At 38.7% G+C, this 288,358-nt stretch overlaps 4 protein-coding genes across 9 annotated transcripts; 1 reads left to right on the forward strand and 3 right to left on the reverse strand.

Annotated features, from left to right (window-relative positions):
- Window positions 1-1,180: 1,180 nt before the first annotated feature.
- MSGN1 (mesogenin 1) lies at window positions 1,181-1,782 on the reverse strand. The gene has a single exon (XM_038133174.1). It carries the CDS (start codon window positions 1,721-1,723, stop codon window positions 1,208-1,210), a length of 516 nt encoding a protein of 171 aa, XP_037989102.1. The 5' UTR covers window positions 1,724-1,782; the 3' UTR covers window positions 1,181-1,207.
- Window positions 1,783-17,674: 15,892 nt separating this feature from the next.
- GEN1 (GEN1 Holliday junction 5' flap endonuclease) lies at window positions 17,675-38,851 on the reverse strand. Of its 2 annotated transcripts, XM_038133740.1 has the most exons (15): window positions 38,589-38,851; window positions 35,824-35,949; window positions 35,521-35,718; window positions 33,853-34,039; window positions 32,327-32,503; window positions 29,591-29,701; window positions 26,990-27,063; window positions 26,418-26,509; window positions 25,448-25,598; window positions 25,292-25,328; window positions 25,110-25,190; window positions 24,202-24,332; window positions 21,278-21,339; window positions 20,599-20,742; window positions 17,675-20,387 (listed from the first exon to the last, which is right to left on the reverse strand). In XM_038133740.1, exons 3-15 carry the CDS (start codon window positions 35,679-35,681, stop codon window positions 18,985-18,987), a joined length of 2,811 nt encoding a protein of 936 aa, XP_037989668.1. In that variant the 5' UTR covers window positions 35,682-35,718; window positions 35,824-35,949; window positions 38,589-38,851; the 3' UTR covers window positions 17,675-18,984. The 2 variants fall into 2 exon arrangements, with proteins under 2 accessions (XP_037989668.1, XP_037989667.1); XM_038133739.1 differs by lacking the exon at window positions 35,824-35,949.
- An 84-nt stretch (window positions 38,852-38,935) lies between these two features.
- Window positions 38,936-78,830, forward strand: SMC6 (structural maintenance of chromosomes 6). 4 transcript variants are annotated; one of them, XR_005256194.1, is made up of 29 exons: window positions 38,936-39,055; window positions 41,729-41,877; window positions 43,756-43,873; window positions 45,853-45,958; window positions 49,502-49,638; window positions 50,193-50,254; window positions 51,141-51,221; window positions 53,840-53,941; window positions 54,130-54,249; window positions 54,337-54,432; window positions 55,567-55,713; window positions 56,074-56,162; window positions 56,695-56,859; window positions 57,587-57,765; window positions 58,760-58,961; window positions 59,075-59,189; window positions 60,523-60,683; window positions 61,678-61,813; window positions 62,747-62,827; window positions 63,449-63,619; window positions 65,685-65,822; window positions 66,547-66,692; window positions 67,359-67,484; window positions 68,135-68,240; window positions 70,048-70,200; window positions 71,898-71,995; window positions 73,270-73,386; window positions 74,432-74,638; window positions 76,559-78,830. XR_005256194.1 is itself a non-coding variant. In XM_038130811.1 (28 exons), exons 2-27 carry the CDS (start codon window positions 41,734-41,736, stop codon window positions 73,376-73,378), a joined length of 3,288 nt encoding a protein of 1,095 aa, XP_037986739.1. In that variant the 5' UTR covers window positions 38,936-39,055; window positions 41,729-41,733; the 3' UTR covers window positions 73,379-73,386; window positions 74,432-78,830. The 4 variants fall into 4 exon arrangements, 3 of the variants coding, with proteins under 3 accessions (XP_037986739.1, XP_037986737.1, XP_037986738.1); XM_038130811.1 differs by having other exon boundaries at window positions 74,432-78,830; XM_038130809.1 differs by lacking the exons at window positions 74,432-74,638; window positions 76,559-78,830 and having other exon boundaries at window positions 73,270-73,714.
- VSNL1 (visinin like 1) lies at window positions 78,679-165,530 on the reverse strand. Of its 2 annotated transcripts, none has more exons than XM_038130812.1 (4): window positions 165,352-165,530; window positions 125,934-126,100; window positions 81,364-81,579; window positions 78,679-80,448 (listed from the first exon to the last, which is right to left on the reverse strand). In XM_038130812.1, the coding sequence occupies exons 2-4, from the start codon at window positions 126,093-126,095 to the stop codon at window positions 80,251-80,253; spliced, it is 576 nt and encodes a 191-aa protein (XP_037986740.1). In that variant the 5' UTR covers window positions 126,096-126,100; window positions 165,352-165,530; the 3' UTR covers window positions 78,679-80,250. The 2 variants fall into 2 exon arrangements, with proteins under 2 accessions (XP_037986740.1, XP_037986742.1); XM_038130814.1 differs by lacking the exon at window positions 165,352-165,530 and adding an exon at window positions 164,492-164,598.
- Window positions 165,531-288,358: the final 122,828 nt, after the last annotated feature.

The following is a 288,358-nucleotide window of genomic DNA, read 5'->3' on the forward strand; positions in this document are numbered from 1 at the left end:
CAGAAAAAGTTAATATGACTTAATTAGCTCCCCACAACTGGGGTTTGCTCCTCTCTGGCTTGTTTCATAGGCCAAGTCTTATGACTTGGCAATGAGATTTACAGAGCAGCACATACTTTGAGTGGCCTGGTGCCCATCCATTGAAAGTCAAAGTCGCTAAAAATTAAAACTCCATCCCCAGTTGTTTTGTTTCTTTAGGGTTTTTTTAATCTTTTGTGTGCATGTGTTACAGGATTGTGACTGGCTGTAGAAAACAGCTGATCTTTGATAGGCTAGCCCTCCTAGCTTTCAGTACACCTTGAGAATAGAACTTCATATCTTTGTGAAACCTGAATCAATTTATTTCATGTCGGAGAGTAAGATATCTCAATCTAATCTTGTTTAAGAAATTTGATGTAAAAGTCTTCCATCATTTATTGGCACTGAATAAGGGTTTTTTACACATTAAATGCAGAAAAAATATATACTTCTGTATATATTAATAAAAAGAGAGGACTTAGCAGTTTATCTGTACAGAATGTCAGTTTGCTTATATTTCATTTTCAATATTTAGCAGTCATCACTAGATTTTACTTATCTATCAATCAGATTTATAATACAGGATACAGATTATGACACATTTATTTGTTTACATGCAAAGATGTTCTCACTATTACTTAGTTACTTGATTTTTAGGTACAGTGGAACAGGTGGATAAATAGACAATACATGAACTAAATACATGTTTTTTGTCATCCTATGATTAAAGTGCCTACAACTCAATACACTTAGTATTCTTATGAAGCTGTTGTCATTTTTTAAAATTCAGTTTAACACCTCTGGATTTACTATTGTCCTTATAAAACAGGCTCAGTCAGATTACAGTGATATGTAAATCCTAGGAAGATCGGCTGTCTTTTTTTTTTTACTTTTTTATCAGACTAGGTTTAATGTTTCTCAAAAGCTTATTAAAACAAAACAAAAAAATGAAATTGAAAAAAAAAAAAAAGGCAAAGAGCAAGACTTGTGTCTCAGCAACCTGCAGCTCAGGTTTTCAGGCAATCCTACATCACCTTCCAGCACTGCGTCCCAAGGTACCGAGGTGGTTCCCCTTCCCTCGCGTCCTCCTCTCACACCGGGCCCCGCCGTCCTCCGACGAGGGAGAAATGTCGATGTATTTTGTTTGTAAAGACCCTGAGCGTGCCGGGGCAGGCGCTCCCGGCGGGCTCTACGCCCGCTTGACGCTGTTGAGGAGCTCGGTCAGTTCGCTGATGTACTTGATGGTGTACTTCAGGGTCTGTATTTTGGTGAGGGGCTGGCCCCGCTGGCTGTAGATGGGGGGCAGGTAATTGCGCAGCGTGTGGAGCGCGTCGGCCAAGGTCCTCATGCGCAGCTTCTCCCTCTCGCTGGCCTTCCTCCGGCGCTGGGCCGACATCCGCACCTTGGTGCCCTTGGGCAGCCGGGCCTGCCCGGGGCTGGGCAGGTAGGCGGGGGGGAACTCCACCAGGCCGTATCCCGCCAGGCCGCTGCCGCCGCTGCTGTAAGGGGTCTCGGCCGCCGCCGGACACGGGGACGAGGAGTAGGATTCGAAGGAGGGCGTCGGGGACAAGCTGTGCGGGGGCGACATGGGGTGCAGCTCGAAAGGCCCGGCGGAGCTTTTCCAGTCCCAGGATGACAAGCAGGCGGAGTGTTCCGAACCCAGGGCGTCTTCCATGTTTACCAATGCCTCGTGCAGCTTGTCCATGCCGGAGGAGCGCTCGGGAGAAGCGATGCCCTCTGCCCACCAGCAAAGGCTGCAGCCGCCGGCTGCCGAGACCTTTTTATGATGGAGGCAGGAAAGTGACAGAGTGGGAACACGGGTTTGGTGCGAGGAGTTCAAAGGAGCGCCAGAAGTGCTAAGATAGAAAATGAACTCCTGATGTGCTAGTTTCTTCTCAGTGATAATTATCAACCTTCAGCTAAAAAGCCTTTAAGCTAACAGGCAACAGCAAGAAAGGAGGAAAAAAAGATTATCTTCTCGCAACTAAACCGATTAAGGCTGCGCATCTACATTGAGTGTTCTGCTAGGGGGAGAAGTGCTGAGAGAGGAAAAAAGAAAATTAATCATTTTACAAAACAGTTTACAGATCTGGAATTTTTTTGGTCGCTGACACAGACCCTCAATTTAAGCCATTGAGCCCTGATTTCTGGGTAACTGAAGGTGATGGCACCACAGCAGTGAATATGTGACCCATGCTGACTGCTGCTGGGCTAGTCTCTTATCTGCATGTTAATTGTGAAAGTCAAAGATGGTTTGTTTGCATTTGTGTGTGTTATGGCTCTCTGTGGATTTTTCCTCTCATGAGAGTGCAACTCATGAGAAACCAATCACTTTGGTTTTCAATATGAGAAAGGAGAAAAGAACTGCAATGTATTCCCCTGCAGTTTGTAGCTTTATGGGCTATTTTAGTACATGACTGGGAAATAAAAAAGGAAAACTGTAATTGTAAACAAGGTCAAAGTCCCATTAAAAATAGGAAAATGTAATTTAAAAGAAAGGTCTAGGAAGCAAAATATACAGTGTATAAACTTTGGGTCCAGACAAATGTTTTTGAAATTTGTTTTGAAATTTAATTCAAAGTAATATACAGGTTATATATGTGTTAGAGAAGAGTAGAAGCTACTTCTGTAAAATTTTCTACCTCTAGGAATCTGTTCTTCTGGCAAAAAAGCCCTTTTCCAGCCCAAGTTCAATGCAACAGTAGTTATATGTTACACAGTTCAAGTGAAAATGTATAACTTATAAATTAATGTCATTAATAACAAGCACTTTTCATCTCTAGGCTTCAGTACAGCTTACAGTGATGATTGATGTTCTCTATTACTCTGGGGAAATGGGTAAGTGGAGGTAAGGAGGAGCTTTCCCCAACTCACACAGCAAAGCATTAGGAGAGCCAGGAAAACTGTCCAAAACTCCTGAGCTCTGCAGCTGTTGAGCAGCTTGGCTGCCAGCCATGACTTTGTGTTGGCACATAATGGAAGCAAAATGTAATATATAATGAGAAGAAGGGGAGAAGGAGTGTCAACCTGGAGAAAAAATAAAAGCAGGATTTATTTTAGAGTTTCCTTCTGTGTAATGATCTCTGTGTGCTCCGTAATCCACTCCAAACAAAGGCAGGGAATGCCTCAGCATTGCACACAGCCTGCTGAGGTTTTCTGGAACATGCCACTTCTTTCTGTGAAATCCTCACTGCAACCACGCAGAAAAACCCAATCCAATACTCACCATAGTCACTGGGAAGGCTTTTGTGAGTTTTTCTGAGTTAGGTATCAAAACATTAGGAAGCATCCTATGGTTTAAAACTTACTGGGTTTATCCTGAGATGAGTGAGAAAGTACCAAAAAGTGAAGGATTTTTGCATTTCAACTAGGGCTGAGAAAGTTTGACTATCATGACATCTACCCTGCACAAGAACTCAGGGCACAGCTCCTACAGACAGGATTGCTTTGTGTTTTATGGCTACCTCATCATATTCTGAGCTCTTCTCTAGTCCTTCTTTAAGGAAAATGAGATTAAACAGTCCTAAGAAGCACAGAGATACTAAAACTGCTAAAAACTTAAATTAAGACAAGGTGACATGTATTTTCTGTGACTTCAGTGATCTGAATGGTTTCATTGAGTACACAGAATGGTCACAATGTCACAATTTAGACACAAGATCTAATTTTGCATAAATAGGAAACTTGTTCTGTCCCACTCTTTTTCCTTTTCCCTCCCTGTATTTGTGTTTATAGTGTCTTTTCCATTTGATAGGGCCCCTGCTCTTATTTCATGTCTTTTTCTTTTTTTTCCTCTTAACACAGCAATTAAAAGACTACAAATACAGAAATAGGAGGAGAGGGAGGTGGAAAAAGAGGCACTTTTGTCAGGGTGTGGAAAGGAAAAGAAGCTTCCCAATATATGTATGTATATATGCATGTATACATGTCTACATGTACATAATATATACATATGGACTATATAAATATATTAAAAATACACATAGTGAGCACATATATAGACTGTTCTGTACAGCAGTTTCATTTTGGAGCCAAATAGCAATTTAATGCAGTCAAATTTAGAAGCAAAAACTTCAACAAGTCACTTGTTTGCTGATTATAAGTAATGTACCTCACCAGTTAATTTACGGGTTAATCACAGAAAGTGTTGCTCAGACACCAAGAGGGGAAAGGATTTTGTGCACATCCAAGATTCTGTATGGATTTTTGCTGGGAATGAGAGATTAACACATTCTGATTTCATCTCTGTGTTCTTATATATTGGGATTCAGATGAGATAAGGCAGGGAAGAGGAATGCAGATTATAGCAATAGCTGTATCTTTTATCTTATCAGTAAATGTAGAGCAACCAAGGCAGGATATTAGAGTATGTAGACAATTATTCTGGTTGCATGAAAAATCACTGGATCTTGTAAGTTTATGCTCTTGTGAACTGTTACACATGCAAGAAAAATTTACAGGCTTTTCTATATTAATAGACATTATGGGGCTAATGCCTTGCAGTTGCTGTACATCCTCTTGTGCTCCCTGACACTGTTTTAGCTTGGTCACACTTATTTATGTCCCAGATTCTGCCTGGCTGTGGTCTGGGAGAGGCCACCGAGGACACAGGAGTGAGCAAAGCGTTTCCCCAGACTAAAGCCAGCATTGCCACAACACATCTTCAGAGCCAAAAAAGGGGCTGTGCCCTGTTTGCTCTGCTGATGGAGATGCAGACAGAGGTTCTGTTTGGAAAACCAGCCACCCATTTCTGGCCACAGCCCCCAAGTTCCCTAAGAAGACTCAAATGAAGCGTGCCTCAGCTTTGGCTGAATTGGGAAGCTGTGTAACACCTCTCCATGATCCTGGTGTGATCCACAGCCTGTGTAAGTCAGCAGAGTCTCGTGGCATGTAGCTGCTCTTGGATTAATTTGTTTTGGACTATGCTACATTTGCACCCACAAGAATTAGAATTCTCACTTAGGAAATTATCTCGCAAAATATATAAGAAAATTATAACACAGAAAAATCAACAGGAATGGTAGAACAGTTCACAGTGTTATTTATAACACTTTAAAAAGTATCTTACAGAGGAATGTAAGGCTACAGGCTAGATACCAGGTTTATTTTTCTACACCCTATGACAACTGGATGCTCTCATTGAAGTACTAAGAAAGTCTAGTATTTCAGGTGGCCTCTTCCTAGACATTAAATACACAGAAAAAGGAAAAAAAAGTTTTGCAATTTTTATTTTATTCTGCCTCCTCAAAATTTTAGGAATTTCCTTTTTATCCATTAATAATGTCAAAACATTGAAGGAAAGTGAGATACTAGGCTAACACCAGTGAAATATGAACTGACAAAAAATGATAAGGCATATTCTTGACTGGTAGTTTGGATTTTCATTTCAATAATCTATTCGGCTGTACAAAGGCTAACATCTCAATCTTCATCTCCTTTAAAATTAAATGTTCCTTGCTCATATTTTTGAATTCATCACAGGAACATGGATGCATGGAAGGAGCAAAATTTTTTCCACTTAAAAAAACCCACACCACCCATGGCATAGAAAATTTCTAGGGCTTCAGGTTTTAAATTTAAAATAAGTAAGCCAGATAATATGACATGATTATGTATAGTAAAAAAAAAAGCATTTTTGTGTACAGTAATTTACAACTGATAGAATCTTTTTTTCTATATTAGAATGTACTTCCACCGCGCTGTGATTTTGGTAGGAGAAACATACAGTGAGTAAAAAACTGCAGTGGCTGGGAAGAATGCCAGCTGAAACTGAGTAAACATGGATAAATGTGTTTAAATAACACTAATCTCATCACAGTCAGCCTCCTTTACAATCAGGATAGAAGTCTAGGCTTATTTTTCACAAGAAGTAGATCATACTAACATCCTTGTAGAGCACTTAGATGATACAGTCTTGTCTTGTAGTTTGTAAGGTGAAAAAAAAATACATCTCCCAAAAGTTTTTAAAGTCACTTCACCTCCTCTTTTACAAACAGCTCCCCCAGTTTTGGCTGCAACACCGCCCGCTCGCTGTGGAGGTGTCTGTGGCCTTCCTGCACGAGGAGTCAATCGCCACATATAAAATGTGGGGCAAGCAGCTGCAGGTCTCACTAACTTCAGCAGACGCAGCAGGTGTTCAACACTTCTGAAAAACACTGTTGAACACCTCTGTTTACATCCAAGCTGGCAATAAAGGAAGGAAAGGATCCACCACATTTGTTATCCAGACTCACATTAGCCACCAGATAATGCTTCTCTTTCTCTCCTTTTTAAGGCTTTGCCTCAGTTTGGATGGAATTTTTTTTTTTTTTTTTTTCTTTTTTTTTTTTTTTTTAATTTTTAGTCCTTGAAGCTCCCTTCCTACTTGTGGAAGAAGGTTTAATTTGGGTCCAACCCCAACTGAAACAAATAAGACTTCTGAATAAGCAAGCTGGTCAACAAATCCATATATTTGGGGTGTTTTTGAGGTCAGTATGCTGAAGAATGCAGATGCATAGCCACTTACAGTTCCCAGAGAGAAAAAAGGCAGTAAGAGGACAAGGACCAATTCTAAGTCCAGTGGTATAAGAGGGAGGCCAAAACCCTTACTATAATCAATGAAAATAATATGTAAATTAGATGTCTAATTTTTATTAGACAACTAGACCATCTTTAGTCAAGCAAATCTGTGGCTAGCACAAAAGAAACTGTTGTTATTAATTTGTAGTAAGATCAGAAACAGTCTAGTTCTAATGCTGTTAAAAAATCCTGCCATAAAGATTTAAAATTTTTTATGTTCTCAAGGGTGCAACTCCAAAATATCCAGACTGAACCCTGCTCATGGAGAAGAAACAGTCGAGTGAGTATCACTGATTTCTCAAGGGCTTTGCATAGTGAACAAGCATCTCTCTGGTGTTGGGCTGGTAGGATCAGAACTTATCTATTTGCTTTACATCCTCAAATGTAAGTATTTGATCCTCCAAATAGTGTCAGTCCTCATCGACTGACAAGTGACATCAGCTCCGCAATTCATTTAAAACATCTGATCTCCAAGCAACTGGCTTCCCAGATGAAAAGCCCTACGTGTGGAATTTACACCTACCCACCTTTTAAGTAGTGAGTTTATTACCTAGTGGTTTTCAGCTGATATTTAGGAATGTCTTTTTAATACCCCTGTTAACAGAAGTTGAAAGGAGGTTCGGCTATGTGGTTGGTCTTTAATGTCCACTGGCTACTTCAGCCAGAAGGAAGGAGCAAAGCTGGGGGAGGAAGGAGAGCCTAATAAGATTAATTTTGCTCAGAAATGAGAAGTAACAGATATTATCAAAATAATAGAAGCTGTTTCTGCAGGAAAACTCTGTTAGCACTTAGTGCAGCTAATTATGTCAGCTTTCACATTTAGTTTTAAAAACTGTTGTGTGCTGTAATGGAGAAGATATATCTCCATTTTTCATGGGAGAGGTGGAGGGTTACTTGTTCTAAGTATTTCAAGATCAGCTATACCTCCTTTCCTACCCAAAAGCATACATTCAAATTTAATAAATTGTGAAGTACAATATATTTTATCCCCAAGTGTTTCTTCTACTGTCCCATGAACAGTGGGATGATTGCCTTTGCCATATGTAACAGTGGTTTCACAGGCCTTATTAAATAACTGGGATAGTACCTAATTGCACCTAAGGGTTTGCACTCTTGCTTTCCTGCTATTAAAATCGGCTTTCATGCATTCATTTTGCAACATGATGAATTTTCCAAAAACTAGGTAAATATTACAAGACATTCCAATAGCCAGGAAAATTGTATTGAAAGCTCAGTTGTGACTGTAGTCGAGCTGCAGAGCTGTGTGGTTGTGAAGGGAGCTCTTTTTCAATTCCTGTGATTACATTTCAGCTCAGGCTGTTCCTTTTTGTCCACTGAACCTCCTCGTCAGTATCTGCTCATTTCTTCCTCCCCCACATCTTAGCACTGATGGGCAGAATTGCTGTGTGCTGCTAACAGAAGCCATGTTTTATCTCCATGCTCTGGGCAAAGTGTCAGTTCAGTTTAATAATTATAAAATGGATCAATAGTCTGGATAAAAGACAGCATACAAGAGTTAGATTACATATTTTATTTAGCACTTACATATTTCACATTCTGAAATAAAATGCTGTGTGTCTGTTTGAGCACCTTTCAGGGCACGTGGTTAGCCCTGGGTGAGGATCATTGATTTCAAACTGCAATAATAGATTTCTTGGCGAGTTGCTAAATCTTAATTTTAGTCACATTCAATCCCACCAAAAAAAACCCCAAGTCTGTCCTTCAGGCTATTGATTAATCTAAATAGGATGTTAATTTGGGGATTTTTTTTTTTTGCATTTGCTCAAAATGCTTCCATGAATTTTGCCTACTGAATTAAACTCAGAAGAGTCCCATGAATACATTTGAGAAAAATTGTTGACATTTTTTGTAGGTAATGCTGCATATGCAGAGGTTTCCAAATCATATTGAAGTGTGGGTAGTGGGTAATGTCTTGGAGAGCAGAGCTTCCATCGGAGGGACTGGAGAAAATTATCAGGGAGCAGCCTTGGGATGTGCAGAGAAAGCAAAGGCAAATCCCTGTGCTGGCTGGGATAACCCCATGCAGCAGCACAGGCTCAGGGAGACAAGACAGGAGGCAGTTTCTTGGAAGACCTGGAAAGCCTGGTGGGTTGAAACACTGGAGCAAGTCCAGAAAAAGTTCACCAAGCTGTCTGGGGGACCAGGGAATGTGGTTTGTGGACAGAGGAGCTCAGGACAGGCCTTAGCTCTGCCTGCAATTGCAACTACCTGGTGGGAGGTGAAAAGAAGAGCAACCAAGCGCTTTGCACACTGCAGGAAAGAGGCAACAAACATCATTTCTGAGTCTTAAAAGCCCTTGACCTTTCCTGCTGGTTATAGAAGACACAGATATTTTTCCTGCCTGATTATATTTTTGAGCAGTTGTGTTTGGGTTACAAGACCATAGTGCAGAGGTCTGTGTTCTCTACTGAAGACCCTGCTCCTTTTCTTTACCTCATAATCAACTTTTATTTTCCACCCCTTTTCAATTTTTCTACTTCTAGTTTGTTCCATCTATCACTAAATATTATTCCTGTTCCTCTTTTGTTTGTCATTTAATTAATTTAATTTCTCTCTCTCTCGTTCTTTAAGGTTTCATCTAGTTGATTTTCTGTGTCTCACTCTTTTTGGTGCTTCTTGGTACTGACAGTAGAAAATGATGCCTTTTCTTGACGTCTCCTGCTCATATAATCATACATCTCTCTATGTCTACTCAGTTGTATGGATAAAGTTAACTTAGAAGCAGGAAACATGTAATTATTCACTTGAAAAAAGTTTCTAAGGCTGTCCTAAGCACAGCTTATCAAATAGGTGTATTGTTTTAGTATATAGTTACAGATAGGGACTTAGTTAAGGTTGTAAAGTTGAAAAAAAAAATTAGCTCACTGCTGTTTAGAAAACTATTTTTTTATTTCTGTTTTTAAACACAAAAGAGAGTAAAAAAACCTAAACTCCAACCAAGAATACTTAAGTATGGGCCAATAAGTCAAAATTAGGAATCTATCATCAGGTAAAAGAAAGAGAAGGTAAAATGTAGAACTAGAGGGAAAAACCGATTACCAATCAAGCCCTCAGCTTGCCTTCATTCTCTGAGCCCATCTAGCTGTGTGCTGCTGTCCTCATCACTCTGAGGAGACACAGACATCTGGTTTGCACCCTGCCTGAGTTCCTGCTTAGTTAATGGTAATTGGATGTGTAAAAGTGGTGCATGCATGAATAAGCAGGTAGAGCTCCCAGCAGCAGGTATGCAAATCCGGGAGGCAGCTGGTCCTGGCTACCACTCCACTCCCTTAGCATCCAGCTTGCTGCAATCCAAGGAAAACAGTAAAGCACTGTCTGTAGAGGCAGCACAATCAGGTCACAATCGGGACGGGAAATCAGGTCACCAGTGGTCACTGCCACTGACCTGCATGATCACAAAAAGGCCCTGTCTTCTGCTCTGGCTCCCCAAATCTCTCCCTTCCTTGGATAGAGGCAGTGCCAGGGGAGGGATTGCCTCTCTGCAGAGATCTCTATAGTGCCCACCACAGCGGTCAGCTTAAAAGAATGTATAAAATGGAGACGGAAATAGAAAACAATTAAATCTAAATTCTCCGGTTGATACCGCTTTGAGGCAGTTGAGCTTCCAGAGAAGTGATTTTCTACAGTAAATATTGGCAAATGGGTTGTAGTAAAAATAAAAACAAAGGAAAAAAAAAAAAGGTGGAAACGTTGATTTCCCTGACATTGACCTGCCCTGTCAGGCTGGGATGCGCATTCATCAGTGTCTCGCTCTTATCTGGTATCTGACATTCTGTGATCAGTTGAAAGCAAAGTAACACAGATGGATGGCGTTCCCTTTTGAAGAACAAAATGTACCGAGAACTGAATTTTCAAGTCCATTCAACGTGAAGTTAACTCTTAGATTGAAGGAGCATCTTTTAAAGGAGAGGCAGGGAAGAAAAAAAAAAAAACAACCAACCAAAAAACAAAAAAAACCCAGGAACTCAGAAGTGCTCTTGGGGTTTCCCTATTGATGTGCACCAAAGTAAGCTAACATTTACATAGTCCCTACTACCTTCAGTGTACTCCAGACAATGGCTAATCAGTACTCATTACACAGCTTTAAAAAGGCCGAGTATTCTGGGGTGGTGACCTGCATCCTCCCAAATAAAACCTAGAGCCTGAGGCTATTTGGCCACACACCTCCATCCTTGGAGCTTTCCTGAGATCAGACTGGCTGTCCCCCTCCAAGGAACCTACCAAGCCTTGTATTCTTTCAGAGGAAAAGATCAATTTGTAGAAATATCATTTGCTAATGGAACAGGAAGGAATTTCATCCAGGGAATTTTTCAATTAGTGAAAACACTACCTGAGGAATAAAATCTGTGATGAGAATGAAATGGGGCACTGGCTCACACACCTGGAATTCATCGTTACAATCCAGCAAAGGAATCAGCTGGTTATGTGAAATTTTAAAAAATCCTGAGGGATACAATACTCCTGTTTCAAATACTAAGCTATGTTCCTACTGAATCCTTAGACTTCCTACTTACATTAGGTCAGATAGCAAATACTATGAACATCTTTTGTATATCCTAGGGTTCTGTGTTTGCTTATGCTCACACATGCTTATGGTGCCAGGAGCACCCTGATTTTATTTTTCAAGGCTTCCTCTTCTAGCCCAAAGATAGCTCTCTTGCCCAGAGAGTTAATTTTTGTTATCTGGTTTTTTTTGGTTTTTTTTTTTAGCAAAGCAAAAATTTAAATAACATTTAATAAGTGGCTCCATGGCTGCCACAGTGTTTTCTCACTTGGTGTCAAAATTCTTCAAGTGTTCTGCAGCAAGAAGTTCTTTTCAATAATAAATTCAAACCCATGGAAGAAGCCAGTCTTAATAGCTAGTGGACCACCAGACTGTATTCTTTAAAATTCTCCATGAGGACTTTCTCTAATTTAAATTAACTCTAATAACAGAAGTCTCAATGTATTTTATTTCTGGTATTATATAAAGGCTTCTCAAATTCTGCAATAAAACATTTTCTGGGCACAAATAGTTTAATTGTTTTTTTCTAGTGTACGTCTTCAGGGTGACTCTCAGAGCTACTTTTGCTGCTAGATCTTCCACCTGGTAAAACGTGCACGTAGGTGTCTGGCCAGGGGCACAAGCACTGAGGGGAAAAGATCAAAGGCCTATAAATGTGTCAAACTTTCAAATGCAAATCACCTGCCATAACGCTGCTGAGAACAAATCCTTCATTATCACCATTCTGTGAAAGGCTTAAATTAGCCTGAATTAGCTGAAAAGAACAAGAAAAAGAAAGCCATCTATCTTCCTGTGAGTTTTATTACCTTTAGATTTATTTGGCTAATGATTTGATAGCCCACTAATCCGAATATCTGCATAACCGATTCTTCAAATAATCCATAAATAAAATACGTGATCACATAATGTTGTTATTAAAATTAAAGTGAGATCTGTGACAATAAATTAATAAAAGAGCATTTAAAATAAACCACTCATTTTCATTGCCAAACAATGAGCTGCCGCGATTGATATCATAGCAATTATCAACTGGCTTCTTAGTTTGAATCACATTTAGAGGAATTTTTTAATTTGCACTTCCTAAATTGTCTGTTCTCCAGATAGATGCTGTACCATCTTTACTATTGGCTGTCATTCTGCAAACACAATTACTTTTGTAAGAGGCACTATGTCTCAGAGTTTTTTATTAATAGTTTTAGTGATGCAATAGAATATTTGATCAATTTGACTAGAAGAGCAAGAGTTATAACCCTCCACAATCACACTGTACTTTCTTTATAAGGGGAAGTCCTAGCACTGTATTTTGTTAAATGAACAACTACAGAGAGGTTTTGTTAAGTGAACTTTATTTGGAATTTGGAAGAGGATGGACTGCTGTCAGAAAGCTCTTGGTTGGGTTGGACAAGGCAGTGTCTGGGAGGAGCTGGCTGGGGACCCTGAGCTCCATAAGGTTCTTCACAAGGTATCCTTGGGTGGGTCTGGTGGGACTTCCCAGAACATCTGTGCTGGTAACTTCTATCTGCACCATGGACACTTTGTACCTCACTGGCTCTTTTGTTGGTCAGATTTTTAATATATTCCCTCCCTGAAACATTCATCCCACCACAGTCACTTGCTCGGGTTATATTCCAAGTTACATCACCAGTTAATCACAGTATTCAAACTCTTCCCCAGGGACAAGTAACAATGTTGTAAGATTTCCATATGAGAGGGCTATACCAGATCATATGGATACCCACACGGATGAGGACCCCAAGTTTGAAAATCTCCCTGTTCACTCTCATGTCAGAGTAGCTCCAAGTTTTGGCTTTAGTGGTGAGAGTGGCCTGGCCATTGGAAGACACCAATGATTGTTGATAGCAATTTTTCCTGAATCTGTGACTTATGGCTTCCCAGCACAAACAGTTTGGTTTTGTAGTAGAAAACAAAAAAATAAATCCCACACTTAAATTACTGGTATCTTCCAAGGTAAATACACTAGCACAAAGAAGTTTTTGCAAGATAACACCACTAATATTGGAAGGAATATAATCTTGGTGTGTTCAGTTCTCCATAAGAATTCAAACATTTTCAATGCCAGAGCCACATATCCATTTTACACAGTTATTCTTCAGATTATCAGTGTGGGGAGAGGAATGTTCTCTCCGTAAGACCTCAGTGGTGAGCTGTTGAAAACAGAACAAGCAAAGAATTACTGGCCTTAATTTTTTTTTTATTATTAAATATTGTTGTTATACAGAAATCAGTAGATTATTACAGGATATTTTTCAGCCCAGTTTCCAAAACCACTAACACCAGAGATTACCATGTGTAAAGTGCTGGATTAGAAGGTTCTGGATAAAGGTTTGTTTGGTAAATAGAAACTTGGCCTTTGAAGCTGAAAAAGCCACCACCAATCCCAAATAGAAAATATCACTGTTCATCCTGCTTGGTTTCATTATTATATCTCAGAACTCCTTATCTATATGATTATTGTAGCATTTTCTTCTGGTATTGCTAAAAAGAATATTCTTAAAACAGAACAGCAGAATAACATATTCTATGAGTTTTTGCCATTACCATACTAGAAACCATAGCAGGCAGCAACTCACTGTAATAATGAGGAAAAACAACAAAATGCCATCAACTGAAAACAGTATTTCTTTAGAAATCACAAACAAAAATCATGAGGCTACAACTTTCCCCAAATATCTTTCTTGCAAATTCTAAGCAATCTGCAAGAGGAAAGGGGATTTTTAGCAGGGGAAACAAAGTGACATCCTCTTTGATGATGGCATTTCATTAGATGCCAGAACAATGGTGTATTTCTACTTGGACATGCATGAGCACAAACCCATCACCTTCCCTTGGACCTGATAGATAGGAAGAACACCTACAAATCCCACACATCTCATGATAAACACAGAGAACACTAATCACTATCTGCTACCATGCTGTAAAAGCCTGTATTTTTCAGGTTAAAAGGTAATAGAAAAGCAGGGGTAGATGTTGGGCTGTGCGTGACTCTCTAAAACTTGTTGTAGGAGCCATACACAGGGAGGACAACAGTTTGGCTGGGTTTGTACAAAGGAGTACAGAGTTGCTGATCTGCATGCCTTGGGCTTTCCCAGGGGGTTATACCAAATCTGGCAACACAAGTGCTTGGGAATTCAGGATTAATATATGCCCTATGCCACCCCACTGTACTATTTCGTGTTCTTCTGTTGCTCTTCTGTATTCTCTGTAATATCAGCATCACCTTTCTCAGTTTTTTGATAACTCAAGGCAAAGCCTTTACATCCTCACATTTCCCTCATGTACCCTCCATATCCTTCTATGTGACTGACAGCCAGAGACAGCCCACATCACAGCTTAGGGCAGCACATGTGAGCTGGCTGCCCAGCAGGCTGTCAGCAGAACCACTGCTGATTTCTTTCCATGGCCCTAATTAGCAGAAATCAGACTCTATTCCACATTTCTAACTGGCAGGTCTGATTTGGTAAAGAAGCCATCCAATAATTAGGAAAAACTAGCAACGCATTTGTCTGGAGATAAAGTCCTATGAAGCCCCTGTACATTAGGTATGCATGTAGCTGCCACTTTTGAAGCCCTTTGTTCCATTAAACTCCAGGTTTTGGGGATTCTGAGACTGAGTTCAGGGCTCTTTCCCACCCAGCTGTAGATCAAGCAGCAAATTTACTCTCCAGTGTAAAAGGTTCAGAGAAGATGTCTACAGTACATTGCAGTGTGCTGAGACAGAGAGGCTTAAAGGCTAAATCTGCTCTGGGACGTGGCAGTCATGTTGGACTGAAAGAGTCTGAATTCAACCTCAAAGGGGGCCACAAATGTCATGGTTTTGAGGCAGTTAAAACCTGGACCGTTTCTAGGGTTGGGCCTATCTCATCTGTCTGTTGTTATGTGGCATCACTGCCAGGGCAACACTGGGGTCTTGGGATGGAGGACTAAGACAGCATGCAAGGGCTCATCTAGTTTGCCCCTGAAATTATCCAAAAGAGACCACAGTCACAGCTCCTTCTACCATGTGCCAAATACCCAAAACTTACCACAGTTCCAACATTTGTGAAAAATATTTAGTGAGACAACTAGCTGAGCTTCAAGCTTGGCTGCAGTGGTGCTCTAGCAGAGCAAATTGCATTTTAAAATAAGATATTCAAATAAGAAATACTAATATAGAGCTACTTCTACACTACGTTGGTATTTAAATATTCCTGATTAACTTCTTTTCCTTAATTGATTTTTATTCAGGCAGTTAATGAAAATTAAATATCCATCAGGAATTTTAGTGGGGCTCACTGTTTTTAATAAACAAGATTTTCAAAGGTATGTCTCTTTCTCCAGCTGTGCTCAGTCTCTGAAGTGGCAAAACCTCTACAACTTGGTCAAGGGAAATTGGAGCAGGGGTGGAGACAAAGCTTGGGCTTAAATAACTTTTAAAGTTTCCTATGTGATTAAATAAATTCAGTACTGATGGTAGCTATAATGCAGGATACACGAGCAGAACTGTGCAGAGTGGTTCTGTCACCGATTGTAATTTTGTTTTCTTGAAACAGTTAAAGTGTTTTGTTTCCTGAAGGAAAAAGCGCTAAATCTAGCGCTGAGTTTACGGTTTCGTCAGTAGCACTTGGGTTTACAACAACTCCCAGTAATATTCTAACTGCAGTTTCCTTTTATCTGCTGTTATAATATGGCAGGGCCTGACACCTTTTTAGACATGAAAAGACTATCTTGTCTCAAGTAACAGCTGCCATTAGTCTCTTTTGCCACTCCCTTTCCAAGCATCTCCCTTGACACAAGAGCACAGAGCCAAGGCTGTGCAGAGTTAAATAAATCCCTTCTCAAATTAGGAAATTTCTTGGATAACTAGCAAAAGATTTATTATCAAATTCAATCAAATTTTCATCAAATTTTTGTGTTTGCTAGGTAGGTTCACACGTGGGTAAGTATTTCAGTAATTTCTATCAGTGAAAAATGACAATGGGATACAGAGACATTGAGAGGTGATTTTTTTTTCCTAGCTCTCTATGTATACATTCCATGTAAACAGCATTTATTTTCCTTTCTTGTTGATTATGGACCTGAAATAGTAAGTTACAATCCTAAAGAGTGCCAAGTAAATGTTTCCCTTTGTCCAGCTATGCTGAACAAATGAGCTGCATTTAATGTTAATACTGTTTGTAAGAGGAAATAATATTTACCCTGCTAAGACAGAACCAATGGCTCTGCTCTGTACCTGTGAGCATCATTCAAGCTAGAGGGATGCCAGCAAGAGTGACAGATCAGGTAAAGCACTCGGGCGGGGATAGCAGTTGTGCAGAAAACCTTTCAGAAAATGACTTTAGGAACGATGAGCCCCTTTACCTGCCCCACCTCCACAGTAGCTACATTTTTATTACTTTGTATGAAGCACCCTGGTAGAGCCCATTCCGACAGATCAGGACAGATGATAAATGAAAATCTATTCAGGTTCATGAGGTTGATGCATCAACTGATTTATTCTTACAGGCAGTTTAACATTATCCTGGAGAAACATTCTCTGCAGAAGAAAGTTACGTTACACCCCCTCAATTTACTTAAACATCATTCTCACAAGTGTGAGAGGTTGCAAAGCAGTCAGCACAGTAAAAAGCTCCAAAGAAAAACCATCCTTAATCTTTAGACTGAGTAAATTACATAAAGATGAGAAACCAAAACAATTTAAAAACTGTAATTACCCTTCAGTAATGAATCACAAGTTTAATTCAAGCAACAGTCACCCCCAATGATAAATGTTTTTATTTACTGCAATGAGCAGCTACAGCGCAAATAGAGGGAACATTCTACACAGTTGTTTTTTTTCCCCCACATCTATTGCTGCTTCTAAAGTAGTGGCAGAAAATTAGCACAAAATTTGGATGCATTACATATGAAAAAATTGAAAATTTTCTGCTTTTCATGCTTGAACTGTACTTGTGAAACCCGATTAATTAGCAGGAAAAATCAGCAACATAATATTTTTTCCTCTGCAGTTCTTAATATATCTTATTTCTGACTTTCATAATTCACAAAATTCTGACAGTATTTTCACTACTCATCCACTGAAGCAGTCATCTCAAGCAGATTTGGAAAACAAAGAAAATTCCCTCCAAAATCCACTCTGCCCCCCCCCCCCCCCCCCCCCCCCCATTCTAAAGAAAGCTCTAAATCACAGAAATCCACACTAAAAAAACTAAATGAAACTAAATGATCCCCCAACAAAAGAGCACATTCCCATACCCTGGGAGGGAACAGAAGTGAGTGTGTTCACATGATGTTGGCATTCTTATTAATCAAAATTTAAACACTTGATTTCAACTTTAAGTATTCAAAATAGTAAGGAAAAAAAATCATACATAACCCAAACCAGTGTTTTTCCACAAAAAAAAACCCACTCAGATCTCTCCATTACTGATCACTGATAAGGAATGGTTCCCTGCCCATGGCACAGGGGTTGGAGCTAGATGTTTTTAAGGTCTCCCCAATCCAAACCATTCTGTCATGCTGTGAATCTCTCCCTTTAAAATTCCCAGGTGACTCTTATTCTCCTTCACAAGGCTCCAGAAGACAAAGACCATCTTCAAAACTGAAAATAAGTTCTCAATATTTTCAATTTTTTTCTCATTTCCAGAATACATACATTGGAAAATCAATTAATTATAAATAAAACTTTTCCATCTTCCCACAGAGTAAACTAAGAAAGCATCATTTGTCTAATTACATACTGTATTAGCTATAGGCTACCTATGTCTTCCTTAAACACATCTGGAATTCAGCTTCCAAACTTGGTCCTTGACCATGATGAACTGGCATTTTCACTAAGGCACAGATATTCTAAATTTCTCGTTACCAATATGTCATGGCAAGAATTGTCTTCCTTCTGGCTGGTGCACAGAAGAAGTTACAAACACCTACTACAGAGAAGGAGGTATTCCTCCAACAGGCAACTGCTGAGAGCAACTTTTTCTGGTGTATGAACCAGTATTGCTTCTGCAATAAAGAGGCAGGAAGAGCACTTTCAAAACTGTAATTGTACTCAAGTTTCCCCTTTTAAAAAACACCCAAACATGATATTATTCAAAGAACTTGCAATATGATAACTAGATTTTCTGTAACTTAACTTTCACTCTATTATGCATGGAAGTGAATTTTAGATGAGATTTCAACCTTCTTTAAGAAAAAAATGCCCAAATTAAATTAGTCATAAAATTTCCTTAAATATTAGATATGACAGCTACAACACCAGAGTATCCTTCCATGGATTATTCCACTCTTTGGAAGAGGTGCACCCCCAAAGAACAGCTTATTATGGGGCACAGCAGATATAAATTTAGCTACCCTGTGAAGTACATCTGCTGTGTGTCTCTATCTGGTCCTTCAGAGATTGTCAATACAACCAGAAACACAGGATTTCAAAACCCATTTCAAAACTTGCAAAATTAAATTAGTGGAGGAGAATGGAGAACTTCAGTTTAAAAATGCTGCATCACTTTGTCTTATTAGGAAAATCCAACAGCACTGAAGGCACTGTTCTAGAAAGTGTTTTTGTAAGCAAGACTAATAGCTGTACACAAAATCTGCACAACTGGTTGGGAAAAAAACCCTTTTTCTTAAATCTCCCTCATCCTTGCATACTGTATCCTGATGCTTATGTATCAAGTTCAGAACCTAAACACACACAGAATGACTGGTACTTGCCTACAATCAACTGTCCGGCACTTTTGTTAACATTTTAGTTTCAAACTTCAGCTCCAGTGCCAGCACTTCCTATTCATTAAAACTGTGTCCACATAAGATTGACAGAAAACTTGGAGAAAGAAGTCTTCAAGAACTGACAATTAATTGATATCATGATCTATTTTATGGAGAACCTAATTGATTTTGATTCTTCCTTTCAGTCTTTCAGACAGGGGAAGGGGACTGTCTGCCCACGCAGAAGTCAGAACAGCACTTTTCTCTTGCTGTGTGGGATCAGAACCCAGTCTTTCCACTGGTCGCTCTGGACTTTGGGAACAATTAACTTTCTCTACAGAGGACAGTTTTGGAGCTACTTGCACTGAGAAATTGTTAACAGCTTTCTTTAAATTGGTCATTTTCTTGTTTCCCTTAATTGAAAGGGCTGAGTCACTGTTTGTCCTTTTGCTAGTAACAATGCTACTCTTTTTCTTTGTAAAACATTTCTTAAACTGGCCAGGGTTCAGTTGCCTTTTCTGCTGCTCATAAACCAGGATTTTATCCACGTGCCCATCATCACTGTCTTCACTAGAAGAGCATCTGTTCTGACAGACACTCTTCTTAAAAGAAGCTTTCCAAGTAGTTTCAATACAAGCTTCTTTGATGTGACAGCCAGTTGCATCTGCTGGCTTTCGAGATGCTGGAAGCATTTCATACCCAGGATGAAGTGTCTCTGTTGTTTTCCCACTGCAGGCTAGAGATGCTGAACCACTTCTAGAAGGGTCTTTTTGCACTATTTCAGCTAGGATGTCAGCTTTCTTGTGTGTATTTTGATAGATATGTAGGCTGGATTCACTAGCAGAGTTTTCTGATAGAACATTTTTATTTTCCTGCACTGGGTTATTTAATGGACATGAGGAAGAGACATGATTTCTATCAGGATTCAATGTTTCTTTTGTTTGTTTAAAACAATTCAAAGACTCCAGTTGCACTGCATCTTCAGACAAAGGCTGTGATGGAATGAGAGCCTTCTTAAGTATTCGCTCGCTTAAAGACCACTCCTGAAGTTGTCCCATAGCATCACTTGAGAACAAATCATCCTCACTATCAGAATGCATATCAGACTGTGTAACATCAAAATAATCTGAGCTATTTCTTAGTGTTTCATGACTTAGTGGATGTGAGTATTTTATGCATGTGGTTAAGTCAGCTGCTGGATCATGGTCATCACCTCCATGGGCTGGTGTAGTGCTGAGGGAGGTTCCTTTCCCATCAGTACTGCTCAGTTGCAGACCAGTTACAAAGGAAGAGGATGATATCCCTGAATGTTTAGTGCACTGTGAGGGCACAGATGAGTCAGCAAGAGCAGCTGCTGATGTTGACACACAAACTGTTCTGAAGGAAGCTGAAGGTAATGCTACATCTTTTGATCCAGTACTTCTCTGCTGTGTCTGATCTTCTGAGGGAGATTTTGTATCTGACGTGGAGTGTTGCACAGGAAGAATTCTGTGCGTAGGCTTTAAACTAATTTGAGACAGAAGACTGGTAATTTCATCATAAGAATTTGGTAACTCCTTTTCTTCTGACCTGTCTTTCTTTTCTGAAAAGAAAAATAATAAAAAGTGCACTTTGAATCGCATATAAATCACAGTTCATATTTCTTAGTGCAAAAGTACAGAATAGTAAGATTAAAGCACAGTCCCCTCATCTTGCTTTGGCATTATATTGTTCAAGAGTGGGAGAATGCTTTTTTTCTTTTTTACATTCAGGCAAGACACATAGATTCATATGAAATAAGCTTCTGGACTTACTTTTCTGTTTCTTCTGAAGAATGTCTGACTTTTGCACTTGATAGAGGGCAACAACATCAGGATAAGCAGCCTGAAACAAAGACTCTTCTTCTACTGTGACTACAAACAACTCCACAGGCTCATCTTCTGGATCAACATAATGTTCTGAAAAAATAATGAATGTACTTTTGATATGAATGTCAAAGTAGGGAATGAAAAACCAATCAGCAAAGATTTGAATACAAAGAAGGTACATAAAAAGTCAATAGTATGATATTTGAGATTTATCTACAAGTGAAGTGTTTTTCTTCCTGCCAGTCTCCTGGCACAAATGGACACACTACAGGGAGGATTCTGGCAGCACAGAAAATTTTCTAGCTAGTAAACAGTGACAGCTTTAGGTACATAGTGTAATAACGTATGAAACACAAAGTTCAAGTTCTATTTTAAAGTACCAGAAAAAGTAGCTGAGGACTGAGCCCCTTGCTTTCTAGGTAAATTTGTTTTCTTTAAAGCATTGCTTTTTCTTTCAGGGTATTTGAAATTTGATGCACATTTCCTGTTATTTCCACGGAACAGTTTAATCTCATCCACATTCCATTGCGTAGGGTGTTGCCAAACTCTTGTCCACTTTAAATCTTGATTTTATCTTTTTCTATGAACTGTTTTGCTCCATAATGTACATAGAAATCAGACCCACCTGGTTTTTGCCATTCAATTTCAAAACAAGGAATTCCATTTTTAACACGTGTCTTAACAATCCTGTAAGAAGAGGAAGTCCATTAAATGACTTAAATCTAGACTTAAATCTAAAAATATTTCAACATTCTAATTTGGAATGATTCAGAGAAAAAAAAAATCTCCTCATGAAATTGAAATTACTACATCTTTAAATAAAATATACTACTCTGTATACAGTAAAATTTGGAGCATAGATTTGACCACCGAAACATTTTTATTTGACACTCAGAAGAGCATTCACACAAAATAAAAAAGCTCTTCTGTAAGAGAAAATATAATGCAATCTTCTACAAACATCAGTTTGGTATCTTCAGCTGACCTGCCTGAAAGGCATGTCCTGCTTGACCAACCTGATCTCCTCCTTCGACAGGGTGACCCACTCAAGGGGATGAGGGAAGGGCTGTGCATGTTGTTTGCCTAGACTTCAGTAAAACCCTTGATGCCATTTCCCACAGCTTTCTCTTGGGGAAACTGGCTGCTCATGGCTGGGAGCAGTGCACTGGGTTAAAAATGGTTTGGATGGTAAAGCCCAGAGAGGGGTGGTGTGTGGAGTTAAATTCAGCTGGAGGTCAGTCACTGATGAGGGTCCCCTGGGCTCACTACTGGGGTCAGTCCTCTTTAATGTCTTCATCAGTGACCTGGATGAGGGGATCAAGTGCACTCTCAGTCAGTTCACAGATGACACCAAGTTGGGCAGGAGTGCTGACCTGCTGGAGGGCAGGAAGGCTCTGCAGAGGGGTCTGGACAGGCTGGACTGATGCTTCGGCCAATGGTGTGAGGTTCAATAAGGCCAAGTGCTGCCCCTGGGTCATAACAACCCCTGAAGGGCTACAGGCTGGGGAAGAGTGGCTGGAAAGTGGTCAAGATCAAAAGGATCTCGAAGTGTTGGTCAACAGCAGCTGAACATGAGCCAGAGTGCCCAGGTGGCCATGAAGGCCAGTGGCATCCTAGCCTGTATCAGCAATAGAGTGGCCAGCAGGACCAGGGCAGTAATCGTCCACCTGCACTCAGCACTGGTGAGATCACACCTCAAATCCTGTGTTTGTTTCTCACCCCTCACCACAGGGGGTGGTACTGGATGTGCTGGAGCATGTCCAGAGAAGGGCAGTGGAGCTGATGAAGGGTCTGGAACACAAATGTGAAAGGAGCAGCTGAGGAAGCTGGGGGTGTTTAATCTAGGGAGAACCTCATGGCTCTCTGCAACTGCCTGAAAGGAGGTTGCAGCCAGGTGGGGGTCAGTCTCTTCTCCCAATTAACAAGAAAGGAAAGGAAATGGCCTCAAGCTGTACCAGGGGAGGACTAGATTGAATATTAGAAACAATTTTTTTCATGGAAAGGGTTGTCAACCTTTGGAACAAACTGTCCAGAGAAGTGGTTGAGCCACCATCCCTGGAGATATTGAATTTAAAAGATGTGTAGGTGTGGAACTGAGGGACATGGTTTAGGGCTGGACTTGTCAGTGTCAGGTTAATGGCGGGACTTCTCTAAACCAAATGATTCTATGATTTTAAGATAGTAATGCCACAGAAGGCTGTTGCCCTGGACAGTAATGTTCTGAATGATCAGACAGGGTCATTTATCCTCATGCTCTCATGCAAAAGATAGAGACACAACTTGAACTGAGCACGGACAGTCAGTCACTGAGATTTTTCTAAAAAGTCTATCTACACCCCAGTTTAGTAGCTTCCTATGCATGAAGAGTAGGATCACGCTGATCCTGCTGAACCATTACAGCATTTTTAAATACTTGCTAACAAAAGAAATTTTCCACAACAGGCACTATCTCTCTTTTAAACTCTTGAAACATCAGAAAGTGTTATAAACAGAGAATGTCAATGAATTCATTCATAAAGGTAAATACTGGTCATTTATCTTGCCTGTCTATTTTAAAAGCATTCTCCAACCAGTCTCCCCAGTCTTTTGAAATGTAACACTGAATAGATCAGCATCTCTATAAGTACTAATTCAAGACTATGACACATCAACCCAGAAGTGATACTATCACATTGCTATTGACTGTCATACTGTGCCTCAAACTTAATGTCTAAAAACTTTGAGTAGCATGGAAAAATTACTAACCTTCTTCCCATAAAAGACTTAGGGACGCAGGGAGAATTTGGGTTTCATTTGGGAAATGAAACCCTTAGATAAAGTTAAAATAAGTCACAATTCCCTTCACAAAGTGAAGTTCAGAATTGCCAACAGACACTGTAGATTCTAGAAGACTACTTAAGTTTAAGAAGAGATTAGATCATTAAAAAAATAAATTACTTTGAGGGCTGGCAGAATAAGAAGATACTAATTCTGGCTCAGTAAATTCCTAGGTAACAGAAATCTGGATGGTGGGAAATTATTCTGAGAAAGTAATTACATGCTTATCTTGCTTTTTCTTCCCTGCATGTCCATTTTTAGAAACAGCATACTTGGCCATTTTTACATTCCTAGATGTAGCAGTCCTGAATGAAAAGTAGTGTTGACACGTAATACAATGACAGCTGGTAGGTCTGATAAGCAATCAGAGACTATGACTGAATTTGCAGATGCTCATTTCTAAGCCTGAACTCTTTATTTTGAGACACAGAATTCAACTGAATGTATGCTAAGAACCTGAGCAGAGGACTGAGGCAGATCTAAGGAAAAGGAACAAAACGCAACCATAGGAGAACACAAGCACTGCCAGTTAGAATGAAACTGCTCTATGTATTTGTGCAGCAGTAGTAGAATTGGTGCACTGATCTGAATTTTTACCTCTATTCAAAACAAGCACAAAGCTTGAAACAAAGCTGGAAGAAATCCATATTTCCCTTTTTTCAGAAAAACCTTGTGGTTTTTATCTGCCAGCAGAAGTAAACATATTAAGTTCAAGAAATCAAGCCACATTACCGTATTGCCTGCAGTTGTTTTGAGTCAATGTATCCAGATTTTCTCTGGATCATATCATAATGTGTCAAAAGTGCTAACAGCTTCTTACAAGCATAATGTTTGGTCCATTCCATCTTCTCGGAAGCAAACAGCTGTTTGTGTAAAAAAAAAAAATCCCAAGCTTTAAAACATTCTTTTTTCTGTTAGATACCATGCTTAGATAGTTAAGTAGTTGGGACACTGGGCAAAATACTTAAAATATCTAGAGTACTTTTATATATTGGTGTAACACCCAACAACACCTGACTGCCAAGGGAGGGAACAGCCATCCCTAGCAGGGCACGCTCATCAGCTGTCAGTGACGAGCCAAGGGAACAGTTGTGTGGTGGCAGCAGCAGGGATAAGGCAGTTGTTAAACACCTTCTCAGGTTCACATCAGCTCTACCAAGAGCTGTGAAAGTTACCCATTTCAAATGTGAGACAATGAACATGGATTTTCATTAAAGCCACACTGTGATCTACTCTACTACCCATAATTCTTACACTGTCATCAAACCCAAAAAAATGAAACCTTGTAAGAGATCTGATTTTGCCAATAAAAAACAAGTAAAAAGCCTTCCTAGAAAGCAATGCTAATGTACATATATTAACACCTTCACCCTCATCTAGTAATATTGGACAATGAAAAACAAAACAATGACAAGTGAGCTTTCTCTTTCTTCTACTTTTCTATCTAGTTATTTACAGGAACTGATTTTTTCCAAAGTCTTCAATTTTAGGCTTTCAAAACAGTGACGCATATTAAGATGTTGTAGCAAGATTCTTTAATTCTTATTTCAAGTACAATTACCAATGAAGATCACCATTATCACTTCCTTAGTAATAAATAAAAGACTACAAAGCTGAATATTCAGTATTTTGTTACATACCTGAAAGGACAATAAATTTGGCCTTTGACATTCCTTTATGTTGATCAATTTATTCTTGTTTACAAGAAACTCTTGGATAACCTTGAGATAAAACATAAAAGAAACAGTTTAAAAGAGGACAAAAAGCTGAAATTTAAACTAATTGATTAAAACAATTGATATTAAGTAGGCTTGTTTGTTACCTCAGAAAATGGAAAGCCCTCACAACTCATGGCTTTTCTGGAGGTAAAAACAAATGTATTAGGAACTGAGGAAAAATGGGAAAAAATTATCCATCTAAATGCTCACCATGCATATGAATGCAAGGAAAAGCAGTTAAATTTTCAGGCCATTCCTACTTTTTGATACTGTCCTCCAGTGCATTTGCTTGTTTCACTCGCTCCCACCGATGCCATGCACAGGGGCAGCAGTGTTTGGAGTCACTGGGTTTGCAGCATCTCACACTTCCACAGAATTTACATCCATTGTGCTCGTGTTCCTTGTAAGATCCTATAGCAACAGACACACAAAGTGAGGAGAAATTGGGAACTCCTTATCTCCCAACCTATAAAGGCAATATTACAAATACAAAGCTCAGAATATGTATGAATGTGATGTGAATGGCACCTGTAAGCAGATCTGAGTGCATTAGTTGCATTTATGAATCTAAAGTAAAAACTGAAAGACATGCAGGCTTCCATTTTTCTGAAGACTTTTTCCCTCAACAGTTTCAGATCTTAAGCTGGAAACTTATTATCAAAAAACTACAGAAGCAAAGTGTGATAACCTGGAAAACACATATAAGTAATATATTTGAATCAGGCTCTTCCTTCACCAAATGATGGATTTGAATGAGTTCACTGATCAAAGATGATACCAAAATCAGGGTACTTGGGATTAATTTCTTCTCAAAAAACCACTGCCACATACCTCATCAATGATGAAGGATGCAGGACCAGTTCAAGCAACTAAAGAAATAGTTGCTAGGCAGTATAGAGTATAACATGCTGTCTTTACTGATCATGTTAAAAAGGCAAATATATGGGATCCTATAATAGCATTCTGGTAACATTCCATCTGCTGTCCACTAGCTTCACATTTGAAGAAAATTAGTCCCAAGCCCTCAAAGTGTTTATATAAGAGTGTGTATATATATATATATATATATACACACATACATACAATATTGAAAACGTGAAGATGGAAGCTGAAAAGTGTTTTTAGTGCTAGTAGAAAATACCCCAAAACCCAATAAAACAAAACCCATCACCCCATAATAAAAAATAAAGAATTAGGCTAAAAGTACAACTCAGCACTTTTCACACTGACCTGGATGATGGCACGCTGAACAGTGAATTACCCTTTTAACACCCAAAGGTGGATTATCATCATAATGAAATTGTTCCTTCCACTGCTCAAATCTGAAAGGATGATGTTAAAAGGATCAAGAAATTTTTACACTTACCACTGAAAAATAATTTCTTTATACTTGTCAGACATTTATCCAAGAAACAGTTTTTCAACTTATGAAACAGGGGTCTTTTACAGTACATCATGTCAGATTTCTAGCATTGACGCACACATTATGACAACAAACTCACAAAGCACTTGGTATCTCAAATCCTAATCCACAACCCAACTAAAAATCAGCAAGTCTCATCAGTCCCTACAACTTTCACTCCAATGTATCAACTTATACCTGCTAGCTCAAGAGTTAGGAGCCAGCTCATATTTAAAACAAATACAAGACTTGCCTAGCAAAACAATTCATTTAGCAAACACAAGGTAAGGAAAGTGGTAATATCCTCCCTAACCTGAAGTATTACAGACATTGTCTTGGAGTTGAAGTACATACTATTAAGTCTTTGAATAAAAAACACTTACATAAATTTCCATTTTACCTTTGCAATAAGTTTTGACCTTGCAGAGCCTCAATTAACTTTAAAGCTTGCTCCTTCCCAACTCCTGGAACCCCCTATAGTGAAATATGAAATATTATTACAAACAAAATATTCATATTCTCACAAAAACATCTTTATTAGATAGTGTAGAGAAATGACAAAAAGTGATTCCGGATGTTGAGAATAAATTGAGAAAAATATTTTTGACCAAGTTTAAGGGCAGAGAAGGTGACAGATTACAGCTGTACTGCCAGTGTAACACACAAGCTGTTCTTATGCTCAACAGCACCTGAGCAAAGAAGGAAGAAGAAAGCAATATTAAACTAGAAGAAGTTCCATTCAAAAAAGAGAAGTTTCAATGTAGCAGAGAAACACTGGCACAGGTTGCCCAGGGAGGTGGTAGATGCTCCATTCTGGAAATATTCAGGGTCAGGCTGGAATGGGGGCTCTGAGTGACCTGGTTTAATTGAAGATTGTCAGAACCCAGGACACCCCTCTGGGTGACCTGGATGGCCCGAGCTACTGGCAGGGGGCTCTGAGACCCTGACATGCAGCCAAAGACACGTGGGGTTTTGATCTTAGCCCGTGGAGCAAATTACCAACTCCATATGAAGAATTACAAGCTACACAAGTTTAAGTAGCATAGTAAGATAACCACAAAGTGAAGGGAAAAATTTCTGAGTTTTGTACATGGAGGTCAGAAGCTCTAAGATGGAGAGATTTGGGTGTACCCTGTCCTCCTTCTTTCTTCTTCCCAGCCTCCATGATTTAGGTGATGTTGGCACTTCCAGATTAGTTTAGAAAAGAAGCTGACTGTCTAACATAAGTGATAACTATTGGAACAGAATTGTAAATATAGTACACGTAGTTTTTAGTATAAAAGATAGCACCAGCCTCAGGGGCGGAGAGAGTGCCTTTGTCTGACCAGATGAACGGGCTGCAGAATTTCAGGAAGAAAATCTTTTAGATAACTTACAATAAACTACCTTGAGACCGGACGACTGAGGACTACTGAGTCTTTGAAAGCACGAGTTGAAAGAAAGACTTTTCCATCTTTCAGGGTCACCCCAATCCGGGGTGAGTCCTGACAGAAGATGCCCCTCACTGCAGGGGGGTTGGACCAAGTGAACTTCAGAGGTCCCTTTGGACCCAAACTATTGTATCAGTCTATGATTTAAAACACACACATATTGCTTTTCAGTTCTTTCCATCTTCACCCTATTTTGCCAAGAATCAATACACCTGATTATGAAGATTGTAGAGTGAGCTTCCTACAGCATCATTACAAATAAATATGTATTTATTAGGTTGTAATGGCACAACTGAATACATACAACCATATAAAATAAATCTACATTTCAAACCAAGTCCTCATCGGACTACAGTCAGACATTCAAGTAAAGTCAGATTATTTAGCTTCTGCAAGGAAAGCATTACTTTGATGTATTTTTAACAAAATTAAGTGTAATTATAGCATGGTATTCTCATTTATCTGTTCTGCCAATCTCCATTCCCAATGCCCTCCCATAATTCAGCTTTCTTTACAAGTTTCTACTTTGCTGAGCTGCAATAACTCAAAGGATCTGACATCACATAATTGTGACATTTTAACACTAGGTAAGAACCTGGCATTCCAGGAGCTGCCTTGGTACAATAACCACTGTTTTTTACTCCCTCTCTTCACACAATAGTAACAAACTATTTAAAGATTCCTGTAACAGAAGCAAAATATAAAAATAAAACAAAAAACAAAACCCAAAACAAAATTAATGAAAGGTTTGTTTGTTTTTTTCCAGCAGTATCAGTTGTTTAAAGGATAGTTTTATCAAGCTGGGACACAATTATTTAAGAATAACTAGGCATCTGCTGCAAGCCTGAGTGGGAGCAATCATTGCCTGAAGTCACTAGATTATGAACTGTAGGTAATCAAGTTTCATCCCACTTCTTCTCCCTTTCAAATAGCCATTACAACAGCTTCTCTTCAATGTCTCAAAAAAGAATTCAAGAGTTTACAGGAAAGAAAAAAAAGAAGTGAAGTAGTAATGAGTGAGATTCCTCTCAATTAATTAGGTAAACTTCCAAATAGATCGCTGCTAATTCTTCGTAAATTATATATTTACAAACAATGGAGCAGGAATACATCCAAACTGCATCCAGAACTGCCTTCACTAATAACTACAAAGCTCAAAGCACCACTACTAAGTCTTCCAAAGAGCACAGACAAAGCCATTTTTTCTCATTTTCCACAGCTCTTCTGCCAGGGATGCACTTGTATGTGACTTGTAACAAAGCATCCTCAAACAATGGAGTTCTCACACCTTGGCTCAATGTAATCAGCATCTAAACTTTTGCCTTCACCTCCATTATAGAAAAGGTTTGGAACAAGACAAAACAGTCTTAGAAAGACTGATGTTCATGAACCATTTTGAATATCTTTAGCTTTTTACAAACAGAATTTACAGTGACTTCCTATACATCTTCTACTGGATCTCAGTAATCATGCATTGCATAAGCTTTCCTTGCATGCACATCTCCCTTGATACACTTTATTGTTTTTCAAGACAGTGTAAGTACCAAATAAAAAATAATTATATTGCTTACCTTTGGAAGATAATCACAGCCCAGAAGAACTGCTAGCCCAATCAAAGACTCTCTATCACAACCGAGTTTCTCTTTAATAGAGGACATTGTGTAACTGTCAAGATGTGGATCCTGCAAGAGTAATTTACTACATATTATTTCTGTTACATCTGTTACAGGGAAGGAACTGCCCTGAGTCATTGGGGCATGTTCAATCGGAATTCAATCGGAATTGCTTACTCACCCCTATTCACCCACACCTGCAGGAAAGGGTCCTACCCCATAAGAGGGGTCTAATAGAAAAAAAATAATTTGCCATTAAAACTTATAATGTAATGTATGGACACCACATGAACAACTACAGTTCTGGAACTTCAAGTATGGGCATCAACTGTTGAAAGAAACTAAAATAAGCCAAGAGGTCCAGCACACAGCTGGATAACCAAGTTACATGATGGGTGAGCAACTGGCTCACAGGTCAGGCACAAGGAGCCACAGTGGATAGGGTTAAATCAAGCTGGCAGCTTCTCACAAGAGGAGTTCTACAGGGCTCCTATCCTCAGCCCACTTCTCAACATCTTCATTATCATCCCGAACTTGATACCAAAAGGGTTAATTCAATTTCAAGACTGGAGGGAATACTAAGTAAGTTTACCAACAACACTAAATTGGGAGGAGTTGTTGACTCCCTGAAGGGCAGAAAAACAAACTGGAGAGATGAGTGTTCACCAACCATATGAAGTTTCACAAGGGGAAGTGCTGGATTCTGCGCCTGGCACGGGGTAGCCCTGGCTGTGTGCACAGACTGGGCAATGAGAGGCTGGAGAGCAGTGCTGCAGAAAGGACCTGGGAGTCCTGGCTGATGGCAAGTTGAACATGAGCCAGCAGTGCCGTGGCAGCCGGGAGGGCAATCCCTGTCCTGGGGGCATCAGGGACAGCATCGCCAGCTGGGCAAGGGAGGGGGATTGTCCCTCTCTGCTCTGCACTGGGGCAGCCTCACCTCCTGTGCTGGGGACAGTTTTGAGTGCCACATTAAAAATTCATTGAGCCTACAGAGAGCATCCAAGGAGGCAACAAACATGGTGAAGGGCCTTGAGGGGAAGCTGTATGAGGAGTGGCTGAAGTCATTTGGTCTGTTCAGCCCAGAGGAGACTAAGAAGTAACCTCACTGCAGCCTTCAACATCCTCATGAGGGGAAGGAGAGGGGCAGACACTGACCTCTGATCTTTTCACTCTTGTGACCAGTGACAGCACTCGAGGAAGCAGCATGAAGGTGTGTCAGGGGAGGTTTGGGTTGAGTATCAGGAAAATGTGTTTCACCCAAAGGGTGGTGGGGCACTGGAACAGGCTCCCCAGGGAAGTGGTCACAGCACCAATATACACCTGACAGAGTTCAGAAAGTGTTTGAACAAGGCTCTCAGGCACATGGTGACTCTTGGGCTGTCCTGTGCAGGGCCAAGACTTGGACTCAATGATCCTGATGGGTCCCTTCCAACTCAGTATATTCTGTGACTCTAGGTGTTTTTATTGTTTACTACCTGTAGAAAAAAAGTCTGGCAAAACTAACATTATCAAATCCTAGTGGCTGTGCCAAGTCATTTCAGGAAGTGAAGTTTTTAAAATGCATGTAAACATTTCAATGCACTACTTAAGTAAAGTAAAAGAATAAAAATGTTATCTAACATATTAGGCATAAGCTAAAGGAATATTTGAAAGGTAAAGGGACTCAAATACAAAATGGAATCAAGATTAACATGAATTAAAACACAGGCCACTGCCTTCTTCCTCAATCACAACAAAAAAAAATCCCTCCAGAAGCCAACAAACCAAAGTGATCCATTTTTCTAGAACAGCTGCCCCTGACAGTGTGCCCCCTGCACACCCACAAATTATTTTTTATGCTGACCTATATATGTACCTAAGAACACCTGAAAGGTTGAGTTTGCCTTCACTGTTGGTGATAAATGACAAGGAAGCTGAATGAAAAAACCAGGTCAAGGAAGAACTCAAATATGGTGTCACCAAATAACCTTCCAACAACCCTAATTAGTTTTTTAGAGTTAATTATTTGTAGCGCACTTCTTTTGTTCTATTAATTTTCTCATACCTCCAATGTATTTTTTCAATAAGTCTTTCAGATGAACATGATAAATTACAGAAATTTGGGGTAGCCTTTCACCATTTCTGGAAAATTGTATTCTTAACAAATGAACACTTCAGTTTAAGGCCATAAATTATTTGTTTTTTTGAATGATCACAAAAATTGATTGCGATACAGATTACAATCCCCACACTATTCATATTTAATTGGGATGAACAGCATTAATTGCAAGTATTTTCATAATAAAATGAACCTGTAAGATGCAAGTATGTGAACACTTATTAGACACAGGAGGCTGATCACTCTCATATGACCTAAGGGTGAAATTTATAGGAAGCAATTACTTCACTCAACTTCTCCACAATAAAGGAGGAAATGGGAAAAAGAATTGCTATTTAGCTTTATATGAGACACCACAGGGTACTACAAACACAGGCAACATTACCCTGTTCTCAGTAGTTTTCCTCTCACAGCCAATACAAGAATTACCAGTGAATCAAATAAATTGTTCCTGTCTTAAACATACTATTTTAAACAAACCAAACTACTACAAGGTAAGTTTAATAACATAGAAGTATTTTTTCAAGTCCCTTCTTTCTATTTACCTTTCTGTAAAGAGTCTGCAGAAAGGGTGGGAACAGGGTGAAGTACGTTACCTTAGCATTCATGGCAAAGTTCCTATAAACTGTTTGAGCTCCATACAAGAAAACATCTCCATCATTGGTAATGCAGCCATCAACAAGTCCTTTTGCATTTAGGTAAGCACACATGGCCTCTGCCTCTCCAGCTGCTTGAACCCAAGGGACACCTAAACACTCCAGCAGTTCAAGACACTAAAAGAAGGAACCCAAAAGGAAGGAGGTTGAATGTTGAGCTATTAAATTCACTTATTAGCATGTGTTTTCTCAGACACAAGTGCATTTAAAAACCACTACTGTTGTTCTGCCTATATAACACCTCATCGATGAAAGCAGCATTTCAGCAAAAAATAATTTCCTGTTACAGTGAAAAGTAGATATCCACAAAGAGCTAAGTACTAATTACAGGACTTGAACACAGCGTGATTAATGGACACTCCTTCACAAAAATCTTCACACTTTAAATAGGTATTTAGAATGTTTTCAGAAGAATAGTAACAAAGCAGTATTTATTTTTGAGAAGTAATGCTGTTTACTCAAGCAGTAATGCTGAGCTAGAACAGACATCTTCCAACAGGTGCCAAACTTCCCAAGAATATCAAGCAAGAAAGTACAATGCTGTCATCCTACCAAGACTGGACCACTGTGCAAGACACACTGATATATACTTACAAATTTCAGAGAAAATATTTTATTTTAGAATTTTAAAATAAAACATGAATTGGTATGTACCATCTAGAAAAGCCCTGAGTGCCCATAAATTCTACTTCATAGAATTTTGAATAGACAAAAATGGTTAATAGGAGCGATAGTATATGAAGAAGTATGGATACTAACACCATAGAAGAACAGCAAAGTTAAATTTTGCAATAAATCCTCAGTTATGGTTGTCAATCACAACAGCACAACATGCACAGGAATTATCAATGAGAAAATTATTCTGACACTGTCTTCTATAACACTTAACAGGTGCTGTAAGGCCTGACTTCTAAGGTGCACATTCCTTCAATTACATTTGTTGTGTATAAAGCTGTGAGACACTGAAATATGAGGGGTTAATAACTCAAACAACTGACCATTTGAAAAAGCAGCAGGTGCTTTGCTGAGGCCACGTTTGCACCCCCAGCCAAAGAGCAGGAGAATTTTTGGGTGTGTGTTGGCAAAACCTCTGATGCAGTATGACACATGAGGTGCACACCCACCATGAGAGGATGCCAACAAAAAACCAGCCTTTGTTTAGCAACAAGCTGGTTTTTGAGCTGGGTGAGGCCAACAATAACCAGATCCTGTGAGGTGGGATAATGCTTTTTTTATCTTGCCAATTTCCTCCTTTACACAACTCGCTCAGGAGTAAAAAATGTACACACTGGTCATTCAGTGTCATTCCACCCTAATCTGCCCCAAGGAATCTCTTAACAACAACCTCAGTTACCTGGCCTCCAGGGGTGGGTTGTAGCAAAAGCTATCAATTATTTCAAGCTCTTGTATTTAATTTGGTTAAGATTTCTATCACATTAAAAATACTTCAACACTCAGTTACTCACCTCTTTTAACATGGCTTTAAATAAAGATCTCCCTGTTCTTACAGCTCCAGCTTTCTTGGAAGGCCCATAGCGCATCTCATTCCTCTTGCTCATGGTGTCTGCTTTCAGCCTGGGGGCCTCTCCCTCCATGACAAACACTAGTTTAATTCCCATTGATGTAAAGAAAGAGAATCGAAAAAATAGGTTTCTGCAATAAAGCAAAGTGTTCCATAAGCTGAACTATTTGTGAAGACTGATTTCTTCAGACATTTTCCATATATCCCTTATATTTTCCTGACCCTACCACTGGAAAAATCCTAGCATTGTCTCTACCTCTAATAATTCTTTCACTCCCAAGCTAAACAAACCTCTGATCTATATTCCTGTCTTTGGCTGAAATTGTCATACTATGAAATTGTAGCAGCTTTACAAAATTCCCAAGAAAATACCATATAAGGACAGAAAGGATGTTTTTTGGGTGTAAAGATGTAAGCAAACTTAAAAGGCTTAATAAAAACGTATTCAACATCCAAAATCTGCCTCCAAACACATATTTACATTGATTATTTTATATCAAATATTAACCCCAAATCCATCAATACAGGTACACCTCAAATGACTGAATGCTGCGGTATTGGACAGACTTCTAGATACCATTAACATGCCAATTTATTTCATATGCAAACCAGCACCACTGAGGGGTGGAGTTTTACAAGGCTGCAGTAATAAATATTTGGACTACAAGAGCAAAATTAACAGCAGTCATATCAAACAGCATATGCTTTTACCAGTAATTCCAATACTGATCTTTCAAAAGGAGTAGATCAAACATTTCTATCTCTTTGACAGACATGGAGAGACCATTACACTAGATTTAATTTTGTACAGTTACTACTAGCAAAAAACAGTAAGCTGGTCTTTTGAGGTTAGTTCTATTTGCACAAATGTTTTAAAAAATCAAACCATACAATAAGTTACTTGACAATACAAATTCTCAAGAAAAATTAATTTTCAACTGTCTGAAAACATTTTTTGGGTAGAAATCTGTTCAGCCCTTGGCCTTGCTTTGGAGGTCTGGACTGATGCTTCCATTCCACTGCACACAGGATATCCTACCAGACTAATGCAATGACTTTGGTAATGCTGCCAGCTTTATAGTTAATAATCCATTTGAGTTTGTAAGTATAAAACATTTTAAGACGTTATTCGCAGAAAATGCTTAGATTTTGTCTCATGCTGATATTTTATATTGTGCTGAATTCAACAGAAGTCACAGGAGTATATAACACCATCTCGTAACTCAGTATTCTACACTGGTAACTAACAACAAGCACTGATGAAAATTTGTGTATGTTTTCATTATTGTTAGCACTGTTTACAGAGAACAGTGCTTTGAAATTATAGATGCTTAGACATGCTCATTTCTTAGATAAGTCATTTAAATTAAAAATATATGCATATTCCTCAAGTTTGATCAAATGCCTGAAGAATAATTTAAACATATTTAATTCAAAATGGGGGTCAACTTAGAACTAACTTCAAACCCTTTACATATGCAGCATAAGTGAGAACTGAATCAAAACACCAGTCATATGAATGTCAGAGCTACTCTTAGAAGTCAGTTGAATGAGTAACATATTTAAATTATACAGCTCCAAGACATTTGGCTCAAATAATTTATATGGATACCTGAGATGTGGCTTAGTAACTACTCCAACCATCTTTTTAACACTCTGTGCTTCACAAACCCACAAACTTAAATCAACAGCAAGTGTTTTCCCTCTGAGACTACTTATGTTGACAGGTTGTCTGACAGGCTCAAGGATTTGCCACAGGTAAGTCACTCCCATTGTTTTCGCTTCCTTGCTGTCAGAAGGTAGATTTTAACTGTGGAGACCAAACAAAATAAAACAGTTTCAGCATATAGCATGAAGTGAAGCATTATGACTGTGAGGTTCAGAAGATAAATATATTTGCCACTACAAGTTATACTTTTTTGAGGCAAGAACACTTGCAAGTCCAAGTCCACTTCCAAGTCTTCTAAGTATAGTGACTCCAGTTCACAGATGGTTTATTACCAAATACCTTCTTTGGACGAACAGTTGCATTGCTAATAAGCTGAACATAAATAAAATCAAACTCAGTTAAGGAAAAGAAAAAATAAACAATGAAAAAATTATTCATTTTCAAGTCTCATGTGTCTCTTACATAAACATAATCCAAGTTTTATTAAAAAACAAACCACAGAATTCTTAAGGAAATCACGTCCTCATTTGAGGTAGGAGTCACATTAAAATTTTCTGTTAAAATAGAAGTAGATTAAAGCTATTTGAGGAATATTTACAATGACAACAGAATGTAAACTTTCCTTGCATTCCAAGATGATACAAGAGGGGTCAACACCCAGAGATTCTGGCTTGGGAAATTCAAGTTGGAGTTCAGGAAAAAAAAGATGGTATTGCTGCTGTGGTTGCTCACAGGTTGCCGACATTCTTAATATCCAGCAGCCATGCTGTCCTACTTTTAGTCCAGTGGTGATGGAAGCCTCTCTGAGCAGGGAATCAGCAGTGACTGGTGCTGAAATTTGGGAAGAGAACTCCAATATAGTATTAAGAAGGAGGCATTACTTTTATTCTGGCCCCGGATGCCCGGGGAATTGCTCCATGCAACATGCACACCTGGCTCAGGATGGTGCACCTCTTTCTTGGCCAGGATATCCACACTCATCAGAAAACTGTTACTTTTCTGAACTTCTTACTTAGGGCACCAAGTCCAAACTTATCACTTCAGGCAATCAATCACAGAACCCTTAAAGAGGATTGGGCCAACTTGTTGCTAAGCTCTCAGTGCAACATGATGACTTCTGAATTTCCCTTCCAAACCAATGTCCCGGCATTTATAACACTGTGACTGCAGAAACACACCAGTGTGTGTTTCACTGCACCAACTCTGGTACTGTGTGACTAGCACTACCTGTAATGCATGCCACTTGAAAACACTGACCCACTAGGAGGCACATCTCTTTGTCTTATGTAACTTTACTTATCCAGCTCCACTCTCCATGGTACCCCATTACCACACTCATTTTCTTCTGTTTTCATTATTCTTCTGATTTTCACATCTTGCCAGTTTTGTACAAGGCCTCTAGCACATACTCTGCTTTCCACCCTCACAATACCAATTTATTCCTGCACTGTCTTATGGTACTAAGTTTGTCTCATGCTTATTTATTTTCTCTCTTCTCTCCCAATATTAGAATATAAAAATCAAATAAAACTTGGAACGTTTTGTATTTCTTTCTGCTTTTGACACTACTGTACAATCAGATAAACTAAAATGCTCCTTTGAATAAATCAGACTAGATGACCCACCAGTGCTCTGAGATCTGCTTAAGACACATGAGGAGCTAAGCCACTATGTGGTCTCTCACATTTAACACCAGAGTCTGTCAGAACAGCAAGCCTGCCTTTGAAGGGTGCAATCTTTTATACTCTTATTCTGTTTTAAAGCAGGTCAGCTATTCAATTCCAGGTTGTTTTTAAACCAAGTTCTCATGTTAAGATTTAATTCCAACAGAATTTAGGTCTCTAATCCATTTCTTTAACTACTACAATGACTCAACCTCATTTTAGTTGTATGCAGACAGAGTATTGCTTTTGTTGTTGTATGTCAAGCACATAAAAATTAGTTAAAAATATAAATCAAGCATACAACTACATAGTACAGTTTCTTGAAGTCCAGGATAATCAGTTTCTCTGATGCACAGGGGAAGTATCCAAACCTTCCCTAAAGACAAGCACAATAATTCATCTTCAGTGAGAGAACACCTAAGAAAGAAGGGAGATGTCTTTTTGGTGTTATAATTTGGTTTCTGCTAGTCTGCATCAATACAATTTCTTAAAAAACAACTGTTAGCCAGCTTCTAAATATTGTTATGGAGTGTCACATAGTACTTAATGGGAAAGACTGCAAACACCCTACATGTGGTTAGATTACAAATAATAATAAAAAAGTATAAAAATTGAAAACTAAAAAAGAAAAGGCTGACTTTTTCACTGTAATGAAGTACAGCTATTTGAGGACTTAAGTTTTTCACATCACTTTGAATATATATCTAACAGTGAGTTAAGAAAGCCTGCAAGACTGATAGCAGTCTTTGGTTCTTTTGAATGTATTTCATAAAATATTTAAATTTGAATTCAGGGTACAAATAGCTCAACTACTCTTAACATTAATGATCTGTCTACTCGGATTTCATTTAACAGCTTCATTCATTACAAGCCTCCAACCCTAGAGAGATGGCAACTTCAAGAGAAGCAAGACTGAACCTGAATTATTTTCACATACTTAGAAATCACTGAAGATCGTTAACAGTAAAAATAAGCACCCCCCTACAAAACCTTCTCAATGTCTCTTCAGGCCAGAATGTGCTAAATCTATAGAGCTTTTATGTCTTATATGGTGTTTTAAGACTACATTCTGCTTTACTAAGTTTTTTAACACTGCCAGAAATGCCAATTACTTAAAAATAACCACAGAAAGCATTTAACGCTGAAATTCAATTGATACAGAGATACTTTCCCATGTGACCAAGGTAACTTGCAAAGACAGCTAAGCATGTATTTTTTGTCTCACCCAGAGGCCTTTAAAAAGGCGGGAAAACACGGCAGAGGAAACACGAAAGCCCTGACGTTTTTTACAACTCTCCCCCTCTCTCTGCTTTACCCCAGCCCAGCTTTGCCAATAAACCTGCGCACCGAAGGACAGCAGCGGCGCGCTCCGGCACTGGCAGATTCCTCCTCCAGCGCCTAGGGATCTTTCCGGCGGGACGAACACAACCCGAGCCGCTGCCGGCGGCCGAAGCGCCGGGCCGCGCGGGCTCCCCTCACGCCGCGTTTGAAACTGCCGCCCCGCTCCGCTCCGCTCCGCCCCCAGGAGCGGCCGTGCCCGCGCCGCCCCGGCTGCTCAGCCCCGCCCCCGCGGGGCCCGAGGGCAGCGCGCGGCCCGGCGCGAGCCCCGCCGCGCCCGCCCGCACCGGCTCCCGAGCGGCGCGCGCTCCGCCCCCGCGCCCGAAAATGGCGCGCGCACGGAAACGCGCCCCGCGGGACGCGCAGCGCGCAGGCGCCGCACTCGCGGGGGCGGCTCTTCCGCCCGCTCCGGCCCGGCCCGCCCCGTCCGGCCCGCCCCGTCCGCCCCGCCGTGCGGGCATCGGGAGCTGTCCCAGGTAATGGGGCGCGGAGCGGGCGAGGGGCGAGAGGAGGGGAGACGAGGGACGGGTGACCCGTGCCGGGCGAAGATCCCGGCGGGCGCTGTCCGGGCGCGCCGCGCTCTCTGGACAGCGGGGAGGGAGGGCGGCCTGGCGGGCGCAAGGCGGGGCAACGGCTGCCACCCGCTCCTCCCGCTGCCCCCGCTGCCCCCGGCCTGGCCCGCGGCTCTGTCGCAGGTGGCTCTGCGGGGCCGGTTAGCGGTCGGAGCTGCCGTTTGTCACCCGCTGCCCAGTGTGGGCGCCCCGCCGGGTGTGAGCGCTCCCTCGGGTGCCCATCTCTGACGGCGGAGAGCGGGAGCGGCGGCCGCACGGGCGTTCCAGCCGCCAAGGGACCAGTGTCTCTTTTGTGGGAGGTGGGGGAGCCTTCCGGGTCATGCGGTGTTGGGAAAAGCAACAGGTAATGGAGGACTTGAGGGGATTTGTGCCCCGCTTTCGTTTTCGCTGTCCTAGAGGAGGCAGAGCTGCCCTCTGTGCCGCAGTGCAGTTCTGGGCTCCTCAGTGTAAGAGAGAGATGGAGGTCCAGTGGAGGGCTGTGAAAGATGATTAATGGACTGAAACATCTCTCTTACGAGGAGAAGGCTGAGGGAGTTGGACCTGTTCAACTTCGAGAAAAGACTGCTGAGAGGGGATCCTCAGTCTGTGTAAATGTTTAAAGGGAGGGTGTCAAGAGGATGGACCGGGTTCTCCTTGGTGGTGCCGAGCATTAAGACTGGAGGAAACGGGCAGAAACTGATGTTCAGGAAGTTCCACCCAAACATGAGGAGGAATATCTTTGCTGTGCGGGTGAACACAAACTGGAACTGATTGCCCAGAGAGGCTGTGGAGTCTCTCTTACTGGAGATATTCAGAAACTGCCTGGACACAATCCTGTGCTACGTGCTCTGGGATGACCTTGCTTGAGCAGGGAGGCTGGACCCGATGACCCGCTGTGTTCACTTCCAGCCTTACCCATTCTGTGGTTCTCTGGGTCAGGCAGTGCTTCTCCAGTGTTTGATGGGATGGTGTAGGCTTCTTATGCACTGGCTGCAAATGTGTTAGGAGTTGTCAACAGTCTTTATTTCATTGAGTTCTCTGTAGATTCTCCAGGCAACTAATCTTAAAACAGAGAGAATGTGGAACAAGACCCGCTGAGAAGCTCAGGGAGGGCTTTGACAAGGGGGCCTCTGGGGTCCTGAGGCTGTGCCCTGCACAGCTGGACCTGCTGTGCTGACCCACCCAGCTTTCTCACAGAATGTGTCTCCTCCCCCCCAGAGATCATGGTAGGGGCTGTTAGGCTGACCTGTATGACTTCTGTCTGGATTGTCCTGTCTCTCGTGAGGGACAAGGAAGTGCTTGCTTGTTGTCATCGCCTGTATTCATGACGAGGAGTCTTCTGGCTTGCTATGTCTCTAATGCTGGTTATTCTTTCCTGCACCAAAAATAGTATTTTTATTAATTTATTTTTATAAATAAGCAGCCTATTCTTAGGCCATGTGTTATTCAGTGATCTTTCTATAGGAGTGAATATTAACTACATTTGTTGCCTCAGAATTTTCCTTGAACTTGTGCTGTGCATTAAAGTTGGTTGTCATCTTTCTTACAGGGGAAGTCTAGATGAAATTCCAGCAAACAAAGCTGAGTAGGAGAACAGAATGCATTTCAGAAAAGTTTTGAAGTCAGAAAACTGTGCAACTGATATTAGTTTTAGCCTGTTCTAGATACTCAGCAGCAGCTGACTTAACTGCTGACAAATAAAAAGATTGTGTATTGCATTTGTGCAAATAGCATCTTGCTTCTACTTAGGGCAAGTATGTCAACTTCTGTATTTTGTGTAGGTCTTTGGGTCTGTAGATATGAAGAGTTATGTGTACTTTTGAGGGAATAAAAACCATGCCATAAGCGTAAGTTTACAGAAAATATGAGATTTTTGTATGTTTTAGTAAAGCTTGTTACTTTTGCAAGATTTGTTTCAGACCAGTCCTATTAGTGCTGGAAGTCGGTGCATTATTTATTGATTTGTAGAGGAAATTTATACACGTGTCCTCTGTATAGAGAGAATAGTTATCCTTTATTAGGAGCATTTTGTTTACTGTGGTCATGTTATACTACCTTGTAGTGTAAGAAACAGCTCAGGAACAGTGCTATGAATCTAAATTTTCCTTTATTCTGCTTTTATGTGTTCTGCATATTAATTTTCTCAGCTTTTGTCAACCACAAATAATTAATACACTTTTTTTTTTGGCCATGCAGCTGACTTCAATCAAACCTGTATTGATGCTGCTGATTATGCTCTGTTAGTTACGTACTTTTTACCACTAATCTTTGATTCCATTGCTAACCAAAAACAATTCTAGCAAGTATTCCAAAGTCTAATGTACCAAGGAAAACAGAATGAAGGTTGATTTTATTTATTCAGCTTGATTAGAATAATGAAGTTGTGTTTCTTTTGTTTTGATGCAACTCCTTCATAAAAAATGTAGCCTTAAATTACTGAGATTTCAGTTCTGGGAAAGTATTTGTTGCAATGTTTGCTGTGATTTTAATATTTGTTTTACCAAAGTAAATAATTTGATATTTCTCTGCTATTGCCTGTGGAATTGTTGTCACCTAGAAAACTGAAACCTACAATATTTCATTACTTTCGTTTTTCAGTACTCATGGGTAAGAGAAAGGAAGAAAGTGTTTTAACTCCTGGGTCCCAGAAAAGGCAGAGAAGAGAATACACAGATGTACATAGTGATGAGTCTAATGAAGAAGAAACTTTAGAATTCTCAGCTAATAGTAGTGCCCCTTCTCAGTCGGTAAGTATAAAAAGTCATAGAGATGAAAATATAAGGAAATTCCTGTGCCTGTTGAAATAGTTGTCTTGGATGCAGGCATCAGTAGAAAAAAGATAAAAGAAACTAGGGATGCTGTCTGTGATGAGGACTTCTGCATGAGGTTATTCTTACCTTATTTCCTTTGGGTCATCTAGTTACAATAGTCAATCATAACATAACAATATTATGATTTAATAGAAGGAATACTACTGCAGTTGTGAAGTAAATGAAGGAAATGGATTTTGATAGAACTATGGTATGTTTCATTTATGGTTGCAGTAAAGGCAGAAAAAATATTTGAAAAACTATTTATTTACTAAAAGAAGTGCCAAGTAGTTGTTTGTTTTGCATTGCTGACACTTTCAGATATCTGAAAAAAATCTGGTGTTTGAAATGCAAATTTTGATGGTAAAGAAACTTGAAAACAGGAATATTATTTTTTCTGCTTTTCTTTTACTAGTTGAATTTTAGTTTGATAGAAGACTTTAAAAAAATTGTTTTTGAGATTTCAAATACTGTCCTGCGTATTTAGATTGGACATTAGGAAGCATTTCTTTACCTGGTAAAACCCTAGACCAGGCTTCTCTGGAGGGTTGAACCTGTCTGGGTGCACCTAAACCACTCTTTCACTGCCCTCCTTTCCGGGACAGGGGAGAGAAAATATAACAAAATGCTTGTGGTTGAGATAGGGGCAGGTAGAGATCACTCCCCAGTGACTGTCATGGGCAAAACAGACTCAGCCTGGGGAAATGAACTGAATTTATTTACAATCAAATCATTATTTGAGAGATAATGAGAAATGAACCCAAATCTTTAAACATCTTCCCTCTACCCGTCCTTGGCTCCTTTTCACTCCCAATTTTCTTCTCCCCCCAGCCCAACAGCCCAGGGAATGGGGGCTTTGGTCAGTTCATTACATGTTGTCTCTGCCACTCGTTCCTCTTCAGAGGGAGGACTCACACTCATTCTGTGCTCCAGTGTGGATCCCTTCCACAGGATGCAGTCCCTCAGGAGCAGCCTGCTCCACTGTGGGTCCGCCATGGGCTCATAAGTCCTACCAGCAAGCCTCCTCCAGTGTAGACTTCCCACAGAGTCACAGCCTCCTTTGGGAATCCACCTGCTCCAGCACAGGGCTCTTCATGGGCTGCAGGTGGATCTCAGCTCTGATACCTGGAGGACTTCCTGCCCCTCCTTGGTGTCTGCAGAGCTGTTCCTCTCACATATTCTCACTCCTCTTTTCTCTGGCTGCAGTTGCTGCAATTGCAATTTCCCTTTCCTGGCTCTTAGCCTGGAGGCACTTACACTGCCGCTGATGGGCTCAGCCTTGGCCAGCAGTGGGTCTGTCTTGGGGGTAGCTGGGGAGTGGCAATGGCTCTGTCAGACATGGGAAAGCTTCTGGCAGGTTCTCACAGAAGCCACCCCTGTAGCATCCTGTCCCTGCTACCACAACCCAAACAAAGCCAGTACAGCTTCCTAGAGAGGTGGTTGGTGCCCCAAGCCTGTCAGTATATACAGGACATTTAGACAATGCCCTTAATAACATGCTTTAACTTGATCAGCCAACTATTGTGGATCTATTGTCTTAGTATTTTATGTTGTATTGATGGTAAGTTAGTAATAGGGAGAACTGAAGTTACTGTGTGTGAGGGATCAGCTTTGGTAACTTTTTATTTTAGTACATAGCTGCTCTATAGCAAGCAACTTTACGCAGTGTCCTGAAACCCTTCTGTTTCCTTGTGGCTTGTAACAGCCAGTGCTTTATACCATACTGTCATTTTAATTCTCATTGTGTTAAAAATATGTAAACTTAATCTCATTAAACTGATTATATAATTTGAGTTTTAATTATTCATTCTTTAGCCTGACGGTGAGGTTGGGATAATTGAAAGTATCCAGCTGAAGAACTTCATGTGCCATTCAAATCTGGGGCCTTTTCAGTTTGGATCAAATCTCAATTTTGTTGTTGGAACCAATGGAAGTAAGTATTAATTGCATAGCATCTTTGTCAAAGAATGCTTCTGTTAATAATGCAGAAGATGTAGTTTTTTATTTGAAAAAGAATTGCTGGCCATCTTTGAGGTGTGGACAAGGATTCACTTTTGAAATGAGGTACCACCAGTAGTTAAAGACTGGTGAATTAGGTCTTAAAATTGGAGATTTTTGCAAAAGATAATGTGACTGTAAATATTTTAATAGCTAAATAATGCATACATTTTTATTTGAACTAAATGTACTTATATGTTTATTATTAAATGCACTATAATTGTCCAAGTGCCTGCAATGCCCATCACTGAGTTTGGAAGAGCCACAGTGGCTGTAATGGGGAGTTGAAGTACTGCTGATAGTTGCATAATGCTAAACTAGATCTGAAGCACATTCGGCAACATCCTGCTTCCTGATGGTTTGACGACATCCAAAAGTTGAAAAGCTGTTGCAGTTAGCCGGGAGAATGAGGAGAAGGTGTGTCCCCTCTAGGTTGGCTCTCGGAGGGTGACAGGTGTAATTGTCACCATTTGCCGCTGGATGGCTCCCGCAGCCGGGGGTGAGCGGGTGCCGAGTGCTGGGACCAGGCGAGTTTCACGGCCCGCAGATCCGTCATTTATCATAGCATAGCTTATCATGTCATATCATGGCATTTACCATATCATATCTTATCAGCCAGCATTGCAGAGTACGTCAAAATGATATCCTTAACCCAGGCCGCAAAGGTGATAAACACCAGAGTAGGGAGTGTATGCTATGAGGAAGGTGTTACATAATGCAGCTCTGAGAACCAGCACAACAGCTCTGAGAGCAAATAAATCAGCATTGTGAGCAGCAACTATTAAGCTAATATGATGAATGCTTAGAGCAAATTTGTTTCAAAATACTCTGGTCAGTTATATCAACTCTTTGAGCCCCACATTGGGTGCTAGAAAGGACTGTTGTAATTTAATCCCTTTTAGCAACTAAATATGCAGCCACTCACTCACTTCCCCATGTCCCCCAGTGGGATAGGAAGGAGAATTGGAAAAAGGTGAAACCTGTGGTTTGGGATAAGAACGGCTTAATAATTGAAATAAAATAAAATATAATAATTACTGTAATGAAAAACAAAACAAAACAAAACAAAAAAAAAAAACAAAAAAAGAAAAAAAAAGAGGAATAAAACCCAAGAGAAACAAGTTATGCATAATACAGTTGCTCACAACCAGCCCATCCATGAGCAGCAATCAATGGTTCCTGGACAGCATCCCCCAGTTTATGCACTTGGCATGACGTTCTGATGTATGGAATATCCTTTTGGCCAGTTTGGGTCAGTTCTCCTGGCCAAGCTCCCTCCTGCCTTCTTGTGCAACTCCTCAGTGGCAGAGTGTGAGACACTGAAGATAACTCAACTTAGCTACTTAACAACCAAAACATGAGCATGTTACCAGCATTATTATCATGCTGAACCCAAAACACAGCATTGTACAAGCTACTTAGGTAGAAAAGGAACTCTATCCCAGCTAACCCAGGACTTAGAAACTGTTATAGGAAAAGGAAGTGATACCTGTTTATACAATCTTGTTTCTTCTGGAGAAAGAATTTATAAAAATAAACATAAATTTTGAAAGAGAGCCTAAAACCTTTCAGATAGATAGATAAGTGGTAATGTGTATTTGATTTCTTTTGTTGTATACGTCTTTTCAGTATGGTTTTAAGAAAGGGGAGATTCCTTCCTTCTGACTTACAACATGTTGAATGCAAATTGCTAAATAGACGTAACAGAAATTTGGGTCAGGATGTTGGGTTTTTTTAGGGAGAATCTTGAAAATGGCAGATACTTTACTAGCATTATTGTTATTTTATATGTTCAATGAGGACAGAATTTGGACTTCTAATGCATGAATATATAACAAGTCAAAAGCTGTAATATGGGTGGAGTAGAAATTACAATATCTTCTCTTTAAAACAAGTTCAATGCTTCAATTACAGGTGGAAAAAGTTCTGTATTAACAGCACTAATTGTTGGACTTGGTGGAAAAGCTACTGCAACTAACAGAGGTTCCTCATTAAAAATGTTTATTCAAAAAGGAGAGACGTAAGTTAAACTTTAATCTAAAAGTTGCATTTGTAGTTCAGTGATTGTCATTGAGGTTAGCTTATGAGTTTTCTGTTTATGCTAATTTTCTGCATCTTCTTATGGGATCCAACAGACTTGCATAAAAAGCATAACACTGAAGAGACCATATTTAAGCAACACTCTCCCCTCGCAAAAAAACCCCAAACCCTGAAAACAAAAAACTTCAGAGGTTTTACCACTAGTATATCATTATTCCTGAATGTTGTGTTTTGAAACCAATTGGAAATTAAACTCCAAACAGCTGGTCTCTGTCCCCTCCAGTGAGAGAATGATAGAGCTGGAGATTACATGTTGAAATAAAAATGTGCTGAAAAAAGCCATCAACGAGATAAGGAAAAAAAACCCAATAACAGCAACAATACCAATAACAACAGTGTATTAAAGAGGGTGATTACAAGCAAAAATGCTCACTGAGTGTGACAAAAGGCGACTGCACCACAGCCCGAGTCAGACATCTCGTGAGACAGAGAAAATGGCAAATGGAAGTGTCCGTGCCCATGGTGTGAAAAAAAGAAACAATGGTGGACAAATCATCTGCACCCACACTCCCTCCCCAGGCCCAAGATGAGAAAAACAATGACACACCAACCCCATCATAGGACTGGAGCCACCCCACTGCTTCACTCTCCATCCACTTTCCCTGGAATAAAGGAACAAAATGGTGGCAGTTCCATTTCATGTTCTCCTTCTCTTCCAGCTGATGCTGTGTCCCCAGGGATGATGTGTGGGGCATAGAATGACAACACTCACATGGCTCTGGGCTCTGCCCCTCACAGTAATGGCAAGAAAATTACCTCTGTCCTACCTGAAACTGGGACACTGAACTAGCTATCATAGTGATGTGTTCTCTGTCTTCCCTGCTCTTGTCTATTACTTCCACTCTGTAATTGAATATCCTACAGAAAAATGAAGTCCACTAGAAAAAATTCATTGCTGACTAGTTATCATTGTTTTGCAAGCAGTGAGGTTAATTATTTTTCAATCTTTCTGGTGATGTGAATGAATGTAAAGACCTTGACTTACAGCTGGATATTTGAACATGCAAGAAGTGGATTCATGTCTGCTGTGAGAGTGGGGATAATGTGCTTAGGGAAACCAATAAAAAGATAGGAGGTGTATGAGTTTACATTTACATGAAGCTGTTATTCAGAGTCAGATATCCCAGTCTTTTCCTTTCAGAGGTGGTTAAGAGTAAAATTGTTGGTAGACTTGCCTTGTATGTATTAAGTTAATGTTTCAGCACTCAGTTGAGAAGCAGGAAATAGGAATATGGAACTGAAATTGCATCTCATCTTTTCTAGAAGAATGGCTTAAACATTCTGCAATATATTAATTTGGTTAGGTTGTCGAAGCCAGACAACTGTTTTATACAGAAGCCAATTTGAAAAAAGGAGAACTACCAAAAAACAGCTTGATTCTGCAGTGTAAAATGAGGGCACTCAAATGAGAAGGGAAGATGGAAGAAATCTCTCACGGATACTTGCTTTTGGCTCATTATTTAGGTGAAGCATAGGAGGTTCAAGCAGTCAGTGTATGGCAACAGTGTGTCTGTCATGGTTATGGAGAAGAGGGCTGGACTTTCTGGCCGTGTTTGATTCTATACCACCCACATCATGGCAGGGCTGTGGTGTCAGCACGAGGAAGCTGGGGCTGAAAGCAGCTTTTGCTTTTCCCAGGTTCAAGGGAGGGCGTGTAGGGTCAGGGTAGGTGTCAGGGTCAGCCCAGCAGACTTTGCTCGTCTCTGTCACTGGCAGTCTGTCTTGGTTTAGACAGATTTAGAAAAAAACACTCTGGAATGAGTGTCTCCTCTGAAGAGAATGGCTTCAGTAATCTCTTTTGCCAGTGAGAAATTAATACCAGCGGGTGAAAGTAAAAAAATCCTGTTTATTAACTTACAAAGTACCTGCACAGCATGAAAAAATTTGACTAAATGCTACATATTGAACTCTCATAACCTTACCTGCCCACCCACACCACAACAAAAAAACCTCAGAATGCCGGGAGAAGAAATAAACAGGCTGGCTGCATGGCAAAGGGGGGACAAAATGGTGGCTGGCTTTTGTCTCAGGGAAAAGGAAAAAGTTCATGCAGCGGCTTGGGCAAAACAGATGGGAGCCTTTTGCCTGGTGTTGGTTCCCTCCTCACAGCTGATGAAGCTGATGGATTTTGGTGTCCTTTCTTTTGTTGGTCTGTCTTTGCCTGAGGTTTTGGGCTGGCTGGAGTGGCCCCCACTGCTGGTCTTGGCGATTATCTGATCTTGGACCAAAACCAAGCTGAAACAGTTCAAGAAAAACCAAAAAAACAACTGCAGAAGGATTGCTGCTGCTGTCCAGGGGAAAGGTGGTGGGGTGGGAAAAAGGAAGCTTCTTGCTTAGCTACTAAAAAATGGAATTAGCTAAGCAACAGAGCAACTGCCGCTCTCCGCAGCACCCAGCACGCTGGGGAGTGAGTCTTGAACACAAAGTCTGCACAGGATCCCCCAAAGGCTCCCTCTGGACCCACCTTAAAGCCACAGCAGCCATTTCTGGGCATAAAGCCAACAATCAGGAATAGAGCATCATCATAAAATCACCCCAAGACACGGCCCCTTTCCCCTTCCTCTGAGCCATGGCTTTTCTGGTTTGGTGCTGAAAGACAGCGCCAGCAAGCCCAAGATGCCACTCAGAGAAAAAGAAAAGGGAGGGAACAGCCACGGCATGGAGCAGAGCCCAGCCAAGCTGTGTGGAGCCCCAGCCACCGAGGCCACAGCACTGCAGCACCGCTGCTGCCAGAACCACCAAGCACTCCAGTGCTGCTCTTGCACAGTCAGGCCCAGGAAAAGGGTCCCCTGACCTGATTCAGAGCCCTGTCAGGTCCCACCAGGTTTTGTCTTGTCCCTGTTTTTCTGTTGTTTTCAGGCTGGGGAAGGGGAAAGTTAAGCCATGACATCCTTGACATAGTGCCTTTGTTTTATCATGCACTTCATGGCCCAGCACAAGGCCAGTTGCCTTTTTGCCTTTGTCTGAGAAGCCATGCCAGATGCTGTCTGGGGATGCATTTTTGTTTAGTGGTGAATACCTTTTGTGGGTAAAACACTCTCTGTTTTGTACAGTCTTACTAATATTGTTGTGGTTTTGAGATTTTGCAGTAAATTATGATTTTGTCTTATAATCTCTCCTATTGTTTCCTCCACTGTGGGAATGGGGTGGAGGAAAGGGGACAGCTTGAGTGGGTTTACTTTTACCTTTACTTTAGTCTTACTTTACTGTTGGGTATTGCTTTTTCCTTTACTTTCCCTTTACTTTACTGCTGGGTTTTAAACCAGCAATATGTCTAATGCTGTTATGGCTCAAACCAAGTAAATACATGTTTTTCTGATTGGTACTGTGACTGACTTGCAGCTGTGACCTGTAAGATACATGACAATTTGTATGGAAAATTAAAACGTTCTGATTTTTTGTTATTTTTAGATTTAAAATTAATTTCAGGGTTTTAAAAATTATTTTTGTTATTTTTTTTTAGTTCTGCAGATATTTCCATAACTCTGCGAAACCAAGGAAGAGATGCATTTAAACCAGAATTGTACGGTAGCTCTATTACTGTGAATCAGCGCATTAATCAGGATGGAAGCAGAACTTGCAAACTGAAAAGCAAATCTGGTTGGTGGTAGTTTGCTCTGTTCTCAGTCTTAGAGGTTCTCTAAACTTGTTCATGGCTTTGAATGCCTTGATGTTAGTAAAGGATGATGTTTCTCTTTTCATAAAATCAATCAAGGATGATAACCTTGTCCATTTTTCTTGTTTTTATTCCAAACTGAAAATATTTTAGTATGTCAAAAGCAATTATGTATTTATTGATATGTATTATTTAGTATGTCAGGTGTTACATGATGTATTTGTTTTTACAAAAATCTGCTTGTGTGATGAGGCTGAACATAATTTTTAGTCTTTTTTGAGGTTTTATTTGCTGATTTATCTAAATTCTGTCACAGAGGGTTTGTGAGGCAAAGAAGGTCTTCAATTAGAAGTCTTTCTGTGCAAATGAAAATATATCGAAAAATAGTAATTAAAAAAAACCTAACCAATGTTTCTAGTTTAGGACTAAGTCTGTGTTACAGAAAGATGGATTTTGTTTTTTAGATTCTCTACAATGAAGAAAATACTCTGGGGCATTGTACCTATTGATATTTTTCCTTTCTTTTTTTTACCACTAGGGACCATAATTTCTTCAAAGAAGGAGGAACTCATAGGAATACTGGATCACTTTAATATACAGGTAGCTGTTGTAGTGTTTAGATTTTGTGCAATTTAAGAAGGCATTGGTATGTGATATTATAATTCTTAAATTAAAAAGAAATGTACCATTCCTTAAAGGAGAGAGTTGCACCTCTTCCATATCATTTAAAGATCAAATTCATTAGCAAAAGGAAAATTGAAATATATACCTTATGCAATGCAGAATAGGATTCTGTCCCAGACAGATAAGTATTTGCTGTCATCTGTGAGCTGTGAGTCATGTGTCCTGTTGATAAAAGTCTTGACATATGTAGGTTTCTTTTATATCTGGAGAGGTTTTTCTGCTGATTATTTCAGTTCTTGCTGTTTCAGAAATTTGAATGTGATTTTTCTGCCTAATTGATTAATAAAAGATCAGGTAGTGCATACAAAGTTTAAAATATTCAACTTACTTAGAATTTCAAATAATAGACATTTCAGTTAGTATGTATTGGTTATATTTTGTGGCAACATCTGTAAGAATATATGAGTCAATTTATTGCATTTATTGCAATACTTTGACACAACAAGAATTTCTAATGCTGATTTTGTTAAATAAATGGAACTTACAGGTACTGTTTTTATAGAAGTCACCTATCCTCTTGGAAGCTGTTCCTTAGTTGTCCTTGCTGTGGTTCTGTTTTATATTTGATATAGTTGGGGTTTTTAATTTTCTGTTTGTTATTGGTTGTGTTTGTTATGTTTTGGGTTTTTTTTGAAGATGTGAGAGGATTAACAAGCTTGGTTTCACAACATTAGCTTAGTAATAAGTTGCAAGACTGAAACAGGGTTCTCACTTTCATGGTTTTGCAGTTACATGGTAACTTATAATTAAAATAAGTTACATGGTAACTTATAATTAAAATAAAAATTATTTATTTTTGCAGGTAGATAATCCTGTGTCAGTTTTAACCCAAGAGATGAGTAAACAGTTTTTACAGACTAAAAATGAAGGGGACAAATACAAGGTAAGAAAAAAATTTAGCATAGTAATAAAACATTAAAATACCAATTGCAAATTTTTAGAGCATTTGGAAAAAAAAATTAAATTCCTTAATTTTAGTAACCTGTTTTGGGCTAGCTCAGGTAAGTAGCTAAATACCACACAACTACTCACTCACTTCCCTTCTGTGCTGCCCCCAAGCTTGGGCTGGGGGGATGGGAAATGAAGAGTAAAAGCAAAAAAAATTAGAACGATGAGATAAAATTTGTGTGATAACTGAAGTGAAAGCTGGAAGGAGAGACAAAGAAAGTGAAACAAAATAAGAGATGCAAAGGGAATTACTCACCATCTCCTGTTGGTAGACTGAGGCCCAACCAAAAGATGGCTTATCCCCCTAAACCCTCTCTTATCTGTTTTTATTGCTGAGCATGACTGTGCTGGTTTGGGCTGGGTTAGAGTTAATTTTCTTCATGGCAGCTTGTATAGGGCTGCTTTGTCAATTTGTGCAGAAAACGGTGTTGATAATGGGGAGATGTTTTCCTTAATGCTGTTTTTGTAACTGCTGAGCAGGCCTTACACAGAGTCAAGGCATTTTCTTCTTCGTTTTCCACCCCACCAGCAAGGAGGCTGGGTGTGCACGAGGCTTTGGGAAGGGTCGCATCCAGCACAGATGACCCCAGCTGACAAAAGGGGTATCCCAGACCATATGGCATCATGCTCAGCATATAGAGCTGGGGGAAGAAGAGGGAATTGGGGGATGTTTTGAATGATGCATTTGTCTTTCCAAGTCACTGTTAGGCATGATGGAGCCCTGCTTTCCTGGGCATGGCTGAACACCGCCTGCCCTGGGAAGTGATGAATGAATTCTCTGTTTTGCTTGGCTTGTGTGTGCAGCTTTTGCTGTATTAAACTATTTTTATCTCAAACCATGTGTTTTCTTGCTTTTACTTTTCTGATTCGCTTCCCTATCACGCCCCAGGGGAAAGTAAGTGGCTGGGGCTAAACCATCACAATGACATTTTCTGAGGTGGCATATCTTGTTGGCTGCTTGGGATCATTTGCCTGGTTGTGTACCTCCCCAGCTTCTTGCACACCCAGCTGGTCTATTGACTGAGAGGGCAGAGTGAGAAAAAGGAGGCTTCAGTGCAACAGCTAAAATATGAGTGTGTAGTCAGTATTTTTTTGGTCACACATCTAAAATAAAAAATCATAACAATAGCTGTAAAGAAATATCACTCCATCCCAACCAGAGCCAGTGCACTATCTGATTGCACCAATCATCCACTTGCACAAACAATATTTTTAAAGATTCTTCTCTCTAAAGAGATGGATAAATTTAAATTTTAGGGCTCTGCTGAGTTAGTTCATTATTCAGAAATACCCCTATTGGAAATGAGTGTTTAAAGTCACCCAAAGAACCCCTGGCACAGGTATCAGCTAAAGCAGGTTTCGTATTGAAGTGAGGGTGCGGCTAGGTTCATTGGCAAGGTTCACTCTCCTACTTACATAGGTGCACAAGAGGAAAATTGGACTAAAATGTGAAATCAATCAATCTAAAATGAAAACATAAAATGATCTACGTCGAGGTTGGAATGGGAAAATGGTAAGCATAAAAAGGAGTAAGGGAGACCTTTCCATTAAGTCACAAGGTTCAGAATGGATCCCCTTGCCAAACCTAGCTCTGGACTTGACCACAGTTTAGGCCTAAAGGTTTTGACAGTGCATTAATTTAACAGTACTTAATTAGTAGCCTGCTTTAAACAATTTGACAGACGATTCTTAGAGAGTTTACAGTAGCACAGTGGTAACTCACTCATAGGTCTTATTTTCTTACTAATCTAAGTACTTAAGAATCTTAAGACACATTCATAATACACGTGCTATACCAGATGCACACTTGTATGTTAACAGACCTAAAGATTATGTACGAGTTGTGTACCTGTGAAAATTCCCCTGCAACTCAGAGAAGTACTCATGTCAAATGCCTTTGGATCTTCTCAGTGGGTGTAGGGTTGATCCCTGAGGAGTGGGGGTATCAGCCCAGGCTCTGTCAGCTTCTGGCAGCAGTCCTCCAAGTAAACTTAAGAGTTCCCTGGCTCACAGTGGTGTCTCACTCAGAGGGAGATGCTGTCACCGCCCACTGTGGTCTGAGACAGCTCACTGGATCTCACTTGGGACCATTGTTTATAGGGTCACTAGAGGGTGGGCTTTAGTCAGTAATTTTTCATCCTGACCACAATTCAAGTCAGTATCTTTCTTTGAAAATTCAGTAACAAAAATATTGTTCTATTTGGGTTTTTAGTCAGGCAAGAAAAACAATTTTCAAAGGCTCTTAATTTAGAAAGAGGAGCTTGTCAGTCAGTGTAAGTTCCTGGGAGTAGAGAGTGTTTCTGATAAACTCAAGAGGAGCTGAGCCCAGCTTCTTTTCATCAAGGCTGGGGCAAGCAAACATTTCAAATACCACATTGTGGCCCGAGGAGGGGGTGGAAGTTGTACCACCACAACCTGACCAGTTTTTTTTTACTTTGGATATCATTCAGCATGCAGGGGTGTTGGGATGAATGGTCACATTCTGTCGTAATTATTGAAGGTCCACTTAGATAAGGTCTGATCTCACATCTGCATCTTTTTATTCCTTTTTAGTTTTTTATGAAGGCAACTCAGCTGGAACAAATGAAAGAAGATTATTCATTTATTGGGAAAACTAAAAAAAATACCCGTGTTCAGATAGAGCAAGGGGAAGAGGTATGTAAAAGTTAAAGTAATTATTAGGACAGATCTGAGCAGTGAAGGAAATACAGGAGTTAAACTGCATAGTTTGGTTTTATTAGGTCTCAGTGACATTAAATTTCAAAAACCCAAATATTTCCAAAATTTCATAATCTATCAGAGCTTTTCGCAGTCATGATTGAACCCCTATTTTCTTTTTTAAGCGTCTTGAAGAACTTAAGCAGCTTTATTTGGAAAAGAAGGAAATTTTCAAAAGCATCGCATTTGTGAATGACATGCAAAATCGCCTCAAAGATTTGAAACATCAAATGGCGTGGGCAGTGGTAAATGTCTTGCTAAAATATGTTTGTTCATGTGAAATGTGCTTCATTCCCAGTCTCCTGTGCATATGCTAATATAGGCTTCTTTAGGTGAGTGAGACGGAAAAAGAAGTAGAGCTGCTCAAAGAAGGTGTCAGAGCTGAAGAAGGAAATACGGAGCTCATTCAGAAGGTCGAAGAATGCCAGGTAGGTATATGGTCTAAACCATATAGCACTCTAGCTGTAGTCACCCCCCAAGTCAGAGATCTGTTGTGAAGGTTTTTGTGGGTATCATTGCCTTTAGAAATGAGCAATGATTTCAGGAGACATCTGGAAGTTTTGGGATAGTTCTTAAGACTTCTGTAGGTAGCAAGAAAGAATAATTTTGTCATACATTCTGATTCGCATATGAAACATATTTTGTGCAGAGAAACGGGCATCATTATTTTGAATCTAGAATCATAGAATAGTTTGCGTGGGAACAGACCTTAAAGATCATCCAGTTCCAACCCCTCTGCCATGGGCAGGGACACCTTCCAGTGGATCAGGCTACTCAAAGCCCCGTCCCACCTGGCACTGAACACTTCCAGGTATAGGGCATCCACAGCTTCTCTGGGCAGCCTGTGACATTGCCTCACCACCCCCACAGTAAAGAATTCATTCCACATATCTATCCTAAATTTCCCCTCTTTCAGTTTAAACCCATTATTCCTTGTCGTATCAATACAGATAATGAAGAATCCCTCTCCAGCTTCCTTTGCCTCCCTTCAGAAACCAAAAGGCTCCTAATGAGGTCTTCATGCAACCTCCACTTCTCCAGGCTGAACAGCACCAAAATTCTCAGTCTATTAAAACTCCTCCAAACTTTTTTTTGTTAGCACTTATTTTCCTTTTTAAAAAAAAAATGTTTTTATGGGTTTCTTTCTTTCTTTTAAAAAGTACATGTTTCACAATTTCACATTTGCTTTATGGTCAGCTTGTCTATGTAGTGATGAAGGAACATTGTCTAGACACTGGTTTTATTTCTTTTGGTGTCATGGTACTTGACCTTATCGTATTAAAAGTCCTGTGTTTGAGTAAACTTTGAGATAGAAAAAAAGGTTGCTGTCTGCATCACAGATTTGGTTTGTCTGTTGATTTCCCAAGAATGAACATTTATGAGTTTTCATCTTAACATATCCATGGTGGCAATGTCTTGCTCTTTTTTTTGGAACCCAACAGAACTCAAACAATTTAAATGTGTCTGATTGATTGTTTTGAGAGATATTTGCCTTGTAACATTAAGAGGTTTGAAGAAAATTTTGTTCCAGTACTACTTGTTTTGTTGTTTTTTCACCAAAGGCAAAAGTGAACGAAGCAGAAAAAAAGTACAAAGCAATACAAGACAAATTGATAACAGTAAGTGAAGAAGCACAAGCCCTTCATCCTCAGTGTATTTCTTTGAAGGCTGAAGTGCAAGCAAAAAGAAAAGCAGTCAATGAAACTGAGGTAGGCAAAAAAAACCCTTTCAAAGCTCCTACCAGTTTAAAGCTATAAACTTGTCAGTGCTCTACCCATCTGTAATTCTACACCTGCATCTTGGCTTCTTGAGTCCATGGTGAGTTTCCTCACCATGCAGTTTCCTGCCTGACTGGCAAGTAGTGTCTGTTCAGGAGCCCTGGTGTTTATGCCTTTACATAGTTACTAAACAGTGTTAAGCTTAGGTCAAAATAAATAAATAGATGTAATTTTTGAAAATCAAGTTATTTTGGTCTGGTTTGGTGCAGTTCAGTATTTACTCAAAACCTTAGTTCTTTCAGAAATTATTTATTCTATTTCTTAAACTACTGTATCCTGTTTCTTTGATAGATCATTTATAATCGTTCCAAAACGGAGTTAAAACGTCTGGAAAAAGACAATGAACAGCTCCATAAACGAATTGAAGAACTGAAAAGCTGGTAAATACAGATAACAGTGATTATGGTGTATGTTTATTAAGATATAGGTGGAAAAGAAGTGAGCTTTTGTTATTAATGAGAAAACCTGCAGTAATAGAAAATATTTATTTAGTCTTTAGCAGGGTCCGGTTAACTACTTGAATATTTCTGATCCTGCTCCTTTACATACCAAGATTTTGACTAGAATGTCAAAAGAAGAGGCAACTGAGTAGCAAAAATGGCTTTTTTGTTTGTTTTGGGGTTGTTTTGTTTTGGTTTTGGTGATAATAGATATTCTCTACCTTCCATGATAGAGTAAAACAAATATGTCTTAAACTAAATGCAATAGGAATGTAACTGCTGGGGGGAGTTATGTGTGGTTAGAAATTTAAAAAAAATTAAAATTGGCATTATTGCTATGTATATCTTGCAACTTAACAGAATCTTAAATGTAACTGATGAGTAAATCTTCTCTACGCTACATGTAATGAAATTCATGTCACTTGTAAATCATCAGTATGGTTTTAAAATATGGACCTATGTTCTTTTCTAGTGCTAATCAAGTTTCAGAGCCTGAGAAACTGGAAAGACAAAAGAGAATTGCATACTTAAGGGAACAGTTAAAGGCATTCCGTGATGAAGAAATAATGATTGGTCAGCAGCTGGATCAGTTTCAGCAGGCTATAACTAAGTGTAGGGAAGAACATTCTAGACTCAGGTAAGTTAAGCTTTTTGAATGTAATTGTTTGCCTCTTTTTCAAGTTAGAGAGAATCCCTTCTTTTATATATCCTTTCTAATATACCTGTGATCCCTGAGGTGTTAGGCTCCAGTTTATTTTTCACATTATGAGAGAATAGATACACTTAGGAGTAATTACTGCTTCTATAGTTAGGGCAGATTCACAGAGGCTTTAGGCAAAGTGGTTCAAATGTGAATTTAGCCCATACCCAAGATAGAAAAAACAAAGCACTCTGGCTTTGGTTTGGAAACCTGAACTTGAACAATGATTACTGAAGGGGATTGATTATGGCAATGTCAATTATTGTCTTAAAGGATTTGAGAATTGTTCCTTATTGCACCCGATGTATTAATATAAATGCCTCTTATCAATTATTATAACCAGTGCTTACTGTGTGTTTTGTTGAAGATCTTTGAAGACAGTGAAATTGAAACAGATAATGAGAAATAAAATAACTTCATTATAATTTGGTAGAAATAAAAAAGTCTTGTAGAACTGTTGCAAAGTAATTATTTTCTCTCTTGATTTTTTTTCCTCATGTTTCTTGAAACTATAAAAATCTTATTACATGTCTGTACCTAGCTTTACATTGAACTACTGATACCTTGATACACAATTCTATTAGTAAATGAAAAACAAGGCTTTATAATTATTTTAGTACACTTTAGGCTCTATAACTACTCAAAAAAAAATCTGTTATCTTAGGAGAGAAAGAAGTGAAGTGCAACAAGCGCTGGATGCCCAGCAGAAACAGCTGAGAGACCTGAAAGATAGTAAAACAAACACTTTGAAAAGATTTGGACCCCAGGTACCAGCATTTCTTGAAGCAGTTGAAGTAGCCCATAGACAAGGACGCTTTAGAAAGAAACCTCTTGGACCTTTAGGTAAGAATAATTTCTGAAACATATTTTCTCATGGGATATTTTTGTATGGCTGCTAATGTAAGTAGTGGTCTTTTAGAAAACTTTTTTCTTTAAGGAATTTCAGATATATTTTTTTCTTCTGTACTTCCTGGACTAAAGGTTTTACCCTGATAGGTTATCTTTTGCTTCTGTTATGCACTCACTAACATCTACTGGCTTTCCTCATTTTCCAGCCATTTTTGTTGAGGTATTTTACAATGGTAAACTTTCAGTGCAACCCTTCAACTCCCCCACATCCTCAAGGCATCAGAGAACTGTGCTTTGACTGCTTGTTCCTTAGTGGATAGCACTGTCCAGATCTTGGACAGATTTTGTTCAAAATGTCTAGTAGCTGACTTGTGGGTTTCTCAAACTTGAGATGTTTTGCGTGGAACAGGTCAGAGAGACACAAATGAGATTTTCTTGGGAAGCTGGCTTTTATTTGTCTTCTGTCCAGCTCTGACATTGGCTGTTATTTTCAGTTTGTGAATGGGAGGAAAGGTTTCAGCATATTCTGGATGGAAAGTACATGGCATTTCCTGCAGGGTAAGAATGTGTGCTATTGAAGACAGGTGATATACTGTAAATCTTCATGTTTGTTTAATTTGCAGTATAGTTGTTCCACTGCCTTCATCCTTAAAGCATTAAATTGTTGATAAGCTGTCTTTGCCTTGATACATTTCTGCTAAGCTGCCTTAAAATTGGTATCCTAATGGAAGAAAATACAGGCTTCCAACTATGTGTAGGTGTCTCTAGGCAGAGAAATTACATGTTTGTGTTCTCAGGTCTGTTCTAGAGTCTTTTAACTTTTAGTCAACCTCCTAATTTTTTTTGTACCTATAAGAAAAGTTTATTTTAGACTCTTAAAAAACCCTGAAATACAAGAAAACAAGAACCTTGAGTGGTAAAAATGCTCTACTGCATGTTTTGTCATGGAACACAGCACCTAAAGCTTTGCTTCTTAATGTTTATTTAGGTGCTTTGATTCATCCAAAAGATCCTGAACTGATCTTGGCTATCGAATCCTGTTTAAAAGGCCTTCTTCAGGCATTTTGCTGTGATAATCATAGCGATGAAAGAACTCTTCAATTACTGATGTCAAAATATTATGCACGTGGACATAGACCTCAAATAATTGTAAATAAATTTCAGAATAAAATGTATGATACTAGTCAGAGGTAAGTATGTTCTGAATTTTATTGCTTAGCCTTGATGGTTTAAAAGAACTATTTGTAATTTTTTTTGAAGAATCTCATGAGTTTTATGAATGGTGTTTTTTTTCTTTTTTCAGAGGTGTCCATCATCCAGAATTCCCATCAGTTCTGACAGCATTGGAAATAGAAAATCCAGTGGTTGCCAATTGTTTGATTGATATGAGGGGTATAGAAACAGTCCTGCTGATTAAAGTAAGGCTTTATGCTCCCTGTTGATCTTTAAAGAAAGAGCATGGAGCATTTATGGTGTCTTGACTGGTAGTGTCTGTAATGGGTAAAAGAGGTAGGGGAAGTTTTGCTCCCCTCTCTGCCCCATGTGTTTCAGGACCTTCCCTGTTTGTTTCTGGGTTGTTTTCCACTACCATTCTGGTCCTCTAAGTGGTGTACTTTCCCAGTCTAAACAGTCCATGTGTGTGTAGTCAGCCTTCTAACTGCTGGCTCTGTCTCATGTCTCTCTGTCACTTGGTGGGTTCAGGATGTGCCACTTTTGGGTAGTCTGGCAATTACCAAAATTTCCCAGCTGCCCCTACCAGTTCTACCTAGACGCTGGTAGCCAAGTTTTCTGGCACTGTCTGATTTCTGATCTTAATTTATTTTTGATCTTCTGTTAGTACTGAAGTTACCAGCTCCTGCAGATAAGATTACAGATAAAATGTTCAAAGACAAAAATAAGATACATATGTTTTTATTTAGAGAAGGCAGGGTATTCTCTAAGTAAGCAGAACTAATGATACTTACCTTTTGTGAATTTTATTTTTCTCCAAAATTTCTTGTCCCAGTTTATCCTCTGACATTCTTACTGGAAAGAGGTGGTTCATGCTCTGTCTAAAGCAGAGCTGACTGTTTATCAAGCATGGCTGTCACTGAGTGGGTTATGTAACAGCTGAATTTTGTAGGCTTTTCTCATGGCAGGAATGTTGGGATGGTTCTTCCCCCTCTGCCTGAACTAATCAGTGATTTTCATAACATTATTACCTTTGAGCCCTTCTTGAACAATTTCAACGGAATCTGAAAGAAGTATTCTGTGGAAAAAAATGATACATTGGAATGGATAACATGGTTGCCTTGGACAATGGCACTTGTGACTGGCACTGTCAATGTTGGGTTTTTTTACTGACATGTTTCCCTGAACTTTAATCGAATCTTGTTTGATGTCCTTCATACCTTGCTTTGGAAGCTTCTTTCCTCTATGTTTATTTACTTTTGATAGTTGAATATATCTGTGCATAGGGACCTTCTGGTTAGTGATTTTTTCCCCCGAGGCAAATTATAAGGGACTGATTAGATTACAGAATTCACAAATAAATGACCAATTAAACTTAGTAGGTTCTTGAGAATGTCTTACTCAACTAAGAAAAGTAGATTCTTGACATTATAGATAATTTTCACATTCTTTCATTAATGTATTTCTTTTCAATAAGAACTGAAATTATTTCTGGGTGAAAACATCTAGACAACTTCTAAATTCTTATCTTTAATTATGGTTGCATTTCTGCTGGTATTATAAGGCCATTTTGTTTTTCAGAATAGCCGTAGGGCTCGTGAGGTAATGCAGTGCAATCGGCCCCCGAGGAACTGTAGAGAAGCTTTCACTGCTGAAGGTGATCAAGTATATGAACGACGCTATTACTCTTCCAGTTTTGACAGACCCAAGTTCCTAAGTCAAGATGTTGAAGCAGAAATCAGGTTAGCATCTTGTAACATGTTTGTAAAAAGTGCACTTGTTGGCATGAATAGTGGAATTGCATATTTGTCTATTTACATGTACACTACTCTCTAGTCTCTCCATTTTCCTTCTGAAATGTACACTTCCGTTATGAGAATTCTAGAAAATCTCTCCATTTCAGTGCCTTTTTGTGATAGGAACAAACTTGCATTTTATTTAGTTATCTTTCAGCTTGTGGCATGTAGATCTAATCCACCAAGCAGGGATTTTCTGTGCTCAGTACTCCAGGAAATCTAGCTACCTTCTTTTGTATGTTTGGTCAAAAAGAGTATGGAGTCGAGGCTGTTTCTTTAAAGATATAATACTTGAACAGAGATGTCGTAGTTTACTGCAAGGGAGGCCTGACTATTCAAACCAAAGTTTTTAGCACACATCGTCCTGTTGGTTTCAAACTTTGCATGTGTGTTTCCTCAGGCTTTTGACTTCATTCATGGTAGGTATCTCTGAGAATTCCCTCACCTTTTCTATTTTTAGGGTTTTTTTCTCTCATTGCTTTCAAAATGGTAGTTGAAAAAGCAAAATATACTTCAAAAATTACAAACTTGAGCTATCACCAAGGAAATTTGTGACAATAGAATACTTTCATTTTGAGGTTCAGATTACTTCAGGGACAAATTAGGCAATTTTAGTATTAATAGCTGATAGTATAAACTGAATTGAATGTTAAAATTTATTGTTATAAACTCAAAGTTTTAAATGTGTCAGTTAATTGTAGTTTGTTCATGTTAGTATATAATGAATTTCACTCAAAATTTTTTTTTGACTTTCAAAGTGTTACAGGCATTCCATTACAAATTTTGCTATGAGGGAATGATGTAGGCTAGTTTAAAAGGAATGCATTTTTACCCTTTGTCTTGTCACGCATTTAATTTTTTTTGGTGTATTTCTGTATGTGTGTGTCACAAATAATACATATGTAGTATGTAACATCTCAATATCACTTTGTTTATAAAGTCACTTGGATAAGGAAATTGAAAACAAAAGGGCACAGTTGACAGCCTCTCAGCAACGCTTATATTCCATTGAAAATGAGATTAGGCAGAATGAAGATCATCTCTATGGTCATCAGCGACACCAAAAACAACTACAGGTAAAAATAGCTACAGTGTTAGTTTTAGAAACTCCTCAGTCTTTCCCTATTTCATTTTGACTTCTGCAATCTATCTGGAGTGCCTGATAGTTTTTAATTTTTTTAAATTTTAATACTTTTCTTGTTTGCTTTCAAGTTTTTGGTTTTTTTTTCCGGGTATGCTCTTACAATTGAGGACAGAATTATAGAAGCCACATCAGTCCTTACATATGCTGTTGTTTCTGTTTGGTATCTTTCCCTGCCTTGTGCCAAATCTTACAAATTTCTACTGCTATTTTTGACACCAGTAGTAAGTTGTTGCACAGAAAAGACGCATCATATAATGCTTCTCCCTCCTTTTCTTCTCTTGAGCCTTGCTTCTTCATTCCCAGTATCTTGTTTATCTTCATGCTCTTCTGGTATATTCTTAACTGATCTTGATATGCTGAATATTTCTTCTTTAAGTTCTCTTAATTTTAATTTCTTTATAAACCATTTTACAGCTGTTAGCCTCCTTTCTGTGGTCTCTGGTACATCTAGGTGGGTTATATATTTTTGGTGGCCAGTGGTGCTCCAGGCAGGCAGTGTAAGCTAATACAAATTATATAAGTTTATATTCAGTAAATAATAAATAAGAAGCAGCAAAAAAAACCCCTAGCATGCATTCTGAAGTGTTGAAGATAAATACTTAGAGAAAAAATGAAGTGTATTTTATTAAATTGTCATATTGATGGAAATATGATGACTTCATGAATTAAAGCACACGACTTTCAGAATAAGTTATATCTCATGAAAATGAATTCCACAGGTGGGTGGGAAGAGTTGTGTCTCTTGTTAATCACTAACGAAGCTAAAAATTACAAGTATCTTCTTTCCTGTGATGACTTAAATAAACAAGTGTGAACTTTTCTCTTTAGTTAAGCTTCAGAACATGTATTTTCTCTTTCTTCCCAGGTAAAAATAAGAACAGCAAATGCAGAGATAGCAGATCTTGAAAATGTGGAAGAGCCCCAGTCAGCGGACATCCATATATTAGTAAGAACAGATTATGCAATTATGTCTAATCAGCGTATGGATAATGTCTTTTAATCTTGGCAGTGCTTTGAAATAAGCAAAGTGGAATAGTGAGGAATGGAACACTTGCCATAATTCTAAACATGTCTGTAAATTGAGTGATTTTATTTATTTTTGGTGATTTAATTTTTTTCCCCAGATTTTGCAATATTTGTCTTTTTGAATCAGAAAGTATTTATGATGATGATTCATTAGGAATGACGTTATTTTCTAGTAGACAACAACAATTCACTTACTCTTCCTGCATTGCATTGTATATTGGATGTATATTGGCCACAGATTCGGAGGGAAGTTACCTGGTTCTTTTCAGTCTTTTCATCACAACTCCAAAATAAAATCCTCTTAATTTTCAGTCACATAAATACTTCCATTTTGCAGTTTGTATTCGTGGTCTCCTACAAGATCTGTCAGTCTCTTCCTTTGGGCTCTAGTGACAATTACATTGGGCTGCTCCTAGTCTTACTAGAGTTACAGAGTACTTCATGTAATACTGTACCCTAATTGTGATAGTAAAAAAATCTGGTACAGTAGTTTACAAATATGTCTCTTTTTATTATTCTTAACTTTAATACCTTTTGACAGCAAGACGAAGCTGAAGAAAATAAGGGTAGGATGGAATCTGTAAAACAAGACATGCAGCTACAAAGCAGAAAAATGGAAGAACTGAAAAACAATCTCCAAGCAGCTGAAAAAAAATTAGAAGAGGTGAAAGAAAAAATTCATCAAGTGGAAGAAATTGCTAGCCCAATTAAGGTAACAATAATTTTATATTGTATTTTTGATTTGTTCCATTTGTGTGTCAAGGTGAATGAGATTAAGAAAAGGTGAGGCAGGAGAAGCGAACTTGTTGTTGCCTGATATCCTTAAGGTCTACCTAGAAAATGGAAATGGAGCATTCCATCTAGAACATGTTGGGAAATAAGATTGGCAGTGTTTTGAAGGTGATGTTGATTGTTACATGTAGTCACTGTAGTGTTTTATGTTTAAAGAGAGTTCATTTCCAGGTATCTTTAGTCATGGAGTGAAAAGGCAGGAAAACCAGTTTCCTTGACTTCCCTTTCTTGAGTATCCCATTTTTTGTTTTGTTTCTAAGGAACCTTGACTGAGAATGTTCATAACTATTCATTTCTCTAAATAGCATTTGAAATTCTATATTAATTGGTTGTTATTTTATGAAGTTACATAATCACAGAAGGTACCAGTATATAGTTTTAATTATTCAAGACTACAGAAGGCACCTGGAAATAGCAGAAACATAGCAAGACTGAAGATAATGGTGACATGCAAAATTTGATATTGCCAAATGGAAGACAGTCTCACTTTGGCAAGAAGAACTTACTGTTTGAAAATAGAAAACAGAAATAAGAGTTCAGGACATTTATAGTATTGTAAACTTGTAGAAGGATGAAATGAAGAAAATTTAAAAGATCACTATGGCAATCTCTTACATGTTTCATTTAAACTGTAAATTGCTGTGTAGTCAGCCCAAATTAAAAGAACAAACAAAAAGAGTAAGGAAACAGGTCAGCAAAGCAACAGTAAATGTGTTAGTTCTAATGTGTCTAATATGAAAATTCGAGAGTTATTATCTATTTTAAAAGATGGAAAAATAAATCTCTGTATGGAAAGAGATTTATTCAGAATATGAAAACATTATTGCCTGTTATTTAGAGTACTGAACACAATTGAGGGAAGCACTGAAATTCCTGAAGAGGTTTTAAATCAGATGTGTTGTTAAGTGTTCTACAGTTGTTTAATTAACTATTGACATATAGCAAATTGTGGTTTTAAGCTAGGATTGGAAAAAAGTAAGAGCATATGTTATTGTTGGTGATGGTTGGTTTTCTTGTTTGTTGTTCTAGGGTTTTTGAGTTGTTTCTTGGATTTTTTTTTTTCTGTTTGGTTTGGTGTTTTTTGTTTTTGTTAAGACAAGCCATCTAGTTGACAGGGATGAAGAAGAAAATATTTCCTAATTTATACCTGTTTCCTTCTCTGGAAAGATATATCACTTCAAAAGTATTAGTACCTATATAGAATAGAGGTTGCTGGTGGAGGGTCTGGAGCGCAGTTCCTGTGAGGAGCAGCTGAGGGAGCTGTGGCTGTTCAGCGTGGAGAAAAGGAGGCTCAAGAGGGGCCTTACCAGTCTTTACAACCACCTAAAAGGAGGTTGTAGTGGGGTGGGGCTCAGTCTCTTCTCCTGGATTGCAGGTGACAGAACAAAAGGAAATGGCTTCAAATTGCACCAGGGGAGGTTTAGTTTAGATATGAGGGAAAAAAAATTCATAGTAAGGGTTGTAATCCATTGGAACAAACTGCCCAGGCAACTGGTGGAATCGACTTCCCTGGAAGCATATGGCTGTTGTACTGGAGGATGTGGCTTAGTGGTGTGTATGGTGGTGGTTTTCAGTTGATGGTTATACTTAATGTTCTCAAAGGTCCCAGCCTTAACTATGCTATGAGTCTATGATTTTATATTACAGGTATAGCAGGATACTGAATTTCCACACAGAAATGCAGTTCTGGCTGATATCACACAGGCATCTGAAGTTCCAGATAGAATGTAGTGTAAAAAATAAATGCACTTTTTGAGCTTTAGGAGAAAGCATAGCTTTTTTAAAGGTTGAAACATTGCCTCAAGATATAATTCCTGAAATCATTGCATGTATTTGTTCCTTGTTGGAATTGAGCATAGACTTCCTCATAAGCTGCTGTTAAAGCTCCCAGACTCTAGTTAGAACAACCTGAGAAGTCAGTAAACACTAGAGAGATTCTCAGGAATCTACCCCAAACAGCTCACATTGTGATTTGTTCCAAACAGGCTGAATTAAGCCAGGCTGAGTCAGAAGTGGAAAACAGTAAACGCCATTTGCAGCATTATGAAGACAAACAGAGAGAACACGTGGCTTGCATAAATAAGCACAAAGATTTACTAGTTTCCAAAGAAAAGGAATTAGAGGTATGTGTGGTGGGGTTTTTTTTAGCTATTGAAGTCAACTGGTCATGATTCTTGTAATATTTAATAATAAATCATTCCACTTGTATAACATACAGACCATATTCATATACTCAGCTGCACTGAGTATTCTCGCAGCTATGTCCTACACTGACTATGTAAAGCAAGTAAACTAATTTTCTGTAAGTGCATTGAGACCTCTTTTTTTCTGATAGGACACCACTTCTCTCTTGACCGATAAATTAGGGTTCATCCTCTAGGAACATGACTTCTGCCTTTTGTAATGAGAAGATTAAAATTACTAAGTCAAATTGAGTAATTTGCTTTGGTTTCTTGGGTGGTAGGATTTTCCTTCTACAGGCCCCCATATCTGGTCTTTTGAAGACTCACATAATCAAGCTTTATTAAATAACTCTGAAATCACATCCATAAAGACTTTTGGAAGACTGCCCTATTTAAATATGGTGATTTTGGTTCCTTATTTGTCTGCATTAGTTAAATAACTGTGATTGTATTAAAAATCTTGGATACAGTTCTTGGCACTGAAATAACTACTCATGTATAAATGTTGTCAATAAAATTGTTAACTGAGTTTGCTGTAACGAAACCAGAAAGAAAACAAAAATATTGTTCTTGCTTGGAGTTTGTAGCATAAAATACTTGTTGTGAAGACTAAACAGATTTTTGAAAAATATGACAATTATTTGAATGTCAAACGTTCCTTTAGGAAAAAATGGCAAAAGCAAGGCAAATCTTCTCGGAGCCCATCAAGGTCAGCAGAACTGTTAAAAGTCTTGATGCAGAAATGAATCGCTTGAGAGAGAAGATAAATTTAGAAAGCAGTCACCGTGGAAACAGAGAAGAAATAATCCAGTAAGTCATCTTTACTGTCTAAAACAGTTCAGGTGGGATGGAAAAGAGAGGGGAAAGAAAAGTTTTCTTACAGACTCACTATGTGTTTATGTATGGTTTTACTACTTAAGCTATCTATGAAGCTGTAGAAATGTTTTGTACTGATTTTCCCAGTACTGAACAGGCTTAAGAGTCCTGAAACACCTTCTAGTGATTTTAAGCAGCATCTGTGCTGTATATATGATGTTACCAATAATCAGATACCCTCTTAGTGTTTTGAAGTTTCCCAGTTACAGCAACACAAATTTAACTTGCCATTGTTTTGTGATGCACTGAGGATTAAGCATAATTCGAGTAACTAATGCACAAGCTGGGAAGCTCCTTGAGAATATTTCAAGGAAGCACTCCCCTCAGATATTCTTGAGCATGGAGAAACCAGTCATTCATTCTCCTTGGTAAGAGAATTTATTTTCAAAAGAATTAAAAATAGAATTAAGATTAAATTTTGTCCACATTTCATTGTGAACAGTGTCTTACTTATCAAATGCTTTTAGCTTTCACATAAATTCTCACAAGAAAGTTTTCATTTGAATATTCTGGTTATCAAAATGATTTTCAGCATTTACAACAATTGCTCAGTTTTAATGTAATGCATATTGCTCCTAACCTTTCTGTTAATTAAAACAGGCAGTTTCATTATGCAAAGGAAAGATACGAGGATGCAAGCAATAAAGTAAAGAACTTAAGGAGATTTATTGCGGTGCTGGATGAAGTGATGGCAGAGAGGCTCAAAGTGTATCGTCAGTTCCTAAGGTGAGATTGATACAGTGTTCTTAACAATCTTTTTAACCTAAGACTGCTCCTACTTTCAATCTTATCATGCCTGAGAGTTTAGAGGCAACCTGGACAGACAGCTGGAAAAGCAGTGAGATAGTGGAGCCTGTATTTTGCTTCATCCCAAAGACCTCAACTGTGATGACTTTATCCAAGTCAGTGCTGTTTGAATGCTGGTTTTGGTCAGTAAAATGTCAGCAACATACTAGGGCTTGAAATAAACTGGGCTGTCACTCATTTCTATTGATTAGAATCAGTGCTGCTGAGCTCCTGTAATTCCATTTTAGGCCAAATGATTCTCCTCTACTCTGTGCTGAAAATTTTTGAAGATCTTGATTCAGATTCTATAATTTGACAGCTTCTTCTCCTTTACTGTGTACATCCCTTCTTTCTTGCTTCAGTCCCTTAATATCTTACACCTATCCCTGAAGATTGTGTTCTTGCCTTTCTTCAAAAGGATTCTCTCCAGTATGTCTAATGTCGCCCACTTGAGAGTGCAGTTGATTTTGGGGGAATATGGTTATTGGAGGAGGGCTTAATACTTAATGATGTGGGACTGTTGATGAAAATCTGTTGTCACTTTTTCATGTATTTAAAAACTTGCTGCCCTAATGTTTGCTTGATTTAAGGAGCCTTTCTATGCGATGCAAACTCCACTTTGAGCACTTACTACGTGTTCGAGGTTGCTCTGGACATATAATTTTTGATCACAAGAATGAGACGCTTTCCATAACAGTAAGTTATTTTATATTACTTCAGTTACTATAATACATAATGAATTACCTGTTTTAGTCTTAGATACTAGAAATGCATTGCAAATGATAGCATAAATTTTGTTTCCCTTTGCAAAAGGTGATACACTAAGTTGTAATGTTATATAAATATTCTGATCAAGTAATCAATTTAATCATATAAATGAGTTAGTTATGATTACAAATAGAAAATTGTGAACTATAGATGTGTAGAACTGTTAGGAGTGTTGTGCTTGAAATATGCAGCCATAGGAACCTCAGCAAGAAATTGCTGGATTTCTGTGTTTTGGTTAAGAAACTATGGAGACTGTCATGCACACCAGTTATGCTGCTTGGAAACCCCCTGCCCTTCCCATCTTGATTTGAACATCAATGATTCCAATCAGTAGGCCTCAGAAGAGATGACCAATGATTGTTTTAGGATAAGAATGCTGATGAAGTTATATAACTAACAAAACCAGTCATTGCAAAGGTTAAATTTAAGAGTGGGCATATTATATATGCAAAGTATGTAAAAGAACTTATGTAACAGTGATTCAGCAGAAAAAGGGTGTAAAAATGGCTGGATTTTGTCTGTTGAGTGGGGCACGTTGGAGGAGTTTCCAAAAGCCTCAGTGAAAAAGTGTCTGCTTAATCACAACAAACAGGTGTTGGATAAGTTTCTTTTGTCCCGTTTGGTGACATTAGCATGTTGTTGAAAACAAGCAAGGACAGAAAACATTGCCATTTTAAATGGTTGCTAGATTACAAGGAATAAATGTGGATTGGTCATCCAGTCTTTCAAAAGAACTCATTCCTGGATCATTGATAGGAAATTCAGCAGTGTTTGTGTGATTCTATAATGGCTCTAGTTGTTGTTTAAGCTACTTAATGCAGGTAAGCTTTGGTAGTTTTTTTTTCTGTGTGGCTTTGAACATACATCCCAAAAAGTTTTATCATTTATTGTTTACTTTTATTTCTGTGGCAGACTTCAGTTTTAGGGATTAAGGGGAAAAATGTGCAGTGGCAACATAAATACATGTCACAGTCCTAATTAGACAGGTGAAGCACATGTATCTGAAGAACTAATCTCAGTCCATAAAATATGAAGTCATTGCTTGGCTTTATCAGAATATATTTTTTTCATAGCTGGTGTCTCACATATCTCACAAAAGAGATCTGTATTTAGTCAAGGAATATAAGTTGCAAAAAGCAAACAATTGCCTGCAAAAAAAGATTCCATTTCAAAATAATCTTTATTTGCCTGCTTAACTTGTTAAAGGCAATGCAATTAGCAGGGCAAGAAAATGCCTGAGTTTCATCTTACAGAAGGAGTACCACAAGATGTCATCATAATCAATGTAACCAAATGGCTGTTCACAATGTTTCATGTATTCCATGTAAAGAATCCCTTCCTCATTTAAAATTCCTCTGTAAATCCATTACCTGCTTTTCTATTGTACCTGGTAACCATAGGATTTTACTGTTATGCAGACATTTATGTTGACATTTATTAAACACTGTGTAACAGCTAGTAGAAATAGAGATTTGAATAACAAAACTGTGACAGAGTCATTCAATCTGTCCAGTGTGTATGACTGTGATTGAAGAAATTGCAGTGATCCTAGAAATGTGTTACTAAATGGTTAGGGGTCATCCCATTCCAGAATGGAATGCAGTTGCAGTGAAGTGCAGAAAAGTGTTTTCAAGTGATCCCTGTTCATGTATAATGTGTTTGCTGTTAAAATTATGATTCTGTTAGTATGTCTTCGTCTCAGATTTAAAAATTGCTCCAATATTTTTATTTCAAGGTTCAGCCTCGAGAGGAAGAAAAAGCTGCCCGTAGTGATCTGAGATCATTATCAGGAGGTGAACGTTCCTTCTCCACAGTTTGTTTCATTCTTTCTCTGTGGAACATTTCTGAATCTCCTTTCAGATGCATGGATGAATTTGATGTCTACATGGTATAGTTTAAACTTAAACTATATCTTCCATTCTGATTTGTATAAATTAGTGAAATAGTTGGTTGTTACTTGTATTTGATTAAATTTAAAACCACTGTGGTTAACTGCAAATTATAAAAAGCCGCCAAACCAAAATCAAAATCCCCCAAAACAGAATTTGTTAGTGATCTTGTTCACTTTGTTTGGTGAGTTTTGAAGCTTATTGTTTCTGAAGTTGCTATCCAGAAATATGAGCCTTTCTGTTAATTTACGTGCTCAAACCATTGTTCAGCACAAAAATAATAAATCAGCTGCTACTGTGTTTGTCAGAGGTTGACTCTGCATATTGCTGGGACATTCTGGGCTTGACATGTGCTTTGATTTCAGCCAATTTTGAGATCAGTGTGGGTTTTTTTTCAGAGCAAATGTAGCAATTGGGTTCACTGTTGCTACTCATTTTATAGAAACTCATACTTAGCTGGGACCATGTTTCCAAGATGTTGGAATGCAGAATAATGAGCAATAAATACTAGTGTTGGTAAAACTGATAAATCATATTTTTGTGCCCAGCTTCCCTGGACAGGCCACTAACCCATTTTGAAATTTATTTTATTTTTTTAAAGATTTATTTCCTATTTATTAAATATGCAGGGTGTTATGAGTTTGAGAAAATATCTACTTCTGTGAGACAAAGATTTGATACTGCTTTATTTAATTTTGTCTCAGTGTCCCTTCCTCATCAATCATTTATTTACTAGGAATCACTTAGAGGGAACAAAGATAACACAGTTGCTATTGAAGAATTTTTAAAAGGAAAATATGCATCTAAAGTAGTGAAACAGTCGTTTTTCAGACAACTTTCAAATCTTAAAACCTCTTTTAAAAAGTTAGTTGTGCAGAAGTTTATCCATGTTTCCAGAAAAGGATGGATACTCAGAACTGTAGGCCTTGCCAAGAGCTTGCATGTCATCTGTTCTGTCCATTATTCCACACAATTTGTCTTTCCACCACAGTGCCAGTAAGGCAGCCTTACTGTCCACACTGTGCGTAGCCTTGGTGTAGTCACAGCGCCCCGCCTCATGAGGACTCCATGGTGTGTTCTTGTGGGAGATCTCTGCTTTCATGAGGAGCAGTGCACACCAGTAGAGCTTTGTTGGTCCCTCCTAGTAACAGCTTCCTATTGAACATCCTTTTCAGTAAGCCTAATGCATAAGGCTCCATTCAAAATGGTAATAATGATGACAACAATAATAATCCTAATAAAAACAAGCTCCATAATATCATAGGTTTCATGGAGCCCTTAAATCTTTTTGGGTGATTTTTCAGGCCGGATTTTACAGGAAACAGTATTCTGCTAAAGTATAGTTCATGTCATCATGCCAGTAAAGTAAGAAGTACATCAAAGTATGTACATACATCAAAGAAGATAGAAAAACACTACAATTAGATGAATGTGTGATTTTTCTGATAGAAGCTTTCCATTGCCCATGTATGCTTAGAAGTACAGTCTAAGAATTTCCCAGGCTATAATTTGTAGTGTTTAGATTTTTACCCTAATGTTTCTCCCGGTTTTCTTAGTTTTTATTAGTCTTATTTAGGTATTTTCTTTAGCCAGCCTTGACTGTATAGCAGTTAATTCTGGTAGGTTTTCTAGAATCATGCTTTCTAATGTATTTATTACTGTCAGTACTGCCACCTGACAAATCTTTTGTCTTTAGGATATGGTTAACAGAAGAATTGCCATCGACATGATTCTGGAGAGGGCTGATTTTCAGCGGTATCGACAGTTCATTCTGTTCACCCCCCTGAGCATGAGGTAATACTCCTGTGGTTTATCTCAGGATACAAGAATTGCAAGGGAGTTCTCTTGAAAGGAGTGTAAGTTGAAAAAGTTGAATGTGAGGAGAAAGAAACTTTGCTGTTTGTCTCAGAAGAACATAAAAAAATGAAGCAGTTCTGTGAATTTAAAGGGTTTTTTAACATAATGGTAATTCAGTGGGACTTGGATCAGTTTATCTGAAACAACAACTTTTAGAAATGTTTTATTTTGTCAAACAGGCTCTTCTTAGCTTAGCTTTGTATGTCCCTCTCTCCCAAAAATAGCAAAAGAAGGGATTTTTCTGTTAATGCTATACTACTTTAAAGGGGTTTGTCTTTTGAGTTGATTTCATTTTCTGGGTTTTAATGTTGCTGATCTAGAGAGTCATAGCTTACACTGTGTTTTAAATTTGTAATCTAGTGGTTCAAAATTCTTGCAAAATCTCTATATAAAACCCTGGTAGAGCCATTCCCAGTTTAAGGGGACAGTCATGTCCCTTGTGCAGCCAGCTCCTCTCTATTAACACAGTGGAACTAGTGAAGCCTGAGAGGGTGATTAAAGCAGTCTTCAAAAAGAAGTTGATTTATTTCTAATTGTCTTCCCTCACTATAGTATATAAAAAGTAGAGTAGTGGTATCTGTTGTTATTTCAGTGTAAATGCTTTTGTGGAGATTTTCTGAAACAAGTAAACAAACACACAGGATTTATTTTTGTATGGTTACTATTGAAAAAATTAGTAAAACAAGTTGTTTGAATTTGTTACATTGTTCCATGTTTCATGTTCAGCAAACATGAAATTTAGGAAAAATATGGGGGCAACTTCAGGAAAAATCCATTTAGGATAATCAGTGGAGAAGTCTGTGTGAATTTCTGTTTAGTAAATTAGCTCATTCTTAGTATGTTGGGATTGATTACATATGTGTATACTGTGTGCTACTTCAGTATCTGTAAGGCAAATCCTTACTTGTCGTCCATCATTTGTTCACTTGGAGGTTTTGGTAAAAGAACCTTTTCTCTAGTTAAGGCAGTCTAATTGTTAGAAATCACATGATTGAAATGAGTGCTTGTCTTTACCTCAAGATTTTATTCAACTCAGGCCCAGGATCACTTCAGTGAAGCCCAAACTTCATCTCGTGTTACTGTTTTTTAAAACTGTCAAAGAAAAAGGATGTAGTTATTTAAAGGAAAATATGTAATGTAAAGAATCAAATGGAAGTACTAAAATTCTTGGAGAAGAAACACTACTTAAATGATGCATCCTTTATTTTTAGTTCTCTGCCTACGAGTCCCCATATTCGAATCCTCCGCATGCCAGACCCTCCAAGAGACCAAAGAACACTGAATTTCCAAAATAGGAATGACGGAGATGAAGATCAATAAGTATCTCTGTATGAATATGGTATTATATTGAGGACAAATGTGTAATAATATATGTAAAATTATTGCTTCCTGATTCTTAAAAAGATGATAAATTGTTAGATACTCTCAGGAAGATATTTCTGTATTGTTATTAATTATTTTTTAAAGGATTACTGTGTGTGCACAGAAGAAGAATAAGCACAGTTTGGATGAGGAGAAAATTTTTAATGTTCTGTTGATATTTTTAGCTACCAACTGTAGAATTTTTTTATCTGTTGTTCTGATTTTTCTTCTGAAAATTTTGAAATATATTTTGTATAACTATGAAATAATATTTTAATAAACTGTTTGAACTGATACTTGTGGTAATGTTTTAGTGTCTCTACACAATTAAATTAGCATTTACAAGTTACAAATACTGTTTTCTTCCTAGCTATGCTTTATTTCTTAAATGTGTGGTAATTAATACATGCAGTAAAATGTGTTTCATTTATTTTCCAGTGAAACCACAGTAGCTGAATATGAGCAACTAGTGGAACTTACACTTTCATAAATAGAAAAGGGAAAATTTTATATGTAGTATATTATCTTGGTGGGAAAATAGTTCTTTCATTCCTTAATGAGTTTGAGTGTCTCATTCCTTAATGAGTTTGAGTGTCTTTGCACTTGAGCTTTCAAAACCTAGCAAGCTGTGTCTTTATAAACCTAGATTCTTAATTCCAGTGAACTGGTTCTCACACACTGTTGAGTTTCCGGGTACAGAATAAGTCTCTAAATATTAATTTTGTTATAATAAACTGAAGAGACACAAGTCTTTCCAAAGTATAGGAATGAAGTAGAATAAGAATTTTGGGAAATAATATATTAACTTTTCTACATCATTGTAGAGCTGTGTTTCGTTGGCTCTGCCTGCCCTCTCTCCCCTTCCATATTTCCCTGGGACCAGAGTACTTAAACTTGATTTGTTTAGATATTGCAAGCATTTGGGGATAAGAGGGAGAAAGAAGAACCAGATTTTTGGAAACTCACTCAAATTAACCTTTTTTTCTTCTCCTGTTCTTTTTTTTTCTCCAGGAACTTCAAATTTTTGGCAACTCTTCAAAAAACCCCCACTTTTTAGAGTTCAGCTGCATTTCTTTTTTGTTGCTGTTTTGGGGGATTTTTTGTTGTCGTTTAATGTTACGTGGCTACAAGAGCCATTGAGACTACTCAGAGAACGACATTCAGCAGTTTCTGCATTTTTTACTGAATAGCAGTTCCTCAATAAAACCTTATTGCAGCGTAAGTTTTAACCTGACTTTGTAGCGTAATTTGTTTTCAGTCGGAGCACAGTATTAAACTTGTAGGTTTCTTTAAAGTATGGAAGCTAGGTAAGACTTGAAGGACATACACCTTCCAGAATCATGGATCCATAAAAAATGCTGAGTTGTAAGGGACCCATCAGCCATGTTACGTTCCCCGCTGACTTCTGGCAAGTTGAAGTCCTGCATAAGGAGAAGGGAAGTTGAGCTGGAAGTGTCCCTTAGTTCCTCAGAGACCATTCCTCAGTGTCATCATCCTGGCTGGGAGGTCTGTAGTAGACTCCCAAGATGACATTGCATTATTTGTATGTCCCTTGATTCTTACTTAAGAGGCTTGCACCTGTGCCATTGCCAGCTGTAGGCTCCATACATTCCATCCCTGCCAGGACTTAGAGTGGCACCCTGGCCACTGCTGCCCTGCCCATCCCTCCTGAAGAGCCTGTAACCATCCAACAGGGCACTCCAATCACAGGACTAAGCCCACAGTTTCACTTATGCCAGTGATACCAAATCTCTGGGATTGGGCCTAAGACTTGAGATGGTCTTGTTCCTCATGCTGTGTGCATTGGTATAGAAACATTTCAGCTGTGGTGCTTTGCAGCCAAAAAACCTGAAGGAGATGGAGGGAATCCCATTAGTTTTCTCAAGTTCTTGCACACCATGCCATTGCTCCCCACTGGCAAGCCTGGTTTTGTCTCTTTCCTCCTTCCAAGCTGGTTTAAATTTCTCTCAATAAGCCCTGCTGGTTCCTGTGCTAGAGCTCTTTTTCCCCTCTGAGGTAGGTGCATCTCATCAGGTGTCAGTAGAGCAGGTGTTCAATAGATCATCCCATGGTATAAAAGAACTGATTTTTTTTTGCTTACACCAGCCTTGAGACCGTGTGTTGACCTGGTGGATCTGCCTATTCTTGTCAATATTCCATGTTATCAAAAGGACTGTGGAAATTGCTACGTGTGCTTCTGATTCTTCAGCCTCCAACCCAAGCCCTGAAGTCTCTTTTGATTGTCCTTGGAATTCTCTTTGTTTTTTCATCACTGCTGGCTTGAACAACCAATAGTGGATAGTAAACAGAGGGCCTTACTAGACTGGAGAGTTTTCCAGTAATTTCTCTTATCCATGCCCCTGGGAGCCAGCAGAATTCCCCATGAGTTGGGTCTGGTCTGCATATCAGGCCCTTCCTCACCTCCCTTCCCGTAGAGAGAGTTTCCTATTACTGCTGCCCTCCTTTTCCTGTTATCAGAGGAGGTTTTGATGCAGGAGGTGTTGCTTTAGGAGGCCCCTCTGTCCCAGTAGAATCTTTGCCCACCTCATCCTCTGGCCTTGTTCCACAGCCTCATACCTGTTGTAGAAGGTTTCAGTCCTGCTTGTTTTCAGGAGGAGGAGGAGGAACCTCCTCCCAATATGTGGAGTGACCTGCTACCAGCCTTCATCTTGAGCAGACCCTTGATTAAAACACCCTTGACAAATTACCCTGTAGGGTTCTGAGTCCACCTGCTGCTCCACTACAATGGAGGTTTGAGACTCCTGGGAGCCTTGATGCTGTGCCATCTCTGTAAATAACCTGTTTGCTGCTTGTTCACTCGAATGCCACATAGCCTGTTCCCTTCCTCCTGAAGCCCCCTCACCGGGCGACAGCTCCTCAACCACAGCACACCTCCAGCAAAAGAACTTTTTGTCAGCCCCAGCCTCTCAGAGAGGCATCAGGCACTCCTGTGCCCTACGCAGCCACCTCTGTCCTCAGCACGCCCCGCTGTCCAGAGGCCTCTGACACAGCCGTTCAGTGACCCAGCAGCTGCAGGGGAGTGAGCTCTGTGCTGTGTCATCCGTAACTGGGGAAGCTTCCACTGGTACACCGATACAGCTGGGGCTGAAGGGATCTTTTTGTGCTCTTCTTCACCAGGCACGGAGTCTGTTTGTCTCTCCTGGCAGACCTCGGGCAGCCCAGGGTAATGGGCAGACTCCTGGCAGCTGTGAGGAGGTTACTGACCAAGAGGACCAGGATTTTTGTTAATGTGCACACTGCAAGAGACAGACAGCGGTCATCGAGTGAAGTGGGGAGGTTCTGGCTGAGCAAAGCAGGAGGGATTGTTCATGATGAAGGTAAGAGGTATTTGGGCATGTTACACAGGCAGGCTGTAAAATCTCTGTCCTTGGAAGTTTTTGGAGTCTATTGAAGAGACTCCTGCATCTCCTTCAAGCAGGGAGCTGGGAAAGAGATCTTTCCAGCTGAAGGTCCTTGCCCATCTGAACAATTCTATAATTCCATAATTCAAGGTACTTACACCTTTAGGATTATGTGAAGGTACTAGGGCGTACCTTACAAAGTGCATGTTTGGCAAAACTTGTGTGGAACCAGGAGGCTGAGGGAGGCGATTCAACTGCTCTGCTGTTGTGCCATCCTGCCTGGAGTACTGCCCCCAGGTCTGGGGTGCTCAGCACTGGAAGAGCATGGACCTGTTGGAGCAGGATCAGAGGAGGCCACAAAGATGCTCAGAGGGCTGGAGAACCTCTGCTATGGGGACAAACTGAGAGTTTCATCTCTTGAGTCCAGAGAAGGCTCCAGAAACACATCATGGCATCTTCCAGTACTTAAAGGGGCTACAAGAGAACTGGAGGACTTTTTACAAGGGCCAGCAGTGACAGGACAAGGGAGAGTGGCTTTGAACTGACAGATGGTAGATTTAGATTAGATATTAGGAGTAAATTCTTTATTGTGAGAGTGATGAGGCACTGGAATAGGTTGTCCAAAGCAGTTGTGGACACCCCATCTCTGGAAGTGCTCAAGATCAGGCTGGATGGAGCCCTGGGCAACCTGTTTTAATGCAAGATGTGCCTGCAGGGGGTTAGAACTGAATCCTCTTTAAGGTCCCTTTCAACCCAAACAATTCTTTGATTCTAGGACATGATCATGAGCCTCATGTTGAGCTTGACTCGATTTTATGGTGAAACTGGGGTAGGTTTTAGACCCTTCTACAGTGTGGGATAAAATGGCATTGCATTATTTCCTCCTGATTCTCTTCAGTATCCAAAAAAAAAAAAAAAAAGGCAAAAGTGCAGAGGCAGAAAAGAGTAAAGCATTTATCTTCATTAGTCTTCTGTAATGAGTTGTGTGGAGAAAAGAGATTAAGGGAAATTAATGCATTCCTGCAGAGCTAACACTTCAGCTTTCTCCCAAGCTTTTATAGACTTACTTGAAATATTGGAGGAGGTGGCAACAATTCTGGTCTTTCATTCAAATTAGTACTTTGTATTTATTCTAATCTACCCCGGTACTTGATGAAGATGTGTTCTTGACTGTATAACTATTATAAGTGTATTTTCATGGTGGAGAATTAATTCTGAATGAACTATTACTGAAGCCCTTGCATTGATGCACTTATTTTTGCAGTGATCCTACTAAGGTCTCCAAACTATCATATTCTTGGTTCTTTAAATACAGAGTTTACTCTAGTGACTACCTAGAGGGAAGATTGCAGTGCTGATGTTACATTTTTGAGTTTGACTGTGTTTTTGAGTTGTTGGCCATTTTGGATGGCAGCGCATTGCTTAATGCTGCACTAAAGTAAATGGAGCCTGTCTAGCTACATAAATTCAATGTGCAGGGAAACACAGAATGAGAAATTGCTTCTCATGGATGTAAACCAGAGGCATAAAATCTGAGAAGTATTCAATGTGGGCATATCATTCTCAGAAGTATGCAATTTCTAGAAGGTGTATTTTAAGTTACGGCCAAACGCATGAAGTATACTTCTCCCTAATTTGCTGAGACTATTATGTGTATAATCTAAGTAAAATTCTAGTGTAGAAATTGTAGTAGTTGATGTTTCTGTGTTTGCTGTTTGTAATACAAAGTGTGTTCCAAATGACAGTATGGCTGTGGTTGTGGCAGCCATGGATTCTGTGAGCCCCCCCACAACAACTCTTAGCAAACTGTGTAACACTGCTTTTTGTTACTTGTTTTCTTTTCCCTTTAATTTTAAGATGACCTCTGCTTTTTAAATTTGAAAATACAGAGAATTATTTGGTTTGTGTCATTTTTATTGTTTGATTTTTAGCTATTAAAAGTACGGTCTTGTTTCTTCATAAGGTAAGGAAGAAATATCAAACATGCAATTGTAAGGTGTTCAGATTGCTTTTTTTTTTTTTTTTCTTTTTTCCTTTTAATCCAGCAAGCAACCAACTGTTTAAAGCACCAGGGAAATGGGGCATAGGGAGTTTTTTCATCTGCAGTTTGTGCAGTCTGACAGTTCTTCATTCTTTCCTAAGGCTGTGCAGAATTTGTCACAGGATAGAGAGAAACTTGATTAGTGCACATAGAATTGAAAAGGAAGTTGGTTCTCCTCACTATCCCTCCTTTATCATCATACTTCATGGGTAATTTATCAGTAGTGATTTTTAGCATCATGTCTGTTTATATTAAACGCAGAGTAGTTTAGTGTCAGATTGTAAGAGGGAAGTCTTTTACTTTAGGAGGGAAAAAACATTAAAAACCAGGTTTAGGCTGAGCAAATAAACTGTATTTCACTTATACAGCTTAAAAATCAGCACAGGTTTAGTAGGTGTGCTGGTAAATCTTAGCAGTAGCATCTTAGAGCATCAACAGCTGCTCCAGCCTGAAATACAAGAACTACAACTTTTGGTTTTGTACAATATGACTCTTGCAGTGAAAGAGTGTAAAGTAGTTTTTTTTCATGCTTCAATAATGAAATACGTATTTCCCAGTGTGCAGTGACAGATAATTAAAGAGATTGAACTTTTTCTTTTTTTATTACCATGCTGAAGACATGAAATAAGAATTAGGGGAAAAGGTCAAATGTTATAAATTTATTTTGGGACATATATATTGCAACCTCTGTGGAAGCTTTTGAAAATTCTGGCAAAGATCAATACACTTCCAATAAAACCTTTAAACTTGCAATAAAACAATATTTTAAACATTATATATATATATTTATATATATATTCTTAATTAAAGGGTTAATTTTAGCAGGATTTTCTTTTTTTTTTTTTTATATACTGCATTCCTCTGACATAGCTCTTTCCATATTGAAGGGATGCAAATGAGGTAAGAATTAAGGCAAACCTAAAAGGCATGCAAATGAAGTACATTTATATCCACTGACAATACAAGCACGTGTGGACCAGACTTGGGAGCCGAGAGGCTCTTCCCTTCTGTCTGTCCAGTACTACTTTACAGCAGAATGGTGACATGATTTATAATAAACAGTTAACATTACCATGGGAATTCAGTGTCACTAACATTACTCAGTCTAGGAGACACAGAGCTAGCATCAGTAAAACATGAACAATAAATAATATAATTCACTGCAGCACAGGCCTGCTGCACAGGATTCAGAGGAAGAGGGTTGTTATGAAATGACATTGCACACATCACGTTGTGGCAGTTTATTTTTATAATATATACTTTTAAAATTCTTTAGCAAATGACATTCTCATGCACACAAGTGTTTCAAACACAAGAAGCAAGTCCATTTATAGGTAGTCCAAGCAAATTTTTGTGTGTGTGGAAATAGCTGCAAACTGAATGGAACATTAAACTTCTGTGCAGTCTATGACGCATTGAACACAAGCTCATTTTTGAATGTCACACTGCAGGAGTAATACAATGGACGGATCACTCTTTGCAGCTTCTTTGAACTCATCCAGTGTGATCTGATCGTCTTTGTTCTTATCCATCTTACTGAAGATCTTGTCTACCCGTTGCTCAGGCGTCAGGCCATCCTCATTCATTTTCATCATTATCACAGTGCCCACCATTTTGTAGATGGCCTTTGGAAAGAAACCAAATGGAAAATTCAACATGAAATTCAATCTGATTTTTGATGTGATCAAATTCTGGAAATATGTTCTAACAATAAAATGATTGCAAGTTTCTCTAAAGATTAGTTTTTGATTTTTTTTTTGCTTTTCTTTCTTAGCATACAAAGTCCAGATACTTAAAACAAGGAACACTATATTTTACTTTCTTTAGATGTAGGTTTATTTTGATGGTTACATTTTGCATCCCAGAATGAATTTCTTTGGCTTCCTGTTTCACAATGTAAAACTCTTGTAACTTACTCTCTGTTCAGTTGAAATATTTCACATAAATTCTAAATAATTAGTTTTAGTAGTCACCACCCTTAAAAAGGTTTCTGTGTGTACATGTGGGCACAATCTGGTATTAACTACTGTGGCAAGTTGCCGGCAGATGACGAAGGTGGTAAACTTTATCCTTCCTCTTACAAGTTGTGGTCATCTTAAAGCCCATCTGTGAGAGCTCACTTAAAATTGCGTGTTGTTATCCCTGTAAATTTCTGTAATCATCTGAAGTTAATCTCCAGTGAGGCTTCAGCTACTTGAGCTACAGTTCAATAATTTCATGGGTGTCAAGTGACTGAGATAGGCTTTGTAAATCCTGTGCTGTTCTTGTGATTAATCCATTCATCAGGGGAAAAAAAATCTCAGGATATTTAAAAGCTTATATGCACATATGTAGTCTCTGCAATCCTCCAAGATTACATCTATTAACAAACATGTGAGTGTGCTTGTACCACTTGGGCACCAGTCAGTGCAGGACTGAAGTGTGGAATGTGCATTTAATGTACCGTACAGCCTCTGGTGAGCCTAAAATCTAAAGTCTGTGTGAACAAGGAATCAAATTTTATTAACATTGTGACATTTTGAGTGTCATATTGATCTCACCTCTATAATTTCCAGCATTTCCACTCTTGTAATTTTACCATCACCATCCAAGTCATACATGTTGAAGGCCCAGTTCAGCTTTTGCTCAAAACTGCCTCGTGAGGTGATGGACAGGGCGCAAATGAACTCTCTGAAGTCGATGGTCCCATCTCCGTTTTTATCAAAGGTTCGGAAGGCATGCTGGGCAAACTTAGAAGCATCTCCATATGGAAAGAACTGCAAAATAAAATAATATATAGAACTGTGTTAATGCAAAGGAGAGAGCTGTATACGTGACTGCAAAACACCAAAGTGAGGCATTTATGAAGAGTGGCTGATGAGCTTTGTGGGAAACTGAGGATCTGCAATGTATGGTTCCCTAACAGTTACACTGGAATGATTATTAAAAACCTATTTCTACAAAAATTGCTCAGGTTTCCACAAGCTGTAATACAAATATATATATATATATAATGCTACTTTAAAGCTAAATTAACTAGATGAATCTTAAAATGAAGTTGAGTGTAAATGGTAGATTGTGTGTAATAGTCTTTGACTATGAAATAAAGAAGCAAGGGTGCATTCTAAGAGAATTTTAAAGCCCTTGAAATGTTGCAACCAAGTATATGTGTGGGATTGTTGTTATATAACTTCATTTATTTAAAAAAAAATAATCCACATGTAGCATAAAAAGCCCACATGAACATATGTTCCATTCTGCAAAGCAGCGTTCAAGTACAGATTCAGTTAAACAGTGCAGTGCTTTTCATGTTTAATATCCCAATATCCTTCAGTGAACACTGCCATTGACTGTAGCTTGACAGAGTATTTTAAATGAATATAACATATAGGTTTTCAGATGATATATTTTCCCCTCAGGAAATGTATGGTTCAAGACATTTGAGCAGGTAGTTGTTATTTCTGTGGGCCAGACTCAAGAAAACACACCCCTATGGAAAGGGAGTTTTAAAGTGCTGAAGTGTTATTGCAGTGCAGGGACCATACACAAACAATGTTTGTTATTATATTCCCAGCACAATTTCATGGAGGTTTTCCTGCTCCTAAAATATAAACATGCATTACTCCCCATATGAGAGCCATCTTATTTTGTTCTTTTTAAAATTCCAATTCTTATGAAGTACTGCATTTATAATGTAAGCGTGAAGGAAAGTCTTCAGTGACAGCTGAAGTGAAATTGCATTTTACAATTTTCCATTTCCCCATCCAGAGCTGTGTCTTGCCTTAAAAATGCAAAACTTAAGAGCTCAGCCAGCTGCTTGCACTCTGTGGCCATGTGGATCATGTCAGGAGCCACTGCTGTGTTCCACAGGGGTCTCAACCTGAAAGCTTCCTTTCAACTTTCTGTTTTCTGTGAAAGAGCATTTGGTATTGTCTCCTCCTGAAAATGTAACTTCTGTGCCTGTACTCAACCCAAGCCCTATTTCTGTTTTGATAATCATAACTGATGGGGAGGTCGAGGTGCTGCTGCAGACCCTTCTGTACTTTCTGCTTTCTGGCCATTAAAAATTATCATGCCTGGGCTCATCAACAGATACAAAGATATTTGGGTTCCCTGATACAACTTAGGATTTCAGTGGCTGCAGTTACCAGACCTTGCTCAATTGTTCTTCTAGTGACAACCTCAACCTTTTATCAAAGCAAGGAAAGCTCCCTCCATGGAAAGGCTTCTTGGGCTCACAGCCTGGCATTCAGAGTCAGAACAAAATTTGCAAATGTTATCCAAAACCTAAATGTTATTTTCAGGTTCCTCATTGCTTCCTCTTGTCCATGACCCAGCCCCCCCTCCAATCCCTGTTCCAGCTCCAAATGTTAACATAGGTGATATTTAATTTTATGTGTATGTGTAGAATGTGCACTTCTCCAGTTCCCTGCTAAGATGTTAAGAAATGGCTCTCATGGCCTGCATTCCACTGTGAATTTCATGTCCCCCACCTTCTATTCTTGAGAGTTTGCTGGCTGTTCAAAGCTGAAAGGACAAATCTTTTGCTTTTTAAATCTGTGCTGATGACACTATCCTATGACACGTGTAACAAAACAAAACACTTCAAAATTTTAGTCTTTCCAAGTAGCTTTGCTCAGAGCTGACTGCTGCTGAGGATGCTGCCTGATCTCTGCTCCTGTGACTGTCTCTCTACAGTCTCTATAAAAGAAAGGTAAATACCCAGAGGGAACTGAGACTGTTCTTTTCACTGCCCAGAAAACCAAAATACAGAAATGGTGCAAACATACTGGTGAGACCAAAGAACAAAAAGTTCAACAGAAAAGCACCTACACAAAAGGTGAAGAAGTGTCAGACACCCAAAAACATTTAAGAGTCCAAGAACTAAGCGGGGAATTCGGTTGGGTCAGTGGCTGGAGATGCTGAAGACCATTTTTAAGTTGTTCTGGAACATGTATTTCAGTCTCCCACGGGAGCAGCATCAACAAGCTGTGCCTACCTCTTTGCTGGCCAAACCATTAGCCTCATGTAACAGTCGGGAAAACATCCTTCTAATTTTAAAGACCACGCTTTTTTTTTCTTTTTTTTAGGTGAAGAAGACAGTGGCACTGCTCAGCTAAGTCTTGGCCTTTACAGCATCATATGGAACTGTCACCTGTTTTATTTTTTTTTTCCTATTTGTATTCCTGTAGGGAGTAAATGCAATAAAATATCCTTTAGGGACTGAAGGCACTGTTCTCCAGTCTGTACCTGCTGATTTGTATTATTTTTAGCTCAGGACAACCCAAAAACATTGTCAGAACTTGTTTAAAAACCTATTTGATGATTTCCATTGGCCTGTTTTGAAACTGTTCATAAATAAGACATGAAGTAAAGAAAACTAAAACAATTACAGAGCAAAAGATGCCAGCTTTGGTAAAACATTTTTTGACTATTAAAACACAGTGAGGCCTTAGCAAAGTATAAAGGCACAGGCTTTAACTACTTTCAGAGCAGACTAAGCCAAGTGACAATGGGAGACAGGGATCTCTGAAAGACAAACACCAAGTTTTTGTCAGAGGGAATATGAGGAGGGTGGTTTAGTTTGCCTCTTGCATGAGCACAGAAAAATAATAAAGAAACATAACTGGGATTTTCAGATACAGCTTCAGCTTTCAGTGTTCCACGCAAAGCCTTGATCAATCTACAATTGAAAGCAACGAGTTCCCTTCTACTGCAACCTGCCACTAGAAAGGGCACTCCATGCAGCAGCATTGTCTCCTGATTTACCCTTTTTGTCCAAAAATCAAGACCAACAATACCAGCCAGTTCCATGGGTGACCCAAGACTGTTCATTCCTTTGTTTCTGCTTCTCTAGCCTCATCTAGTGAGAGGCCTCCCTGGTCTAGAGAAAGGTGTCCCTGCCCATGCCAGGAGGTTGGAACTAGATGATCTATAAGGCCCCTTTCAACCCAAACCATTCTAGGACTCATCTCTTGCTTGGTCTGTGTATTTTCCAACCAGTTAGATCAACATGCTGGGGTGTGAACAGTGTTATCTCTACAGCCAACTGCCAATTAAGAAAATAAAAAGGAAGATTTAAAAAAAATCCCTTAATCTGCTTCTAAATTTTGTATGAGGATTGTCTTACAGATTCTTAGCTCCCACTGTGTTTCTGGACACTTGTCTGGTGTTTCAGGGCATTCAATCAGTCCTGGAATCAGAACAGCTAGTGAATAACACCTACAAATTGTACCTAACTCTTGGGGAAACTGATCAAATACCTGGAAATATTTATCTGCTTGGCTGCAGCTGCTTTAGCCTCTTTGAAGCAATGCTGTTCACAGGCAACCCAGTGATCAATTCATTCAGATCATCTTTGGGAGGGAATTATTGCAAAAGCATGAAGCATATGCTAAAGCATATGGCTAAAATTTTAGCATGTGGCTAAAACAAAATTTTAGCATGGCTGAAGAAAAAGACCCTCAAAATTGACTTCCCCAAATTCCCCAGTGATAGAGAGGGGTTAGGAAAGAAAAGGTCTCTCCATCCTTAATAGGATGGGGTTGACTGAATATATAGACTGGCCTGAGCAGTGCTTTTTTTTCCACATGATGTTTTATCATGGGATATTGGGATGCATTTTTATTAAAAGGGAAATTCTGCTATAAAATAGAGAAAACTAGAATTTCACTAGTGTACAGAAAGCAGGGCATGCTGCCTACACATGCCCAGGTCACTGATGTAAGGTTACAGCTTCCAGAGCTGGTGTGGGAGCTGGAGCACAGAACAGGAGGTGGGAAAGCAGGAGATGGCACAGGGCTTCTGTACCCCAGTCTTGGAGAGGATGGAAGAAGCAGCTGCTGATTCCCCTATCAGAGCCCCATCTGAGGCTCTGCACTACCAGCTCTGCTGAGAGCTGAAGCAGAGAAGGGGAATGAGGGGGCACAGCCAGTGCAAGGAGCAGAACAACCATTGTCAAGGGCCAGCACATAAAAACAAGCCAAGCAGTTTGCTCTCATGGGAAAAACCTTAAACATTTAATGCTGTTATGCTTTAGGAAGGAGTTACCTACTCTTCTTATCTACTTTATTAGAGTTTTATTTTGTAAGTCTGCTAGGCATCCACGTTAACTTTGAAAGTGAAGAACATGAGCACTTTGAGACTCAGAAAGTTTGGCTGCTTTTGGAAGCTCAGACAGGTACTTTTTAATAGCAAACCTCTAAAGTTGAACCCAGATGCAGATAGCTGTTGGTCTATCCTGGTCTAACAGCTCCTCAGAACTGAGCTCACTGGGGACAATGCCTATGATGATGGGGACAACATTTCTCCTCGCTAATTTTCCAAGAAGATGAAGTTCTGGATTCCTGCCAGCAGCACAACACGGGAATTGATGAGATAAGAAAACAGATTACTCTTTAGCTGTCTCCTTTAGAAAAAAAAAAAAAAGGAAATTTACTACAATGCACTGTACTCTTGCACTTGTGTTAAGACACCAGAAGGGGAAGAGGAATCCAGGCTGTGACTGCCAGGACCTGTTGGGAAGGCTGTGCCACTCTCGTACCAGGGTGACCTGCAGGGCTGCAGCCTGTCCCTGCCACCACCTCTTTGTAAAAATGAAAACTGATGTAACAAGGGCAGAACTAGGCCAGCACAAAAAGACACAGCCACACATCTGTCCTTGTTCTGGAAGAGACCTACTGCTGCACTCTCCAGCACATCTGTAGTATAAGGTAGAAACATCCCACCTAAGGCAGAAATATCCCAGACACCTGGCTTCAGTCTGCCAGAGGGTCCCAAGGAGAAGGGACCATCCACAGCTGTGGCTCTGTAGTTCTAGCAGCAGCTAAACCACAGGGCTGAGCCTCTGGAGAAGATACTCTTGTGGACTGCCAAAGAATCTAAATCTAAATCTAAATCTAAATCTAAATCTAAATCTAAATCTAAATCAGGACTCAGTTCTCCATGTGTAAATCTGTAAGCTGTCCCCACCTCAGAGGTGCACTGGGAGGATAAATACAAAAAACCATTTGTGATGATTTCAGATACTGCAGCAGTAGAAGTCACAGTCGAGAACTGGGGAGAGCTGCCAGACCTCATGGATGTTTGCTCATGTCTCTGCTCAGTAGCTTTCGTGCTGTGAACACGTGTGCATGCAGAGACACATGAGGAAGTTTATAAACAGCTGTTAGTTCTTTACATAAAGAAGTATTTCGATGAACCAAGAAATGTAACTTCTTCTGTTGGTTCACCTGGAAAATTCCCAACTTGTACAGGCTGAAGTGGGATCAGCAAAGAGTTTGTGTCTCACCCAGACCTCAAAGACTGTGCCTAGCCCTTACATTATGGTTAAGGACTAAGCTGCTCTGTCTTGCAGGTCTTTTAACCACCAGAGAAATGCTCATTTGAAGACTATGGAGAAGAAATATTTGAGAATTTAGGAGCTGACCATGAATTATCAATAGCAATGAATTATCAATAGTTCCTTTCAATTGTGTAAGACATGAGTTAAGAGACCAGAGAATAAGCACAAACCACAGGCTAAGAGAAGACTCTAAATAGCTAGAATACTCCAAGAGATTGGAGGAAGATGGATGGGAAAAGAGGAGCCATGCTTCTTCTTCACAAACACTCATCTGGCAGGGTCTACTTCTAAAAAAACATTCAACATGAGAAGTTAATCTTTATATTCACATTTGTGGGGAATTAGTCATTAACTAGCAGGAAATGAATCGATTTTCAATCCCAGCTTTTCTCTGATTAGATTTGGACAATAAGAAACTTAATTGAGCTGTGGTAGTGCTATAGGTCAATACACTAGCAGCTCAGCTATTACTCAGTGCTAATAAAAAAAATCTTCAGGGAGAATTCTCATCCAAACAATTAGTATTGCTAGTGCTTAACACCACAACTACCACTGATTAAATGCTACTTCTTTTTGATCTTCCTTAACCGAGCAGCAGTACTGGAACACTTTATTTATTTTAAGTTTGGCATAGTCTTCCAGTACCCCAAGGTCAGCGACAGCACAGGGCTATCAGGATGCTGCTGTATTGTGGCTCTGTCCTGGCCCAATTACAGCTTCAGTTTTCTTGACACCAAGTTATCTCTCCAGGAATCTGGGAACATACCAAATGGAGGATACACTGGGATATATCCTTTTTTTCCCCTCCTTTTTTTTTCTCCTCTCCCCTCCAGTAAAGATCATCTGACTTCTTTTCATTTCTGAAAGAGACGTTTTTTTCCCCCAGTGAATTTATCTCCCAAGGTTCAGAGTATTAACTTGAATGCTACACGTGCTGTGTTGTGAAGTCCTTAGTGCATATTTCCCAAAAGAACAGGGCTATAGAAGCATCAGTAAGTGCCATTTCCAGCCAAAAAGAGATTTGAAACACAAGTCACTAAAGTCTGAGACAGCCATCTCATGAATATACAGATGGAACTACAGAAAAAAATACTTGTGCCTGAAATATCTGACTGTCTCATATACTTATGTAATGTGTCCTCCTAAAATTTCTCTACACAGGGAGTTGCTATAGCCTGGTGCTGCAGAAGGGAAACTGCAGAGAGAGAAAGAAAATGGCTGTAGCTGGGCCTATCAGAGAACTGATACTTCCCAAAAGAGAGAAGAGGTAAGAGAATGGAATGGATCCCAAAAGGGAAGAGCGGATAGAAGCAAAAGCAGCAATAGTTGACATAATACAGAAGAGACAGGTGGGCAACAACTTGGTGTGGTCATTTTTTCCCTGTTGTCCCTAAGCATATCCTATTGACTTTTAGTTTCGCTGTTGAGCTCGAAAGCAATCCAGCAATTCACAGAGGAACTGTACTGAAATGAAGTCTTGAATAATTTAAAATCAGGCCTGCATATTTAACTGCTGCAAGGTGTGTCTTAAAGCTTTTCTTCTGCAACAAACCTGAGAGCAGATAGGTTTTAGGTAGCCTCGCAAAAATTCTGACCTATGAGATTCATCCCTCTGTAACCCTTCCAATTCTGTTCTTATGAAGACTACTATTGATAAAAAGAGACTCTTTTACCACAGTGCAGTGTTAAGAAGACAGCTTTCCAAGATCATGTATTTTTGTCCATATCTATCCTTCTCAAATAACATAAACCCTTCCAAAGGTCAAGGCCAAGACTTCCAAGCCCAACAGGCTATAAAAACCTTGAAATGCCAGCATTCTGGTGCAAGGGATCATGCATCTATATCTATATATACACCTAGAGAATCTATATGTGTACAGAGACACAGATCAAGGGGATGGACTAAATCAGTTCTTGTTTAGAAATGGGACAATACTGTTGAACTCACTGATGTTTAAGGAAACCCACTTTTATTTACATGAAGTCCTGTGCACATTTGCAGTTCCACATGGATAACTGTTATTATTGCTGTTATTGATAGTCACAGTATTTAGGAATCTTGGTTGAGCAGCATTTGGATAACACCTAAAGCCTAACAAATAAGAAGGAGGAAAATACAGCGCAAGGAGGCTGGAAAACATTTATTTGTGACTTGAAAGGATTTTCACAAGGGTGGGAGAGAAGACAGGAGCAGTGCAACCCATTGTGTCACCTCCTGGTAATTAAGAAGCTGCCCGGGCAGGCCTGGAATAAACCACAGGTATTCAAGCAATGAGAGCTCTCAGGTACAATTGGCTTTAGCCTCACAGACCAGCTCTCCTGAAGGGAAGATGTCTTGAACAAAGACTTTCAAAGGATGTCTGGAATCATAAAAAAGGAGCATCATACTCTTGTTCCCTGTGTAAAATGGTGCAAGAAGGGAAAATGCTCATCATATACAATTTTATTTTTTTTTTCCTATCATATGTGTTCTTTTCTTTCTGTAGAAAGAGATGTAGAAAATCTCCCTGTGGGCCATATGGATAACTGCTTTCACATAGAGATGCCATCTCCCTGAACATGCTCTTGCAGTGCTGGTACTGGCTGTGCTCAGCCAATGGAGACAAAATGTGGATATTGATACTAGTGATACTCAGTACTAGATGGATCCCAAAGGTGTTTCCTTTTTAGGGAACAGGCCAGCTCAAGAAGACAGTGTGATGCCACAGAGTAGAGTTCCTCCCAGATTTCATCCTAATCAACTCCAATCAGCTCTTGGGGGGGATGTTGATTTTTGTGATATTCCATGAACTGGATCTTCAGAGAGGGAAAATTACCCACAGATTCTGTTTCCTCTGTAACTTTTTATCACGGTAACTTTGTATTATCAGCTTCCAGTGGGTTTCTATGGGTTTGTCCACTCTTCCAGGTATCAGACACGATCACAAGGGCTCATTTTAGGGAAATCCATAAACCTAAACTATGAACTGGAACATGATGCTTGTTGACTTAGAGCACTGCAAATGAGAGTGCCTCCTCTCCTGCATTTGCCTGCTGATGTAACCTTAAATCCTTCAGTGCATGGTAACTTTGAATTTCAGCTTCTTTTTCTCATGGTTAAACTACCACTGATGCAAAAAAACTATGAATAGAGTAACCTCTTCTGTTCAAGCAGCCACTTGGTTCCTGCAAGATCTTATAGTTATTTATATACTTACTCTATGAAAAACTTAACACTAGAATGCAATAAGACCATAAAAAGGGATAGTATAAGAGAAATTCTAAAATCTGGAAAGAATGAGTTACCTTTAATTTAAAATTATATTTTTTCTAAAAAGTGAGAAGGACTATACTCACAAAAAAAGCATCAATATGCATGCTTAAAAGAAAGCTACTATCCATGCCCACTCTTCCAACACCAGGATATCTCATTGCATGCACTATTTGACATCATTACAGTGCCCAAAGTTTCAATAACATAATTGGGAGTCATCTCTAAGGAAGACACAACAAAAAGCACTTAAGCAATACACTTCCCCGATGTTTATTCTTTGCTGCTTTATTTATCAGAGAAGCTTAATGTAGCTACATGTTTTCCTTTGGATTAAGTTTCCCTCTGTGCACCAGACCAGCTGAAGATCCCTGCATCACTTCAGTTGTGCATAAAATTCTGAGCCCAACAAATGTAAAACTGACATCTTCACTGGAGTGGTGAATGAAATTTCTTTTCAAAATCAGATCGATAAGAATTTTCCCCATCATTTTTACAAAAAAATTTTTATAAACCTGGAAGTCCAACTAAATAAAATTGCAAGTAGCAAAATATAAGATCTATTTATAGACATGGCAAAGCATAACTAGAGGGATGTATCATAATCAATGTTTCCCATTAACAAAAATTACCTCAAAAACACACTCAAAAATGTAGAATGATGCAATGTGAACTGCCCAGCACTATAATTATAGCAACTATCTCACACTGGGGAGCAACTTTTACTTTTCCACACTGATTAATGAATATGAGTAATAGATTTTTGTTCCTCCACCCCCTCCAAGTATTCTGGTAAACATGTTAAATAAATCAGACTTCAGGGTTTCATGAATACACAACAACAGCTACTCAGTCCTTAGCAAGCACACAAGAACACAATAACAACAATAATGGCAAAAAAAGAGTTTGGTCTGGGGGTGAGAACTCAAAGGAGGTTTGATTACTCATATGTGCCTTCAGGGAAGTTCACTCTTCTATCTTGTGAGAGCAGCACACGGTATCATCCTTAATATTCTCATACCCCAGAGTCAGCGAAGATGATTAAAAAGCTGTATAGACATTAATGGTAGAACAATAAACAGCATAATCACAGCCAACCTATTATGCTACCAACTGCTTTCCAAAAGGATTCTGGTTTATGCTTGCCAAGAGGGATCCTCCCAGGAACGCTGTTCTTGGTGAAGCCAGTTCCCAAAGCATCCTTTTAAAGTTTACAGCTGGGGGATACAGCCTGGCTCCTGACATCCACGAGTTCTTTCATATCTCCTCAGTGAGCTGACTGCATATAATGCTCTCCAGAGACAAACTGTTTCTAGAGGCACAGTAACAATGTATATTTTACACGTACTTGACGGACTCACATTTCATACCAGATGTAATTAAGGATAAAATATAATGAGTTTATTCTAGAAAGGTGTTAAATTCTCAAACAAATGAAAAAATTCAAAACCAAAGTCACAAGAAGATGAGAATTAAACGAGAAAGCAGTCTCGCAATTGTTTGCTATTTCACAGAGGTGAGAGGTCTTTTCTCCAGCAGAGGGGCTTTTATGAATTTCCTCTATTGCATTTTCTCAACACACTCCTATCTTTGAGTCTTCTTGATGATCAAAGGATTTTAGAGGTCAAAGACTCCAAGCATTTAATAACCTATTTGTAAGAGGTATTCAATGAATAACCACTCTCTTATGGCAGCTGTCTCTAGATTGCAATGAGTTTCACAGAGACACCATGTGACATCTTATTTAAAAATATATGACAGGGCTGGCATTTCAACTGCTTTAGAGCTCATGCTCTTACAAAAACAGGGCAACCTCCTCCTTCTTATAGCATGAGATCTTTATGAAGAGGTGACAACATCTTCATAACTAAAGTTACAATCAGATTTCCTCATAAAGAAATCTATAAGTTCTTTGCCATCTTTCCTCAGTGGCATCCAAACAGCTAAGGGTGAATTATGCCCAGGAAATGACCTCCTCCAAAGCAGCCAGTCTCTCAGGAAGTAACAAAGACTGACTGAACAAGAAACACAGGAGAATTGTGTCTAGTCCCTGTTGAAAAATAGGAGAGAAGAAACTTGAAATATGGACAGGACATGTCTGAAGGAAAACAACAGTCAACCAAGCCAATGGGTGACAATACTTTTCAGCGCTGTCAAAATACAGACAAGCTTATGTGCCAGGCTGGGGTCTAGGGTTGAACTAGAAATCACAACACTGGCATTTCTTGCTGCACCTGGGATGGAGCCCAGAGGATACCTAGTCCAGCTGCCAGGGCGGATTTAGCAGCATCATCTGCTATGACCCTGGCAACAGACACTGCATGAGAAAGAAGGCAAAATCCTAAACCACAGCTCCAGAGGTCTCAAATTCAACATTTTAAGCACTCACTCAAGAAGACACCATTAGCAATTAGGAACAGTTTTTAATTCTCTGAAATCCATGAATGTCAGTCAGAGACTGTTTTCTGAGGTAGCTCTGCTCTCCCTTTCTTACACAAGTGTTGGCAGGAGCCTGCACCTCCAATGGCTCAGTCTCTCCTGTTAGAATGTCAGCAGACTGCCAGCTCTTTGGAAGCTCCCAGAGCTGAATGATATTTTCTGCCAGCTGGAGACTCCTTGTGTCAAGGTTTTGGCTCCCATCATTTGGGAAACAGTGACCGTATACTCAAAGCAAGCACTGAAAAAGGTAGATTTTTCACAACTCTCCAGATAATTCATGAAGAAAATTGTCTAAATTCAATCTAAATAAAGCCCTGCTAGCAGAGAGAGAAGGTCTCAAATTTAATCTCTTCTACCTGCAGTCAGCATCAATACTTTTTCCAGCTCTACCCTAAAAAATGTTTATATCTGGCTTCTCTCATTCAGTCCATTTTGGAAACCCTCTCAGCTGTGGAAAAGTCCTGGTATCCAACTTGTGCCACAGGACCTACACATCTTATCTGGGAATATACCCTCTTTTCCTCCAGTGGCACTGTTCACCTAAAAAATATGTTTGTGAGTTGATGTGTTTAAATGGTTTGGCCCATTTAGCCCAACAAACACCAGCTCAATGCTCATTGCTCAATGGAGACAGGTGCTGCCTCTAAGTGGGGTGATAAATCCCAAAGTGGGTTATAAAGCCCAACGTAGGCCTGACCCAAATCTCATTCCAGGGGAGAACTTTGTGATTTCTCGAGGTTATAAAGATTTGCATGACTACAGGCTGAATACATGAATATCTCAGTGAAGAGCAGATTTTAATTCTCAACTGAAAGATAAAGCTTTTTCATTCTGTCCTAAACCTATGATGTACCTATTGATCTTCCACATTTACAAATGAACATCAGTCCTGCTGCATGTCTAGTAACGTGCATAAATATCTGCAATCTACAACCACCTATTTCAAGTGCTGATCTGAAATTACAGGGAGAGAAAGGGATGGATGGTGTGGTGCTGAAGCTGGAGTGCAATGTAAATTTGAGGCCACAGCATCATGTGTTTTGAGACCTGTCATGAAGCTGAAATACAAGTGAAGCTGTCACAGCAATGCAATGACAGCACAGTTCAGCATGCTCATGAAGACACTAAAATCCAGGATGACTGCAGAGCCAAGGGGAAAAGAAAGCTGTTTTTTTCCCTACCCTGTGTACACAAATAGGAAAGATCTGGTTATGTTGCCCTGTGAGCACATTGAGATGTCAGTCTAAAGCAACAACTAACCTGAGCTATAATTATAGAGTGGCAGAATATGTTGACTTTTCAACTAAAATGTATGCTTGGCTGTTTCTCTTGCAGCAGAGCTGTGTTTTCACAAGAGGGCAATGTACATTTTCTAGTCACAGCAAACCAGTTTGTGCTTTTCCCCTGACAGATATCAACATTTCCATTGTCTCAGGAGAGACAACAATCTGCAGATGTAGCCAGCTATGCCAATTTGTAAGATGTGTACTTAATAACAGGTTTTCAATTTAAAAAAGAGCTGTTTTCACACCTGCAGAACTCTGAGTGATCCCAAAGTGCTTTGCTGGCATCAATCTAATCCCACAACCTACGCACATGGGTGGACACCAGAGAACCTGCAAAGCCAAGCAACAAAACAAATGAGCTCAAGGGATCACACATAAATAAGCCATCTACCAGTTTTTATACCTGACCTATCACTTTATTATTTTTTTGATCCATCTGCTGGAGACTATCAGGTGAAAACAGCATGGAATTTGTTTTAAGTAGGCTTTATGAAAACTCAAATTTCCAGATAAATGATCATCTTGCATTTGCAGACTGAGTCCCCAGTGAGGCACAGCCTGTATAACACATACCAGGAGCACCAGGGTGGCTGCCCATGCACTGCAGTCAAACAGCACATGAACAACATGCCCAGGACTGATGCCAGAAGGTGCAAAGCTCATGGTTTCAGTGCAAATCAGTTATACAATATACAGGCACCAGTTACACAACATACAGACATTGGGAGGAGCCACCTGTTATTCACACGTGTGGAAGCACGTAACTCCCCCAGGAAGATTACTGAGAAGTCCAAACACAATAACGAGAAACAGCATTTTTTAAATTTGGATATTGGAAACAATTATCGCAGCTGAATCATCTACAGCTCTCAAGCCATGAAAGCAAAGAGCACTCTGCTGAGAGGGAAGGCAAATTTCTGGCTGCTCTGAAAAGCTCAGGAATTACAGTTTCCATGTAAAGCAGGTGAGATCTTGGTTTCCAAGTACTTTGGATCATGAATCTGATCTTCTTCCAAATTCTCCATGGAAAGGTTGGTTTTTGGTTTTAGGCATTAGTAACAAATGCCAAAGCCAACTGATGAGCTAAGATGAGGCTTTTATGTCGGTGTTATGTTTCTGAACAAGTCCCAGCCACTTACTTAGTCATTTACATTTGAATACTGTGCCATTCATTGCTTTCCATCGCACTGTTTAATGCCAGGTTTTCAGCTTTACTTAAAGATTGTCCAAAGATGAGGGAGAGTATGAAGTGTGAAGGATCTTCCAGGAGCTCCCACAGTGGGGGGCCAGTTTCATACCGTCTCAGCATCTGATGCTGCTCAACGCTTCTGGGCTGCTAAAAGCTAGGCAGCATCCCAAGAAGCTTCAGGGAATTGGCAGAGCTCTGTGGCCCTGCAAATAGCGACCATTTTCACTGGAAACATTTATAACACTGGAAGGAAGGTCGCCCCATGATGTTGCTTGCATCAAAATCCTGTGGGCATGTCCTTCCCTGTCTGGAGAGTGGATGCAAGGAGGCTACAGCACTGCTGTACCTTCAAAAGCCTCTGCCACCATCATCTCTTTTCAGTTTAACTTGAAAAGATAAAAGCAATTTAATCTTTCCTGCTTTCAACTTGAAGGTTTTGTTCTAAATATATTTTGACAGCAGAAATAAAGACAAAGTTTTAATAGAACTAACTGAACCACAAACTGAATTATGTATTTCCATTTCAGGAGACAATCTTGCTGCTAATAACATCACTCTCCTTCCAAAAGCATGCATGACAAAATCCAAAGCATTTCTCTGTTCCTTCACGGCATCTGGTGTCTGGCAGCAGCTATGCAGCACTGAGGGCTGCTTCTCACACGTGTATGTGTCATGTGTCACACTCTTTGTCCAGGAGCTGGGGTGGAACCACCTCAATTGCTGAACCAGTCGGTCTGGAAAATTTGTATGCTAGCGGATTGAAACGCAGGCTGAACCCTGGCAACATCCCTGCTTTGGATCTCTGCCTAGAACCTTTATTTCTTCAGTACTCTCTGGAAACACGCAGCAGCTGCAGGCTTTCTGTAGGACCCCCACACCAGCAATCTTCCCCCTGAAGGAAGCACATGGCAAGGCAGGTCTAAACTGTACTGACAGCCTGGAGCATCTTAATTTTTCAATACTGGATTCTTCATTTGGTTCCCATCTTACAGAACAATAGCAGTCAAGCAGCTTACTAAACCAAGGTCAAATCCTGAATAGATGCCTTGCTCATAGATTTGTTCTTAATTAGCCAAACTCCCTCGGAAGTCAACAAAAGTGCCAATCAAGCAAAGATATTTTGTTTTGTGACCACAAGGAAAGGGATTGAAAGAATTTACATCGGCTGCTAAGCATATGCTCTAATGACCACCACTGGATTATTAGAAGTGACCTAGATGTAGAAAGCTTTGATCTTCTTACTCCTGGTTTATTATCCAGTTTCTAGATCTCTTAAGGTCAACCAGAGTGAATAAAAATTAGAATGGGTAGAAATTGTGTGTGATCCAAGAAAGAGGACCATGAAATATCGATCCCAGACATTTCACTGACTAAAGCAGGCAGACACCAGTAAACATGATTAATCAAGAGCAAGCCAGGAAACAGAATTACATTTCAAAGAAGTCTAGAGGTGAATAGCTTGAGGAAATGAGATACAAAGTCTTTCACATGTAGGTCACCCCTGTTAATACAGCTCTGCTCATAGCAAACTCCAGTCGTTAATGTCTGACAGCTGCCTGGCAGCCACGTAGAATGAGAGGGTGGTCTTTGTTTAATTGCTAGTGGTATCTGCAAAAGATAACATATCAACACAACTGCAATGCTGAAAAAAGTCTAAGCAGGAAGGTCAAGGACTGACTGGGCTTTGACAGAGGATCTCTACTCCCTTACCAAAAAGCTTCATTTCCTATTAGTGTCAACCTGATATATCTCAAGGGTAATAAGTCTTTGTGGGTGAACAGAGGATGAAGAGAGCAAAAAACAGTTCAAAGAGAGCTGTGGTAATTCTGCTGCCTTGAAATCAGAGCAAGGGCCAGCTCCCCAGCTGGGGGTTCCACTGAAGTGGCAGCACAACACCAGTCCACACTGGCCCAGGGCTGCTCCCTGCTCCTTCCAACAAGAGCAGCACAAAGCCAGGACCAGCAGATGCAAAGGCAGACACATGGAACCAGGGAAGGAAGGGAGAGAGCAGATCATGGCCTCTAAAAAGAGACTGAGAAGAAAAAAGGTGCTCTGAACAAGACTAGAGGATGACAGTGCAGAAGATGACCTCAGCATGGGCCTTTCCCCATATGGGGCTGTTTTCACATCTCGGTGCAGTAAGAATTTAGGATGTGCACTGTTGGCCTCACTCTGTCTCACAAGGGGATCACGGGGGACACGAGGGCTGTAGAAACAGTCTGGCCATGCACCACTGACCCACCCCTCAGCCCAGGGTCTCAGCAGCTTGCCAATTGAGCAGGACAGTGTGGGGAGAGGTTAAAGCTGGAATTCATGTGATTGGAATAAAAGGTCCACACATAAATGATGAGTAAACAGAACTCCTTACTGCTGCCTTTTCGAAGCCTTTTCTTTACAATAAGAGAAAGGTCTGGATTTCCAAAGCCCATGTGACATACCTGACATTCACCTCAGGAAATGACAGAAGAGATTATTTTACAGCTTGCAAGACAAATCCTCCCAATTGCATATCAGAACAGAAAGCTCCGATTTCTATGCTTAACTAAAAAAAATATTATTTAAGTGGGTTTTTTTGGTTTGTTTTTTTTCTTTATTTTTTAATAAAGGCTAGGTTTAAAAATTCAGTTTTGATTCATAAGAGCAATGGTGATTTCTTCTTTTCTTTTTCTCTAATAACTGTGCCTTTGTTTTTTGGACAAAATTTATCTCACTTTATCTGTTCCAAACCCAGGTATTCCATCTTGGCTACTTATCAAGCTTCCCTCAATAGTGAATGAAGAGAAGCAGTCACCTCCAACAGGAGATTTTTCTTCTTAAACTAGGAGGATGTTTGGAATAGGTAGGATGAATTCTCCTCTCAGGTGGTGGTCAGTAGAGATGCCCAATGGTTTGGATTCCAACATGACAAAGTTAAGTAAGTTGAACACAATCTTTTGTAACCTGGAGTATCTCTTGAAGCATTTTATGGACATTTTGCATGTGTATTTTGGGTTTTGTCTTGACCAGCGTGCACTTGATGCTGTTATATAAAGCACAGTATTTTTATGTGTCATACACAGATTGTCTGAAGGCTATTTATTTGTGAAAATGAAAAATCAAATATGTGTCTAATAAGGATAGTATAGAGTTAAAAATGATGGGTTTAAATACTTCTTCTTCATAACTACCAATGCTATTTAAACTGCTCAGAATAAGAAACATGCCAAAAATGGAGTCATGGGTTTTGTTTGGATTTTTTTAAAGTATTTTCCTTTTAAAACTCCTCCACTTGCTTTTGGAACTGTGTACATGACATTCAAGAGTCACATTTGCAAGTATTTTGCATTCAGCAGTATCTTATAAATACCAGTGATCTTTCGTATTGCATTTTTCATTCTATACTGATCATTCACATGGCCTCTCCAGCTGTTATACAGGGACAGACTTCCCAACAGATTCTTTTTTATTTGACTGTTTTCACTTAGTAAACAAACAAATGATGCAGAACTGTATTGAGGTAGAAGAGTCCCAGGTGAGAATTTTCCCAGTTTCCAGGATAATTCTGCAGAGTACTCTCCAAACAGCTATCCATCAGGCTGGAAGGTAACCACCACTAGATGGTGGTGGTGGATGCCACACACAGGGTACCTGGCACTTCTTGGTTGGCTTTCTCACAGGAAACACTTGGGTACACTGTGGAAACTGTGGAAACTCCACTGTACTGTAAGTCAAACATTATCCTGGACCAAGCACTCCAAGCAAGAACCAAGTGCTTTGAGTTGCTACAGGCTGTTGTATTACTGTCAAAAGCTGCACAATGGAAAGTCTTGAAACTTTGGAAAAATGCCATGCCCAGTGTGAGACATCTGAGCACTGCAGGACATTGACAAAAACAAAAATCAGGAATTTCAGTTTCTCTAGATTTCATTTAAAATATTCACACTCTGCCCCGTCATGGTTCAGCTGCCATTGTTGAATTTAGCTCCATAATTGGCAGTGGAAACCTTTTTGCTTCCTCTCTTACGGAATTTACATGTTCTGCTGCTCTTCCTTCAAGCAATGTAATTAAAAAGCCTGCTTAGCATAATTAATTTGCAAACAGGTTGGATGAAATGGGATTGTATCCCAAAGGCTTTTTCAGCATTAAGTAGAGCTACTTCTTCAAGTATACTTTAATCTAGTCTCCTCTACATAAATTTCTTGCATTTTGCATTTTAAAAGCTCTTCATTTTGAAAGGTGTTACAGTTGGCAGCCCAGTTCTGACTTGTGCTGCTGATATGGACTTAGATTACACAGCTCATTCTGCAAACCATGTCCCGAGAGCATCCAGTCCCTGAGCAGAGGGAGGCTGTGCAGTCAAGAGCTCCTCCATGTTGAAGAGGTTTTTTTCTCTGAAAACAACTTATCTTCCTCAAAAATCCTCTCTCCAACATCATCTGAAACAGCAACGCGGCATTTTAGATGTTAATGGGAATATTGAAATCAGTCCTGCACAGCCAACCAGAGGAATACTGAGGGAACAGGGAGGGAGGAAAACCTTCCCACAGGGAGCAGCTGGGACCTCTGCTCCTGTGCCACCACTCGGATCAGCAGCTATCGTTCCCCACCGAGAGCTGTTCTGCTGCCTGCACCAAGGCTTGGCATTATTCCTCCTTCATCTGTGGGCTTTATTTTCGTTGTTTTTTTGTTTTGTTTGTTTTGTTTTTTGTTGTTGCTTTGTTTCTTTTTTCTTTTTTTTTTTAAACTGAGAACTTGTCCCCTTCACTCTTCAAGAGAGAGATTTCAGCTCCCTCCCACTATAAACTCATTTCCAAAGAGTGATAATAAATCAATCATTTGTGGCATTAACAGCTTAACTCTAGAGACTTTTAATTCCAATACAATCGCCAGTAGCTGGTAACAGAAGGCAAATGGAAAGCCCTACCCCCCCCCAAACCTCATTTAAAGCTTATCATCCCAGATTAGAAACAAAGAAGATTATTTCAGTGATCTAACCTGAGAAAAGACCATTTGGGTAGTTTGACAAAGAGGGAAGTACACTTGAGATGTGACAGTAATGAACAAGTGATGCAGTAAACAGTCCAGACTCCTTCATCAAAATCTTTCAGCCACTTGAATTTACATGGATACTAACAGAGTTGGCCTGTCAGTGCAAAGAATAAAGATTATTCTATGCTAATAAAAACTGAGGTGTTATAGTGAAGCGCCTATTAAACTCAGCTGTCACACAACAAAAGTCATTTAGCAAGCTCACAGTTTCTAGTGATTATTGATACTACCAGCCAATATAAACTCTATTTATGCCCTATTTGTACTGCTTTTATAAGCTGTTATTTTCTTATTCAAGCTATACAGTTCATCAAGTAGTGAACTGAGCGATGCTGCTCAAGATATCACCAATGGAGAATATGGGGAGAGAAGTCACTGAACTTCATCTGTTGCTTCATGACTGGAAGCAAGGCACGATGAAGACTGGAAGAACATGCATGATGCTGTCTGAGGCACTGAACTGGTCATTCCTCAGAAATCAGACATGAATTCCAAAGAAATGTCAATCTAACAATGCTTCTAAAACATGCAGAAATTTGAGAAAAAGCAGTTATATTTTAAGAGCTACTGCCTTTATTAATGAAGACCTCTTCCACACATAATCACTGTATCACATCACTGGAGAGTTACAGGATATGTCACAACTAAAAAGCTGTGAAAATGATCTGCAGGGCATACCTGAAGCCTTGAATTACAAACTTATAATAGACATGAAGGTTTATCAAGATCTGTATGTAAGGCATAATCATAACCTACTATGGCTTAAGCAATAAATTTAAAATCATAATGATAAGACAAAAATAATGTAATACATTTTATCTTGTTTTAAATTATTAATAGAATGGGAGAGAAACAAGTACTTGATTGCTTCCGTAGGCTTCATAATCTTAATTGGTTAATATCAAATACTTTATTGAAATCGTTAATAATTTAGTTTCATTATTAAGTACGATATTGAACAAGTTATTAAGCTTGCTAACAGGGGAAAGATAACCTCTTGAGCACCAGGCTCAGAGAAACTCATCACTGCGTCTCACAACTGAGCGCCCATGGGAATTGTCTGATACATCAGAAGGTTGCAAGCACGCACACAGCTCAATCACATCATCTGCATTTTCTTAAGAAAGGAGACAGCAAATATTGCCCAGACTGGTATGACAGACCAACTCTAGGGCCAGCCAGTGACCTTGGCCAGCAGCTCTGACCTGGCACAGCCCAGCACTGCTGCCTTTGCTCAGCATAACAGAGAAGAGGCTGAGGGAGACTGACAAAACCACAAGTGTCAAGGGGACCTTAATGGGAGCTCAGAAAACCACACTGAAGTAACACTTTCCAGTGGTGGTAAGATTGAATTTCAACCCCCAGGATACTTCAAGGCACTACTTTATGTGCTCTAGAGGAAACAAAAACACTGCTTTTGTGGAAAGGTTTGATTTTGCTGTGGTGCCCTGCTCCAGGAAGGGCTCTCCACTCTAGGAATCAAAAACTGACAGACAAGTCGTCTTCAGCACAGGTCATGGGATGCCATGATTCCTGGGAGCACTTTTAGATCTAAATCTGCACCCCCTGCACATTTTTCATTGGAAAATCAGCTCTTCCCTGAAAATATTGGATCAAGTGACTAAGCTGACCCCCCCATTGAGCAGGTAGTTAGAAACACACCTTGTGTGAAGAAAAAATGAAAATATATTTCCCCTTGAATCTGTCCAGTTAGGTTAATTGTACATTTTTTGTTTCTTTAACATCTCCATTATGCTGGTACACCCAGGATCTTCTGTGGACATGCTGTCCACAGTTTGCACAATTTTTTCCCAAAAGTGCTCTTCATCTATAGAGGCTGTTCGTGCTCCTTTTCCCAAATCAGCCCACTAGAGCAATTCACAGCTCTTGCTGAGGAAGTGCTTCTTTACTTTGAGACACACTGTCAGCACCTGGATTTCACTTCTGAATTCTGAGTATAACAGAGGGATGCTTAACTCATAGACCTTCTTATCTTATCATCCATCCTGGGTCCCTTTATCTTGGCAAAGGCAGACAAAGAATGAGCTTCTCTCATGCTGGTACAGAGAGAAAAAGATCAAACCCAAGCACAGATGCTGTAATAAACTGGACTCTGATTTGTAAAAAAAAGGGTTTACCATGCAGAATAGCCACTGCTCACACAATTTATTGATTATACACAGTGTAGTCACCACTAGCAGTGGAAGGGAAAATAAAAACTACATGTACTTGGTTGCACATGTTGGAGGGATAGCTCACTGATATCAGTAAGCCTTCTTGCCAGAAAGATTCTCTTATATGCAAGACGAAGATATCTTTTAAAGACTAAGCCAATGAGAGGAGGCCATCCTTTAAGAGTTAAAAAACTGTCTCATAAGACCAGACAATCATTTATTTCTTCTTAATTTAGTGATGGTTGGTTCTCCAGAGGAATTCAAGACTGTTTTGGCAGCTGAAACCACCTCAACTTTTGGACTCTTTCCTTCAACCTGTCGGTTACCAGAACTGTCCATCTGACTCTGACTACTCCTTGTAGTTGTAGATGGCTCCCATTTCACCAGTGGATTATTTTAGCAGGAGGTTGCCTCTATTTCCTCTGTAGGTGAAATAGCATTGCCAGCTTCACAGCACTGTTCCTCACTCCTTCAACACAGGAGAGCAATTTGCAAAGACACTTTTGGGTGGCAGCTGGAAGAGGATAGGAATAAAGGCTACCTGCTCTTTCTGGATCTGCCCTATGGTCCCAGCTTCAAAAGCTGCTGGTTCAAGAGTGACAACATTACCTCTGTCCCCTGAGGAGTCCCAGATGGGGGTCATGGTGAGCACAAATTCTGCCAGCACAACCACTGGCAAACACAACTTCCCACTGTCAGAGCAGGTGCAATAGAGGCTCTGCTCTCATCCAAAATCAGGGGAATTAACAGATTCATTCTCTTGGATAGTTAACCAAAGGACACAGTTCCTCCATTCCAACAGTACTACTAGAAAGAATGATGAGTTGGATGAGTTGTTGCCTTGATTGATGTCATCCAGATGTGTTTTTTATGGAATCATAGAATCATTTAGGTTGGGAGAGACCCTTAAGATCATCAAGTCCAACTATTAACTTGACTCTGCAAGACCATGACTAAATCACTTCTCTAAGCGCCATGTCTACATGACTTTTTTGGCTCTTTTTTTTTTTTTTTTTTCTTACAAGTATTTTATTTCTGACCCATGATCCTATTTCAACTTGTATTTCAACTTGTCCCAGGGTGCATTAGTTCAAATTCCTTCAGTTAAGGTAAAACATGTGGGTGCAGGTAAGAACATTCAGTGGATGTGCTAGCATGAGGAATAATCAAAATATTAAGAGATTAATTTTTTTCTCACAGTTTTTCTCCACTGGTGCTGATGACACAATCTCTTTCTTCCAAGCACTTCAGGTTGGCACCTTCAGGTGCTGCCATTCAAGAAGTAATATGATCCTCCTTTATGAATCATAATATATATGAGAAAAGAAAAGGTAGCCGTGCTCTATGAGATAGCAATTACTCCTCTGAGAACAGCAGTAAGATTTTCAAATGAGATAGCCATTGCCTCTCCTTACAGCTTTAAACATATCCTTAGGGGGAAAAAAAAGTTAAGGCTAAGAATACATTGCCTTTCAAAACAGCATTAGCAAAATATAGTAAAAAAAAAAAAAAGTATTGTGAGGCACAGAAATCCAGAAAATAGAGTTAAAGACCCCATATGTATGTTAAAGTGAGCAGCTGAAAGTCTGGGGTTATCTGAGGTGTACTTGTTTCTCAAAGTTCCTCTGCACTCAGTAGAAATATTCTTGTTCTTGGTGATTCTAGGGAGAATTTTTCTCTCTTTTCAATAACTTTTCTGTAAGAGATCTGGGAGACACTAATTTCAGTCTGGTGAAGGCTTTGCTAGATTCTTTGGAAAGTCAAGGAAATGTTGTTAATCAGATTATCTTTACACAGATGTTCACCTACCCCATCAGACACCTCTAAGAGGTAAGGAAAGGATACAGTGTTGACTCTTCCCAGCACACTGTAAATACATAAATAGCCATAGATATATTTCAGACTTCATACTAGTGATATTAGACAGGGGAAGTATAGCTAAACTGGACAGAGTTACCTGAGTGCTAAAGAAAAAAAAAAGTTCAGTCAGAGTGATCTAATCAGAAATTCTGCATGTTAATTTTCCATTCCATTTGCCATTTTTTGCCTAAAATACAATGTAGTTTTATTATAAAAAGATAAAATGATCCTAATTTTTTGGAGTTATGTTAAAAATCCAGTTGTTCTGCCTTATTATCCACAGCTATAAATTTGTATCTTTTTTATTTCTGCATAGAATTTTGTTTCAATGTTTTTCACAGTCTAAACATTTTGCCCCAAATGTCACAACAGTTTTGTTGCCTCATTTCAACAGTTTTGTTAGTAAAGCAATGTGGACCAAAGTACAAGCAATACATGTGAAAATGCTTTGTCTCTTACAACAGTATTCCTGAGGGACTGCATGCATATCCATTGGTTTCCAGACAACCAAGGGAACTAAAGAATAAGGAATTTATTGCATACATTTTATGATGTTATACTGTCATCAAACTCTGTCTTGAAGTGCTGGAAAGCATAACCGTTTTTTAGGAAACTTCCCTTAAATGCTTTAATAAAGATTAATACAATTTTAAAAGTTAAATGGCATGTAGTGTTATTCTAGAGGAGGGAATGCCTTAAGGAATTCTAAAATGCCTTCAAAACTAGGGAAACATATGAAAAAATTTTAGAGAAGAATAAAGAACTTCTGCTTCTGTTGAACATAATGAAAATCTGTCACTTTCACTGTCCAAACAGTTTGAACTTGCTCACTGAAAATTTTCTCTGTCCTACAAAATTTGTCTTCCCACTGTTAACACCATGCCAACACTGCTGCAGAATTCCTTCAGCTGTCCTGTCAGTTGAACTGCAGCCTTCATGGGACCTCCTTCTTCACTCCACCAAGGCACAAATGCAGACTGGGTCTTCAAGCAGTGGATGTTGCCTGTTACCAATTGCAGTTTTGTAGCAAGCAGCATTTCCCACTGCACGATGGTTCCTCCTTTTCAAATGTCTCCTTGGAGTCTGTCTGTTGTTACCCAAGGCTTGGCAATTAGGCAGATGGCATTTGGGTGCATTTGGGTTGTGACTTCTGGGGCTCTTGGTGTTGTTTCACTCTTCACATTTATTCTCATGGTCTGTTCCCCCCCATGCACTGTCTCCTCTTTTAGTGCAGGTTATTTTGCAGGGTAAAGACCATCTTTATGCCTTGTGTTGGTACAAGACTACTGATCATGCACCCTTAGACTTAGATGCCATTAACTGCAACAGCATTTCTAACATCCAAACCATTTCTCAGAAACAGTCCCACCCAGCTGAGCCAAAACTGACACCAAAAAGACTTATGGAAAAGAAAGCCAATCAAGCCTTTGAAAAGCACTTGAGACTGACTCATTTCTTATCCAAATATAAATACATTTGTCTCTAAAAGAAGAAGCAAAATCGCTATGCAAAGTACTATGAATCAAACTTGGTTGGAACTAGATGATCTTTAAGACCCCTTCCAACTCAGGCCATTCTATGATTCTACAATTTAGAAATACTATATGCATTAAATTGAATTAAATTAAATTAAATTAAATTAAATTAAATTACATTTTCCTGGTGATGTTCTCCCTCTTCCTTACACCCCATTATCCAACATTGCATATACACCTAACACTTCTTGGTAAGGTTTGGCAAAGCAAAACTAATCTGACCACAGTGTGTTTTCAAGAACAAATCACCAAAATACAATAAATTGATTAATTTCCTTAACTTTCTCTAACACATATATAACCCTGAGTCACGTATTTCTAGAATGGAATTGTATTCCTCTTGTACCTCCACATTTATACACATTTCCAAAACCATATTCCTCACTTGTTATTTTAAGTATATTATACATCTGTGTTTCTATCCATCCTCTTTACAGATCTGGGATTTAACTCCAGGCTTTGGCAGGTAACAGCCCTGTTGCTTAGCAGCAGCTGAGGCACATGTAAATGCAATAATGGACATTCTCATGGTTTCAAAAGTGGAAAGCCTTTGCCTGCTGAAAATGGATGTTTATAAATCGTCTGGGGGTGGAGTAAGTGGCACCATTTCTTTCCAGCAAAGTACAGTTTTGAATACATATCCAACTGGCCTGACACAAGTAATAGAGACTGAGGCTAAAAAAGTAAGAGTCAATATTTAATCATGATTGCTTTTACATATTGATTATTCCAGCATTTTAACCATCATATGATTACCAGTAAAATAGGCCACTCTTAATTTCATTTAATGGTTGAAATAATAGATTCACAAAAGTCAACTGCAAAACTTTTACCACCTTTATAGAACTGGGATCTCTTATTTTCTAAATCTGTTTTCATTAACTCTTATTTTGAAAAGCAGTGATCCAAGTGTTAATGTGGATCCAAAGCCAACTGCTTAGCACTCCATCTTTGCTTAAAAAAATACCTGTTTTAATCTGCATTTGACAGATCCATGTGCTCACAGAAACATGCAGATTACAACCTAAGCTTCTTAATTCTACAGTACCAGCAGCAGAAGGGAACCCAAAATGGTCTCCAAACTGAAACAAATTAACTTGAGAATGACCCCTGTCAGTGATGAGAACTGTCCCTCTCTACACGTGCTTCGGTATTTTCTGTACTGCTGGCATGTTACATGTGGAGGCGTGAGCCCACACTCCTCGTGCAAATTATCTAATTTGCATCCAAGTTGTCTAAGTCTGAAAAACAAATATGAAACATGAAAATCCCTCTATAGTGAAAGGAGAGTGCTGCTTCCATAGCATCATGAATTTATTTCAAAAGGTTTATGGTCAGATTAATTCCTTTGAGAACTCTTCTTTGGTCCAGCAGCTATTAAAGAAACAACGGTGGTTCTGCCTAAGGCAGACAAAATTAATAATCCCAGGAAACTACCTCTGTCTTTCCACTGACTCTAGTGCAGCCTAAACAACACACTAGCCTTCAGATGACAAAATTAATCCCAACCCTTGATTCTGTGCTGAAGCTCAATGGCAGAGATAAGGGCGACTAAATAACCAATGATCTACTGGAGAATGCCCTGGATGACAGACTCAGCATATCATCCCCAGAGGTGCAAGTAATCTCCTGAAAATTAATTTATGTGTATTTCCACCTCCAACCCAGAGTGATTCTTACAGTGTGTAAAACAGTTATTTGGATACACAGATTTTGTTCAGGACTTCTTACACCTAAAGAGAATTTGAAACCTCATATTTTGCTCTTCAGCACCACATTCCCTGAGTTCTAGCTCCATTTGTTGTTTATACATTGCATATTTATATATGGCACAAGATTTTTTTACTTCACTGAACTCTGTACAAGAAAAGGATGAAATAACAGATTTTCCTACTCTAAATATTTGACAAAAGGTTTTATTTATTTCAACAGAATGCTATTTATTCATTATTTTCCCCCCCTTCTAAGTATGATCATTTGTCAGCTTCTGACACTCATTTTCTATTTATTTTCATCAGCTGCGTCTCTGGCTCCCATGAGAACACTTTAATTTTGTTGCATGGCCCAGAAATATGATAATCAACAAATATTTCCAGGCCAAATCCATTGTCACAGTGTCAGCAGGCTCATGTGAAATACTGATGCAATTAAACACTGATTTGCCACTCCATCTCCCAGCAAGACAAATATAAAATACAGTTTGGTTTACATAGATATTTTTAAATTATCCCCTTTAAAAACCTTATGAAAGATAATTGGTTGTACTGAAGAACTGAAACAGGAAAAATGCTTAATATTTTTACAGCATTTTGCATTTTACTGCTGTACAAACATTAACTAATTAAGCCTCACAATACCCAAGTGAGGAATGGAAGCAAGCATTATTATGGTTATATATTATAATTATACTGTCTCATTTAGAATTTCCTGGGTTTTGACTTTTAAAGTAATTATTGCAATTATCACAAAACTAATAAAAAGTCAGAAACAATCTTTTTTTTTCCCAGCATGAATATGCTCTAAACTCAGCAAATAAATAGTTTATAAATACCTAAAAGCACACTTTTTTCCACGTATCTCAGCTTTTGCTTTCCCTTTTTCCATCTGTGTCCACAGAATTTGATTTTGTTTCCACCAAAGGGGAAACTCTTTTCAATGACCACAGTGGATACCTGAATTTAACAACAACAAATATATAAAGAATGTGTGAGGTGGAATTATCACTGGGATTTTTACCATTTGCTAAGAATGCATTATGAGTTCTTGATATAAAACATGCTGATACATTCCAAACAACAATATAAAATCTATATGATAGTTTGCAATTGGGGTAAATTTATTATTATTATTATTATTATTATTATTATTATTATTATTATTATTATTATTATTATTATTACTATTATTAAAAATAGCTTTTCTCTCAAATACCTTTTACAAAGGTCTGGGTTCCTCTTCCTAGTTCTAGACATCTAACAGCTCACTGACACCCTTTAAATACAGGAAGATGAGTTCTTTCCAAGAATGATTTCTGCCATGTCTCTCACAACTCTATCCTGTAATGAGATGATTTCCCAGTGAAAATGCCTTTGCTCTCCACTGGTAGCCACGTCCCTTGCATTTCTCCTATAATACTGGAATTTTCAAAGTCTATGGGGACAAAATCCACTTTGTTAGCTATATAAAATTGTCATACAACATTTGAATGTTCAACTGGCTCCATCACAAATAGCTAGTCACTGCAAATTCTTAGAAGTCAACCACAGCTTGATTATCTTCTGGAAGAATCTTTCTTATAAGGCCATAATAAACCAAATGATGATATGGAAAAGGATCTCAAGTAATTTTTGTATAGTGGGAAAGATAGTTTCCTTCTCCTATTTTAATTATGTGGGAGAGACCTAATAATAATAATGATAATGTTTGTAGAGTGGATTGAGCAGAAGAGAAGAAAGAGAAGTCTAATGAACCCAAAATATACATAATACTCTTGTTGGCAAGTGCTGGAAAAATTAAAGAAAACAAATAAAGATCTGATAATATATCAAGCAGATCAGGCCAAGATTAATAGAAGATACAACAGAAGGATGGGATACCATTAGGAGGGGCCTGGACAAACTTGAGAAAGGGGCCCAAAAGAACCTGATGACGTTCGTTAAGGTCAAGTGCAAGGTGTTGCACACGGGTTGAGGCAATCCGAGACACGGACACGGACTGGGAGCAGAACTCACTGAGAGCAGCCCTGCGGAGAACTCAGGAGTTCTTGTGTGTGAAAAGCTGGACAGGAGCCCACAGCCCAAAAAGCCAATTGTGTCCTGGGGTGCGTTCAGAGCCCCGAGAGCAGCAGGGTGAGGAGGATCCTGCCCCTCTGCTCTGCTCTCATAAGACCCACCTGCAGTGCTGCACGCAGCCCTGGGGTCCCCAGCACAGGAAGGATGTGGGCAAGCCACGAAGATGCTCAGAATGCTGGAGCACTGCTCCTGTGGTGACAGGAAGAGAGAATTGGGGTTGTTCAGCCTGGAGAAGACAAGGAGCTGGGGAGACCTTATATCATCCTTTCAGTAACTTAAAAGAGGCTTTTATATGGGCAGATTGTAACAGGACGGGGGCAATGGTTTTAAACTGAAAAAGGACAGATTTAGATTAGATGTTAGGAAGAAATTCTTTACCATGAGGCACTGGCATAGGATGCCCAGAGAAGCTGTGGATGTCTCATCCCTGGAAGTGTTCAAGGCCAGGCTGGATGAGGCTTTGAGCAAGCTGATCTAGTGAATGCCAGCCCTGCCCATGGCAGGAAGGTTGGAACTAGATGATCTTTAAGGTTCCTTCCAACCCAACTAATGCTATGATTCTATTATTCTAATACATTAATATTATATTAAATAGATTAGTGTTCCCACCTTGCAATCTAGAAACCAACCATAGATATACTCAGTATGATGGTTTCCACCTACCCAAACCATGGCTGGAGATGGTGCTCAGTTCATTTGCCTGTTAGAAAAGGACACTGCCATCAAATACCATCAACAGGGGTTTTCTGTAATGTAACTCCTTTTCTGCATCAAGTTGTCAATACAATCCTTGTGCTAGTTATAGACAGTATTTTGACTGCATTTTCCTCATGACACTAGAAAGACCATCTGGCTAAACAGATGTGGTAATCTGATTTGTTTCTCCAATGAACTGAAAAACCCACAATGGCTTGAATGGGAGTTCCCAGGAGTGCCCAATCCAGCATCTTCACTGTGCTTCCACATATTATGTTTATCACTTCAGGAACGGCTTGGTAATGGCTTATTTGCTTGTGGGAGTTACCAAGAAAGCAGGAATTTCCATACAAGAGACAAAAACTGACCATATTTTTGTCACAAAAAAAATTAGCCATATGGCCATCTGTTATTCTTTTGCAGTGTTTCATGTGTTATAAAACAAGAAACTGGAAAAATGCAAGCCAAACCTTGGTCCCTCAGAAGGTATCAAATCTCCCATGGATTTGAACAGCACCATTGGCTATTTCATCTGTTTATTTACAACCTTATCTAAAGCCTGCAAGGGCAAGTCTTCTCACAACCATGTGTTTTAATGTAGATGTACAACCTTAAATACGGAATTGCTTGTCTAGATAACATGCCCCTGACAACATAATCTTCATCATCTGTCTTAATTTTTAAACCCCTTAGGTTCATAAAAATAAATATAATTTTAAATCTTCCAAAGTCTACAGAAAACTTGCACTTACCCAACATCAATTTCTTCTCTTTTAAATTTACTTTCATGTCTCAAGCCTGTACTGTTTGATACCACCATGTATATAACTTGCATTACTGCCAAATAAGTTTAAAAAATTTAAAAATTACAAAGAATGACCCCCACCCAATCTCTAGTTTTATAAATTAGAAATGTATATGTTTAAAGATTAAAAGGAAGGCATTTCAAAAATCTTTGTGGACACATTTCATTTTAGTTCAGGTAATAGAGTCTGGATAGTTTCTTTTCTCAAGTGTTTCTCAGCACTATTAACAATGAATAACAAACACTTACTTAATTATGCCCATTCATTTTGCTTTGCTATGCAGCATCTTGTCAGAGCTTTTAGACTTACATTTCAGAGAAGTTTCCAGATATAAGGTTCCTCTTAGATAAAGGATTGGGCTGGCTTTCTGATATTGGACTGCCCTTGTCTTGAAGTAAGGAGAGAGACAAATGAAAATTAAATGACCAAGCCCCAATCACGGTCTGAATGAGCATGACTAACAGCAAGCTTCTCATTATGCTGAACTCACAAAGCCGAGTTTGCAGAAATTCAAAAGCTGGAGAAGAAAAGGACAGAGGTACAGACATCCCATCAGGCTTCACCACTCATCTAGCTAATGCCCTAGGGAATAAAGATATGAGCTGGCTGGGAAGAAAAGAAAAGCACATTACAGTAAAGAAGAAGGTGGGGATGTATCTAAAGATTCCACATGCCTGACAGCCAGGATTTTACAGGAATTTAGGGATGCCTGGGTTGGATCATCTGGTGCACTCCAGGAAGAAGGAAGGTACTTTGTTCCTTTAGGAGGAAAACATTTTTTCATTATATTGCATTTTGTCAATTTAGGGTAGCAAAAGAGCAAGAATTGAGGCTTTAATGCAATAAATGAGTTCTGGCAATTTAAAAAAGCACATTTTTTAATCCATCATGGATTATATTAATGGAACTACCCTCACTTTGGGCAAACTCTTACCCTCCACCATAATGCTTCTACTCCACTGCAGATGTGATGAGCACTGTTAGCACTCCCTTTGGTTATACAGGAAGTGATCTACATGGTAACTAGGGACTGCATTTCTTGTAAAGAGTTTCCTCTTTGTTTTTCTTTTGGCTCCAAGACATCCTGTCTGCATAGCAACACGGCTTCAGCTGTCCCTTGACCCGGCTATTGCACCAACGTGCTGGGAATAAAACCTGTGAGGCTTCTTCAGCCAGGGAGCCACGTGAACTCACTCACACCACCCACTCACAGGACTGCCACGGGGTTTTCATAACGTTTTCATAACATTTTCATAATGCAAAAGGGAAGGAGAAAAGGTGCAAGGTATTCTGGCCCACTGACGTACTTTGCAGTGACACGGGCCACTCCACAGAAATCAGTGGCCCTTTTAGGACCACGTACAGGCTTTCGCAGCATTATATGTAGAACAATATTTCTATGAATCTGGAAATGTAAATATAGCCCAAAGTACTCTGGCAACATGTAAGATGCACACGCACGAGCCCAGAATAGATGAGCAAAGAAAATGATTGAGATGAACAGTCACGTGGAAATAAAAACACTGGGTACATGTATAGAAAATGGAAACAAATAACTGAAAACTGCCTGAAGGCAAGTACTACTGGTGATAATCCAGGGATAATGTTTTCGTAGGGATTAACTGTTCTGGAGCACTTTTCCCATGTGTAAAGCACAACATACTTTTTATTCAGATAGGTTGATTTGGCAGTCTCTTTATTTCTAGCAAAAACTATTTATTGTGCCTGTGCAGAAAAAATTTCCAGGCTTGGACAGCCAGAATACAGAGATTTTTTCTCTCCCACTGACAATTGCCTTCTGGATAGAGCTCAAGAGCTAATTTCCCACAGATAGTCCACTTCTATAGAATTATTAGAAGCTAGTGTGCCAAACTAATAATTTTGAATTTTGTATTTTTAATACATTTGGCTACACATTAAATGTAATTTTTATACTAAATGTGTTCATTCTCTGGAAACAGATTTTGTTTCTTTGGCAAAATGTCATTATTCTTACAGAGAAATAACAAAGAGGTACATCACTTTAAAAGAAACTGCTGTGCACAAAGACCAGCATTTACCTTTTGATAGCAGTATTTTTTCACTCAGTTTTATTGCTGTGGACCTGCTGGTGATTTTCTGTATGAGAAAATAAATTTTCTGACAATGAAAATATGATTTCCTTTCAGGTTGTTTCAGAGCACGTGCTCTTTCTCATGATTTTTCATGTTTCAAAGATACCCAAGGGTAGTAGATACAGGAAGCAGAAATATCCTTATTCCTACAATTCTTGGCTGTATGTTAGAATAACCCCAGAATTTATGTCTCTGTGAAAATAACCTCAGGTCCATTAAACACCATTTTTATGCTATACAGAAAAGCTCCTGGGGAAAAGAATCTTAAAAATAAATGAGTGGATAGACTAACACACCACAGGGGCTAATTTGCGGCACTGAGCAAGCAATTCTAACACAAGGTCACTAATTTTTTGTGTTTCCCTTGTCATATGCTTGCCACAATTGTGGTGAGAACTAATCAACAGATAAATAATTGCTTCTTCAATCCAAGACTCATATAGCACCTTTACAATTAAATATGATTATTACTATTATAAACTACAATTTTCAGCATCATGTTCCAGACTTTAACCGCAGTTTTCTTGCTGAGCTTTTAAGAACCACAATATAGAACTCAGAAAGTGAACCTTTCTCAGTCCAGGTGTGTAGCCATGATATTTTATGAAAATCTTTTTGTCAGGATTTTCTTCTCCTGAGAAGCTGAGAGGCCTCAGCTTCAAGATGCAAACAATTATTATCTGCTAGTGTGGAATGCAGCAGGTGCATCCTTGATTGGTCAATGTGAGGTGTTTCTACTCAATAACCAATCAAGGAGGCAGCTGGGTCAGACTCTCTGGGAGTCACAAGCCTTTGTTATTCACTCCTTTCTATTCCTGTCTTGCCTTCTGATGCATCTTTCTCTCTGTCCTTTTAGTATAGTTTTAGTGTGGCATTTTAACTATAATATATATCATAATGTAATAAGCCAGCCTTCTGAAACATGGAGTCAAGATTTCTCCATCTCTCACCCTTGTCCTGGCTGCCCTAAAGGCCACAGAGGTGTTATTGAACAATTATTTTGCTTTAAAAAACACAATTAAGCAAACAAATGTCATGTATGGAATTTATATTTTAAAATAAATAAATATCTAAAATATTTAAATATGAAATATTGGGAAGTTTGACTTCTAAGAGTAATAAATATAGTGTTAAGACTGTAACTAACATCCCTTGTTTTGTACAAATGTGCAACAGAAGAGATGAGATGAAAAACAACTGTGCATGAGTTAAAAACTAATGATGCTCAGCTGTATCCTTCTGTGGCTCTAGATATACTGTGACTGTATTCCTTCAATAAAACTGTGGGATTTGGTCATCACTAAGCAACTGTGAGCTCAGAAGTGATTGCCACCTAAATCACTTGTCCTAATCAAGAAGTTTAATGTGTGTTTATAATATTTGTACTGAGTGTACCAATGCACATGTAATATAAGGCTCAATGTGCTGAAGATGCTTTGTACAGAAATGTAGAAATTGGGCCCTGAGGAAAGGAGATGTGTTTTCCTCCTGAATGAAATTAGTATTGTTAATTGAGCACAGGGGACAGCACCTGACCTGCCAAGGTCTTGGGTGAGAGGGTAAGTGGGAAGCAGAACGTAGATGGGCAGCAGAGATTCCACAACTCCATCCTTTCCTGTCAGGGCTAAGGGGTGTGTGTGTGGATAGAAAGGTTCAGAAGGAGCTAAGGACATCTGCATTTCACCAGGACCACATTCAAAGAGCATCACCTTCCAGAGACCAGCATTCAGCAGCTGGATGAAAAGCAGCTGCAGGGAGTTTATTCTGGCGAAAACAGTTCCATGCTAGGAGGAAGCACATCACTTAAATTCATCTGCATGCCTCTGATGTCCTGTGAGGCTTTCAGAGCACAATTTCTTGTTTTAGTCTATCCATTCTTAAACAACTCCATAATTTCAGCTAAATGTTTTAAGCTATAATTTTCTCACCACCATCTAAAATTAGGGGACAATAACTGCTGCATTAATAAACACCAACATAATTAAAGTTTTTCAGAACCAAAAAGGTATTTAGAAGAGGGACACAGGTCCAGCCAACATGGACATTAGCAGTACAAGCTGGAGCCTGTGAGCACAAAAGCAAGTTCAAGGACTGTTTCCTTTGATCAATCCCTGTGTATCTGGTATTAGCACCAGGGACAGGAACCAGATTGCCAAAGTTCACATATCTTGGAATAGGGCTTATGCATCTCCTATCCTGATGGTTTGACAGGGAGGAGCAAACTTGAGGATATCTGTCAGAGAAAGCTGTAGAGTCATAAGTATCCATAGAGATGTGTAATATCCTAATAAGGGCTAACAGCAGTCCTAGGGTATATGCTACCAAATGAAAGGGGAACTCTAGAGGCATCTAGAAATAACTTCATAATTGAAATAATTTCATTATTTCTCATGAAAGCTGCTGACAAGGTACGCATACAATTTTATTTCAATTAATTACATTGGAATTTTTAACTCCTTTTTTTGTTAACATGGAAATAATCCTCAATTGCTATTCACTTGGAAGTGAACTGCAGTATTGATTTACACTTTTGTATATACTGCTCTTTCTCTGGACTACTGGGGGATTTTATTTAAAGCTGCATGTTCAATTCTGGACTATTCATGTAATCAGATAGCCAACCTTCACATCTTCTTAATCTGGTGGATTTCATACCACATTTTTCTGAGAATGTTTCATATGTACTTTAGTAAAATGGCAAAATCGCCTTCTGTCTAATTTTCCTTCTGTTGATTACTTTATATTCCAAACCATATGTTTTTCTCATTTTGCTTTGTTTGTGATTGAATGTAAAATTAAGATAGTTACCTAATTGACATGCCAGGTAGCAGTAAGTCATCTCAATTTGGCAATTATTAGGTTTGTCAGTGCAAATAGTCTATTCCTATGAGCCTTAATTAAACATGAAAAGATGGAAATTTACTCTCATTGAAGAAAAAGGAAGTTGATATCCCAAGGTACTGGAAGCGTTCAGACTGTGAGTAGTAGAAATCTGACTGGAATGCCAACTAATGTCTACATGATAATAAAAAAACTCTGACTTGAAAATTAACCAAGCTCCCAAACGCTTCTCCATTCCACAGTACCCTGAAAAAGCCCTTGTTTCATTAGCTGCATAGCTGTAGCTTTCCAGAGCAGCACAGTAGCAGTGGTAGCAGTGATTTGCCATCTCAGCACACACAAGCCGGTGGAGCAGGCTGACACAGGCACTGCCTGGCTGTGAGTGCCATGGCTCACTCTAATGAGTTCCCTTTCATTTTTCAGATTTTCACACCCAGCTACAGAGACTCACTCCATCAAGTACATATTAGTATGGTAAATTAACTTTCTGCAGGACTGATGAGTTTCCTGGGAGGAGAGAGGGAGGAGAAGGTGAGGCAGGGAGTCAAAGATAGCACAGCGAGGTGAAGGACTGTGGTTCAGAGCACCCAGTTCCTGTCCATACCTTTTGAAATAAGAATGCTGTTTTCAGCTCCAGGCCTTGTGCACAAGTGAGATACTGAATGCACACTTTGATACTAGGGGAAAGCATTTTAATGTTTAAAAGTAAAAAAAAATTAAATCACACTAATTCACTCCAGCACTGAAATGAAGTGCCCTGCTTTAATGCTTCCTTCAGGAACCCTGTAAAACTAAACAGCTTATATATATATATCTTATACAAATAGTAATGTTTATAGTTCAAGAAATGCTACAAGAAGAGGTCCCTGAAAGACCCTAGTTCACTTTGTCTCAAGTAATAAAAACACAGGCTTATTAGCCTTCAGAAAAAAGCTGGTATCATCCAGAAAGGCTGATCTGCATTTCAAAATCCAGGTCACTGAAGACCTAAAACACAGGTTTCCACTAAGACATGGTCACACTTTAACTACAAGGCTCAGAAACCAGTGTAGAGCTCAACTAGATATTTGATTAACATCTGGCCAGAAGTGCCATACTGTTATGTGCATGTGTAACTCTAGGAAGGCATTGCTAAGCCATCCTGTAGGAAAAAAGAACAAACCCTCACGCCAAAGAAATGAAGTAAAGTACATTTATATTTTGATCCATGAAGTAACTGCAACCCTGAATTTGCTAAAGACATCAAGCAAATGGTTTAAACTTTTAGTATTTCAACTGTTCATCCACAATATAGAGACTTTGTGTGCTTCAATCGTGACAATTTCATTTGATTGCAAGAGAAGAGAAGATCTCTGAAAGAAGTACAGTCAATATTACCTCTCTCTCTTTCTCTCTCCTGCACATCCTCAAGGATTTTCACTGGGTTTGTGAATATTTTTTCACTGGTTTTGTGGATTTTCACTGGTTTTGTGAAAGCACTGAGGCGGGATGAAGGGAGAAGGAAGGAAGCAGAAGTTTCAGGATGACAAAATTCTGAAACAGTTGACTTTTGCAACAGATTGTGTAGAGGTTGTGAACCACTGATCAGTCTCGACAGCTGCTGTGAGGACTATGTAACAATGATAAAATAAGCACTGCTACAGCAACTAGCAGATCTGAACATGCCAACAGCTATGGAATGTGATGCTGACAGTTCACTGGTTTTTTTCTTTGAATTCTTTCATTCTTAGTGTTAGCAATGGCTCTCTCCATCCAAGCTGCAGCACTCTCTTATTACCCTTCAGATAACCTTTTTAATGAATTCAGTATTTTGTTTCAGAAATAATCACAGTATCCCAAATTCATTCTTCTGATTTCTCAGAGGAATAAAACATAGATCAAAGGTGAGCTGCAAAGGAAGAAGGTCTCTTATAAAAATGCATGACAGTTTTGGAAACTGGTGAACTTCCTTCAAAATAAAAGATGAAGTGAAAGTAATTTGCATGTTATTGTTGGGAAATTTACCCAGTCTGCATTCTTTTATCAGGCTATGCTGGAAACTGGGGCATGCATGTAAATGGTGATATTTTTAAGCTTTCCAGGCTGGATCATCTTGTCCTGTCTGGATGGACTCTCTTCAATGCATTGGGAGTCAGTTTTAAATGCCTCCAAGAACCACATATAGCCACAGAATTACAGATATATTCGATACTTGGTAATAATCAGAAGTTTGGACTAAATGTTTGCATTCCCACACATCTGCTGACTCTGTAACCCCTGAAAAAGCCTTTGGACAGTAGGACTGCTTTCTGGATTCATGTGACCATGATTCCTCCCTCTTCCAGACAGAGTATCAGCATATGTTACTGATTTGTTCAAGCATTAGTAAGATTCATTCCACTAGCCTGGATACTCCACAAGCTACTGTTCAGAGCAATTAAGATTTAGCTGTTTAGATTTCATCTCTTAAAATTGTCTGACTTCCTCATTTCCCACATTTAGAGTCTCCAGAGGAGATTGTCCAGAGGATATGAGCCATTATATGCTCTGCAACAGGAGCAAAAAAAAAAAAAAAAAAAATTTAGCCTTTAAAAATAACCACTAGAGAAAAGGACTTGTCCTTCTTTGCCTGTGAAACTTTACCAGCTTTAGGACCCTTAGTTTTACCTCTTCCCTCCCAGATTTAGGTTTTAAACCATTGCTGCCTTTAAATGACAGCTCCCAATGTGCACATCTTCACATGTGATGAGAGGAGCTCTCCAGACTCTAGATCCAGCTAGTAGGACTGGACACTAATGGTTAATGGAGCTTGCAGCAGACTTCACAGCACTCGGGTCTCACAAAGATAAACAATTTTGGGAGCTCAGTACAGTCCTAAGCGCTTAAGTAAGGATCAGGAATGAAAATTCCCATTAGCTTCACTGAGATTAGTGTTTCAATCTAAACTGACTCCATTCCACATTGTTAAAGGCTCTTAGTATCCAGTGTTGTGATTTACAGCCACATTTTCAGAACTGTTTGCTACCCAGCATGCTGGTCCTCTTCTGGAAATTACTGTTTTCAATTTGCTTTGCAGCTTAAATGAGAATCTGGGGTTTTTTACTGTGGCTTTTTTTTTTTTTTTCCAATATGGTTGCTGATCTTTAAAGTTCTGTTTACTAAAGACAGATTTTAAAATCTGTTCCACAAAATGATATTAAGCCCAGACATTATTTTTCCTGGGATAAGCACAGAGACAGAAATGCAGCAGAAAGGCATGTTACCAGTATCCTCATCTTCCCTGAGTTGCTGAAAGTCGGCTTCAAAGTTAACACTGCCTTTGGGGTTTGTTTGATTCTGGTTTTATACGTAATGAGTATTTTGGCCCTTTGTTTTAAAATTCATGGAGCACAATCTCAGCTTCTCTTTGAAATATATAATAAGCCTTTTATGTGGTTTAGAAGTAGACCTGCATTTTGGCACAGGACCTGCCTATTCATGTCTGTAAGGAGAAGAAAAATAATAATGGCAAAAGCAGTTTTGTATGGAGAACATCCAGGCAACAAGACTATGCCTTTTTTTTTTTTTTTTTTTTAGCCAAGTCCTGTTTGAAAAGCAGAAAAGCAGTTGCAATCGCTTTTGGTTTTAAAGTTATCAGAACCCAGTTTTAATACAGCTATGGAGCACCAAGAAGATTGCTCATCCTGAAAAGCACTCCCCAGTGATAGTGCTGGGCCACAAGCCCAGTTGCTTTTCAGCACACTGCCATTTAGATTCTGCTATATTAATTTTCTTTTCATAGCAACTTCACTGAACCTCTGGTGAAAAAGATTTTTTTCCTAATGATTTACAGTAATTGTCTCCGATGTGCAGATTTGTATTAAGTGCTTAAGGAATGCATTAAGACTCTCTACCTCATCAACTGTTTTACTACCCCCCACAAGCAAAGCTTCTACTGAGGCAAATAATGTTACTGTCATTCCTTTCCAGACTTTATCTGCCCCTCTAGATATGCAATGCTCCTTACAGAGCTATATTGTGATGTCCCCAAAGCAGTGCTATTTGTTGCTCTATTTGTTTGCATCAAAAATTTCTAAAATAACAGCATTAGTTTTATTATTCCATATCCATTTGAAAAATTCAATAGCACAGCAGTAATATTAATAACTTTAAAGATTTTTTTAAAGTAATCTTTATAAATAAATACATATTATGTTTTCTGTGTTGCAGTTAAATTTAGGTGATTCATGCAAGCAAATATACTGTCATGCTGTCCAGGAATACCGCTGGCACACCAGATGTAATCTTCTGGAAGGTAGCGACTAAAATCATTGTGTGGGTAGATAAATCAGTATTTTTTATAATCTATAATTTCAAGACATGATGCAGTTCTACAGCAACACAGGATTGGTATAATATGCTAAATATATCAATTGTATTTGGCGTAATACACTTAACATTGGTATAATATACCTTAAAAGTGTTCCTGTTATAGGGAGAGCTCAAGTGGCCAAGGCACACTCATAAAACCAGCTCAGCTCTACCAGTTAAGAGATGATCCCAGGAAACATCAATTTCTGCCAGTACAATTGCATCTATGTTTGGGACATCTGTAAACACAGCTGTGCCATTCTGGAATCCTACTTTTTTACAGCCACTGAAAGCCTGAAATCCAGCTTTAACCTGATATTTTGAGGAGCTCTGTGCCATCTTTAGAAAGATGCTAGTCTGTCTTGAAAGAGACTGCAAATGCACCCACTTAAATTTCAATAGATTTTGGAGATTCTTTTGTTCTACACGTATTAAAATGAAGGACTAAAAATCAATTCCCTTCAAGGCCAGAAATGTGAGACAGAAGCCAAATTTATGACAAACCATTTGATTCCAATTAATGAAATAGCATTCTTTTTTCTTTTTTTTACCCCCTTCATTTAAGTTACAAAACATATCCAAATAATATAGGGGCAATAAATTCACAAAGTAAGAAGCTTTACTAATGTTAGCATTATATTATGATCATTCCTAACTCTACTCTTCCAGCTAAAGGACCATTGGTGCTTGTTTCTATTAGAGCAGAGATATGCTTCTCATGTTCAGTGACCCAGTTCCAAGAAGTATCACAATATAGAAGCCTATTTTCCACTTAATAAACATGCATAATTCCTGTGAATATTAGCAGTGATTATGCACACTTACACACTCTAGGGCATATTCATCTAAACCCAGTGAATTCAAAAAATCTGAAGGAAAATGTATTTGGCCCTCTAGACTGCAAGAAACCTAAAGAATGATAGGAACACTCAAGAGTTTTTTATTGGTATCTTTTATTTTAATGACAGTTTTGTATATTAATTTCTTAGCTCTCTGCCTGCAATGATAATGAAGTTTCATGCAAGATGAAAGAATTAAGGACTTTTTAGGAGAGAAAAAGGAAAATTAAGACAGCTAGTAAGGATTAAGCTTAACAGTTAGTGTATTCTCTTTGAAGAAGGAAATTTTAGGTTTCAGCTTGTCTGATGCAATTTCCTACAGAAAAAGAGCTTAAATGGAATATTGCCAGCAGCCCAGAAGGTCACATCTCATCACAGGTAGATAAATGAGAGGGCAAGCAGTGCAGATTCAAACAGAGACATGATAATTCACAGAATGGGTAAAGTTGGAAGACACCACAGCAGATCACCTGGTCCAACCTCTCTGCTCAAGCAGGGGTATCCCAGAGCACATGGCACAGAACTGCATCCAGAGGGCTCTGGAATATCTCTAGTGAGGAGGACTCCCCAGCCTCTCTGGGCACCCTGTTCCAGTGCATGGTCACTCCACAGTAAGGAATTTCTTCCTCATATTCAGGTGAAACTTCCTGCGCATCACTGTCTGCCTCCTGACCTATCGCTGGGTACCATGGAGCAGAGCCTGGTCCTTCCACTTGACACCTTCCCCTCAGATACTGATAAACATTGATGAGATCTCCTCTCAGTTATTTCTTCTTGAACAGGCCCAGCTCCCTCAGCCATTTTTTCATAGCAGAGATGCTCCAGTCCATTTGTCATCTTTGTCACCCTCTGCTGGACCTACTAGAGGAGCTCCATCTCTCTCTTGCCATGAGAAGACCAGAAATGGACACAACTCTCCAGATACATCTCACCAGGGCTGAGTAGAGGGGCAGGATGATCTCCCTCGACCTGCTGGCAATGCTCTTCATCTAATCGATTCAGTTTTCTACAGCTTAAGGAGTACATAAACCACTGTGATAAAGGTAAGAGAATTACATTATTTTTGTCACTTAAGAAAGAAATTAAAAGGACTCCAGTCAGTTGATTTTCCTTTTTCTACTGTTCTAGATAGTTCTCTGCAGTAGGAAGATGTAACTCCCATACCCTGGAGAAACTTAGAATTTAGCACCAGCTCCTGTCCTGAGCAATGCCTTGTGGTTCTGCATGTTACTTTACAAAATGTTGGCTCGAGTTTTAGCTTCCTCAAAATGCTATCCATAGATTTGCTCCCCGCCCATGCTCCATGCAGACTTTCAGGACATCTATCTCAGTGGTTCAGTATTGAGGACTCTTTGTGGCTCTGGGCTTGCAGTATATAAAACCAACTCTTCAGTAAACTATTAAAAAACTGAAGAAGCATTCACTTTATTCAGTGCCATGGAGGGAAACATAAGCCCTAATAGTTTGTCATGGATTTTGTATCCCAAGAAGAATCTATCTACCCAAAAATGGACCAGTATTTCAATAAACCTACTATACTGCAGAAAATGTTAAATATGCAACAATATGAAGTATATTTCTGATTATTAGCTGCTTATTTAAAAGAGGTATTCTTGACTGAATATTTTTATAGACACTTGCATTAAAAGTGCTGCAAATAATTTTTCTGTAGAGTCCATTGGTGAAACTGCTATTTATTTTAAGCACTGGATCATTTGTATTCATAATGGAAACTTCAATAGCAAATGTTCCCAAGCCAAACTAGAGTAATTCCCCCTTTAGTCAATACAGTATTTATCTACATCAGTAAACAGCACAGTACAATTGATGCAAATATGTAGAGTTGGAAGGGTTCATGTTGAGGACCTGACATCCACATCACACCTGTTCTGGAGGTTCCCTTTCAGGCCAACCCAAGCTTATTAGCTGCAATTAGATAAGTAACACATCATGTGTGATCCCAGGACACATCTAGTTATATTTTATAAAAAAAAAACCCCAAAACAGTTTCTATGCCCTAAGATTGTGCACCCCGCTCTGTAATTCTGACAGAAGTGCAGATAACCAGGAAATTCACTCCAAAGTATTGCTAATATAAAACGTTTTGTCTGTTTAAGCTGAGGGTATTTTCTATTGTGTATGAGTAAAAAAAGTTTCCTTTGCATGTAAGTTAGATGACCAATGCCTTTTTATCAACACACATGGAATTGCTCCCCACAGCTCCCACGAAAAAAGAAACAATGTCATCTTAGGTCATCATGAATTGGAAATGGAGGAAAGTCTTGTATTTCTTTTCAAAATATATTGATCTATGGAAATCTTCCTCAATAAAATCCAGTTCAGACAAACAGATAAATGTCATCCCTCCCAACTAGAAGTTTATGCAGAAGAATTACAAATCAATACATGCTTCATGCATTTTCACCCTGAATATATTTCCAGTGAAGTGAGAGGCTGTAAATGTAATCATAATGATCCGGGTCTCCTGCTGGTGGCTCCTCCTGGAAAGATCAAATTTCACATCTGGGGGTTTATCTGTAACCAGAAGCTGGGGTACACAGAATATCCTACACAGAAGAAGTTGCATCCACAGCCAATACTCAGACTATGAGCTCCTCAGAGACATTATTTTACAAGCATTTCTGTGACACAGAGAGGTAAAGCTATTTTAAATTTATTACAGCTAATCATATTTCTCCTCGCAAGATTAGTATTTTGCCCCGTATAGACATTAAATATAGGATGACAGTAAACTGGAATAAATATATAGCAGTGCCATTACACAGCAAAAATCAAGCCCCACAACTACCAAAGCAAGGCAGAGAATCCCATTTCATGTCCATGTCTAAAGATACATGAGGCCATAAAACTAAAAGCTGGATATTGCAGCTTAGTAAGATTACAAAGCTGTCTTTAAATTTCAGGAGCAAAATACTGCTGGTGCTCTTCATGTTATTTTTTGCTCAACCACCATTGCAAACATGATATTGAATTTACTCTCTGATATGTCTTCATGAGTAAAGTATCTTGTGGAATATTATGAATGCTTCAAACACCTGTTTGAAGGAAGGAAGTCCTGGAAGTTCTGAGTTATATCCAGATGTTTTTCCTCACCAGATATAAAATCATGAAAAAAAACCCAAACCACCACCCCACAAAAAAATCAACCAAAAAAAACCCCAAAACAAACCTACAACAACAACAAAGTCAAAAAAAGCCCCAAAAAACAAACAACAAAAAAAGAAAAAACAACAAAACAAAAAAAAAGTTCCCAAAGAAGACCTTTACTGTGATTTTCCAAAAAGAAAAAAAATATTTCTGAAGAGCTGACATACTTTATTAAGAATTCTTTAAAGAAGGTTTACTTTTCCCAGAAACATGTATGAGAAATCACTGGATGTGTGCCCTTGTTGGATGTGCAGTGAGTACTGTTTAAAATGGAACTTATAAATTATCAGTCAACAACAAGTACAACACCTGAGGCTGTACAGATTCTTTCATCTGAAAACATAATTCATTATAAACTCATTTGTTTCTTTAGACTAGGATTGTGAGGCAACATCTTCTTCAGCCATGAATATTCAAATATGAAGACAGAAGCTTATTTGTGTAAGCTGAATTAGAAGTTTATGCTAGAACCATTCATTAGAAAGAAAAAGGATCTAGGTAATACTTTGCAGAGTGATCTGGTTCAACGCTGAAGAAATTTAGGAAAGAGCTGCAGCGTGCATTTGAGGAAAACAACAGTCCCACTTGTCTGCAAAATTGCCAGTGTGCTCAATAGTAACTACTTACATTTGAAAGACTGCTTTATTTTTATTCAGCCTCACATTGTATTTACGATCCTATATTTCATCATTGCCATTCAATATTTGTCCTAATTAACATTACTTTGACGTGTCTGACCTTTAGGTCGACACTCAATTCTGAATTAAAATATAATTATCTTTGTAACATGAATACACTTTTTATGCTTCCTCCATGTTGTTCTTGTTACAGAATAAATACATAATAAATGTAAGGGAAAGACTGCATTGAACATGACAAAGTAATAAAAAATAAGAAGAAAATAAACAGATCAGCCTTCTTTCTCTTCCCAATAAAATGAGAAAAAAGTGACATCAGGGAAAATATAAAGGCAATATCTAAAATTTATGGAAGAAATCCTTTGTGCACAGTGCATAATTTATCTACAGGTCATACTGTCATGAAACTTCACCACTTTTACAAAAATATGTCCAGCAATCACATGGTTTATATTCAATAGGACCATGGCCATCTTTTAAAGGTGAACGACGTCACCTTTAAAATTTGAAATTACTGTCATGAATTTCAGAGCACAGAGAATGTATTATATTTCTTGAGAATAAATCACAGGTTTTTTCCTAAACTTTTGGTTCTTGTCACTATAGTTACACAAATCACTGGTGTGAAGAGGGTAACACTTCCCACTCATTGCCTCATCCTCACCATTGCTTCTTCAAGCAAAGTTATTCCTCAGTCTAAATGACGAGCAACTCTGGACCATATGCTTTACATTACTTCATAACTTTTTCTACAGTCAAATAACTTACTTTTAAGTTAACAAATAACTTAGTAAATAACTCACTTTTACGTAGAGCTGCTGAAACTCCTCAAGGTTCAGTCTACCACTTGGACAGTCCTTTAGGAATCCTTTGTACCACTGTTTTAGCTCGTGTTCATTGAACTCCGTGCTCTTCACCAGATCTTCCATCACCTCAGGGGCCAGCTTACTATTTTGTTTCCCCATTTTGCCTTAGGAAGAAATAAATGAATACAATTAGCCAAATGTGAACATTTTAAACTGGAAATAGCCACATAACTTGAACAATTGTTTTGAATTCACTGCTGCTTTCAGTCAAATGCAACTTCACTGATTTGCTAGTGAACATGAACCTAAGTTATGCTTGATTATTGGAGGTTGAAAATAGTGGAAAAGGCAATATTCTTCTTTCATTTAGGAAGCTTAAGGCCTGGAGACAGACTACTCTCATTAAAATTAGGCAATTTACAGCTTTTCTTTACAATAAGATTGAAAATGATTACTTATATTTTCTTAGACTATAACAAAAAAAATTTCACAGATTCAGGAATGTCCAGACAATTCCTCTTTATCTTTGTTTTGAAAATATCTTCTGATATGACAGCTACATTAGCAGCTACTCCTCACATGTCCAAGGCTGTGGACAGACAGGCTTGTAACATACAGCATTAGGTATTCCACTGGGAGGAAGCAATGCAAGAGTCCACAAACTTGGTCTCAAACAATGACGAAAGCAAACTGTAAAAATAAATTTAATTCATATGCATTTGTACAAATACATGCATACATACACACATGTATAAATAGATGTATATTTGTATATTTAATGCATAACTGATAAAGAGACGATTTACATTTCATCACTGTTTACATTTCATTGTCATTAACTCTGAAGATATTCACTGCATTTGTTATATACATTTTGTATATATTTAAAATATTAAACAGAAATACAAAATTTGCATGTATATATAGATAAATACAGTACTACTCATGTTGGCCCTTTGAGATACTTTCAGGTTCTTTGACATTTGACCAAAGACGTCCTTTGAGAGAACTTTAGAGGAGACCTCATCTTTAATATTTTCCCATTTTGCTACAGTTTTTTTCACTACAGATATCTTTCAGTTACTTTTTAATCAGATTATAGACAACACTTAACTTGTCCTGTAGAGAACTGCAAAGCAATGAGTAATTTCTTTCCAGAGCCCAGCTTTGCATTTCCATTTTTATCTCCAGTTTAGCATCTGTTTCTAATGACTGCACCACACTGAATGCATTGATTTCTAGTCCATATCACCCCCTCATTCCCAATTATAATCTATTGCTTTTGGCATCTTCCCCTATTTCAAAGCAGAAGTTTCTTTCTCCTCAGAAGGACATACATTGTTCTGTTCCAATAAATCAATATATTTATATAATTTACTTTATGGGAATGTTCCTTGAGCAGGTGCAAAGTTAATAATTTTTCCTGGTCTCTGTGTGTGGTGAACATATCCCCTGGTGCCACAGTGGCAGCAGCACCAGGTCTGCTCCTAAAAGATTTTATGGCCCCTCTCCTTTTTAGCCATGGTCTAAACTTACCCCATGCTCTAAACTTACTTTGAGGCTCTGCCAAGCTCCTGCTCACAGATTTTGGTAAACTTAGCAAAAATACATGAGAGTTAAATTTTCCAGTTAATTGTCACAGGTACAACTGAGCATGCAGATGTCCAGAAATCAGCTATTTTGACTAAATTACAGGTTAGCAGTTTATGGTATTTAGAGCAACTGCCCCAGCCTCGTGTCTGAAGTCCCCACCTTCTCATGTATGACAATGACCCAGTTTGGCACATTCTGAATTTAAATCCCATGGAGACTAAAGTATACTAATACAGTTATTTCTCTAGCTCCCACTCAGACAGGTTTTACAAGAAACAATGCCTTTCTAAATTTTTTTTTATTCTTTATGGGGCATGTTTGCTTCCTCTTTTTCTTTTTTATTTACACTCTGTTACCTTTTTAAGTCACAAGGTGCTTTGTTTAGGATCCAGAAAACCCCTAAAGATACTCAGCAGTTATAGTAACTATCCCACGTAGATTCAAAAAGCCATTCAGAAATCCATTCTTCACCTGGATTCATATCCTCATAAGTATTTAACTCAACAATATTTATGGATGAAAAAAAGCATCCTCAATGGGCAAAAATCAAGTGGTTTTGACTGACCACTTTTCTGTTATAGCAGCTTTTATATCTTCACCCATGTTAGCTTTACAGCCCTTGGGCCTGACACTACAGAGAGCTGGAACAGAACAGATGTGGTGAATCCCAGCCACATCTGCCAAAGTTATCTGTGCTGTTTTCAGTGATGGGAACTTAACCCACTGTACAACATCTACAGAGCGTGGAGTGGGCCTGAATGTGTGTAAGAATACATGAATGAAGACACACATATCCACACATAACCTATCATCAGAGTCAGAGAAACAAGTCACCAGCTTTTGCCTCAGCGATCCAGGTCCCTAATTTTGGGCAGCTGCCTGCCTGTCACAGGCTGTCCAGTAAGCGCCAAACACCTTTCAGAAGTGCCAAACACCTTTCAGCCATTTCTGATGTACCTCACCACAGAATATCTCCCTGTAAAGGAAACCACAGCTGACATTTTGATAAACACTCTCAGAAACTATTTTTTCCACAGAACCAAACCAATATTTGAGAAAGGTATAATTTGTGATTTCCAGCTTCTGTACTCTTATTTGCTTCTCCAGCACAGCATGGTGAATAATCTGCTGGGCTTTGTTTGGGACAGAGTAAGCAAACTGACCAAGCTGGTCACAATGCTTTCCTGGAGTCAGAAGCACTCATTCTTTCTTCATGTTTTAAAGCTCTTTTCTTAGAGAAATTGAATTACAATCTGCAAGAAAGCTCAAGAGTCTCATATAATTATCAAATATAAACTCAGACTTCTGGCTCTGGGAGATCCATCTTATTTGGGAATAAAACTCAAATACGTAGTTTATCTAGTTAATCATATCCTAACATCTTCTAAAGCTTCATTGAATCTCTCATTATTATTGAAAAAGTACAATCACCCATTAGCAATGAGTATGCTACTGCCAACACATTTAGTTTTCTAAAATGAAAACTATTTTTAATTAACTTACAATCACAGTTTCCCAAACAAGCTTTTTCTTTGTGAAAATCTACAAATATGCCTTAGGAAAAGACAGGACAGAGCAGCTGCACAGTCACTAAGATTTCAAGAGTAGGAAAGATCACTTTGCAAGCATTTTTTTGTTTAGTAAATTTTTTAATTTTCAACTATAAATTAATTTTTAAGTGCCATATTTCCAACCATGCAATGTGACAATCCAAGCACTGCTATTCATAATTGGTTGTGTTTTATGGCAAAAAATCACGGAAAAAAAAAAAAAGGCTCCATGTGGGGGAGAGATTGCTGATAACCAAGGGACCAGGTACGTGGGTGCCACATAGCTTTGTTACCATGTCAGGTCTGTTCCCAGTGAGATTACTCTGGCAGGAGACTGTGTATTAACACTAGCAAGGGCAACACAATCCAAATTAGAGATCAAGAAAAACACTAAAACTCTACTGTTGTGCTACAAGTAGCAAGAGCAAGGAAGGTTGAAGTTAAAAACATATCACTTTTCTGAAACACTTGAAAAGGCCATCAGCCATCCAGAGAAAATTGCTTTTTAGAAACATTTAGTAGGCTACTCCAGTATTTCATTAAGTAACACCTTAATTGCTGCTTTTACAGGTCCATAGAAAAGTTAGATTTTAAATGTGGAATTTTATTAAACAGCCAATCCCCAACCTAAGGCAGTCCAGGCTGTGCCAGCAGCAGGTGGGGCAATATGAGGATAGACCTGCCTGCTCTTTGCCTTGATGGACCTCAGGAGGCTCACACCAGACAGCTCCTCCAGCTTTAAGGCCTGGTATTGTTTGTTTGATATATTTCCTGCAATGCTATCATGTCCCACACATGCTCGTGTTGTTTCAAAAGCTCTCCACTCAATCATCATCCAGAGCTCCTGGCCAGTGGCAAGGCTTTTTCCCTAGAATATTCCACAGCAAGTCCTGCACAGGTTTATCAGGTCTGCCTCTCCCATTTGGCTCGCCAGCAGTAAACTGCCAGTGTGAGCACAGTTTCACAAAACAAAATTTAAACTACACACCTAAGAAGTAAAAAATTTAATTTGAATAGCAAAACATGACTTACAGATTCTTGTTTGCTTCTTAATGATCTCAAAAGACCTCCCAAACTGTTGCTTACACAGCTCCATTCCCAGCCTTCTTGCCCCTCCTATCATTCCTCTTTAGCCTCCTTGGCATGTGCTCAGTGTTCAAAGGGACCAAGAGCAAAAAAAATGGAACTCTGGTTGTTCCTAAGGAAGAGTAAACTGAGTGCTGCCAAAGATCTATTTGTGCTGAAAAAGGACCCAAATTCCACTGAGAAGACAGCACCAACAATGTTCAACAATGTCCCTATAACCCAGCTCTGTGTTTTGCTTGCTTTCCTTAGACATAGTTACATAACCCATTCTCTTTCCAAGTTGCTTTAGGAAAAGTGTTGCCAGCAGTTTGAGGGAGGTGACTCTTCCCCTCTGCCCAGAACTGGTGACACAGCTCTCACCATCCCCCAGGTTGCTGCATCCAGTGCTGGGTTCCCTACACTGGACAGACATGGACTCACTGGAGTCCAGCAAAGGGCCACAAAGGTGATGAGCACTATATATAGTTATAGTTATAGTTATAGTTATAGTTATAGTTATAGTTATAGTTATAGTTATAGTTATAGTTTTATAGTTATAGTTATAGTAGTTATAGTTATAGTTATAGTTATAGTTATAGTTATAGTTATAGTTAGTTATAGTTATAGTTATAGTTATAGTTATAGTTATAGTTATAGTTATAGTTATAGTTATAGTTATAGTTATAGAAAGGAAGTCTGAGAGGGCTGGGGCTGTTCAGCCTGCAGAAGAGAAGACTCAGGGGGTCTTATCAGTGTGGGTCTAAATACCCAATGAGGGGAACAAAGACAGCAGAGCCAGCCCCCTCTCAGAGGTGCCCAGTGACACAAGAGGCAATGGGCACAAATTCAAATTCAGGAAATCCTCTCTTGATGTAAGAGAACATTTCTTTACTGAGCAGGTGATCCAACACTGAAACAGATTACCCAGAAAGGTTGTGGAGTCTCCACCCTTGAAGATATTTAAAACCCAACTGGACATAACTCTGAGCAATCATCTATAGTTGACCATGATTCAGCAGGGGCTTGGACTACTAGAGCATCTTTGGAAGCCCCCTCCAATCCTGGTGATTCTGTCATTCTGTGAAACACAGGGAATGTGTTTCACGCACAAATGAAGTCACACCACCTATTTTTGATATCCACAGTAGCTGCTTAATTTCACTAAATTCCCACATAGGTAGCTGAGAGAAAAAGTGCTCTTCCAAGGCAACCTTCGGCGAAGAGGTACGGGTGACTCAACCCACCTTCCTCCCCCATTGACTGCAGAAGTGCGGAAAGATTCATCTCATAACCCTGGGCAAAAGCACCAAAGGGATTTAGGCTACCCCAGCTTATTTCCACATACTCAGGCTGCTTTGACACGTGCCCATGTTCACATGCTCACTTTCCCAGTAATTCTGCAGGAGTTAGGTAGCTGGTAGTCAACCAATACCTCTGCAGCCTCGTGATGTCTGTGCATTAAATGAATTCCCTTGCATGGTGCATGTTTTTCTTGCTCTTCCCTGGCTTTGGGAAGGGGGAATGAGTCGTGTGGACTACGCCAGAGGCAAATGACAACACTCACTTTGCCAGCTCAGCTGTGCTGGCAGGCACTCATTAGGCTGGAAGGAAAACTGTGGCTCATCCCCACCCCTCTGCCCACTCCCAGCCCACGAGCTCCCACAGGAACGTGCTGACTCCTGGGCACGACATGTGAAATCCAGGCACTGAGCAAGCAAGAGTGGTGGGCGCCTTTGCAGTCTTTCACCCAATGCAAATCTATAAACAGCACATCAGTGTATAGACTCCAACACACACACATATATAGGGGCAACAAAACCCCAAACAATTAATGCTGGGGAAAGCAGAGATCTATGTCTATAATCTACAGTAGCAGAATAGTTTTCACATGATTTTTAAGCAGACTGTTTATCAAATTTCCAGCCTTGTGCTGATAACTCCTAACAGCTCCCAGCATTGTTCCTTTCTCTTCAGGCTGTGTCAGATACTGCCTTTTCTCTACTAATGCCAGCATGAAGGATAGATAGAAAGGCTATCAAGCCACACAGATGCCTCATTCCTTCAAATACATTTATTATTTCACAGAAGAAGAAATTTGGAGCTAAAGTCTGTCTTTCAGACACAAAACAAACAACAGCCTCATACCCAAAGCCCCATGGAAATAAGTATCCAAGGAATGATATGTTTGGAAAATAAGAGGAATTTTGCTATCCCCATGGAGAGAGACTCTGTACTAGGAGCTGTAATGGCATGACAAGGGACATTGGTTCTCAGCTGAAAGAAGGTAGATTTACCCTGCATATAAGGAAGACATGTTTTACAGTAAAGGGGGTGAGGCACTGGAACGGGTTGTTCAGAGAAACTGTAGATGTTCCATCCCTGAAAGTGGTCAAAGCCAGGTTGGACGGGGCTATAGGCAACCTGTTCTAGGGAAGGTTCCTTGTCCATGGCAGGGGGCCTGGAACTAGATGATCTTCCAAGTTCCCTTCCATCCCAAATTGTTCCACAATTATATTTTCCCTAAGCAATTAGTAAAGCACCTGCTCACATCAGTTGTTGACACAATTTCTAAGTCAGCTTGCATGTAACAGGGGTGATGCTGAGCCCGGTAACCACTCAGTAAAGCCCTTTTTTCTCCTAATACATACAAAAGATGAAGATATTTTAGAGGAGGTTCTGGCACTGTGTCATGATACCAGCTCTTAAGATTCTGACATGACATAAGTCCTACACTATGATTAAACCTTCTGAGAAAGGGGTCAGTCAGCCTAGAAGGGACTTTCTCCTTTCATGATCTCTTCTGAAATTGCCCTTTACCTCATGATGTCATGACATCTGCACTCTCCAAATTCCCACAGGACAAGAACTGTCTCACTCAGCTCAGTCCCATCCTCCTACTCTTTTCTCAGAATCCCTGGATCCAAACACAGAGCAGCTCCACACCTGCACTTTGCCCACAAGAAAGAAGGGCTGTAACAACCTCTAGGAGTGAAAGATGAAAGCAATCCAGCTTCAGGTGTTTGCTGTCAGGACAGAAGAGGCAAGCAAGGAGCATACCAGGGCAGAAGGTACCAAACACAGTGACAGCCACACGGGGCAATGCCAAGCACAGTGGCCCTGCTCTAGCTGACCCTGCTAAGAGGGGCTGAGCACTACACAGTCTTCAGAAGTCCCTGCCAACCTCCACAGTTCTAAGATTCAAGAACTGCAGACATCCTTTCAGTAGCTGTTGTGGGAGAAAATTGATTATCAGGTATAGGTAGATTTATAGACTTTCATATTGTTCTATTGCCCATAGTGACATCAGGACCATGTTTTTCCCTTTACCCAGAAACAAAACTGAACTGACCCTGAACTAACAGCTCCCTCCTTCATACAAAACTTAAGGCTCTATTTTACATTTTTAACCTGCCATGACCAAAAAATAAGAATTGACATGTATGTGTGTATGAGGAAGTATGCACTTCTTTATTGTGCAGGTGACCAAGCACTGGAACAGACTGCCCAGAGGTTGTGGAGTCTCCCCCACTGGAGATATTCAAGAACCATCTGGACACCATCCTGTGCTATGAGCTCTGGGATGACCCTGCTTGAGAAGGACCAGGTGATCCACTGCAGTCCCTTCCAACCCGACCCATTCTGTGATTCTGTGTTTGTGTAACACCATACTGAAATTAGAAGCAGTCATGATTTACTGCTGATAACATAAACCTCAAAGTATGGATGAAAAAATAGGCCAGGTTCCAATTTATGTGGCACTACAGCAAAAACTGGAATAAATCCAGGGATTTCAGATTACTTTACTGCCTTTACCAAATATCAGATTCAGGCCTGTAAGCTCTCTCTGTAAAAGAAATGGGGGAAAATAGAGAGTAATGGCATTAAGGAATACAATTATCCAACCAAATTGAATAATAAATGCAGAAAAGAGGTCTAAGCAAAAGAAGAGAGATATGTTTTTAAATTTTATTTGAAACTAGATGGATATTCAATTAGATTCAAGCAATAAAGAAAGCATTTGAAAGGGTAGAACCTGTACAGGGGGATACTCTAACACAACAATGACTGATATGTAGGGTTTTTCTCTCTAGGTGACTAGAAAGCTAACATTAAACTTATTTCATTAAAAGTATGTATTTGTTTTCTGTTAATTCTGGAATAAAGCAAAAGGGTGTTCTCTACATTTTCAACATGAGAATCAAGGGCCATTCCAGACCCACAAATAGCTCCACTGTTGATGCAGCCCTGCGAGTCACAGTAGGGCTCTATTCAAAACCCGAGGCTGAAGCCAGCAGCTTGGGTAGAAACAAACCTGCAGACACATGGTCTGAATGACATGGCAGGGTCTCATTTCTGCCCTCTTTTCCCACTTGGATTGGGAAATTGCTTACAAAAAGCCATAGTTGACTTTCCTCCTTTATAAGTAGACAGAGATGACTGGACTAAGTGTAACTTACTTGTGTTGTCCAACAAGACACAAGTGCCCAGAAGAGTTTCCAGGCTCAACCAGTTAGTTTTAAACTTGGAAAGACAGGGACAAATTACTTCTTTGGCTTGTTCTTTCTCTCAGGCTCTTTTAGACTACATGGAAGAGTGTCCACCTTTCTGGAGAAAGCTTAGGCTCTGAATGCTCAGTTGTCTTTAAGAAAATTTTTGCTTCCCCTTTACCTCTGTTATTTGGCTTTGATAGCTCATAGCTCAAACTTGTTTGTTTCTGGTTTATTTTCTTCCAAGTCCCCTTATTTCCAATATTTCAATAAAATTTAGTGATTTATATGTTCTACAGAATTTAGTGATTAATTTCTGACGAGAACAATCAGCTTGTTAATGCTGAGTGTCAGACACATATGTGAGTAAATCTGTTGCCATAGTTTCATTTTGCTATTGGTCCAGTGTCTGTAGACAGTGGTGATAGTAATTAACAAAGAGGAATGATTTGAGGAGGAAGACTGATTTTTCAGCAATGAAATGGAATATTTTCTTCACTGGACTGTTGTCCAGTAAATTCTGTCCTTGTAAATAATAACCTTAAAATGCCTGCAGAACATTTACCTTTCTTTAATAAATCATATGATGAACAACATTGCAATCACCTAATTATCCACAATGCTCCAACATCAGAGCTTTGCTGTGACAAATTTGTTTTGTACCTTATATGAAATGTAAGAGTTTTTGATTGCTTTCCCTGAGGTTTTATTCTAGAATATGATTTCCAATAGTCTTTCCTTCATGAGATGAGAAATCTGTAACCTCCTGGACATTACAACTTCAAAGTGGCCACAGGAGAAAATTACACAGCAGCATTACATAAAGGTCACTTTCTGAGTCTTGCATTTCAAGAGTGTTTTATACAATTTTAGATATGTCAGAGATCTGTGCAATATTCAGTACTCAACCTTTGCTGGGATAGCTGCTGTAAACATCTCTTTTTTGGGGGAAGATTGTAAGGGCATGCCTGAACATTATAGCTTCCCTGAGCATGTTCCAGTGTTCTGGAACCAGTCTACATTTGTGTAGACTGTAAACAATTATTTTGTTTTGTTACGCCAAAGTGTATCAACATTTCCTCTGCCTGAGATACAGATTTTTTGGTCAATTTGTAGAGAACAGTGTCAATTCTAGCATCAGTAAAAATGCTGCTTTTCTTTGAGATAAAGATTTTTGAAGGTTCATGCTTGGGGATGAGGTTTTTTTAGACTTTAGCCACTGCCTTGACTTCATTTACATATATGCACAATTTTTTTCTTAGTTTTCATTTGTTTGTAAATAAATATTCATCTGTCACAATGCTATTAAAAATAAAATAATGCTATTAAAAAGTTAACATGTGCTTTATCTCTTAAATTACAGGATGTTTTATTTGCTATCAGTTTGTTTTATTGTTAGTTTGAAATGTCATTTTACTCTTCTGTTTGATATATGCAAAGCCAAATTCCCTATGCTGCTATGCTTACTGAGAAGTACTTTTACTGTTCACCTTCCAGCATCATTTTAATTTGAGTTTGACTCCATCAGGTGCCTTTTTAGGACTGCACCTCTGACTCATAAGTCATTGTCTTTACTTCATAGTATATGCTTCAGTCTTCACTGAAATCCATATTCCTCATCACAATAACAGCCCAGACTTCTGCAAAGGTGCATTAATCAAATCTTTGCTGTTTAAAAAGTCAGTTGTCTTTGGTCCCTCTGCAGTCAATGGAGAGGGCCAGAAATTTCAGTGATTCACCCCGTGCAGAGAGAGAGGTCTGAAAGAGGCAAGATGAATATATGCGTGTGTATTTTAAGACTGAATGAATCAGCAAGTGTCTCTTTCTTTCTGCCACTTGTTGAGGCAGCCCTCTAAACCTTCTTGGATCTGAAACTGGATTTCTAAATGCTTAAAGTGACGCAAGAAAAATCCCACCTTGCTCATTGGCAGTGGATAACCTAATGCTGTAGCTGATCTCACTAGGAAAAACATACATTTGCCAAAGTCCATTGTTATTCCTATGCATCACAACACTTATTCAGGTGTGATTAATGTCATTACAAGTGCAACATGCTGGTGTACCAAACACAGTCCTTCCCACAATGCTATTTACGTCCATCATAGCAGTGGAAAAAGTCTCTTCCGCTCTTTTCCAAGCCCCCACAAACCAAAATAGTTTTAAATAGCTGAACTGCAGAGATCAAATTGTTCAGGATTGTTTCATTATGCCCTTGTCATTTCCTGCTTTTTCCTCAATATAGTTCTTAACCAAGTCCTGGCCTCTAAGAAAAATATTTTTATTATCACTAAATACAATATTCTTTTGCATCAAATTTCACTCTGACCATCTCAATGCTATATTAATTTCTCCAACTTATCTCTAATATCCACCTCCCTCTTTACCCAACAGAGTCCCTTTAGCAGCCATGTCCAGTGGTGCAAGGCCCTGTCTCACTGCCCTGGCTTCTCAGGGAGAAGTAGGTATGGCGATCACTGCTGGGAATAACAGCAGCCAAGATCAGTGCTTAGACTCTTTCTCTCTGTTCCCAACTCACAGAGTAGTGACAGGATCTCTTTTTCATCCAGCTCATGCTCCTGTGTCCTGTAATGACAACTGTAATTCGCAAAGGGTGGAGTAAAACTGAGCGGTGGTATCAGCACATGGCCTATAGTGTTGTGATAACTGAAAAAAATATAAGCTAACTCATAAGACACACTTCAAACCTTTATTTCCATTCAGTTTCTGCATGAAAAGGAGCACCCCAGACCCTGGTCTTAGCTGGCTTCTGCACACCCATGACTGCTGTGCATGAGCTGATTTCAACAGATCATTTTGACCTATGGGCTAAACACTAAAAACCACATGGCTGTGTTACAGCTGATATTAACAGGAGTGGTTAGCGGGAAAGCAGATTACAGCTTTTTATTTTACTAAAAACCTTTCAAATTCAAAATAAAGTGTTTGTATCATTGTGGCTAGTGATCCATTGACGCAATGCTCCCCCCAAATTCATTACAAATGAATCTCCAGAACCATCCCTTGTGACTGCTTCAGATGGAGCCTGATTAAATGCAGAGGAAATACATTACTGAGAAGATGAATCATAATTCTGCAGAATGAAATCAATGGCTTTACACCTTTGAGTTGGACACAGGGTTGATCAAAAATGTTAGTCATACGAATGAGTGAACAGATGAATCGCGTACACAGCTTGGACAGGAAAAAGGTATCCAAAATTTGATCAGAAGTAGCCCTGACTATGACAGAAAGCCAGAAGAAAAATATAAAATGCTTTCCCTAAGGCAGAACTTTCAAATAAAAAAATCTTTTTTTGCACTGCTATGAAACGCATGATTTTTTAATCACTTTTAATATTATGGTTTGGAATAAATGTAAAAATTTTACTTAGAGTGATGGGATGGCTCATTTGAAATAACATTTTATTTCCTTCAATCTAGCTCTAAGCTGACAGGTTGTTAACAAGGATGAGATACCCAAAGAAGTACCCACTGCTATGACTTAAGTCACTCCAGTCAACTCAGCTGTTGAGACACAGGGTGTCCCATGTGGACATCTCAGACACCTTAGGTCCTTTCAGGTGGACACCACCATTTAAGTAGATGGACCAGCCAATCTTTCCCTCCAGACTTAGACACCTAATTTAGAATCATAGAATCTTTAGCTTGGAAGAAACGTCTAAGATCAATTCCAACCTTTACCCCAGCACCACTGTGTTCACCACTGAGCCGTATCCCCAGGTGACACATCTGTGTGCCTTTAGAACACTTACAGGAAGGGTGACACCCCTGCTTCCCTGGGCAGCCTATTCCAATGTCTGACCACCCTTTGAGTGAAGAAATTTTTCTTCATATCGAATTTAAACTTCTCTAAATGGAACTTGAGGCCATTTCCTCTCACCCTGTCATTTGTTACCTGGGCAAAGAGACCAACCCCCACCACCAGCTTGAACCTAACAGTTAAATGCTGCAGTGCCCTGTTTCTATAGCAGAGAAATGTTGCTCACTGAAATTGATTCATCAAGATTATATCTAAAGGCTCTCCCTCTGGAGTTTATGAAAAATGTTTGCCTTCCCTTGATCCCCATTTCTGCTATGCAGGCAGCATCTGAAAGCTGGGAGGGAAATAAGATGTTTCTGACGCCACTTAACACATTGATGCTGCTGTGCAATGCTGCGCTAGACATCAAGCTGTGAGCCTTCCTGCCCACTCCAGCAAGCACACACCCAACCAGCAAAGAGGGCATGTGCAGCCAGCTGCTGTGCCAGCAGTGCCCAAAGCAGAACTGCCAACTCACCTGCTCTTTGTGCCTGCAGAGACCCAACCCCAGAACCATGGAATCATTCAGGGTGGCAAAGACCTTCAGGAACATCGAGTACAACCATTAACCCAGCACCACCAAGTCCCTTCTGCTATTTCACAGAATAATGCACCAAGAGGTCCAGATCACAGCGGATCTCATTTTTCAACCTTGACTACTATCCTTAATGGATATTGGAGCAAAAAGGTCAAAGCTGGGAATGTGTGAAACTGAACTAGTCCCACCAGAGCAGAATTTAGAAGTATTCACTGACAATTGTGCTACCTCCTCTAGGACATTCCCCTTCCAGAGATGCCAATCCAATTTCTGTCATAAAACACAAAATTGATTCAAATTTTAATATGGTTTTAATGCAGACTGAATCTATTGCATTGGCAAACGCAGCATCAAAAAGCAATAATGCATATAACTATTTGTTGGTCTTTCCTCATTGTTAATTAACAATTAATACATGTTAATTAACACATGTTAGTAACATGTTGAAATCACTCATCAATAATATAGATGAGCCTCATAAACTCTTCTTCCAGGAAAAATGTAAGTATTTTTACAGATTATGGAGCTACTAGCAAGGTTATATATTGAGAGGAAAAAAGAATGCACTCTGACATTAATATTGATAGAAACTGCAAAATGAGCAAAAAGGACAAAGCAAAAGGAATGCTGGCTGTCTCAGAGGAGACTCTATGTCCCCAGTACAGGAACCTCATTATTATTTAATGACCTTAATGGCAAGCCCCTGAGCCTCGTGTATGTCCTTTATAACTAAAGACTTATTACAAAGACAACCCAGTAAATCTCAGCCATGAAGCACTTGAAAGCTGTTGGCTATTTCTTCTAGTTTTGACTTCATTTATACAGTACAATAGTTCTGTAAGACAACATGGTAAAGCATACAACATTCCATGGGTCCCAAATACGAATCATAGCATATGGTCTTTCTGTTGAAAGATGCCAGAGGGAGACAGGGAGGGAGAGAGAGAAAGCCTCTCGTGCTAAAGGACAGCACAATTTCATCATTTCATACATTAAAAGTAATTGGAACAATTTCTTCCAACTGTTTTTCAATGAGAGCTCTACTGGAATACATTTTTATAAAAACTGGCTACTATTGCTGTGCTAATAAAACTGATAAATTGCTCAGCTGAATCCATATGTGTGTGTGCAAACACGCTTTTTTTTTCTTTTTTTTGTGAAATAAGAAAAGGTATACAAAAAGAAAAAACAGAGAGAGATACAGTCTAAATTCCAGTGGAATTTACCATGGCCAAGAATAATAAAATCTATACCAAAGAAAGAGGAGAAAAAAGAAGAGACCAATACAACACACCACACATTTGCGTACCACATCACCCATCTTCATCCAACTTCTGTGCCTCATCCTGAAAAGGACAGCAGGTTTGTTGTGTTTTGGGATTTTTTAGTTTAAAGAGATACCTACTTTTCAGATCACTTTCTAAAATGCTTGTTTTTCTAGGACACAGAGTTCAGGAGTTATATTTTTGGTGATGACATAAAAAGGCAAGCAACGTTTGGATTCGGGTTGATATCAGTGCACGCAGAACTCCTTCAGCAAAGTACATGGAAAGGTGCTACAAAGGAACAGCTCTGGGACTGGCCATAGAAATACATTCAACAAAACAGAAAAAAAGCAATGGTGAGGCAGATAAAAATATGGAGGAAAACAAATAAAGCTATATAAACACTTAAATTATTAAGAAATTCACAAAAACTGTTGTCTGAATTCCTTCAGTTTAACAACCACGAGGACAAAGCAACTGATGGAGGTTGCTAAGCACAGACAAGCTGACGCAGAAATCTTTCCAAAGGTCTCAAAATTGCAAATCTAAAATAGCAGCCTCCAGTTCCATTACATTGTCTAGGAAAATATAATTTTGTTCTGATTCACTGTCCACCTTTGGTAGATAAGGACCCACTGAGGAATACTATTTTAGAAAAACAAGCAAGAAAAAGACGTTATGCTAGGCTATGAATCCTGGAAAGCATGACATATAACTCTAATTCTTAAGGGGGAGGATGTTTTTTAGGGCTGTCACTGAATTGTCCATGGGAATAGTTGAGGTCTGAGGTGAGTTGAGGTGGAACTGAACTACAAAGGTGCTGGACAAAAAAAGGAAAAGTAACCATAAAAAGACATTTTTATTTTCGAGCAGACCTGCATTTGCAGAGACAACCTCGAGGCTTTTTCCAAAGCTGATCAAGGAGGATCTCTCCAAATTGAGGGGGAATTGTTGGAGGTAACAGGCAAGGACAAAGAGCCAGGACAAGTGTTTGCATGGCTGTGCCTTCCACAGCAACTGTGACTCCCAGGTGACAGGAGACAGCAGCGGGTGAAATATTTTTATTCCCAACTATGATACTAAGCAGGAACTGCACTGGCAGCTACCCTGGACTATTTAAGTCTGTAGAATCTGGAAAGCTAGAAATATCAAACACTGCCTTCCTTGGCATCACCTCATGATTACTTCACTCATCACTGGAGAATGTGGAGGCAAAAAGGTTTAATATAAAAATGGTTGTTGCTCTCTCTAATGATTCCAGGAGCTGGGAATGATATAATCTCTTTGGAGATGATATAATCTCTTTCATATTTATTATACTTCTGCTATAAAGCATACAAATTAAACTGATTGCAGGAAAGAAAAAAAAATCTTGAATGACAAATAGGAAAAAATCCTTTCCTTATAATCAAGCACCCTCTTCACCATTGAATTCCACCCACAGCTTTTTTAATTGCAAAAATGCCCGACATCTTTAGTACGGGAAAATAACATCTACGGTGGGATTTAAATCAGCTTGCTTTAATGCTCTCAAATTTTGGTGTCTGTACTAAGTTACTAATTTAGACCAACAGAGACACAGTTATCTCCAGGTAGAGACTCAGCAAGTTGATCTAAAACACTTCTCCTAGGTTGGGATGAGTCACACGTTGGAGGTGCTGTCCTCTCTCCATTGATTCTCCAGACTATCATGTCTAATAATCACTGATTAAATTAGCTCTCCTGAATTCGTCTGATCCCTTTTTGGCCACATGTATATCTTGGTCTCCACAACATCCTGTGGAAATCAGTTTTGTAATTCAATCAAACGTTATACAATAATTTCATTGGTGACCCTCTTTCTGGCACTGTGAGAAAGAGTGACTATTTCTTATTCACCTGCTCCTCATCGGACATGAAACAGCCAGATTCTGTCCAGGCTATGAGCCACATTTCTAAACAATTTTACTTGCTTCTTCTAGGCTTTTTACAAACTTACTAATCCTTTACCATACAAGTGACTATAATTAGAGATGGAATGCTCCACATGCTTATAAAGTAGAATACATTTCTACTGCCATACTAGTTCCTAGATATTTTAGCTGCTATTTGATATGAATTGGTCATTTCAGAGATCTGTCCTTATTGATTTCCATTTCCTCTCCCAATTTCTACTTGTTATAGTCATCAATGTATTTTGTACGACAGGCATTCCCTTCCTCTTATTACCAATAAATCCACCTGACATTTCATATTCCCATTATTCAGTATTTTATAATCATGTTGCAGCAATTCATAGTCAGATTTAAATGCAATTGTTATGAGTAATCTCAAATCACACACAAACCTTCTCACTTCACTAGACAATTCCACAAGTAATTTATGAGTACTTTTCACTTTTTTCTCCCATTCTTCATAAATTGCAAAAATGTGTGATAACTGTTTTTATGTCCACTACCCTTTACCATCTTATGTGTATAGAAGCACCACACATAACTTAAAAAATTTAAAACTAGACAGAAAATGCCTTAAACATATCATTAAAGGCTAAAAACTTGATAAAACATTTCATAGAGTCCTGTATTTTAACAACCTAGGAAGAAGTGTTGCAATCATTTAGGGCAGAAAAAGTATGATTTCACACCCAGATTCCTGGTTCATCTCCAATATTTGTCATTGAACAAGAATACAGTTTTTGGATAGGCACCTGGTCTTGATTCAAAGTCTTGATTGAAAGCAACAGATAATCCACAGGTCTGCAGCTGGATCAGGCCCTGCTTACCTTAAATGCTACGCTGGTAGAGCTGTTAATTCTCTCTGGTGTGACAACACAGAAGAAAAGTTGAAATAAATTAAGGCTGCAGTTTAGGAATAAGACAAACAGTGGAATAAAATATAATAATAACAAAAAAAAATCCCCAAATCCCCAGAATCCAGCATCACAAAACACAGTAATGTTAAAAGCTATAGTGGCACTTTCCAGGAGTTTGGAACACGTACTAAATCAAATCAGAGGACATAATATAAGAATTCCCTGCCAGAAGGCAGAACTATTTGAGCTAGTTATACTTGTAGCAGGGTTTGGGGCTTTATTTATTTATTTAATTTTTTTGTTTCCCTCAACTACTCCCAAACTATTCAGTATAAAAAGAACCTGTTACAAAATGGCCTCTGAAAATGAACAAGGCTCCAAATGATGGGCTTCTGGTAGTGATATTTTTCAATCTCCAAGACAAAAGGGAGTACAGAACAAATGATATTCGGGAAACCTGCTTTTCCATAGTGAAAAACAATCCCTTTATCTTTCCTGATCAGAGTAGCCCTGTTACTATAACCAAGCAAGAAGGGAGGCAAATGAGTGTGTATCAAGAAACAGATTCAAGAATAAGGATCAAAAATCTCTTTTCTTGCTTATAAAAATCTGTTGGTTTTTTTGGTTTGTTTTGGTTTTTTTTTGTTTGGTTGGTTGGTTGGTTGGTTTTTTTTGGTGGGAAATGTGCATATCTTGGAAAGGAAAAATGTAGACTTCAAGACAAGTGATATAAGGACAGCTTTACAAAAAATATGTAAGTGCTTCTGTGGGTCTGGACTACTGGCTAATGTAGGTACTGTTGCCTAATTGCATTGGATCATTTCTATTCAAGTAAATCAAGGTGATGTTCAGTACAAATGTATCAAGCATCCCTCTGGCAGCTTGAGTGCTCTTCAGAAATCTCACCAGGTACCTAAATAGCTATGCAAATCTCATCTCAAGTATTTAGTTGCTGCATTCCCTGCTCAAAATGCAACTTAAACTCTGTCACCTTTACTTTCTAAGAATACAACACCAGCATACAAAGCAGGCCAGACACTGAACTTTATAAGGCTGTGAATCCGTGCCTTGGTACCTCACGTGGTACCACTTCTTAACATTCTGAAGGTCCCAGTTTCTCACACTGCCACTGCAAACCTGTGAAAATTCAGGTTGGCATTTTATTCTTCATGAAAAAAGCCAGGCCTCTGAATAATCCTGTATTATATCAGGGTTAGTCCTGGGTGAGTGCTAAGCCGTGAGTGCACATTAACAGAGTGTGGTACAGCATGTGCCCGAGCAGCCTGGTTAAAGCATGGGCTATATAAGTGCTGCTGAGAAACAACACCACATATAGAGATGTACACACACAATAAATATAGGCTAAGCTGGTTTTATTATAAAGATGTGCTTAGCATTAAGGATGCCTGTACAGCATTACCAGGCCTCTGCTCTGAGACAGACAAGCAGGTAACAGCAAATTGATTGTAAATCCCAGGCCCAGGCTGTCCATCTTCCTCTTCCTTGTCCAATCTTTACCCTGTACTTTGGCTCCCTGGCTTGCCAAGCCAGTCCCATCTGGGACTGTAAATCTGTACCAGCTCATCCTGACTCTTTCTCCTGCTTTCCTTCCCTCCTTCCTTCCTATCTGGTTCCTACTCCCTACCCAAGGCCAATTCTCACCACCCCTGGTGTTTTATCTGTACTTAATCTCTTCCTTCTCTGACTTTCCATCAGCAAAAGCAGTGAGAGCAGTGATGTTCATAGCATGCAAGATGGATGCACAAGGGCAAAAACCCAGGTATGCTTGTTTAAGCTACAGCAGAATTCATCTGGGCAACATCTTGTTGACATTTAAACAGTCTTGGCATCTTCAGGCACAAAGATAACACAACTACTCCCAAAGAGCAGAGAGGGATGCGTGCCCAGGCTGCCAGCAGGGCTGTCAGCATCACTCAGAGAGGCAGAGGCTGAATGGGAGGCATGGCAGCAGGATGCAGCCTGTTTAAATGATGCTGAAAACTCTAAAATATTGGTGAGAATTTTATGTCAAAAAATAGACTGTAAACCTTAGTGATTTATGTTGTGTAAAGCCTAAGAAACCCAAGCCAGCCACAGAAGAAACACCATGGTTTACAGTTGGGGGTGGGGGTGCAGATGAAGCTGGGAGGATGAGACTGATAGCAAATGCTTCCCTCCCACCTGGGCAAACAATCTCCAAGTACTCCAAAGCACCACAGACTGGTCAGAGGAGAAAACACTGAACAAGAGAGCTGAGGTTTCTCAGTAGAGGCTTAAACTGGTTGTGTTTTTTTTCCCCAGAACAAATGCAGAAATGAACCTGACTTGCAGTTGCTGCTGCCAGTCTGCCCCTGATCAAAGGATATAATGAAAATGGAAAAGGCAATGAGGCCAGAGATGTCATGTCACTAGCATTTGTACTTTCTCTTTTCAAAACTAACTATACTTCTCAAAAAAAAGACCCAAACTTTTCAGGACATCTAGGAAAAACCTTTTTTAGGGTTAAGAGCAGCATTCAATTTACTCTTCTGCTCTGCTTGCCATCTTGCCATATAGATCTGTTTCAAAAAAAAAAAAAAAAAAAGGAAAAAAATCTTAGATCTGACATGCATGGGAAAGCCCTGAGGAGCTACAATCTCCAGAATATCCAAATAATTACTATATTGAAGTTTCCATGAAATTAGTGCCTGCCTCCAAATAAAGCCATTTGACAGTTGGCTTATTCTTCACTAATGTCATGCTCCCACCCTATTTCACAATCTGTGCTCCAAACTTTATTATAAACATTTCTTTCTTTAACTTGAAAAGAGTCACATTGATTTGTGACTCTAAGAAGCTGGCCAGAATCCAGAAAACCATCCAATAACCAGCCTTTAACTTAATCTGTTCCATCATGAAAATGAATTAGTGCTTTTTATAATATTATTAATTATTACAGTCACTAACAGAAATGCCACAATTTAAAAAACTTTCATATGACCAGGAACAACAGAAAACTGAGCAACTGCACTATTAATGACAAACTATTTGAAATTACTGCAAAGAAAAACAAGAGAAGACTCTACTCCTCTAACACAGAATCCATAAATCATACACATAATAATAACAGGGAAGTCATTATAGTCAGTAGCAGGGAACTTGATTAATCCATGTTATTTCTACCTGGGTGGTAGCCATTAGAAGTTGGATCTAATCTAAGCTAGTCATCAAGGCTCCAATGTGCAACGGAGAGAAACAGACATCCATTTCAGCAAGAAGCAATTCATTCCATGCTAAAAGTATATATAAAAGGTGACTGGCATTAATTGCTCTCTGGAAATACTTACTCTTGTTTGACTAACAAAAAAAGTCTACACAATTAGTTTAGACTAAACATTTAACTCCTAGACAGCCAGAAAAGGCATGAAAAAATATTGTACTCCCTGAGCTCAGACTGAGATGATTCTCCCAGTTTGGGGACAACTGCAGAGCCTTCAGCCAAACTGTGCTTCACACCTTGTGACCCAAACCTTGGCACTGCCTGGTTGGTGAAGCCCAGTGAAGGCAGTGGACCTTTGCTAAGCTTGTGGGACAAAATACCAGCTCAATGCTACAGCAGCCCCTGCACAGACTCTTCCCAAGAAATTCTTTCTGCCAATAAAGCCAGTGACCAACCAGCTTCAAACAGCAGATGTACTAAAAAGTCACACAGATTAATGTTCTCTGATTTCTCTGAACCAGGTCATATATTCATGCGGATAATAAGCTTCTCTTAGATGACAGGGGACTACAGGTTAATACATACCACTGTTGACACTTCCATGGGGAATGACTTAATATCAACTGGTTTCAGTCCTTGGTAATTAATCTACAGGAAAGAACATAACAATTTCTACAGTATTATGTTTCTATAATTCCATAAAATGATTTCTTATTAATGCATCAGTAAAAGTTAACTTTAGAAAACAGCATCTATCTGGTGTTACATAAAGAATGACTTGTGACATCCTCACTGCATCTACAATGCTTAGTTTGGAGCACCAAGAAATAAGCAAGTATCCTGAAAATCCTACTTCTCCAAACAGCACAGGTCATTTTGACATTTTTAAAGAGGACTAACTTACTAGGCATCTAAGCACAGTGTAAATTAACTAAATGTGTTGAAGCACATCCAGTCACAGCCAAGGGTTCCAGCTCAGACACCATGTAACTCTACTTCCAGGTCTTGTGACATGTTTCTCAAGATTCTTGTTTTTTCTTCTAGAGCTGTCCTCTGAATATAGAGGCATGCAACCATCCCTAACTTCAGCCTTACTTAAGCTTCTTTGATTTGCTTTCAACCATGACATATACTCACTTTGTCCTTGCTTTTGTTCTCTAAAGCAGTTTATAAAACTTGAAAAGAAAAGGAGTGCTTTGTATCATATGGAAAATAACTGTGCTGTAAGGAACAATACCAAGGCTGAAAAGCCTAAAATTAGACCTACAAGCTTTGCTTTCATTGGCAGCGATGTGTGAACATTCATATTGTCCCAATCCCACATTCTACCTCTTTATTCTTGCTAAACACACTACTTTCTGTAAAACACTGAAGTTTAAAATTAGCAAACCTGTCTGATTCAAGGGTATACTGACCTTGGTGATGGGCTATTTTGATCACCTTTAGGCCTTAATAGTGAATTACAAGATCAGCTATTTTCAAAAGAAGCAAAGAAAATGCACTTGCACAACAAAAAGCTGAACATCTCTGAAATGGTGCCTGGAATAATACTGCAATTTCTAGCTTGCCTTTTTTTTTTTCTGCTAAGAAAACTCAAAAGCAAATCTAATGGCTGTATTTTTGCTGAGAGCAAGCTAGTGAGGAGATCTGCACTGTATAAAGTTCCTGGGGCTGGGCAGTGCAGGACTAACAGGGATAATTTAGTCATAACAGGTTAGTATCTATGATATACCCATTCCCTTCTCAGCTATGCTCATTCAGCTCCTACTGCAGTCAACAGGGGAGATAAATAAGAGCAAAAGGTATTCAGAAGGTCAAACTTCATGGATTTTCAAGAAAGCCACAGAGAGGCTGAAGTGAAACCAATGCTTGCTACTGCCTTAAGTATAATTCAAGTAATTGCTGGTGTAGTGTTTATTTTGAGTGTCTCCTTGTGGAATTTCAGGATAAAATATGAGATTGGCAGTGAGCCTGAAGGGGGTATAGTCAGAGCAGTCCAATTTCAACAGACTATCAAGATAAACTGTGGGGAGTTATTTTACAGGTTTATGGCTATAGCTCACTCTGAAGCAGAGTGTTATTAATATTTGTAGAGCACTATGGTATAAATAGCAACACTACATCCACCACCTAGATACCTGTGGTATGCTCTGACAGAGCACTTTTTAGATAACCAAATACCATTAAATGTGTCCCAAATGCAATACTTGAGACAGGATATTAGATAGAGACATAATGCAACAGTTCTTTATGCATCAAAAATGATGATGCAAAAATGCAGCACTAACATTAGCAGCTTTAGGCACTAACTCCAGGGTCATTTTCTGTCAGAAACCAGAATTAATTCTAACACTGTTACAGCACAAGGAGCCAAATAGTTTCTTGGAGTTAGGACCAGTGAAGCCTAGATAAAGCTGGTCCTGAACTATATTCAGTGTTTCCCACTGGAAAATCTGTGGCCATAAAAAGTAATGTTTTTAAAGTAAGACAAAGAGCAGCTGGAGAATACTATTTATTTCATCACACTGATCTTGTCAGTATTTCCTAATGTTTCCTACACCCTGGAAACAGCAAAGGCTGTCCATCAAGCTTTGCTTACCAGCAGCAAGCTCCACGGGTCACATGGTGGCATTTCAGACAAAGCTGAGCTTTTGGAAAAAGAACAGAGGCTGACTGTGCCACTGAGACAAAATGGAGATGTTAACCACCAATTCACCACCAACTGTCTCAGGAGCAGCAAGAAAACCTGAGAAAGGTAAATACACCTTTCTCAGGATCAGAGAGTTTTGTCCTAGTTCCAGCCTCAGGATGAGGTAATTTCTTCCTGGGACAGCCCTTCTTTTGTGCCTAATAAAGCCAGGTAATTGCATGCTGGATTTTGTGGGTAGGAACATGATGTGCAGCAAGACCATTTATGGAGCTGCAGCTTCAGTCTCAGGCTTAGCTTTCTATTCTTACATATAGAGAAATAATTTTACTCCCTTGGTAACTGGCATTTTTCAAGTTTCTGTAATTCCTTCAAACACTTCTAATGATGTAATCATTATGAACATGCCTATACTTGAGCAATAGTTCAAATTAAAATCGGTAGTGGATATGAAATACACCCGGCATTTCTGGTGAAATTCAACATGACAATATTCTCATTCCTTCCTAATTCTTCAGAAAAGTATCTTGTTAATACAGTTATGTTTCCAATGAATATTAATTCCCTAGAATAAGAGTACTTATACATGGAACTATCTTGGAATAGCATTCCCCAAAAAACATCAGGAACAGGAGAACTTCTCTTCGCTATTCACTTTACTACAAAAACGTGGGCATTCATTTTTCATAGAATCAAAATATTTGGCTTGGAAGAGACCTTAAAGATCATCCAGTTCCAACACCCCTGCAATGGCCAGTGACACCCTTCACTAGATCAGGTTGCTCAAAGCTCCATCCAGTCTCTTTGAACATTTCCGGGGCTGTGGCACCTACAACTTCTCTGGGCAACTTATTACATTTTCTCACCATGCTCATAGTGAAAAATCTGGTGTGAGCACAGACAGCCAGCATGAGATGTGAAAAATTAGTGACAAATCTCATGCTAACATCTAATCTAAACCTGTCCTCTTTCAGTTTAAAGTCATTAGTCCTTATCCTATGACCCCCTAGTCCTTGTCCTAGGACCCCATGCCCTTGTAAAAAATTCCTTCTGCAGCTTTACCCCTTTTGGTACTGGAAGGCTGCTATAAAGCCTCCCATATAGAAGGTATAAGATACATGGACCTAGATTCCAACAGTAATAAATTTAATATTATTTATTAATTGTTATAATGGATTATCAGTAGTAGGAGTCTTTACTGTGAGGGTGGTGCAGCACTGAAACAGGTTGCTCAGAGAAGTTGTGGATGTCCAATCCCTGGAACAGTTCAAGACCAAGCTGCATGGGGCTTTGAGCAACCTGGTCTAGTGGAAAGGTCTGCTCCACTCCAAACCATTCCACACTGGAAGAAGAATTACCACACAAAAATAATCAAAAGAGTTAAAGATTCTGCAGTGAGCTATAGAATCCTTTTAAAAATAGTTAAATTAAATTAAATTAAATTTACTTTAAAAGAATCTCCACAGATCCCTAAATCCCCACACAAGCTATGCACACTGGTGCTGAATACTTTATAATACTATACCATATGAAGGTTCTGCACAAATGTTGGAGGTAGATCTGCAAATTCCTTCATGAATAGTGTAGGTAAATGTAATTTAGGCTCTCCAAGAGCCAACCTACAGTGCAGAGGTAATGGCAAAATATCCTGAGTCTGTGTGTGACACAGACAAGCACGAAACTTTTTCTCCAAAGTTCACACAGGCCTCAGAAAAATGCAAGGTTAAACTTGTCACCTGGGCATAACTGATGTGGGATGTTTATATCCTAGGGAAAAACGGGTCATCATTCAAGCTGTCTGTGCAGTCTTCAGGTTTGCAGTCTCTTGGAGGATCTTCACGGCAGGTGCCAGTTGTCACTAAGGGGTGGGTGCTGAGGGGAGTTGCACTGGATTTCAGAACTGCCCCAGCTCCTGGGCTGGTCCCCAGCACAGCTCTCCCCAGCCTGCCCAAGGCAGACACCTGATGCTGGCTGGCTGTGCCCACACCAGACACAGAAACAGGACCTCAGCAGCATCTTCTGTGCTTCACTCCACACCACTCACTTCCCAGCCAAGAAAATATGTATTCCAGTCAAAAGCAGTCTAGACATATATGCAATTCAGATGCACAGGAGATTATACCTGACACAAAACTCAAAGAAATCATCTGACAAACTTAGGATAAAAAATTGAGACAGGTTGACTATGCTTGTGGCTATATTCCTATCATAATCTTTTTAAAAGCTACTTCATCTGCTCACCACAGGAAGAGCTGCTTGCCACTTCCCACCAGCCGTATTCTGCTTTTCCACTGCTTGCAGCTTGTTTTGATTTTGGCTGAGTGGAAGATAGATACGGAAAATCTTTGCAGGAATGCCAGAGTGCAGGGAGCAACCCTGCCTACTAATCGATGCAAGCTGCCCAGGAAGAGAGGCAGGATGATCATTTCCTCACTGCTAGTTCATCTATTCCCTGGGAACAAGTTATACTGCACATTAGGGCATGTGCTGTCAAAGTAGTTCTGGCAGAAAAAATAAATGAAGCATCAAGTGACTGAGCCCTTTCAGCTAGCCATGGGATGCAGGGCTGTTCCAGCCAAAGCAAAGTCCCACTACAGCTGAAGCATACATTTAAATTTTTTATTTAGAATGATAAAAGAGTCCCACTGAATAATCTGCTACAGGAGCAGAGTAAAACTGGCAAGTTTGTTGGTTAAAAAACAACCAGACTTTGTTCTACTTTTAGAATACACACCTAAGCTGAAAAGTTTTCTGTATGAGTTCCTGAGTCTTGATGTGCTGAAAAAAATTGTATAACCAACTCTTAGGCAAATCTTCTTTTGTCTTCCATAATGTGGACTTGGACAGCACTTAATGACAACTCGATCGAGCCTGATGGAGTTGAATTGGCTTATACCCAGCATGACTGGTGCTCAAATGCCCATTTTAAAAATAATTTGCCATAATAAGAAATGGGAAGTAATGATCACCCACAGCTGGCCAAAGAAGTAAGGGATTTTTCAAAGGAAAAACAGGAAACACACAACTTATGGACCATTCCACATAAAATACACACCTTTCATTTTCTTCTGCTCTAGTACTTTTAAAAACACTATTTTTACCAGATAGTAGGCTTTAAATTGTCACACCCATGCCCCTCTGAAACAAGGAAGAGTGGATAATAGCCACTCCTGCCAAGGCTTACTGCAGTAACAAATCTCAGGCACACCCTTGGATTAGCAGAATGTAACTGGTTATGCCTGTTCTCTGCATTTCTCTTCATTCACAGTCAAACTGAGTTCCAGGTAATGCTAATGTCCAAGGGGAAAAGCTACAAAGCCTGTCTAAAATGGAATTTGTCTGTACATTTTAGAGCTTTACCATTTAGCTGTATGGTACAAAGCACAGGGGTCAGTCTCATGCTTCTTTCTAAAGGGTAACTTCACATGCAAATGAGAAACTGCTCTGAACTTATTTTTTCATAGCACTTTTGACAACATTGCATGCATGTGCAATGAGCATGTTGACACCTGTATTTTTTTATGCAAAAGCCTAAAAAGGAAAAATATGTCAAGGGCTATGGCTTAACTAATTATTGAAACTGACATAAGAATTGTACGTAAATGCAATATAATTATGTAATTAATCCAATGTAATTCAAACCCCAAGATAACAGAGAGGTGCACCTCCTCACTATCCACTTAAAGAGCCCAGTCCATGCTCTGCAGTTCACTCCTCATCAGATTTAGTCCAAGTGGATCATCATTATCACAACACTATCCAACAGAGCTCCCCAGCAAAAACACAGGAAACTGGGAGACATGTAAACACCTACTTGTTTCCATTTCATAAACATTCCAAAATTAGACTGCTGTTGGTACTAATGATTTAAATGTAAGCTATACAATATTTATTATTTTTATTACTTGTTACTTACTATTATTATTCAATAATTTTATTAAATCTTTAGCTCATCAACTACACCCAAGCACGTGCTCCCGTAACAATTTATAAGGTTTGCCAATATTACTAAACTGCAATGTTTAGCTTCCTACCAAATACCTCAGAGAGCCGAGAGGAAAGACAAGCCTCAGGAATAGGTCACAGGCTGATCACAGCTCTGTACTGCTCCTATTGCACCATGGGATGATTACACACTGATTTTAATCTGACACAATCCAGTTCTCTTGCCAAAAAGGGTTACACTCTGCAAAGAACCCTATTCACTTCTGGGAATAACTCCTTACCTAAAGTCTTGTGCATATCCCAGGATTTGTGTGGCCATGTGCAAGGTAGATAAGAAAAAACTGGTCATGCTTCTTTACCCAGAAAAGGAAAAGAAGGGTCATTTGGGTGAGATAAACCACAAAAAATAGGCCATAAAGCCCTGCCAGGAAAGGCTGGGTTAGCTGGAGGGAAAGCTTAGCTCAAGCTGGTGCCATGTTCCCACTCCTGCTTCCAGGAGCAGAGATCACCTGGTGCTGGGGCAATCAGACATAGCCCAGACAGACTGGGGTACACCAGTGTCACACCCGAAGTCCAATGGGACACTGCTTTCATCCAAATTTCTACTCCTGAATCTTCATTCTTTTAAAACCCCAGATGTGGTCACCCCCTTGCAAATCTTGTACTACTTGTCTCTGACAGAAGACAGTCATCGATATGGGAATGATATCAGAACTGTGTGAACAACTCTTTTGAGGCAGAGATTGGCCTTTACTCATGTATGGCACTGAAATACTTGGAATTGAAAATTTTACACAAGTTGCCAAATGTTTTTCCACCTTGACTTGCAACAACTAGAACATGTTTGAGATTTTGTACAGCCTCTTTAAATTTATCATTGCTAACTGAACTCCTCCCATAACAGAAACTTCAGTTTTAGCACTGTGGTCAAGCACATGTGTACAACAGGGTCTACAATTCTCAGATAATCAGGGTTTGGGATTCCATCCTCTGCTTTGCCATCAATTCTCTAAAAGCTCTTAGACAAGGTACGTTTCTTCTGCCTTCTGCATCATCATCATGTAATACTAAGTGAATGAAATGTTAAATTCTATAAATTTGCCAATATTGTAGTAGCCATATCCCATTCAAAACTGACATCAGCAGTGAAAAAATACACGGCACATAAATACAAATGCAAAACAATGAGCAACTTGTCACATAAATTCTTCAAATCAGCTCTCCAAACAGGTTTTTAGTTCAGAAAAGAAGAATTTTTAAGAACAGCTGTTCAGTCATAAGATCAATGAATCATATGATGAGAAAACATATAAAGTCTTATGCAAATACTTCACATTTTATTTTCCAATCCTTCTCCCCACTTAGTTTCACATCCCAAATGCCTTTGGATGAGCAAATTCCCCTGCACCCACACAGAGCTCACTGCCAGAGAGAGCCTGCACTGGGGGTGTTTCTGTGGTCATTTTTAGGACTTGTATGTGACTGAAAACCATCTCAATTCTCCTTCCTTTTCTCCAACAGCTACATCTATCACTCATCTGACACACAGTATAAGAGAAGTTATCACAGCTCAGGTAGTCATTGGCAGTTCAGTAGGAGCTTCCTCTGAACACCTAACTCAGGTGCTTCTGCCCTGGCACAGTTCTGATACAGCTTGTCTGTCATTACATCAGAAGGAGCAGTTCAGAGAAAAGTGGCAAGAATCAGACAGATTTATCATGAAATTCAATGTTTCCTGTAAATTCAAATTTTCCCTGAGGAGTTTTCTCACAACACCTAAAAAAATCACAAAAAGTAGTGCATCTGTTAGTACTTTTCATAGTAATCACCCTTTTTGTGAGAGACTCCAGTGTCTCCTAGATGTTGACACCTTTACCTTCTGCTATCTTCAAATGTTATGCTACTCCTTTTCCTTGCTCCCCCCTTCCTTTTTGATTCATTTAAAATTACCCTTCCTTTTGATTCATTTAAAATTAATCTCGCTAGCACTGAAATCCTCACAGATGTGATCCTGCCTACATCTCTGACATGATTCATGATCACACCTTCTCCTTTTCCCCGAGTCTCATCTTCTTTAGGCTAAGAGCTTGCTGAACACTTACACCTACACTTCCAGTCAACTCTGTGTGTTCAAAGCAACAGATTTCCCCATGTATTTAAATCCAGTCACTCGCAGACATGTTTTGGTGGTTTAACATGTACTCTGCAGTATTCAAATCCATTCCTTGATCCAGTTTTTTCCAGTAGGGATCAGACAGATCAGCTCAGAGAATGATTCCTTACATTTGTATGGCCTTGGACTTTGGTCCAGTTACTTCAGGAACAGATTAATCCAGAAACCTCCATTTCACATTTAACTCTATGGTAATTTTTTATAATGACCATGAAGCCATCTTTTCATGTGTTCCTAAAGATTTCCTAATGTCAATATTTGTCAATAGTGCCGCTAATGCCACTGCTCACTAATGGCACACGTTTCTTTTCACTGTACAACCACGTCTAACTCTCTTCTACTGTAATTTGAATTTTTAAAGCATGGCAAAGTAGCATAACACGGTTGTCGGAGGGTCACTTTGCTTTTTTAACTTGTATGAATTTGCTACCTTTTTTGTTTGTTTATTTCTTTCTCCCAGACTCAATGTTTATGCAAGAATACCTCATTAGTCGAGTGCCCAGAGTGATACCACTAAATTTGCCCATTCAAAACAAACCAAAAATGCTAATTTCTGCAAACTTCTTGAAGGTATTTTCAAAGGAAAACGGAAGTACAAGACTGAAATGGCTGCAAGTGGCTGTGAAGGTCTTGGTAGACTTGAGAATCTCATAAGTTAGAGTGACAAAATGCAGTTGGAAAAATAAGGGAATGTGTTAGTTGTCTCACACAGCTTCAGATGTTGAAGACCTTCTGAATATATCAATCCTGTCAACAGTAAATGGATGGGTTTACTGGGCAATACAAGAACTACGATCTCCAGCTATCTCTGTTACATACAACACCAGAACAACCTTGAACATTTCATGAACTCTTTCTTTTATCTGGAGATGAGCTGACATTGATATATTGTTATTGGTCTTCACTAATATACTCCTGTTGGCAACAGGGAGATGCTAGCAGCTGAAATGAGTCACATACTGCAAGGCCTTGCAATTTATATGGAAAGAAAGTGCAATTTAAAAAATATCTGTCTCCTCCTCAGCTGACTGTGCAATGCAAGACACCCACTAAAACTCAAGTCATAGTCAGACAGTTATTCTTCATGTAGTTGAAGCACATGAAGTTGCAGGGTTATTTTTTAATTTTAAATTGACTAGCTTTAATTCACCAACATTAAAAAAGCAATACAAAGTAATGATAGGACCATTTGATACTGAAATGAAAATTACTCTTGTATTTTATATATATCCATGGATTTCTCAAGCAACAATTCAGATCTTTGTTACACTGTTTTCATTTATTCATAGTTGAACATTATGAGAAAATCTACAGTTGGTTACAAATATCTGAAAAAAGTAATAATCTAAAATAATGTACCTCTCAAACAGTAGAAGTAACTAGCCAACTGTTCACTAGCTCATTCTCATCTAAAGAAAGCAAACTGCTTTGTACCTGAAGGACTTGCAGTGATAGGTTTTGTTAAGCAAATTGACAACAATGGCATTAGATGATAGGTACATGCAATAGAACTATTTATAGCACTATGCAGGAATAAAAACCACAGAGAATGTTATGATAAATTACTGTAACATTTTCAGTCTCTACTGAATCTTCCTATCCCAACATTCCACATCCCAGGAAAAAAAAATAAAAATAAAAAGAAGTACATAGGTTGTGTTTCTACTCTGCAGATTTACAAGAACATCTTGGGTCTTGCACTGCAATAAAGAGTTAAGGCACTGAAGAGAGTGATTCAACAGAAAAAGCAGACAGACACACAGAAAGAACACAGCTGTACTCAACATCTGTTTACATTGTACTGTGACTTCTTACAGACTTCTCTTTGAAAGTACCAGATACCTTGTGCATATCTAGAGCTATCTATATACAAACCCAGCTGTTTAGGACATATTCTAGGGTGTATCTACATCACAGCCCAAGAGCTGGAGAACAGTGCGTGCCTCAGCCAGCTCTCCACTCTCTGGCTTTGCCACTGTGAACAGCCGCATGGGGGGAAGCAGAAGGTGTAGGAATGTATCCTAATGAGCTCTGCAAGAGGCAAACCCAGTCCCTGCTACCAGGCATGGGTTGGCTCAAAGTCACTCCATTGCACCGCTGTTCATGCACCCTATCTTTCTGCACAGGTTGTAAGCACGGTACATATCTTGTATATTGTTAGAATTTTAATGAAGGTATTTACCCTTGTAGCACTGTACATACAGATGCACTTTCTAGACCATACGCAAAGGTTAGATCCTTGCTTTATAAAGCTCACAGTCTAAAAAACAAACATAAAACCACAGCTAAAATGCAAGATGAAGGAGGCATCCACCATGGTTAAACGTGCACAGCCAGTATTGCCACGGAGAGGGAGGCTCTTAGGCAACAGGAGACTTTGGAGCAGAGTCAAAGACAGGAAGCAGAGCCAGGGAGGGAGGAAAAAAGGGATCAGTAAAAGCTAAGGGTGAGATAAGACAAGAGGCAGTTAGTACCTGTTGACACTTCAGGATTACATTCTCATATAACAGAGTGGGAAGCCTGACTGAGTAATGTTCACCTCTTAAACCATGTAGAAACAAGAGTTACTTACTGATCTGTGTTCCAGTAGCACCTCTTTGTGGCAGACACGTGAGAAAAATGTAAAAACATCACAGCCCCTTCCAACCGTCCTATTTCCCCAAACAGGAATTAAAATTATTAAACAACAGCCACTGAACTAAGTAGCTGAGAATACACCCAGTGTGGGGACAATTCTTGCAAACAAAACCTATTTATGAAGAATGATCAAGGCTACTTCGTGGTCTTCTTACCATACCTGAGGAGGAAAAGGAGTCTTAGAAGCTACTTCTGTTAAGCACTTTGGCATTTCAATAATAGTGGTGTATTGTTAGGATTTCACTGACAGGAGGCAAGAATATTTATGCACATGGAAAAAACAGTTTGTGATTATCTGACTCGCTTCATTTAGGGATGCATGATATAAAGTTTCAACATGTAACATACTGATTTCATACTATTCTTTTAAATTTTCACATGGATGGCAGGGACCAGATTCCAAATAACCTGGAGCTCTATGTTGAGCATTGTTCAACCTTACAATGTGGTTGTTGTGACATATCCAAGTCAGATTAAAAAAAAAAAGACCCCAAAAAAACAACAACAAAATCCCCCCTAAACCCCCCCCCCCCCCCCCCCCCCCCCCCCCCAAAAAAAAAAACAACAGACCAAACTTTGTTAGATATTTGAAGATGCAGTCCTTTGGTACAAGTCAGTCTGGTTTGCAAAAATCATCAGTAACATCAGATGTTTCATACATCAAACTAAAACCACTTTTCAGGCTATCAATCTTCCAAACTGAAAGCCTTCTATGCCATTCAAAACACACATTTCAAGAACATTCACTAGGGATGTTACTCATTTGTATGGTTTTAAAAATGTACATTTAAAAGGAAAAATTACTGCTTAAAAATAGTGTATATTCCGGTCTAATGAAAGAACATTGATTGTGATGAAATTGACTGGGTATGTGCTGGATGTTAACAATAACTGCACAAATAACTTTTTGCAGTATTATCCATTATATAAGCTGATTTTATTTTCAGTGCTAAAAAACTTTTTAAAATGTTCACTAACTTTAGAAAATCGTAACTTTTTCCTCTACATATACCAGCTTCCACTAAAAAGCAAAAGCATTTTAATTCTAACTACTAATGTCTCACATTTCATTCTCTAAGAGTGTTCAGTTACTTTGGGTTTCTATATATAGCAGATAAGAGTACAGAGAAATATGCTGTATTGTAAGAGCTTTATAAACAACAGTTTCTAATTTTAGACTACTCCATTCTGAATAAAGTCTAATTAAACCACATATATTCTCAAATGCAGTTCACAAAAAGGATAAAATTCATGTCTTCTCACTGTATTTGATTCCATATTGCAATGAATGACTTGATATCTACTTTTGAGCAAAAATGTTTTGTATAAAGTGGAACACTAAACTTTCATTTAAAAAATAAAATTTCAGTAACATATTAACTTTGTAAAATTATTTTCAGATATTAAAATCAAGTCATAGGTACTCTACACACACCAGGCTCAACAGATGATCTATTTAAGTTGGTTTTTTTTAAACTGCTTTGGGGATTGATTGTTCAAGAACTCGTAATTAAATCCAGAACCATCACATTTTTAACACTAACGATAATTAATTACTAAAAAAGCTTAGCAAGAACAGAGATACATTTTCCATTCTTCATGGTCTTTAAATCCAGACTGATTTTTTTTCCCCTCCCCCAAATTTGTATGTAAAAGGAGAGTAAAGGCATCAGTGAGTCAAATGCTATGGCCTCTGCTGGACATGGTTAAAATGGTCATTAATCTCTAATCTCCCTTGTAGATTTAAACATTTATGAACCTAAAAGCTTTCTTCTCTAATATACAACGTTCTATTTAGCTAGAAGTTAAAACTAATATAAGAAATTTTCATCAAAAGTTTTAGAGCCTTATATTTATTAGTCTAAAAACTCTGTAAATTACAGTCACAACCTGTTTTCTTTTTGAGTATACAGTTTGACTTGTACAAAGTTTGAGCAAAGTAATGCCATTGCTTGATATTATATTGGTTGATTCAACTCATTAGAAGTTTAACAAAATATACTATTTTTTATGCCTAACTACTGTATGAAAATACCTTGACAGGACCAAAAAAATTTTTTCAACACCACTTGTAAGTCTTATTTTTCAACACCACTTGTAAGTCTATGGATCTCCATTTTTGAGAAAGTCTAAGTTAGTGAACAAGAGATAAGTCAAACGGGTTTTTTCTGTTATTTAATAGTGCTGCATGATGTTTCTCTGAAATCATCAATTATTTAAGATTAAATCTGTTTTAAGCCAAAAGTGATAAAAGGTCATTTTAGCCAAAAAGTTTAGTGTCTCATATTTATATTAGTGAAAAAGCTACAGAAATCACCATTACATCTTTTTTCCTGGACATCAACTCAGACTTTTTAAATATAGATTATGTAGATAATCTTCCTCAAAAGGCTTTGTGATGGTAAAGTGATTTTAAAATTCTTTATCTTCCTATTAAGAAATTATTTTATTATAATTATCTTAAAAGACCCACTGGGTAATCTCAAATTATCACTTCTCATTATTTCAAAGCTTGTAGGTTCTTGACAAACTCAAGAATGTAGCAAATTCCTGATTTTTCAAAACAGTGAAACTGAGAAAGTTATAATACATTCCAGTAATTTTTACAGTCTGGGATTATATATACGACTTTATGGGGTTTACTTCAGGGAGAAAATCTTCAAAAGTATCTGTAATGTGTATTCCTTTGTCCTTGATATCATAATTTTAGAACACATCATGCTTAGTTCAAAAAAAGATGCAGTTGTCCTTTCACTTCCAAGGAGCACAATTTATTTCAATTAGCTGTGGTTTCACAAGTTATTTTACTAAACATATTCTGTTCCTTACTTTCCTCAGGGGAATAATCAGAAAGAAAAACAGTTTGATATTTTTATAAACAAATCAGTGAATTTGACTATCAAGTGGCTTTTATCTTTTTCTCCTTCAACTGTCTCCTTGAAACTACGTGCCTTTTTCAACTTTCATCTATGAGACCATCTCTAAAAATCTGCCTAATTTCCTGCAAGTGTATTATTGTCCTTTCAGTCACATTCACATCCAAATGTGGAAAAGCTCTTGAAAGCAGAGACCCTGTGGATAACATTGACATAGTTCAAAAAAATTTTTAAAAATTTATACATTTTAGCACTTTGTAACTTAAAAAGCAATAAAAATTTGTAGCACTACTCAGAAATTTTGCATTCAATGAAAAAAATATCCTTTTCATCATCTGCTTAATTTTCCTTGAAAAGGTTTATTGCTATTACTCTCAGACCAATAACATAAAAGTCAAAATATAAGATTCTCTGTCTATGAATAAAGTCAAGTAGTTGGAGCTGAGGTAAGAAAGCGCCGCCCTGTGATGGGAGCCCATCTGTATCCTTACGTCTTCCAGCACAGCAAATGCTCACAGCCTTCCCTGTTGGTGCTGTATTCCTGTACCACATAGAGCTTTCAACGATGCCATGGAGAGAAGCTATGGGGTAAACCATGGTCTTTCCCAAGAAAGAAATAAACAGAAAAGAAAATAACTGGTCAGGTGGAAAGCGATCGGAAGATGCAATGAACACGCACAAAAAGAAGGAACAAAATTACACTCAAGGAAGAAAAAGCCCAAGCATGTAGAGAATGGCACAAGGTGTGCAAATGCAGGTAATAGTAACCCAAAAGGAAATGGGGACAGATTAAATGGTCTAGGCACATTATAGAGTAGTCTGAATCAAAATTAGCCATGAGAAATAATGCAGGAAGATCACACAGTGTTTTTCTCTGTTAATGCAAGACAAAATTAAAGAAAGCAAAGAATTCATGGGCAACCAAACCCACCTGGCAACAAGCTTCTTTACAGACCACTCAAATGTCAAGGGGTATTTAGCCCCAATGCACACTGCTACAACAATATCTATTCAAAACAAAAGGGTGAAGACTGGTGCTGACAAATGTTTAACATCACAGACAAGGAGCACAGCTGCTCAGGGTAAGTGCTGCATGTTTCAATTCCTAAGACTTTAAAACTAAATCTGTCTACCATACTTTATATTTTCTAACTCTATCTTCAATTAGTGTACATTGCTGTTTGATTCACAATTAAGAGAATGAGCCAGCACTTTTTGGCCAAGAGACATAAAATTCTGGAAATCTACGGGAATCTGCAAAGGTCGACAGAACTGAATCCCTAAAATGAGAGCGTGAGGCACAGACACAATACAAAAAAGCTTAGGAATCCATTGCGCAGACACAACATTACAATTCCAAAACTGAAAAACAGAACCAGGACAACAGCTTGAAATGTAAACAATTACGGAATCACCCACAACAAAGTTCACCACGTTCATGTGTTTGTTAAAGCAACCTGTATCCTTAGATTTAGATCCTTCCTGCAGCTATACTGCGTGTATAGGCAGAAAGAAAAGTCAAGAGGCCTGTAGCAGCACAATGGTGCTGCAGCTCTTTAGGAGGACCTGCTGGAAGGAACGTCGGGATCCCCCCAGACCCCAGACATGCTGCAGTCAGCAGGATGTCGCAGCCTGGGACACGTGGCGCCTCTTCCAAACAGCACCAAAGCCAGCGGCATTGCACCGCTTCCATCCTGCACAGCCAGCATCATTTCCCCCGCTCTGCTCTGCCCTAGCCTGCCCTGCCCCATCACATCCCAGTTAGACTTGGCCTCATCATTCTAGCCAGAGCAGAGTTTCCCTTTAGCTGGTGTTGTGGGGTGGTATCAGCTCTGACTCTTTGCTACAATACAGCAGGGGAAGGCACACAGGGAACCGCACAACGGGACCGACAAGAGGCAGAGACATCTCTGGCATTTGCTCTGTGTTGTGAGTTACATAACGCTGTGATACTCCGGAGTAGATGCCGCTTGATGACACAACTGATCTCCCAGCAATAGCTGGATGTTCCAGAACAAGAAGCCCGTTGAAAAATCAGTGGTGTGCAGGTATACCTTTCTATCAGTCAAGAAGACAGGGAAATCGTAGAAAACTCGTTAAGTATTGCAGCCCTATGTCAAAAAAGTTTGTGGATAAATAACAAGATTAAGGATTCAGTCCTTAATTAAAAGGCAGGGATAACACATAACCAAGATGAAGAACACGTTTCCTTACTTTTCCTTCACAGCAACATCAGCCCAGACTACTTCACGCTTTGTTTGAATTGAGAAAAACATAATTGAAGTTTTAATTAGAATTGATCACAGTCCACAAACCTGAAATGGATTGTGCTGTATGAACACTGTACTAGAAGATCTTTCAAGCAAACTCATGTTCTTAAATGAACTATGTTCTTTAAAAAGAAAAGGCATTCTGTCAAGTAATAGGGTAGTAGTGAAAACTAATGACTCTGAAAATATGTGACAGAAACAACTACAAGGAAGTACGCGTTCTGAAAGGGACAGTGATTATGTATTCTACAGAGACTGAGCTTCCACATACACTTATTTTTCTGTGTGATTAATCTGTTGCATATCATATTCTGGTTATAAATTATATCCATCTTCTTATTCTTCCTGAAGACATAGTGATACCTCTGAGATCTGAACTTTCCAACATATGAAGGACGAGAATGCCTATCCAAAGGCACACTAATAACAAAACACTGCTAAAAATATATCACCAGCAGAATTGTTGGGAGAAGTACCTGTATTGCTTAAACCCATCTGTTACATTAACATCTTCTGTACGAGAACACGGAATTTATTCATATATTTGGCCTTTTGATAATTGGCTATGTGTTTAATGCCCAAGCAATTACCCTTCAATTTTAATGAAAAGGGCAGGTGTTTTCATCACCCTGTTATCTGCACGTTTGCATGTCAGCCGAAAAGCCTGGCGGGGCAGGTAAACCCCCTTCCCGCCTTGCTGCACTGCTCCGGGACGCGCAGGATTCGGGAGCGCGGTACCTGCGCGGCAGCGGGAGCTCCGCCCGCTCCGGCTCCAGCTGCCCTTCGCCCGAGGAAGGCGGAGAGCGCCGTCCTACCTCCGGAAAGCCCCTAACAGGCTCCTCCAGGGCCGGGGAAGCGGAGGGTCTGCAGTTGCGTAACATCAGCCTCCCCTTCCCCCCCCAATCCCCGACGGTTTTCCCGCACGCCAGAGGCCGGAGCAGCCAGCCCAGGATGGGGCAAGCCAGGGAGGCGCCGGGGGGAACACCCAGCAGAGGAAAAGCTCTGGGCGTTGGGGATGGGATGCGAAGTTGGGGTGGGGGAACCTTGCAAGCGGCTTCGTGCAAGGAAGGGGACCGCCTGGCTGGGGGGGGAGGAGGGAGGCGTTCCCTTGTGGGGGCAGTGGGGAGAGCGGGGGACTCCGGGGGGTGGGGACACCTCTGGGCGGGCGGGAAAAGCCTCGCACCGGGGGGGCCGACGGCACGGGCAGAGCTGCAGAAGGCAGTGAGCGGCGGGGACCGAGCTGTGCGGGAGGGCGGCAGTGCTGGAGTCCCTTCTGGCAGCGCCCCGCACGGCGCCGAGCCCCCGTGTCCCGGCGCGGCACCACGGGCGCCGGGGAAGCGTCCCCGCCGCAGCGCTGAGCACCGCGCTCCCCCCGCACCCCGCGGCCAGGACCCGCTCCTTCCCGGCGGGGGATGGAAGAGCAGGGCGAAGAAGCCCTGGGGGTACCGGCAGGCGTTCCTCCCCTCGCCCCACACAAGCAGCGCGTCTCTCCGGGTGCGAGCAGCTTATTCCCAAGCGATGCTGGCGCGCAAAGTTGCGCCGGTCGGGCAGCCCCCGCCCGCGCTCCCTCCCTCCGTCCGCAGCCGCGCACATCCCGGCCCCCGCAGAGCCCCCGCACTCCGCTCCGCTCGGGTCAGCGCGGAAATCGCCTCCCTTGCTTTCCGCCCCGGCTGCTCACGATCTGTCTCAACCTGCTCCACCTTTTGTTTTGATCTTTGGAAATGAAATTCTCTCTCCTGCCGTCTCCTTTCCCTCCTCCTTCTCACGCCTTCGTGTGGGAGATGCCCAGGATCGCACATCAGCTTTTGTTATCTCCTCCCACCTCCATCTTCACTCCGATTGATGCCCTAGTAAATAGCAGGAGCGCGGCACCTCCGCCCCGCACCTACCACGCTACCACCTGCAGACACCTCGCCTGTTAAATAAATTAAATGATAAAATAAAAACACCCCTTACAGACAGTATGAAAAGCGATAGAGCGATCGCATGGATCGGGAGCACTTTTGCCTCCCTCGTGGTGTGATGACCTTGTGAGGGCTGCTCTGGCGCTTGGTTTCGCACGGTCTTTTTTCCCCCCTTTTTTTTCCCTTTCCCTACTGGAAAAATATCATGCCCTTTTCGCTATCGCTTTTCAAACGAACACGAACGCCAGACTCCCTCTTCCACCAAAGCGTTTCGAAGCGCAAATTGTTACGCGACAGCTCAGCTCTTCCTCTGGATGCTGTCGGTGCTCATATCCGGATCGGTGGGAGATTCGGTCCCATCCTTCCAGAGTTAACGGCAAATCGCCGCGGGTACGCTTTCTCTCCATCTCGCCAGCGGAACAACTCCCGCACACCGACCGCGCACACCAACTTTCCCGGTGAGGATGATCTCCGACCGCTGAGCAGCGCCGAGGCCGCGCAGCCCCCGCCTCAGCCCCGCCGCGCCTCCATCCCGCCGCCTTCCCGGGAGGAAAAGCCCCGCGCGGGGCAGCCCGGCAGCCGGTTCTCGCCCGCACCTCGCGGGTGCGGAGCCCGAATCCCCCCGCTTTCCCCCTGCGCTCCCTCCCCGCACTTACTGCGGGCGGGGGTCTGTCCGCGGTGCGGAGGAGGGCGCAGGGCCCGGGGTCCCGCGCGCTGCTGGGGCCGGAGGGACACGCGGCGCCGCCTCGGTGCGCGCCCGCCGCCGCTCGCGCCGCAGCTCCTGTGCGCGCCCCCGCTCCGCCCCGCGCGCCGCCCGCCGCCGCCCCGCACTGCAGGACCGCCGCCCCGCGCGCCGCCCCGCGCTCCGAGCATGCGCGCGGGGCCGGGCGGCGCGGGCGGGAGCGGGGGAAGCCCCGGGGCGGGCGGGGCCGGGACCCGCGGGGCCGCGGGCTGAGGGGCGCGGCCCGGCGGCGACCGGCCCTGGCACCGCGGCCCGCTCGGCCCGGCGGCCTCGGAGTCACTCAGGGCCGAGCGCCGGCTCCCTGTGCCCGGCGTCGTCCGTGCCTTGCCCGGCGGGCTGCGCTTCGCTCGGCGGCTCCTTCGCTCCACGCGTGCAACCGCGCCGCGCCCGGCGTGCGGGGACAGCGCCGGCAGCGCCGGCAGCGCGGGGTGGTCGCAGAATCACAGAATCAATTAGGTCGGAAAAGACCTCTGGGATCATCGAGTCCAACCTGTGACCAAACATCACCTTGTCAACCAGACCTTGGCACCGAGTGGCACGTTCCAGTCTTTTAACACCTCCAGGGATGATGACTCCACGACCTCCCTGGGCAGTCCATTCTGTTATCTATTGACCCTTTCTGTGAAGGTTTTCTTCCTAATGTCCAACCTAAACATCCCCTGGCACGGCTCAGCGCTGTGTCCTCATACAGGCAGTTGCCTGGGAGAAGAGGCCGGTCCCCATCTGGTTCCTTTCGTGTGCAAGGTGAGGGCAGCGGTGTCCCCTGCACCGAGCCGCCTGGAGCTGTCACACGTGTGTGTGGGCGTCATCTTCCATTGCTAGCCACGCTTACACCTTGGCTCTTGTCCACAAGCTTCTTACACTATCACGGAAGTTGATGTTATATAGCTTAGCTTTAAAACATCATTAAACCCCTGAAATGTGAAATTCAGCTGGTCTTGCCCTTCAATATAAAACCCAACTGAGGCTGCCCTGCCCTCGCGTTTGTCGCTGTCACTGTAGCAGTTGCTTTTGCGGTAGGAGTAAACGATCAGGGCTCCTTCACAAGACACTGCTCAGCGTGTAGGTCCTTTTTAAGGCAGAGACATACATCAGTGTTTACTTTCATGCATGACAAGCTCTGTCACTGACTGTTTACATAAATTAAGCATATTTAGCATGTCCTAAGCACAACACTGCAGAAAGCAGATGGATACAGCAAGGAGGTGAAAGGGAGGCAAAATAATGGCATATATAATAAGAGAGTGAATTACACGATGCCTGTTTTTAACTATCTGCTCATTATTTCAGAAAGACAAAAGCATGAAGATTGTATAGTAAGTGATAGATGGAAATAATTTTTCATTTACTGTTGAAATGCCCGAAGAATTAAATTATAACACAAGCTGATGTGTACAAATGTACAGGAAGTAACAGTATTTTCAGTATGCTGATGTCGACAATTGAATTCATAGGCTATCTTTTTGTGATTGGCGAAAGTCACCAATTTTGCTCCCAGAATTTTTTTTTTTTGGTGTAAGGCAGCAATTTTATTATTTTATGCTTTTTTTTTTTAATTTTCCAGCGCACCCCTCTCTTCAGTTCATGTTTTGATTTTCTAGATGTGTAAAAATAGCCTGAAAATGCTAAAAATTTAGTTCTATTCCAGGCTTAGCAGAAAGAAACAGGATCTGATACACTTCACTGGGTATGTCTGAAATTCATGTTTTATTTGTTCAGATTAATTTAAATTATTTTCTATCATCTTCATATTGTGCTACCTCATTGCTTTCTTGGCCTGGCAGATCATTAATAATCATCTCGAGCATAATGAAAGTTAGAATGCCGTAACATCTGCTTCCAAGCTTTAACCACATTGTTCCCTCATATTTTCTGTCTCTTGCTCAGTTCTTCATAAGTTTGTCTTTTACTACCACGGGGCAACATTCACTCTGTGTGACCTATTTTGATTTTGTCCATACTGCAGTTACTGCGTGACTTCATCTCATCTTTGTAACTTTTCTAGTGGCAGCAGTGTAGCTATGGAAGTGCAGAGCTCTGGGGCAGCTCTAAACTCTGGTGTGCACTTGGTGTCTTAGCTGAGTTTTGTGTGTTCTTCCACAACTGCCAAGGTAGCAGTATTTCAGGCAGATGGCCAGAAAGCTGCCTTAGGCTTGATTGTCTGCTGTGTGACTGGGACTTAGAGAGGATGCCCCTTTCCTCATCATTCAGGGTCATCTTTTGCAAAAACCCGAACACTTGCTTACCCTCAAAAAGCAGAAATAATAGGTTGGATTAAAACAAAAAAAAAAAAGTGGCTAAAACATATTTAAATAGGGCATTTTCTACATCATAGTATTTTTTTTAAATCGAATGCAATGGCAGAATTCCCATCAACTACAAAAAAGGTGTAGATTAAGCAACGTATACTATGTATATGCTTTTCATCTAAAAATTTCCCTGTCTACATTTATGTAATTCCATATAAAATCCGGTTACTTAGACTGCATTTTCAAATGCATTTGAAAACAAGATTCTCATCCAAAAAAAGAGGTACTCCACAGTATTATTCTAGAAAACAGCCTTGTTTTTACATGCACTACATCACAGAAACAATGCAATTCAAAATCCCATTTGAAAGGTGTATATACATAGAAAGCCTCTCCACTTGCATTATTAGTGCTTAGTCAAAAACTCTCATGAAAAAGCTTCATTTTGGCGTAGATCAACAATTTAATAAGTTACCTCTATTCTATTCATGGTGTTATCACTAGAAAGATAATAATGGCATTACCAGTGTGTGCTATTATGACGCATCTTACATGGTGCTGTCCTACACTGCATTAAATTTTGTAAGTTGGTTGTAAAAGTTTACCAGTTCAGATTGTTGGCATTTTCAGCCACTTAGCATTCTTTTTTTTTTTTTTATCTGTGCAAATAATGTATTTTAGACTGTGGAGAATTACATTTGCTACACTTGCTTCTCAAGATAGATAATGGTAGAATTTTCCATTTTCTTGCTCTACAGGTCTTTGGATGTTGCAAATGCAACTTATTGTTGCCAACTAATTGTTGCAACTTCAGATGGTTTTTTTTTACCTAAATAACATGATGCTCATAATGGGGCTACAGCAATTTAAAAGAAGTCAGGATCTGACCCAAAATTTTCTATTGAAAGTGTATATTTTTTATTTTACCCTCAGTATGAACAGTGTAAATAGAATTCTTAGTTTTTGAATGAATAGCATAACAACCTGCTCTGGGTACCTGCTCTTTTACAGTCTTCCATGCCTTACATGAGTCTTCTTTTGGCTTTCAATCTCCTGAACGTGCTGCTTGTACCTTTGAAAGAAGCCAAGTGAGGCTCTAAGACTCTGATCTTGTCAGGGGAGATAGATAGGCACCTCCAGAAGGAAATTCAAAATCTAATGAAATCGAGGATCCTCCTCTCCTTTTTTCTCTCCCTCCTTTGCACTCCAGAGTAGACAATTCAATATTAAAAGACACAGTAGTCTCTGAGAGGACTCACTATCTCAGCAGGAGGCTTACTGGTAATGAGATTATTTTTTTTTTTTAATTTAGCATGATCTCCTGTTTTGCAGACATCAGTTTAATTGCCGAATACCATTGTGGGGTTTGCGTTTTCCCCTCTCTCTTTAATGCTCAATACTTGCTAAGAATATATTTGCATATATATTTCATAAGAATCAGCAACAGAAAAAATATAATTAGAAGGAGTTTGAGTCTATATCTACATCTCTAGCTATATGCTTTATGTTCTGCCAGGCCTTTTGAAGGAATGATTTTCTTTCTTTCTGTGCTCCCTTGGTGCAGTTTTTTACACACTGAGATGTACTTGTCTGTTAGATGGGGAGCTGAAAGCAGCAATGCGGCTGCAAGGATTGGCAGAAGGGAGCTGCTTCAAGGCTCTGTGATTAAACGAAGCTGCTGCAACACACTGCAGTTGGAAAAGGGTGAGATTCTTGATGCTCAACAGAAACAATGAACATGGCTGATTTTTTCACTTTCAAAGTGACTATAGATTGTCTTGCTTATTAATGTGATATATATAATTACAAGAAAATGACATTTATATATATATATAATCTTTCAATTTCATATCTCAATTAAAATATTCTTTTAAAAATAATGCCCCTAAGAATACAGATAAAACAAAATTAACTTATTTTACTAATAAATGAAATTTTTCTTCTTTGTAAAATGTAGTGATTTATTGTATGCAGATCACCTTTGTTTGTGTCAGACCAAATAAATTATAATTCAGCCTTTTTATAAATGAGACCATTTATTAGTCTTCAATTTCTTAGGCTCATGAAATGAACTGCAAAGAAAATACCATTTATGTAACATTGTCTCTGATGTTGTATAATACAGTCACAACTGGGGAGTGTGTGCAATGCCTAACTCTAGAGCTTACATTTGATAGCTAAATACTTGTCTATTTGCTTGCATTTCCTTGCATTTCCTTTCATGTCAATGAAAATACAAAGAAACTGTAATAGAGTGATTCAGGCTGGGAACCTGGCTAGCAAGAGTCAAGATAAGAAATATTTAAGTTCAGGCACCTAAATGAAATGTCTAAACCTAAATGGCATGAGCCCAGGTTTCACTCCAATAGGCTGCTTTCCACAGACACTGTTCCAGTTATTCTTCTTAAGTGAGGCATTTGCTCAAGCAGAAATAAAAGGCTGACATTCTGGACCTGAGAAATATAAGCTTCAAGTAAATAAGGGGTGTTTAGAAGGATAGGAATGACAAAACTTTGGAGCATTTCATTTTCTACAAATGTCCTAATCATAGCTTTCCTCTGCCATTTAGCTCAAGGCAGAACTTTTACATACACAGAATAATTCCTGTGAAGTCACGCTGGTCATGTGGCCTTGAGATGTTCCAACTTTCTTTGGACTTTGTTTGCTTATTTGATCTGTGAGTGATTGTTCTTAGCTAAAATACTATATTGATGACTTGGAAAAACTGGGACCAAACTGTAGAAGTAATGGCAAATCATGAAATTAAAAATAAAGAAAAGGCCACAAATTGCAGCTAGGTTAGCAGATTTATTACTAATGGAATTCTTATTTTAACCAGCACACATAAAAGCAAACAAGAATCTACCTAACCTTTTCTGACACCATATTATCTTACTCAGTTTTTCATTTGTGTCATTATTTTTATTCTTAATGTTTTTCATACAGATCTTTATGATTCATAATACACTTCAATGCTGTGATATGAGTGTATTTTCTACTAAAAAATGGTGGGAAGGGTAGATGGAGAATAAGCAGACTGTTTACTTGCTTATGGACAAAATGTACTCACAACTTGGTAGATACATAGGTAGTTACCTTTGTGTAATTAAACTGCACTGTGAGACATGATGACTTCATATAATAGTCTTTATTTCAGAGGTAATACTTTTTAATATGATTTGGTTTGAGAGAGCAGCAGTGAATCAGCACTCTTGGACCATAATCACAAGAGCAGGATGTACTGCTAAGAGCAGAGATGCATCTCAGAAAGTGGGCTACTGGACATAAAATCAGTTCAGAACCAACAGACAGAAAGGAATCATCAGAGAAAAGAGATGTTAAACAAAATGTTGAAAACTTATTTCATAATTCCATTTGCAATGAAATCTCTCAATTTCTAATGCTAGGTAATCTTTTCTTGCATCTGTTAACCCCTAACATAAATGCAGTCCTCTGCCCACACCTTTCTCATTGCCAACATCTCTATTTGTCAAAATCCTGCCACTGCTTCTCTCCCCAGAATACATCACACAGTATCCGATCTTGTACCTGGTATCAGAGAGATAGCTTAAGAAAATCTTATTAAAAGGAGGGCAGTTACACAATGTTTCTTTTACAAGAACTCCTCTCTTTGTAGTAGTTTCAAGTTCAGGAACATGCAGAGCTGGAGCACACTTTTGGATCAGGAACCTTAACAGGTAACTATAAACTACTTAGTAATCAGTTTGTCATTATTAAGGAATTTATGTCTGTGATTTCTGTAACTTCCTGTTGCAATGAGTTTTACATTTAACTAAGTTTTAGATATGTGAAAATGATATTTACCCATACCATTAATCTAGAACCCATTTTTCATATTCAGTGATGAAAAATGTACTGCCACACTGAAAACCAGCTGTGCAATACCAGCATATTAATTTGAAGTAATGTTAAAAATGCTAATTTATGAGTATTTATTAAAATACATAATATAAAATGATAATATATTAATATTGAACTAACTGTACTGATTCTGATTTTAAAAAAAATTAAGCTTCAAAAAAAGTGTTCTGTAGTATATCCTGTCATCATGTATACTTGCCACAGAATTCATGGGCCTTTCCCCAGTCAGACCTCAAGGAGCTCCTGGGGATTGATTTATCTGTTTGATGTGGGAAGATGAAGAGGGGAAGATGAGGAGTGTTTGTGTTCTCAAAACCCACGTCCTAAACCACTATGCACTTGAAAATCATTTATCTGTGAGAACCATCTTAGGTAGTTCAGCCAAACATCAGACTCTGTTTTGAAGGGTTCCTTCTTCTCTGGGCCTCCCTGAATACCTTCCACTCCCTTTTGAAGCCTTATGGGTAGCTCTTGTTGTTAAATTTCCATTCATTGTGACTTCTGTTTCAAGTCCCTGTCTGACCATCCCGCAGTGCTGTTTACTCCTTTATCCCTGGCATGTCCCATGCTCTCTGCTGCACTGAGCAGCCCCTTTCTGTTCCCTCTTCCAGAACAGCTGCTTCCTCTCAGAGGAGAGTCCTATCAAAAAGTGAGAAAAGGTGACTGTGTACATATTATATTTTAAATTTGAGATATGGCTTATTATCTTATGTATGTATCTTGTTATGCAAGAGAAGGAGAATTTTAATATTTTCACTTGCTTTTGTGACTTTGATGAAAAAGTAAACAAAGCTGAAGGGAGAACAGTCAGGTGTGGCTGTCATAAACAAATAAATATGTAGCAAGCCAGAAGTCTTGAAACAAATGCAGCAGATACTTCGCAGAACCGTTGTCTCAAATAAGCATTCTAAACTTCTTTAGTTGTATTTATTGGTCTGTGGCTGCCTGAGATATCTGTATCTCTGGAGACTATTGAAAAATATTCACATACTTGCTAGCTTATCCAATTTAGGAATAATATAGCAATAATAAATATTTGCTGTGTGCATTTTTTTTTTAATTTTCAACCTGGCTATTTACTTATATTTTTAAAATTTGGTAGTTTATTTCATGTTTTACAGCACTGTACACTGTATTGAATAATTTTCCTCCAATTTTCAGACCGGTTTCCTATGATCATGATTTTTGTCCCCATAATTATTTTTTATGTGATGTGTAATGTTCTGGTCAACATATTTCAAGTCATTTTCAGGTGCTATTTAGTTCAATAATGAAGGCATCAGTGTCTGTAATTGGGGAGGTGAACCAAAAATCATGGAGTTAGCTGCATTAGTTTAAAACCAACTCACTGTGAAAATAAGGTTGCCCCTAGATCTTTATTGTATGACTGCAGGCTGCTGCTAACTGGGCAGTACATTGTAGCACAACACTGTATCACAGCAGGAACAGCAAATAATTGAAAGCAATATTGATTTGGATGAATTTTAATTTTAATCTAGATCATTCTTACCAGAATGATAGAGGCAACATTATAAAAAAGCTACGCTTTTAGCTTATAAAAATGGTTAGATTTTAATGTCATACAGTGTTCTAGATTATTTGTCTTTACAAAACAGATGCATTCATGATTCTTAACTGTGATGCCATTTCAAACTATTAAAGTCCTAAACACACAAACACACACATACTGTTAAAGCTGTATTATTTACTGCCAAATGTAATGTGTTAAATGATTTATTGTCTTCTTTACAAAATTTGTTTAGAATTTTTTAATTGACTACTTACCTCCCTCTTAGTTGCTCTTTAAGCAGCTGAGTAATTTGAACTAGGCCTTCCTATAGGAATTATCGTTCCTATGGATTGATCTCTTTTACCAATTTATTGATGTTTAACAAAGTATCTGAGATACTTCATAGATGCTTTATGGGAAATCTGAGCTGTTTCATAGATGTTTAATCAGCTTTCTTTCCTCATGTTGAGTCTATTAATTTCTATCCACAGTTGAAATGGGGGTTGAATGTAGGAGTTTTGTAAAGACTTACTGGGAGTGTCATTTTTAATTTATACATGTGTTTACACATAAGAATGCCTCATATAAAATTGTATAAATGTACATAACTGTGATATACAAAAATATCTATGATAATTTCATACAGGTATGAAGCCAGCATATATGTAATTAGACAATCTTTTATGTGAGATCAGATGATCGTTTTACAAGGTACTGTAGAGTAAATGCCTGCAGACTTCTTCATGTTGGTAGTTGACCATGTTTAAGACTGAGCCAAGCAGGAGCTGGAAATTCTTTTATTTTGCAGGTGTTCAGCATGAACCCAAAAAAAAAGTTCCACGCTCCTAAGGAATTTTACCCCCTAAGGCTTTAATTCAACACAAATTTCTGATTCATATTCTTGAAAAAAGGACATTAAATTCTTCCTGTATTTCCTCCACCAATATTTTTTCCTACGACCTAAATGTGAAAAACATTTAAAAGGGAGATTCTGTTTTAAATAATTAACTGATCCCTATTCATACCATGAGTATTAATGAAATTCTGTGTCTCTTTCAAACTAGCAGCACCTGAATAGATTAAAATAGATTAGAAAGAATAATTGCTGAATTTAAAAGTGAACTGCTTATTAAATCAAAGTAGTCTACAAGTTGTTTTAGCAGGCAGTCAGTGTGGAAACCATTTACCAGTTGCTAGGATGTCTCATTTCTAGTGTCGACCTTCAGCTGTATCAAATCACTGCCTGCTGTGAAAGAGAGGAGAGGAGCAGCCAGCCTACCTGTGTGCTCTGCCTGATTCCTGGGGCTTGCTGAGCACAGGCACAACGCTCTGGCACTTTACAGCAGTGCCAGGCATGCCTAGGATCACAGGAAAATATACTCCCATCGAAAACTGTACTCCCATCCAGCCCGCTCAACAGATGAGAGGAACTGAGTGGTGATGAGTGGACATTTTACCTCTGTGTTTGTCCACTTCAGCAACTTTTCCTGTCTTCCAGTGTTTTCCTGTGTCTGTGGAGATCTTTGTAAATAAATAGACATATTTAAAGTAACACTGTAGCTACACTGTGATTTCAGGGTATATATCTGAGATTATCTTCTATATGAAAACACATGAACAAAGGGCTGCTGTTTTTTCAAGATAATGAGACAAAGGCATTGATTTTAAAAAAAAAAATATAATAACTTATTATCTGGTGGTTTAAAATATTGCTTTAAAGAGATAAAACCACAGAATTAGTATTTTTTTAATGTTGTATAACCAGTATTTTACACTGTTCACATCCTAAAAATGAATATAGATTTTATTTCTTTTTATTTCTTTTGTATTTGTTTTTAACAGGTGAAGGATTGCTCACATGAATGGACACATAGCAATTTTTATCATCATTCCCATTCCTTAATGTATCATGTTATTAGTTTTTTTAGACTTTTCAGTCTTGCACATTAACAAATTAAGATGTGCACTTTGATCTAAAGTGTTTTGTATGTGTTATTAAAATTAGACCATTTTATTAGTATCAAGATAGCTTTAAAAGACACTAAGAGACATCCACTATGTTTAAAATTGATCTGGATAAAAAATTTTAAACTCATTTGGTTTCACCTTACTAATCCTGCACAAGAGGTCAAAGTCTTATTATTGACAGATTATGTTGAATTGTGCCTTCACAGGGAAAAATATTTGGATTTTAATTATTAGCCATTTAGAGTATTTCATCATTATTACCTACAGTTTCCTCAAATACTATCAACAGTGTTCCTGCTTAGGAAGTTAGGGGAGTTTCAACTTTGACAATCTCATTTGCATCATTCTTCTTTTAGTCATTTTTAAATATACAAGATAATTTATTCACAGAAAGCCACAATATCCTTCCAGTGGTTTCCTATTAAATTAACGTAAAGGGGTATGTTACTGAATGTGTTTTATGCTCACATTTTATGCCCACAACCAATAGTCTGTGTTAGATCAGGAAGGTGAGTGAGAATAAAAAAGAAAAATAATGCATCTATTGGTTAAAATATGCCTGTTCTCTTACAGTGTAAGTACTGAATTAAAGAATTCAGAAAATATTTATCATTGCTAATATATAGAAACAGAGGAACATGTGTTTGGAGGAGAGCTTTAGCCATGGATTGCATATGTGAATAATTGGGAGTAGAGATTTTGGTAAGAAATACAATTTATTCAATTGTAATCCCATTACAGGGAACAGTTTCTGAAGTCCAAATAAGAGATTTTCATTTTGAAGAACTTATGAGATGCTAATATGTAGTGAAAGCTCCCTCTGAAACATTTGCCATGGAGTAGTGTGCTCTTCAAATTCCAGTCAATTGTTCTCAAAGTCAAAACTGTCTATCATGAGAACAAAATGTACCATTACGCTGTTCTGTCTGCTGAAAGATCAACATATCTTCTTTTTGTCTAAAGAGGTACATTTTTCAGGAAATTTCAAACAGGAATGATCAAAAAAGCAAGGAAGAACTCATTCAAAAATATTTAACAGATTTAAAGAGGGATGGATATTCAACCTGTATAATGGGCATTGGGTTTTTAAGGCCAGTGATTTATTATTTCATCAATATTTAGGCTTGATTACCTTTCTTAGTATCACATGTCATCATACGGTATCTTATGAAAATGTAAAAATACTGTACAATTTTGAAACATAGATAACAATCTGAAATATGTATCTAATTTAAAAAAAAAGCAAAAATGGCCTTAGTGGATCAGTTGTTTGTGTTTACCCGGGATACAGAGGGCACAATATATTGTCTCCAACACTGACCAGTAGCTGATGTTTAGAGGAAAAGAAATGATCCAAATATAAAATAATCCATTACTTAGTACCTTGTATCTTCTGATGATCAACATTTTGCAATTTTTTAAATCTCAGTTTGCAGTCAAGTCATTGTGCTTCATACATTATGGAGGTCACTTGCCTGAATTTAATTGTTTTTTAAACCTTTCATATCTTTGATCCTCATAACTACATGCAGCCATGAGTTCCACAATTTAATTACATATGAAAAGTATTATATTTTGTTTGTACTAAGCTTCTGAAGCAGCAATTTTTGTGATATGTCTCAGTTCTTGTCCTGCAAGGAATACCTTATTTGATTCATCCAGAAATGATGTGGAAAGGGGAATGCATAGAAAGGTGATTAAGTTTGCTGATGATATTGACCAATTTAGAGTAGCAAAAAAGAGAACCACAAGTGAAGAACTGAAGAAAAACTTCCTGAGGTGGGGCAATAAACTGAAAATTGAAATTTTGTTTGAAGTAATGTAAAATGCAGCAGAGATGAAAAAATAGTCCTAGCTTCACATTTAAAATGATGGGCTCTGAAATGACCCTTACTGCAGAGAAGCCAGCTCTTCAAGTTATGATGGATGGTTCAGCTAAAATGTCAGTGATCATCAGCAGTCAAGTAATCAAGCTAAAAGTTAAAATTAATGGGAAAAGAATTAATCTTAAAATGAAATAATATTAATATGCAGATTCTTAAATATGTGAAGCACCTGCAATTTTACCATTATATATACTTCTGATCCCTCATCTTACAGACAATGTGGTAGAATTTAAAAGGGCTCAGAGAAGGGTGCCAAGGATTATCAAAATTGTGGAATTTTTCTTATAGTGGCATCAACCAAACAAGGCTCTACTTCAATCTGTAAATGGATTCATCATTGCGATGTGATAGAGGTCCAGGAAACATGAATAGCATGTCAGGGTTTTGTAGGGGTTGAGTGTTCACTGTGTATTTCTAATGCAAGACAGCAAGGTGGTAAAGCAGAGCATCACAGGAAGAGAAAAGGAACTTTTCACAAAATTGTTGAGGTGAAGCTGGAAGTGCAGTTCTTTGATCCTAAATCTTATGGGTGCTAAAAGTTTATGTAGAATTAAAGGGAGATTGGAAAGAAATCGCAGAATCATAGAATGGTTTGGATTGGAAGGGACTAAAAATCATCTAGATCCACCCAACCTGCCATAGACAGGGACACCTTCCACTAGACCAGGTTGCTCAAAGCCCCATCCAACCTGGACCTTCAACACTTTCAGGAATGGGGCATCTGCAATTTGTGTGGAAAACCTGCTCCTGTGCCTCACCATCCTCACAGTAAAACTTTTCTTCCTAATATCAAACTTAAACCTACCTTCTTCCAGCTTAAAGCCATTGCCCCGTCTCCTATCACTACAAGCCCTTGTGAACAGTCCCTCTCCAGCTCTCTTCTAGGCTCCCTTCAGGTACTGAAATGCCACAATATGGTCATCCCAGAGCCTTCTTTCCTCCTGGCTGAATAGTCACAACTCTCTATATCTCTATTGAGTATAGAAAAGAAATCCATGGAAATCCTCATTATGTAGACAGTAACCAAACTAGAACTGGTTGCAGACTGAAGCCTCTTAGGAGATGTACATGCTGACCCCAGTCTTACCCTCTCTACATGGGCCTGAGTTTTTTGTTGCTGTCAGGATGCTGGGCTGGACTGACCTGACCATTGACCAATATGGCCTCTCTTCATCTCTGTGAATACTCCTTTTCTTGTTCCCTATTTTATACTATCAAAGATTTTATGGACCCATATCTTCTTCACTACTAATGATCTCTCTTCTTCAGTTAAAAAATATACATTCAATTAAAATATATATACTTTTTTTTCCATAGGAAACTTCTTTTACACTGATCATCATTGTTTCTTTCTCTACATTTTCCAATTCTATTCTTTTGGGTTCTTTTAAAGGTGGGATGACTGGAGTGCAATTCACTGTTAAAGATTTGAACATACTGTGGATTTTAGAAATGTAATTTTTCCAATAGTTTCTCACTTTTTCTCTTTTTTTGACTGCTTGTGAATGTTGAATTACCATTTTCAGAAATTATCTGTAGAATGCCCCATATCATTTTTCAGAGTAGTAAGTAGCTAATAAATATATACTAAATGTACCTGTAAAGACAGGGATATATTTCTTTTATGTATTAAGTCCCATTTATCAATAATGAAATTGATCTATTTTATTATTTTGCTGTTGTTTAGTATTGGAGGATGATTCTGGGATTCTTTCCAACCAGCTATATCTTTGAATATCTCCAATACCTGTGATCTTTCTTACATAGTAAGTAATTTATGAGTATGTCAAACAGCATAGTCCTCAGCGCAGGTTTTTCAGAAATAAAAAGAGAACAAATAAAGGGTTTGTCAGGCACATCAGTTTGTTTTCATATGAAGTTTGATGCTCAAAGGTAAACTAAATACACACTCCTCAAAAGTGCACTTCAGTTTTTTATATTCTCCTTCAAAAGGCACTTTCATCTTGCACACCTAATTTTCATCTGTTCTTGCCAACAAAGCAGGTATTATAATCCAGATAATTTCAAGAAGCTAGATGGGAAGAGGCAGAACAAGACTTTAGATTCCCCTGATAAGAGAGCTAGAATAATTTTTTTTCCTGTTTCTGATACAGTAATTAACCTGCAATGTTTTTATTGCCTTAAGGCAGTATGTTAGTTGTATGGCAGTATGTTAGTTGTCCATTTTTTATGCAGGAGCTGAAGTGCAATGTTTGTAGGGGAAGTACCTTGTGAAACTCCTCCTCTACCCCATGGATATTTTGCACTGTGATTATATGCCTTGGAGGAGCATTTTGTGGGTGCAGATCAAACTTAACTTTTACACTGCAGACCCCCCAACATAAACTGCACTTCCCAAGAGTTTCTGCATTACTTTATCACCTCTTGAATGGCTCCACTTGTCTGAGAAGCTGCTTGAGCAGCTAAGCCCTGCAACTTCTACAATATACCTGGCTAGTAATGGCAGAAGTGGCACCATGTTTGTTGTCAACCAGGCTTATTTCCAAGGGGATAAAGAACTGCTGAAAAGCAGATATGGCTAATACTAAGCTTTACTATTTGATTCTGAAACGTCACTTATTAGCTGTAAAGAGTATTCAACAGCAAAATAAGAAGTCCAGATATTTTACACCTTCATGATGTGTTTAAAGAAAAAGAGTTGCTTTTTAAAGGTAATCTGTTATTATTAAAAAAAACTGATCAGAAATATTTAATTCTGTAAGACTGAGAGAAGAGCTATGCGTATTACTCATGTATTACACATGGTTTAGTTAATCCATATGTAATCAGCATAGAGTAAAATAATTGAACAATAGTAGAAAAGAGAATATGGATTACTTAAAATTTAGCACTAAACCAGCTTTTAGTAGCATGCACTCCAGAGGCATTGAGGAATCTCTAACCCTAGAGATATTCAGATCTTGTCTAGAAAAGCCCCAAGAAGCCTAATGATGAAGGACTGAAGTTATATGCAATTTGAAAGCTGGCTATATGGTCCAGATGATCTCCAGATATCCCTTCCAAACTATATTTTCTGTGGGTCTATGAGCAAGCCTGTACATTCTATGCAGTATCTACAGCAAAAGTAAAATAGGATTAGGGATCATATAGACTGAGTTAATTGTCCAGCGAGAATGAAAGAAAGAAGGCTGCATCTTAATGCCTCTAGATGTGTGATCTGAATTCAGCAGCACTGCAGACTTTCAACAAACAGGTTTTGAATTGTCTGACAGGCAGAACTATTTTCACTGTCCTTTTTGAAGAAGATGGATCTTAACAAATAAAATTTGATGCAGAACATTTGTATCTCTAGTACTCTGTATTCAAAGGGCCTTTTTCTACTGCTTCTGTTTTGAAATTAAACTACAAACAAGGTGTTTCAGCTGGAAAATGAAACCATCTTTGGTATGTACAGGGACTCATATAACAGAGAATGATATGGTGACAGCAATGGAGCAGTATGATCAAGTAGTGTATCAGGTGAAAGATAATGTGTCCAAAATATCAAGTCAAATAAACAGCAGTTTTTATTCAACTTGACAGCTGTCAAATGAGTAGGACGAGGCAGTCAAGCAGTGACTACATTGCAGTGGACAAAATAAAGGGGTCATGGAGGGGTATGATTCACCCTCCAGTTCCGTAGAACTGGTTCAAGTTCCTAAACACCTCTTAAGCATGTTCATTTCATATCCCTCAAGATGTTCTTTTACATCTTATCCCTCAAGATGTAAAAGAACCCCCTTTGAAAGCGATGCTAGAGCCTATTCCCACTGGAAATCAGAGCTGGTCATTGTGGTAGTCAGGCAACAGTGAAGACCAGTGCAGGGAGAAGGTGGTATGGGCCCTTTTCCCAGAAGTTAAAGAGGGGGCTTTGTCTTGTACTTCCCTGTTACTCTCAGCTTTAGACACAGTGCCTTCTGAATCTCTTCACACCCTTTGTTCCATAACCCAATTATACATAGCAAAAGTGCTGTCCTTGGGTTGTGTCAAACTTCTGGAACAGTGCTGTTTCTTATATGTCCCAGTTCTAGTCCAGAAAGGAATTCAACACAGCCACAAATTACCTGGAAAGGGGAATGCATAGCAAGGTAACAAAGTTTCCTGATGATTTGGACTTAGAGGAGTAAAAATGAGAACTACATGTGAAGAATTGTAGAAAGACCTTATGAGATGGGGCAATAAAGTGGGGGTTGAAAATCAATTGGAATAATGTAAAATGCTGCATAGGGGAAAATCTAGTCCTATCTTCACCTTAGAGCTCATATTTTACATAATTTTAAAATTCCTTTGCTTGACAGCATATTTTTCTCTCATTTTAGCTTTATATGGAACTACAAGGAAAAAAAAAGATTTATGGAACAGCTTCCTTCTTTTATGAAAGCTACTTTTGTGTTGGTCTTAAAAGGGTTTATAAAGACAGAAAAAAATGAAAATGGGACGAAATATTAAAATAATAGCATCTCAAGAAATGTTACTGAGCTGTTAGTAAACTTGTACTAAATAACTTTTCAGAGAGTCTGTGATTTTCAGCACAGTTTTATTCCAGACCCAGCTTGGAAGAACTAACATACCACTCAATCACTGCAGGACTGTTTCTTGCATAGACATGGAACTCATTTTAACACCAAGTATCTTCCACATGAAGTTTTTTCTTTCTTAATCAACATGGATACGGATAATCTGTTGGGAATATGGAATTAATAGCTGCAAAGCATACAGAAAAAAATTGTCTTCCTTATGACTTAAAGTACACTGGGTAAAGATGAGGTTCAACCTCTATTATAGCAAATAAAAGGTTTATTACCAATAAACAAGTGTGTCAGTGAGTAAAAGTAACGACTAAAGTTTTTATTTAAGCAATTTCAAAATTACATGGATACATGCTAGGAAGCATGTGCATTAAGGCTGCAGATAGAGCAGTTGTGATAGAAAAGGTTGAAAGCATTTTCACACCCCAATTTTTTAATGAATATTTTAAATAATTATTAATAATAATGGTGGTTGTGTGAAGTGTCAGTAAGATGACTAAAAAAGTAATTTATAAAATGCAGCTTCATACAGTTGATGACCAATATCCTGTTCAGAAAACTAGTATCAAATGGAACCTTTTCCCAGTCAAACAGAAAATTCCCTTTGGAATATTAATTATGACCTTTGATGAATTAATGTTACAAGGTGAGCTACTTTCAGAGTGGAAATATTAGCATTACAGTGCATGATACAAACATGATGGATTACAACAGTCCTTCAGCCTTGAAATTTCAAGTTCTGAAAAGGCAGTTTACTCACAATGAATTCTAAGCACAAGGCTGCAGTCATTAAGCCAGCACAGCTAAATTGAGACAAAGGACTTCAGCCAAATTGCACTGTTTCACTTGACAAATCAAGATTGTCAGAATTTAGTGTCTTACAGATCACATTGAATAGCATAATTGGTTTTGGTGCTGTCTTTGTGGATATTTAACTTAATTTAAAAAAAATATTCCTGACCTTTCTTTTAAATATTTTGCAATACTTTTCTTTGCTACTTTTCAATAAAAAGAAAAAATATAAAAGAGAATGAGAGCTGCAAAACCTTTTGTAAGAGTTTTAAATAATGGTTTGAAGGGAAGGAATTGGCTGCTGCATCAGTACCCAAAACTTCTTTGATGACTTTGTCAAGAGACTGCTCTACAACCCACTTCATCACCTTGCAAGCACAGTATAAGAGTTGAAAGAAAGTAACAGTTGGAAAATAGCAAAATTCTACGATGAAAGCATGGTGTTTGCATCCTATTAAAGTACTATTGAACCAAGTAGTGGGGAAATGAATTGTGTCTTTTTTTCTACTCCATTACAAAAAATATACTATACCAAATTTGTATGAGAAGTAAACAAGCATGACAAATAAATCCTCTTCATGAGTTGCAAATTGGAAAGTGCAGAGCATGCAAGACATGCTCCACGGTAAGTCTGTCAGTCTATGCTGGATATCTAAGTGAGATGCAGCAAAGTAAGCCATGGATGTGCAGTAGCTGGAAGGAGTTTCATAAACAATTTTTATTTATACCTGCGTAGATGCAAGAAAAAGCAGTCTTCTTTATTTTTCATGTAATTCTGGTTCGTTTAACTGGCCAAACACCTGAATAATTTTAAACTGGCTCCTATTTACTTGCAACTCACCAAACACACTAAGGCACTGTAGGCAGGTGGGAGTGGAGGGTAATATTCTACAGAATATGTTAGAAAGAGTGGTGAAACCTCCAGCATTTTTGTTCAGAGAAATACAATACTTTGCTTCCGGAAAGTAGATGCTATTCCAATGCACAGGAGTAGAAAACATCAGCAGCATGGTGAATCTCTCTTACACACCTTAAAATCCTGTTTCTGGTTTGTATGATGACTTTCATTTCATACAGTATTTTAAATATTTTAAGATTTGTGTGTAATCTTGATTTAATAGGATCTATATCTTGTTAAGTAAAGATTGATTAATTAATTATATTTTTAAGTATTAGAAGTAGATATTTGACTGGCTTTGCTTATAGAAGTAGAACTGTTAAAGAGAAAGCTATTTTAAGGCTCAGTTCTATACAATTCCTGTGTGTAACATTCTTTACCAGGAACAATGGATCTGTTGGGCTTCAGTGGATTTGTTCACTGTAGTTTGGATGACAAACCTTAAAAAACAATATATTTGCAGCAACTCAGGATGGCCCTCAGGATGTTTCTATTTTTATTGCCCATCTGTAATGGTATTACAGTGACCTGCTAGTTTAGCACAAACTTTGAAAAATAACCCTTTGGACATTCCAGTGTTTGGAGAAGAGATGTCTGTTTCAGAAGCCTGGAGCTATATGGATACTGCTTATTTTGGGAATAAACTCCTTGGTTGATCAGTGCTTGATACGGTGAAAAGAAAGATCAGGGACGCAATGTCTGCTCTGGAAGGGAACGCGGACATATCCTTTTGCTCACGTGGGACCTCATACTTTTGGAATCAGGAAATTTGGCAAAATACATCCCGCTTGCAGAAATAATCGGCGTCGGGATGCGCCGCTCTGCTCCGGGGCACGCCTTGCTTAGGCAACAGATAAAAGATTTTCCACCCCAGCCGCAGCCTCTCTGCCGCCGGGCGCCTCGACCCGCAGCCTTTGGGGCACGAATCCCAGCCGACCGATCGGTGCCCGGGGACGAGGAGAAGCCGCCGGCCTCGTCCCCGGGAGCAGGGACACCGGGACAGGGCCGCCCCTCAGGGTCTTCCCGCCTCGGAGGCTGTTCCCGCCCTGGGGCGCTGGCAGCGGCGGGAGCCCCCTGAGGGTGGCGGGAGGACCCTGGCCCGCGCCTCCCGCTTTCCCGCTGGGCAGTCCCGCTCCCGAGCCCTGAGGGCAGGGGAACGCTGGGCACTCCGGCCCCGGGAGGAGACAACGCCCGGAGGGGGCGGAGGAGGCGGGGGGAGGCAGCTCGGCTGCGGGGGAACCCCTCGCCCCTGAGGGATGCTCCGCCGGCGAGCGCCACAGGGCGGTTTATGTCTCGGATAAACACTGCGGAAGGCTTAAAAGGGAAAGCTTACAAGAGGTTATACAAACCGAGAGGGAGAGGCGGCTGCCTTCACACGTAATTCCCAGGGAGGGTAGGAGGTGGGTGTCTGCCAAGAGGGAAACCACCTCGGCCACAGGACAGGGGAGTCCTGTCGCCTGCAGCGAGGGGAACCCCTCAGGGAGGGTCAGAGCAGCCTCAAGGGAGGCGGAAAAGCCCCGAACGTGAGGATTCATTTTACAGGTATATCCCTCAGTCATTGTGTCCCTTGCCAAAGTAGATTTTCCTGTGCCGTTAAAAAAGTAAATCTGTCAAGTTAGGAACAGTATGTGATTACTGAATCTCACAGTCCTGGTTAAGAACATTAGTTGTCTTAATTATGTAATTAATGAAAGGTTTTGAACATGTTCCTGTCGTCTCTCAGGTGTCAGCTCTGCGCTGTGACTGGGTTGTTCAGAGACATTGATGAGGCAGGCTGATACAAGTGTGATAAATCCTCTCAATCACTATAGAGAATTTAGTTAAACTTATGTTCTTCACACGAGGCAGATGGCTTTTTAAATGAAGCTAATGAGTACATTTACCTTGAAGACACATACACTAAACATGTCACCAGCACCAGGACATTTAATAACCCAGATTTGTGCCTGCAACAGCACTGCCTCTTCGCATATGAGGATAAAACCTGAGACAGTGCTTTGGCATACCCGAGAGCTTTTGATAAACTTTCCTACAGTTGCACTTTACAACTTGGCACACAGTGAAGACAAGAGTGGAAATTTCTTTTAACAATTAAAATTTTAAGAGTTTGAAAGGATCCACTCTCAGATTTAGAGGAGTTCATCAGTGGTTATTACTTTCTTGGTATTTGTTCTCAGTGTTCAGGGTTTTGGTTTTTTTTTTGCAAAAATACTGTGTAACAAATGCATTAGAAAATGCAACTAGTCTCCTTAACTTGTCAACATATCAAAAATATCCATTTTATTTTTTGCAAAAATCTGCAACTTTAGTAAACCATTTTTTTCCCGTAAGTTCTAGATCTTTGCTTTTAATATTGTTCAGTGATCCTGCCTTTATCTCAGGTCTGTAATGTATATAAAGCAAATATAAATGTGGCAATAGATTCTATAGATGATAGAATTACTGATTTTTTTTTTTTCTTACAGAGTTTGGAAACCATTAAGATACAATTTATGCCTAAAACTTTAATGTTTTTAGCTTTCAAGACTATCTCTGCAAATATAGTACATATTTTTGTGAGCATGAAAAGTGCATATTCCAAAAGATTTTTATCTGCATCACCAGATGAATCTGAATGTTACCTTTATGCAAAGAGAAATAAAGCAGAATGTGATCAAAAAATCCGAGAGAAAGAGGAGCAGCAAAAGCTAGAGCAAAGCATACACTGTGGGAGCAAGTACCAAACATCACCACATGAGCTCCTCTATTTGTCAGAAAGACAAAACAACTGGGCATTAGAAAAACAGAGTTGTGATACAGCAAGAAAAACTTGTATGAGGGAGTTTTTAATTTCTAAAACTTGTAATGAAGGATTAGCATGTAGAGTATCAGAAAATGAAGCACTCACCAAAAAATGGAATCCTGAAAATGAAGACCAAAGTCCTAGAGAAGATGACATTTCCCTGAATGTAGGTGGACAACCCCTTGAAACAGAGCTGCTCAATGTGTCAAGCACTTCTGACACATGTCAAAATCTACAGGCATTTAACATACTCCAAGCACAGCAGAACAACAGTACAGAACAAAATAATAAAAGAAACGAGGATAATGAGCTCAAACAAAATTCTTCAGTTGCATCATTAAATAGACACATGTTTCAGACAGAATTGTTAAGTCAAAAGTCTGTCTCCAATAAAAAGTGGCAGCGATACCAGCTTTTTCAAATTCCGTTTTTGAGTGGAACAAGTTCTGTGTTTTCATGTGTAGAAAACAAAAAAAGTAAATTTCTGAAAAACATACGTTTTGCAGAAGATAAAAATTATTCCAGTTGCAATAAGGAAACTACTGGAGAAAAAGATAATAAAGAGAAAAATAATTCAATGTATATAATTCGAACATTGAAACCTCTTAAGAGTATACAACCACTGGAAATCCCTAATTTTCAGTTTCCTAGGATTTCAAAGAAAATAAATAGTAAACAACCATCAACTAACTTTAGGGAAACAGACTGGAAGAATTTTGAAGGCGAACCATCTTTAGTGCAATCTAAACAGGTACATGGTGTGCAAAAAATGTCTGAGATAGGGAAACAAAAAATGCAGAATGATAAAAGCAGTGTAAGAGATTCAGATGTTGGTTCTGAATTTAAAGAAAAAAATTACCCCCCATTTAACGAACAGGAGCACAGCACCTTGGCAGAAGGAGAAGTAGCTGGAACTTATTTCACTTGCAACAGCACTGACAATGAATGTAATAAAATATTTTCTGAAAATGACTTCAAAGATAAAACAATGGAGAATTCAGAGAGTGATGATGACCAGAAGTCAAAGACTCACATTTACATTAGTGCTAAAAATGTTCAGAATGAGAAATGTGTCAGCTCTAATGATCTTTTGCAGAGAAGGTGGAGGAAGAGCACTAATGAGAGTGTGGGAATGTTTAATATGCAGATGAGTATTCCAGTAACAACAGAAGCATTAGAGAAAAATAAGTTAAACGTACACTGTGGTGTGCATGATTCCAACAGGGATATTTGTTTGTATGAAGCAGAATCCAATCTCCCCCCAGCGAAAATACTTGATTTCCAAAGTTATGTAACAAAAATAATTACATTTAAAAGTAATTGTCCTTGCATTATTGTGCAGGATTTTCCAGATAAGACAACAAGTTACAATGTATTTATGGGGAAGAAAATGCTCAAAATAAAGTTTTCATTTCAAAACATATTGTTTGGATGGGTCAAGATGTGGACTGAGTCTTCCCATGAAGATATGCCCACGTGTCTGGATGACAGTGTTACACCTTGGTCTCATTGCCGTGACACATTAAAAGAGCAGTGTGATGTTCAAGAGTCGGTAAAGAGCACTATAAATAGGAACCACAATCTTAAAATATTAATGCGTTTGCTGGCTGTTGTTTCAAAGCATCTGAAGGTGGAGGTTCTAAAGAAAATGCTCACTTCCTTTTTCAGTAGCACAAATATTATATTGACAACTGAGGGGAAGTCTGTGCGAGGAGAGAAACAGTCCTTATGTGGAAGAAAGAAAAATCAGGCAAACTCATGCACAGATGATTCTTTGAGGCAAACCACAGGATTTCTTAAAGAAAACGAAACTTATACAGGATTTGTAAGTTCTAAATTAGTGGAAAGCATTGATTTCGAGTTGCATAATGAATACCAGAGAAGATGCTGTTATAGAATTTCAGGTGAAGAAGACTACACTTTCCTGCAAAGAGGAGCTCCCTTTCGTAACCAAAAAAACAGATTATGTAAGAGAAGACATGTCAGGAAACACCACCTCTTATCCAGAGTGAGTAAAGAATTTAGCATTGATTTGAGGTCAGTCAGTCACAAAAACAGTATGAAAAAGCAAATTTTACCTGCTAAATGCCTTATCGTGCTGCAGGGCTCTTCCGATAGTTCTTTGCTACACAAGATTTATTGCTGCAATATCACAAAAGTACAGTATCTGATAGGAGCCAATCTTGGATACCAGAGTTACTTTCCTGCTGATTCAGAACCAAAATTTGAAAAGATACATGAGAAAAGTACAAATCAGGAAATATCAGTAAATACTCTAAAGCAGGAGAAGAACAAAGCAAGCATAAGCCTTAATAGTTCTTTTCACGTAGAATCATTTAAAGCTATCCCTTTTGTTTTATATGAAAATAAGAAACACAAAACAACTGGATATAGAGATGGCATAACTGCTACAAATGAAGTCACTAATGAAATAACATATACTATGAAAAAATATTTGAGTAACTCTAGTTATATAAATGCTGATGAAAAAAAAATTATTAATCCAAAAGAGTTGCAAATGAATTGTCATGATTTTCTTTATAAAAAATCTTTTTCTGTTTTTGACACATATGAAAAAATTCCCCTAGCCACTGATTCTGAAGACTTTGACCATATCCCACTTGTAAAGCAAGACAGTTCTATCCAAAAAAAGTTGTGTGAAGAAAGTGCAGTCAGTGGTTCAAAAGAAATTCAGTGTTTGCCTGTTAAATCAAATGATGTCTTGATTCTATCTGAGCAGCCAAAAGCAACCACAGAAGAATATAACTCTCTCCTGTTGCTAGATAGACAAATAAACAAATATGAGAATTGCAAAGACTTAGATACTTGTAGCCCACATCTAGCAAATAAAAAAGTAGACAACCAAAATACTTATTTATTTTCTGAAAATTTATTTCCTAGTTCCTCAAATATTTATCAGTCTGTCCCTTTGCCACTGGTTAGCAGCTCTTTTGTCAACAGAGAAATAAGTGAAGATGGGCACAGCAGGAATTCTTCAAGTGCAGGCAAACAAAAGGCAAGTAAAACAATTCCTGCCGTGGTACAGTATCTATCCACGGGCAGTCCTGCCGTGACAGATACATACTTGCAATTACAGGCTAAAGAAACTGCACAGTTTTCTTTACAAGGCCACGAACAGACGAATAAGACAGGCAGTTCAGAGCCAGCAACTTTGCACCAACATCTTGAATATGTAAAAGAACAGGAAGAGAGAAATTATGAACAAATGCATGTAACTAATGAAAGTCAATGTGAGACTGTAATGAATTACTTGATTATGTCATATTCAGAAGATAAATCTGAAACATTCATTGCTGCAGACGAGGAATTAAAAATGCCTTTATCCATAATGAACAATGGATGTCTTGAAGATGTAAAAGATAAGTATTTACCCTCAGAAAATAAAATCACCCACGAATTTGAACTGAGGAGAAAATTTGATTTAGTGCTAGAAGAGCTACGTATGTTTCATGAAATTAGCAAAGAAAATGTAAACCATTTATCTAGTTTGGAAACAAACTTGCCCAACACTTACTGCAAATTACATAATGCTGAGGGAATAGATGAAAACATGGCAAGGGATTCTCAAAGGAAAATACGTATTTCTTCTCCACTTTGCAGTAGCACAAAAGAAAAACACATAAATGACATTAATGAAAGTTCATTACATGAAACAATATTAATTGAAAATGAAGACCAGAAAGTATCTAAGGAATATTCTGTTTCAAGAATGTCAAGCAAAGAATTGCTGCACTCTCCTGCAGAAGGTAAGCGCACAGAATAACTGTCTTATATAATTAAGAAGATTTAAATTTTAGGAAATATTTGGGTTGTTTTAAAGGTATATTTCTCAATTCAAATAATTTCTTTTTTTTGTGGAATTCTGAGTTTGGGGGACACATGTACTTGGCTATGAATAGCCAAAACCAAAAAATCCCACACTACTGCAGCTACCTGCATACTGTGCTGTAACAGGTGTAGCTCAGAATTCATCTGGTCAGCTCCAGGCTTGCTCAAATCTGTATTAATGCACATTCTGCTTCCTATTATTCATTTTGTCTGATTTCATCAAAATGAGCCCTGAATTCCATAAAAAGGGTCAACACCACATTGAGATGCGCATTCAAAGAGAGAAAAAGTCTCAACTAAAACATGATACAATGTTTACAAAGGAGACAATTGTTTCATTTCACTGATGTCACGGACTCAGTCATGGAATAGTTTGGGTTGGAAGGGATATTTATAGGTGATCCAGTTCAACCCCCTGCAACAAACACGGTCATCTGCAAGTAGATCAGATAGCTCAGAGCCCTATCCAACCTGATCTTGAGTATAACTATGCAACTCATACAATTTATATAAATATAGTTATGTTTGTTCAAAATTTAGATGCTGCTGGTTTTAACACTTTCAATTTTTTTTTTCCCTAGAGAAGCTCTATCCCCATTACAAACAGGATGTGGGGAAATCTGATTCATAAGATTTCTTAAAGTCATAAGACTCTAAGACTCCTATCCCATTTGCTGCATAATCAAGAGGTATTTAATGAGTAGAGGAAGGACACTGGGAAGAAAACCCAGTGAATGCTCTACCTCCTTGTATAAATAACTCAAAAGTGATAAGTAAATTATTCAAAGAAAAACCCCTTCAAACAGTGTATTCATAAGATTTTGGATCTGAAATTCAGTTTGTAGAAGTGATGAGTTCTCACAACTTCAAACAAAATTGGTGAGGTTTATACTTGGGTAACATTTGGTAAATTACCTGATGAAAATGCAGATATCTAAAAATTGTCATCAGAGATGAATTTCTCAGGGATTTGGCTCTAAATTTATAAAGTGAACATTTCAGAGGGGTTATGTAAGTAAGTAGTGTCTGGGAAAAAATTGTTAAATTGTCACAGAAAAACCCCAGAAGGAATTCTGTTCAGTAGAGGTTTAACAGTATAATGTGCTTCAAGTTACACCTGAATGCCTTGCAGAGCATGAAAACCTAACAGATACTGGGAAAATGGCTCAGCAAGTGATCACTTTTCTGCCTAAGCCTGGAATAAGAAGGTCCAAGTGGAGCAACTGATATGTCACCAGAGGATTAAAAACTGCATTGTTGCATTTATGCAAAGGAGAACTTCATGAGGTGTAGAAGCAACTTTTTGCAAGCCTCTGAGAATGAAACTTTGTAGCTTTGTCAACATTACCTATAGTGTGCACGTACATGTTTTAATCACATCAACAAGAACCGCAAATTAATTACTAGATTATTTGTTTCTAGTAATCAAATAAAAAACTTAAATGTATTTATTTTTTTGTTTTAACACTACTTAGGTGCAGCCTATAGAAATCCATACACATGGGATCCAGCTTTTTTACCCGGCACACTTTTTAAGGAGCAAAGCTATAATTTACAGAAAGAAGGAGGTAATTGTTACATTATTCTGCAATTTATACCACAAATCCTAGAGCTAATAGACTTACTTCTCAAACATTTACATTTGTTTTCTTCCCTTTTTATTTCTATCTCTATAGAAATCACATTTCGTTTAATTGTAGGTTACCAGAAAAGTGTCCTGTCTTCAGCTTGGTTCACAGAACAAGCCATGCTGATGAGTATTTTTGTTCTTTGGAGAGAAGAAAATAACTTTTACAACATGGGGTTTCCTTTGTTGCTTATTTTGGAGCCATTTAGAACAAACATCTTTGGGCCTTCAATCATTGTGATGTAGCCAAGCTATACTACAGGGAAAACATGATTCGTTATACTTTTTTTGAAGATCTGCACTTTTGTACCCATTGTGGAAGAAAATTCAGAAGGATTTTGTGAAGTGATCTTTTAGGATTTCAAAAAGCATGTTTTGGCAGTTTGTCCAACATATGGAAACAGTAAAATAGGGCATTTGGTTTATTCTGAAACGAAATTCTAAAACTTTGTCAAGCAAAGGCTATAACTAAACTTCTGTTTTACTTAGTGAAATCATCCACTGCTATTTTGACTTTTATTCCCCATTGCATCTCTTAAAACTGTTGCACAACTTTCTGTTTTGAGAATTCAGAAATGGTTTCCTTCACTCAGGCCATTCTGGGAAATACAGAGACTGAAAAACAGTTACAGATGAACTCTGGTGTTCTTTTCACCTATATTTTATTGAAGTTATGCCATCTTGTGAAAATATTCCATATACCAAATGAAAAATGTTACAGAAAATTCTGCTTTATTTCTTTGCTCTTTGTCACTACTCTCCTAAGGTTTTATTTTTTGGTGATGTGGATTCTAGTTTTTGACTTACATAGTAGGTATTGTTGTTGCTTAGGGAAATTCAGATTCCAGAATGCTATATTGTACATAGCACACCAAGAGGGTTGATATTAACATCTTCTTGGAAGTCTTGTTCAGATGAGATTGAAGCTTGTGGAGTGAAGCATAGTTTCTCCCATGGCTGAACCTGGATGATTTTCCTTTTCTTCTTTCTCTGCTGTTTTGTGCTGCAGGGTCAAGGGCAAAGGAAATTAGATGTTTTCTCCAGTGCTGTTATGTCTATTTCCTTCACATTGCTTTTCCTTTACATTGTTCTCTAAATTCCCATCTGGGCTTCTCCAGAAATATTCGGGAAGAGACTTTAGCAATGAGTGTCTCCTTTTTTCCTCCATAATTGCTGAGGAATTGTGCAGGTTGTTAGGGCAATGGCATATTTCTAGGGCATTTTATACCTTTTTTCCAGTGTTTTGTCAGAATCAACAGGAACCTGGTACTCTTCCAGTAGAAGAACCTGAAAAAATTGAATGTTCCCTTCATCATCCTTCTCAGTTGATGGCAAATAGGAAAATGTTGAGTATCATCTTTCCTTGAGGAGGTTCTCTTCCATTTACAATGAAAGTTGTCTTGGAGGTTATTCTGAAACCAGTTTTTTTCAGAGGAAATACTATACTAACTGTACTGATGAGAGTTAATGTCAGAAGCTATGCTGATATGGGACTGTCTCTCTCTATTTTTCAGTAGGATTCTGAGCCATCACATCTTGTCACAGAACCTGTGACTGCTTTGCAAAGGAGATACCCAAGTGGGACAAGAAGATTTGTACTCCAGTAGTTTTGCAGTTTACTGTGACTAACAACCATGCTTTCCTGGCTACCTACAAGCCCATAACACTTGACTGACTTTCAGTGCATACCTTTCCTCTTCTAGCTGGCTCTTACGAGTCTTAGAAAAGACATAGCAGCACTGCTGTCTCATCATTGACTTAAGAACAGAACTTGGGGATTTTTTTTTCATCCCACCATTCAAAATTCTTGTAAAAGGCTTAGAGAAATTTTTCTCTCCCATTACTGGGATACCAGGTGAATACCTAAGGCTCTTATACATGCATGATTTGATGTTCTGGCTAACTCCTCAGTGCTTCATAATTTTATAGAATAATACAAAGTAGAACTGGAAAAGATCTTGAGAAATTTGACCCCTTCTTCTTCCAGATGAATCATTGTCCTAATCTCTAGTTAACAAGGTCATAGTCTTCTATTCTGCCCCAGTGAGTATTATTTTATGCAAAACAGAAACTTCTAAAGGATGACTGATACTACACTGATCAGTGCTAGAGATCACTACATGGTGCATACCTTACCTAATAGAATGTGGAACAGAAAAAAGACATCCTTCTACCCTGCTTTACATAAAATGAGTGGCACAGGGAAAGACATCTGACTAATTGTGAGTATTAAAGTGCATCCACCTCAGCATATCCGCTCTGTCCTGAAATGTTAACTTGCATCAAATTGTGTGCCTTTGCAGTCTGTTAGGAAAGTTATGTAATGTTGGGTTGAGGATTATTCTAATCAGGAGGAGTCTGCACATGACCCAGCTGCAAGCATTTCCTTCTCAGCCCAAAAGAATCCGTTAGATGCTCTGCAGCAGAGTGGAGGTGGGATAGGATGTAGTAAAGGATTGCTTAATTAATATTGGTCTAATTTATCTATCTTGTCAGGATGTAATTCTTATCTATATCATACAGAATCCTGGGTCTGCTTTCATTTTTTATTCTTTCTTTTAGATATTGGATACTTTTTGTCTCGTGATGTCACAAGAGTACAGCCTCTTAAAACATGCAAGGCCCCCATCAGGATTGGGCTGTCAAGAAAGGCTCGGCCAAAGAAGCTTCATCCTTATCTGAAATGATTTCCTGGATTCTTTTACCAACCTTCACATCTGGGATCACTCTGCTTGAAAACTGTTGAAATGTTTTAACATTTTTTTTTTTGGTACTTTGATCTTTGTGGTTTAAGGGGGTTTTAGATATTAATATTTCAGTATTTGCTAGTGATTTATTTAGGAATACTCCTGTGAATACTTGATAGCAAAGGGATTTATAATGAATGTTTACTAGTAGAAGTTTTAATGGAAGGGTGAATTCCTTTTAAATTTTATGTAATATTAATAAAATCTGTCATGTATTTTTCATCTATTAAAATATACCGTTGAAATTTTCTGTCACATCAACACATCCTTAGAATCCTCTGTGTGTTTATGTAGTTTTAAAAACTCCATATTTTTAAAGAGATTTGTTACAAATGTTTAGAGTGATGTAGAAGAGAATTTCAGGAAGTTAAGTTTAGATTGCTAAAAGGAAGATTATGTTTTAGGCTTCAGTGGCAGTTTCCTCTGAGGTTCTTCCAGTTCCATGTCCCATTAGAGAAAGAGCTGTAAAGGAATAAAGCTATAAATGCTACAGACAGATTGTCTCATTCTGGATACTGATTCCATTGCATACCTCATGGAGGCAAAATAACAGTGCATAAAATCTGGAGATTATGTATCTTGAGAAATGAGAACACTTGGAATGCTCTGGAGCATGCAGATCTTGGTTAGGGACATCTTCTAATTGTTATTATACTGATATTTTTGTTATAAAGAATAGAGATAGTTTCAACTGAAAAAAAGCACAACAATAAACAAACCGGAGTGAAGGCTGAAAAAAATTCCTGATGTGTCAGAACAAGAGTAATCTAATAACAGGTATTCAGAAGAAAGTTTTAAGCCCTCTGTGATTGCACAGAGTTTTTAGACAGAGAATATTTCACCCTGCAATGGATAAGAGAGTATTTCAGTATAAAAAGTGTTATGGAACAGTGATGGAGTGATGATAAACCCCTATAAAAATAATAATTTGTGGTTGCAGCTGACACAAGGAAACTGAGCAAGCTGAATTGATAGGGAATTTATCTGCAGATAAAATATTTTATAGAATCTCTAGCACCAGTGCAAAGACTAAGTAACTTCAAAGTTTAATATTTTTACCAGTGACATTCAGAATATATCATATGTAATAGTAAGCATATCAGTATCTTTATGTTATAAGGATCTCAAGAATAAAAAACAAATTCAGTCCACAATATTGAGAGAAATCAATGAAACAATAAAATCTAGAAAAAGACTTATAATTTGGTTAATAGCTCCTTTTGTATGAAATAGTAAAAATTTCAGATGAAAATTTCTTTCTAGGAACAGCTGGTTCTAAAATAAGAGTTTCCAAACTGGTCTGTTGACCACAGATTGTCCAAAAAGTACAGTAAATATGTGCACCTGGTTGTTTAAATTTTAATTTAAATGTTAAGGTAATTTTAAACAACAAAATTGCTAACTTTCCCACTAAAAATTTGGTGATGCAAATGTAAAACTGTAGATGCTAATTGAAAGTACAGTTCTGGACAAGCCATTATCTTTCATCAGTACAACTAATTTATGAAAAATTTGAAAGGGCTAAACAAATGGACGACAGGGACACATGCTCAGAAGCAGCTCCTAGAAGGGCAGGACCATTAGAAAACTCCTTTAGGAGTATGCAAATGAGGCAGCAGCTGGACAGGAATGGATGGTTGGATGGATGGATGGATGACTTTTGAACCTTCACCATCAGCAGCAGACATCTCTGTCTCAGAGAGGGTAACTTGGCATCACAGGGTGACACTGTGGAGCAGCTTGAGGGCCTATGGATGGTACAAACCTCTAAATGTCAGCTGAGGGTCAGTAGAGGAATTCTGGTTTCTCAGTGCTTTGCAAGAAGTATCAACTTAAGTTTCTCTGGATCCCATCAAGAAGAAGCTGATCACAAACCTTTAGCTAAGTGTTGTGAATTGTGTGCTGGCACAGAGCAAGGGGAGCTGGTTTATAGGCATTGTAATGTTCCCCTGGAGTTTTGTCCTCACAGCTGGGCAAATAGTTCTCGAGTGCTGCCAGATAGGAACTGGCTTTAAGGCATGATGTCTTATCAATAGCTTTTTTTAGGTCATATTTCTAAAGGTTGATGTTTAAAGTAGGAGGATTTCTTAAGATTTGGGAGAGATAGTTCTTTATTTACAACCCTTTCTAGGAATTCTTTGGGAAAGCTTTTCTCTGTTTCATCTCCCACAGAGATATATCTTTACCCCATAGAGTCATTTTCCTATATCCTCATGTGCCATTGGCCTGTGATCATTAATGACACAGGGAATAAAATTAAAACATTGCATTTTTAATAATTGTGGAGCAGCTATGATGGCCATGGCTTGGAAATAGGTATATAATTTCTGTCCTAGCACATCTTTGAACAGTTCTCCCACTGTTCAGAGCATGGCAATACCAGGTTTCAGCTGCCTTAAAAAGCCAATAATTACAGAACTTCACAGATCAGAGCAAGGATAGCAACCAGATCATGTGTGTCTACCAGCAGCTTCCACACCACTGACTGGTCCAAGTTTGTAATGTCCAGGGCTCGAGACCTTAAATACCTAGTATGGAGGCTTCATAACTTTGATTCCTAGTTAATAGTGTCCAACAGACCCAAGAAAATGGCCTTTGTCATTCTGAAATCAGTTACTTCAATACAAAGACATGTATGGAGATGATGTGACCCCACCAAAGCGTACTTGTGATGAACATTCACATGGATAACTCTGAAACAAAAGGATAAACTGTTCCTTGAAATACTTAGGCAATTTTATTCTGCCTTATAGTAAAATTTGGGATGCCTGGAAACTCAGATTAGTCTAAAAACTGCAGAAATTAATATAATGGAAAGATTCCATTAAATGACCTCAGCATTATTTATACAGCTAATTATCCTTCCACTGAAGAACACTTTTGCTTATTTTTAAATCAATGAACTCACCTGTTTTTAAAATATGTCAGTTTATCTGATGCTTGCATAAGATGCTCTTGTCTGCAGAAGACAGAGGTAGACAGGGTACTTTTTCAGGACAAGAGATAAAGTCTTAATTCACGGAATTTATACTCGGTAGCAAACGTGTGTTTAATGGTGCAGCTTGTGCAAGAATGTCCCCAGATATCCTGGAAAAGAGTCTGGAAAATATCCAAACACAAAAACCCAGACAATAGGTCAAACAAAACAACAAAAATTGGACCATGCAGAGAAGTAGAATAGTCCAGCTGAGATATTATGTAAACTTGATGTCTGACTGCTCATTCAGCTGGAGAGAGCTGCTAACAACATGCCCTCATCTTAAATAACAGAGGAAGTGTTGGCACTGGGAATGCTGCCTGGCCTTCTGCCAGCTTCAGCTTCCCCAGCCACCATCAGTTCAGGTGCCTTGTTCTGCTGGGGAGCAGCACAAGAGCACTCACCTGTGCAGAGCAGTGATGGAAGCTGGCGCCGTTCCAGGGACTTTGGGAATTGCACAGGAAAATGCCAAGCCAAGATCCTGCCATATGTCTTTGCATATGATTGAAGCAATATGTATAGATTTTCAATTTTTCCATTGCAGACACCATATCTAGTGATGTTTTTTGAGTTCTCTAAGCTTGCTAATGCTGATTGTAACAGAAATGCAGTTGTTAAGTGGCATTATACTTTAATAATTATGCAGGAAAGCTTAAATATAATTTCTGAATCATTTTATATCAGCTGCTAGAACAATAGATATAGCTTGGGCTTGTTTAACACAAAAGGATTCAATTATAGCCTACTGAAAACCTTGAATTCCATTATATCTACCAATACATGTGATTTTTTAATAAATAGTAATTGAATGTATTTTTTTCGTCTGCCTTTCAAATGACTGGATGCAAAGCTAAAACTGCTCTTCTCAGTGTATTTTGAAAAAATGTGGGCAATTAATGAGTGAATATAAGCAAGACTATTAAAATCTAGTTTAATAACAGCACCTGTATATAGAAGTATGTCTGTTTTCTCTATCAGGGAATTGAATGAAGTAATGAAGGTAATGAAGTAACAGGTAATGAAGTCCTGTTACTCCTTTTAGTGTTGGAAGACAGTTGCCAAACCAAAACAGATGACAAATTTCAGGGAAGGCTTTGGAGGAATGGTTCAAATGACTGTATCTATCAAAAGGTTGTGCATTAAGATGATGCCAAGGCATTTTGTGAATACACTTTACCAAGTTTCATGTGGTTAGGGAGGAGTTCCACTTTTGGTCTTACAATTCACATTCAGTTTGGATTTTAATTTTCTGCTCCCAGCATGGGCATCCCATCATGTTATTCCCACACACCACTGGAGAATGTACCTGCTGTTTTCCCCTAGCCAAGACACTGAGGTCACTTCACCTGCTGTGATCCTGCTGAGCCAGAGGCAGAGTATTTCTAAACAGAGTGTCAGGTAAACTAGAAGTACATTTTAAAAATATCTGGGAAAATGAAAAGTTAATTTCGCTCAAAATTATTTCTGTCAATAATGGTTCAAGTAAAAATAAGGGCTCTTGTTTCAATATTTGTCCATTGACAGTCTGTGTGGTAGGTGAACGGTTGATAGTTGTCTTCATGAACTGGAGCAATTTAGCAAGTTGTGTTTAATTTCGTGAGAAAAGTTAATTTATCATAATCTGATAAAATAATAACAGTAAAGAGATGATTATTTTATAAAATATATGCTACCATTTGATATTTGGTCTGAGTCAATGCTACCACAAAAGTGTGTCCTCCATTATTTAAAATTTTCCCACTTCAAGGCCCCTTCAATTATGAAAATATTTTTATCCAGGAGCTGTAGTGAAAATTCAATATAAATCATATTCAGTGTATGCACTAAGATGCATAATCTGCTGTTAAAGCACTTTCTGTCAAAGCTTAAATATGCAGAAATATGCAAAACTTCCCAAACAAAAAGAAGTGCATCAGCATGTATATACATATATATATATACACATATATATGTGTTATATATATATCTATACATATATATACATCTATACATACATACATACATATATATATATATATATATATATATATATACATACATACACACATGCACATGTAAAACCTACCATGTGTAAAGTATTATCAAAATATATATTGCTATTACCAATGACATTTTGAAGCCTGTAACTCAACACACTGGCAATGGCAGATTTCAGAAATTGTAACAGATGTTATGGCTGCGTGTGGAGAGATGAGAAGCAGATTGAATTGACTTGGGGAACCCCAGCCAATGAAGTAAGGTAGGCCCTAAGGCGACCTGAATTGCCTTTGGGACAGAACTGTCTTCCTCCATTGATCAGTGGGGGAACTTAGGGGCAGCTTTGCCACAGTGAGTGTTCTCAACAGACTGAAAGAGTTGAAAAATCTTTTTTATCTGTCACTTGGACCTAAGGGTAGAAGAATTAGCTGTTTAAAGTGTTCTCTAGCATTGAAATTCTCCTATTCTGAGGTCTGTATTCAAGCAGCATCCAGGATGTCTGCTTACAACTCACTGTTTACTGCACACTCTTGCAACAAAGACTTGGTTTCTGTCCCAGAGGTTTTGCAAGTAATTTTTTTCAGTCTGTAAATTTACTTTCAGTTATTGCTTGTTACTGTGATATTTAAAGCTGTTAAAATGAAAAAAAAAGTTTTTAAAGAGAGCAATCTTTGGTTTATTTGTATATGGTAGATAAAGAAATCCTTCCATTTAAAAATATCTCTACTTCTTTGGAGAAGGATGCTGATGGAGTCATGAGTGAAGGGATGGGTTACGTGTATGCAACAGGCAGAGAACTGTCCCTGGCAAAGGCAGTGTCCTATAGATAGTCTGGAGATGGATTTTGAGTTTAATTTTTCTCATCTGTTTTAAGCATTCTCACACTTTTTGGAGAAAACATTTCCTTGAGAAAATTAATAATATTTTATGTGCCATTTTGGCCAGCTCCTGTGTGCCTTATCCTACATATCAACTTGTTCTTCTTCATGCCTCACTTTCTCCCCTCTCTTTATCTTCTTTTATGCTAGAATTTTCTGAAGTCCCACCACTATGGTAGGAAGCAAATAGAGTCAGACTTTCCCACACTCAGCCTTGTTCCAGTAAAATTTACCTGCCTGTGCTTGCCAAAGTTGTGAACTTACCTTGCTTGTGCCACAGACATGCACTAGAACTGCGCAGTTGTCACGAACTGGTCTTGTCCACTGTGACACAGGTTCTTTGGCCATGAGTGGGTGGGGAATGGTCTCACTATTCTTCCCTCACCTCATTTCTGTAAGCCTGTGCTATCATGGGGAGTGCTGACTCACCCAACTTTGAAATGGTGGGCAGGAATGGTTCTAAAACACAGTAGTATTAGAAATCTTCATTTCCCAGGGACCTGTGGAGTGTGATGGCCAAAGGAACTTGCACAAGACATTGATTTTGGAACCATAGTCATAAAGAGAGTGCTGTGAGAATTAAAATATAAGTCTGCGTTTGCTTTCTATAAAGTGTTTGTGAATATTTCTGTGCTTATTTGCTTTTATGCATGTATATTTCTGTTTTGCATGTATATTTTATTATTTGTTTTTAAAAAACCCTGTTATTATAAATATATATGTAAAAAAAAACTTTTGTGAAAAGGGAAAGTTGTAGAAAAATATGTTTTGACATATTTTCAGAAGAGGATCTCTACTGACATTTTTCAGAAGAAGATTTTTTTAAAAGATGATGAAATCTTGAATTATGCTTGCATGCCACACTACACTGCTCTTCTTTTACCCATAGATTTAGAATGCTATTGCTTGAAAATAATTATAGGGTACAAAGATTGGAGCCATGAGAAATGAACATTTGAAAAAAATTTCAAGACTGTTCACAAAACTGAAGACACAGCGCACGACATGTTCATCCTTGTGAAAATTCTTCTTTGTAAGTGCTGCCAAGGTCAATGTCAGCTTGAATTCTTTAATGCATACTGTAAGTGCAAGCCATGCAGATTAGATCTGCCCAGAGCTATTCCTATTTGTTCATCCAGCTTTTAAAAATACATGTTTGTGCTCTTCTATTAAAAAAATTTCCAATAAAGAAATCAGCAGTCTGAGCTTGTATCAGGTCTTTCATTATATTCATTCTCCACCTACCCTTCATTTTGCCCCAGAAATACATACAAACAAGTTTCCATCTGCACATTGCTGAATGTATTTTCACATTCAATAACAACAGCATAATGTATTTCCTGCATTTTCCAGATAAGTTAATGAAATTAGATTATACAGGGAATAAAAATAGTTCAATGTTAGGACTCATTATGCTAATCTTAAGATTTACTAAAATGCTGAACTAATAATGAACATGGAATTGTATTTTAATTGCTTTTATCTCTAGGATGAATCTTTACCTGCATGAACTATGTTATTAAGGGCACAAAGTAATCCCAAGTGCAGCAATATTTCATACAGTCTAACTTATCTTATTAAAGCTCCTATTTTTCTGAAGCTTCCAAGGAAAGAAGGGAAGGAATACAGGGGGTAGGAGAGAGAAAATCACACATCTTTGATATGATTTCTTAAATTGTGAAGTCAAATGTGAGGTTGTTTGGCTATTGAGAGATTTTAGGACCAAATCTTGTCCTATTTTTTTGTATCAAGCTGCTTTTCTCTAGCAAAGAAAACCTTGGGAGAAAACCTAAATCAGCCTGATTCCTAGAGATCCTTAGGAGATTCCTTAGAGATTCCTAGGTCCTTACAGATTCCTGGAGATACTTGTCAATATGTCAGGGAGGTATGAGATACTTCTGGGGCAATCACACACAGGAGTAGTAGGAGTCTGTCAGTGTTTGCACTAGAATTTGTACAGAATCACTTGTGGCTTTGCCCTTGGCAGTCTCTTCCAAAGAGTTCAGGAATGTCTCTGTAACAGCAGATGGACACTTTTGGACAATACGGGTGTAAAAATCTCTCATAAATATTAAAATCTTCTTCAGGAAAATTGTGGTGTCAGAGGTTTTCTATCATCATCAATTATTCTGGACTACCAAAGAAGGTGATATTTGGCTTCCCAATTTGAAAACAATTGATATTTTTTCACTGCCACTAAGACATCTGCATTTCAGGGAGATGATTCCCCCTGATTGCCATGTTAGTAAGCAACTCACCGTCTTCTGACTTTACTTTGGAAAAAACAATGGGTTTTTAAAAGATTAAACTACTATTGTCTTCTGTTTCCTGTTCACTCATCTCTCCTTGCTGTGCTCATTGCTGCTGCTGGGCTGCTGCTGGTCAAGCTGAGCCTGCCATTGCCTGTGTCCACTGCCAGGCTGTTGTGGCACTGACGTTGGACCCATGGCAGGATGCTGGATCTGTTGCTCCCATACTTGTTCCCCTCTGTACTTGTTGTAGCTCCCATGGTGCCTCTGTGAGTAACTGACAGTTTATGTCATGCTGTTCCCTTACAGGAAAAGTGATCTCTCTTAAGACTGTGCAATAGGCTGTTTTTTGATTGGTGGCTGAGCCAAACTTGAGAAGTATTGCCTGAATTGGAGAGGATTTTGTTGTTTTTTGTTTGCTTGTTTGTTTGTTTTAATATTTTGTTTTTGTAGGAGATTTATTTATTTTTATCATTTTTCTCATTGCAATGGAAGACTGAAAAATAGCCATTGTGGATCAATTAATTTGACGTCAAACATAACATTTTATTTCCTGTGGAGATTGTGCTAACAAAAGTAAACAATAGAATTACGGCACTAAAAGTTAAGCACCAGTTGCAAAACTGGCCAGGAATATTGCCCTCAGTGAGTAGTCAGGGCATTTACAGAAAATGTGGGAGGGGCTGACATTAAAATCCTGCCTCAAGAAACATCACTTCTTCACCTTCTGCCTGCCTGATGCATGTTCTAGATGTCACATTGAGTGGGTGTAACTTTACTCAGTCCTTCGACTGCAGACATTCTACTTTGTGTAATTATTTTAATAGGAACTGACAGCTGCTTGTTCTACCTTCTCAAGAAGTGCGTGTGTAACCTGTTACATCATTCTCAACTTATGAATTTTTCTCCCTCGTGAGTATTTTGCACAAGATGAAAGAGCTTCAGAAGAAGAAACTGGAACCACTTATTTGAGAAAGCATTACAGCCACTACAGTGGTCCCATACCGTGTTCTGAGGTACTGAGATCCCTATTCTTAAGTGCACAGTGTGAAACTGCTGTTATCTCCTTGTGACCTTGTTGAACATAATTCCAAATGGTTTTGTTTGTAATAAAGAAGTTTTTATATTCCTGTGTCACTGAGTTCTAAACTGTGCAGAGCTCCAGTGACTCCTGGAGCAGGAGCTGTGCATATACCAAGAGAATTTGTTTTCCATCTTGATCTCAGCAGTTAGCATCAGTTCTTGAAGGAGGATTAGTTTCTGAGATGATGATATTAGTAATGAGTTGTACCTCCTGAATAAAAAATTGACTCCTTACTGATTGTTTGATCACTTCAGTTTTTAAACAACTGTAAGTTGAAGTATGTGAAACTAAGTACTCAGTCTCAGTTTCACTGGAGTCCACTCCACAGAGAAGTCAAATACAAGTATATCTGCTTAGAAGAGTTATGATTTTGGTGTCATAATGGTATATAACCTTTTTAAAAGCTTGCAATATGTTTTTAACTAATGAGAGTCTCCAAATTTTTCTCCTTGTTTCAGTCTGATAGTTCAAAAAATGAATAAAAACTCTTATGCTTAGCTATAACTAAACTGAGGATGTTATTCCAAGCCGTGCTATTTCTGTTCACTGTCATGATACCCTGATATTTGCTGCTTAAGGTTATTTTCCCAAACTACTTCTTTTGTAAACCCAAGATGTGGGATAAATCTGGGTCCGACCCATTTTCACAGGCAACACTTTTTCTCTGCTCAAACCACAGCTTTCTTCCAGCGCCACATCACTCATTCACATGGTGAGACTAAGGTGATGAAGTTGAACAAATCCCATTATGAAGCATTATTTTTCTTTTCAGTGACAGGAAAAAAATTTATTGTTGAAAGGTAAGTCCTCTAGTCATGAGTATTTTAAAGCAGAAGTGTAACTCTCCTTTGAGATGCCCCTCTCATGAACTGAGCTGTCTAAAGGAGTAAAGCTCCTCTTTTTTATATTTAGTTCAGCAAGATCAGGTGATAAACCACCATAGTTGAGATTATAGCCCTCTATGAAATCATACTGAGTCTATTAGAAGCTTTCTCTCTCACACTGCCTTCATATTTAATTAATTTAGAAAATTGGCTTCAGTTTCTCTTCTTTCCTTGTATTTCTTACTCATCATTATCATTTTTGTCCAGAACAATGTTATCTTTTCATTTCACTTCTACGGAAACATTTTTAAACTATTTTTTATTCTTTTGCCTGTATCAAATGCTTTTGTATCCACAGTTAAAAGCTCTGCTGAATTTCAACTAGTCTTTTGGAAACTGCTGAAATTATAATTTGTTTATTATCCAAATATCATGCCTCAGACCATTCTTTTTGTTATGAAGACTGGGATTAAAGTGATCTAATTGTTAAGATCACTACTGTTATTGTAAACTTCTCTGGTTTTTTCTCAGTTTAGTGAACCAGTTTTAAGAGAGCTGCCAGGCTATGGTTCAGGTAAAAGGGGCAGCAATTGAAGTTTCTGCAGCACTTCCTAGCTATGCTGGAGCATCTTGATAAGCACTTTCATAGTCTGGACGCTTTCTTGGAAACTGAGGGAGATGGAGTAGTTTATTCATCCTCTCATTTATTTGTCATGTAGAGCATATGTTTGTGCTAATTTCCTGGATCTAAGAATCTAAGACACTCTGGTAGAAAGTATTCTATTCTATAAAGGCAAGGAATTAATGATGTCCATTTAACCATCACCCAGTCATTGACAGAGGTTATATGTACTGATGTCCTCAGCCTCTCGTTAAAACAGGCTGTGGTGGATAATTCTGGACTTTGTCCTGGCATTATTGACACCCTCCAAGGCCCTGATTTGAATAAAAATCATCCTTCCTTGGGGATAAACACAACACAGTGTGATAGTGATAACATTTACATAACATTATCTTGGGAACCCACACCTAGGCAAACTTTCAGAGTATGCACACTTGCTTGTATTTCTTAGGGTGCTGTATTATTTATTATCTGTTTCCTCATATCAGTTAGAGGCCATCAATAATGCCATCAATAATGACATTGTATGAAAATTATGAGTAACAAGATGATAAAATTCTTTAATATAGATCTGGGAATCATACAAGTAATCTGAAAAAAAGAAGGGGGGCAAAATAAATATCAAGCAAATGTGATTTCCAAATACAGGCTCTTATTAATCTTTCCTGATGAGTAAGACTGAACATCTTTGCACAAACTTCCAAAAAATATGTGCTTTCTGTAAGAGTACTGTTTGGCTAAAGAGAGCAGTGTGCTGTGCTGCCTGAGCATCAGGCTGTGCTCCCCGACTGAGAGCAGATGTGAAGCTGCTTACACTGCTTGGAATATTTTTTGCATAACACTGAAACCCAGCAAAACAGAGGAATATTCTGCAATTATTCATCTGTTCATCTCTTCACAGATCTGCAATCTGCAGATGTTAGCCACATGAAACCACATGTTTAAAGTAAGAAAATAATAGTGTGGAGCAGATGAAGGTAGCTGGTATGATCCAGCAGGGTATTTTACCAAAATTTTCACCTGACATGTCATAAAGTATTCTTGAATTTAAGATGAAAATATCTCTTTTTTCCCAATTTCATATAGATTCATGAGTGGCTTACGTGTTATTTTACAGTGGATTAAAAAGGTTGGTTTTGTTTTCAGCTACAATCCTCTAATGCAATCTATTTGATAAGAATAAATTTGGTTTTGATCCTGTAAAGTAATATGGAGGTTGAGAACCTGAAATTGTTCTGAGAGGATATGAGGATGCACAAGCAAATGACATGAAAAAGGATGTTATCAGTACAGCCAGTGTAAATCATAATTTTGTCTGCAGTGCTATAATGTAGCTACTGTTTTTAAACCCATAGCAGCTCCAACATGTTTCTTGTAAAATGTTTTTTTAATCCTACACTTTCTCCACCATGCAGTGTATGCAAATTTATTCCAATTTTAAAGTTTGGTTTTTTTTCCAAAATCAGCAAAATAAAACAACCAGAAAGGTGATGTGCTAGCACAGGAACACAACTCATCAAAATATTAATCTATCCAATTATTTGGCATTTTTTGACTTTTCTGTAACCATTTAAGCATGTTTTAAATGCTATTTCTTGATTCAGCAACTGATTTGGCTATTCCTTCCCAATTCTGATTGATGTTATTGATTGGCTTCTCAATGCCTCTTGAAGTCAGTAGGACACGACTAATTTAATCTGTGTGCTTTGGATCAGTCCTGACGTTTAATCAGAATAATTGATGCCTCTTTCTAGACATCTTGCTCTTCACTGTCACTGATTTAGTAACAAAGTGAAATCAACATTAGCTGCAATTAAACTATAAATTCTTAGCCTTTCTTGTAATTAAAACATAAAAAATATACAATGAAAACATGATATAAATTATGAATGATAATTCCTACTTAAAAAAAAATCACCTTATTATACCTTGAGAGGAAGATTATTTGGGCATACTGTGTTTTAGGTTTTTTGAGTGAGAAAATGAAACTAATATTAGAAAGTATAAGGATCACAGGGTACAATATTTGTAAATAAACCTAATGCAAATCTATATTGGGGTTTGAATGAAGTATTCTTAATCTCTCTTAAGTCTGTTTCAATTTGAAGCTCCCAATTTATCATGATCTGAAACCAAGACTCATTATAATGTTAACATTAAATGTACATTTGTGCTCTTACTCTAAAATGTAGGAAATAGATTTATTAGGTAACTAGGAAGTAGCTTTCCAGCTGCTAAAATACTGTGGTAAGTAAGTTCTTCTCATTAAATTACTTTTGTGCTGGAGATTCATTAATATTCATTCTCCAAAATCTAGCAAAGGTCAGCCAAAAGGTAATTGTGTCAGGACTGAATACCTTTCCTTGGAACTTTCTGTACATATTAAAGCAAATTTTTTTTCTTCTACTTCTGCAAAACTAATTTGCAGTAGGATTTACTGTCTCTGTCAGATCTCTCTTACTTCAAGACAACCTTTTAGAAGTTGTATCTTCTGCAGACACACGCACACATTCCCACCAGAGTGTTGTAAATTTACATTGCTGTGAGGAATTGCCAGCACCCCTGGGGAGCAGCCTGCTGTGAGCTGCAGCGGAGAGCACCAGCAGCAGCTGGAGGCAGCAAGGAATCCCATTGTGTCACCCAGAAACTCCAGTGGAGCTGGGCACAATTTTCCAAGCACCAAATTGGTGATTGGCCAGGAGACTGCAGCAAATCCCTGACTTTTAAAGGAGTAGCACTTGAGCATTAAGGAATTGAAGAATAAACCAAGGAAATTGAAGAGCATTAGGGAAGAAAGTTGTGCAGACTTCACATTTCAGCCAAAAAGTGAAACCTCTGCACATAAAGGGCACGTCAGCATTTATATAATGAGGAATGGCTTCAACTCAGGCTCAAAATAGGAGTAAATTCTTATGTATTGTAAACAACTAGCTGCTTTTAAGCTCATCTTAAAAGTTCAAGTTGAACCCTAGGGGACAATTAAGGATTGCTAACTCAAGCTTGTGTATCATCACTATTTCAACCCAAGAGCAATGGATAGTATTTTACTTTTTGTTGGAGTTTCGTCCGAGGCATAATTTATAATCTGCTCTGGTATCATGGCAGTGTCTGCTCAGCAAGGGGAGACCCCAGCTTACCTTTGTGTGGCTCTCACCCTCAAGAGGAGCTCTGTAGAGAAGTGAGATTGCTCTTTCCTGGGAAGATAGTGAGGGCTCATGGATGGGAAAAACTTCTGGAGGTGAGGGAAGAAGGAGCAGAGACCACACTGGGAGCAATTCAGGCACATGAGGAGAAGATGGGAGGTTCCTTAGTAGAGCAGGCACATGATCAGGCTTCAAGGTGCTGGCAGGGAGACTTTCCTAAGACTGCACAGGGCTTTTTCATGCCAAATATGCTGAAAACAAGGATAGAAAAGACAGGAGAAAAAAATTGCTATTATTTAAATCAATCTCACTGAACAGACTTGTTTCCTGCATAGAAAAAGTGATTTTGTGATAATTTTCATTCGACTCAAAGAGCATCTGAGATTCAGAGCTTCTTGGTATCTTTGGTGGCTGACTTGAAGCTCACAAATCAGCTTATTCAGACTTACCCTTTTTCTCTAAGTGCTGTGGAATTTCTAACCAAGCTAGTCAAATGCCAGGAGCTTCCAGCTGAACTGGCATTGATTCCTGAAAGGTCACTGTGCCACAGGGACACTGAGTGCCACTGAACCAGCTGTCTCTAATAATGAAAGAAATTTAAGAGAGGTAGATAAAAGGTTTTGCAACTTAGCAGTTACATAGAATCATTGCATTCTTTTGTCAAAACTATTTTATCTGGGCTTGCGAACACCCTGGTCAAATATTAAAACTCCTTCCAAAAGAGAATTATTTAATTTTTTTTTCAGAGAAAATACAGTTACCTGTCAAATGTTACATCAGAACAAACCCAAAACTGTTATGATGCCAACCAAAACCACCTAGAGCTGGAGAGAAAAACCTGACAACAAGGGCACCTCTTAGACATTGGTCCTCTTTTTTGGTCTCAGATGTCTCACATGGGTTTAGAGAGCACCCTTGTCATTTTGTTCCATGCCTGGGAAGAAGTGTTCACAATTTTTTTTCTGGAGTCAACCATGCAGCAAATATTTTATCTGCACGAAGTAGCAAAGTAGGCAGCAGGGCTGAAGGAGGAAAGGTGCAGCTCATGGCCACTGTCATTGACAGGATCTCAGAGACCAACTCTTACCTTCCTCCCAGCTCCAAAAGTGCCTGTTGGAATGTGGTGCCACATAACTTTGCATATATACACCTCCATAAATACAGAACTGAGATAATGAGAACATTCCCATTTGGTTTTTTGCCTCAGATTTAAACCTGCTTTTCTCACCTCACTAGAAAATACTGTAACAGTGAGGGTTTTCCAGCCTTGAGGAGCTCCTTTTTACATGTAGGAAGACAGCTTCCTACACATAAGGGAGAGGCATCACCTCTCAGAGCTCACTCATCCAGAAAGAAAATGTTTATAATGGTTATCTTTATTTTAAAAATAATTTGACTAGTAGGCACTCAACTCAAAGGGACCCATCGATGGTCTTGGGTGTAGTTTTTGTTCCTAGAAATTATTTATGATTAATTGAAAAATACACAAGTAGTTTCCAGGTAGTAAACCAAGACAAAAGTCTCTTCTTTCAACTGAATCCCCTAAACATAAATTTACTTAATGTTATTTACAATGTGGTCTAGAGAAATTTGAGTGGGTTTCTCACAGTGAGACTGTTTCAGTGGGGAAGACTAGGATATCATCTTCCATGCTCATTCTACCTTCAGGAATTCTACCTGTTGTGGTTGGGAGATGGTGATTTTACCCCTTAAGTCTGAAAAGAGAATTCATCCCACTTCAAACAGAAATGGCAGAGTGAAAGGTAAATAGTTCTGCAACAAATGAGTCCTGCAGAGTGTTTGCTTCTGTCAGTATCTGATACAGTCTGAGATTCCTAGAGGCCCCTCAGAGAGATGTGCTGATACCTATCAGCCAAAGCTGATCCTTAATCACAGTAGGGTGGCTTGGCATGCACAGAGGTACTTTTTGTAGCTCTTAAGAGAGAAATGAAAAAGAAAAAAAAGAGATTAGATTATTAGATTTAGCCAGCTGGTTAAAGTGGATTTTGAAAAGTGCATTCTGCCCCATATATCTGACATCAGTCAGGCAGTAGTTACATTGAGTGTGGCAGAGATTTTTGTGGTCACTTACGAGTTAGATATATCTGAAAAAAAAGCATTTTGCATGGTCTGCTAGGAAAGAAAATTAAAATGTATGTGTCTGTTCTTATGGATTGAAATAGGCTGATCAATCTGATTCGGTCTCACATGCTGAGAGATATCATACTTCTCACATTGCTCCTTCTTTCAAGGATAAACAGCATCTAAAATGAAGAACTGTGAATAAATGAAACTGTTCTTTTGAGTATAATTCAAGGTAAGGCAGATGTCCAGTACAAGTATATATAGTACCTCTACCTTGAGAATAATTTGGTTGAGTTTTAAAAGATACTTTGCTATAGCTGTTATCAGTGGTTTTCCTAATTGAAGATATGAGCAGTTGCAGCAGACCCACACGAAAATTGCTAAAGCAAATCAGATCAAAAGGCTGAAAGCATTAACATTTTAAACAGCAGACTAATTGAAATGCAGACTTCTTCAATGCTAGGCATGGCTTATCATATTAAGAAACTGTTTCATGTGAAACTGGCTAAGAAGGATAACAAAAACTGATGCAACAACAAAAATACAAAAAAAAAAAGAAGATGATTAATGTGTTTTCTGATATTACTGCTGATATAAAAGTTGTTCTTGTATTTATGTGTGTAGAGATGTTATGACAAATATTTTGTAGGGCATGGGTGACATTTCTCTAATTTTTACTGGAAACTAAGGAAAACCAATCCCCCAGCATCAGCTGAAATCAATAAGATCTACAGCGATTATCTGCAATGCAGAGGATACAGGGGATGTGCATTTAAAAGCAGCCAGGGGTAAAGAAAATCATACACTGATGCCTGGATGTAGATTTCAAAAGGAAAAAAAAAAACCCTAGACATAAACCCCACATAGGCCAAAGCTGTCCTCAGAGCCCAGGCATTCTCAGCATGTAACAGATAGCAGTGACCAAGTGTCAGCAACAGCAGTAACATAAGAATTAGCAGCTATTAGACAAGCTTTGGATAGCAACAAGTACTTCTAAATGAAGTCATCATGTTATCTTGTTTTTCTTTCAGTTAATGTGTAAAGGGGTAATTTAAAAGGAAGATCCCACTCTACCAGTTATAATTGAGTTTTATTTTATCTGTTTTACATTCTTATTAGGGAGAATTAAAAATGAAACACATACTAAACTCCCGTTTGTCTTAGGGCCCATCATGGCAGTGAGGAATACCTTCTGTGAACTGAAATCCAATAATTTAGCATCATACATCACACTGATTTAAGGCTGACTCTTTTGCCTAAAGGACGCTCTAATGATACACTCAAATGATACACTCACTCTCTGCATTTAAAGTTGCAAATGATTTCTCTTTGTGCCTGAGTTTTAATCTTGCCATTTAAAATGACCAAAACGAAATTAATTGTGCAATTGATATATTTGTTTGTTCTACAAAATTAAAAGTGTGGTGAGAAGCTGATAAGCAAATTGCGTTAGTAAGCTATGGCAGTTTTAATAAACTTCCTTCAGTAAACTTCTGACTTCCTTTTTTAATCATCATAATGTCTCAAAAGCTTCTGGGCTATAGTGGCACCAAACATTGTTAATTTTTATTGATCTCAGAATTCAAAGTGAAACCTCTGAGTATTTTAAGATTGCAAAGTAGTTACCACTTAAATCATCCTAAACATATTTGGAGAACATAAATGAATTTTATGATGTACAGAATTTAAGTTAATCTTTCTTTATGGAATCTGCAGATTTACTATAACATTTTATTCCTGACATAAAAGAAGAGGGGATGAACTAAGGTACTTTTCATACAGCACTTATTAATCTTCTTATTAAGTGTCCAATTCATGTCTAGGAATCCACAAGCTTTAAATAGCCAGGAACTCTGCCACAGAACTGGAGCCATGGTCCAAGGTATGTTCCAGCTAACACCATGGTAAGAAAATCAAACATAGGCTGCACTGGAGTGGCAGGATTGCCCACAGGTGATAGAACTCAGATAAAACAATCTTATTCATCATCATTCAGATGATGTCACTACTGACAAGTTTTAAGAAAAATAAATAAAAATCAAGTATCTTGGTCAGACTTTTTTGGTGTGCACTACTGTGGGCTCAGTTGTGAGCTGTGAGTGATCACTCCTACCTCTTCTGAGCAAAGTTTTTATGTTCTTATTTTGGGGATTTCTGTTGAGCACTTATGAGCTGGAGAACTTCAGATTAAGCTAGAAGCTACTTAGATTCAGAATAATTCTTCAGAAATCTAACCTTATTTCTGGTATGATTAAAGTATATATATTTTTTTTCATTGCCTCAAGTCTAGTCAGAAACCTCACTCTTCAGTCCAGGCAAACAACATCTTTGTATACGTCAAAACACTTAAGCCACAGATTCCTGGTCACTGTATGTTTTCACTGCACATTTGCTGGAATCTCTCATATTTATTTAGATTATAGGACTGCATATGAATTATTTTGACTTTGTTCTCTTAAATTATTGCCATTCTTACAGATTGTGATCATCCCCAAAGATAAGAAAAAAAGACCAATGTGCAGCAGCAAAAAATTGTTAGTGCAAAAAGTTAAACTGAATATTTCTAAACTTTCTAGGAGTTAGGATAAGTAGATGGAGCTTGATTCTGACTCCAAGCTCAAGTCAAGAACAAATGCAAATGCCTTTATGAAATACAGGACAATTCACACCTATCTATTTAATGAGCATCAACAAGTATACAGAAATCCCTCTGCCCATGTGTTAATTGAGTGTTGAAATTCAAAAAGGAAACTATTCCTATTTTACTAAGCAATTGTTTCCACAAATTCAGAGATTCAGGAAGTCTACCCAGCAATACTTGAGATTGATTTTTCATTTTATTCTTATTGAGCTAAATACTTTGGAGAGCTGGCTTTCAGCTACATTTATGGAAAGTACAGCCAGGTACCAAAGCAACAGTAGTGCAGTAACTATTAGTGTAGTAATCTGGCAGTGCTTAAGATCACAAAATATTATCCTGTAAAAGTTCAGTGACATACTTCAGCACATATTCTGTTATTTAATGGTTAGATTTGAAATGCCTGGCACTAGACTTCAAGACTGCTGCAAGTAATAGCAAAGGCAGGCCTCTCCAATTTGGCTCTGCTTAGTAAATGATCTAGAAGGCCTTTTTAAAAATATATTTTAAGCCCATTTAAAATCAATAGACCAAATGGCTTCTAGGATCACTACTGACTTCATTGGGCTCAGTCATTGTATCACTACTCTTCTGGTGCCAAAAAGATAAGTGGAATTATATTACTCCTTTTTGTTTTTACTGGTCTGAAAAGTAAATCAGAGCAGGAGTGCCTCACTTTCCTCAGCTGACTGCTGGAGAACTTTTTAATATAGTTAATGTAAACAAAATACCTTTTTAAATGCAAAAAAAAATTAAATAAAATGTATAGATAGTAACTTCTGCTCCTGTACTTTGAGTATTTATCCAGGTAAACGTGAAAGAAGCCCTCTGAAGGAGACAGGTTGTCCTTCTCACTTGCTCTCACTTGTCGCACTTCTCACTTAGTGGCAGGTTACTGGGTCTGGGAGGGGCTCATTGCACCCCTATTAGGGGCCAGGCTGTACATGCAGGGTTCTGTACTCATTTGCTGAGAGAGTTTCACATTTCACTGGCTGGTTCAAAAAGAAGCTGTTAGCACAGGTCAAATTCCAACCAGGTGTAAGTCATCAGAGAAAGTTTTGAGCAGCTACAGGTGGGAATTCATTCAAGGAATAAATTGAACAGAAGAAGGAAGACACTCGTAGCAAAAAGACCCAAAACCATTGTTCTGTTTGGCACTTAACAGTGACTTTGTCCCTTTGCAAACATCAAAAATATTCCAATGGATGCTGCTTATAGCCTTAGAAGAAGTTTCTCCAGGATGGAAGAGTAGTAGCAAATCCATGGATCTGACAGAAGTGTTTGTTGTCTTTCTTCAGTATCTTTCCTCTCCAAGGTGTGGTTTTAGCATGAGGAGCAGAGAACAAACTCCATCCACTAAAGTGCATCTTCTCCCTGTTAGCTGAGATGCTCTCCCTGTAGGGGGTAGAGAGGACAGAGTGTGAGGGAGTGTTGCAAATCCTTGTCCCTGCTGGAGGGCAGTTTTCCAGACCATGAAGAATGGAAATACAGGCTTAGCTCCAAAAGTACTACTAAAACCAGAAGTATAACTTTCATAAGCATCAATGATCTTTAACAGAGTCACAGAATGAAGTGGGTAAAAAAGACCTTTAAACATCATCCAGTTAGACACCCCTGCCATGGGACATCTTTTATTAGATAGGATTGCTCAGGCCCCATCCAATCTGCACTGGAACACCACATCCAGTTGTGGATGGGGCATCCACAACTCTGGGCAACCTGTACCAGTGCTTCATCAACCTCATAATAAAAAATATCTTCCTTGTGTGCAACCTAAACCGAACTTCTTTCAGTTTAAAAATGTTGCCCCTTGTTCTGTCACTATGGGCTCTGGTAAAAAGTGAAGTCTCTCTCTGTTTTTCTTATAAGCTCCTTTGTATAGCAAAAGGCTGCAATAAAGTCTCCCTGCAGCCATCTTTTTATGCTGAACCACCCAACTCTCTCAGCCTGTTTTCCCAGAAGAGGTGTTCCAGCCTTCTGATCAACTTTGTGTCCTCCTCCGGGCCAGTTCCAACAGAGAATCCTCGGATTGAGGTTGTTCTGTGTGCTGCAGCACAATACTTTATATTCAAGAACATGGTAAAGGTAGCAGCTTCCCATCACCCAAATGTATCTTCCTTCTCTGCAGGAAGTTACAAATGAGGATTAATGAACTTGTGAGGAGAGCAAAGGAGCTGCAGGTCATTCTCTCCTTTGCTGTGAGAACAAGGAAAGACCTTGAATTCCTCCACTTTCCCCTCCTTTATTATAAGTGGCTCATAAAAATACAAGGACATTTTTTAAATCTCATGTACTGCAAATAGATTTTTTTTAGCTGATCCAGTCAACTTGGAAGTGTTGAGAATCATTGAATTTCCTTTTATGATTCCTGTAAATGCTATCTTACCACCAGGAACACACTAGTGCTGGCATAGTAAATACCAAGGTATGTGTTCATTTTGACATTAAAGTTGGCTCAGTGTCGGAACCCAGGACACCCCTCTGGGTGCCCTGGATGGCCTGAGCCCCTGGCATGCAGACAAAGACACCTGGGATTTCAATCTTAGCCCATGGAGCAAAGTACCAACTTTGTATGAAGAATTAAAAGTCACAAAAGTTTAGATAGCACAATAGCAGTGATCACAGGGTAAAGGGAAAAAATTTAGGATTTTGTACATGAGGGCTTGGGACTTTGTACATAGGGGTCTGAAGCTCCAAGATGGAGGAATCAGGGTGTGCCCTGTCCTTCCTTCTTCCTTCTAGCCTCCATGATTTGGGTGATATTGGCACTTTTAGATTGATTTAGAATAGAAGCTGACAGTCTAACATAGGTGATAGCTATTGGAACAGAATTGTAAATATAGTACACGTAGTTTTTAGTATAAAAGTTTTTAGTATAAAAGGCACCAGCCTCGTGGGCAGGAGTCTGCCTTTGGCTGACCTGCTGAACAGATCATGGCAGGCCAGACAGAAAATGTTTTAGATAACAATTAATAAACAACCTTGAGAACAACAGCCGAAGACTTCTGACTCCTTGCTCGACAGCTGGGTTGGGGAAAAAGGCTTTCTAACACAATCTCAGAGTTGCCCTGATAGCGGCGACTCCCAGAGCTCAGAAGAGTTATTGGCTCTCAGGTGTCTTCAGCTCTGTGACATTCAGGGAACGTTCAGGGACCACTCTGGGAACATTCAGTTCCAAACTACAGCTTCATTCATTAAACTCTTGAATCTGAATTCAACCCAGTCATCACTCTCATTGGTTTTAATAAGCACTCAGTGGTGCTTGGGAAAGAATCAACACAGAGTTTTGTGGCATCAGGACAGTTTATCTTTCTCTTGATGAATGTATAAACCATATTTATATTTTTTGAGCACACAGCACAATCTTCTAGCTCTTTGCAGTCAGCCAACAGACCCCAGGGACACTTACACCACACATTTCCCTGGGTCCAAGTAGGATGATACAACTTTTCATACCCTTGCACAGATATCATTTAAGTTTGTAAAATGGTGTTCCTGTATATGTGGGGTATTGAAACCATGACTGGGCAGAACTGAAGTTAATATTGTGTTTCATTGTTGTGTTATGTCATTATGGTTTCTATAGCTGGCTTATAATATTCTGTCTAACTTGAAATAGAGCCAAGGAAGAAAAGTGTTCCTGCTGCCACACACCAGTTTTGGCTTGGCAGTGCCAGCAGAGATGAGTCCTTCTGACTCTCAGGAGAGACCTGCTAGCTGGGTTTCTCCTTTTTCACTTTGCTATAGCTGAAACATATTTGACTTCCACTATGAGAACTATTACATATTTTCAGAACAAGCTCTGTTGGGAATGACAGGTACTGGTGTTGCTTGTCTGCTGAAACCACTGTGATTTTAAATTAAACTAGTTGCACTTTAACAGAGTAGGAATAAAAACAAAGAAAATGTTCTGCCAGCTGTGAAATTAGGATCTCACTTGAGAAATGTATCCTGATTTGGGCTCAGAGAAAATCACACTTTGTGTTGAGTGCTGAGATATTGCTGCTTACAAGCACTTTTTTTGATCCAGGGTCTTCTTCATAGTGCCACATTCTTGATTCCTGAGAAATGAGCAGAGCCTGAGTTGTGTGAAAGGTTCAGATTTCTAGGATAAGGTGGCAACTGAGCTTATCCTACATGAGTGCTCCAAACACAATGAAGTACTTATAAAAAAAGTCAGACTCCAGCTTTTTTCTTTGGATTTTGCTTGCTAAGTGACTATACATTTATTTTTGAGACCCTAAATATTCAGCAGATGTGTTAAATGTGCTCTAAACAAGGCACAGTCATGTCTGCTGCGCTACAGCAGAGCAGAACGAAATCTAATTCTGAATCAACCCTGGGTGGGAAACAGGACTTGCTTAGATTCCTGTGGTTGTGGTTATGTGAAAAAGTGTAAATAACTCTAACAAAATGAGGATGTGTAGTCTATTTTGTGTCTAGTTTGGGATAAGCTGCAGCTGAAAAAGTCAGGTGAAATATTTCAATTAGATACAATTTATTTTGAATGCAAAATATGTTCAACATATTATTCCCCCAATGAATTTTCCAGGCATAAAAGCTATTTCTATATTTGGAATCATCAATCCAATAGTGAAATCATGTATCTCTATTATTCATATAAGTAGTTCAGTGATTTTCATGTCCTTGCAGGCTGTCACAAGAATTAGCAGCTAACTAGTCTTTGTTTCTTTTTTTAAAATTGTTTCTCTTAGTTAGTCAAGAAGGTTTCCATTGAGTCCCAAGGACTGACAAGGACTTTCCAAGGACTTTCAGAAAAAGCTATTTGATTCAAAAATTGAGATAGAGGTACTCTAGTCTTTTGTTTGTTTATTTTCCCAATAAACTTGCCAATTAAGATATCAAACATTCTCACACACCCAGATTCATCCTACCTTATTCAGAGATTGAACCAGAAATGCGTTTCCAGAGCACAGTTCAAACAGGAGTTGAGCTGATTTGCTTCCAGGGATGGCTATATTTCCTGGCTGACTTCAGGAGATATGCAAGGCATCCAAACTCCTGACTAAACCCTGCAAGTGCCTACAGCTAGCTGAGATGGATATAATGTGTAGCTCATCTGCACTATCAATTACTTGGATTTCTTAGGCAATGGCACTGAGCTGCATAACACCATGAGCACACGTATAGATTCATTGCCTATATCAAGAAGTAGAAAAGCTCTTGGAGAAGAGTTATAGGGCTTAGTTGAAAACTTTGTAATTGATGATGTGGTATTTATATGAATTAGGGTTTGGCAAGCTTTGCTATAAACTAAACCTTATTGCCAGGGTTTGAATGGACAGCTTGTCTCACCACCATTGATCATTACTCCTGGGAACAGAGCACAGCATGGAATTAAGGGGCAGAAGAGGCAACAAGAAAATAAAACCTACCATTTCATTTGCTATTTATTTATCTTCTCATTAGATATAGAGCAAAATGGGTCCGAGAGAAAAGAGCCATAGAGGTTCTCTAGAGAAAGGCAATGAATACAACTGGATGCTAAATGAAGTTGTTAGACATGAGCATTATAGAAATAGGTCAAAGGATTATTTTTAGGGATGGGAAGTGTCTGAGATGGAAAGTGATTCACTCTTTAATAATGAAATTTGTGTTTTCACATTATGCACTTTCACTAAGCTGCAACAATTAAGCCATCTAGTTTTGCATGATGCCCTTGGTATCTAAACATACACTTCTATTGTGAATTTGGTACCAAAAAATACCATGGGTATTAAAAGAATTACTTCAAAACCAGAATCTTGACTGGATCATTTTTTAAATAATAATTTTTACTTCTGAGAAATTAGTAATTTCTAAGTTCTTGTTTCAGGCACACAAACCTGCTTTTATTTTTAAAATAATTTTCTGGAAACGTAATTTAAAATTGAGAAGGAAAAGCATCCAACTGAATACAAAAGAAATGGTAATGTGGCAACTTACTCTTCCTAGAAAAGCTCTGATACCTCCAGTGCAAAAAAGAAGTAGAAAGCCCAGGTAGTGAATGTACAGCACAGCAGTTCCCAGCTGGGCAGGATTAAAAATTAAATTTCCTGAAAAGGTCACCAGAAGTAGGTGGGGGTATCGCTTCAAGCACCTTTCTAAAGGCAGAAGCCCTTACTTTTGCCTTTGTCCTTGGAAAAGACCTTGAAAGAAAGCAGCAAGTCCATCACCTTGTGTTTTGGAGAAATGAAGTTCAAATGCTTGAAACAAAAGGAAAATTCCTAAGCATGCTGTGTTGTCTTTTTCAGATTACATTCACTGTGATTCATGCTGCTGTCCTTCATTTTCTAGTAATTTACTCTTGGGACTGCTGGAAGATTGTGAAGCGATGAATGAACATTACTTTGACAAAAAGGTGAAAGGCATATCTATCATACCCTGGTTTTAATCAGGTAATTTCTGAAGAGGCTGCAAAGTAGTAGTAAATATTGTAGGTAGATAGAGGATTTTCTTTGCCTTTTGAAATGAAGCACATCTTGTTTTTATGCAATTATTTGTAAGCAGCAAAAACCCCAATTCACCTGAAAGTACCTGCCATGCTAATGTGCTGTGTAATGTAATCAGGTGGGCATTGAGCGAGGGCCTAGAGGGACAGACACATAAAAGCAGCACATCTGCTGAACCTCTGTTTCCAAGAACTTCTCTGACATGCATTTCCATGTAATAGAGGAATCCTAAAGTATAAGATGAGACATGTCAATTATCAGTGAGTCAGGAGAGAGCTGTAAGAAGGTTAATGTGTGTGTAGGTGGCAGAAGTCTGTTCCCTCTCCTGGCTTCTGCTCAAAATGATTTCTCTCCTGTTTCCTACAGAATTTTGGAGTAGAATATTTCTAAACAAAATCAGCACTGATCGTTAAAACCACTCCTTGGCATGAAACTGTCATCCACTGGGGTTTTATTTTCACCACTAACAGAGATCCTGAGAATGACTGGGACACAGAAGTGACATCTGTGCAAACAAATCAAACAGTGACCTGGGTCTGGTGTTGGGAGGGTGCGTATGGGTCTGTATATATGGGGCTGTGGGCCCAGCAACCATTACATGGTAATTCTTTGCCCAGTTCAGTAAATAAAATGCACAGAAAAGATATATACTGATTTTGTTAGGATGAAAACAGCCTAAACTAAACTTGCGTTTTCCCATTTGATTTAGCTATACATTTAATTTCTATAGTGAAGCAGCACAGGTGCACAAAAAGCTGGTCAAATAATTATTCAGTTTTCTGTACTATGATCACTTGAATTTTAGGAACCTGGAAATGGAAAATAAAAAAATAAATTGTTGAATTTCTGCAAACATTTATACCAGTGTCATGGGTATTGAAAATTCTGAAATTACATTCCTAGTGCAAGCAGCTTCCCTGTTTTTCAGGAGAAACTGTTTTCTGACTCAAAGATACAAGAAAAACCTGATCAGTATTTGCCTGTCTCAACTGAAAATATACAGTGCTCTCCATTTTACTGTGAATATATGTAAAATATAGACTCACAATTCTAAGGCTTTTGTTCCCATTATGTATTTTAAACTTTCACTGAAAGGGGAAAATCTCTAGTCAGTAAAGTGGTGAGTTCCCAATCAGCTTACTATCCTCCATGGACAAGAAACACATTACATGGGTAAAGAGACTGAGAAACTTATCTTCCCCCAATAAACATATTACACACATTGATATGTGTGTTTTTGTAGTGCCCTTAATTTACTCTTCAAAACCTTTAATGTTGTTTATTGGTCTTAGAGGAAAATCTTCTGGCAATATATTGGTGTTTCAAAAAAGAGTCCTGTTCCACACTGTGATTAAATCAAGGTTATTTTCATTCTGTGTTAAAGGGAAAAAAGGACACTGTGCCAAAATCCTATTTCACGTAGATGTAACATCAGTTGATTTAAGGAAATCTAGGTGGATTTTCTAACATTTACAAAAAGTGTTAAAATAAATAAAAATTAAGTGTTGCATAAGTTTTTATGTTATGAGCTGTGTAATTAATTAGTTTGTTTGTGAAAATTATTCCAAAGAAAAGGCTGAATAAAACCTAGCAAAAAAAAGTTTCATTTCCAATAAATCATTATTTTCTGGAAAACAAAACCAAACTCTTAAAAACTGCTTTTTAATTAAATGTATGTTAAAATGCAAGAATAAATGTGTAATTTACTTATATAATTTAATACATATTTTTTCCATGATTTGAGTTCATGTAATGAACTGTTCTAGCACTTGAATGTCAAAAGTGAATTAACTTCTAGTGAGCTTTTGGTGAATTAAGTTAAATAGAGTAGGTTTTTATTAGATCCTGTATATCTGCTGATAATTCATATTTTGCACCAAAAAAAAACAATGTTACATGAGACATTTAAAATGTCTTAAAACAATGGGAGGAACCGTCTTAGTGTATGAGAAATGATTCCCTCAAACAGTTTATTGGAATTAATGGGCCTGGCTTTTGGCTAACTCCACTGCAACCCAGAACTCAGCAAACTCCAGGGAAGTAAGAATGATGCACAGCCAGCACAAAATTTCATTTTTGAAATGAAAACCTTGGTGGTAGGTCCTCTGAAAAGACAAAAGAGAAGGGAAATGTAGTAGAGTTGTCTGTGTGGACTATCTTATCTTACAGTCTTGCAGAAGTAAATGAGGATCCGGAACTGCAGCCCATCATCTTAGAGATGTGAGATCTGGTAAGAGTGATTTGAGAGGAAAGACTGATTCAGATAAATAAATTATGGTGATACTTTCTGGTTATCTGTCTACTGGGATCCGGTTTGGTGAAGATATATGTAAATATTTACTGTTTCTTAAACATCATGAAAAGATGTGACCCCAGGCAGATTTTATATAGGCTGTGTTTTATACCCACTCTTAACTTCTGTAGAGATATCATTTGAAGAATTTGAATTACCGTATGCCCTCACTTCAGTTTTGCTGTAAGTAGCAGTTTCCTGCTCTGAAGCCTGAGTTTATTTTCTTAATGTATTTGCACTTGTATTGAAGCAGAACTGATATGTTGATAATTGCATGTGAAAAAGCAAAAAACAAAGCCATGTGTTCATTTCTTATCCATGGTCTGAATCCAAAAGATGACAATTCTGGTCCTGCCTCTTCCAATACAGCTCTTCAAAGAACTATTCCAGTTTAACTCCAGGGAAAGCACTGGGAATGAAAAAAAGAGTCAAAACTCTTTTTGGTTTGCTTTTAAGATTTTGTTAACTGGTTCTCAGGAAGGCTGTCAGAAGCCCACAACATTGTCTATTTGCATCCATGTCTGAGATCCCGGGGCTCAGCATGTACAGTCCTTTGCCTGGCTTTTGCAACATTCCTTTCTATTCTCCCTCATCCCCCATGGCCCTTCTCCTTTCCACTGCTCTGTAGCACAGGAAAAAGGTGAACTGGGTTAACCCACCAGCTTTATCACTAGTTCTGATTTTTTCTTGGAAATTGGTTTGCCCTAAGCAAGTATGATATGAAGCTCTCAGCTTTTTCTGATAATTTTTTCTCTTTTTTTTTATCTCCATGGAAATTGCAAAAAATATTACCAAGCAAGAGTGGCAAAGAAATGCAAGAGAAACTACAGATTTCCTTTTTCAAGAAAATTTGTGCTTAAAATTGCCATAAGTCACCCATGAGTTTTTGCAAACTTTTAATTAAAATAGATCATAGTGAAAAGCTCTTTACCTAGCATTTTTTAGATTTTCAAACTTTTAGAGAAAAAAACTAGGGAAAATTTGTACCTGGCTATCAAAACTTATATTTCCCTATCTATGATATATCATTTCAGATAATTCAATCAATAGCAAAGCCCTAATTCCAATCTTTACCTCCTAAAATTCAATTTTTAATTTAGAGTAAAAGATGATGCAAAACCCCAAGGCTGACCATAAGAACTTGTTAGTCTTGTGGTTTGTTTACTGATATTATTAACAGAAGAGAATGCCTTAGAAATGGCACAGTAGCTGTTGAGCTTGCAGTTGCTTTCCAGCTTAGCTGGAAAATCAGTACTTGCAGAATAAATTTCACCAAGAACTAGTGGAGATGCTGGCATGGGGGAGGCAGCTGCCAGATATCCACTGGAAACATAATATATGTAAGTGAAACTATTACTGATGAGCTATTAATTTGTATAACTGGTAACCAGTTTCTTAGATTTAAATAATTCAGTGTTTTTATTCTTAAAGGCATTATCTGTGTTTGTAAAAGTCTGACAGGCATGAGAAAATGAAAACCTGTTTTTCCATTGAATTGAGGCTGCATGCCAGGGCATTTTTACATGGGAAGATAGGAATAGGACAATGGGGAATGGTTTTAGACTTCAAGAGGAGAGATTTAGATTAGGTGTTCTTTGCTTGGGTAGTGATGAGGTACTGGCATGGGTTGCCCAGGGAAATTGTGGATTCCCCATCCCTGGAATTGTTCAAGGCCAGGTTGGATGTGACTCTGAGCAGCCTGATCAATGGAAGGTGTCCCTGCCTATGGCAGGGATGTTGGAACAAGGTGGTCTTTAAGGTCCCTTCCAACTCAAACCCAAACCAGTCCATGATTCTATGAGTTCATACAGATATGAATACAGTTTCTCTTCTTATCACAAAGGTTCAGCTCAGCTCTTCCAGTTGCAGGGGCAGGTTTTTTTAGTGTCAAGAAGAATTGACACAGCTGGATTTTTAGTATCTGGATTTACACCTCAGGCACCAAACCAGGTATAAACATGTTTTGTGTTAATTATTTAAATAATTTAAATTTATTGTGTGGAATATACACAAAATAAGCAAAACAAACCCTTGTCACTGAAATTTTAGGTGAAGAAATTCACACTTGGAAAAGTAAATGCATTTTAACAGAGATTATCTGCAAATCACAGCTAGAACCATCTGCTAAGTATCAGATTATCTTTCACCAGCAATGTAAATCTTTTTCTAAACAATATAACAGCATAATAGAGTTTAGATCAATGAAATCTTACTTCTTCTCTTTTGGAGATCATTGAAATATTTATTCTATGAAACTCTCTAGTATAGCCTTTTAAATGGTTTCAGAATATTGAAATATTTTTGTAGCTGATTTATCCATATGCTGCATTTTCCAAGTCCAGAAAACAGCAAATAAGAAAAAAAAATCATTAAAAGTAGTAGGGATTGCTTAATACGCTAATGAAAATCTCATCTCTTATTAATGGGACATGTATTATTAATGATGTCAATGCATACTGATGTTAAAGTGTATTTTCTTCAAATGAAATATACAAAGAAACTTATTATCATATTGATCTTGTCCCACACAAAGTTTACCCATAATCTGATAAATTTTCTCTGTGCCTCAAAAAACACCATTCATGACAGTAGCAATCGAGCTCATTTCCTTGCATCCTGGTTCACGCTCATTTTGCTGTTTTAAGAAAACTCACTACAGTGTGATACATTCAGGTCTCAAGACTGTTTTAAACAGGTAAGATACATTTTGAGAATTTTAGAAGAGATTTTGAATGAGGGGGAGGCAATTAAATTTCAAGCAAAATAACCATCCAACTAGCAAGATGTGGAGGAGGGGAAGAGAAAGAGTTCTTGTGGCTGTGCCATGAGCTAATTAGGAAATTAAACAATTGAGGACAGCACAGCATAGCCCATGTCTGTATTAGTAAATAATTTTGTTCTTAAAAGCATTTTAGCAAAGCCATTGCATTAAGTAGAAGAGGAATATGTTACAGCAACTGGAGGTTAAAGAGTTTCCTTTTCATAATTTAACACCGACACGTGGCAATTTGTTGGTGCCCATCCCCAGATTATAAAACCCTCATTGTTAAGTAACAACTGTCAGTGTTCACCAATCCAATGCTCCAGCCCTGGGCTAGAGAGTGACATCCCAAAGTGACCCAGGCTCCAATGAAATGTGACTGCCTTTTCACACCCAGCTGCGCTCACAGTTTTTAGTTGTGTCCCAAAGTATCTGTTTGAGTCTGCCTGGGTGACCAGATTTTCTCACTGAGCTTGAAAACCAGATTTCTTACAGATTTAGTTTGTTATAGCTAATTGGAAAGGTGTGCACACCTGGCTCTGGTTGGGGTGTAAGGGAAATACCATATCCCTTCGGACATTTCTCTTTGTACCAGTTCTTGTTTTGCTCTTTCTCCTCTCCTCTTCAATACTACTAATTTAGAAATATATCTGAGATTAGGCTGCTGAAATGATGCAATTCCTATTTCTAGAGGAACAATTTTGGAATCAATATGAAAAGCAAGCACTGGCTTTTACACTAATAGGCATAAGTGCCCCTCAACAAGTAAATAACAAATAGGTCAGCTAAAGCTAAAGGTGTGTTTCCATCTGTCAAATGGAGTTAAGAAAATTCAATCAAAAATCATCTAAATATGATTTGAATGCCTTTAATTTAATTTAGAGGTAAAAGAGATAGTCTTGAATACAAAATCTTTGAATACCAGATGAATGGACTTTTTTGGTATAAGGTTCAAACCTCATGTGAGTCTCCTATGGAATTTCAGTCAGACTCTCAGCCCATCTCTGTTCTGACTTTAATCTCACACATTATATTGATGCATTCCAGAGGCAAAATTTATTTATACTTAGCACCTTTATCCTGCAATAATGCATATAAATAAACAAACTATCATTTTAACAAGGGAAGCCTCTGGGTTGATGTGTTTGTATTACTGACATTGGTGAACAAGGGCTTACCTGTACTTGTAAGACATGAACAAGACTGTCAGCTCTCAAAGGACTACCAAGACCATCTCAGTTCATCTCTCTATTCATCTTCTTGAGAAAAAAGATTAATGTTGAAATGAATGGAAGAACCTGTCAGTGCATGACAAGCTTCCAGGAAGACGTGATGCTTGAGGAAACAGTTTGGTTATCAGCTAATCCAGGACAACAAATTAGATATTTCAGATTCAGCTTTCAGAAAAGTATTCCTGAGCTTTATACAGAAATCAGCAATTACAAAACCAGGATAAGAACATGTCATAGAATTCAAGAGCATGTAATTCAATTATTTAAGCAATGACTCTTCTTTGAAATAACCATAAAATAAAATAAACCCTGAAAGCATATATTTACAGAACAATACAAAATGTCATTTTAGATTTTTTTAAAACATTTTGTTGATTTAATTACTTAAATCCCTTACATTACTTAGCCTGCTCTGAAAAGCACGTTAAAATAAAATGCATTTAAACAAATATGGAAGTGCCCTTGCTCACTATTTCTGTATTTGTTTTACTGATAATCAAAAAATGGAAACTTATAAATTAATTTTAGCACTTAGTATTCAAATTGCTCATAGCAAGAAGCCCCTTTACATTCTGTGTTATCTTTTTTTGTTGGGGCATTAGTAATACTTTCATAAAGCAATCTTAATGTTCAAGACAATTACTAGAACAGCTCTGAAGAGAGCTGTTCTCCAAGATTTATCTTTAAATAGTATCATCAAAATATCATAGTATCCATATATGTTTTTCTGGGTTAACATTTATCACTGAACTCTTTCAATTTGAATTTTCATCTGTGGTGCTGTTATTCTAATGACAGCCCCTAATTGGGGCTGACATTTCACTAGCCTTATTTCTGAATTCAGCTCATTCTGACCTCAAACAAGTTATTTAAAGCTGTTGAGCTTAAACTTTTATCAAAAGTGGTGTGCAGAGTCTTACTTTTCCAGACTTCCTTTTGAAGTCCATCTTCATTTGCAGGATACACGTGATGCTCATGGAAAGGTCCCATCTGCATGAGTCACACAGTCCTAGGATCACGGAACGTCCCGACTTGGAAGGAACCTACAAAGATCATCAGGTCCAGATCCCGGCCCCGTGCAGGATACCCCAGGAGTCACACCATGTGCCTGAGAGCCTTGTCCAAGCATTTTTGAACCCTGCAGGCCTGGTGCTGTGACCACGTTCCTGGGGAGCATGTTCCACCATCTGGCTGAAGAGCCAGAGTCAGGAGAGCTGGCACACAACATGGAGAATGGATTTGGTCAGGCTTGCATTTTGGCCCCAGAATTTCTTGATCTGGAATGATGTAAATTTTGTACTTTGAAAGAAAACATCAAAGTAGTAAAAAATCAATAAGTATTGCTGTCTGGGTGTTATTACATGGCTTTTATTATACAGAATAAAGTAATTCTGAAAGGTCTAAATCTTTGTTATTCGCATGGATGGAAGGTAACAAAAACTTACAGGATTAGATGAAGTGGAAATGCTGACAGTAAATATGTTGTTTACAGCTCTGCCTTTCATTGTAGCATTGAGCTGTAGCAGATTAAAGAGCTTATGAACAAATATGTGCAAAGAAACTTCAAAGGTTAATTTAAACAGTTTAATGCTGTGAAAGTGAAACAACTTATCTGCAGTGAAAATGTGGTGCCTACAGTGAGTTCCTCAGATCAGGGGTGATGTTTTTCCCTTTCCATCAGTATGACATAACCATCATCCCACCTGACAATCTTATGAGAAAGAATTGTGATTAAAATTGGTATTAAGATGACAATGTTATTGTTTATTCTCATGGCATTTGACAAGCATTTTTTATAAGTTTCCATGCCTGTGTGCAATATGTATTCATACATTTGATGTTCAATCAAAGGATTATCTTTAGAAATGCAAAAATTATGACTACTTGTGGTAGTAAAAAAGTTAATTCTGTGGCAGAAATATATAAAATTGAGCATTAAAATCACCAAGTGATGCTTGTTTCTGAAAAGATTTCAACTATTTGTTCATGAGGAGTTTTAAATCCTCATGTACAACTATCTTGTAACAAAACCCAAGCTGTTGTATAGTTCTTCTTGAGCACAAATACATTTTATTTTGCCTTTTTTCCCTGCAGTATTTTGGTTTTTTCCCCCTGAGTGCTGGTTTTGGCTGGAATAGAGTTAATTTTCTTCACGGTGGCTGGTATGTGGCTGTGTTTTGGATTTGTGCTGAACACAGAGTTGATAACACAGAGATGTTTTTGTTATTGCTGAGGGTTTACACAGAGCCAAGGCCTTTTCTGCTTTTCATGCTGCCAAGCTGGGGAGGAAGCTGGGGGCACATGGGAGGGTGGGAGGAGACACAGCCAGGACAGGAGACCCAAACTGACCAAAGGGATAATCCAGATCATGGGGCATCATGCTCAGTATGTAAAATGGTGGGGAGAGGGGGAAGGAAGGAGGGGACATCTGAATTGATGGTGTTTGTCCTTCCAAGTCACTTTTATATGTGATTGGTCCCTGCTGTCCTGGCTGAACACCTGCCTGACCATGAGAAGCGATGAAAGAATCCTTTGTTTTGCTTTGCATGTGTGACTTATGCTTTCCCTATTAAATTGTTTATATCTCATTTCACAAGTTTTCTAGCTCTTACTCTTCTGATTTTTTCCTCAATCCTGCTTCTGGAGGAGTGAGTAAGAGGCTGCATGGTCCTTGGTTACTGGCTGGAGTTAAACCACAGCACCCTGCAATTTGTTTAAAGAGCATTCAGCTTTCTTGCATCCTCTCCAGCACAGTCTTATTTGAAAGAGCAGAGAGTGAGTGTCCCACAGGACAATCTTGGAGAGATTAATGGCAAAATTTTGGAAAAAATGGGAAAAATAGGAAAGGGAAAAAAAAGTATGAAAGACATGAATTTAGGATGGGAAGTCTTGAGGAAATGTTTTTGTCTGATTCTCCTTCCATAAAATCATCACTCTTTTTACCTGCATATTTTCTCGTGGCTTTGGAAATAACCACACTGAGCATCTGTCCCCTAGAGCATTTGTGTACATCTGTTGAGCTCCAGAAGTCTGGCTGCAGTCTGGGTTTTAGCAGGCTGAGCTTGTAGGAAGTCAAAGCTTTATTAAAGCATTGGAAGCCAGCTTCTGTCTGCTTCTTTTGCATCCATAGGTCTTGTGTGCCTGAAAGCTTTTCTTCCTTTTCCTTTACCTGTTGGTCTAATAAAACCTATTAGGTCTGTCTATAATTATTTTATTCTGGATCATAGTGATACAGCAAGAGAATCTGAGAATGGTTTGAGTTGGGAGAAATCTTGAAGATCATCTGGTTGCAACTCCCTGCCATGGGCAGGGACATCTCCCAGTTGTCAGGGTCGCAGTTGTTGGTTTCTCTGGGTCTGGATTGAAAGCTTGAGATGGTAGTTCAGTTTGGACTCAAGTGTTTATTATTTCTTATCAGTGAAACAGTCTCACTACTGTGAGTTTGGCAGCTTTCCATTAGAAGGCACAAAATGGCTAACAATCTCTCGTTACAAGGTCTTTTAAGACTAAGCTATCTAATTAAGAGCTGACACCTAGATTATTTTCCCTTTTAACCCAATAACTGATCCCAAAGAGCCCCCAGTGAGGACTGCCCAATTACAAAATGCCACCCAAACCCATCAAGAAGAAGGAAGAAGAAGCATGAAGAAGAAACCCAGGATAATACTCTGTGCCCTCCATCTTGCTTCCATCCACAACATACTAAAATTCCCAAAACCTAAATTTCTCACCAGGTGATACACGTACACTATTCTCTATAATCTATTTTGCACTTTTATGGATTCTTGAAGTCTAGGAAACTTTCTCCATGAATGAGGGTTAAAGTCAGTGCTCCCCTGGGGGTCAAGGCACCCCAGAGCAGACAGAGAAATATTCCCTGCGCCCTGGGTTTCCACATCCACTGATCAGGTTACTCAAAGCCTCATCCAGCCTGGCCTTGAACACTCCCAAGAACGGGGCATCCACAGCTTCTCTGGGCAACTGATGCCAGTGCCTCACCACCCTCATAGCAAAGAATCTCTCCCCAGTAACTAATTTCAATCTCACCTCTTTCTGTTTAAAGCCATTTCCCCTTGTCCTGTCACTGCATGCCCTTGTCAAGAGCCTCTCAATGACCCAGCTCAGCTCCACCACAGCTATACCAGAGCTGTAGCTACCCACAAAGGCAAATGTGCACACTCGCAACACACTATTTCCTCATTTCTTACACTACATATTTTTCAATATTTTTCTTTCTCAAATATAAAGTGTCTTTGTGGTTTATCTCTACACTTATAATTATTTCAGAAATATGAAAAGTTGAAGAATTATTATTATCTCTTAGCAATAATGTTTCATCATTCCCCTTTCCCTGTATAATTCAGTGGTGCTCCATCATAAAAAAGAAAGCCACACAATATAAGCTTGATGTAGCATATTTTATGATCCCTAGTGCCCAATATTGGACTTGATATGCAAAGGATTATATTTTACTTTTATCTCTCTGCAGAAATAAAATGGACATCTCTAGTATTGCAAAGTTGAGAACAAAAAAGGTGAAATAAATCAAGAATATTAGGCAGCTCTTTTTACAGTGATTAACCCTTAGTCTGATCTAAACTATATAATTTTGCAGTCCAAAAGACAGGGTACCTTTTGGGATTAAACACTATATGAAGAGATATTAAACAGCCATTTCAGCTCCTCTGTTTCTATGACAAGTATGGTTTGTATATCTGTGTCATATGCTTCTAGGTAATCTCTTTTCCAGGTTTGAAGACCCCCAGACTACTCCATCATTCCACACATGGATACTCTCTCACACTGCTGATCATCCTTTTCAAGCTTTTCTGTAAATTTTTGATTTTTAATGTGTCCTTCCTTGGACTAACAAGACAGAAATGTACAGGGTGAATGAGTATTGGATTTGTAGAGTGGCACAGTTGTATTTGTTCTCTTGTTACTCACTGTTCTAGTAATAATTCTTAACAGTGGGGGGAGGGATTTTTTTTTGGTCTGGGTTGGTTTTCTTTTGACTGTCACTAAGTCCTGAAATGATGTTTGAATAGAACTATCTGTCATAATCCCAAGGTCTCACTCCTCAGCTCAAAGCCTGGTTTGTTTTTTTTTTTTTTCTTAGAATCCAGGATTTTATTTCTCTGTGTTCAGGGTTTTATGCATGTGTACACTGAATTTCATTTGCAAATTTTTCAAGGCCTACGTAATTCTTCACAATTAGATCCTGTTCTTCCAAGCATGAATAACTTTGCAACTTCACAAAACTTGTTCATGACTCTGCTCACTTGTTTTCCAATTTTTTAAAATAAAACTAGTGGACAGCACAGCCTTCTGTGACTGTTGACTTCACTATTGAGAAACCTTAATTATTTATTATATTTTAGCAGATAATTTAACCATTCTAAATAGCTGGCACATTTTTCCTTCCCCTACCAACTGTTCACTTCGGTTGTGACTACTTAATTTCTCTAAGAGATTTGAATGAGAGACTTTATCAAAAAGATTGAAGAAATTCAGATAATTCATCTTTATCCATGTGGCAGCTCAGTTGACTCATTCAAAGAGGAGCAAGAGGTTTCTCACATCTGTTTTTATTAATTAATTAATTAATTAATTAATTTGTTATTATTATTACTACTAGTACTACTACTACTTCTCCTTCTCTGTGTTGTTCAGTTTTCATCTAACAGGCTCATGGTTTTCCCAGCCTTCTCCAAAAGTTCTAAAGATTGGCCACTGGTTTGCTCATCTCCATTTTCAGTTTTCAAGAAGTTTTAGGTGAAAGTTTGCACGCAGATCTCGGTAGTTCAGCTGTTCCATCCTTCAGGTCTTTTAAAATACTTTAATGAATTCTCAGTGGTTTTGATGAATTATTTCAGTTCATTTGGTCTACTTATACCACATTCACTTCCTCTGTTCCTTCAATCTCACAGAAATTTACTGCTAAGTCCCTCTATCCCCCACAAGGGGATTCCAGGTGGGATCTACCTAATTCCTTCTGTGGCAAAAATTGATGGGATCCATTGAAACGGTTTTGTCATCTCTGAGTGTTCCTTTTATGCCTTGGACATCAATACTAGTCAGTTAAAGACAGGAACTTGATCACATTTAAACCATTTAGTGTCTGATTCATTTTGACAGTCAGACAGCACTTCCCCCAATTTCAGGAAACATTTGGAAAGTAACACAGTAACTATTCTCCATATTTTAGAGGGAGTTCCCTGGCTATAAATGGCAAGATACTGTTTGGGGATGATCATGCTGGACCAGTAAGCTAAAGAACCAGGACACAGCTTTGTTTTTCAGAAGAGATATAAGTGGTTCTGTGCTCACTGTCCTGTGTTGGAATAAATCTGCCCAGAGTTTGCATTTAAGATCCAACATTAAGCTTTTGTCCTTCTTCTGACTTAATGAGGTAAAACATTATCCTCGCAGAACATCTTTTCCCCCACTTTCTTCAGTCAACTCTTCACTAATGTAAAGGGATTCCTCCTTACAAAATTACATGATAGAAATTCAATCTCAGTACCTGAATTTTTTTTTTTCCTGAAAGAAAACAGAAAAACTGGACAATAACTGTACATAGGGCTTAAAAACATATTTCTCTGTGAAACAGACACTGAGGGGAGGATACAGCTGCCTAGATGTTGGAATCTAGGGCTATCTGAGATGCTCTGGGGTGTCTTAACTGCTTCCCATCTCATGCTCAAGGATAAAAGGGGTATCTTGCATGTACTTTGTCATAGATGTCAGCCTAATGACAACGTGTCTCAGCTTCCTTAGGGCGCCTAAAATAGCACTCAGTACCTATGTTTTAGTCTACTGAATTAAGCCTCCTGTCAGCTGAATTTCTCTCTAGGCTCCGCTGACTGTACCAATTTAATTCATTGTGTGTAATGGGAACTTAGATACCTACCTCATACCACCCCGAGAAACAGATATTTGGGTAGATTTTATTGACAACAATAATTTGATTTAAATGTTCCTGGAATAAGATGGATGGGAGAGACACTGGGATGAAATAGAAAGAAAAAGGCAGCAGGTATTCATAATGCATTTTGGAACTTTGGAGAAGAAAAGGAAAATGAGCCCATTTAGGGAGGCAGGCATAGCAAAGTGTGTCTGAGTTGTCTTAAATATGTCTTTTCTGTAAGAAGGAATGCACTGATTAAAAAATAAAGACTAGATTCATATTCACTCTATGGTGCCTTTAATATCCCTGTCAGTATACGGGGAGCTGAGGCAGATATGATATCTCAAACTTCTTGCAAGCAAGATGAAAAGTAACTAAGAATTCAATCCTGGACAGATAACTGGCACTTCTGAGTTCAGATTTATTCTATCGCAAGACCAGATACCTGGCACAGGACAAAACTCCCGACCCAGAAACCCTCAAGGTCTAAATAACACAAGTGAATCAAAACTTCGCCTGGGATATGAGAATTATCTTGGATGTGTATTAGCATGTTCAGTGTCATCAGTAATCAACATTTCGTAGAAAAATTTCAGCATGCCTGCCCTACCCTTTGTAGCAGAAGAAATAATGAAGATGCTCATTAATATCTCTTCACAGCCTATTCCTACAGTTACCTCAATCAACATCTAAAGGTCAGCTTCTGCCTTTGATCTCACACAGGCATGAAAGTAAAAACCTGAAGAAACAGGCTTTTGTCATAGAAAATATATCATCAGCTTACAAATTGGAGATGTGTGGAAATAAGTGTTCCATTAATTTTTACAATTAAGTTTTACGAGTTCAGCTCAGGGAAATGAAATGGTTTGTTTTGTTCTGAAGGGTTTGAAGCCACAGGGTCCTTCTGGCCTTGTGGCTGTGCTGTGTTTTCTCACATCCTATGTTATTACAAAAACATCCCACTTCCAGCACAGATTTGGCCCCAGTGTTTGTAGTACATAATGGTTTCTATTTGACTACCAAGTGTGTTGTGATGAGGAGGACACTTGTGTGATTGGAGAGGCAGCTGGAACACAAGTAGAGGCTAAAGAGGGGACTGACACTTGGAAAGCATGGCACAGAATTCTGAGAGATTCTCTATTACAAACAATCTACAGTCATCACAAGGCTTTCTGCTATAATAACCTGAATCCACTGGACAGTTTCTCCCAGATACATTAGGCACCAATACATTTGTCTCAGACCTTCTGACTCTGACCTTTTTTATGCTAACTTTAATAAAATGCAGCTCCATTCCCCTTGAGGTATTCCTGGATCCCATCAAAAGAAATGGGATGAGAAGCAAGTACTGGAATACTCACTTTGAGTCCTCCATTTGAATTCAAAATATTTTCTTTCAAGTCCTGAAGCATAGGTTTTAAAGCATTAAAAATTGAAGAACAGCTTGAATGAAAGATTGCTCTTGATGTCCTTTAAAAATGTAAAAAATCTGGGATACAAAAAGGGAGGGAAGGAGGCAAGTTGGAAGGATTTTAGTTTGATTCATCTCTTTTATAGAAAAAAATTATTGATGGAATGAAGTTCTGCAGAGGGATAAATGAGGTACACAGGCAGGGTAGAGGGAAGTGTCCAGGACATGACCCCTCTTTTTGCCTCTTCTCTGTGTCTTCCCATGAGCTGATAAAATTGAGTGGGGTCAGAGGGATCTCTGTGTCAAGCTGTAGCAACACAGAAGCTAAAGGTTTTGAAAAGTTATTTTGTCTTTGACTTGTGCATTGTTTGTCTGTCTAATACTGTCTGAAAGTAAAATGTATAGTTTGTTTGTTCAGAGTAGGCAAAAAATAGCAGTGATCAAGTTTTGGGAATTTCTTTTGGAAAGTCACCAAAACACAGTGCAAAGGTATTTTCTGCATCTGCTTACTAATGAGTGTTTTGTTTTGAAATGAGAGTGGCTGGGGTTTCTTCTGAGGAAGAAACATTTCCTCGCTTCCACCTGGAAGCCAAATCAGCAAAGCTGTGCAGCAGCCCGGGCTCTGTGCTCAGGAGAAGCAGGAGCAGTGCTTTTGTGTACATCAGCTAAAGCCACTGTGCAGCCCCATCTGTTCTAGCTGATCACACAGCTGGCTGGAAATTGTCTGTACTGTAATTTCTTAAGAATTATTTGGGCAGGTGTATTTAAAAACATGACTGTCTAGAACTGGGGACCAATATCTCTGTATTCTAGCTCATGAGAGACTACCTCCTTTTTTTGGTGTTCTTTTTCAGGTGTTTATTACAGAAGACCATGACCAAGACAAAACATATCCAGAGTTTTGAAAATGGTGTTTTATTTGTGTTGAAAGAACATATATCCTAGCATTGTAGAACTGTTTGATTTTTGTCTCAGATTTATTTTTTAACTGTATTCCCATTCCATTCATATTTCCTCATGGCTCAGGTTTTAGTACATAGCTTTTCTTGTTTATCAGAATCTCACAAACTGCATGTCCTTTACAGCCTTTTAGAAAAGGCTATAGGGAACTAGAGTTCACTCTGCCTGAAGATAAATCTACAAAATCTTCTGCAGAGCTCAGTGCTGAAATGCTTAACCCTTGAGAGTTCTGCTCTCTGCAAACCTTGATGAGCTTCTGATTCCTGATACCTCATAGAAAAGGCTAGACAAAATAAAAGCGACAAAATGAGTGAAAATTTGCCAGAATTGCTTAGTGCTGCTGTTTAAGATTCTTCTGGAGTTCAGTGTTCAAAGCAGGGAAAACAAAAACAACAGAAAACACAAAACTAAACCTTCCCTCAAGCAGAATCTGTACACAACTAGTGGTGAAGGAGTTCAAGGAGGATGGGAAGAAATCTCTGCACATTAAGGAAAGACTTTCTGAAGAGCTGGAAAGAGTATATGTAGGGAAGTGCTGTAAGAGCAGAGATGCACAGCACTCACTCTATGGAAATTGCTCTGTTTTGGATATTTCATTAAATCCTGGAACAGCAACTTGAATTTTATTCTTTTTTTCTGAAATCTCACAGTACTTAGACTAAGAGCCCTAAAAATCAACTATTCTCTCTGGGTCTTTTATCAAGTAAAGAAATTAGCTGAAATAATGTAAAAATAGAAGATGCAGGGTAATTTTCACAGAAAAACAAGAATCTGGAGAATCAGAAATCTGTTTTGATGTGTGTGGCCAAATCCCTGTTTTGAAACCCTCAGGAAGAAAAGGAATAAAAACCTACGTGTCAGGTAAGAGGTCTAGCACCTGGTAAAATGGACACAGCTGTGGTCATGGAAGGCCAATCATCATGACTTTTTGCAACAAGTTTAATCTGAAGAGTTCAACTGGAGTTTAATCCAATTGATCTGGTCTCTCAGTAGAATAGGACAGGGAGAATCCAGAATGAGGATTACATATGTCTGTGATAACAGCATAGACATGGGCAGCAGTAACACTTGGGGGAAGCTGCAAGTGGAAGGTTACACTGAGGTGAAGATTTTGAAGTACATTTTTTTCCATATCAGAAACTAAAACTCCTGTTGAACTTAACCTTTAAAGACTAATCCTGGTTATCCTATAGGTGTATTCTACTGACTTCAAAAAGTTGGCCTTACTGGACAATCTCCTGCGTGGGAAATGGATTTGTAGAGAATTCAGAAAAGGGCATAATCTGACACTTCTGATGACATCAGACTCAAGTTTAAAGGACACCTTGCTCCTGAGAAAATGTGAATTTACTTGGTGAGGAATTAGATGCAATTTCTATCCCTGGGAAGAACCATCAGACCAAATTAAGTACCTGTGCTGCTGATGGTGCCATAGGGTTACCTGTGTAGGGAACCTTCAGTCCACATTCTGCACATTCTGAGGACCATCCCTTGTAGCATGCGTCAAAAGGAGAAGTGACAGGTGCCACCACAGTTTGTTATGCTTGTATATGTACCCTCAAAGTACCACATTCCTCACACCTCAGTGTTCAAGCTTAGGCAGGATTTCTCAAGGATACATGCAAGATGTGCAAATCAAAGCCATATGCTGCAAAAAATCCTCCTAGATATGTTATCCCAGACCTGAACTTAAACCTCTGAGACAATAAATGCATCTGGAAGGATCTCCAGATTTGAAAATGTCTGGGTAGCTGATATGGCAGAAAATGCAAATAATTTTCATGCTGAGGTGTCTTTATGAAATATTTAAGTAATATGGCACAAGTTAATCTCCTCTAATGTTAGACAAAGCAATGTGCTGCTTGGGCCAGAAGTGTGGTTTTCTGTGTCTCCCTCTATAGTCAGTGGAAAGGAAAAGTCACTTCAAGATGCCATTTCCCACCACGTCTCTTTGCTGCATGTGTGTTTTGATGAGGTGAAACATACCTAGACATCTGCATGGAAAAGCTTGTAAAGCATGAGGTGAGGAGACAGATATCCTGAATAAAACTGGGAACAGATTGCCAGCTTTTATAATGTCAGGCTTGTCTTACCTGAAGAAAGGTTTGGATCTCTGTTCTGCAGAGAGAACAAATACGTTTTTGATGTTCAGCATGTGGTGGGAGGGGGAGAATGGCCCACAGGAAAAAATAGACTGAGACACAGAGACCAGGGAATTTCTGAGAAGATTGGGGGGTGACCATGCATGGAACACGGGGATTTTCCAGAGGCTACTGAATGGGCTGTGTCAAATTCTTGGCAAGTCAGGAAGCCTCCAAAATTTGCTGTACTCAAAATAATACTGGAGAAACAAATTCCAAGGATGCAGAGAGGAAGAGATTTATTTTCAAACTTTTTTATTTTTTCTTTTATTCTCTCCTACTTTGTTTTTTCCCTCTTTAGAAAGTCATAAATCATGAACTAGCAATTCATAGTTCTCTTTTTATTCTGTGTTCAGTCGAAGAGAACAACAAAACCCTTCAAATCCCTGTCTGGTTTGAATGTCCTGGCTCCACCGTGCTAGAGAGGTGTGAAGAGGTCTGCCCTGGTTACAGAAATTGAAGCTTTTGAAGAAGACAGATGCTATCTTTCTCATTTGCCTCTGGGCTCCTCATTTTCACTCGACTGAACAAAGAATAAGACTCTGGTTATCCTGTTGCTGTACAGCAAAGAATTTTCCTGCTATCTTTTGTAGCAAAGCTAAGGGACAGTTTGAGGGAACACCTTCCTGTTGTTTTCCTCTCCTTGCCTATCCCTGCCTCATTTTTTAGCAGGCAGAAGCACGGGGTCTCTGTCTCCTGCAGAAAAACTAATCTTTCTGAGTGGAAGTGTTTCTATGCCTCCTTTGAGCCCTGCAGAAATTCCGTTCAGCCTTTTGGCTGCTGTTGTGTTTTAAGTGCTGCTGGAGGTCATTGACATCCTTGGGACAATCCACCCGGCCAGACCAGCAGGAGCTGTGTGGCAAAGACCAGCACAGACAGTTTTCAAACTCTTTAACATATGCTATTGCTCATGAGGGAGGACACCAGGATAATCAGACAGACCTTAAAATCAGCTGGAGTTTCCATGGGCAGAATTTGTAGTCTGCCCTAATGCAGAAACTATTATTAATTTTAAAATTCTGCAAAAATATATTTGCAGAGACTGTTTCCTGTCTTGAATTAATTAATGTCTGGGCCTTAAGGAAGAAATATACAAGAAGAAACTGGGCTTGCTTCGCTCTTTTCTTCTATTTCTTTTAATTTTCTGTTCTGTGGCTAACTTTTGAGAGTGATTTCTAATATCAACTTTTTGGGCCTAATGCAATAAACATGCTTCAAAATATTTACATTTCCAAGAGTTTACTATAAAACTCTTGAAAAGATGTTCTATTTTTTTTACCTAGAGAAATAGAAGAAGCATTTTCTTTTCCTTGGCTCTGTTGTGAATTGTTGGGCATTCAAGTAGAATTAGTGCCAAGTAAATTTCAGTCATGCACTCGCGAAAGAATGAAGCCTGAAATCACAAATTATATTTGATAAATATTTTAAAATATATTTCTGAAATTTAAGGCATGGATTCCCTTTTCTTGACTCTAAGGCCTTCAGGTTCTTATCTGTCATCTTCTCTGCCTCTCTGGTCAGCGGGAGGAGCAGGTACCTCGGGGTGCACAGGAGAGTTTACGTAGGCTGGGTTGGTGCTTCTTTGGTTACATGAACTGAATAAAACCTAGGAAAGGTAATAGTTCTGCTGCATGGCTTCCTTGGCTCTTTTCAGGCAGTCCAGGAAGCCATCTCATGACTTTCCCAGAAAGCTCATCTTAAAAACAGAGATCAGTGTTCTCTATCCTTGCATCAGATGGTACCAAACTCCAGAATTGCTTCCTCTTCAATTCAAATGAATTTTTGCAAAATAAGTATTTACTGGCTAGAAATATCAGGTGTCCAAACAGAGTTTCTAGGTGAAAAGCCATCTGTGATATGTAAAAAACTGCAGGCTCCCCAGATATATATATATTTCTTCTTATCCTGAGAGAAGAAAAAGCTTCAATTGTTCTGATATTTTATGAGTGACCTTTGTATTTGGGACAGAGATCAAGGAGAACAAAAATCAAAGGGAACACAAGCAGAACTGTGACCCAAGTCACTTTTTCCAAATGGAACATTGAAAATACAAAGTAACCAGTTCCCAGATTGCTGATTTATCAAGTTGCAAGAAGCTTTATCATTCTTCCCCAAGTCCTAGGTAGATGGCAAAGACCCCCACCATAGATGCATCACTCATTGAACAGCCACACCACCTTGGAGTTACTGCTTTGATTTTATCATAGGGCTGTAGGACACACATTACTGAACATGAACAGTTGGTCAGAGTAGAAACTGCAGTGTAGGAGGCAGAAGATTGGATCATGTAACATCTGCAGAGCTATAAAAGTGCACACTGTGGCTTTGTAAGGCTGAGCCAAGAAGAATAAAAGGAAGACTCAAAATATAGATGTCACAGAGGGGAAAAAAATCCCCCAACTCCACAGCATTATGCTGACCCAAAAAATGAGCACTGAGCAACATGTGAGATGATTTAAATTATGACATAATTCCAGAGGGCACCTTCAACAGCATGGGGCTTGCTAAAAACCTACAGGAGCTGGCTGGCTTAGGACTGAGGAAAGCACATCCTCTTGCTGAATCTGTGACAAGCTTTCCTGCAGAAAATCGTCTTCTTATTCTTTCACTGAGGCACCTGATGATGCCTCACTTAGCTGGACTGAGGGCTTTTTTGGTAGGTTAGCTTTTGTACAAAAACCTGAATGGACCAGCAGCCTAGCTATCTTGAGGATGTGCACCACTGTGCAGGACAGGACGGGAATGGCTGCCTTTCTCACTGTCTTTAGTGTAGTTGACCTCAGTGATAGGAACCTGCTGTTATTCTGATGTTCCAGAGGGAAACTTAAACCAACAAAGCCCACGGGCTGTATTCAAACAGAGATGTAGGCATTGTCTCAGCAAAGTCTGCAGACTTGACAGCTAAGGGCTCTGGAGCAGAATTTGTACTGCTGAGGTAGCTACTGAAGCTGGAGGAGCTGACAGGCATTGCAGGACTGAGGTCTGTGGCCAGGCACCCTGCTGTCTGCTGGGCTCAGACACTGCCTGGCAGCCTGGCAGAGGGGGCTTGGGAGAACTTGGGATTCACAGCTTGAACTTCCACAGGTACCTATAAGGTGGTGACAGCTGACAGGGGGTTGTGCAGCCTGCTATTGAAAGCACTTACTGGAGTGTGAGACCATATTTGAGGTCTGTCTGAGACAGAGAAATTGCAGGATTTGAATTCAAAGTGCCTATTACAGAGAGGAGCACACTAACCACAAGGATAAGAATAGGCTGTTCTCTCTCCATCTGTTTCAAGTAGGTCACCAGCAACCCAAATGCAAACTCCTGTAAGCACTGGAGGGCTCTTCTCCTCTGGAACAAGGATAGGAAAGAAAAGTGAGAGATCCCAATGTTCAGGGAATGCCCATGTATTCTGTGTTCTGAGGAGTATATGTGCCCTTTGAAGATATGTATCAAGAGATCACTAAACAGTCATTGTAAATTCCCCTGGCCAGCATAAAAGTGTGTTTCATTAGTCAGTAACTGAGCTTAGCTTCTCATCTTAAAAAGAGTCATTAGTGATTAGATGATTATTTTAATTATTCTATTCATATGATATTAAGCAGTACTCTCTGATGGCCACAAAATACTATGGACTTTAACTCATCATCACAGCAATTTGGGAAAAAAATCTACATTAAAAATTGCATGGCAGTATTGAGAATTTCTGCAAGATTTGTCCTTTAATGGTTCTTTAACCCATATGTAATTAGAATTACTTTTGACTACTTAAAAGAAAGAATTAATATCTTAAAGAGATTAAAAGTCTTCAGCAATATCTCTGCATACAATTTTTTTTTGTGTGTGTTGCCTAGGAAATTGTTTATCTGCATGTAGGAGAGATATCATTTTTAGTCTGAGACACAGAACATTTATCATAGCTTTTTAAGTATTTTTCTGCAGCGAGGTAAGAAACAAGCTCTTTAATCTTATTGATCAAGATGCAAGTCAATTCATATCTGAAAGACAGTCCAAGTCCGGATTAGTCTGTACCAAAAGAAGCAGATTTGGTTTAGGTACATAAATTGAAATGAACAAATCTCATACTATAGAAATATTCACTGAATCCTCCAGGAAAGTAATTTTGAAGATATTATTTTGGAAATAACAGGAGATGGCAATCTTTGCAGGAGAGCCATTTGCTTTTCATTTTGGATTAGAATCTACCAGGTACTTGAGCATTTGACAGAAATAACAAAGCTGGGATGAATCCACTGCCCTTTCTACCTTACATAAGACAGGGAGACATTGCACATCCTGCAGCTGAGAACACAGCATTACATCATCCCAGCCTCATGGCTTTTGGTGCCCTGAACAATGCAGGGAAAGGACATGGACCTGTGATGCTACAGTCTCGTGCAAGCCTGTTCTGTTTCTAAAGCTCCAGGCTAAATATTTATTCAGACATATATGGGACGTGGCAGGAAAAAAAGGAAACAAGCCAAATCAACAAAACCAAAAAACAATTTCTGTTTTGCACATAAGCTTTTCAACAGAGCTGTTCAGCTGTTCAAGACAGCACAGGCACATAAGGAATTACCTATGATGCTCAGTGCTCCATCTATCCTGTTCCCAAGAATGACTGTTAGAGATGCTTTTTGGGAAGAGAGCACGAGCAACCCCACTCTCTACAGGTATTGCCCTTGTTGTTTCCCAAAATTACATTGGGGATGCTACAGGGTCCATCCCTGCATATACCTCTGTAATCTGGTTGTGCATCTATTGTCTGTGAATTTGCCTAACAGCTTTTTGAACATGCTTAAATTGTCAGTCTGCAAAACCCATAATAACAGAAATTCTCATTACTCTCTATGTAAAAAAGGACTGTATTTTATCTGTTTTAACTTATTGCTAATCAGTTTCAGTGCTCCTTATTTGTGATTCTGGATTTGCTGAATGCCAGTTCCATACTAAATGTACGCAACCTTCCATATTTGAAGTTGTCCTCTTTTGAGCAGAAAGTAGGACCAGATGACTTTCTGAGGTCAGAAGATGATCTCCTGAGGTCTCCATACAGTTAATCTTCCATCTTAATGTACTATTCATGTTTTTTGTAAATCCCAACCTTATGACTCTCCAGTCTTCCCCTTGGCAAATTGAAGTTTCAAAATATTTTGTCTCTCTTTCTAACGCAGCTGCTTAAACGTTTTAGATGTCCTTCTCTGGAGTTTCTATAATTCCACTTTGTTTTTCTGAGGGAAATAAAAAAAGGAAAGAATCAGAACTTCACACCATAATAAAAAAAAAAAAAAAACAAACTTTGGGCATCCTAAAGTTTTATTTAGTATCTGTTTCCATGTGAATAGCCTTCCTTACACTGCTCCCTGCTCTGTTGTCCCACTTCAGCTATTGCTGCTCACAGACTCAGAGGCCTGACACTGATGGCTCAAGATCTCTCTTCCTGAGTTGTGGATGTTGCATTCCCTAAAGCTACATGACATGGCTTTCTGTGGATCATGCCTGTATGACAACCCAATTTTTACATCTTGGCTTTGACTAGTGTCCTTAATATACTTCAGGTTTCCTGCTTGGCATTTGTAATACAGCACAGAAACAGGAGTACAATGCAACCATAGGGGTTTCATGTAGTTTTCTCAGGGAAAAAAAGGTAAGGACAAAGAATAGATAAAACAACACCAGCTCCAGGCTTTCAAAATGATCGAGCAATATGAAGTGACAAGTTTGCTGTGTTCCAGTAATTGTAATGCTGTCAGATTGTAACACACATCTATTCATCTGATCAAACATTATGCAATGTCTGTCATGTTTACTATAATGGTGACTTTTCTTCTCTCTATGCAGGGTTGCTCTGATTTTTTAAAGCAAGAAGTGTGTTCGATTTCTTTGCTCTCCACCAAGAGTGTAATAGCATCCTCCAAATTACAGCTCTTATTGTTTGAGCAGAATAGAATTTTAGAGATTATATAAGTGTGTTTGCTAATTAGTCCATGAATAAATTTAATTAAAAATACCTTCTTAAAAAAATAATCATGTACAGGACTCTTTTTATCTTTAGCAATCTTGATAATTGACTAGCATGGATTCTTCAAACATTCCTGAGTTTCAGTAATTAGTTTCAATTAAGTTGCTTGTGACTGTCATATACAATCTTTGTTACTGGTGAATAATAGATGAAATCAAGTCAGCAGATTACATTTTCCAAAGTATGTCATCTAGACATGATCTCTTGCATCATTCTGATATCAGAGATGGTGCAAGTGTCCATTATTCTTTCTCACCCCCTCATTTGTATCCTGTGCCTTTGTTTTTGAAAAGAACCCTCAAGAAAAGGTGCTTTTCAAGAATTTATATAATTATTAGTATCTGAATATATTTCAGTGAAGTTGAACTGGGGTTATACCAGCAGATTGTCCCTTTCTGAACTAAAGCAATTTTAGTCCATTTTCTTCCTTCAGAGAACTAAATGAACAACGAATAATTGGTGACCTTGGAAGAGCAATCTGATCTCATTAAGCAGGTGGGTGGTAGGGCATTTACAGCTTCTCCATGGGGAGGTGTTGTGGTGAAGGATTAGACCACACATACCTTTGCCTGCAGAGTTGGGAGGATGCTGCTTGGGGAGTGCTGAGGCAGGTTACAGGAACAGATGGCTTTTTCAAGCACAAGTCTCACCTGCTGCCAGCTATTTCTTGCTGCTCAGGGTGGTCCTTGTACAACATGTGCCACCAGGTTCTAAAAAAAGTACCTTCAAGGAACATGGTGAACACACATCCTCTGCCATACCATGTCACGTTACCAAGTTGCAGAAAGAATGTTTTACAACTATCTGTAGAGACATTACAGACTGAGACCACAGCTCTAGTATTTTAATTTCTTAAGAGTTGCTTTTATCCATAGTTTTGCTAATTTTACTCTTAGTCTTTCTGTGGCTGGATTCTGATCTCCTGGCTCTGCAATCTTTCTTGCTGAATTTTGCTGTGAGAACTTCAGCCAGAAATCCACGGGACCTTGGAACAAGCCAAGAATAAAACAGTGCTCAGGGGGAGGATGTATGAAATGAATGCTTACCAATACAAGTGAATCAGAAGACTGATGGCAAGTTTTGCTAAGAGTGCATCTGGTAATTTATTAAATTAAAAGTGGTATCACCATTGAAGATTTCCAGCAGTTTACAATCAAGATTTGACTGCATGGCTGAGGGAATTGTTCCAACTGGCCGTGCAACTTGTCTAGACTGTTTGTTAAATTTCTTACATTATATTTTAAAATGGGTTTGCATGGCAAGGGTTTGGTAGTGGGGACAGTGACTTCTGTGAGAATCTGTCAGAAGCTCCCCATGTCCAACAAGGCCAATGCCAGATGGCTCCCAGATGGACCTGCCAAGGCCAAGCCCATCAGTGATGGTGGTAACAACAGCTCTGGGATAAAAGAGTTAAGAAGGAGGAAAAAACTCCTGTGCAAGTGCAAAAGAAGACACCCTGAAGATCCCAGGGTCAGTGCAGAAGGAGGGGCAGGAGGTGCTCCAGGTGCTGGAGCAGAGATTGTCCTGCAAGCCCTTGGTGCAGCCCATGGTAAGGCAGCTGTGCCCCTAGAGCCCATGAAGGACCATGGGGATGCAGAGATCCATGTGCAGCCCATGAAGGACCCCACAGTGGAGCTGTGGGTGCCTGAAGGAGGCTGTGACCCTGTGGGAAGCCCACCCTGGAAAGGCTCCTGGCAGGACCTGCTGGAGAGAGGAGCCCACACTGGAGGTTTGCTGGCAGCACTTCTGACTCCGTGGGGGACCCATGCTGGAACAGCCTGCTCCTGTGGGACTGCATCCCTTGAGAGGACAACATTAGGGCAGTGGAAGAGTGTGAGGAATCCTCACCTGAGGAGGAAGGAGTGGCAGAGACATATAGTGAACTGACCACAGCCACATTTGCTGTCTCCCTGTGCTGCTGGGGGGGGACGAGGGGAGAGGAGGAAGAGGAATTGGAGTGAAGCTGAGCATGGGAAAAAGGGAGGGGTGGGGGGAGGATGCTTTAAGATTTGGTTTTTATTTCTCTTTATTCAAACTCTGATTTGATTGGTTATAAATTAAACTAATTTTCTGACCTTGAGTCCAGTTTGCCACTACAGTCACTGGGGAGTGATTTCTCCCTGGCCTTATGTGGACCCATGAGCCTTTTGTTGTGTTTTCTCTCCCCTGCCCGAACGAGTGGGCACTGACAGAATGTTTTTGGTGCCATTCAGCGAGGGTCAACCCACCACATATGTCAATACTTGTTTACTCTCTGAGAGCTGGATGCATTAGCAGATGTTTGAGGACAAAACTTTTAGGAAAATAACTAGTTTAAAAGCACTGTTTGATGTTGAACTGTAACTTCATCTAGTTTCATTTTTGCCTTCTGCCTGTATATAAATCAATGATTAATTCTCATCTCATGCCACTTCAGTTACAAAAAAAGAGGGTTATTAACTTGATTCTAAACACTATAGGAATAAATAAAGATTTTCTCTAGAAATATTTAGATACTCGGACTAGAAAATGTAATTATGGTCAGCACTCTTCCCCTAATGATGTAATTATGACCTAAGCAGCAACATTTATCAGGCTGCAAGAACTGTCTGACTTACTTTCTGTTTTAAAAGAACAAAAAACAGGACACAGTGGTGATAAAAATGTGAAATCTGTAAAAACTAGCTAATGAAGACTCCGTGCTGCTCCATGTAGTGGTTTCAGATTAGAGAGGTGACAGAAAAATATGGGCTAAAAATTTGGTATTCATACACAGATCTTTAGTGTTGTCCTGCTCAGAGGGCTGTACTTGTCTCTTGAAAGACTTTTCAGAACACAATGAATCATCCACAGAAATAATGTTGTAAACCAGAAGCTTAACTTGGTTACCATGAATTTTCCACTTTGAAAAGATGAAAGGTCAGCAGCATCAGACTTAGAGAAATGTCTTGCCTGGTATAACCCATACCTTAATACACTGAGATACTTCTACCTTATTCTTAACACAGTTTCTACAATTTAGCACTTTGATGTTTCATGATAGAAGATAATTGGGGCTTTGTCATTGGTGTAGACTATTGTGCCAGATCGTGAATTTAAATAGTAAAGGCAAAATCCAAAGTACTATTTTGAGGTTTTCTTGTTTGTTTTTTTGCTTAAGTCTGGCCAAAACATTCACACTTGCAGCTGCTTTTCAAAATGACATGTATCATCACAGCAGCAAAATGACATGTATCATCACAGCAGATTATCTCACAGGTCAACTGAAGAGATATTTATATCACACTAATGATGCAGAAGTATGCAACTATACTGCTCAGAAATCAGAAGTCATAAAGCAAGGGACAGTGTTCTTGAAGTTCCTTTCATAATACTCATTCCTCAAAACCTCTGATGCCACCCTGATCATTAAGTTTACTATTTTTATCTTTTTAAAGTTCATCGCCATTTCGAGTATTGCTGTACAAAGTGAGAGCTTGCAGGAATGGATGCTTCATTACCTCAGCCCAGTTGTGCTTTTGTGAATTTGCCTTTTAGTAAGTTAGTTTGAAGGGAGAGAATGATTTTGCCCTTTAGCAATACTTCTTAACAAATTTAAGAAGCCCTGTTCAGAACAGCTTTAAACATTGGCTTAGACACAATTGGCTACACTGTGCTAAGAGGTTGTGTGATGGTGTTTTTGGGAGTCCCAGACTTCCTCTCAGCCAACTGGATCCCTCCTGGATGAACTCCCTCTGGCAAGCACTGTGAGTGGTCTTAATCATGATGCTCCACTTAGCTGAACCTTTTTCAAGAGCTGCTGCTAACTGTGGCTATGCTTTGTACTCTATAATGTTGAGGACATATGACAAATATAATTTTCCTATGAAATTTCACAAGAAGAATGATAATTGCTTTCATTTTTGTTTTTCAGTACAGCAGATCAAGAGTTGTTATGAGGAATAAACATCACAGTAATTATATCTCTGGATATATCTCTGGTGTGAGGAGGAGAAAGGAAAAGATGTTACAGGAGCTGGAAAACAGGACTTACCCAGCACAGAAATGACTGGAAACATTTCAGAGTTTAGGCATAGCTATTTTGGAGCTGTTTGCATCCTGGCATATGATTCCTTAAATGATTTTATTCTGGGTTTTTAACTTAATTCTGAAACATTATCTTTTGGGAACTGGGCATTGAGGAATTCAAATAATCATTATTTCCCAGGAGGGAATCAAAAGCAGTGGAAGAGTATTCCTTGCTAAATGGTGTTGCTCTCACCTAGGGTGGTGAGAGCAGACCTTGAGTCACTGCTTGTTTCCTGTCAGACTCCCAGAGGCTTTTCTCTGCTCTGCCCACTTGTATCATGGAGACGACTGATGGGATGCCATTTAGGATTTTTCACACAATCTCACAATTGGGTTACACCAGATCTAGTAGAGGGGCCTGTCAGATGGACCTGCACTCATGTTCTTCACAGCATTTTAAGGAACAGTCTCATCTCACTCTGTTAAGTAATTATATTTATGGAAAATTATTGATGAATCAGTAGAATTAATGAAATTCTGAGAAGAGATTCAGATGGAGTTGAACTGAATGAGCTAGTTTAACCTGGAATTTAATTAGCTTGGCTTGGCTATTGTCTGAAAGAACAAGAAGTTCCTTTTGAACCATTCAGGTCTCTTGGGCACATATGTAATAAAGTATTTTTCTAATATAGTTCATTATTTAGCTGAGAAATCAGAATGAAGAAAACAAATTAGTAAAAAGTTACATCCTTTTCTCTTTCATTACAGAAAAAGAACTTCCTGATTAAAATTCATATTATCTACTAGAGTCCATAAAAGTACATAATTTAAATATGCTAATACTGGGCTGTTTTCAAATTACAATGTATTTAAGATTATGTTATGGAATTAGTGTTTTTTTAATATGCACTGTTTACCCTAAAGATTTAACTAGCTCTGAAATATTTAAGGTAGTTTCAGTAAAACACAGATCTTCTCTGAGAGACTCTTGTGTGCCACCCCATTACCACCAGCAACAAGAACCCTGTGGCTGGTGTAGAGTAAGCTGAGTTCCTTGGCCTTGAATGTGGAGAACGAAATTCACACCACTGCTGCTCCTGCTGAAAAGGTGTCTGTGCTTTGCTTAGTCTGTGTGGGGTCTTTTATTGTCCTTCAGCCCTATGGCAACCAAAGGCTTAATACTACTGTTTTACAGGACTTACCAACCCTTGATATTCTTTCTTGCTCTCTCCTCCAGGACCCACAGCCAGCAGTACCTGTTGAAAACAAAGATTTAAAATGTCAAACCTGATAAATTTGGTATAAGTGTAAACACTTAAGGAAGAAACTAAGGGCCAGGGCTGAGTACATGTGGAAATAAATGGGCTCTGGTAGCCTGCAGCTTGTGGGCAGCAAGGCAGGGAAATGAAGATGCTGGAGGAAAGCGGAAGAGGGGAAAAGAGAAGGGCTGAGAACAGGCAGTCTGCTTAAAAAGCTTTATATTTACAGGACAGTAAATGTCACCAGAGATGTACAATACTGGGGAAAAAATTGTCTGTAAAATTAACCACAGAATCTTCCAAAAGCTGATAAAAAAGGGTGGAAAATATTTCTTTTCACTCTAAAGGGAAATTTAAACACATTTCTTTATGTGTAGGCTCAAACATAGTATTTCTCCTGTATCTTTTTGTGTTTGCTACAAAATTGGTGCAATTAGAAGCAGTGGATGATACTGGGCACAAATCATACATCCTAGTATGGAAAGAGAGAGATCCATTGCTACAAACCCTCCAGCTTGGGGGTTCAAGGCCGTGCAGCAGCCTTCTTTCTCAGTCACATGCCAGTAGTTCTGAACCATGGGATATTTCTCAAGATGCCTGCTTTTCTGCATGTTCTTGAGGATTTCACCAACAGCTGCAGATGGATCACACCCTCAGTAACCCCAGCAGCCCAGCAGCCCCAGCAGCCCCAGCACGCCTGTGGTGCTGCAGCAGCAACCACAGTGCAGCTTCAGGGTGTGCAGAAACAGTCCCTGCATCAGCTGCATCTTCATTCTTCTGAGATGTCCTTACAGCTGCTGGGTTCCTGCATTTCTCCAGGGTCACAGTGAATACATGCTTCTGACACTGTACTGGCAGGAAACTTTTAGAGGAAGGTGTAGATTAGAGCAGGTGTTTTTACCTGCTTCTGATTATTTTTCCTTTTATAGACCTGCTGTGAATTAGTGGCACTTCTGTTGCTATTAATTACCCCTACTTATTCACATTAGACAGCAATCCTTTGTCTTTGAAGCAAAGATGGATATTTGTATGGATGGATAATTTACTGATACTGGGAGCTGTGATCTGAACCAGAACATTCAAGACAGGATAAAAAGTATATGATATTGCCCCTGAAGATAATTTTTATGGGGAATTTGTAAAAAAATTAAAATCTCTACAAGATCAATATTCCCCAATATTGAATTTTACATTGACAGCTAGTATCCAGAGATACAATTACTATGATGTTTGTTCCTCATAACGACTCTTGATCTGCTGTACTGAAAAATGAAAAGGAAACCAATTCTTGTGAAATTTCATAGGAAAATTATATTTGTCATATGTCATCAACATTATATAGTACAAAACACAGTCACAGTTAGGAGCAGTTCTTGAAAAAGGTTCAGCTAAGTGGAGCATCATGATTAAACAAATGTTATAGAAAGACAACAGGAAATTCAAACATTCATGTTAAATGCCTAAAATCCATGTAAGGAAACTAGATTTATCTGGCTTCCCTGGGTGAGAAACTGCAGCACGAGGATATTTAAGCCTACAAACTGTAAATAAAAAAAGGGAGAAGTGTTTCTGAAAGCCCTTCTGTCCTGCAGTTCATAGGGGCTAAAGCAGTAGTCAAAAAAGTACAGAAACCGAGTTTTAAGTCTTCGATTCAAAGGACTCAAACTCATGTATTTTTATTCAGGAAAAGAAAACCAGTGCCATAAATGGTCCAAGCTGCAGGGCTCTAAGCTAAGCTGAAGTATGAATGTTCAATATCTGTCCTGTTGAATCTGGGCCTTTACACTGAAGGGCTGGGAAGAAGCACAGAGAGCACAGTGAGAAGTTATCTGAGTTCACAGGCATTTGGAAGAAAGAGCAGAGATTTTTAGCTATGGGAGTATAGTGGGATCTGCTAATGTGATCTAGATGGACCTGGGGACAAAGGATCAAAGAGAACTAATACTGTGTGTACTCAAAATTGAGTAGAAATCAAGGATGATTTAAACAACTAATTCAGAAAGAAGATCAATAGTACCAAGATACTGGAAAACAATTTCCTGACTATAAAAGCATGCTCATTCAATATGGGCAAAACTTTTAGTAGAATGGCAAAACTTGTCTTCTGAACAGATCTGCTCGAAGTATGAGATATTAATTACAAAGGCAATATGTGAAGTTTGCAAAAGAATTCTATGGCTTTTGCAAAGCTTTAATGGGGGATTGTAAGTAGAGAAAAATAAGTGGCATTTACATGGCAAGAAACTTTTCCATAGACATTATTTAACCTTAGGCAGCCCAGCAACTGCTTCAGTTCTTCCCTGTTTTCATTTCACAGTCTCATTTGGGGATCTTAGATACTGCCTATGTTCAAGCCAAGAGAAACTAGGCAAGAAGATGTAAAATTATGAAAAAAATTTCACTTAAATATTTAATAAAATTCAAACTTCTATAAACAATAATACAATTTTTCAGAAGAATTTTAATACATTGTACTGGTACCTTTTCAGTTCCTAGGTATGGTTTATACAGTCTTTCTCTTTGTCAAACAGCCATAAATGCACATTTGGTAATTTTTGCTCATTGCAGGCTCTATGATGTTTCCCATTGCCTGTACTACCAAAGTAAGAGGAAAGAATTCCAGCTGTTTCCTGGTCATAACCAAACCCCTTCTATGTGTTACCCACAATTAGTGTAAATGAACAACCATTTGGGGCTGAGCTTGACAAATGCTTCTGTGGTAGTTGTTATCACTTGCAATAAAATAATGTAAAGTCTTGGGCTGGAAGGGATTTTGAAGATCATCCTGTTCCAGCCCCCTGCCATGGAGAGGGACACTTTTCACTAGACCTGCTTGCTCAAGACCTTATCCAACCTGGTCTGGAACACTTGCAGGGATGAAGCATCCACACCTTCTCTGAGTAAACTGTCTCATCACCTCCAGAGTAAAAAGTCTCTTCTTAATATCTAATCTAAACTTGCCTTATTTCAGTTTAAAGCCATGTCATGGTTTGACCCTGGCCTAATGCTAGTGCTCTCATGAAAACCCATCTTCCCTGGTGTTTGCTGTGAGATGCGATCAGAGACAGAGCAAAGCAGGCCTTCACTTGCAAACGAAAGGAAAAAAAACTTTATTACCACACAATTATAAAATTAACACACAGAGTAGAATGGAAAACCTTTCAAACATTTCTCCTCCCCCCACTCAATTCTCACAGAATATCACAAAACCTTAGATCTTAATCCAGTCCATCACCCTTCAGATAATCAACTCAGTCTATCTCCACCCTTCCGACAATTACGTCTCATTTTATCAAGGAGAGAAGGAGCCCTCCTTGTGCCACCACAGGTAAATCCCCGTCACTCAGCAACTACACGTCGTGACTTCTTCCTTTCATGTTCAGTGCTCTCACCACTGCACATGGACCAGAGCTGCTTTTAGGGTTTCCCCTTTCAAGGAGGCCTTGCCCAGTTCCAGAAGAGAACGACAGTCTCTCACCTCATTTCGGGACATCAGTCCCCCCCAATATTTCACCCCCTGGGGCCGAGGGGTCTCACCAGCACTTCATCACTTGTCGTCTCCGCTCACATCACTCCTTTGGCGCAGCCTCCCCCTAAAATGCAGTCTCTGTATTACAGGAAAGGTTCTATCCATGGCTAATACAAGAAAAGTCCAGCCAAAAGCCACTCCATCATCTCCTCCACCTAGGATTTTCTCAACTTCTCCCAGTCCTTCTTCACTTGCACAACTCTGCATCACACTTGCGCATTCCTTCTTATCCGTTTCTCTCCTCCCTCAGCTCCCGGAGGATCAGCATTTGCAAGGTTTTCCATCGTCTCACAGAAGGGTTAAAATCACAGTCTCTGCTTATCTCAAACTCCCACACTACTCATCCGGCACTCTTCCCCTCGTCGGGCCCCCCCCTTCTCTTCCTCGGCCAGGCCAGTGCTTATCAAGTTTCAAGATAGCACTGGCACCTCTCTCCTTCTCTCTCTCTCCTGAGAAAGGGGGGCTGCCCACTACCTCTCCGAGTTCTTCCACCCTTCCGTTTCTTCCAAGGCTCTGGCTCACCTCCCTCGGCCGCGTGGTCTTCCCCTCCCCCACCCAGCCCGAAACTGGGCAGGGGAGGTCTGAACTCTTCCATCCACCGGAACCAAGAGAGGACGATCCCCTGGGAGCTCTCGCTTTTAACCCCTGTGTTCTCAGAGGCGGATCCATATCCTCAATGGTCAAACCAGGTGCCAATATCCACATCTGGGCACCTATTGGTTTGACCACTACCACCTCCCAAAAACTTATTTCCTCTCAAACCACGACAAGCCATTTCTTCTTATCCTGTCAGTACATGTTCTTGTATTAAGTCCTTCTTCATGTTTCTTGTAGTCATCCTTCAGGTGCTGGAGGGCCACATTTAGATCACCTCCAAGCCTTCTCCCTTCCAGACTGAGCAATTCTCCCAGCCTTTCCTCACAGAAGTTGTGCTCCATCCCTCTGATCATCTCGCTGGCTTCCTCTGGCCTGGTTCCAACAGGTCCATGTCCTTCCCATCCTGGGAGCAGGGCTGGATGTAGCACTGCAGGTGGGGTCTCACCAGGGCAGAGCAGAGGAGCAGACTCCCTTCCCTCAGTGCTTTGGATACAGCCCAAGACACATTTGTCTTTCTGGGTTGCAAGGGCACATGGCTGGGTCATGTCCAGCTTCTCACCCACTAGTACCCCTTTAGTCCTTCCCAGGAGGGCTGCTCTGGATCAGTTCATTCCCCAATCTGTGTTGATAATGAAGGCTGCCCCACCCCGGGTTCAGCACCTTGTACTTGGCCTTGTTAAGCCTAGTGAGATCTCCATGCGCCCACTTCTTGAGCTTTACAAGTCCTCCTGGATGGCATCCCGTCCTTCAGGTGTGTCAATTCCACCCCTCAGTTTGGTGTCATCAGAAGGTTCTAGCCAGCTGTTTGTATCTATGGCTAGTGCATTGCCATGAAGCTGTGCTAGACCTTGGTCAGCCCAGCTCACTTGGATACATCCAGTGAGTCAGGTAAGTGCTGAGCTACACTACTGCCTGTACCTGAGCCAGCACCAGCACTGTGAAAAGGTTCTGCAGTCCCAAAAGCAAGTGGGATTGTTGCTGTGTTTCCATGCCTTGGAAGATGGCACTGAAACTCTCAAGAGAGATTCTCTTAAAACATCAGCATGGATTTTAACTGCACTAGATGTTCTCCTGAGGCCAGTCTGTGGCTTAATGCCACCCACAGCAAGACTGGTCTCATGAGCCATAACTCAAATGCATTTCCCACTTGGTGCTGGCCAGTAACTGTTCTAAGGGAGGAATAATAATTTGTCAAGCATTCAAAGTATATGATCTTCACCGATAAGAGCAGGAAAAAGAGTAAGATCTCCCAATCAAGTTGATTCTGGAGGGATTCTAGCCTCTTGTAGTCAACAGCTTCTAAAATTGGGATATGTGCTGGGACCCCGCAGGATTTGAGAAAAGCAAACCTCCTCCATGGTAGTTTCTCCTTGATTTCTAAATAAAGATTATGTCTTGTGTGATTTCTGTTGGGTGTTTTATTAGTGCCAATTGCAGTGGGGACATAAAGAGATCCATGCTGGTTCACTGTGAAAGGGAGAGGATTTTCTGCCAAACCAAGACAGTAAAAGTATACCTGTTTATTTCTCAGTTCTGAAACTTGTTTTTGTTTTTTTTTCTGAACAGAGAGGAAGTCTTTCATAGTTTTATACAGTCTCTGAGTATCATTAAAGCTGTGTTCTATGCTTAGTGAAATAGGCCAAACAAGGTCTTTTATTATATCTTAAGCTGTTACCTTTTTGCTAGAATCATAATCACAGGTGTCTTTTTTTCCTACCTTTTTTTGCAAATCTGTTGTTCACACATTTCTGTTGTACTTCACACTGGCATACGGCTTGGCAGCCACTCAGCTGTTGCTGGAGTTGCTCTTGTGCGGTTTTGGCTACCATACCCTACCTCCCAAGATGCCTTTTTAATTGATTCCATTCTATTATTGAAAATTAATTTGAACATTATAAGCACAGCCTTTAGAACCATTTGCTCATGTTTACCAAAATGTTTTCATGGCCCGAAGAAGGGCATCATAATTACATATACTTGGCATAGATCCATTTTCTGTTTTTATAATTTACCTTTTTTGTCTAATTTCTTATGTAAATAATAAAAAGGATGCTAACATGCATAAATAAGCTGCTGTTTGTATTTGTATATATGTATGTATGTGTATAATTTATTAAAACTTCTATTTTAAATAAAAATACTGTGTCTGTTTGCCCCCAGTTGCACAGAAAGTTGTCACTTTTAGAGGATTATGTGTAGTGTTGTAGGACTCAAGAAACATGAATTAAGTTTCTAATTCTGTCATCAGGTTTCTACAAAATCTTTTAATTTTGCTCACTGATTCAGTTTTCCAGCTGTAAGGGGAAGATCACATTATCCACTTTGCTTGTGTAGCTTGTTCATTTTCTTGGCTTTTGGGGGGAACACTCAGCTGATGTACACATGAAGTGAATATCACAGTGGGTTATGCCTTTGTCTCAATCCAAACAATCACTGTCACTGAACTGAGGAGCAAAGGAGCAGAACAGAGCTTACAGGTGTGTCCACTGGAAGCACATGCATCATATTTGGCTTTTTGAAATCAGAAAATGCTGTTGCTTTGCCTTCTGATTTTTCTTGCTGGAAGATTTGCGAAAAAAGTGTGTGATTTACATAAGTATTGAATTATTTATAATTAAATTGAAAAATTAGTTTGAGACTGATGAAACATAACTTATTTCTTTATTTTGAATGGAAATTAATCATTAATTGGCAGATGAGTGTAATACATTATTTATCCCAAATTTTCATTGATGCAGCCTGGCTAAATTACACGAGTACATAGAGATGAATAAACAACCTTTTTCAAAGGGAAATGTGAAACCCATAGTCTTTGAACTTTAATATCTGCAGCTTTTGGAATCTTTGCTGTAAACAAGGAATAAGAGCTCAAATGAACAAAAGTTCCTTTGCTTATTTAGCTCAAACTGCTGCTTTAAACACCTGTGCAGTACTTTTAAACCTTACTGTAGTCTTTAAAACACATTTATAGTGGGGTTCCAATTCTTGTCAGTGTCAAAAAACTGCCTGGAACTGGACCTAAAACCTCAGAGGTTTCTCAGACCAGACCATTTGCTCTCAGCCCCTGAGATCAGCTCAGCTGTCAGAGCAGGGTGCTATCAATGTGAAGGTCATGGGCTCAATCCCTCTATGGGCCCTTCACTTTAAGTGTTGGACTTTGTGATCCTTGTGGGTCCCTCCTAACTCAGAAAATTTTGTGATTCCACCTGTTGGGCTCTGTGTCATAGGGATCTTCAGCCCCCAGCTGGCAAATCAGCCAGCCAAACAGGTTGAAATAAGACTGGAGAATTTTTTGGGTGTGTGTATAGTGGAAGTAGAAGGGTTGAAGAGATGAGGCTTTGGGTTTGGGAAGATGATTTTTATATTTCTGTGCTTGGACTTGAATTCTATTTTATAAGCTCCTGTTGCTGCACTGGCTTTAGAGTGCCTGTCTCCCTGCTTTCATAAGGAGGGTCTGGTTTAACTCAGGCAACTCCAGGAGAAGATCAGTGGTTAAAGTACTCCACCTCAGCCTACCATTCCTGCCTGACAGAAATTAAAGCCTAGCAAATACACTGGAAAACCAGACCAGTTCTCTTTGGCAACAAACCTTCAGGAGAGCTTTAAAAGTGCATTCACTTTGTATTTCTCACACTGTGCAAGGGAGACTATAAATGAAACCTGCTGGGCTACCCTTCTCTGCTGAGCATCTAATGAAATCCTTCAACATAACAATAATACAGATGACTCCAGAGGTTACCTCCAAAGATAGATTTCAAGTGGCTCACCTTCCTGACTTTCACATAAGCAGGGAGTCTGATCCCCATCCATGCCTGGCTTGAAAGCCCAAGGCTTTAAAGCTATCCCTTGCTCTAAGCTGTACTTGCTGTTCTATCACCAGCAGAGAGAAACATCAAACCCTTGCCCTTGGGTTTTCTTCATCTCCTGACCTCTGAGGTTTCTACTGCTGTCTAAAAATATGTCCAAATCTGGCACATTGAACTCCCATCTCGATTCATACTCTGGGACAAAGTTTTTTGGAAGATCTTGCATCTGAGAATGCATCTGTGAGCACCACAGTGATGCCTGGCTGTGTGACCTGAACCCTGATTTCACAGCATCTTCAGGGTCACAGCTGTGTCACAGGTAGGGCTGGGATTAGAGTAAAGCCCCAGCAAAGCACATCCACACTTTACCTGCTGTGTGCAGAAAGCTCTGCCAGGCAGCTGCTCCTCATGATATAGTGGAATTGCAAACTTGCTTCTTTCTTCTGTTTTCTCTTCCCATATTAGTAAGGCAGAATCACTACTTCTGGGATATCTATTCAGCATTTAGGCACAGATAATTTTTCCTAACACACATCTTAAAAAGTCGCTTTAAAGACACTTGTCTGCATGTACAAAGCATTGTTAAACACTTCATGATACCCTTGTAACATGTTGTTTTGAAACTTTATTATCATCTAGGATGTATTTTATTTTTATCTATAGATCTTTGCCAAGACCATGGGTTTGAAACCACCTGCTTTTTGGAAGGAGTCTGGTCCCTGGCCATCTGGACAACTTGCCACATAGCAAGATTAAAGGCATCTGGGGATGGAACAAAAATAAGGAGTAATTCCTCACGACTGATTCCCTTTGGGAGCACAACAGGCATCAATGCAGTGACTATCAAGTGCCAAAATGAAGATGCAAATGTGGGGCACACTTGAGCCAGGCATATGGTGAGTTATGGGGGATTGTGAGTCCTGGTTTATTCACTAATGACATTTAGATAATATACTAGACCTTCTCTCATTTGCAGTATTTGCTGAAAAGTGGTTTATCAGCTGGCAATTCATTTAAGGATGAAGGCAACCTCATGAGAAGGCAATGATATTACCATTTCTTACATCAATTCAATGTGTTGCACAAAACCACTAAACCCATGGATACTAAAAATACAAGCAGTGATAGCACTGCAGCTCTTCTGCACCTCGATCCCACAGGGCATTGCTGGAGATTGCTCCTCACAAATGTTACAAAATGGGAGTGTTATTGAAAGCACCAAAGCTCACAAGTGGCCAATTTGAGTGTTTAACACATGCAGCATGGCACCCCAAGCAGACCTGCTGCTACTTAACTTCCTATTCAGAGTGAGAAAAGCCGATTTTCTGAGTCAGGAGTCTGAAAACGTGAGCTCAGAGCAGAGGAAAGTGTGGAAAGGCGAGGAAGAATATATGAAAATTGAAAGTATTTTTCAAGAAAATTAAATAAAAGAAAAATATCATAGAGGAAAATTCATTTAATATCCAGAAAATTTAAAAAAGAGAAGTGATTTTTCATAATAGTATATCTAGAGATTTTGTCTGTGACATACAACTAGGAGCTAATATTATGCTGAACATGTGCAAATATCAGCATCAGCTTAGCTCCAGTATTAGAGATATCATAATGACTCAAGAAGAAAAAGGAATACTTTCAGTTTATAGATAGTTGAGTATTTTGGTGTTTAGGAAATAAAGTCCAGCCTGCTCTTTAGCTTTGCCTGCCAAATAATCATAAAAACTTCACATTTTAAGCTATAAAACATATTAACTTCTGTCATGTTCCAGATGTTAATAATATTACTCTCTTATCTTTTAAAAATATTTTTATTGCATTATTCTTTTTTCCTTTCTACGTTTGGGATAAAAACTCTTTCCCCAACCCCTCAGATTGTAACTTACCTTCTACATAGATGCCTATGCTATACTTCATATAAAACCAAAAATATGGCTCTGTTCTCTCAGTGAAAGCTGAGTTCTCTTGCACTGTGAGAAGAGGAAAACAAGGCTAAAAAATATAACAAAAATATGTGAGCATGATAAAATATTTGAAGCACTTGGTAGACAGTGCCAGAACTAGTTTTAAAGGCTGAATTCCTATCACCCAGGTAAAATTGACATTTTAAATAGCCAGAAACACGACATTTTTGACTTTGAACAAATACCTTATTTTCAGGCATTTTTAACATATAGTGGAATTCTAGAAAGTTCTGATTTTGAAAAGAATCTGTTTCATTAATTTATTGAGATGATTTTATTGAGAAAGTATTTGTTTCCAGACAGAAAATTATCATTAACCTTGGGTTATTTTCTCAGATATACAAACCCACACTCTAAGTCTGCTTCAATCCCACATTATCTGCAAGTGGGACTGACAAACATCAGCCCAAGATGATTAATTTTGATTAGACGTTTAACTTCTAAAGAGCTACAATTAGAAGAATTGAGTCCTTTACAAAGTGTTTTGGTGTTGTGGGATGAATCAGGAATGTTGAAATACATCCGTTAAAAACATCAGAAAACTTACTGCAGGTCTAAAAAATCTTCTATCTTTATTAAACAATTTTTCAGTCTGAAATTATTCTTCTGATTTTTAACTAATATTGGTCTCTTTTAAAACCAATAACCACATTTCACCTTCAGTAAGCAAGGTGTAGAAACATTTTTTTTGTTCTTATGTTTTGATTATACTATTATATATTTAAGGAAATTTCTCTCCATCTATTCATTTAAGAATGAAGCCTTGATCAATATTGAACTTAGAAAATTTTGCCTTTGATTTTGAAACATTTTAGTAGGTAAATGCAAAGTGAAGTCAGCAGTGACTCCAAGAATTTGCCAACAGTGAAACCAAGTAAGCACAATTCTAGTCCCCGAAAATAACGTAGAAGGTATTTTTTGCATTTTAAAATTATTTTATTTTAGAAGTATCCCTCTCTATTTTTCCCTCATTCTTGGTTGAAAGGTTTCACACACCAAGAGAAGTTTTTTTAGTGTTATGATTGACCTTGAAAATATAGGAATTTCTATGAAGGGAGAATTAGAAAATATGAAAGCAGAGGACAGTTTTTGTGAGGGTGTTGGAGGTTTTTTTTTGTTTGTTTGTTTGTTTTGGTTTTTTTTGTTTGGTTGGTTTTTTTTGGTTTGGATTTTTTTAAGTAGGAACTTACAGCTAAGGGTGCTCTACCCTTTAGGGCCCATAATGGTTCTCAAGAGATCTTCCAGTCCAGCCTCCATGGTGGAGGAATACTGAAGATATTTTCACTGAATATTTACCAAAACTCTACTTAAAAGTTACCCATGATAATATTCTATAACCTGACTCAGTAATCTGTTCTACATCTTAATTATGCTTATCATTATAGTAAATAAAGAGTGGAATTCAGACTTTCCTGTTGAATAAAGGGAAAGAAAATTTGTTCTTGGTAACAATCTACTTGTATTTGAGGACTGAGGTCTTATTGGATATGTTGGGTATTGGATAAATAGAAAAAAATCTTTTATTCCATTCAGACTAATGAGCTGCCTGAGTCCATAACAAAATACAGTACAGACTTATTTATATAATAAAATACAGTGCAGCTCCATTACCCTCAAATTTGTTTAGGAAGCTGAAAAGTGAAAGACCCACTGCTGAAAAACATCATGAAGGTAAAAAGTATAATGTATTATATAATTTTTTTCAACACCAAATTACTGTGAACTGTTAGAACTGAGATGAAATGAAAATAAACAAAAAAACCCTACCTGTATTGGAAATCTTTTTTTCCAAAACTTAATCTGCATTGAAACGTCCAGGAAATTTTTTATTAAAATTAATTTTTGAAAAATTCAATCATTTCTAACCATCTGTTGTCATATTGGAAATTCTGTGTGCAACTTGCAGTTATATGTATTCAAATATGATTATTCAAATCACTTAACTCTTCAAACTATCATCAATTCTGTATAATTTTCTACTCCTACAAAAATGAATAAAGCTGTAGGCTGAGTATTCTGCATCATCTCCTTCACTTGGTTTTCTCTGCCCAGGGAGGCAAAGTGACATGAGCAGTTTGCCCTCGTGACAAAGGGGATGGATTTTCCAGCTTGTTAGAGGCTGCCCTCCCATCATGATTGCCCACGCTGCACTGCTGACACCACACTCTCAATGCTCACAACTATTACAGATGGTTAAAAAAAATCAGATATTTAACAATAATATCTGTGGTTTCTTGTTTTTGAGTTGAGATCATTCATTTGCTCTGCCCGTCCAAAACTTTTTGATTAACACTCAGTGCTCTGCTTCCTAAAGCCAGTTTTGGAAATGAACACTCCGATGTCGCCTGAGATCTCCCAACAGGGATCCAGGAGCTAGAGCTGAGAGAAACCCAGCACACACAGGGACAGGAGCGCACATGCACAGGAATCTTGGGAATGGTAACACTATGTGCAGTGTGTTGTCCAGGGTTTTCCAGCTTGGTTTGTGGGGAGAATATTCTGGTCTAACTCTTCTCAGCTTGTTTCCTGATAGATAGCCTTCTTCTATCTATCTATTTCCTTCTATCCCAATTACAGCTCCACACATCACTCCCTAGTTAGCAACAATGTACATTTTACTTTTCTCCCTTTTAAGTTCAGAGGCCATTTTGCTCTCTGCCTAGAGGGACTAAGATATCTAAGTCTCCTACAGCTTCCCTATTTTGAATGGAAAATAAATTATCAATATCAAACCTCAAGGCAGCCTTGAATATCTTCTCTATCACTGGTGCATTTCTGGCTTTGCCACTCTGCTCACCCCCACTGAACCCCCTCTGTTGTCAGGGTATAGCATCCACACCAATTAAAGAATGACAAAGGTGCAGTATGGACAATTTGTGTGAATGCATGACACAGCCTTTCCAGAGGAAAGCTTTTCCCTGTCCTCCTAAGCGATGGAGCTCTGTTGTGTTGGTCAGAAATGAAAACACAATAGAGCCAGGAGGAAAGGGTTCATTATGGTTCTTCTTTGAGAATTTTTACCACTGTCCATTTAAGCATCTTGAATATTTTTTTTTTTTAAATCTGGCATTGACAGATTTTAGACAGCATCTGGCAATCCTTTATATCTCTTGAGAGGAAAATTTTTGCTTGAGGCTTGAGATTTAAAAATATCTCATCTATTTGTCAGAGATGAAATGCAATTTTTTAAGGGAAAGGTTATGTAGATTATTCTATGGCTGTAAACTTGAGAGTTTTACTGAATCTCCTGAAATAAGGAGTTTGGCCAGAGGGGAATTTATGTGGATCCATCTGTATGGAAATCATGGAAAGCTCACAGAATACAGCCCAAGCCATTAGCCTCCATTCATTGTCTTCCTAGGAAAAAAAATCTCAGGAACTAGATCTTAATTTATGGGAGTAAGTAAGATATCTATTTCTTCCACCCTACAATTACTGGGTATGTCTTTATTCCTACAAATCTTTTCTTATCTACCTGAAAACTCTTTTTATACATACTTGAGAAAGAGCAGGCATTTCTCAGTCTCCATTCTGGCACTGGCACACAATCCTACATCCCAACCCACCTCTCCAGTATAATTTGGGGACCTCCTGAAAAGCTTAAAAAATTGACTTGCAACAACTCCACTCCACAAGTCCATACCCTCCTGATACAGTGGGGCCAGGCTGATTCCTCCAAGCACAGCCCATGGTGGCTGCTCAAGCAGTGAGTAGGGGCTGACCAGGACTGCAGGGTGAGGACTTTTCACACATTTCAAAGTGCTGGAATTCCTTAGCAAAACATCCAAGCCATGTCTTGGTGCAGTTATATGGCCTTGTAAATATTCACTTGTACTTTTCCAAAAATACGTTTCCTGCAGTAAAACATATATTATCCACAGTACTGCAGAGGAGATAAATGAGTTGCTAGTTCTCAAGCTTTCTAGTGGTTGAAAAAGAAATGTAGAAAGTAATTTCCTTCAATACAGAAAAAGGAGTTGCAGGAAAATGGTGAAATATGTGGAGATTCTTTCCCTGTTTCCTTTGCTATGGGTCTTTCTAGAACCTATTAGTGGACCTCTATCCTAATTATTTTCAATGTTTCTGGGGAAATAGCAGATTTTATGGAGTTTATTGGGTTATGGAGTTTATTGGGAAAATCCCCAGATGACATTAGAGGTAAATGTATGTTGGCCCCTCCAGTGCTTTTTAATTTCTACTATTTTTAAATTTCTCTTTATTTGTTATCCAAGGGAAATGAAAGACACTCCTGTAATCCCTGCATTTCATACAAAAATTAAGGATAAGGGAAAGGAAGAGTTTAACCAGTAACACTCTTTTTATACCACTTAACTGAATCATCTAATTTATTTCTAATTCTTATATGCTTGGTAAAATAATCCATCTGAAGTACCTCACTTCCTTTTGTAGATAGAGAAACTCTCTCCAGCTGGACTTAGGCAAGAGAATTTCCTGTATTAAAGATGAACAACTTCTCTTTGTGGACTACCACAGTGAAATGACTCTGAGTTCTTAAATGAAATATATGACCCTGGTAGGGGAAGAGGGAACCTCTTCTATATTTCGCCGTGGAACTTTCAAAAAGAATTCTCACTGAGAATGGATCTTCCATATTAAATTGTGGGTAAACAGAACAAAAGAGAAAGCAAATTATTTCCCAGATGAGAGGAAGAATCCTAACTCAGGACATTATGGGTGAAAACCATGCAAAATTGAGATTCTTACATGGCATTATTAAAAATTTCTTATGAATCATAAAAAATCCACATATTTTTTCATGCATGCCTTCAATACCTATAAAATGCAAATAACTTTGACCTTAGGTATTTGGAAACTGTATATAACACAAAGAACTTCCTATAACACCAAGAAACTTCTTGTAACACAAAGAATACCTTTTCAAAAGAGGCCTTGACATAGATAGAGTGGTTAAGATTAGAAATCATAACTTCAAACCAAACACCATTACACCACCATCCCCTTCTGTTTATTATGATTAATCTCCTCTTTCCAGGAACATAGAAACCACCCAATCTGGAGCTAACAAGGGAATTTGCAGGTATTTTAAATGTCAATAGGATTTCAATAACTCCTTAAAATTGCTGCAGGAAAATCTGAAATCTGGACTGCTGATGGTGTTTTTGCAAAATCCTTTTGCTGAGGTTAAAGGAGTCTCAAAAGGATGAGGGAATGCAGAGCTGTAACACCAATTCTGAGCATCCAGTTCTGAAGCTGGTTCCTCTGTTGCTTTTGTCATCTGGTTTTGTGACAGTACTGGATTGTTAGCAGAGGTCGTGGGAGCACAGTCTGAGCTGGCTGGTTGCTGCTGCTCCTATTTTTTTTTTTGCTGGAAGAACTGCATATGGCTCTGTGTGACTACACTAAATACATCTCTCCATGTGCTTTGGTTTTAGGTACTGGCTGTTGTTGGCTGCAATTGAATAAACATCTCTGTGAGATGTCCTTTTGTGTATTCATGCCTGCTCATGCAATTTGTTTATTCATAACAGAGCTGGGTTGTTATTGCTTTTTCCCTTATGATAGGAAACTTTCCACCATTATCCTTATGGTTAATTTTAACTTGTTATGCAATCCTTTTCCTCAGGTGTCTTCTTAGTCCTTGGAGGGAGAAATAGAAATTGAAACTCGGTTTCAAATGTGACTAAATTCAAAGAAGCAAAATCAGTCAAGACAAAAAGGCTTATGTTGCTCTCAAACAAAACTCTAAATATTTAGAAAACTATCTTAAGTGACACCTGTGAACATATATTGTACAAATGTTATACCTCATTCTTCAAATGACAACAGTATTACATGAAATTTTGAGTATTTATTTAATTTTCCAAGACAAGTTTCTAGTAACTTTAATAATAGTGGGTGATTTGTTGGTATCATATTTTTGTAGCAAAATTTTTGAATTTGCTTACAGAAAGCAAATGCATAGATTTGGAAAATATAAGCACCAAATGTTTTAGTTCTAAGTACATGGAGAATGTTCTTAACTGAACTCAGCAGTCATGGTTTTCCTACTTATCTACCTCCACGACCCTCATTCTTCCTGAGGATTTCATATTTAATCAGTTCTGGAAAACCTTTATACTAATTTCAGAAAAAAACCCCAACTAATTAATTGCAACTCATATTACTCAGTTCAGACTTTTCTAGAGAAAGTTATTTCCCAAATGGATGCAGGTGCATCAATCCAGAGACATTTATTGAAGAATAACATTTTCCTGAGGAAGATGGTATGCAAGTAAAGCCCCAAAAATTAGTACAAGATGGTCTGCTTGGAATTTAAATTCCCTTTATTTATTATGGTTGTTATTTATTAGAAATTTATGGAATATAAGTATAATAATAGATCAATTCTTCACAATTATTCCCAATGAGATTCCTTCACATCATGTCTATGAGAATCTTTGTAAAACAGAGCAGTGAATGTCTTCTATTTTTTTGTTACTATATTCCTGTATTTTTAACTATCTGCTTTTCAGTGTATGATACTTTTCTGAAGGAACTTGAGAGGAAGGAAAAAATAGCAGAAAGGGAGGGATGGCAGGTAATAAAGTGGCAACTTAGTGATGAGGGCAGTTGCTTGGAGACTCATTGGCAGCTGCTTGGAATCTCACTTCTTTGAGGAGGGACTGAGTATAAATTTCCTATTCTCAGTTGTCTACTGCATCATCCCAATGTTATATGGGAAGAAGAGGTACCTTCTATGGACTTGTTGAAAAATAACTAATCTGCAATAGCATTCTGGGAAATCCACATGCCTTGTGAATAGAGTTTGTTCCATGTACCACATTGCTGTCTTCAGATTGCTTCAGTTTTTATCTTTGGGTTTATTAGTCCTTGATATGACCAGAACTGAAACAATGCTGAGGAACATTTCAAGTTCAACTGGGTTGTACCTGGTGACTTTAAGTCCTCTCTAAATTATTCAAGAACTGAGCAAGAGCTTTCAGGATCATGAATGTGGACAGAGGTAGCCAATTTTTGTCTTAAACTCTTTTTTGACAGCTGAACTTCTGTTTTTCCCTGCATATCCAACCATGATGTAAATGATACATGCAGCACCAAATCCCTAAATTTAGACAATATTAAGGTGGAAGCTGAAGCTGCCTGTATGGTCCAGAGAGGTTTCTGGAAAGTACATAAGGCTGCCTAAATTTGACAGTAGTTAGGTTTCTAATTTAAGTGCCCTAATTCCAGTGTGGAAGCACACACTTCTCTCTGCTGTCTGTAGAGGGAACCTGGGCACCAAGCTAGGTGCTTGCAGAGGTGGTGTCTGTGTTCCCCATTGTCTGCAAGCTTTCCATTCAGGAATGGCAATTAAATCCTGTGCTGTGTGTTCATCTCCTGGGCTATTCTAAAGTCTGCAACAATTACATCTTCCTTGTACCTTCCCTGTACCTTTTTGTCTCTGTTTACTTTTGAGGTAGAATTTGTATTGCACACAAACCTTGCCCACACATGATTTGCAACATTTAACATGAAATATTCATCTTTGAAGTTAATCATTAGGTTTATGTTTTAATATTAGAAATTTGTATACCTTCTCTGTCTGCAAGGTTGTTTGGAAGGTTTAGCCCTTCCTATAAGTAGCAGTAGAAAATATATTTTTTCTTAATTTATATTTTCAATAGATCTATACTATAGAATAAAATTGTGCAAAATAAAAATAAAAATAAAATAAAATAAATAAAAGTTTGGTAATATTTAAAAAGATTAGGCTGACATTCTTTATTTAGTGTTACAGCTACAAAACCTTTCCATTATACGTATATGTCATTAATAGGACTATGGTGAAGAAGCAGAGAAACAGTAATATTTCCTTCTACCTCTGATTTGGTATTTATTGGCTGAATGTGAATGTGGATTTTTCAGGATTTTTTCTATAGTTTTTTTTCAATTTACACATATTCTTTCCTATCTTTCACACATTCTTCCTATCTTCCTGCACTTTTCTTTATGCACGCAAGACTTCATGAAAATGGCTAATTTTGAGTTTCATTCTTCCAGATTTTGTTACATTCATGCCTTCAGGACAGCTCTTCCCAGCTTGTTTTCTTTGGCTTCAGCAGTATTTTCCAGGTCAAAGTTAGCTTGCTTTGCTCATTTCTTGAGCCGGCCAGAGTCTGTGAAACATCAGAATTGTTCCACTGAGCTAGAGCTAATAAACCCCACGCCCCAGCAGGATTTATTTGTTCTGAGGAGTTTTGCTCCCCACTAATGCAGCCACAGTCTTTCAGAAGTCAGCAGGAGGGAACCAGGAAAAGAATAAGCCTTTGAATCTTAAGACACTTTTGCTGAAGCTTGTGCAGCACCACGTGAGCTGATGTCGTGTCTTTGCCCTGTGATCAGCTGTGTGAAGAGAGAGGAAAAAGCCATCTAGACACAGATCTGAGCAAGTGGCTATAGGTGGCCCTGCTTCAACGGGGAGGATGGCTTCAAAATTCTTTTCCAACCTCAACCATTCTGGGATTCTGTGAATTTCATACCAGTGCATTTATGGCTTTCATAGCATGAAAATCTATTTTCTTGATAGGTCAAGTGTAAGAGAAGCAAAAATTGGCTTAATTGGTGGCTTAATTATTTTTTAGGGAAATGAATTATGCCTGATGCCTATATCTTGACCTTTGCTTTGAACCACAGCACTGTGTTACAGCCCATCAATTCTCAAAATCTGCTCACAGACATTAAAATGCAAAGTGCACTTGTCAGACAGAGTTGCTCCATTGTTACTGAATCTAAAGATAAAAATTTTATTTGCTCTGTTGGAAAAGATTTGGGACAACTAAAATATTAACTTCTCTTACTATGATCATAGAACAAGGTCACATTACAGGTTTAAAATCTAAATGTGAAGATGAGTTCATCTGATACTGAGAGGAGTATTTTTCTGTATGTTATAAAATATCTGAATATATTACAGAATGTGTTTCAACATGTAGTTAATTGGGTAGAAAAAATGCCAAATAGCAAACAATAATAACTTGTTGCAGTTTTCACTCACTGTGCCTGGACTATGCACAAACTGGTGCCCAGCTCTGTATGAGCAGAGATTGGAAATCCATCACAATGCCAAAGACCTCATATCTACCAGCATTTGGGGCAGTTCCTGCAAGGAGAGCTGAATAATGAACTCATTCCATCTTTAGGGAAAGCTGAGGACAATCTGTGTGAGAGCTTTTTGAGAAAATGCTTTTTTTTCTTCTTCTTCTTTTTTTCTTTTTCTTCTTTTTTTCTTTTCTTCTTTTTTCCTTGTGCCCCAGTTTCTCATTAAGGCTTTTGCAGGGAGGGAATCTCCTTTTCATGTCCTCAAAGATTAAATATTTACTTTCTGAAGTGTTGCTATGCTGCTTCAGAGAGGTTATAGTTGTCACTGTTGACCTCTTCAGGAGTTAATTCCAGGTGAAGTAACTGGTGCCATGCCCAGCCCTGGCGCTGTACAGAAAGGGCACAGGGAGGCAGCTTCCTCACCTAGGCCTGCACAGGGCCTGAGCTAAACTGCACAGAGGCATCACTTCAGAAATCACCTAATTCAGTGTTCATCTCATTTTTAATTTGTAAAATAAGAAATATTGGTGTGCTTTTTCTCTTCTAGAAAAGATTATCTGGAAAAGACGAAATTTGGTGGAAAATTTTCAACTGTCCTTGCACAAACTCTCATGACATCAGGCTGAATCATTTCCAGTACTATCTTTGTAGTGCCTTCTGAGCAACCAGATTTACTAAATTGCTGTATTTTTAGGTGCATAATTGAAGGTTACCTGTGATTCAACATCTCTGTGAATTATGTAAGTAAGGCTAACACAAATTAATCCCGAAACTCCATCTCATTGCCCACCTGTTTCTGGTCTTTCACAGACAATATCCTTTTCCTTGGAAGTCCTTGTTCTTTGGTATCATTATGTACAAAGTTTGACCTGACTACATCTCCAACTAATCCTGCCTTGTCTCAGGTGCTGACTTAATGCTGACCTGATGATATGAACCAGGTGAGGACTAATAAAGATTCCATTCTTATGTTTTTAAAACAGCAGACATAAGGTAGTGCAGGTTGTACACAGAATGACATAACAGCATTGCTGTCTATCAATGGAAAAAAACTTATGGTCTAATGAAAAATAAAAAATTGAATCAATGCAACAGCATCTATTTATTCTTGCTTTTCTTGTCTTTTATGTAAAAAGTATTGCTAAACCTATCATGGAATTTGAATATCAAAGGAGGAACACAATGTAAGGGAGAGAGATGAAGATGTAGAGAAAAGGGAAGGATGGTTTTTTGAGAAGACACCTAACAAATCAATGAACCTGTGGACCAAGGAAGGTAGCTCCAAATGTCAGGTGCTGCACTGACCTGTTTGAATCATGAATTGCAGCACAGAGAACATTCTGACTCAGGGCATGTAAGAATATGCCAGTGTAACAAAGGTTGCAGAAATGTCACCTGTCTCGCACTGCACACTTTTATTGCTGGAGTCACCTTTCTGCATGCAAGGTTGGCCAATGTGATGAGAACACACACTTAACATATGTGTTATGGCCAATATTCACCTCTGAAGACATTATTTTAACAGCACAAATACAGTGACAAAATTGCATAACAAATGATCATGAAGTTTAGAGAGCGTGATATGGCAGTAAAAATCATGGGTTTGTTCTTGTATTCTTCAAAATCTAAGAAAATTATTAGTTTAGGCATTTGGATCCACTGAAAGAATCTCTTTATTTTTTTAAATAATGTTTTGATAATCTTAGCATTGCATGGCATTTCAAGCTGGGTGGGAGCATTTCATCTGAGTGAAGCTGGAGCTTGTTCAGGTGTGACATAGCCTGAGGAAAGGGGCAGGTAACCCCCTACCCTGCCCAGGTTACCCTGGGGCAGGTATCATGTGTGGTACACACAGCTCCAGGAACCCAATCACAAAGTTATTTTGAGAAATTGCTTAGGTTTCATCAGGAAAAGTCTCAGAAGTCTCACTGGAAAGCTGATGCCAACTTTTCCAGTTAGTTTTTCCATGTAGGTGAAGCAGAAAGTCATTAATAATCAATTTGTAGGAAAAAAAACCCCTCTGATAGCTAAACATATTAACAATTTTAATTTATCTGTGCAATGATCATTGCATCTGTTGGGGATTTTTGTGAACAGAAAAACCTCTCTGGTTGAGAGTGAAGTGTGGAAGAGTTGTCTACTTACTTTACCCTCCTTTCCCTTTGTCATCTTTTCAAATCTTATAGAAGATGTAGTCTAGAAAAAGAAGAGTAAAGCTGTTGGCATCCTTCTGGCAGTAATCCCTCAGGCAGCAGAAGTAGGAGCAGTTGTGTGGGGAGATGCCAGGGGAGCATTCCCTTGGACAAGGGGACATGGAGTGAGCTGATGGGCAGCTATGCTCCATGAAAAGCAGAGGCTCAACCCCAGAAAGTACTTCTTTACAGGTGATGGTCTTACAACAGCCAAGGATTTTATTTTTCTACTGGATGTTGAATACCCACCTAGGGAAAGGGAGTAAATATTTACACAGTCCAGCTCCACTCATGGATGAAAAGTGTCAAGTAACCAAGTTGAAGCAAATTGCCTGCACAGCTCAGCGGCCTTTTCTGCCTTGCCTGCAGTTTCTCCCATGCTTCTGCATGTAATGATGAAAAATTCAGCCTCATGATACCAGGTGCGGGAGGCATCCACAGCTATTACATGGGAAGATGCCCAAAATTTGATTAAAGGGACAAAGATTTCCTGACCAATGTAAGACATGCAGACAAGATGTCTGAAAAGGCCAGCAGCTTTCCTCTTTGCCCACAGCAGTTTTTAAACTGCACCATTTCATTCTCTCAGACAGCTGTTTATGATATTCTTTAGACCCCTGTCTGAGGCAGAGCTCCTGAAAAGTAATAAAGTGGAGAGTGTCGATGTCTTTAGGGACCATGGTGTTATTACTTACAGAGCTGCATAAGCTGGCAAGTGTAAGGAGAGCTTTGCACTGCAGGTACCTCTGCAGAACACTTTGAGTACAGCCATGAGCACAAATCACACAGCCTCAAGAATACTCCTGGGAAGTATAACTCAGAAAATAGGTGACATTATATGTAAGAGTAGTTTCTGTGAGTTCCTTCTTGCTTTCAAGGGGTAATGCTATACTTGTGTAGCAGAAAAATCTCTAAACAACAATTCCAATCAAATGTACTAAATTGCACTTGGCCAGCCTATCCTTGCTTGCTGCCTTAGGGGTCTGTTCCTGGCAAGATGTAACAGGGATAGAACAAAGATCTGAGTAATACAATTGGAGGTGTGAGCAGCATGGTTGTTTCCTTGTGCAGGGAAAGCAGCAGAGGGATTAGGAGATTTCATCCTGACAAGGTAAAGCTTTCTCAGAAGAGGAAAGTAGCCACATATTTGATGAAAAATCCAGAAAATATTTGATCTTCTTTTTTTTTCCCCTCTCTGAATCTCAGAAAAACAAATTTACTTAGAGATGGAAGTTGCACCTTTGAATTAAGAAGAAAACCCCAAAACATTTTTGTTTTTTCATTTTCATTTATCTAGAAGAAAAGCAGAACTTTGTCCATACTTACTGTTCATTTCTATCCTTTCCATCACCAACTACCTCTGCTTAAGTTTTACTTCTTAATTTAAAATAGAAATCTCATTCAGAATGTGATAGCAAGAAAGTTATCGGTTGTGTTAAAACCTTTTCTCCTTAAGATTCATTGGCAACCAACTTCATAAAGCTGCCAGCTAACCCTGCATGCCTTATTTGAATGTTAATTTGTTACTCGTTGGTCAGAACACACAGTTATCAGGTCCAAGCTCATTTAAAAGAATTACCTTAAAAACCAAAGTGTGAGAAGTTATCATTCTTTTAGAACTCTCCTAATCTGATCTGTGGATTGGCAAGGTTTTGAGTGTATGCAATTGAAATCTTTGCTAGTGAGGATAAAAATAAAGAAGGCCAGATACTGTAAGATTTCAGAGCATCAACCTTCCCCCAAATTCAGTAGAAATTGGTTCATTAAACCTTTATATGTCTATACCAGGAACTGCTTTATAGGTTCCCATTCAATGTTTGCAAATAAATATGTGTTTCTGTAGGTACAGAACTTGCATCCCACAGGGCCAGGGATGGTTTTGAATTGAAGATGGGCAAGTTTTTTTGATGAAGGGAACAGTTTGGTTCTTAAGACCTGGGTTTTAATATGAGAGGAATGTGAACTTCCTGTGACTCTTTCAAGTTTCCATGTACCATTTTCAAGCACTGACTAATTTCAAACCATTGACTGATTTCAACCTTTCTCTTTAAGACAGAAACAACAAAATGAAATGTAATCTTTGGTCAGATATGTGGTTTGATAATCCAGCAGTCACTGGATTTCCACAAAGATTGGATAACCGTACTGGGAGCACCTCATCAAATTTGGTACCACTAGCAACTGAACACAAAGAGGAAGAAGTAAAATGCTATTCTATTTAATTTTATCAGAATAAAAATTATAAATAATCTCCAAAGAATTGTTCTATAAGAACAGACATGCTGTTAGTGCATAATGTGAGAGAACATGTGAATTTTGTAAAGTACCCTGTATTGACAGAATATATTACTTCTAATAAGTGTGAAGATGAGCATTTTATGTAAAGATCAAGTAGTAACTAAGAGAAAAGCCTCTGAAATAGATGCACACCATTTGAGCTACTACTGGGTACTAATCTTACAGCCTGGTTCTACTCTGATCTTTCGAACCTGGAAGACAAGAAAGAGGTACAGAAAGCCCAGTACTGCAAACAGATGAAGTTTTGCTAACAACTCACTCCCCCTTAAACATGATGCTGCAAACTTTGACAATCTTTGGAAGAAAAGAACAGCATGAGACAGCCATAGCCTGCAAAGTGACAGGAAACACACAGAATAGACATTTATATATTGATATATAAATTTGAACTATATATATATTGAAATATAAATTTTCCCAAGAATCACTGAGAAAAGAACAGAGGTCTGTCTCCTAGTCTTTGTATTCATTTTTTGGCTGAAGATATTTGGCTTATCCAATCTACAATATTGAAACTGCAGGGTTAATGACATACTTGCAAATACCTACACTCAAACTAACTTTAAGGCCTTGAATCCTAACTCTCCTGAGTAGTTAAGTTATTGGTAGTCATAGTACAGAAAAACTCTAAGCCTATTTAAAATCAGTGCCCATCTTTTAATTTGACCATTCATAAATTTGTCTGGGCAACATTGAGTTTTCAGGCAGGATTTGCCCCAGTCTGGGTGAAGGCTGAAGGCAGGGATTTATCCACTGATGCAGCAAAGAGGGTGGAGAGGAAGAAAAGTCATCTTGGATGAGCAGTGGTGCTTGGATACATGATCACCTGCTGGTTTTCCACAGCATTACATTCATTTCTTGCTGTCCACTATAGAAGAGCAGAGGACCTGCCAATCCACACGAGAGCACTGCTGCTTGCCAGGACCTGCATCAGGTCACCTTCCTTTGCTTAAAGCTCCTGGCATTCCTCTACCTGCTTCCTGTCTGACTCCTTTCTTCTGGGATAAGGCTGGAGGCCTGGGATGTCTATTTGGAAAGTGCTGCTAATGCTTGTGAGCTCATCTGGATATTACTGACCAGGACTATGATATTCCCAAGGGCTATTCCCAGACACAAGGGAACTTACATTCCTTCCTCTAAGCAAGAATTTGCCCCCAGATTGCATGGCATAGTAACTCAAATGGAAGCGTTTTTAATTGGGAAAGGGAGAGCAGAAGGGCTTGTGGGGAATATATTGACTTTTCTGATCAGAAGGCAAAGAATGGCTCAGGAAGAACCTCATGAAAGGAAAGAAGAAATTTTGTAAGGGTGTTTTCCTGTATTCTCAAAGAGCTCCATGTTTGGTACTGGGGGAAACCACCACTCTCTTTGATTTTTTTCTTACAGTTACCACATATGTGCAAAAAGATGATGACAGACGTCTGAGGTGAGAAGAGCACAGTTCTATAATTAGTATTTGTGAAAACATCACTCTGGTGTCCTTAATAAAGGGAGTCTTCTGTCCCAGCCATACATTTGTATCTAAAACTTTGCAGAACTAACAACTCACTTCTTTGCTACTACACTTTGAGACCTACCACTTTGAGACCACTTCTTTGCTACTACACTTTTTATAGTGTTATATTTGCAACTCGAAGATTAGCTGATGACTATTGGAGTCTTTCTACACCTTTTAGCAGAATGAGTGTGTTTTGATAGATGCTCATTCTGAATGCAGGCAAATGATCTGGCAGAGGGCAAAATTATCCAGTGACCTAATGTCCTGTCACTGATACACAAATAATTGTATGAGCACTGATCCACATAACATCCGCAATGTGAATTTGAATGCCCATCTGTTCAGTCCAGATTAATTGTGACACTGATAGCTCCACATTATGAAACTGTTATTTTTTGAAGCCTTCCATGAAAAGCAAACCCCTCCTTTCAATCCCTCCCCCAATTCCAAATAAAACAAAACACCAAGTAAAAAAAAAAAAAGAAAGAAAAGACTAATTAAAAAAAAAATCAAACAGGCCCATAAGTTCAAGTATTCTCTTCACTGCCAGATAAAGCACACCAGGACCCAAGGGAATAGGTCATAGCATAAAACCTGCTTAGAAGCTAGAAAGAAGATATTATTCTTCAGCCAACCTTTAGATTCTAAGCAAGGTTTAAAGCAATACTGAAAGGTTCAATTCATCTTGTCTAACATTAGACATCAAAAATATGGATGTCTGTATCTGATCTAATCACCCTTTGAGGGAACAATTCCTTTGACCTATTTTGGATGTTTACTTTAGGACAAGACATATTTGCACCAGAATTTGTTTTTTTCTCTAAGGGACCCTAAGAGACCTTAGTGGCTGAGATCTCTTGTGTCTGAGATCTGTACTGTAGATGTCAATATTTGGTGAGATAAATTGCACCCTCAACTAATTTGTGGGTAAATTGATTAATTTTGTATGTTACTTTAACTGCATTTTCTCTTTGTTGACACCTTATTCTTCTCAGATATTTTGATTATTTTATATTTTGACAATTTCTCACTAATTTACGCAGTTACAAGTTTTTCTAGCTCTGTCATTCTCTTCAGCCAGAGCAAATACCCCAAAAGTTATCGTTATTAAACATTTGTATCACTATAAATGATCCCACTTGCAGTTTATGTCACTAGATCATTTTTTGGGCCTCTACTAGAAATTATCTCCCAGATCTTAGTGATGTACTCTCAAACACAAGTTTAATTTTCTGATATTTTGCAATGTAGATATTAATTTTGAGTAATGAACTTTGAAAATAGTGACATTGATTTTTGCATGCACGTAAATATATATGTAGTTGGCCCAAAATAGCCTAAAGCACATCATCTCCTGCACACTTACACAGATTTTCATGGTGTAGTCAGATTCATCACTTTGTTCATAAAATAATTCCCTTTGCTGAAATGTGATATAATTTTGAAAATATCTGGAAATCTTAGCACATAGCTTGTTTTTAACCTAAAATACTGGAAGAGATCTCAGTTTGACTTTCATAGTTTGGGTAGAACATATGGCCTCATGACGTTGCCTGTCATGTTGCCTCTGCTTTTCCTTTAGACATCTATATTCTTTGACAAGAGGAAATAGCAGCAAATCTATATCCAAAATTAGATTATTTCACAGATAAAGAACTGCATACTTACATATTTTTTCCCACAATCAGGCACGAGAAAGACAGTTTATGGCCATATTTTTTTCAGAAAACTTGAGTATTAGAAGCCTTAGTATTGCTGCAATGTTAAAACATAAATGTCCACTTCCTTTGAGTCTACCTTATCATATTTGTGTTCTGTGATATGATGTATCTACACTTTTCTTTTGTCTGTGATTTCTTTTTTTTCTGAATATTTTCAGACACTTTTTCTAGAGAAACAATGAGTATTTATACATACTAAGTATATTTGGTTTAGTGAGGGTGCCTCTTAACAACCATTGAGATTTGCTGACTACTATTGTAAATTGTTTACAATAAGGTGAATCAATTGTTGATAAAAGAGATTAAACTGGGAAAGTTAAAGTAGGTAAGGTATTTTTTCATGGTATTTTCTAAAAAACCTGACTCTAAATGAAGGAGATAATGAAGATAAGCCTTTCCAATATTTATGAATCCATTAAATAGAAAAAAAACCTACTCATTATTGACAAAAAATATTGTCATGTTCTTTCTTAACAAATTTCTATAGTCATAACTTATTATTATAGAAAATCATGGTGCTTAATTTCTTACAAAAATGAGATTCACATTAAATAATGGTTGCTTTTCTGTTTTTTAAAGATTATTCAATTTACATATAGATGGAGCTCAGCACTTCAGCAGGACACCTGATTGTGGAACACAAATGAAATGGCAATTTTAGAAAATTAAATAGGAAGAAACAAGGCAAGCAGTTTGTATTGTCATACTTCAACCAAAAAAAAAAAGTGAGAATGTAAGAGCTGTTTTTTAAAAGAATGAAAAGGAATGCTAAAAAGAATTGACAACATTTTTTAAAATCACGCCTTATTGATACCTCTTGGGAAAAGGAAGGAAATCCCTCTGTCACAGGAAAGTGTAGTTTAAGTCACAATATCATTTAGTCTTGAAATTTACATTTCAAAACATATAAACAAAATTACTGATTAGAAGACTTTTATTTAAAGCAAAGTTGATGAGGAAAATGTTAATTTCAGTAAATTTCACAGACTATGTATGTAGGGTGAAAAACAATTTAGATGCTAATAAAATCCAGCAATATATTTTCAGATATACAAACACCTAGTGCACTGCAACTATTAAGTCAAAAATATCTGTAAGTTAAAAGCAGCATAAAAAATAAGATATTGCTATATAGATGTTGCTATAATTAAATTTTGACATTTCCAATAAAAATGGTGAATTTTTATTGTGATCATTATCTCAGCCAACTTGAAAAATTAGGCTATTAAAGTTTTATGGAATAGCCTGCAGTCATCTTATGTCTTGAGCTGATTATTTTTATTATACTGTGAAGTTTTTCAGTAAATGCAAGGCTGAAATGATCATGTAGAGTGGCATAAAGGTCAAAAGAAAAAAACTACCTTGCACAATAGCCTTTCTGTATGGCTTTGGCAATGGGTCTGTCAGCCCTGCACAAGATGGCAGATCAGTTAGACAGCAATGCAAGCTTCATGTTTACTTATTTTGGATGAAAATACTTTCATTAAAAAAAAGATTGAACTCCAAAAGTAAGAACTGTATTTTGGTTTCAATTAAATATGTAACTAAAGAAATAACTAACAAAAAAGTAAAAAGCATATTTTACCTAAGTTAGATATGCTTCACTCAGTCATAGTTCAAATCAGATTAGTTTTATTATTTCTTACTTTCAGAAGAATTTCAACAATTATTTTTAATTAATACTTAGAAGAATGCCCTCCTTTCAAAACAATGAGTGTTAGTGGTTTTGTGGTGGCGTGAATAGCTTAGCAAAATCTGACAAATTCAATTATTACTACTGAATGATTAACTGATATTGCTTCCTTCTGTGTGTAGGAGTTTATGAATAACCAAATTCAAGGAAAGCTAAAATACAATATAAAATAAAATCATATAATGCAAACTTAATGCACCAATCAAATGAATGAGAATGACGATAATAAAAGAGATATTTAAAAATATCCCTGCTTCCTCAGAAAACAGTAATCCAAAGAAGTATTTCACAAGCTGGTGGTGGAAAGGACACAGTTACCTAAGCATTAATCTGCCCATTGCCTCTTTTAGGCAATATTATCATAGAGTAATATATTTAATATAAATTTATATATTTTAAAATGTGTCAGATTTTCTTAATCTCATGAATCTAGGTAAACAAGACCCAACTCTTTGTCATAGCTGTTTTAAAAAGCAGGATTTTTGCCCAGAAACACAAAATTACATATATATAAAACTGTGTCCTAGACCCTTCTAGAAAACTCTTCACCTATTGAAGTTTTTTTTTGTTTGTGAATACTTCATCTGTCATATCTGTAGGGCAAGAGATGTCATCCGTACTCACTAACATCCTGGGGAAGATAGATAGGAGGCCTGTAGTCCTTAAGAATGGTACTCTATAGTAGCTATCATAATATATCAACCAGTGAGATCATTCTGCAAAAGACAAATTGTATTAATTTTTTTATTTGAATCTACCAAGTGATAACAACTTGGATCATCTACTTGAGTTATATTGTTTACAGGTCTATCAAGCTGCAAGTGCAATCACATTGTTTTCTATACCTTTCTGGTTGACAAGAGAAAACTGCTTTAACCAGGAGATAAAAATGATAGTGTTTGGTATTGCTGATCACAACTTTTCCAATCAAATGAATTTCAGGCAGACAAATCCAGTTTCCCTGGATCCCTATACATAGCAGGAGAAGGTGGGAAAGAGGGAGAGAGACAGTAACTGAAGAAGAGCAGTTTAGGGACCACGATAAGCTGTTTGCATTGAAATGCAAACTGTGGGGTTGTAGAGGATTTCCCAAAACCTGCTGGGAGCACTGGCTGCCATGCGTGAGCTGCCTTTGATTATGATCTGAAAAATTGTTGAGACTGATTGAGCCCCTTGAGGGCTGTGATATGAACAAAGGAAGACTGTGCTTTAGTTTTGGCATTCAGCACCCTCCTCCTTCCCCACTGTGTTCACTTTTAGAAGCTGAGGAACTTGCTGGATTGATAGATGGGTTAAAAATTGTCTAAACAACTGGACTCAAAAGATATTAATCCATGACTTGACATCTCTTTGGAAGCTGCTGAAAAGAGGAGCATCCCAAAGGTTTGTACTGAGGTTGATCTTGTTCAATAGCTTCATAAATGGTCTGGGTGATGAGACAGACTATCCTTCAGTAGACTACAGAGGGTGAATTTCACACCACAGAGTAGAACTTCAATTCAGAGATTACTTGAGAAACCTCAGGAATGGGTTCAAGAGGAATGAATATGAGGTTTTTCATGTGTGAGGAAAAACTGAACTCATAGAAAACTAAGATGGGAAGGTAGAATCCAGCTCAAAAGCACCTGCAGGAGTTACAGTGAAATTAGGCATGAACCAAAAGTGTACTTTCACCACAAAACAAGTCAAACAATGTATTGGGATTTAGTAGGAAGATGGCAACAGGTAAGTCAGAGAGGATGTTGTTGCATGAAATGAAATAATAGCTAGAAATCTATGTCCACTTTCTGATCACCACAGTTCAGGAATGACTGGCAGAAAAAGAGAGGAGTCCAGAATGCGAGCTTCACCTGGTAGATGAAGTCTAGATCTACCAGGCTTGTGGAGCTGCCCGTGTCTGATCAGGTGAGGTGAGGTGAAGATGAGGTGAAGGAGAGAACCATTATCAGCCAGCAGAGATTTGAAGGGTACTTGCTTCTTGGTAGTGGCAGATCACACAGCATCCATTGACTCTAGCTAGCTTAAAATACGTGAACTCTTGAACCTGCCACTGGATCCCTTCACATAAAAATGGTTCAGTGAGTATTCCAGCTGCTCCAGTTTTCTTTTCACTTGGCTAAGATTGCTCTCTTGAGAGGAGCTAGCATTAAATCAAAATTTTAAGTGAAAATATGATATGCATTATAGCAATGATAGTAATTTCACAATGAGAGTAAATAATAATTTGTACATATTCTCAAAAGACATGTATTTGATTGGAAGTCTTTATAATTCAATACCTCTCTGTAAAGAAATGCAGTAGTTTAATTAGGAGCAGAAGGCCAAATTCAGAGATTGCACAACTGAGGTCTATGATTTTTTTCTACAGTCATGTTAAATGATCACTGTCATTCCTGCTGGCCCCAAAATGGAAAATTGATTCAACTTTAGAAAAAGTCCTTTTTCAGCACAGCTGTAGCACAAAGTAATCTTAAAATGCAGGCATAAGGCTCTGAACATAAGCAAATAAGCGGCATATATAGAAAATCAGCATTTTTATGCTATCATGTTTCAAAAATTTTTACAGTGTTTGTCTGAGGTTCAATCTATAGTGTTTAATAGTCTTCTGGGAAATTAAAGAGTTTATTAGGAAATGCAGAATATGAAAAAAATAATTGCAGACTTTGAAAAAAATTGTTTAGAAGAGAGAGCAAGTATTATTAAGTAAAGCAAAACAAACAAACAAAAACTAAGGATTGAAGAATGAAAGTGACAGATCAAAACCACCTATTTTGCTTGTGGCTAGTCTTCCAATGTTTTGAGGAATCATAAAAAATGGCTATGAGAGGTTTATTTTCTTCAGCCTGGAGAAAGGGAAGAAAATGCTGTCAAATTAGATACAATAAATATCTGGTAAATAAGCAGTGTCAAAGATCTGTATAGATTGGAGAAAGCACATTGATTGCTCCCTTAAACATGCTGTTCAGTGTAAACAGTCTGGCTATGTAAAAATGTCATAATGTCTGGCAGGGTCACGAACAATGCAAGTCCTCAGAAAAAATCCCTGATGCCCTACCCCAAAGGGTTCTTTGAATCCAACTAAAATGACACATGAGTGCAAGAGCATTTCTGGGGGCATTCATAATATGCTGCCACTGGTGCAGATAAGGGCATTTAAGTGAGAGGGTGTTCTGAGAACACAAGAGCATTAATTTGGCCCAGAGCAAACACCTAGCTCTGAGAATGACTAATTATGACATAAATATCTGAAAAATACAAAATTCTCCTAAAACTGTTTTCCAGAAAATGCAGTCCTGTGATGTATTCTGTGAGCGCAAACACTAGGCAAAGTTGGGCAAATATCACCTTTTAGACATAAATACCGTGCTTTCTGAGCAACGCATTTGACAGCTGCGGAAGGATGCTGAGAAATATTTCCTTTTTTTCAGTATCTGACTGCAATTTTAGACAACATAGGTGGAAAGTGGCAATTACCATAAAATTGACACAGTTGGTTTCCTTCTCCCCTTCCAGGAGACTACTGTCTTTTTTTCCTGTTTTGTTTTGCTTTATTTTGTTTGTTATAGAGATGACCCAAGGCACCACAGGAGGAGTGTAGGATGATTGACAGAAAACTTTCATACTGATACTTTCTCTGGGCCCCCCCCCAGACTTCAAGAATTGGGATTCTTCCACATTTCTTGTGTTCCAGTTAAGAAATATAGGTCTTATATGCTTTAATTTATATATAAGATGTATAAAATGCAGGTATGAATTTTCATCCAGTTGAAGAAAGGAATTTCTGTGTATGAATTTGAAATTTTAGACTCACTTTCATGTTGTAATTGTAGTCAGTTAACTAGAGGGCTGTCACAAAGAATGTAGACTGTAAAACCTGAAGAATAAAAACCATCTACTGCACTTGCATAAAAGCCCGATGCAATGATTTGTTTTAAAGGATGGCTACACTGAATAATCCATTTATTTTAAATTTAAGTAGTTTAAATTAATCTGAGCTTTTTATAATGTGCTGATTACTACAGATGATCCAAATCTACATCTACTTGTCACTTTTGTATTATAAATACCGTGAGCATTTCAAACAAGATTTATAGACCTTCTCCAACTTGCCTCACCACCTTAATTTCTTGCACTACTCTCCTCTCCCGTCCCCAGCGCCTTTTAATCATACAAAAGTTGTATAACCTAACAAAAGGTGAGTAAATTCAAAGGGTGGTTAGAATCTGCAAGAGGTAGCATCTAATGCCAGAAAGGCTACAGGTTGTGGCTTATTTTACTCAAAATGAGAATTTGCAGTGGCTGCCTTCATTGATATGACCTCCTAACAATGCACAATATGACTTCATTTCTGTTCTTCCCATGGCTTTTGTAATTATGTTTAAAGGTATGAGCAAAGATTAGAGGGAGTTGGATTTGTTCATCCTGGAGAACCAAAGGCTCCAAGGAGATCTTACTGAGCCCTTTCAATGTGTGAAAGGGCCTATAATAGTGATGGAGGAAAATCTTTTAGCAGGGCCTATTGCTACTGATCAAGGAGTAAAGGTTTTACTAAAAGTATAAATCAGGTATGCTCATAAAAATGGTGGGTTTTTATTAAGTCATGTTTTTTGCAATACATCTGTAGTTTTCCTATCAACTCCTTGCAAAAGGAAGGAGGGCTAGGTTATTGACAGAACTTGAGGGTTTCTATCTTTTAACACCTACAGTTTTTAGGTTAATGATAGAATTTAAGGATTTCTAGCTTCTGACACCTACAGTTTGGTTTTTTTCCAAAGTCATACCAAGGCACTGATTTCCTCTCTTGGTTAAGTGTATTCTTGTTAGAACTCACCTTCCTTGAAAGAACTGACTTCAGAAGGATGAACAGCTTGTAAAAAGTGTGCATAATTTCAATTCTTGGCATATTTCTACTTTTCTAAGGATATTCATTTATATGATTCTATAGGTCACTATAGGTATCAATATAGATATAAATGGATCTAAGAAGCTCTAGTCCATTTTAAGATTGATCATCTGGAAGATCTTTTCCATTCTAAATGTTGTGTTTCTCTTAACATAACATTTTAAATCCTGAATGATCAAAGAACAGTCCCAGAAAAAAAAAAAAAAGTAGAATATTTCTACAGTTCTATAAAATTGCTATATAGTGTTATTACTTTTCATATACAGCCATCCACTAGTTTATGGATTTTAATTCATAGTCCATTTACATTTTGTTTAACTTTTTATTGTTACACTTTCAAGGGCTTTACAATTCAAGGTGAATTTGTTGATTTGTTGTCCTTATCTTTTATTTCCTTGACTGTCTCTCTGCAAAACACTTCAAGAGCACAAATCAAAAGCTCACAAAGAACTTCCCACAGCACTTATACCTTCAGTTCAATGGGTGGGTTTTTTTCCATTTTAAAAGGAGACAATAATGAATAGTTCATTGACTAAGAGATTTTTGTGCTCACCAGAATGAGCATTTGACTAGTTCTGAAGTCATATAGATCCAAAACTCCCCTCCCTGAAATGAAGGCATAATGCTACTTTAATATTCACTGCAGTGCAAGGGATGTCTGTAAAAAGGAATGAAATTCCCTGGGCTCAGTTACCCTCACCCTGTGTAAAAATGCTCCCAACTCTTTCCCGAGAGGGTCAATTATCAGTCAGGGCATGTTGGAAATCTTATAGATTGCAGCTTGGTTCATGGGCAGGACAGGACAGGACTGCCAAGCAGTAGTGATCAGAAATTAACTATCAGGCCCTCATTAAATAACAGTTACTCCTTTTGGAACTTGAACCCAAGGGAAGTGAATATTTATATTTTCTCCATGGTCACAACAGCTAATAAATGATCTCTGTGACACATCTCTCACTTGTGATTTTATGGGGGTTTTCTTGTTTGGTTGGCTTTTGTGCAAACTTGACCCAATAATTTTGAACTGGAAAGAAAGTACCATCTACCCTAAAATTATGATTAAACTTTGACTGTTGGAAGGAATAGTGCAAGGATTAGGAAGCTTTTCTACCAGGAGGTGATAAAGTCAGAAAGAGATTGCAAATGTCCCCAGCATTTATGCCAAATATGGCAAGTAGAGTAGAAGGAAGTCAGATTGATGGAGAAATGTATAAAAAGATACAATAGCTCTTTCCAACACATAGAATCACAGAATGATTAAGATTGGAAAAGACCTCCAAGATCATTGAGTCCAACCATTGGCTGGACACCACTGCCCCCACTAAACCTAGTGACATATCCAGTTGTATCTTGAACTCTTCCAGGTACACTGACTCAACCACTTCCCTGGGCAGCCCTTCCAGTGCTTGACAATCCTTTCCATGAAGAAATTCTTCTTGGTGTCTAACCTGAACCTTCCCTGGCAAAGCTTGAGGCCATGTCCTCTTGTCCTGTCACTGGTTGCCTGGGAGAAGAGGAAAACACCCACCTTGTTACAGCCTTATACAACAGCCCTGAGAGAGCTCCAGAACTGCATGGATTGTCTGATTTAAAATATATTTAGTATCGAGGAACTAGGTGATGGATTCAAGGCATGTATTTTAATAGGTGTTTTCAAGAAAAGTCCTTTGTGCAAGACGTGTGGATGATGGTTCTGTCCCTTGGTATATCCTGTGGGAATTTGAGAGTACACCAATTTAATAGTTCTGGTGTAGCACTGCTTTCCTATATCTCCTTATTTGACTCTAAAATTACAGAGGTAAATTCAGACGTACTGTTGACTAAAAAACTGAAAATGGTATCTGCACAAGCAGGGATCAGGACTTCCACCATCCTTCTAATACAGAAGAATTAATTGTTCTGACAAAAGTCTTTTGTAGCAACATTAATGCATAAATAAATGTTATTAATAAATAAAAGTTGCATAAATTAATGATTTAATAAAAGTTTTTGCTGTCACACATAGATTTCCCAAACCCTCTGAGGGCACAGACATGAGCCTATGGAAAACCACTGGCTCTACTCTCTTCCAGCAGTACAGAGGAAATCTTCCCAGAGTGGCTGTTCTTCTCACTGTCTATGAAATGAAGAAATACGGTCATTCTCTGTCAAGTTTGAAATTAAATCTTTTTATCATCGATCAGGAAAGGATCCAAAACCTCCTGGCCATTTTACTCCTCCTGGCTTCTGATGGTGTATTTTCAAGGTCTCTGGATACATCCCAGTCTTTCCATCCTCAGATCCAACATAGTACTTGCATCCCTGTTAAAGTGAGGCAGGGATAAAGTCCAGGTGGAAGTTCTCCAAGCCCTGTTATGTTGTTTATGCAGGCTGTTGCTGAGAGGATTTGTAGCTAAATGTCACTTCTGTTCAAAAGAACTAAGGGGTTAACACTGGTATTAAAAATGTCGTTTTTAGGGGAAGTATGCCAGATAGATGCTTATCTGCTCCTTAAGCACTTCCCAGGGATTTTCTGCAAGAACTCTTCAGAGAGTAAAAAATAAAAATATCCTGGTACACTGTAGGAATTGTATCAGCGCAGACGCTCTTCAGCCAGGGTGGTTGTAAACATTGTGGCCTGAAGTTGTGAAAAGCGAGGCAGTCCCTGCCACCATCTATGGATAAACAGAAGGAAGGACAGAGTCTGAGAGTTTTCTTTCTACCTACAAATCCCCCAAGCAAAATTTTGAGAAGCTTGTTATGTAAGCATGGAAACAGTGGTGAATCTGAAGTAAAGAGAATGTGAGACTTGGGCAGAAAAAATGGTTTTAATCCCTTTCACTGAGGATTTCACAGAAATATGCAATATACATATTTTATCTTGAAGAGAGTTCTCATGTGGCTCTTTACTGAAGCTAGAGATGGCAGCTAAATAGAAGCCAGGGATCTCAGATGAGGTCTCTTTCACAGCAGTCCCAGGAGAGAAAAAATAATCATTTATCTGATTTATGGATGCAGCAAAAGCTGAAGTTTTCAGAATACAGCAGCTACAGTTTCCCGCAAGGGAAGACACATCAGCATTCAACTGTACCAGAGGACTATGACTCTTTATTGCTCACTTACAATTTTATGTTCAATTAAGTACTTGTTTGAAGCCACTGTCCTGCTTTTCCCTGTACAATATCTGTAGCCAGCACACCAAATTGAGATAGGGAATTTGGTCAGTTGTACCTGGAAAGAAAAGGCAGCTTCAAGGGGCTCCTTGCATGCCATAGGTCTCTTAATACCCTGTACAAACACCAGTTCCTCCCAGTTCCTAAGGCGCTTTTGCTATGATAAATAAATTCAATAAAAATATAAGAGCTGATGACAGGAGGCTCCTGAGGGTTCCGTGACCTGCACCTCAGGTATGATCCTCTAACAGTCAATGGGAAAATATTTTCTTTTGTTGCAGAGCCCAGAAGAACCCTCCAAACCTCCTGATCACACGTCCCCCATGTCTTCTCTGTGTCCCTCATGATGCCTTAAGTTTTAGCTTTCATACTTTTTAGATTCTGTACTGCCTTGGTGTGTAACTCTAAACTTCATATTAAGTGTTAGTAAGTTCTCTTTGCAGGGTAGTTAGACAAAACAATCCTTTTCCAGCCCCAAGGACAACCGTTACAGCCTCATGCCCAGAAAGTGTAAACAACAGCGAATTGAGGACAGCAACCTGGGAGGATAAGTCTTCATAATCTGAAGCTATAATTAGATTAACAGCAATATGTAAATGGACCAAAACTTATAAAAGTTTGAAAACTCATGACTGGTCATCCATCTTGGATTCACCTTGGGCAGAGCCCTGGCCAGGCTCTTGAAATGCCCAAGGGGTGTCCTTTTAAGACCTTTTAATAAATACCTACGTTATTCCTGTAACTCTGTCTAGTTTTTGTTCCAGATCAGCCTCTCAAGGACTCACTCAGGGCATCACTCAGGGGTCCCACAGTACAATTGCAACAGTCCAGCTCACCAAGCAGCTGTGTGCCACAAGACTCCTGAAGAGGAACAGAAGCTGCATTGCTTCTCAAGAGCCAAGAACTGCCAATCAAAAGTTCAGTTTAGGTAAAGACCTACTAGAAGTGGTCGAGTTACCATTCCTGGAAATGTTTAAGAAACAAGTAGACACGGCACTTTGTGACACGGCTTAGTGGCATAGCAATCTTTGGCAAAAGGCTGGACTTGATGATGTTGACAGCCTTTTCTGACTTTAGTGATTCTATGATTCTGTGACTCTAAACCACACATTCTTTGGAATAAGCCTTGTGCCACAGAGACATGATGCTTGCAATAGGAATGGACACTTTGCCATATAACCTGATGTGCACACCCCTGCTCATCATGTGGTGAACCATTATGTGTGATTTCACAATGGGGAGAAGAGGAATCAACAGGACAAATGTTGGAAGAACACTTGGCAACCTCTGGTTTGTATGAACAGACTTGGAATAGACAAACTTCTGTCTTCAAATAGCCTTAAATGTTACTCCCTCACTCATTATGAAGTTGTGGTGTAGAAGTCAGAGTCACAGATTTGATGGAGGCAAAGTGTTGTCTTCTCAAGACCGTCTGGACTTTTAGGTAGAGTTTTGTGCTAGAAGGGTCTGTGAATTTTCACAGATACCTTCACTATTTGAAAAAGTATTTGTCACAGCTGAGATCACCTGCTTTCTGCAATAACAAGAACAAGAAATCATGGCTGGAGACAAACCATAAATGATAAGTTTTGTTTAACTGCCTTCCCACTCCTGTAACCTCCATTAACCTAAATCTCCTTTGAGGTTAAGTGGATTTATCAGTCTGTTGTAATGTTACTTTCATTACGGTATCAGATGCCTGGCTGCTTCCCTGCCATGCCCAGATGAGTCTTGATCCTGCCTGGTCCCAAACTGAAGCACTGATTTTGCATAGAAGAACTACAATAATCTATCATATCCACCTTGGAAAACATAATGTCATTAGCCATTGGCAGGATACTGTTCATCAGTAGTTCTGTACTTCAGCCAGCACTGGAGAGTAAAATCCAGAGACACTTAAAGGCAAGGACAGCTGAAGGCCCAATTAGATGAAGGTGATGTTATTTCCTCTTCATATATCTTGCTCTGCAAAACTGATTGTTGAGATTTTCTGATGAGCCAATGAAAGGTACGTTTCCTAAAAAGGCAATTCAGCCTAATGCAGGCCCTTGGAATTCAGCCTAATGCAGGCCCTTGGAATTCAGCCTAACGAAGGCCCTTGGAATAGGCCTTGCTCTATGGAGATTCTCTCCTCAAAGCCAGAATTTAAACCAGCCACCTGACTTCTAGATAAGACACGACTTTTTAAATGCAACTGAAGAAGTTGCAATTCATGGAGGTATACAAGTTCTTGCTTCTTTCTTCTTAACCACAGAATGACTTAGAGGTAACATACACATAAATAATTTTTTACTTCTATTAGCATTACTTATCTGAAAATGCAAGGATACTTTCTCAAATCAGTTTACTGTTGTTAATACCTGGTAATTTCTTTGACTGTATTTTCTTTTTGAAATTTTTGTCTCGTGGTTTTTATAAGAACTCTGCGAATTTTTAAGGTTATTGAAAATGTTTTATGCTGAAGTGAGACAAAAGATAAAATCCTCCAAAATGCTCATGAGAGAAAACAGATGAATTTGTGTTGCTCAGTCAAAACATTTTGTTTTGATTTTTTTTTTAACAATACCATTTGGATTTTTAGATTTTGGGTTTTTTTTTAGTTTTTTGTTACTTGGCACTATTTCAAATTGATAAGCAATTTAAGAGGGAAACCTCTTGTTTTTTGGATTTTCAAAGTGTATATGCAGGGTATTTGAAGAGTTTAAAGCTTTAAAAATGTTTGGTGTTCAGCATGTTTTAGAATATAGTTGTACGTGCTTATAGAAAACAGCAGTTTCTAAAGAACAGTTTTGTTTCACTCTTTCTGAGTGAAACAAAATTCTAATATTTAAAAGTTATATGTTAACATAAAGTCTCTTTTTTTGTATATGCATTTTAAATTCACTTTGTAGCTTTTTCTGACTTTTGAATTTACATAAATCTTTTTGTAAATGCTTTGATCCATAAATTGATTGAGAAAAAATCCTTAAAGGGGAAAATTTTATTGATAAAATTATGCTAAATTTGAATTATTGTTATATTTTAAAATACTTGATTAATTTAAAATACTTTTTTGTGTTTCAAAATATCTCTTTTGTAAGTAAATAAATCCCTTGCCATAATAAGCAATTATGTTCATGAAAAATGGTAACGAGGAAAGAAAATGTGAAAAGAAATTAGAACAAATGACATTTTCTAAAAAAAATAACCTATTGTTTGTTAATTGTACAAATAGCTCTTGGAAGCTTATTCATGGCTATATATAGATTCCTGTAAATTACAAAAAGAAATGAGAAGGTATAAAAGGTAACACCACAAAGAAACATATTTGTTTATTCTTTAAAAGTTTTCTGCTTTTTCAAGAGTAACAATTCAGAATCTAAAGTCTTATGTTGAAACCCACCATAAATAATTACTTCAACTCACAGAATTAAGGGATTTTATAACCACAAGCAATACAATTTTACTGGTGATTTTCATCTCATCTTGCCTAGGATGTCAGTCGTGATCAGGTGAACACGATAACAGAGCAGAACCAGGTGGGAATTTTTTACTGAAACTAAGGTGTTTCACAGAGTATAATATAAAGTTACTTTATTGCCTTTTCATTACATTCCAGACATAATTCCATGGCTTCATACACTGGACAGTCATTCTCATGTAAGGCAACATCAGTACTGTGTGGCATCTGCTCCTCAAGAGACAAGACGGAACAGGAGGGTGATAAAAAATGTGGGAAGTCCTGTAGCTGTGTCTGGAGCCTACTAATTATGATTAAATAGTAAGAGATTATAAAAAATGAGCAGACTCCAAGTATCTCATTTTCATTACATGAAATATTGTACTGGACTGGTCTAATTTTAGACTCATGTGATGTAAATGCCTATACCTTTGGTGGTATCTAGGCTGTCTTCATGGTCAATAAT

This window comes from Motacilla alba, chromosome 3 (genome assembly GCF_015832195.1).
Source record: "Motacilla alba alba isolate MOTALB_02 chromosome 3, Motacilla_alba_V1.0_pri, whole genome shotgun sequence".
Taxonomy (NCBI): domain Eukaryota; kingdom Metazoa; phylum Chordata; class Aves; order Passeriformes; family Motacillidae; genus Motacilla; species Motacilla alba.

What these genes read in the sequence shown, in the direction of transcription:
- MSGN1 (XM_038133174.1), bottom strand. Translation starts at nt 1,723, where the DNA reads ATGGACAAGCTGCACGAGGCATTGGTAAACATGGAAGACGCCCTGGGT.
- SMC6 (XM_038130811.1), top strand. Translation starts at nt 41,734, where the DNA reads ATGGGTAAGAGAAAGGAAGAAAGTGTTTTAACTCCTGGGTCCCAGAAA. An exon ending in TTTATTCAAAAAGGAGAGAC is followed by an intron (nt 45,959 to 49,501) that starts GTAAGTTAAACT and finishes ATTTTTTTTTAG; the next exon opens with TTCTGCAGATATTTCCATAA. An exon ending in GAAACCTCTTGGACCTTTAG is followed by an intron (nt 57,766 to 58,759) that starts GTAAGAATAATT and finishes ATGTTTATTTAG; the next exon opens with GTGCTTTGATTCATCCAAAA.
- VSNL1 (XM_038130812.1), bottom strand. Translation starts at nt 126,095, where the DNA reads ATGGGGAAACAAAATAGTAAGCTGGCCCCTGAGGTGATGGAAGATCTG. An exon ending in TTCAGCAGCTCTACGTAAAA is followed by an intron (nt 81,580 to 125,933) that starts GTGAGTTATTTA and finishes TTTATTTTGCAG; the next exon opens with TTCTTTCCATATGGAGATGC. An exon ending in AAATGCTGGAAATTATAGAG is followed by an intron (nt 80,449 to 81,363) that starts GTGAGATCAATA and finishes TTCTTTCCAAAG; the next exon opens with GCCATCTACAAAATGGTGGG.
- GEN1 (XM_038133739.1), bottom strand. Translation starts at nt 35,681, where the DNA reads ATGGGAGTGACTTACCTGTGGCAAATCCTTGAGCCTGTCAGACAACCT. An exon ending in TTAAAGCCATGTTAAAAGAG is followed by an intron (nt 32,504 to 33,852) that starts GTGAGTAACTGA and finishes TCCTTCTTTTAG; the next exon opens with TGTCTTGAACTGCTGGAGTG. An exon ending in CAAATTTATTGTCCTTTCAG is followed by an intron (nt 24,333 to 25,109) that starts GTATGTAACAAA and finishes TTACACAAACAG; the next exon opens with CTGTTTGCTTCCGAGAAGAT.